Raw genomic sequence first — 288,358 nt, forward strand, 5'->3', positions numbered from 1 at the left:
GCTTGAGAACAGTTTCAGAAAATAGTTAACAGAGACAAGGTACTTGAGGCCAGAAGTTTGGCAGATAATGTGAAGACAAGCAGCACACAGTGGTATTAGAACATACACAATAGTACAATAAAGCACAGGAACATGTCCTTTGGCCCACCATGTCTGTACCAACTATGATGCCATTCTAAGCTACTCCCATCTATCTGCACGTAGTCTGTATCCTCTATTCCCTGCCTGTTCATGTATCTGTTTAAATGCCTCTTAAATGTTGTTGTTGTATCTGCTTCTACCACCTCCAGGCATATTGAAGGCACCTACCACCCTCTGTGGAACCTGAAGTGTTGGTGCGTGATGGTTTGATTAAAGTGGAGTTGGATAACAATGCAGAATCCTGGAGTGACCCGTATATTGTGAATCCAGGTGCTGCATCCAGTGTGGACTTCTGCAAAGGAAAATAGCGGAGGGTTGACTTGCCACAAAGCAGAAACTGAAGCAATAAGTGCCACTCATCTTACAGCTCCTGGAGACCTGACCAACCTGGATCCTAATGTGAGTGATTCTCCACAGAGCTTGGATCCCTTGGAAAATATCAGTACAGATAAGAGACTGAGAAAGTCTTCTGAAGTAAATGCTGGGTATTACCCCAATCCTTGCCATTTGTACATCAATGCTGGAAGAAAAGCATTCTGCTACTAATATGGACTTGAACATTCCAGCTATCACAGTGTAAGTGAATGTGCTAACCATACAGCTTCTGAGAAAATGGTCAGTAGGTGTTATGTGTAGTTGTTAGGGTGGCAAATATCAGGCACAGAGTGTCTTATGGAGCCTTCAGTGAGGGAGGTCAGCTGGATAAGCCAAGCCAATTCTCTCTATGAAAAAAAGAGCTGTCTTTGGGGAGAGGAGACTCATGGGAGGAAGGAACACATGGACAAGGGGTTTCTCAACCCAATGAAAACTCCAGGCTTCATTCTGGGTAAGTATTTCCTCATTGAACCTTTATTTCATTTCACGTTTATAATGACATGTTCCTTCATCGTCTTTTGAGTCCTCCGTGTGTTCAAACCTCATGTTACATTTACTATGTGAGAATTAATTTTCTCAAAAGATATGGTTGAATCCTGCTCTTGTAAATAACTGGTCCTCCAGCCAAGCACCATATGGCAGCATGCTTTCACAGCCTGGTTCAATGATTTTAGATATGTTTAACTAATCTATTCAAATGTGTTACAACAAACCTCTGGATCAGATGGGACTTAAACCCTTGGGACAGAGTGATAGGTAAATTACTACTACTGCTGCTGCACAGGAGGCCCAGAGCTTGACTCTTCTGTGGAAGATCTCTCCACCAGTATCAGCTGTACACCTGTCTTAATGTCCATTTCTGAGGAAAGGTCCAGACCCGAAACATCTGCTTTCCTGCCTCTCTAATGCTGCTTGGCCTGCTGTGTTCATCCAGCTCTACACCTTGTTATCTCAGATTCTCCAACATCAGCAGTTCCTACTATCTCTGAATTAATGCCTGCCTGATTCCTAACTCTTTTTCTCTATCATTTAATTCTAACTCATATTGTCCACTGCAACTGTCTTCTGGAACCTGCAAATAAAATCACTATACCTTGCTACCTTTCTTTTCACTGCCCTCTCTCAAGATACTTACTTCATTGTTCATATCAATCTTGTCTATAGTCATTCAGATTCTTTCACTTCCTGCTCTCTAAAAAGCACTTTCAGAGATTCATCCGAATTTTGATTGCTCGATGAATGTAGGCTATAGTATAGAACATATCAATATTATCAGCCTTCAGGATTGCATCCCCTTCCTTGCATAAACTGAACTCTGTCTCAGAGCAGAGATTTTCTTTGTGAAGGTTAATGATTGGATAGCCCTTTTGTACGGGCAAGTTACCAATGACATGAACATTGAAGCAGCTCACCTGCACATTCTTTTGATCACATATGGTGTGCAGCCCACAGGAGTAACGAAACATGAAATAGCAAAATAACTTGAAAAATAAAGGGATCTTTTTGCCATTGTTAATATGAGACTCTTATTTTAGTTCTTGGAGATGTACAAGTATGTACAGATACAGTCCTTCCCAATTACACAATAACTGCACTTAATGCTTTAAATCTGGAACATAAAGCCTAACTCATAAAAATAAACTTCAGACATAAAATTAGAATCCAGTGACCAAATAGGCATTCTTAAAATCATGGTAATTACATTTTGCAAAATTAAAGAGTTTCAATGTAATCGACTCCTGCTGCAAATATTTAGGTGACTTCTAAATGATAGCATAGAATAACCTGAGCAACTACTAATCAAGATCATGCTTTAAACTTCCTAGAGAATTCTGAAACTTTTCTTCTGTTCTGGAGATGTATTATCTATATTTAGACCATTACATCTTCTAGCTCAAAAATATCCTTATGATATTTGAAGTTTATTCCCTGGATTGGCACAGTAGGTTGTTGATAAGGAATCATGTTATATGTACTTGTAAAGGACCTTTCGTTTCACGTTCTTCATTTATATTCCTTCTTTGTAAAAAGTACTATATAATACCTGTCTTGGGGGTTTGCATTGTATGTATTCATTCCATGGTCTACAATTAGCATTGTTAAAATGTATAATTAGCATTTGAATTATGAGGTGGTATTTGTTACATAATTCAGGACAATATAATTATATTTGTATGCATCTTTAGAATACAACATGTAACTTTAGCTTTATCACCTGTATGAGTGAAACAGGGTCATTAATGTATATGTCATGTTGTTTTTCATAGAATAGTAAATTTTTCTTCCAGAGCAACCTCAAATATAAAAGCAAAATTGAGATTAGGATGATAGCAGCTTCTACTCTACAATTCAAATTCTACTGATTTTTTAAAAAAAATTGATTAACTAGTATAAAATTTCTAATTGGATTGTTTGATCAAAGTTGATTATCAGTCATTTTAAATGGCCATCTTTTTAATAGTCAGTAATTGATCTATGAATACAACTAAGGAGCAGGTGTAGGCTTGATCTCATTATTCCTGCTTACCCCAGATGACATTTCACCCCCTGATTTATCAAAATCTATTTGCCTCTGGCTTAAAAATACATAAAGATTCTGCTTGGACCACATTTTGGGGATGAGTTGAAAAGATTTAATCCTCTCTATGAGAAAAAAAGACTCTGCCTATCCCTGCTTTAAATGTCTGCTCCCTTATTTTTAAACAGTCACCGCTTTTCTAGTTCATGCATGAATGTAAATATTCTTTGCACAACCACCCTGTAGAAAGATCCTGTAACTGAAGTAATGTTTGAACAAAGCAGAGATCCACGCAATCAATATCTTAAGGTGTGCACTAGTCAAAATGTGACACATTCCAAAATCCACACCATTGCAATCATCAGCTAGACCGACACATTTCATGTGTTTTGTCAATTCTTCCATTGTCTTTGAAGACAACCCTATTACTACAGGAACAAAAACAGAAGTTGCTGGAAAAGCTCAGCAGTTCTGGCAGCATCTGTGAAGAGAAATCAGTGTTAACAGTTTGGGACTGGAGACCCTTCCTCAGAACTATTACTATAAGATTGGCTCTCTGATGAAGGGTCTAGGCCTGAAATGTCAGCTTTTGTGCTCCTGAGATGCTGCTTGGCCTGCTGTGTTCATCCAGCTCCACACTTTGTTATCTTGGATTCTCCAGCATCTGCAGTTCCCATTATCACTATAAGATTGGCGACAGGTATACAACAGCTTGGGAATTACCTCCAAATCAAGAATGATCTACATATTATGAGAATGAGAACGTCTTTGAGTTGGCACTTTGTCATCAGGGCCAGATCAGCAACATTTGTGCAAAAGACAATTGCTTAAATTGCTTTAGTTGGTGGAAGCCTTTGGGATTACTGCATTGCTACAGATGAAATTAGATATATTGCTAAGCATGTGAAAACGTATTAGTCACCAATTATTAGAAATAATTCCTAAACTGTATAGTACAAAACCCATTAACAAAATGTTTGCTTTATAAGTTATATACAAAAATTGGCAGGCAAAGGAACGCCAACACAGCAGAGGAGAATATTAACATTATCACAAATTTTAGTGTTAGGAAATGGCACCAGTGGAGTGATGGATGACTCTGGACTTTCCTTGCAATATTTACTAGTGACTAATTTCCAGCCAACACTGATGTAAGCCTGGGAGTAAATTGTCAACTTACAGAATCAATATACAGTACTGTGGATGTTGGAAACCTGAAATAAAAACAGAACATTCTGGAAATACTAGAGTAGGTCTGGCAGCATCTGTGGAGAGTGAAACAGAACTAAAGTTGTATGTTTGTGATCTTTCACCTAGTACGTTAGAAATTAACAAGTTTTGAGGATGGGAAGCTGCACTGAAGGGAAGATCTGCAATAGAATGGAGAGAGGAGAGATTACATAGCTAAGGTCTTTGTGGTGCTATATCAAAGGGAGTGGAAATGGCTAGTCAAGATTTACCCAGCTGGCAGAAACCAACCTAGTTCCTAAAGACCCAGCTCCTCATCACTACCTGCCAAAAGGAAATGATCTTTCAGATTGTCAGACCCACCTCTTGAGCTTCATACTGGCATCTATTACAGCGAGTAAAGTTCATGGAAAGGCTGATGCATGGTATAATAGTGTTAGTGGCAATTCTTTACTCAGGAATCAGTGCTGGGTCCACTATTGTTTGTCATTTATATAAACAATATTGATGAGGATTTGAGGCATGGTTATTAAGTTTGCAATGACGCCAAAATTGGTGGTATAGTCAACAGTAAAGTAGCTTACCTAAAATTATAAAGGGATCTTGATCAATTGGGCCAATGAGCTGAGGCATGACAGATGAAATTGAATTTGGATAAATGTGAGATATTCTTTTTGGTAAAACAAACATGGGCAGGGCTTATAAATGGTAGGACGCAGTGTAGTGTTGTCGAACAGAGAAACTTAGGGTTTCAGGTACATAGTTCTTTGCAAGTTGCATAACAGGTAGACAGAGTGGTTAAGAAGGTGTTTTGCACGTTTGCCTTCTTTGCTCAGACCATGGAGTATAGGAGTTTCTGGTTGCTCTGTTATAGGAAGGATATTATTAAATTGGAGATGGTTCAGAAGAGATTTACCAGGATGTTGCCATACTGGAGGGTTTACGTTATAAGGAGAGGCTGGGACATTTTTCACTGGAGCACAGGACACTGAGGGGTGATCTTATAGAAGTTTATAAAATCATGAGGGACGTAGATAAGGTGAACAACAAAGGCCTTTTCCCCAAGGTAGGGGAGTTCAAAGCTAGGAGGCATATTTTTAATATGAGAGGAGGAAAATTTAAAAAGGACCTGATCGGCCACTTTTCACGCAGAAGGTGGTTCGTATGTGGAATAAACTGCTGAGGAAGTGGTAGATGCAGGTATAGTTACAACATTTAAAAGATATTTGGATAGGTATATGAATAGGAAAGATTCAGAAGCCAAATGCAGACAAGTGGGACTAGTTTAGCTTTGGCAAACTTGGTCAGCATGGACGAGTTGGACTGAAGTGTCTGTTTTTGTGCTGTATGACTCTGACTCTTTGAATTATGCCAGGACTAATGGGAGATGATACAACCATAGAAAGTAGGAGCGAGGAGGCCAAAGTAAGCCTTTGAGTCTGTTCTGCCATTCAGTATATCATGGCTGATCATCTAGCTCAATACCTGCCTTCCCCTTGATCCCTTAACACTAAGAACCATACGAGGAGTGCCAACCACACAGATGAACAAAAAGACCAATGCATTTTAAAAGGATGTGAGGATCCAGTGAAACTGGGACCCAGCACAACTTAAATTTAACTTCACACACGTAGTTAGTAATGCTGCACCCATTATATTTTAGTTTATAGATTTCTATATTGATCTGTATACACCTAGCTATTGCAATGTCAAAGGACAACTATATACAAATACAGTATACATTTGGGAGTTGCTGAATATAAATTAGCCAAAAAGCAACTTAGTAAAGAAACAACTTATGTTGTCATGAGCTCCATCTGCTGGATAAATCTATCAAGAAATCCCCTACAGATTATTTTCCAACCATGCAACCTTTAAATTGACAATAGCAAAGCTTCTTAAAACATAAAGTATTTTAAGTGCCGTGCACTTAATTGTGATAGTCACTGCAGCAAATAATTAGAAGGAACGTTGTTTTTTAGTGTTATCCTGTTTCGACATATAGAAGACTTGAAAGCTCAAATTCAGGCAATGATTGCGGCCTTCATTGTCAGTAAGACCTTGAGACGTAGGAACAGAAGCCAGGCTTCTGATGCCTCAAACCTGCTCTGCTGTTAATGAGATTGTGGCTGAACTGATAGTCCTCAACTCCAATTTTCTACCTTACTTCAATTATCCTTGATCATCTTACTGACTAAAAATCAGTGTATCACAGGCTTGAATATACTTATCAGCACAGCCTTGGCGGCCCTCTGCAGTAAAGAATTGCACAGATTGACTGATCTCTCTGTCTTAAATGTGCAACTCACTACCCTGAGATGATGCCCTCTGGTCCTTGGCTTTCCCACAAGGGTAAACAACCCTTCCATATCTACTCAGTCAAGCAACCTAAGAAGCTCCAATGCCAATAGATACTTCCTTAAATAAGAGAACCAAAACTGTTCATAGTACTGTGCATGGTGTATAATTTTAGCAAGGCTTCCCTGTTTTTATATACCATTCCACTAAAAATAAAGGCCTTCACTATTTACACAATGAACTTGTACATGCGGTTTTGTAATTCATGTACGAGGACTCCCAAATCCCTCTGTCCTGCAGCTTTCTCCAGTTTGTCTCCATTTAAATAACATTCAGCTCCTCTATACCTTCTGCCAAACTGCATAACCTTATATTTTCCCATATTATATACCATCTTCCAAGTACTGGCTCATTCACAGAACCTGTTTACATCCCTCCATGAATACTTTGTGTCATCACTTCACTTGTCCTCCCACCTGTGTATCATCTGCAACCTTGGTGATAGTCAATTCATTTCCCTCACTCAAGACATTAATATATATTGTAAATAAGTGCAACCTCAGCACTGATCACTGCTCTACTCCACTAGTTTCTGGCTGCCATCTTGAAAATGGTCCCTTCATCCCAACTTTCTGTCTTCTTCCAGTTAGCTAATCCTCTTTCCACATTGCCATACCTGCTTTGGTCTCTCATCTCATTAGTAAGCTTTATGTGAGATATTTATCCAAATATCTTTTGGAAAAGTAAGTATCTACTGGTTTCACTTTATTCATCCTGCTTGATTCCTCCTTATAGAATCCCAAAGCATTTGTCATACATCATTTTCATTATGATTTTTTTCACTAAAACCATAAACAGAACATGAGGGTAAACGTGATCAGGGAACGCTTTATTGTGGGTCCTTTGCCCCACAGTAGGTTTTCGACTGCCTCCCCCAGCTCCCGCCTCCAGGTCACCTGTCCCACTCTCTTAAAGGAGCAGCACACCACCATCCCACTGCATATACAACACCCTCACAAATTTATTTCAATAGTCCCTTAACAATATAGATACATTCAACAAATATAACTATTATACAGGAATTGTAGCTAATAATATGTATATCGTCAAGAATAGTAACAAAAAAAGGAGAAAGAAAACCAACCCTTCAATAGTTTACATTGACATGTTCAGTCTCTTCGGGAGATGGCAAAACCCGGAAGACTATCTCCTTGTCTCAGCAACCTCTTCTAGTATAGTCTCCTGGGTTTTGGGAGCTCCTGTTGTTCTGCACATACATCCTCCTCTGACTGGCTGCCGTTGCCCTGCGATGCTGCTGTGGTCTCACCTCTGGGCATGGCCAACCCTGGCTCGGAGACACATGAAAACCGTAAGAACTGAGGATGCTGTAAATCAGAAACAAAAACAGAAGCTACTAGAACAGCTCAGCCGGTCTAGAAGCATCTGTGAAGAGAAATCAGAGTTAACATTTTGGGTCCAGTGAGAAAGGGTCACCAAACCCGAAACATTAACTCTGATTTCTGTTCACAGATGTTGCCAAACCTGCTCAGCTATTCCAGCAATTTCTGTTATTGTTGGAGACACATGACTTCGTCAACACCCCTAGTTCCAGGTGAACTGGCTCGGTATTCTGATATTCCCTCATTCGTGAGGCTTGACGACCAGCTAGTCCGTGTGTCCCTTCAGACCAGTTCATCCCTTGTCCACACTGTATATGACAATGGTCCTGACTGAACAACCACAACCACTGGAATCCATATTCTTCCAGAAGTATAAATCCATGCCAACCAAGATGTTTCCCCTCTTTGAAATATACTCAACCTTGAGGGCCTTGACCTTCTAGTTATCAGTCCTTGATTTTGCTCTACCACCTCTCTGGTATCTTCCAGCCGTTTTAAGTCAAACACAGTTCTCAGCTGGAATCTTCACAGATGCTGGTAGTCCGTACCAAAAATTCACAAACCAGGAGTCCCCCTCAGGCCCATAGTGTCTCTACCTGGAACACCGACCTACAGATTAGCCAAGGAACTACACCAAAGACTAAAACACCTAGTAGAAGACTCCCGCCACTCCATTCGCTCCACCCAAGAATTCCTGAACACCATCAAAGACACCAAGATAGAAGAGGATGAAATAATGGTCTCCTTTGACGTAACAGCCCTGTTCACATCCATCAACATCAACCTGGCCAAAGAAACACTGACTACACTATTAGAAGAACCGAAGACACACACACCAGACACCACCAACCTCATCAGCAAGGACAACATCATCAAGCTAGTGGACCTATGCCTCACCACCCACTTCACTTTCAATAACAAAACCTACAGACAAACCAACGGTACAGCCATGGGATTTCCGATATCAGGGTTCTTAGCAGAGGCAGTAATGCAGAGACTCGAACAAACAGCTCTGCCAACCATCCAACCCAAACTTTGGGTCCGCTATGTGGATGACACCTTTGTTATCACTAAACAAAACAAATTAGAGGAAACCTTCAAGACCATCAATAATACCCTTACTGGCATAACATTCACAAAAGAGGAGGAAAACAACAAACTGCCATTCCTAGATGTCACAGTAGAGCGAACAGCCAATGGGGAACTTCAAACCAGCGTCTACAGGAAAACAACACATACGGACCAAATACTGAACTACAGGAGCAACCATCCCAACACCCACAAACGAAGCTGCACTAGAACATTATTCCAATGAGCCACCACACACTGCAGCACAGAGGAACTACGAACAGCAGAAGAAAATCACCTATACAGCGTATTCAAAAAGAATGGGTACCCTATGAACACAGTCCGCCGATTTCTCAGCAACAAACCCAAACAAACAGACAAAACGGGCCCAGAAACCATAACCACTCTCCCCTACATCAAAGACATTTCCGAAATGACTGCCAGACTACTTGCACCTCTTGGCATCAGGGTAGCCCACAAACCCACCAACACACTAAAACAGCAGCTAATGAACTTCAAAGACCCTATACAGACAACAAGCAAAACGAACGTCATCTACAAAATACCTTGCAAGAACTGTGACAAACACTATATTGGACAAACTGGCAGAAAGCTAGCCACCAGGATGCAAGAACATCAACTAGCCACAAAACGACATGACCCACTATCACTCGTATCCTTACATACAGATGAGGAAGGATACCACTTTGATTGGGACAACACATCCATCCTAGGACAAGCCAAACAGACACACGCACGAGAATTCCTAGAAACATGGCATTCCAACCGGAACTCCATCAACAAACACATTGATTTGGAGCCAATCTACCATCCCCTGAGAAAAAGAACAGGAAAAGACATCACCAACCCAAGGAAACCTAAACAGATAAATAGAAAGCGGGACATAACACCAGCGCTTCGTCGGAGCCTCACTGATGATGTTACCTAGAATGGTGACGAAACATCTGAAAACTAACCTTCCAGCTCAGTGAGCAAACTCACATCCAGAATATATTAATGTCTTGAGTGAGGGAAATGAATTGACTATCACCAAGGTTGCGGATGATACACAGGTGGGAGGACAAGTGAAGTGATGACACAATATATTCATGAAGGAATGTAAACAGGTTCTGTACATGAGCCAGTGCTTGGCCAGCCTCATTCTTGGTAACTGGAGAGTTCACTTTGGCAGCTCCCTTCCTTTTCAAAGATCTAAAGAAGCTTTTACTGGTCATTTTCATATTTCTTGCTAGTTTGCTCTCAGTTTATTTAATCCCCCTTTAATTTTCTTCAATCATCATTAGTTCACTTTTAAAACTTTCCCAATTGTCTGACTACCTCTAATCTTTCCCACACTTTTTTTTCTTTCAATCTGACAATCTGATATCACCCTTAACTTCCTTTGTTAACCGTGGTTGATTTAGATGCCCCTCCCCCGAGAATTCTTCTTCCTCACAGATCTATCCTTCCTGTGAGTCATGAACCATTTTCTTAAACGTTTCATTATTCATCAACCCACTTAATTAGCTTAAAGCCCTCTTTACAGTCTAGTTACTTAATTTCTCCGCATAGTTCAAGTGAAGTACACGCCAGCAGAACAAGTCCCTTCTACCACACTTGTGCCAGCTCCACGTGAACTGAAGCTCATTCCTCCTCCACCAATGTTTGAGCCACAAATTTAATGTTGAGATTTTATTTACCCCTACATGATTTTGCCAGTGATTCAGGAAGTAATCCTGAGATCACTATGTTGGAGCTTCTGTTTTTTTATTTAGCTCCTAAGTATTCAAAATCGTTCAGCAGTACTCCCTTCCGAGGCCTATCAACATCATTGCAGATGACAACTAAATGCCTCCCCTTCCACTTCAAGGTGCTCTCCAGCCCTGAAGAAATGTCTTTAATCCTGCCATTAGGCATGCAACTTTGCCTTTACGATTCTCACTCACAGCTACAGACAATAGTATCTATCCCCAAACATAATGTCCCCCTCATGATTTGAACAGCTCTCTGTATTTAGTAACGTGGCCAATTTGCTCTTCCTTTCTGCAGTCACTGCTCTTATCCACACAGCTTGCAATAACCGAATAACTACTGGACATTTGCAAGACTGAGAGACCTTGAAAGCTAACTCTTGTGTTCCCAAATCTGATTCACTTACAATCACACGTTCCTGTGTCTGAATCACAAACCAATTGGAATTACCTAACAAGTCTGATTACGTCCTGAAGAGTGGCTAGGTAACTTTCTAACTCACTGGTGTGGCACAATATGTGCAGCTTAGATTCCAGCTTCTCGGTTTAAATCTGAAATTACTCATGCTGTAAACATTTGCTATAAATGTGTTTGCTCTGGATCACCTGGCATCCAGCACTCATTGGTAGGTTATTTCATACTGAGGGGGGAGGAAGAATGTCTTTACTCAACACAGTGAAATCCTAAGAATGCTCTTCGTAGAAAACTGGGGAGGCTCATGTCATTAAATATATTCAAGACAGATCATTAGATCTCCTGATATTAAAGACATCAAGGGATTTAGGGAGATTGCAGGAAAAAGTGTTGAGGTGGAAGCTCAGCCATGATCTAATTGGATGGCAGAGCAGGCTCAAATGGGCAAAATGACTGCAGTCTATGTTTTTTAGAATACTGTGTCCAATTTTGGGTTCCACACCTCGGGAAGGACATACTGGCACTGCAGCATGTCCAGCAGAGATTCACTCTGATGATCCCTGGAATGGTAGGCCTACCATATGATGAACGGCTGAGGACCCTGGGATTGTATTCATTAGAGTTTAGAAGGTTGAGGGGAGATCTAATATAAACATACAAGATAATGCGTGGCTTAGAAAGTGTGGGTGCTGGGAGACTAGGACCCATGGGCACAGCCTTAGAATTAGAGGGTTTAAATTTAGAATGGAAATGAGGAGACATTTCTTCAGCCAGAGAGTAGTGGGCCTGTGGAATTCATTGCCATGGAGCGCAGTGGAGCCCGGGACATTAAATGTCTTCAAGGCAGAGATTGCGAGATCAAGAAATTGTCAAGGAATTAAGGGCTGTGGGGAGAGTGCGGGTAAGTGGAGTTGAAATGCCCATCAGCCATGATCAAATGGCAGAGTGGACTCAATGGGCCAAATGGCCTTACTTCCACTCCTACGTCTCATGGTCTTGTAGTCTTATGGTTTCCATGAGAGCTTCAGAATAGATAACAAATTTTGTGTTTGAATGACATTTCAAGAAAATGGCTCTGTGGTTCCTTTCAGCTGTGATTGCACAAATTCCCTTAGCTTATTTTAAAAGAAGACTCATCTTGTTGAGACAAAGTTTGTAATAGATCACAAGATTTTGCAATGTAGAAATTGGAGAAGGTACGTTTTGAATACTAAGTACAACCTATGTTGTCTACATATGGGACTACATGTAAAAATCAAAAGAGAACCAGAGGTTCCACTTATTTCATAAAGTAACACAGCCAGAAGAACAGTCCCCTAGCAGATGAAAACAGAGTGCTTTTATGTGGTCACTCAGAATTGCTGGAATGCAACATTGCAAGTGTGAACTTAATATTAAACACTGCGCATTATGCAGCAAGTTAAAATTAAAACAGGTAGCTTGTCTTTTTGAGATAGCAAGGTGTAGAGCTGGATGTACTCAGCAGGCCAAGCAGCATCAGAGGAGCAGGAAAGCTGACATTGCAGGAAGGGTCTAAGCCCGAAACATCAGTTTTCCTGCTCCTCTGATGCTGCTTGGCTTGCTGTGTTCATCCAGCTCTACACATTGTTATCTCAGATTGTTCAGCATGAGGTTCCCGCTATCTCTGAAACAAGCTTGTCTTTTTGACTGTTTGTCAAAATATTCTGCACGAGATTCAAAATATTTTCATTTACTCCCAGATTACTAAAAGTTAAGGAGTAATTATAGTCTGGGTAATCTTGCTTCTCAGAGCGGGATTTCAAACTTGCACCCAATTTCACTTTTAAATGAAATAATTATTGTAGAATGTATATAATAAAAAGCAGCTTGCATAGGTCAAAATTATATAATACAGCTTTATTTTCACATTAATATGATCTCACATTTCCAAAACAAAGCAACTACAATTAAAACAATCCAATGACGACAGATATGGAGCAAGGTGAAATGGTTAGAGACTGCACTTCTTTATGTTTAATTACAGACATAATTACATCAGTTATATTTTACAATTGATATATTTTACAAGTGATAATTTTGATTAATCAACTGTTTTTTCTCTTTTACACAGATTAAGACTAAGATTTGAAGTTAAATTCAGAAATTGGTACAATGCATAACATATACAATATGAGAAACATAAGCTAAGGTTTGAATTTGGACAATAAACAAAGCCAGCACAATCAGACATGGGAAGAAACAAAAAAGGACTTCCTCAAAGATTGCTTGCAACGAATTAATTCTACAAGAGCAGGCACCTGCCATCTGCTGACACCTTCAATATGAAGCCTCTATATTACCATGAATTTTGAATGCCATACTTGTTAGAATTATCCCTTATTCTGCAATGATTCTATCTTTTCTTCAACAGCTGCAAGTCTTGCGAGCATTAGATTCAGCACAGTTTGAGACTGTTGGAAGGAAAATTCTCTCAAAGTTCAGCAAATAAGAATTAAAAAAAGCTAACAAATATACAGAAAAAAGTCAGCAACATTTCTTGCCATGAAAATTGACTATGAGAAACTGATCCTAAAAAGAACTTAAAATCAAGCTCAATGAAAATCTAGGTGCATATCTATAAGAATATTCTTTGCTTTTTGTAAAGTACCTGTGATAGGGTATGGCCTCCCCTAAAAGGTTAACCAGTTAGTTTTCTTAGGTGTTAAAAAGAAATAGTAATTAGAAAAACCCTTAACCAAGTTAAATTTTATAAACTAAAAGTATGCAACATGACAGTGATTGCAGTTAATGTCTAACACAATAAAATGTAACTTCCAACTGCATTTTGTAGAACCTGAATTTTAAAATTGCTCTTCAATCATCTAACTGAAAATAACTGAATCATTTGAAAAATGTAACTTTTTTTACAGAAAAGCAAAATTTAAGTTTAAATCAACATAAATAATCTATCAAAGGCAACTTTAATCTGAATATCCAATCACATCAGAAATTACCTTTGCCAATTCTTCAAGGACTTCAACTTGAGTTTCTAGAACGACCGGCTTTTTATTTTCATCAACAAATTCTGAATTCATGGTGGAGCCAAGGACATAACTAATAAAATGAAGCAAAGATCATAATTTACAATTTGATACACAAATGGATATCAAGTTAACTTTGATAAGGCTGTAATATTCTAGCTTGAATCTAGGCAAGGGTCTAAGCACATATGTTCATGTTCTATCAGTATAGAGGAGTAAATTTACAGCTTTCAGACATTACAATAAACTCGACTGTCAGCCAAACTAGGTGGATTTAAAATACCGCAAAAAAAACCAGAAGGTTCTAGGTGTCTGGTAAATATTTATCCCTCAACCAAATACACCAAAAAGAGATTCTCTCTCTTTCTGAGGATTGTTTTGCTGCTCAAATTGGCTGGCATATTTCCTAACATTGCAACAGAGAAGTGTTTTGAGACATCCTGGGGATGAGAATTCTATATAAATGTTTCTTTTTTCAAAAGTATCATTAGTTTATTATCTAAATTTCAATGCCTGTTCTAAAAGGCACAAACTCTTGTTGAGTCATGGTATTACTACCGCAGCAACTTTCCAGTATCTGATTCAAGACGCAGTAGAATATTTGGCTTCAAAAAATATCTAATAGCAATCAATGTTTCAAAATAGTGTTTCAAAATGTGCCTTTGTTTGGAACAAGCTTGGAGGGGAAACATGGTACTTGCAGTATTAGTCTAACACCATAACGTTAAAGGACTGGGAAATGAAAGCAAAGTACCTGTGCTTAAGCTCTCCAGTTTTAGATAGGTGTTGTCCCCAAGAGAGAGGTTATGCAGATTCCGTACCATACAACCGGAAACTCTACTCTAAGTTTATCCACCTTGATTTTGGGATTTATGTATATGGCAAAGGTATTCCTTCCCATAGCAGACCACAGGTATATACATCTAACAGAATCACCATTAAATGAACATTTTGATTAATACCAATCTCCTGCCTTTTCCCTGTGCAGCTTCACACCATTTCTATTAAATGAATCATCTTGTCTTGAGTACTTGAATTGAACTTGGCTTCAATGCACTTCCAGACAATGTAGTCCAGGCTTTAAGAACTCATGTCATCTAGACACTTTCTAATCAGTCTATTCAGAGATTTTATTGTACACCTCTGGATTAGGTGGTACTTGAACCTAGGCCTCCTGGATCAGAGGTTAGGCTCATTACTAGTATCACAAGAACTCTGCATTTTCTTTCTCTAAAAGAAAACTAGATCGATTTTACATGGGAAAGTGGTTCATTAAGATCTTGTTCTGTAGTACATAAACTTGCCTTTCAATATAGGCTACAGACAAGCAATATACATTCCGTTTGTAGTCGAGGTGGACTGGAGTGCTATGGTACATTCTACCCAGCAACAGAGAGCAGCCACTACAGGATAACAACACATAAATGCTGGAAAGAAGGAAAAATAAAGTTATTACAGATATGAATTACACAAATAGATATATGTAAATTATAAGTTATCTAATTAGATTTTACAGGTTCATAGTCAATAGATAATAGCTTCAATTCAACTTTGACAAGTACGTTAATCTAACTTCGCCTTGAAAATATCTCACAACCCCACTCCACTACTCCCTGGGGAAGGGAATTCCACAGATTAATGACTCTGAGAAAAAAAATTTCATCTGGACTTTAACTGGAAGAGCTTTATTTTGAAGTGTCCCTCATTTCTAGTGTCTTTCCCATACTTTCAGCAATGTATTAAGTCCCCAAAGGATCTTTAACGTTTCAATAAGATCTCTTATTATTCTTGTAATTTCTAATGAATACAGGCTCACTATTTCCTAATAAGATAATCCTTCACCCCGGTAATCAGCTGAACAAAGCTTCTTGGAATTGCTTCTAATGGATCCTAAAAGGAGATGAAAATTGTGCATGTTACTCTCAGTTCTCACCAACACCCTATATAACTCTGGCATAATGTCCATACGTTTATACTATTCCCCTTCCAACAAATAACATTCTGTTTTCTTTGCCTCAGAGTAGAAGGACAATCAACAGAAATGATGAAGAATTTCTTCAGCGAAAGGCTGGGAATCTGCAGAACTGACTGGCACAGAAAAGTGTGGAGGCCATATCATTGAGTTGATTTAAGAATAATCAAAAGGCCTTTCTATCTGTAAGGGGATCAAAGGTTGCAGGAAGAAGGCAGGAGAATGGGGTTGAGAAACACAACAGCCATGATTGACAGAACCAAGAGCAAAGAAAATTACAGCACAGGAACAAGCCCTTCCGCCCTCCAAGTTTGCGCTGATCCAGATCCTCTTTCTAAACCTGTCACCTATTTTCCAAGGATTTGTATCCCTCTGCTCATTCACGTATCTGTCAAGATACATCTTAAATTATGTTATCGTGCCCGCCTCTACCACCTCCACTGGCAACACGTTCCAGGCACCCCACCACCCTCTGCACAAAAATCTTTTCCCCTCTCACCTTGAAATCATGACCCCTAGTACTTGAGTCCCCCACTCTAGAAAGAAGCTTTTGCTATCTACCCTGTCTATGCTTCTCATGATTTTGTAGACCTCAATCAGGGTCCCCCCCTCAACCTCTGTCTTTCTAACGTAAATAATCCTAATCTACTCAACACCTCTTCATATCCATACCAGACAACATCTGGTGAACCTCCTCTGCACCCTCTCCAAAGCATCCACATGCTTTGGGTAATGTGGTGACCAGAACTGTACGCAGGGTTGTAAATGTGGTTGAACCAAAGTGGTATACAACTCTAGTTCTCAATACTCCATCCGATGAATGAAAGCATGCCGTATGCCTTCCTGACCACTCTATTCACCTGCGCTGCCACCTTCAGGGTACAATGGCCCTGAACACCCAGATCTCTCTGTGCATCAATTCTCCTTAGAGCTTTTCCATGTACCATATAGTTCGCTCTTGAATTGGACTGTGCAAAATGCATCACCTCACATTTGCCTGGATTGAATTCCATCTGCCATTTCTCCACCCAACTCTCCAATCTATCTATATTCTCCTGCATTCTCTGACAGTCACCTTCACTATCTGCTGTTCCACCAATCTTAGTGTCATCTGCAAACTTGCTAATCAGGCCATCTATACTTTCCTCCAGATCATTTATGTATATCACAAACAATGGTGGTCCCAACACTGATCCCTGTGGAACACTACTGGTCACAGTTCTCCATTTTGAGAAACTTCCTTCCACTACAACTGTCCGTCTCCTGTCGCCCAGCCAGTTCTCTATCCATCTAGCTAGTATACCCTGGATCCCATGCGGCTTTACTTTCTCCAGCCTATCATGGGGAACCTTACCAAACACCTTACTGAAGTCCACGTACATGACATCTACAGCCCTTCCCTCATCTATCAACGGAGCAGGCTCAAAGGGTTGAATGACCTAATTCTACTTCTCTATCTTATGGTTTTAGTGCTGGAAAGGTAACATTATTCATTGGCGCCCGGTTTTGTTTAGACTACCCATTCTTTTGGAAGATTTTGTAGATTGTTTGTCATTTTTACAGGACACGAGATTAACATGTTACTATGTTTACAGAATCCCAGACATTGTATTCATCCAATTCTGGCAACTGACATTTTATTCATCAAGTCCATCCACAATGAATAGGATATTGCATCCTTTACAGTATTTCCAATAGTTTGCTGAATTGTATTTCTATTCCATTGTCAAAGAAGTGACCATATGTCTGCTATCAATGGACATACACTAAAATTGCTAGCTATATCGCCGGCATCCTCTAAACAGAAGGAATGAACACATTTTTTAAAATCCAAAAGGAAATCAACCTCCAACCTAGCCAAATCCAAAGACTTTAATGCTGGGTCAATAATCCCTGTGCCAGTTGAAAAAAGTAAAAAAAGTCTGAGCTTCATAGAAATTTGAAGGATGAAAATACCTGGAGTTACTGCAAACATATGTTTAGTGCACAAACGCACTGGAATGAAATGGAAGAATTTTCCTTTATGGAAAAAGGTTAAATGAAGAAAATTAGAACACTGCTCAGTAAAATAGATTCTTTGTAACAGGGAACACATGCTATTTTGTTCAGTTAACCTATAAGACCTATTTTCTGAACATTCTGCTTTAATGATGCCACAAGGAAATGTCACATTGGTTGCAGTTGAAAAGTCACTTGCAACATCGATCTGACTCTATAAATGGAATATATTTGTCCAAATTTTGCAGTAAAAGGCAAACAAACAGTGCCACAATTCACTAAGCAAACAACTGTCCACAGATATTTTAGTGGATTTTCATGCAGTGACTCGAAGCAATTAAAAATCTATTTTGGTGTGGCACTCTGCATAGTGGATCTGAGACTAGCTGAAGGAGCATGTGTCCAGGAAACTGAAGAGTTTCAACCAAGGCACACAGAACTAGAAGGCCCAAATTTGAACTTTTTATTAAACAAATGTTAAATCATGTGGAGAAGAGAAAAGAAAGATGGAATTAAGAGACAAAGATAAAGCCAAAAGAAAACAATTTTTCCAAAAATAATTTCAAACAATTAAAAACTAAAGGACTATGAGCTTACAGAAGCATAGTTTAATTGCTATAAAAGATTTGATAGAATGAATGGACTTTGTTGCATCCACCACATTTAAAAAAGACTTTCCTTCACTTGTACTCAAAAATCTGCACTAAGTCAACATACTTACCAACCAGACTCATCTGCAGTGTCTACCTTCTGTTCTTTGTCTACTTTGATATTGTTAGTAACACCTAGAGAAGAGCAACAGGTTATCAGCTTACGAGTCTAAAATTCAGGTACAATGACCAGCTGCCTACAAAAGGCCATGTTCTTTGTGCATTCAACCACCTAAAATATTCAATATCAAAATAAAAGTGGATCTATCTTTAAAAGACAATACAATATCATGTATGACACTTTAGAACCTCACCTTAAAAACATATCTGAGGAAGTAACCTTCTTATCCCTGTTACTCTATGATCCTGACAAGAGTCAAGCAAAGTTATAACTTAAATATACAAAATAAATATCAAACTTCAATTAGATCTGGCACACAAGCCATTCTACTATGGCTTATCCAGCAGCCACAAAGGTTTGAAGTGATTTCAACAAAATTCACAGTGCTTACATGAATGGTGTTCCCGCACACAAAGTTGTATGCTTAATTGGCTTTTTTTTAAAATAACCATTAGTCAACTTGGAAATACAGTGCTCATTAAAGTATGTAATCACCACTTGTGAGTATGACTTTTCCCCATCCCTGCTTCACCATTAGACTTTCCAACATAAGGAAAACCCACACAGTCATATTAGCAGAGACTTAAGGCAAATTTTAGTATCTTTATCTATTCAATTACATTTATTTATATATTTTAATACAAAATTAACTATGAGGAGAGTAAAATATATTGAGACTAATGAATGAGAAAATTGCTGCAGATATTGGAATCTTTACTGGCTCCATCCCCGCCCCTTTAACTTGTCTGTCTCCTCTCCACCTATCATCTCCTCTAACCATCTTCGATCCGCCTCCCCCTCTATCCCTATTTGTTTCCGAACCCTCTCGTCCTCCCTTTTTTCTGACGAAGAGTCTGTGCTCCTGATATGCTGCTTGGCCTGCTGTGTTCATCCAGCTCCACACTTTGTTATCTTGGATTCTCCAGCATCTGCAGTTCCCATTATCTCTGTTTCAATTTCTTGTTCAGATTTGTTTTATTAAAGTCTAAATTTCAAACATCAAAAAGTGTCATTTAACCACCTTGTGCATCAATTTTAAAAACTTAAATGGTTCCCCCCCACCCCAAATTTCCAGCATTAATGCAGGAATTCTCTCAAGCACTCTCTGTGGACTGGGCATCCTAAACCAATTCTTCCGCCCCCAATCCCCACAACACACTGGGACACATACATCTCCCACCTCCCCCCCTTCAAGCCATCCCCACAAAACACCGGAACACACCCCCCTCCCATCCCCCCGGGCTAGGGGACAACTCCACCCCCCACTCACTGCTCAGATAGATCATGTCCTCTTTCGGGTTTGCTCCGACCCAGGCCAGCGAATCTCCCACCGGTAGCCGACACTGTGAGCAGAGGAAGACGGCCGGCAAATCCGAGTCACCGCTGATGAAAGTGCCCGAATCCTTGTTGTCCGTTTCATCGTCCGTTACCAAATCCACCGTCACTCCCGCCATCTTTCAAATCACTGAGCAGGCGCAGAGAGCGTCTGCAGCCGGCTACACGCCTGCGTACGAAGCCACCCTCACCGCAATGTGCGCGCGTGCGCAGCCCTGTCCGGCGTGTCTCGTCCCTGTTTGTGGAAAGTCGCAGCGCAGTTCTCGTGAGTCCACCCCCATCGCACCTGGCCAGGGATGGGCAATACTATGATAAAACACAATGTGAGCAGACCAAAATAGTTTTTAAGAAGGGTCACTGGACCTGAAATGCTAACTCTGTGTTCTCTCCACACATACTGACAGACTTCATAAAATCCCAACAGTGGGGAGAGAAGACTTTCAGCCCATCGAGTCCACAATGACTCTCCATAGAGCATCTGAGCCAGACCCAGACTAATTTACCATGGCTAATCCACCTAGCGTACACACCCTGGACACTGCAACCACTGCAATAAGATGGCCGATTCACCTAACGGGCATAGCTTTAGACTATAAGAGGAAACCAGAACCACAAACAGAAACTCACACAGATGCAGGGAGAATAGGGAATCTAATAAAAAAAACATGCAAACTCCACACAGGCAGTCATCCAAAGCTGGAATCAAACCCAAGCCCCTGGCATTGTGAGGCAGCAAAGATAATCACTGAGGCACCATGCTATCCCACCACGGTGACCTGTTGAGCTTCTCCAGCATTTTCTGTTTTCCTTTCAGATTTGCAGTATCCTCACTTTGTTGTTTTATATTGGCTGTATTAGTTGTTTTCCTGGGCATCATAAAACCAAACAGTTCTGCTATAATGCATGTTCTGGCAATGCGAATTGTTTATAATGCGACTGACAAATCAGGGAACACTATTTCTAAAACGTGAACTTGTGGTGGCTATAATGCAATTCCATTGGTGTACAGATGACCTTATTGGTGATGTTCAGGAAAATATTTTTAGAAAATATTGTAGGGGAAAAAAAATCAGATCTCAGGATTCTCCTCATTCTGGATAATGCGCCAAGCCATCCTCCCGCCATTGGTGAGGTTTCTGAAAACATCAACGTTCTATTTCTACCACCAAACACAACCTCTCTCCTTCAACCCAGGGACCAGGGTGCAATAGCAGCTTTTAAGCTTATTATTTCAGACGAACATTTCAGTGGCTGATTGCAGCCACTGCGGTGGATGAGGACAGTGTTCCTCAATGTTGGAAGAGCTTTAACATCGAGAATGCAGTTGACATTATCGCGGATGCCTGAGGTGATGTCAGCAAGGACTGTTTGCATGCAGTTTGGTGGAAGTTTCTTAGATTTTTTTCAAGATTTTAAAGGCTTTGATGCGTTAGAGGAGCTCTCTAGAATCAAAGAACGTTATGTTGAATTTGCAAAGCACGTTGGATTTGAAGAAGTGGAGAGTGAGATGTTGAAGAGCTGCTTGAGTCCCACAGTGAAGACTCTCTACAGCTGATCTACAACAACTTGTCGCTGAGGGGGAAATGGAAGCTGGGGATGAAGAAGGTGAAGTCCATGATGCAGCACCACGAAAGCTTTCCACTTCTGTTTTTTCTTCTATCCTGAGGGAAATTGAGAAGCAGTTGCACCTGTTAAAGGACAATGAATACATTGCTGAATGCAGCAGGGTAGCAGTTCAAGGAATAAGACCTTACTTGGCAGCATATGAAGAGTTTCTTCATGAAAGAAGAAAAAGGGCAAAGCAGCAAATACTGGATATCTTATTCCCCCCAAGAAACAGTCAGAAGACAATGAACCACATCCATCCACTTCTGGATTAATTATTTTTTGCCCAAACCCTGCAACCACAGCTGCACCTGAAGATCATGATGATTACCCTCAGCGTCTGCATTAACAACACAGCAACCTCAAAACCTACTCCCCCATCAAGTCATCTTGACATTTTTTAAAGGGAAGGTGTTAAGTTTACTTTTATTTTTTCATTTAAACTGTGCCATCCTTTGTGAAAGGCTTTTGAGTGATTTTCAAATGATTTTGAGTGATAATTTTGGTAGTTTGCCTCAACTCCACTTTTCTCATAGATCCTGTTATTTCTATAGCACGATTTTCTATAATGTGACCATGCAGGGGAACACAGACTACTATGTTATAGCAGAGCTGACAATTTGTAGGGTGTTTTGTGTCAGACTGAATGCTTGTCAGCTATCTATCTTGAGAATGCTCTCATCTAGGGCAAAGACGAGGGACACCCTGGCCTGCCCACACATCACAGTCCTCCATTCGGACTTCCCAGTTTAGTTAAGTCATATAACGAATGCACAGAGCTACAGTTGGCCTGGTTTCAGGATGTTCCAGAGAAGTGACTGTTAAGATCAGTCCACTCTGGGTTTTTATTGTCAGCGTTTATTAGCCGCCACCTTTCGAAAGTATCCACCAGGCAGAGGAGATAGTCACACATTGTTGTAAGTGCCACATCGTGTTCATGCCTGTGGGCCCGCATGCTGCAGGTCCAAGGCAGAAACCTCCTCTGTGTTCCTCAGAAGGTGAGCCTGGGGCCATGAAGGACCTAGTTTCTGTGTGTTACCAAGGCGATGCATGGCTGAGGTATTGCCAATGGAGAAGCTGAGTGCTGATGGATTTACATTGCTGTTATCCTAGACAAATACAGCTGCCTCAGCACTGACTATAAAAGAGGTTTCTCCCTGGTGTCCAGCAGGGTGAAGATGCAACCCTTGAAGATTTTCATTAATAACAGAAATATGTCCTCATATCATCATCAACTGTACTGCCTATCTATATCAAGGATGTGAAGGTGCCAGTGTTGGACTGGGGTGGACAAAGTCACCAGGTTATAGTCCTTCGGAAGGCAGCCCCTTAACTGCACCTGATGAAGGGGAGATGCTCCAAAAGCATGTGTGATTTCAAATAAATCTGTTGAACTATAACCTGGTGTCATGTGACTTCTGACTTTGCCCATATCAAAATCAACAATTCTGTGACAGCGCAGGCGAGATGTGGAGGTATTGTAAATGGACTATCTAATCCAGAGACACAGGTAATTTTCTGGTGAACCAAGTTTGAGTCCCACCACAACAAATGGTGAAATTTGATGTCGATGAAATCCAGAATTAAAAGATAATCATTAAACAATTGTCAAGAAAATCCCTATCTAGTTTATTCATGTCACAGAATCTCTGCAGTGCAGAAGGAGGTCATTCAGCCTATTGAATCTATAATGACCCTCCAAAGAACATCTCACCAAGACCAAGTCCCAACCCTATCCCCACATTTACCATGGCTAATCCACCTAACCTGGATGCCCCTAATTCTGAGGAAGGGTCGTTGGACTCAAAACATTAGCTTTGATTTCTGTCCCTAGGTGCTGCCAGACCTGCTGAGCTTTTCTAGCAATTTCTGTTTTTGTTCCTAAAGATGAGGTGTTACCCCAATCCAGGGGAGATGATTGTCTAATGGTATTATCATTGGGCTGTTAATCCCAAGACCCAGGCAGTTGGTGGAGTTTGAATTCAATAAAAAAAACTGGAATTAAGAGTCTAAAGGTGACCGTGAATCCATTATGGAATAATGCATTTGGTTCACTAACGTTCTTTAGGGAAGGAAACTGCCATCCTTACCCAGTCTAGACTACATGTGACTCCAGACCCATACCCACAGCATTGTGATTGACTCTTAAATACCCTCTTGGCAATTATGGATGGGCAATGTATCCAATTATGGATGGGAAATAAATAGCAACCTAGCCAGGGATGCCCTCATCCTGTGAATGAATTAAAAGAAAACCTGGTGAAAACACAACACAGGATGACTTGTACAAACAGCTAAAACTTTAAGTGATAAACAGAGCTAAGCAATTCCGTTTCCAACAAATCATACTGAAGTTCAGTAGTTCTGTAGTCCACATCTAGTCATGAGTGTTGGTAGACAATTAAACAGCTCAAACAAAGAGGAAAAGACTTTAGAAGTATCTCCATTCTGGATGATTGGAGTTCCCAACACAACATTGCAACAATTTTCATCCAGAAGTGCCAAGTGGATGCTCCATTTTGGTCTCCTGCACAGATCCCAACATCAGAGATGCCCGTCTTCAGCCAATGCAATTCACTCTAAATGATCGCAAGGCATTGCACTGGATACTTCAAAGGCAATAATAATTCAGCAATAATCCTGAAGACTTGTGCTGCATCCCTAGCCAAGGTACCCTAGTACAGCCGCTTCGGTGACATCTGCCTAAGAATGTGGAAAATTGCCTATACTGTAAAGTTGGCCTAATCCAATCTAGCCAATTACTATTCCTTCAATTTACACTTGATAATCAGTTAAAGGAAAGGATCATCAACAATACAATCAAGTAATACTTCCTTAGCAATAACCAGCTAACTGACACTCAGTTTGTACCATTAGAAACACTCAATTCCTGACCTCTTGACAGAGTCAAACGTCTAACCATTACTCCCTGAGATTAAACGGCATTACTGGATTCCCTCACTATCAACATCCTGCATATTACCTTTGACCAAAAACCAAACTGAACTAGCCATATAGATCCTGTCCTATAAGAGCTGCTCAGAGACTTGACTTCCAAAAAGCTGTTACCATATAAAAGGCAGATGTCTGGAATATGATGGAATACTCCACACCTGCCTGAATTGCAGCTCCGACCACACTGAAGAAGCTTGACACCATCCAGGACAAAGCAGCCCGCTTGATTGGTACCACGTCCACAAACATTCAGTCACTCCATCAACCACGCTCATAGCAGCAGTGTGTACCATGTACAAGGTGCACTCAGAAATTCACCAAGGTCCTTCAGACAGCACATAACAACTCCATGTGTTATGTTGGAGTCATAACATCAACTGTTATGACTCCGTCTAGAAAGACATGGGCAGCAGCTATATGGGAAACCTCCTCTCCAACCCACTTATCATCCTGACTTAGAAACTCTTTGCCATTCCTTCAGTGTTACTGGGTCAGAATCCTAGAACTCCTTCCCCAAAGGTCAACCAAAACACATGAATTACTGTGATTCAAGAAGACTGCTTACCGACACCTCCTCAAAGGCAATTAGGGATGTGAAATAAATTCTGGCCAGCCAGCAATTCCTCTTCTCATAACTGAATAACAAAAACCCAAATAACAGATGTTTTCCAGCATTTTTACAGAAATAGTAGAAGTGAAACAGATCAGAGTCCAAGACAATTTACAATCATTTACAATATTCACTCTCAGCGTGCAGGAACCAAGAGCTTTGAGCCTTTGAAGTCCAATGGTCTACTCATTAATTGCAAGAGAGATCTGAATGAGAAATGACTGAACACAATAAGTGCACAATATGCCTCACAGTTCCCTGTAATTGTTTTCTGCTCTGCAAACTGCTTTATTGGCTAATGGAGCAGGAGTCCTTTCCATAAATAGACAGCTGAGTCTCTCAGCCGCATGAGACCCCGATCCAGAATAAAATTTCATGCATTGACTCTTTTCAAAAATCTAGGATTCCCCATACCTTTTTAACCACTTTGTCAACCTGCTCTACCACCTTCAACAATTTGCGTGCATATATACCCAGATATTACTGTTCCTGCATTCTTTTTATCAGTGTCCAGTTTAGTTTGTATTTTTCCTTCCTTATCTTGATACTACAGTGTATTCCCATTTCATTTGAGCCAAAATTAAAACATGTTTTTGGCAAGTTTTAAATAGTTCTGGAAAACAGTTTAATTCAATTGATCTATAATGACGGCACTATACACTGACAGTTCATGTGGGAACATAGATCATCTGGAGAGAATATTTATAGCTGTCTTATTTACTTTAACTCAGTTCCATAATTGTATTTGTTTTATTTTTATATAATGTATCTTTTAAATGCATTGAAGCAAAAATAACTTTCACAGATGTATTTTAAATATGCGACATTGGTAAAGACCTGATTATTACAATTCAGGAGTTAGTGTGTAGAATGAACTGCCAGAGGAAGTGGTGGATGCAGGTCCAGTTGCAATGTTTAAAAGACATTTGGAAAAGTATGTGAATAGGAAAGGTTTAGAGGGATATGGGCCAGACACAGGCAGGTGGGACTAGTTTAGTTTGGGAACATGGTCAGTGTGAATAGTTGGAAAAGGGTCTATTTCTTTGCTGTATGACTGTATAAAAGTGTGCATTAAATGTTCACTTAAAGGCTTAAATTGGTGGATGCGTAATCCTGTCACTGTATAGGGATCATGGGAGGGCAGATTGGTTGTGGAAAGATATGATGTAGGATAGTGAAATGTGAGGCTGGATGAACACAGCAGGCCCAGCAGCATCTCAGGAGCACAAAAGCTGACGTTTCGGGCCTAGACACTTCATCAGAGAGGGGGATGGGGAGAGGGTTCTGGAATAAATAGGGAGAGAGGGGGAGGGGGACCGAAGATGGAGAGAAAAGAAGATAGGTGGAGAGGAGAGTATAGGTGGGGAGGTAGGGAGGGGATAGGTCAGTCCAGGGAAGACGGACAGATCAAGGAGGTGGGATGAGGTTAGTAGGTGGGAGATGGAGGTGTAGCTTGGGGTGGGAGGAAGGGATGGGTGAGAGGAAGAACAGGTTAGGGAGGCAGAGACAGGTTGGACTGGTTTTGGGATGCAATGGGTGGAGGGGAAGAGCTGGGCTGGTTGTGTGGTGCAGTGGGGGGAGGGGACGAACTGGGCTGGTTTTGGGATGCGGTGGGGGAAGGGGAGATTTTGAAGCTGGTGAAGTCCACATTGATACCATTGGGCTGCAGGGTTCCCAAGCGGAATATGAGTTGCTGTTCCTGCAACCTTCGGGTGGCATCATTGTGGCACCTCAGGAGGCCCATGATGGACATGTCATCTAAAGAATGGGAGGGGGAGTGGAAATGGTTTGCGACTGGGAGGTGCAGTTGTTTATTGCGAACCGATTGGAGGTGTTCTGCAAAGCGGTCCCCAAGCCTCCGCTTGGTTTCCCCAATGTAGAGGAAGCCACACTGGGTACAGTGGATGCAGTATACCACATTGGCAGATGTGCAGGTGAACCTCTGCTTAATGTGGAAAGTCATCTTGGGGCCTGGGATAGGGGTGAGGGGGGAGGTGTGGGGGCAAGTGTAGCATTTCCTGCGGTTGCATGGGAAGGTGCTGGGTGTGGTGGGGTTGGAGGGCAGCGTGGAGCGAACAAGGGAGTCACGGAGAGAGTGGTCTCTCCGGAAAGCAGACAGGGGTGGGGATGGAAAAATGTCTTGGGTGGTGGGGTCGGATTGTAGATGGCGGAGGTGTCGGAGGATGATGCGTTGTATCCGGAGGTTGGTGGGGTGGCGTGTGAGAACGAGGGGGATCCTCTTTGGGCGGTTGTGGCGGGGGCGGGGTGTGAGGGATGTGTTGCGGGAAATGCGGGAGGTGCGGCCAAGGGCATTCTCGACCACTGTGGGGGGAAAGTTGTGGTCCTTAAAGAACTTGGACATCTGGAATGTGCGGGAGTGGAATGCCTCATCGTAGGAGCAGATGCGGCGGAGGCAGAGGAATTGGGAATAGGGGATGGAAGTTTTGCGGGAGGGTGGGTGGGAGGAGGTGTATTCTAGGTAGCTGTGGGAGTCGGTGGGCTTGAAATGGACATCAGTTACAAGCTGGTTGCCTGAGATGGAGACTGAGAGATCCAAGAAGGTGAGGGATGTGCTGGAGATGGCCCAGGTGAACTGAAGGTTGGGGTGGAAGGTGTTGGTGAAGTGGATGAACTGTTCGAGCTCCTCTGGGGAGCAAGAGGCGGCGCCGATACAGTCATCAATGTAACGGAGAAAGAGGTGGGGTTTGGGGCCTGTGTAGGTGCGGAAGAGGGACTGTTCCACGTAACATACAAAGAGGCAGGCTGCATCTGCTCCCACGATGAGGCATTCCACTCCCGCACATCCCAGATGTCCAAATTCTTCAAGGACTGCAACTTTCCCCCGACAGTGGTCGAATACGCCCTTGACCACGTCTCCCGCATTTCCCGCAATACATCCCTCACACCCCGCCCCCGCCACAACCGCCCAAAGAGGATCCCCCTCGTTCTCACACACCACCCCACCAACCTCCGGATACAACGCATCATCCTCCGACACTTCTGCCATCTACAATCCGACCCCACCACCCAAGACATTTTTCCATCCCCACCCCTGTCTGCTTTCCGGAGAAACCATTCTCTCCGTGACTCCCTTGTTCGCTCCATACTGCCCTCCAACCCCACCACACCCGGCACCTTCCCCTGCAACCGCAGGAAATGCTACACTAGCCCCCACACCTCCTCCCTCACCCCTATCCCAGGCCCCAAGATGACTTTCCACATTAAGCAGAGGTTCACCTGCACATCTGCCAATGTGGTATACTGCATCCACTGTACCCAGTGTGGCTTCCTCTACATTGGGGAAACCAAGCGGAGGCTTGTGGACCGCTTTGCAGAACACCTCCACTCGGTTCGCAATAAACAACTGCACCTCCCAGTCGCAAACCATTTCCACTCCCCCTCCCATTCTCTAGATGACATGTCCATCATGGGCCTCCTGCAGTGCCACAATGATGCCACCCGAAGGTTGCAGGAACAGCAACTCATATTCCGCTTGGGAACCCTGCAGCCCAATGGTATCAATGTGGACTTCACCAGCTTCAAAATCTCCCCTTCCCCCACCGCATCCCAAAACCAGCCCAGTTCGTCCCCTCCCCCCAATGCATCCCAAAACCAGTCCAACCTGTCTCTGCCTCCCTAACCTGTTCTTCCTCTCACCCATCCCTTCCTCCCACCCCAAGCTGCACATCCATCTCCTACCTACTAACCTCATCCCACCTCCTTGACCTGTCCGTCTTCCCTGGACTGACCTATCCCCTCCCTACCTCCCCACCTATACTCTCCTCTCCACCCATCTTCTTTTCTTTCCATCTTCGGTCCGCCTCCCCCTCTCTCCCTATTTATTCCAGAACCCTCACCCCATCCCCCCCTCTCCGATGAAGGGTCTAGTCCCGAAATGTCATCTTTTGTGCTCCTGAGATGCTGCTGGGCCTGCTGTGTTCATCCAGCCTCACATTTCATTTTCTTGGATTCTCCAGCATCTGCAGTTCCCATTATCTATGATGTAGGATATGTGGTTTATTTATATTTTAAAATCATTTAGTTTTGTGTTTTGATTTTTCACCTTGAACTAATGGCAAATGGATTTTCTGTGCGTCTGTGGGGGTTATCTGTAAGTATTTTTGTAACCATAGTGATTTCTTTCAAAACACAGCATGAGTGAAAGACTTCCATGAATCACCCCAACGGTTTTTGTTCACACTGAGAGAATTTTACAAACGAACAAGGTAAGCCCTTGTGCATTAGGCTCCAGTTTAAAAGGTCAGAGATTGATTTTTTTTTATTACAGAATCACTAGCAGCTTGGGAAAGAAAGGGTTTTTTTTTCTGGTTTCAGTTTGAGCAGTTCTGTAGATTTCTTGGTTGAAGTTGCATGTGTAAAACAATTCCACATGAGAAAGAGAGGTAGTAGTTTACAATTGTTTAAGGAAAGGTTACTTCGGTGAAAGGAGTTTGATAAAAGCTGTACACCAGAGTGTTTGGTTAAAGGGCTGAGTCAGCAGGGCTTGGTCAAAACGAGGTCATATCTGACAAATTTGTTCACATTATTTGAGGAGTTTTCCAGCAAGTTAGAGAAAGGAGAGCCAGTGGATGTGATCTGTTTGGATTTCCAGAAGACGTTTGATGAGGTGCTGCACAGGAGACTGCTAATTAGAATTTGAGCTCATGGTCTGAGGGGCAAGATACTGACATTGATAGAGGATTGGCTGACTGGCAGAAGGCAGACAGTGGGGATAAAGGGGTCTTTTTCAGGATGACAGCCATTGATTGGAGAAGCACAAAGATACTTAGGAGATCCAGTACGAGATTCTCTTAAGGTTAAGAGAAAATGCTTAGGGATAGGATTTATTCACATTTGGGGAAAAAAATGGACTTGTTAGCAATAGGCAGCATGGTTTTGTGCTGGAGAGGTCATTTCTGACAAACTTGATTGAGTTTCTTGAGGAAGTGACAGATGATTGATGAGGGAATGGTGGTGGATGTCATTTACACGGACTTCAGCAAGGTCCCTCAGGGCAGGCTGATACAGAAGGTAAATTCACATGGTATCGGGGTGAGCTGGTAAGATGGATACAGAACTGGCTTGTTATAGAAGACAGATTAGCGGTGGAGGGGTGTTTTTCTCGCTGAAGAACTGTGATCGGTGGTGTTCAATAGGTTTCAGTGCTGAGACCCCTGTTATTTGCAATATCTATAAATAATTTGTAGGAGAATGTATAGCATCATAAAATCCTTAGAGTGTGGAAGCAGGCCATTTAGCTCACCAAAATTACATTGACCCTCTGAAGAGCATCTATGTGAACTGATTAGTGAATCTGAAGGCTACACAAAGATTGGGAAGCTGCAGATAGTTAGGGGAATTGCCAGAAGATACAGCAGAATATAGATAAGCCCGAGACTTGGGTGGAGAAATGGCAGATGGAATTTAATTTGAACAAATGCAAAGTGATGCATTTTGGAAAGTTTAATGCAGGAGGGAAATGTACAGAAAATGGCACCCTCAGTGGAATTTTGGTGTACAGGTCCACAGTTCCCTGAAAGTGGAACACAAATGGATAAGGTGGACAAGAAAGCATATGGGATGCTTTCCTTCATCAGCTGGGACATTGACTAAAGAAATTGGCAAGCATAGAACTTTCGTTAGGCCACATTTTGAATATTGTGTACAGTTCTGGTTATCACACTACCAGAAGAATTTGGAGGCCTTGGAGAGGGCTCAGAAAATGTTTACCAGGTTGTCACCTGACTCGGACAGTATTTACTATGAGGAGAGATTGGACAAACTTGGCTTGCTTTCATTTGAATGCCAGAGGCTGATAGACAATTGGATAGAAGTTTACAAAATTGTTAGAATAGTTGGAGTCTTTTCCCCAGGGGAGAAATGTTAATTTCCAGGGGCTTATAGTCATAGTTATAGAGTTGCCATCAAATACCATGAGCCTGATGTGATTTGAACACACAGCCTTCTAATCTTCTAACCTTCTAAGCCAACATGCTATAAGGTGGAACAGCTAAAGGAGATAAAAGAGGTAAGTTTTGTTTACCAGTAGGGTGGTAAGTGCCTAGAATATGCTGGCAGAGGAGATGGTAGAAATAAATACAATGGTTACACTTAAGAGACAACTTGATAGCTATGTGAATAGGCAGGAAATAGAGGGATAAAAATTGCATAGAGGGAAAAGGCTTTTAATTTGGTGGGCTGAAGGGTGTGTTCCTGTGCTGTACTGTTCTTTGTTAACATGCAGATTCATTAGTAGATAGGAAGGCAAATGCAGTGTTAGTATTTGTTAAAGGATGACTAGACTACAAGTGCAGGGATGTAGTGCTGAGGCTGTATAAAGTTCTGGTCAGACTGCGTTTGGAATATTGTCTGCAGTTTTGGGGCCCTTATCTAAGAAACGATGTGCCGGTTTTGGAGAAGTTCCAGAGGAATTTTACAAGAATGATCCCGGAGATGAAAGGTTTGATTATTTGAGGAACGGTTGAGGACTCTGGGTCTGTACTCAATAGAGTTCTGAAGGATAAGGAGGAATCTCATGGAAATGTACAGAATACTGAGAGGTCTGGGTAAAGTGGACATGGACAAGATGTTTCCACTAGTTTGAGAGACTAAGACTTGAGAATTGAGATGAGGAGAAATTTCCTCAGCCAGAGGGTGGTTAATCTTTGGGACTCATAGCCACAGACGGCTGTGGAGGCCAAGCCATTGAGAGTATTTAAGACAGAGATAGATAGGTCAGTAAGGGGATCAAAGATTGTTGGGATAAGGCAGGAGAATAGATTTTAAAAGCATATCATCCATGATTGAATGGTGGAGCACACTGTTTGGGCCAAATAGCCCAATTTTGCATGTGTATCCTACAGTCTTAGGGAATTCTTTTGGATTTATGAGTGTCTATTGCAGTTATGCTTACAGTTTTAAAGATCTGGTAGAACTTCGTGCATTAATATACCTCATGCTGACTCTTGCAAAACATTGCATGGGTGATGTTTTTGTTTGACAATTATTATGTTGATTCACCACTGATAAAATTAGTATAACTGACATCAATCACCACCCATGAGAGGAGATTGGTGAATCATCTCTTATCTGCTCTGCAAATTGTTAATGGAAAATACATAAAATCAGAATCAGGCAACTATTCTTTCACAGATAACAAGGTGTAGAGCTGGATGAATACAGCATGCCAAACAGCATCAGAGGAGCAGGAAAGCTAACGTTTTGGGTCCAGAACCTTCTCCAGAAAAGAAGGCTGTCAACACAAAATGTCAGCTTTCCTACTCCTCTGATGCTGCTTGGCCTGCTGTGGTCATCCAGCTCTACACCTTGTTATCTCATACTTCACAGAGCTATTTCTTTAACATTTTTTAAAGGCTTTATTGTTACTCAGAGAGGGAGATAGCATTGCTTCTTTGCAAATCTATCCACAACTGACCAACTTTCAAGCCTGTGAATAAACAGAAATCAAAAATCAACCAGAGGCTATTGCTAGGCATACTTCACCACTAGGTCTTTTCGAACTGTCAGGCTATTTATCTAGCCATTGAGATCATAAACAATCTCTTTATTTGAAAATCTTTACTTTTTGAAAGCTTTTAGTGTTTTTGTAAACAGCAGACAGTCCCCGCTTTTATTTTTTACTTTATCATTCCAATAAAAACATGCATAATAAATCTAATTTTCAAATTTTCATAATTCACCAGTATATATTTTGCTCATATTTCTTATATATATATAAATTCTATCACATAACTGAATGGTGTTTTCCCTTCACCTGTGTTACTTTTGACTTGTTATCTACCATCACGAAATCACCCATGTTTCCAATTAAATTGCAGAACATGTTAAGGGCAGTATAATGACACCCCAAGGTGAGGGAGGGATAGGCAAGGACTAATCCACATAGATAGATATTTTTAAATCAACCTGTCCAGATGTGTTATTACACAACTTTAAAGCAGGAGGAACTTGAACCCAGATTCTGTAGGTGTGGGGCAGGAAAAGCACAGCAGGTCAGACACCATTCAAGGAGCAGGTAAGTGAATGTTTCAGCCTGAAACACTGACTTACCTGCTCCTCAGATGCTGTCTGACCTGCTGTGCTTTTCCAGCCTCACAGCTATAGACTTTGGGTTCTAGCATCTGCAGTCCTTATTGTCTCAAAGGAACTTGAACCCAGGTCTCCTGGCTCAGAGGTAGGGATATACCACTGCATCACTAGAGACTGCTAATATTTGCTTGTTTTACAATTTCCTTGAATTTTTAAAAAATTTTCTAATCAGCCTGCTCAGAGATGTTATTACACAAATTTGAAGCAGTTGGGACTTGAATCTAGACCTCCTGATCCCAAAGTAAGGGTGTTATCACTGCATCACAAAAATATTAATCACAAATTTTTAAAATATATATTTAGACATGCTATAGCATGTAACTGAATGGCTTTTTCTACCATTGGAAATCTGAAAAATTGGCCAGGTATGTTCTGTACTCAAATAGAAGGACAAATCTAACCCAGCCGAGCAGAGGTGCACAGGTTCACCTGCACATCTGCCAATATGGTATACTGTATCCATTGTACCCGGTGTGGCTTCCTATATATTGGGGAAACCAAGCGGAGGCTTGGGACCGCTTTGCAGAACACCTCCACTCGGTTCGCAATAAACAACTGCACCTCCCAGTCGCGAACCATTTCAACTCCCCCTCCCATTCTTTAGATGACATGTCCATCATGGGCCTCCTGCAGTGCCACAATGATGCCACCCGAAGGTTGCGGGAACAGCAACTCATATTCCGCTTGGGAACCCTGCAGCCCAATGGAATCAATGTGGACTTCACCAGCTTCAAAATCTCCCCCTCCCCCACCGCATCCCAAAACCAGCCCAGTTCGTCCCCTCCACCCACTGCATCGCACAACCAGCCCAGCCTGTCTCTGCTTCCCTAACCTGCTCTTCCTCTCACCCATCCCTTCCTCCCACCCCAAGCCGCACCTCCATTTCCTACCTACTAACCTTATCCCACCTCTTTGACCTGTCCGTCTTCCCTGGACTGACCTATCCCCTCCCTACCTCCCCACCTATACTCTCCTCTCCACCTATCTTCTTTTCTCTCCATCTTCGGTCCGCCTCCCCCTCTCTCCCTATTTATTCCAGAACCCTCACCCCATCCCCCTCTCCGATGAAGGGTCTAGGCCCGAAATGTCAGCTTTTGTGCTCCTGAGATGCTGCTGGGCCTGCTGTGTTCATCCAGCTTCACACTTTATTATCCTACTCAGAAATAACCTATTCAGTGACACCCAGTTTGGATTCCACCAGGGCCACTCAGCTCCTGATCTCATTACAGCCTTGGTTCCAACATGGACAAAAGAGTGGAATTCCAGAGATGAGAATGACAGCTCTTGGCACCAAGGCTGCTTTCAGCTGAGTGTGAGAATCAATGGATATTGAGGCAAACTTTCTGCTGGTTGGAGTCGTAGCTGGCAAATAAGAGGATGGTTGTGGTTGTTGGAGGTCAGCCATCTCAACCTGCAGGAGTTTCTCTGGGTAGTGTCTAAGGCCCAAACATAATCAGCTTCTTTACCAATGACCTTCCACCATCGTAAGGTTAGAGGTGGAGATGTTTGCGGATGATTGCACAATGTTCAGCACCATTTGCATCTCGTCAGATACTGAAGCAGTCAATGCTCAAATGTAACAAGTTCTGGACAATATTTGCACCACACAATGATGATCTCAATCAGGAGACAATTTAACCACTGCCTCTTTAGTGGTGTTAGCATCACTGAATCCTGCAGCATCAACACCCTGGGGGTTATCATTGAACAGAAACTCAGTTGGACTCACCACATAAACATAGTGAATACAAGAGCAGGTCAGAGGCTAGGTATCCTGCAGTGAGTAACTCACTTCATGACTCCCAAAGCCTGTTCACTACCTCAAGGCACAAGTCAAGATTGTGTTAGAATACTCCCCACTTGCCTGGGTGAGTGCAGCTCCAACAACACTCAAGAGGTTTGACACCATCCAGGACAAAGCAACCCATTTGATTGACACCACATCCACAAGGGCTCACACCCTCCACTATCATTGCTCAGCAACAGCAATGTGTACTATCTACAAGATAAATACACTGCAGAAATTCACCAAAGATCAGGTGCAGGCTGGGTGGATTGGCCATGCTCAATTGCCTGTCGTGTTCAGGGATGTGTAGATTAGGTGGTTTATACAGGGATGAGTCTGGGTGGGATGCTCTGAGGGTTGGTTTGGACTTGTTGGGCTGAAGGGCCTGTTTTCACACTGTAGGGATTCTAAGATCATTTGGCAGCACATTACAAACCCTTCACCACCTCTGTCTAGAAGGACAAGGGTAGCAGTTACAATGGAAACACCACCATCTGCAAGTTTCCCTCCAAGTCATTCACTATCCTGACTTGTTCCTTCACTGCCACTGGGTCAAAATCCTATAACTCACTCCTTGATGGCATTGTGAGTATACCTATAGCACATGGACTGCAGCAGTTTAAGAAGGAAGATCACTAACACCTTCTCAAGAGCAGTTAGGGACAGGCAACAAATGCTAGCCGGACAACAATGTCCATGTTCCACAAGTCAGTTTTAAAAAATGGCTGGTTTATACTGCTTTCTTTTCTAACAGTCTTCCACACCTGTCAAGGCTAAATTCTGCAGGTGGAAACATGCTTAATATTGAGCATAAAAGTAGAAGGTTTGAAGATTATATTAAAAATAAAAACTGATCAGTAACAGAAAAGGTTGCTTGGGTTTAATATAAATTGAATGAAGTATAGAATGAGGAATGCAGAAACAGCAATAATTGGTCATGGACGGGCATGGCATGTAGAAGTGAAAGTCATCCAGAAACTGGGAGTTAGCATTGGGTTGAAACAGAGGTGAAGTGAAATGAGTGAACTTAGGCATCCATTGGCTTCAATTTTACAACAACATTATGGATTGCTTCAGGCAAGGTTTCTTTCTGGCAGCTTGCACAGGCTCCTTAAATGACTCTTAATGAATAATAGGGAGAGACTAAAAGGCAAACGGTTACCTGAGCAAAAGGAGCCACAGAATGACTGAGAGAATTTACTTTGGCCATTGTGTCTTTTCATTTGTACTTTTAGTTGGATAACCATTATGCCATAGAATATGAGAAACATTTAAAATAAATTTGTTAACCCTCTAAAAAAATAGAAAAGCGGGTTTAAGATAACTATATTAGATGCTTGCATACTAATCAGGCCATGAAATAATTTCATATTAAAGAAAATTACAAAAGGAAAATACTGCAGCTTCTAGAAATATGAGTTAAGAATAGAAAATGCTGGAAATACTCAATAAGTCAGACAACATTTGTGGAGAGAAACAGAAATAATGGGTGGAACTTCACGCCCAATGTCTGCTGCTGGTGAATTTGGAGTTGGGTGTGCCATGTGATCAAGTGGGAAGGTGAGGGTTAAAGATTCTGTGGGTCCTCTAATCAAGTCAGGTTAGGGAGATTTGAGGGAGGTCTACTTGCTTGGAGGCCAATTGAAGCCCTTAATTTGACATTCAAGAGACAAATAAAAATACGTGTTAGATATTAGATTCTCTACAGTGTGGAAACAGGCTGTTTGGCCCAACAAATCCACACTGCCCCTTGGGGCATCCCACCCAGACCCATCCCCCATAACCCACACACCCCTGAACACTGCAGGCAATTTAGCACGGCCAATCCACCTAGCCTGCACATCTTTGGACTGTGGGAGGAAACTGGAGGACCCGGAGGAAACCCACGCAGACACAGGGAGAATGTGCAAACTCCGCACAGACAGTTACCCGAGGTTGGAATTGAACTCAGGTCCCTGGTGCTGTGAGGCTGCAGTGCTAATCACTGAGCCACCATGCCACCCCTATATCACCTGCAGCTGCTGATATTCAATGAGCAGATTTTAGGATCTCAACATCCAGGAAGATGATCTGGCAAACACTTTCGGGTTCTTTGTGCCAGATTGAGGGATTTGGTATTGGGATGCCACACCCAGCAATTACCTCCACACTCCCTTCACCCCACCAGTGGCAGCTCCTCTTTACATTCTTAATCTGATCCTCACATAACTTCCTCCAGGGATCCATCATTAATCCCTATTGAAGTCCCCACTGTAGTACTAACAGTGACCGCCGCCCTCTTCGGTAGCAGCTTGTATTCGAAAGCTGCCAACCTGGGTGGCATGGTGGCTCAGTAGTTAGCACTGCTGCCTCACAGTTCCAGGGACCAGGGTTCGATTCCACCCTTGGGCGACTGTCTGTGTGGAGTTTGCACATTCTCCGTGTCTGCTTGGGTTTCCTCTGGTTGCTTCGGTTTCTGCCCACAGTCCAAAGACGCGTAGGCTAAGTGGATTGGCCATGCTATATCGCCTGTATTCAGGGATGTATAGATTAAATGAGTTATAGGGGGATGGGTCCAGGTGGGATGCTCTAAGGGCCAATGTGACTTGTTGGGCCAAAGAGCCTGTTTCCACACTGTAGGGGATTCCAAAAATAAAACCTCTGATTGGCCAGGGCAGCTCCACCCTGTTCCTCCTTAATCCAAGAGGCGTCCACACTGTCCATATAAATGCCTGAATGGAATGAATATCAAGTCTAGAAAGGTCACATAGGTCTTCCACCAGTTTTTCAAATCTCAGTTGTTTTCGTTAATGACCCTTATAAATAAAATTAACTTGGTTTGTTAAAATAGCTGAGAATTCAATCCCTCACCTGCTGTAGGTTGCCTCACCTGCTGGGCTGCTGAATTAGAACCAATGCTGTATGATGATAATCTCTTATATGCTTAGCTGTGCAACAATTTGGAAACCTTTTTGAATATCACACCTTATATACCATGTCAGCTGAAACCTCTCCAGTCCATGTGGCTGGCATGTTGTAATTAAAGATTGAGCCATAACGAGAGGGCCTCTCTTCAAAACAATTTTTGAATGCATGGTTTTATTAATTGCATCCAGCTGGATCTTGCTGTTCTAACTGATCCAGCTTTAACTTTCTGACAAGTGGGTCTCTTCCGTTGCTGCATATGAGAGGAACTGCATGAGCCTGGTGAAGTGTTCACAGAATAGTTTATTTCTAAACCCTTAAACTTAAGAGCAAACCAGTAAGTGTCCAACTCAAGGCTATGACAATTTAGAAGATAAGAATAGATTGGTGCATTGCCGGTAATTGACAAACAATGTTGGAGCTGCGCTGACTTACAAAAAATTTGTCTCCTGCAATAGAAGCCATCAAACCCAGTGGGAAAGTATACAATCAAAACATGAGACTGACTAACATTATAAAAAATGGTTGGCTCTGTAAGAGTGCAACAAGCCCTCCGAATACAAACCTTTGTCCGAACTGTATGGTAACTACAGACTTGGGACATTCTCTCACCATCTGCTACTGTAATTTTAATAGGTTGACCTGTTGCAAACTTAAAGAAAAGCTTATTTTAAGAGGAAATTGTACTTCTAAAAACATATTTTGCATTCACTTTTTTGTTCGTTTACTTCAATTTAGCTGGGAAAGAAGAAGAGACTTATTTATTTTGTAGTTCTTCCAAAATCTGTATTTTACAATGATAACAAGTAGTATTTGTTAGCTTAAGGCCTTTGTGACTTCAGTGAGGAGCTGGTATCAGAATTTGTACAACTAGTCAGCTGTATTTGGAGTTGTTGTAAGATAGATGAAATTGGCAAGGATTCTGAGTTCAACATTGGAACATTAATGGTATTGGGTGAAGCATATGAGTAGTTTAGATAAAGCAGGCAAAATTTTCTCATGAAGTTGTGTGATGAAGATTGTTGATTGGTTATACAATGCCCACATGTGTCAAAGTTCAACATTCTCTTCTTTGATTCAAAAGCTTTCAAGTTCCATTTTAGAGACTTGTGCACATATTTTAGGTTGAAATGTCCAGTGTATAACCCAGTGAATGTCAGAGGTGTCATCTGGTAGACTATTTTGATAAAGACTGGAGGAGCTTTGCCTAACATTTAATGTTCCCACCACCAAACAATATCTAAAACCAGATTCTTTTATTAGCATTTAGCATTTGTAGGACCTATCCATGTGCAAAATGGCTGCTGTTTTTCCTACATTCACAATGTTGACTATGCCTAGAAAATACTTCATTAATTGTAAAGGAACAGTAGTGTGGTGGTATAAAAACAAAACACAGCAGAGGCTGGAATTCTGAAATAAGAACGAAAAATAAAAGACAAACTCAGCCGGTCAGGTAAGGAGGTATTGAGAGAGAAACAGTGCTAATGTTTTGAGTCTTATCCATATATAATGGTTATATCACTGGATCAATAATCTCAATGCACGTCTTCACATAACATTCTGCAGCTTGTGAATTAAAAAAACAATTATTTAAATGAATCTGTTTAATTTAAAATGAATGTGAATGCAGAATGAAGCATATTACATAAGGAAATTTTTATATGTGAATGCAGATTCAAAGTTTGTATGTGTCACCAATGTATTGGAAAATACAGGAGGTAGGATGTTAGCCTTTACACAATTAAAAATACATTGCTCATGGAGTTTGACCAAAATGTCAGTGACTGATGGACTTAAAGACAATCCTATAACTACAGCATTTATTTGGACATATATATAGTCATTAAAACTGAACACAGATTCCTGGCATCATCTGAGTCTGAAGGAACCCAATTAGATTAAAAATTCCGCTTGTATTTCCTCTGAGTGCTAGTTAGGAAATCTGCTAATAGGTTGAACACTGCTACAAGCCTACCTTCATCAGTCGCTTTGCACCCTGGAAAAGCAAGGTATTTCCAAAATTTGGACAAAAGTTTAAGCAAGTCATTTCAGGTTTCTACATGCAGTGGCTATATGAATGGCATTTTCCACTAAGAGCCCAAAAAGCGGTTCTGCCTATGACACAATTGAGAGCAACATTGTGCATCAACTTCAGTGCTGGTGCACATCAATAATTGGCTGATCAAATAAAAAAAAGCTCCTTTGTTTGTCAGTAACAGAAAAGAACAGACTGTATTCAACTAGTCCTTGCTTTCAAATCCCACAACAAAATATTTGTTGTTAGATGTGATTCTGAAATTGGACTGCCTCTGTTGAACAATCTTGAGTTGACCAATCACTACAGTAGCAACCAATTTCAGATAGTCCAGCTCATAACATTTCTGCATTTCAGAAGAAGGGTCTCGACCTGAAATGTCAAACATTTCTGAAGAAGAGCCTCGACCTGAAATGTCAAACTTTCCTGCTCCTCTGGTGCTGCTTGCCTGCTGTGTTCATCCAGCTTCTCACATGTTATCCCAGCTCATAACATGTTTATTTTGCTTGACATGTTTATACACAGTGGCCCATTCTCTATGAATGGAAGGAGTATGTTCAAGCCTTGCACCACCTTTATATTACCTGGGAGTTTGAGGAGCATATCATTCTCCACTACTTTCCCCACAGTGATACCTCAGTCAAATAGAGTTCTCCTATAGCATAAATTTTTGTGATTCCTGATATGTCCTGATGATTACCAGATAAAATACTTCAATGAGTCTTGCTTTTCAATGATTAGTCTAAGGCTATACCTATTACTGTGACTAGTACAAAACATCTGCAACTGGAATTTTGCATCCACATCAACCTTAAGTCAGCCATGGTTACATGGGGTAACAGATTAAATTAGTTCAAAAGACATTCACAATAATAGAAGTGCTAATGTGATTGTTAGCCATCTAGGAAAGTAGATGGCTTACTTCAATTGTACAGTATCTTGGTGAGACTGGACTTGGAATAGTTAATGCAGTTTTGGCCTCATTACTTAAGGAATCTTTTGGACATTTGAAGTTTAGTGGAAATTCACCAGACTAATTCCAGGGACCATAGAACCCGTCCTATGAGAGTGATTGAGGAGACCAGGCCTGGATTTTCTGAAGATTAGAAGAATGATGGGTGATCTCATTGAAATGAAAATTCTTAAAAAGCTCTTAAAGGGCTAGACAGGATAGATGTGGTCTAGAGTGAGAAAAAAAGTATCGAAAAAGGGTAAAGCATTTAGATCTGAGAGCGAGTGGAATTTCTTCACCCAGAAAGTAAGTGAATCTATAGAATTGTCTACCCTGGAGATTTCTAGAAGCTCAGTCATTGAACACATTCAAGTCATAGATCGACACATTTCTAGATTCCAATGACATCAAGGAATATGGGGATAATATGACTAAGTGTTGTTGGATATCATTGAGGTAGATGAACAGCCAAGATCTAGAATGGCAGAGCAGACTAAGGGACTGAACTGACTGCTCCTTACCCTATTTTCCAATGCTGTGAAAAGAAAATTTTGGACTGAAGTTTCTTTTCAGAGAACTGTGTAGTACGTTCAGAATGTAAGATAACAAGGCTAGACCTGGATGGACACAGCAGGCCGAGCAGGAAAGCTGACGTTTCGGGTCTAGTCTGTTGAAGAAGGGTCCAGACCCCAAATGTCAGCTTTCCTGCTCCTCTGATGCTGCTTGGCCTTCTGTGTTCATCCAGCTCTACACCTTGTTATCTCAGATTCTCCAGCATCGGCAGTTCCTACCATCTCTCATGTTCAGAATGTTTTTTTAAAGAAAAGGTTTGAATCCTAAGAGCTATAAATTGATAGGGTACGGATCTAGGTGCTGGAAAATGGGATTAGAATGGGCTGCCTGTATATTATGGGCTGGATGGCGTTTTTCTGCGCTATAACTTTCTCAGGGACAGTTGCAATGATGTGTCTTACTGAGCATTGCGAACCGAAAGCTGTCCAGCAGAGGGAGAGCGTTATCCAGTCTGTCGGGGATTTCAGGCACTGTGCTTCATCGAATTACAGTGACCAGCAGCAGCTGAAGAGGGATAGAGTCCTCTCGCTGTATGGTGTGTCTGTCTGGTCGGCGCTCTGTGCATTCTCTCCCTTAGAGTCCGGATATCGGCATGACCGAGATTGGAGCTCAGGCGGGGTCCAAAAACTCTTCCGAGGAATCGTTGATGAACGGTCAAATTTATGAATACGAATATGAATATTATGAATTGGACATTTCTTTTGAAGGGCTCAAAGCAAACAAGTGTAAGTCTCTCCATTTAGCATTTCTCTTAGTGTGCCAGGTTTGCAGGTTTTTTTTCTCTCAAAAACTTCGGGCTAATAAGGAGATCACACCGAGACCCTGGAAGAGCTGTGTCACTGAGTGGGACTCATGCTCATTCACATTTATACCCACCAAGATGCGAGCGACCGTTGTCTCGAATACAAACTTTACCTTATAACGCAAACTGATATTTTAACCTCGGTGAAAGAGACAGCGATAGCCCCAGTTATTGCTAAATCGGAACATTTTCTGGATACCGCGAATGTTTGACCCTCTCCTTGAATCTTTGATTTAGGGGAGGACAGAAAGTATAGGATGTTGAAGGTGCAAAATGTGGGTCAGGTCTAGGGACCCGAACATGTTGTACGCTTGGGACGCCCTGATGCCACAGATTTACAATGCAACTCCCATCCTGGCCTATACACTGTCTTTAAATAATGTGTCTTAATCTGCTCTTTGGACGCTTGCTTCTGGAGTTCTCTCCCTCAAGCTCTCCCCTCTCACCCTCCCTCCCTCCTTCAGGCGTGACGCGCTCTAAAATCTATACTTTTGACCAAGTTTGGGATCAACTGGACTAGGAATTGGGGCTTCCGTGGAAAGTAACATTCAAAAGTACCCAGAATTTTTATATTCTTTTCTATTGCAAGCCTTCATCATATTAGCTGGGAGTCTTCACATCTGGGCAATCAGTCGGAATATTCTCTACTTCAGCTTTCTTTGAATGCGTTACGATCTTGTACATTTTTAATATATTTACTGAAACGTTCTTTTTCAGTGCTTATTGTATTGGCAAGATTGCAAGCCTGCATTCAGTAATGGTTAACTATTTGACTTCGTGCCTTGCCCACAATCAGCAATTCTGACGAAGACCTTTTGTTGGTAAACTTTGTAATAATGCTGAGCGACCTGCGCTTTCCCGGGATTTGCAGTTTTTTTAAAAAAATTCACTTCTTAATTCATTGTTTATGATTGTCTGGATGTGAGTTTGCTCGCTGAGCTGGAAGGTTCGTTTTCAGACGTTTCGTCACCATTCTAGGTAACATCATCAGTGAGCCTCCGACGAAGCGCTGGTGTTATGTCCCCTTTCTATTTATCTGGTTAGGTTTCCTTGGGTTGGTGATGTCATTTCCTGTTCTTTTTCTCAGGGGATGGTAGATTGGCTCCAAATCAATGTGTTTGTTGATGGAATTCCGGTTGGAATGCCTTGCTTCTAGGAATTCTTGTGCGTGTCTCTGTTTGGCTTGTCCTAGGATAGATGTGTTGCCCCAATCAAAGTGGTGTCTTTATGATTGTCTTATAACTCACTAGTTCGGAGACAAGTGTTTAACATTTAACTTTTCCTTACAATTTGCTCAGGGAGTATAGGTTGTGCAGCACGTAGCTGCCTTCTATGTACAAATTGCAATCGGGAGCTTTGGCTAGCAATGGTAGAGTGCCCGACCTTCTTTCCATCACTTAGATATTCAGAAGTTTCTCATGCTCTTAATTCTTGCCGTTGGTTTGAAAGGTAAAGATTTGCAGGCTGATACTTATTCTGTTCGATCAAGTTATAAATACACCTTCTGTAGCCAGGAAGACATGGGGTGAGATGTGATTTCAAAGTTTCTCACTTCGAGGCAGCAATGCTATGCACTGTGCCACAAGACACGATTAATTTTACTGGACGTCAGCTGACCCAAAGTATTGGTGACCCTCAAATTTTAAATTCCGAAATTAACATCAATAGTTTGATATTGCATTGTGTAATGTTGGCAATAATTTGGCAAGCTGTTAGTTCTATGGCAGTGCACACTCTGGAGCTGTTTTGCCCCTTTTTCCCAATCGGTAATCCATGGAATTAGTCAGCCTCCATTCTGCCATTGAGTTTGTGTCACCCTCCTTCCCATGTTTCTGCTCTTCAAGGTGCATTTATTCACTTGTCCACCCAGACTGTGCAGGCAGACTTTTATTTCCTTCATCCAACTGTACACATGGCAGGATTTGAACTCATTACCTCTAGGTCTTTGCCTCTCAGTCACTGATTTCACAATATCAGGCACAAAAAGCTGTTCTTCCCCTTTTTTAAGTGACCACTGATGAAAAAACATTTCTTTTAAGTGCAACTAAAATGCCTTGAGCAATTGCTTCAGAGGATGTAATCAGTACTGAAATCCCTAGTGCTTTGGAAATTGTTTTGTCCCGACTGAATAACAAATTTCAGTTAAGTGTAAACCTTACACCAATTTTGAGTGTGTTATTTAGTAATGTTCCATTAACAACTATTTTCTCACAGGGTATTAACTGCTGTGTTACTTCTAATGGTGGCACATTTTATCAGATTGTTGTTCTCCACCTCCAGATTCCATCGTAATAGCATTCTGGGTTGGTCTCGCTGTCTTCATGATATTTCTCTTCATAATTCTCATGTTGTTGTCACGCTCGGGCTCTTCGCCTGCACAGTAAGTGGATTTACTAATCTTTCACACAATGAACCATGTTTTATTGAGTTTAATTGCAGAGATGGTGTGCATTAACATTTGTTGTGAATCACTTTTCATGGGCATAGTCACAGATTTCTACAATTTTCTGAGTCAACTTCTATTTTAATGATTTTTTTTGACCTTCAGTTGTAAGTGGCAGTTGAATGGGATAAAATGAAATTGAAGATTTTAAATCCTGATGTTACCCTCATACGAGCTTGGTTAGTTAAAGCAATGAGCAATAGAGCTGCAAAGGCTGATGCAAATGTCAAAACAACTACAGGTGTGAGTAATTTTTGGTAGTTTAAACACAAAACTTATTTTAGTCACTTAGAGTTTCTGATTGCAAAGTTTACAATCACCAAATATTTGAAGGTGGCAAATTGTAAAAATATTAAAAACAAGTGCCCTAAACCATCTTGCTGTCGATTTTTTGTTAAACAGAGGCAGTAAATATCATCCTAAATAACTTAATTTAACGCAGCTAACCATTAATAAACCTGGAGAGCATCTTATTTCTCCAGACAGAACTGGATGTTAATTTAGCCTGTATTATATTATACCTATGGAGATCTTCACAGTGAATTCAACAAAATGATCTCAAATAATTAGCCTTACTCCACAAGGTTCATATTCATCTCTCTTTATTAGAGGGAGATGAGTGGATTTATCGCTTGAAGGGCACCATTCTGTATAAGGTATGGGACAAGTTTCCATCAATGGCCGTAGTTGGCACGAGAATTGAAGTTTGTGCCATTGGTATCATTCTGCACCAGACTGTAACCAATTGAGCTAACTGACCTTCATGAAATACTGCCAACCGTAATGAAGTCAGCTTTAAAGTCACAACTGAAGCAAACTTTTCATGTCCAAAAATGGAACAGCCTACTTGAAAACCAAATATGCCATGAAAAGATCTTCAGCCAATGGCTACTCTCTAGAAAATTAGGGTTGAAACTTATGCTTTTTTGGTTATGCCAAATTACATGGGGTTTTGGTGGGATTTCTGCCTTGTGGCCTTGCAGACTTTCTTGACCTATCTTACCCCATTAGCTACAATCCTGCCTTTATGCCATCCCTCATGTCTGATTCAAGCCAAATCTTACCATGCACAGTTCCCAGAAAAACTTGCCACTCAGTCAATGTCCTGGAATTCATTGACAACCCTTGCACTCACACCATTTTTTGAAAACTTGTTGTGTGCCCAGGCAAGCACTGTTAGTCCAGAGCTATCCTGCACAGTTCCTGATATTTGGCTGGTTGTGGCAGAAAAGATTACCATCAGGGATTTGGGGATTCTGCTGGACAGGGTGTTGAGAGACAGGACTTCCTCCTCCCCAGGATCACGGTGGAAGCCATAACTCCAGCCCATGCCAGCTTTGTGAATGGTTACATTATCCTCAGCCATTAGGAGGAATGCCCAACAATGTAGGAAAAACTTCAATTATCTACCTTCTCCGCTCTACCAATGTAAATGCCACAATTTTTAAAATCATTTGTGGGATGTGGGCATCACTGGCTGGCCAGCATTTATTGCCTGTCCCTAGTTACCCTTGAGAAGGTGATGGTGAGGTGAGCTGCCTTTGTGATATGCTGCAGTCCACCAGCTGTGGGTTGACCCACAATGCCATTATGGAGAGATTTCTATGATCTTAACCAAGCGACCATGAAGGAACAGCGATCTTTTTCCAAGTCAGGATGGCGAGTGGCTTGGAGGGGAACTTGCAGTTGGTGGCGTTCCCACATATTCTGCCCTTGTCCTTCTAGATGGAAGTGGTCATGAGTTTGGAAGGTGCTGTCTGGAGATCATTGGTGAATTTCTCTACAACACTTTACATTCACTCTTTCTTTGCTACCTTGCTCACCTCCTAGCAAGGCTCATACTCTACTACTTCCACTATTGCCTGCAACATTTTCATTCATTACTCTCACCCAGCCCAACCCTGATACTACCAACCCTGCTTGTCCTTTGTGCTGCCAACTCACTGACTCAGGAGACCTCCCCACCAAATCAACAGTAATAGCTGAACCACCTACTTTCACTCCCCTTAACACTCACATCTCTGTTTGTCTAGAAGGAAACCAACTTCCAATAGGGCAGGAAGAGTCAAGATGAGTGGTGAAATGTTGGCTTCTCATTCCTCAGGTGGAGAGCATCATGACTCTGACTGCCTTGAGTGACTGACTGACCATGTTCAAGCCACTGGACTAGTATTAGAGGCTACCTTTCACTTACTGTCAGGACCCTGACCGAAGACTATCCTCCTTGAATTCGCTGACACCTAATGACAATTATGACAATCTTCCTGTCCCCGTGATGGCGCAAAATGACAAGGCAAGACAATAAAGGTATAAACCTTGTCTGTTTTGATGAGGGGACAAAGTGCAAAAAGGCTAGGCAATGTAAGGCAGGGCAGGGATGTGAGTCTCCAGTTAGGCTCAGAGTGTATGAGCACAATGACAGTGAGCAAAGAGGCTGAAGATGCAGCTTGGTCCAGTCCATGAGCCAGGTATGGTTAGCTCATGTATGAATCTACTAGTTCCAATAGTGAACCATCACATGTAAACCCAATCTTCTTGACGGTAAACATCCATATATATGTGAGTCATTGTGTAGCACAGGGGATTCTCTTGCTAATTCTGAAATAATAAGGACAAATGCCCAATTCCTGCAATGTTCCTGGTTAAAATTGAGTAAGTCAACAGTTTATAAATTAAACCTGTATTTTTCCTAATCTGCATGACTGAGATGCTCACTGGAATAATCAGTTGACTGAGCAACAGACTTTTAAATTTCAAGCCAGCTTGTACTTCCATATGCCTTAATGTTCAAAAATATCCTAGAGCACTTCATAGAATTATGCAAAAATGAACACCAAATGTAAGAAGGAGGTATACATGCGTGGCTAAAAGTTGGTCAAAAACTGGGTTTTAAGGAAGGACCAAACAAGGAATAGCGGTAGAGAAGTTCACACAGCAAAGCTTGGGAGGTAGACAATTGAAGGCACTGTTGTCAATGGTGAAATGATGAAGTGACCAGAGTGAACATGGAGATTTGGGAACATTGTAGGGCAAAAGATGGCATCAATGACAGGAAGCGTGAGATTATTGAGAGATTAAACTCAACAATGAGAATTTTAAATTTAATCCATCAGGAGCTGGGTGTAGATCACAAAGTTCATGGGTAATGGATGAACACAGCTTACAGATAAGATATAGCAACAAAATTTATTTTGTTCGTTCATGGGATTCGGTTTCACTGGTCAAACTAGCATTTATTGTTCCTCCCCAATTCCTTTGAAGGCAGTTAAGTGTCAGCCACATTGCTGTTTGTCTGGAGACACTTGTAAACCACACCAGGTAAGGATGGGAGTTTCCTTCCCTAAAGGACATTAGTGAAATCAGATGGGTTTTTCCAGACAATTGACAATGAGTTCATGGCTGTCATTAGACTCCTAAATTCCAGATGCTTATTGAATTCAAATTTCACCATCTGCCGTGGCAAGATTCGAACATGAATCCCCAGAACATTGCTTGGGTCCCTGAGTAATGATCTAGTGATGATACCACCAGGTATCACGTCCTCCATTTACATGAGCTATAATTAATAAGGTTGTAAGTTAGGAGACTGACTGGAAGAAATTTAGGATATTTAAGTAGAGATAATGTAAAGATGCTTACATAGGACTCACACAGATGTTAGATATTTTGTCCAATCAATCTGAGCTACAGGCTAAGTTAAAGGCTATGCAGTGAAGGTTATCGGATAGCAGTGATGTGATAACTGATCACACACTGATATAACTTCATACTGACTTGATACTATCAATGATAATAATCATATGCTGGGCTTTATGTCAAGGGCTTTTGACCATGACTCAAACTGAGTAATGCTAACCTTGTTGAGGGTATGCTGAATATAACTTACAGCACTCTATCTTGGGGAAAAAAAAGTTACGTAAAGGGTAGAATTCAAAGAACAGTGACAAGGATAATTCGAGGATTCGTGTCTTTGATTTATAAGGAAAAATTCGTAAAACTGGAGATGAGAATGTACGAAGAGGAATGATTCGGATTTTTAAAATGCTGACAATGTGGATAATATTGATATGTGAAAAATGAAAAAACAAACTCTCCATCCAGAGAGAGGCTGTGTTTTTTTCTTGGAACTGCCTCCTGGGGCTGAACCTTACATTGTCTTGGCTAAGTGCCAGTTGCAGCTTGTTTTTTGGAGGATTTTTCACTCGAGGCCTAGCTGGTTTTTTTGCCGTATCTTACCAAAGGTCCCTCATTAACACTCGCCATTTTGTAGAAAGAGAGGAATCCCTTGTGCTTACACCATCTTTAAAAGGCCATTGTGGTTACTGTCCCTCCCTCTGCTTTCCATTCATTTATTGTTAAGCACTTTGCAACTCACCAACGCTTGAATGAAAAATGGCAGATGGAGCTCAGTCCGCATAAATGTGAGGTATTGCATTTTGGTAACAGAAAACAAGGATAGAACTTATACAGTTAATGGTAGGGCTTTGCGTAGTGTTGTAGAAGAGAGGGACTTTTGAGTGCAGGTGCATAATTCTTTGAAGTTTGCATCATGTATAGATGAGGTAATTAAAAAGACATTTAGCACACTTGTCTTCATTGCTCAGTCCTTTGAGTACAGGAGTTGGGAAGCCATGTTGAGATTGTACAGAACATTGGTGAGGCCTGTTCTGGTATATTGCATCCAGTTCCGGTTGCCCAGTCATAGGAAGGATATCATTAAGCGGGAGATGGTTCAGAAGGGATTAACCAGGATTTTGCTGGGTATAGAAGGTTTGAGTTATAAAGAAAGGCTGGATAGGCTGGGACATTTTTCACTGGAGCGTAGGAAGTTGAGAGGTGACTTGATAGAAGTTTATAGAATAATGAGAGGTGTAGATAGTGTTAATGGTAGTTGTCTTTTCCCTAGGATGGAGAATTTCAAGATTTGAGGACCCATTTTTAAATCAAGAGGAGAAAGATTTAAGTAAGACACTCGGGAGAAATTATTTACACAGAGGGTAGTTTGAGTGTGGAATGAACATCCTGAGGAAGTGGTGGATGTAGGTGCAATTACAGTGTTTGAAAGAGGTTTGGATATGTACATGGATAGAAAATGTTTGGAGGGATGTGGGCCCGCAGCAAGCAGATGGGACTAATTTCATTTGGAATTATAGTCAGCATGGACTGGTTGGATTGAAGGGTCTGTTTCTGAGCTATATGACTCTAAGAGAAAATGCATTAATGAAAAATTGAATGCAATTTTCTACCATTATCTAAATGAAACTGATGTTATGATTGATAATTTACAATAGTCATGATTTTGTGCCTTTTTTAAGCTCACCTTGGAATGTCGCCCCTTTTGGGAAACACTGGAGGACACAGATGCTTATGTAGATGGTCACTCGAACTTGCGTGAATGAATAATAACAGTATTAATAATAATAAGCTTTTGTTTCCAGAAATGTATCAGAAGGATACTTTACTTAAGGCTTTCGTTTGCTCTCAGGGTGATTTTACTTAGCAAATTCTTTCAGTGTGACTTAACCAGGAATGTATTTCTAAAATTCACTGTGGTGTTTTGTTCCGTGGAGTCAGCACTGATATATGTATGGTTCTCTATACATCTGAGAATATCTGTGATTAATGATTATTTACAGCTTGCTAAACAGGCTGCCAAAAAAGTCTATCTTTCAAATAGATAAATATTTTTAGAAAACATTGTCTGTGAAATGAATTAGGTTAATAAAATCTTATGCTGCTTGAGTAGCTCGGGAATATAATTAGCTGCTTGTTTAACAATCCGATATAACAAGATAAACATGGATGAAAAAGGCCTTCTTACTTCAGGAACAAAAACAAAGTTGCTGGAAAAGCTCAGCAGGTCTGGCAGAATCTGTGAAGGAGATAACGGAGTTAATGTTTCCGGACCGGTGATCCTTCCTCAGGCCCTTCTGTTAACTCTTTTTTTTCTTCACAGATGCTGCCAGACCCGATGAGCTTTTCCAGCAACTTAGTTTTTGTCCCTGATTTACAGCTTCTGCAGTTCTTTTGGCCTTCTTCCTCATCCATCCCGAAAGATTTTGCAGTCTTCATCATGTAACATTGAACTGTTTCATAAGTAATTGAGGGGTTTTGCTTCCATCACTTCATATGGCAGGCTATTCCATAAATATTAATTCATCTAAGACAATAATCATGGGTGATTTTAACCTGCACATAGTTGGAATGAATCTGATTGGTGAAGTAGTCTAAAAGATGAATTACTGGACCATTCATGGGACAGTTTCCTAAAGCAGCTCGTTCCAGAGAGTTCAGAGATAATGGGAACTGCAGGTGCTGGAGAATCCAAGATAATAAAGTGTGAAGCTGGATGAACACAGCAGGCCAAGCAGCATCTCAGGAGCACAAAAGCTGACGTTTCGGGCCTAGACCCTTCATCAGAGCTGATGAACGGTTTAGGCCTGAAACATCAGCTTTTGTGCTCCTGAGATGCTGCTTGGCCTGCTGTGTTCATCCAGCTTCACACTTTATTATCTTTGTTCCAGAGAGTTGGCTATTTTAGACCTGGTTATATGCAAACAGGCATCATAGTAAAGGGTTCTCCAGTTAGCAGAGGCATAATACATTTGAATTTTACATTTTGTTTGTGGGAAAGAAGAGTAGGCATAAGACTGGAGTTTTATACTTAATTGAAGGCAAATATAAGGGTACAAACACAAAGTTGGCTAATGTGAATAGGAAAATTAGTTTAAGATTATTACATTCAGATTCCCAGCAAGTTCCCTGATTTGATTGGTTTCCACATGGGATAGCCCATATCATTGAATACCTAGGTGAGGAGGAAAGAGCTGGTTCCCTTTCTTTATTCACCCACTGCATTAGTTGTTTGCAACATGGTTAATTTATAATTATTGTGGAGAAGCCAGAGCAGTGTCGATAGCAGCAGTGGCGATGCCCGGATTGAGGACTCCTGGCCCAGAGCCGGGATTTGGGAACTCGGTGGGCCATTGACTGTTGAGTTCGGTTGCATTCAGCGAGGTCCTGACATGGACAGATGGCAAGGCCCAGCGCGGACTGGAGGCAAGCTCCAGCATGGTCTGTTTGAAGGACTGTTATGCTGAAATTTTTATTTCTTTCTTTTTCTAATCTGTTCCTTGGATCCTGTACCTAAGTACCTTTATACCTAAGATGATGCTGTAAATGACGACTTTGTAAACTTTTGACTGCACTCTGAGAATATGACAGTAAATCTAATTCTAATTCATATTCTTTCATTCCTGGGATCCATCTGGTGCCAAAGCAGTTTACCAGGATAACGTCTAGGCTGGAGTGATTCAGCTGTAGAGAGAGAATAGACATGCTGAGGGTGTTTTCTTGGAGCAGAGAAGGCTGAGGCATATCTTATCAAAGTATACAAAGTTCTGAGGGGGCAGGGACAGGGTGTATAGGAATAAACCTTGCCCCTTAGTAGAGGGGTCAATAACTAAGTGGCACAGTTTTAAGGTAAAGACAATTTGAGGGAATAAAAAGAGGATTGTGGGTATCTGAACTCACTGCCTAAAAGAGGCATAGAAGCAGGAACCGTCAAGACATTTAAAAACAATTTAGATGAGAGATGCCATAGCATAAAAGGCAATGGGCCAAGAGCTGGAAAATGGGATTTGCATATATGGATGTTTGGTGACCAGTGAAGTCATAATGGGCCAAAGGGCATGTTTGTGTTGTAAAAACCCTCTGACTCTATGTCTGTCTAGTTTTGTCTTGGTGACTAGTGGTCGAGGTGTATCATGGCTATAGCCCTGTGTACTCACAGTATTGATTAGATATTACGGCATCATATTTGTTTTGATGATTGCTGTGCTGCGGTGACTGTGTTAACTATGAAACTCTTCCTGAATGTTAGCGCAGGAAAAAGAATTCAAGAAAAATTGCAAGAGCAGGAATAATAAAAACTGTTCAAACTTCAGTAAATAAGGTCATTAGCTGCTACAAAGTCAGTAATAATTCTTCCATATTAATGTCAAAAAATAAATTTAACACAGTCCAGATGGTAAGGTTTAATTGCAGTTATGTTAGGGGCCAAAATATGAAATTACCTCAGACAGCAATCAGAAACTGTTGGAAGTACGCAGCAGTTCTGGCAGAACTGGTGAAGAGAAAAACAGGGTTAAGGATTGAAATTTCACAGAGCAGCAGAAATGAGTTTGCAGTAAGTGTGATAATTATTGTACACAGTTGAATGGTACCCTAGCTTGCTGTCATGTTCCAACCTTCAGCCTGTTTCCATGGCTGTTGTTAGGCACAGGGTGACAGTTGCTCTCCCACCAGAGATTGGTCCTTAATGAGGCCAATTAAATGCCTATTGAGACCCCTCCTCAGATACCAATCCAAGCACTCCAGGATTGTCACACATTAACCTTATGAATGGAGGTAAGTAATAACAAGGGGAAATTAGCATTGCTGTGAATAGACTGTAGACCCTCTAACATTAACTGTATTGTAGGACAGAGAATAAATCAGGAGATGATGAGGGCATGTGAAAAGGCAGAACATTTATCATGAGTGATTTTAATCTTCATACAGATAGGAAAAAATCAAATTGTGAGAGATAGCCATGAGGAAGAATTCATAGAATATATTGGGACAGTTTCCTAAAACAATATGCTGTGGAACCAACCCATGGTAATGATGCAGGCTTAATTTATGAACACTGAGTAAAAGTTCCCCTGGAAAACAGCGACGATATTATTGTAGAATTTAGCATTCAGTTTGAGAGTAAGAATGTTTGCTCTAACACATCTGTGCTAAACTTTGAGAGGAATTACAAAGCAATGAGACTGAGTTGACTAGAATGGACCAGGAAAAGAGTTCAGCAGAGAAGATAATTGAGGAATATTGGTGGTTACTTAATAAAATAATTTATGACTCACAACAAAGACATATCTCAGTGAGTATGTAAGATACTACGAAGAGGATGAACCAACCATACTTAACCAGGGAAGTATTAAATTGAATGTAAAGCACATACAATGTGACAAAGATTAGCAGTAAACTGGAGGTTTGGGGAAGTTTTAAAAACCCTCAAAAGTTGACCAAAAAAAACGTAGAGGAAGAAAATCAATCTTGAGGGTAAACTAGAAAAGAATGAGTGGGGAAATAATAACGGGGAAACAAGGAAATGGCAGAGGATTTCAATAAATACTTTGCCTCAGTCTTTGTAGAAACTACTAGAATTCCAAAAATACTAAACAATCTAGTGGCAAAAGGTGGGCAGGGAATAAATACAATAAATATCATTAGAGGAAAAAAATGAGTGAGGGAAAATAATGGGGCTAAAGGCTGTCAAAGTGACAGCATATTAGCATGGATAGAGGATTGGCTAACTAATAGAAAATGGAGAGTTGCGATAAAGGGGACATTTTCAAGTTGGCAACCTGTAACTAGTAGAGTGCCACAGGGATTATTGCTTGGACCACGGTTATTTACAATATATATTAATGACTTGGATGAAGGAACTGGATATACCATGTCAAGTTTGTGAACGATACAGGAATAGGTTGGAAGACAAGTGGTGAGGATAACACAGAACTTGCAGAGGAATATAGACAAATAAATGAATGAATAAACGTAGCAGATTAAATATAATATAAGAAATTGTGATTTTATGCACTTTGGCAGGAAAAAGTAGACAAGTTGAATATTTTTTAAATGGAGATAGACTGTACAAAACTACAGCACAGAGGGATTTCTGGGTACTCTTGCATAAATCACAAAAAAATTGCATCCAAGTTCAGCAGGTTTTAGAGAAGGCAAATTGAATGTTGACATTTATTTCAAAGGGAATGATGCCTGAAAATATGGAAGTATGGTCAAAATGATACAAGGTACTAGTTAGAACACACCTAGAATGGTATGAATAGTTTTGGTCCCCTTACCCAAGGAAAAATACACTGGCATTGGAGGCAGTCAAGAGAAGGTTCTCTGTATTGATCTCCGGTGTGGAGGTATTGTCTTGTGAGGAGAGGTGGAGAAGTTTGGGCCTGGACTCATTTGAGTTCAAAAGAATGAAAGGCAATCTTATTGAAATGTAAAAGTTTCTTTGGGAGCTTGACAGGGTAGATCTGGAGAGATTGTTTCCCTGAATAAAGAACCTACTCTCAGAGGGCATAATCTCAGAGTTAGGGGTCACCCAGTTAGGACAGAGATGAGGAGGGATTTCTTCACTTAGAAGGTAGTGAATCTATGGAGATCTTTGCTACAGAAGTTTGTAGAAGATGGGTCATTATGTATGGCTGAGATAGACATACTTCTCATCAGTAAGGGAGTCAAGGGTTGTAGGATAAAGGCAAGAAGTTGAAGATGGGTATTATCGGATCAGCAATGAATTAATTGAATGGCAAAACATTCTTGATGGGCCAAATGGCCTACTTTTGTTCTTACATTTTATGGTCTTAATGCCAGAGAGCCAAAGCTGCTGCCACAAACTACCCTGTTGAGCCTCAAAAATAACAGCTTGGTAGCTCTGGCCACATATTTGTTCACATTTCTTAGTGTTGTCTGAGGTCACTTCCATGAAATGCACTAGTTCTCCTAATTGTATTGGCGGCATCCAGCTCTTCCAATGTGGAGCCTCAGACATTTTGATTGGCTGGCCAATCTGTGGAGCCAACCCATCACCACTAATGGGATGGAGCTCTCATCAGCAACCTTTTGATTGGCCACCTCCACCAACTCTGCCTGGGATTCTTTGGTTGGCATTTTCAGGTTCCCAAGCTGCTTTAGATCCCAGTGGCTAACTTAGAAGTTTAAGTTGCTGACCCTTCATACAACGCAGAAACATAGACAACAGAAGTAATAGTAGGCCATTCAGTCTTTTGAGCCAGCTCTACCATTCAGTATCATCGTGGCTCACCATCCAACTGACTGCCCACCCCAAATTCACCCCCTGCCTTTTGATTCCTTTAGCCCTAAGAACCATACCCAACTGCTTTTTGAAAACAATCAATGTTTTGGCCTCCACCACTTTCTATGTTAGGAAATTCCACAGGCTCAACACTCTCTCTGTGAAGAAATTACTCCTCATCTCAGTGTTAGTCATTGATCCCATGTCCTTCAACTCTAACTCCTAGTTCTGAACGCCAAGTCATTGGGAACATACTTGCTGCATTTTAACTGTCTTGTCCTGTTAGAATTTTATACGTTTCAATGAGCGTCCCCACCCCCAATCCCCACTGCTTTCTGCTGAACTCTAGTGGATTTAGTCCTAACTGATCCAGTCTGTCTCTCAATCAGACTTGGGAATGTTTTGTGACTTAGCATATCTGAAGTAAGACAGGGAAATGCAGAGAGGGTAGGGAAAAAATGTCAGATATTGGAAAGATGTGTATTAAGGTGGAATATGGGAGAGATTATACGACAAAGAACATGTGGTGCAAGGCAAGTGAGAGAAGGAATGAAAATGAGATGTATCAAAGACAGATGTAGCCACCAACAGATGCTGTCAAAATAAAAATTGGTTGGATGTTATGACAGAAATTGTTGAACTCAGTGTTGACCAGAAGATTGCAATAAGGCCAGGGTAACCTACTTACAAAACCTACTTGATTCACAAATATCCTGTGCTTGTTGGGGTAGGTGCTTAGGGAGAGGGTGACCATGTTGGGGTGAGCTCAGTGACTTCATCAACTGCCTCAACTATACTTCTTCACATACTGTTGCTGGCAAGGAATCTGTTCTATTTTTCCTGTTACTTTGTCTTCATTGCATCTGATCTGATGACAGGTTCTCTTATTCTGACAAGACTTCCTTTTACCTCCCCCAAAGATTCTCCTCACCCATGTTTCATCGGGTCATCAATGATGTATGTTTCATTTCTCGCACATTTGCCCCCCCCCACCCCTTTTAGAGCCATGATCGGTTTCTCCATGTTTTCATCCTCTACCTCCGTATCCTCCACATTCAGTGAATATCCTCTTAGTCACTCTTAGATAAGCTAAGAGATAGAGGTGCAGCAGAATCTGAATTGGGGTGGTCCATGTAGGTAGAGCAAACAGCGAAGACCCGAAACCTTATGGTAGGCAGAGTAACAGAGGCTTCAGCCCATGGAAGCAGCGCAGTCCCTGGAGATAGCATTATTATTGCAAATGAACCTCCAGTATGCCATGTTCACTGAGTGCTTTACCTCTCTCCTTCCCTGCATCCTTCATGACCTCCTGGTCCACTCATTAACCACACCATTTCTTTCCCAAGGTAAGCACAGATGATGCAACACCTGCATTTCCCACCCTCATGTCCCACTCTCCAGGTCACCACACAGTCCTTCCGTGTGGACAGGAATTCTTTGAACTTCATATACATCATATTTGTTCAGGATGTGCTCTCATCTATGCTGGAGAGAGCAGAAGCAGATTGTGTGATCATTTTGTGGAACAGTCTCGAAAGGTGATGGTGAATTTCTGATTGCTCGTCATTTTAACTCTGCCTTCCTCCTATTTTTACCTGTCTGCCCTCTGCCTCCTACTCTGCTTTAGTGAAGCTCCACAGAATCTTGAGGAACAGCAGCCCACCTTTCAGCCATGCACCTTACAGCTGTCCACATCAAATATTCGGTCCCACTATGTCAGATCATAATCACTGACCCATTTTTTTGGACAGAAGATATTGTTGTTGCTGGAGTAGTGGTGATGTCACTGGATTGGTAACCCAGAGGCCCACGCTAATATTCTGAGTTCAAATCTCAGCATAGTGGCTGGTGGAATTTAAATTTTGTTCAGAAATGTGGAGTTACAAGCTAGTTTCGGTGATAAAAAACGTGGAACAGTTGCTGCTTGTTGTAAAAAAACCTACTTTTGTTCACAAACATCCTTCAGCGAAGGAAGTCTGCTGTCCTTACCTGGTCTGGCCTACATGTGATACCTCGTCCATAATAGTGTGGCTAATTCTTAACTTCCTCAGTGGTTGGCATAACAAGTCACTCAGTTCAAGGATAGTTAGGAATGGGCAACAGATGCTGGTCTTCCTAGTAATGTCCACATCCCATGAAGGAATAAAATAAATGATTCCACTTTTCTTACTTAAACCTCCCCTAGATTCAGCTTGTATTTCTTTACCTGTGCCATTATTATGTATTTTTACCTTGCACAGTTGTCCTTTTTGTCATTTAATCTTCATTGTCTTCCACCCTATCACAGACTTTCCTATTTGTTTTGTCTCCCCTCTGCCCTTTCTCTGCTTTGCTTAAAACTTGTTACATCTCTAAGCTGTCTGACTCAGATCTGTAGAAGCTGGTTTGAGATGTTTGTCTCTTATCTCCACAGTGCCACCAGATCTGTCGCAAATTTCCAACATTTTATGCTTTTATTTCCGATTCCATTCGCCACAGTCCTCTTATATGAAATGTCATTCATGGTATTCTGATCATTTAATTTTTAACTTAGAATATTGTGCTCCATCAATGATGTCTGAAGGCTAAGTTAATTGGTCCTTTAGAAATGAGCAAAGTGAACAAACAGATGGGATAGATGGCTCTTGTGTTTTATATATGCCATAAAATTAGGAATTCTCTGTAGTAATACTTGGACAGATGTTCATGCATGTAACAGCATAACAATATAATGTTGTAATGGTGATAGTTAACATTCTGGGTTGTGTTGAAACTTCAAAGGAAATTAATTTTTGACCTGGAAATTGGCCATTTTTCAGGCATGAAACAGACACCTAAGGATCCAAATTAACAACAGAAAACCCTGGAAAATAGCTTAGGTTGGGCAATGCTTACAAGTAAAGAGAGAAACTGAATTAATGTGTTAAGTCTGTGTTCATTCATACAAAATGGGCAAAGTTTGTGATGTACTTGTTTTTATCAAAGGTTGTATGGGATAAGAAAAAAAGACAGGTCTGTGGTAGGGTGGAAGAAAGACAGGAGAGATTGAATGACGAAATAATTAGTCCTCCAATGCTAAATAATGGAGATGGGGCAAGAAAAGCAAAGAAGCAACGAATGTACCTAGGCCAGGTTGTGAATTGGAAGAAAACAAAAACGTTAAATGATAATGAAAATGTTTTAAACTTAAAGAAGAATAATTACAAGGGCATGAAGACAGAGGTTGCTACTGATTACTGAAAAATTAAGGGATGTCGTCAGAAATGCAGTAACAGTCATTTAAGGAAATATTTCAGAATACTTAGAATAGATACATTCAGTAGTAAAGACTGGAGGAAGATCACATCTGTGGCGAGTGAAGTTAAAGACAGTATCAAATTAAAAGAAACATAGAAACTAGGAAGTTGAGGAGACCAGTTAGCCTACTTCATCATTCAGTAGGAACATGGATGATCCTCTATCTCAATGCCATATTCCTGTTTTCTCTGTATACCCCTTGATAACTTCAAAACTTTGCGTGAAGGTATTTTTCCTCACCTCAGTCCTAAATGTTTTTACCTTTTATCCTGAGATTGTATTGCTGTTTCTAGACTCCCAATGAGGGAAAACATCCTCTCTGCATCTGGTTTGTTTAGCCCTGTTAGAACCTTACATGTTTTAATCAAATCCCCTGGCATCCTTCTAAATTCTAGTGAGTACAGGCCGAGATGAGCCAAAAGAAAAAGTATATTATTCTGCAAAGATGAGTTGCAATTCCGAAAATAGAACAGAGTATAAAGAAGAGCAAATAATTATAAAATTATTAATAAGAATGGAGAACTTAAGAGTACAAGAGAAAATAAGTTAGAAATATAAAAAATACTAAGAATTTCTTCAAGTATTTAAAAGGGAAAAGAGTAAGCAAAGTGAATATTAATCCTCTGGTGAAAGAGTCTAATTTGAGAATGAATAATGCAAAAGGAAATGGCAGTTGAATGAGGTATTTTGCATCTATTTTCACTGCAGAGGACACAAATAGCATCTCAGAAATAATTGTGAATCACGAGGTGAAAGGGATGATAGAAATTAAAACAATAAAACCCCAGGAAAGGGTACTGAGAAAACTGTTTAACCTAACAACTGACACGTCCCCAGATCTTGATAGATTCACTGTAAGGTTTTAAAAGAATGTAGCAGATGCATTGGTTTTAATTTTCTCAAATTTCCTCCATTCTGGAAAGATCTGATTGCATTAGAAAATAGTGAATGTGACACCTGTGAAAGGAGGGAGATAGAAAGCAGAGAAAATGTGCCAGTTAGCAAACTATCCATCATGGTCAATATCTGCATCTATTATTAAGTCAGCTACAGCAAGGCACTGTAAAAATATCAAATCAATGTGATTTTGTGCAAAGGAAATAATGTTTGAATAATTAGAGTTAATGGGCTTCTTTGAGCAAGTAGCAAACAGTGTGGATAAAAGGGAACCTGCATATATGCTGTATATACTATCTGGGCCTTACTGCTCAGTCAGTCAAAATCAACTTGCAAATTCAGTCCAAGGAATGGACCATAGTCAATCAGGAATGTCTAGCAAACTCTGTCTGAGGAATGGGCCATGGTGAGTTACGGGGTGTTTGTCAATCAGGGGGGTTTCTAGGTTGGACCATGACACCTTTGAGGTTGTGCACAGCTCAAGTCTAGGGATTGGCCTGGTTATAGAGCAATGGAGACATACAACATGGATACAGACCCTTCGGTCCAACTTATCCATGTTGATCAGTTTTACAAACTGAACTGCTCCCATTTGTCTGTGTTTGGCTCATATCCCTCTAAACCTTTCCCATTTGCATACCTGTTCAAATGTTTTTTTTTAAATGTTGTAACTGTACCTGCACCTATCACTACCTCTAGCAGTTCATTCCATATACACAACACCATCTGCGTGGAAAACGTTGCCCTGTAATCCTCCCTCAACTTAAACCTATGCCCTCTAGTTTTGAATTCCCCTGTCCTAGGGAAAAGGCCTCCACTATTCACCTTATCAATGCTTTTTATGATTTTACAAACCTCTATGAGATCATCCCTCAACCACCTATGCTCCAGGGAAAGAAAGTACCAGCCTCTCCTTATAATTCAAGTTCTCTAGTCCTGGTTACAACCTTGAAAATTTTTAATTCACCCTTTCTGATTTAATGGTATCCTTCCTACATTGAGCAAATGGTGGGATCTGGCAGGATTGGAGATGGGAGAGGATGGTCTCTGAGAGGAAGGGGTGGGTGTTCAGGGCAAGCCATGGTCACGGGGTTGTTGAGCTTTGGAGGGTTCACAGGCAGCAAGGGCAGTGGCACCTTGATAGTCAGAGTTCTCTGGTTCAGTGACATCAGTCAAAACATGGAAGGATTCATCTGACAGGTGCAGGGTTACCGGGAAAACGGGGATCTTGACCAGTGTAGGAGGTGAAGAATGTGGGGATATTGTGGGTGGAGCTTCAATCACACTGCAGCAAAGGCAGATTCTAAAGCTCGCTATTTGAAAATAAACTATGCAATGACCTTTCAGTATTAACAAGGCAGCATCAGTACTTCTAATTTCTGAAAAAGGATGGACATCATTGTTGGAATGAGAGGTCAACTGAGTGATTGGAGGCCTGTTTATTCAATACTAATCATTTGGTTTCAGTTCCTCACTCAAGCAGGAGGTCAACACAGCTGACCTAATCATATTAACTATTGAGCAAGAGTGCACTGTAGCCTGATTAACATCTTGTGATCTCTCATTTGGCAACTGTCAGTGTGCCATATTCTGAAAGTGAAATGTCCAATGGCACAGGAAACAACTTGAGAAGCTGCCGTGAAAGGGTAGGGATGTTAAAGTAAGTGAGGAGTTGAGTCCCCCACTCTGGGGAAAAAGCTTCTTGCTATCCACCCTATCTATAACCCTCATGATTTTGTAGACCTCAATCAGGTCCCCCCTCAATCGCCGTCTTTCTAATGAAAATAATCCTAATCTACTCAACCTCTCTTCTTAGCTAGCACCCTCCATACCAGGCAGCATCCTGGTGAACCTCCTCTGCACCCTCTCCAAAGTGTCCACATCCTTTTGTTAATGTGGCAACCGGAACTGCACACAGTACTCCAAATGTGGCCGAACCACAAACGTTTCACATGCCACAGTTTGAGTGAGACACCATTTTGAGAAGTACTTTTGGAAGGTCATGCCCATATGCCCCATCACAATCAATGCCCCTTTACCCATCTCCATGGCTCCCAAATCCCTTCATACTAATCTATATACTTCCACCCATTCCCAGTACTCCTCACAGCCTCAATTTCAACTTATGACATTTTTTATGGCATGAAAAAGCTTTCTAAAAAAAAGCCCATTGTTCATTGCTTGCTATATGCTTTTTACAGACCTGTAGAAGTGTCAATCAAACCAATCTTTACAGTATCAACAACAGAAATCACAAGCTCTTGGTACCTCTTTATCTAATATAAATGAAAATCAAGCAATTGAGAAATGATTTAAGAGAAAAACCTGTTAATCAAGCAATATGATGCCTTGGTTCAGCTATTTCAGTAGACTAACGGGTGTTTGAATACTCAACCAAGAATGTATAAGAAGCTTAGATATTAGGGACCATGGGGAGTTGGGTGGAGGGGCATAGGTTGTTATAGAGTCCGTGAAGGGTAGATGGAGGATCGTAGATTGACCTGGTGAGTATGAGATGCCATTGGGGTATACGTGGAGGTGCACTGTTTGGAATAGATGCGGCACAGAGAGAGTGCGCGGTGTGAAAGGTGAGGGATGTTTTCTATTTTACTGTTTTTACTACAACCAGGAAAAAGTCACAGAGCACTGAGGTGGGCCTTCTAAACAACTTGTCTTGGTAAGCAGCAAACCATGTAGCTGCCTCTGACATCTTTCTGGAGACGACAAGTCTAACCCCTGTTGGAACAAAAATTCTGTCATTGCAGACAATTTCCCCCAAGACCTCCTTCTCAAGGGCAACCAAGGATGGGCCATAAATGCTGGCCCAGCCGGCGATGCCCACATCCCGTGAATGTATAAAATTGTTTGCTATGAGTTGATACTTCAGGGATACTGTCTTACAACTAAGGCATTTTTATTTAATTCATTCAGCACAGTTAAGTGTCAACCACATTGCTGTGGGTCTGGAGTCACATGTAGGCCAGTTCAGGTTCAGGACTATTTCTGATGAAGGGTCTAGGCCTGAAACGTCAGCTTTCCTGCTCTTAAGATGCTCCTTGGCCTGCTGTGTTCATCCAGTTCTACACCTTATTATCTCGGATTCTCCAGCATCTGCAGTTCCTATTATCTCTGATACAATTTTAACCTCACTGCGAAGCCTCTTCTAAGGATGCCTACCCTGAAGAAGTTACCCTCCTCCCTCCGGACAAACCTCAGGGGATCTCTCTCACACTGCAACTCTCTCGTAATCTTTTCGGCCTTGAAACTGCTCAACCATGTGCTGAAGCAAACCAGGGACTACAGTCACATCACCTTTCTTAGTTCTTGCCTATGGAACCAGATCATCTCCAATGGACTACAGTCCACATTCAAGCCTTCCCAATTTGGCCCCAACCGTGACAATAGCCATTTCTGATGAAGGGTCTAGGCCCGAAACGTCAGCTTTCCTGCTCCTAAGATGCTGCTTGGCCTGCTGTGTTCATCCAACTCGACACCTTGTTATCTCAGGTAAGGACTACAGTTTCCTTCCCTAAAGGACATTAGTGAACCAGATGGATTTCTCCTGACAATTTGGCAGTGCCTTTATTGCCATCAATAAATCCTTAATTCCAGATTTTTATTGAAAGTGGGTTTCTGGGTCGCTTGGATTAATTACCTAGCAATAATGCCATTTAGGCTAACACCTCCCCCATAATGGATGCCCCGTTCAGCCATTCAGTTTGGCATGAAAGTTCCCGTTGGACTCTTTGAGGAAGAGTGAGTGAGTTCTCCTGTTATCCAAGGCAACATTTATTTCAGAACTAAAACCTCCAGAACAGATCTCTGGTTATACATGTCATTGCAGTCCTTGGGCCTCTGCCATGCAAAAATGCCACATTTCCTTGATCAAAACAATAACTATATTTAAAAATTCAGACAAATTCAGAGCAGAAAGAGAAAAGCTAATGACATAAATGTGAAAGTATTCAGTTTCAGTGATACTGAGTAATACTATCGAGGACAATGCGAGAATTACCTTCCAATTGCATTCACTTCAATAGGCAAACTTGGTTTAATCTCTACTTCAAAGATAGCACCTCTCACTTTCCCAGTACGATATTGACATCTCTCTGTAATTTCTTGAAAAAAAAGTATGCTTTTTTACATAATTATTTATTTAAAAGTATCATTACATTCTTGTAGGTCTGAGTTTTCCAAATCACACTAGAAGGGAATGGGATGGGACTTTTATTTCCCACTCTGGTGCTGTTGTTACCTGATCTAATTTTCTTCTTGGGCTAAAATGCTTAACAGAGGGTTGATTCCTTACATAATCTCTGTAAACAGGTAAACTGCTGCTTCTGAGGAAGAAAATACAGCATTGTTCATAGAATCCCTACAGTGTGAATGCAGGCCATTCAGTCCATCGAGTCAACACTGGCCCTCCATACAGCATCTCACCCAGATCACCCCCATCCCTATAACTCTGCATTTCCCTTGGCTAATGCACCTACACTGTAAATCCCTGGAAACTTTGGGCAATTTAGCATTGCCAATCCACTTAATCTTCACATCTTTGGACTGTGGGAAGAAACCAGACCCACGCAGACACGGAGAATGTGCAAACTCCACATGGACAATCGCCTGAGAGTAGAATTGAACCTAGGTCCCTGATGCTCTGAGGCAGCAGTGCTAACTACTGTGCTGCCCAGTGGAAGATGACATTCATTGCCATGCCAGAAGAGGCAGGCTCCCATTCAAAGTAGATTACAGATAAAGAATTCGGTCCCTTTGGTTTTAACCAACATGCCATTTAGGATGAATTTCTATAGAAATATAACAATAAAGTCCCTGGTCTATTGCAGCCAATTTCAGGAGCATTTAAAGATTGTTGCTTAATGGCATGGAACTGATAAAGTCTATGTTGAAATCAGTTATTGTGATCTCAGATATCTTGCTTTTGTGATTGTTAATGATTTACAGCAAGCAATAAATCTGCTCAAATGCATTTTGCGAAATTCAACGTAGATTTTAGTTTTCACTTCATGAGCTATTGCTCCTGTAACTATTCTTTGGTTAAAATGCAGTCAGAACAGAATTATTACACAAAGATGTTTAGGGATATTTTCAAGTTTTATAAATGATTTTGCTTGAACTCATCCACTGTTTGAGGGTGTCACTAGCTAGGCCATCATTTACTGCAATTAGGGGTGAACTACATTGCTGTGTGTCTGGATTCACATGTAGGCCAGACCAAGTAAGTACAGAAATAACAAGGTGTGGAGCTGGATGAACACAGCAGGCCAAGCAGCATCTCAGGAGCAGGAAGGCTTGTTATTGCGGGGATGGGGTGTGAGGGATGAGTTGCGGGAAATGCGGGAGACACAGTTGAGGGCGTTCTCGATCACTGCGGGGCGGAAATTGCAGTCCTTGAAAATGAGGACATCTGAGATGTATGGGAGTGGAATGCCACATCCTGGGAGCAGATGCAGTGGAGGCAAAGGAATTGGGAATGGGGATGGAATCTTTGCAGGAAGATGGATGGGAGGAGGTGTATTCCAGGTAGCTGTGGGAGTTGGTGGGCTTCAAATAGATATCAGTTTCTAGGTAGTTGCCCAAGATGGAGTCAGAGAGGTCAAGGAAGGTGAGGGAGGTGTTAGTTCACCTGGACCTTCTACTCCAATCTTAAGTTCACCTGGACCATCACTAAACCTCCCTCACCTTCCTGGACCTTTCTGTCTCCAATGGTATCAATGTGGATTTTACAAGCCTCAAAATCTCCTCTCCCCCTACCATATCCCAAAACCAGCCCAGCTCGCCCCCGCGTCCCTAACCTGTCCTTCCTCTCACCTATCCCCTCCTCCCACCTCAAGCCGCACTCCCATTTCCTACCTACTAACCTCATCCCGCCCCCTTGACCTGTCCATCCTCCCTGGAGTGACCTGTTCCCTCCCTTCCTCCCCACCTACACTCACCTTTACTGGCTCCATCCCTGCCTCCTCTTTAACTTGTCTGTCTCCTCTCCACCTATCTTCTCTCTCCATCTATCTTCTCCTCTATCCATCTTCGATCCGCCTCTCCCTCTTTCCCTATTTATTTCCGAACCCTCTTTCCCTCTCCCATTTCTGATGAAGGGTCTAGGCCCGAAATGTCAGCTTTTGTGCTCCTAAGATGCTGCTTGGCCTGCTGCGTCCATCCAGCCCCACACCTTGTTATCTCGGATTCTGCAGCATCTGCAGTTCCTATTATCTCTAATACAAGTAAGTACAGAAGTTTTCTTCCCTAAAGGACATTAGTGAACCAGATGGTTTTTCCTAATGATCAAAAGCAGATTCAAGATTGTGTCATTAGATTCTTGATTCCAGACTTTTGTCTGATTCAAATTCTGCCATCTGCCAAGAAGGGATTCAAACCCAAGTCCCCAGAACATGACCTGGGTCTCTGGATTAACAGTGCAGAGATGCAGGTGCAACAGCACTCCATGTCACTTCAGGGCATGAATTTTGCTACATAAAATATAATGGTGTTTTGTGTTCCGTGATCAGTTATAAGGTGTTCAAAAGGTTGATGCTGGAGTGCCCCGGGTTAAAATGGTCTGCACAATGAATGGTGAATGAATTTGGATTAAATGAAATGCAGGCATTCACTCAATGGTGGCAGATTGTTCAGGTCAAGTAATAAATTTATTTATCTGCTGTTGAATGGAGGCTTCTGTATTTGGATTACACTGTTAAATTCTTACGTTTTTGAAAAAGTTGAGATGAGCTTGTAAGTCTGTAAATGGGAACAACTTCCCATATTTGGGTTTTGCTAATCGTTCCTCAGCTGTTTCAAAAACAAGAACAACAATAACGCTGACCTCCATTTATATTGCTCCTCTGACCTAACAGGAGGCATGTCACAACACATCCTTTGTAATTTGACATTAAGCCACACGTGGAAATATTAGGTGAGCAAAGCAAAAGATTCACCAAAGTTTGAACTGCTTTGAGGAATACCTTAAAGGAGACAGCAAAGTGGAAAGATTTAGAGAAGTAATTCCAGGGCTTATTTGCTAGGCTGTGAAAGTTGCAGTGCGGAGAAGGGAGTTTGAAATTTTTTAAAATCTGAGCCCTGAGACCACCCTGATGGGGTATGGATATTTAAAGCGTTTGGATGTCCATGGTGAAGAGGAGGTGGCTGGAACCCACGAACTGGAAATTCTGCAACAGATGTAAAATACCAGAAGAATCCCAGATGGAAGTGGGTAAGAACTAAATAAGGGGAGAAGAAAATGAGCCAAGGTAGGCAGAAATATGTTTCATGGGGCAGGAGCAGGCAGAAGCAATTGGTCTTAATTGAACATTTTGTGCAGAAGCTAAAAGTGGGCTTTACAGGGTTGGGCGTCAATGAGCTTGGAGGAGATCCCAGGTGAAATGAGATTAGTGGCCATTGTGGATACAATAGCCTGGTGTTCCAGGAGGAGATAGGAGGAGTTAACCAAGCAATTGCAAAAGTTTAGTATGCAGAAAGGAAATTAATTAAGAAAGCTAATGAAATGTTATTATTTATTGCAATGTGAAATTTAATACAATACTAACGAGGTTTTGCTTCGATTTTTAATTTCTTTTTAATGGACTCGAATAGGTGCATTGCGAGCGAGACCAGCATTTATTGCCCATCCCTACTTGCCCTTGAAATGGTGTTAGTGGGCTGCCTTCTTGAACTGCTGCAGTCCATGTGCTGTGGGTAGACCCACAATGCTGTGAGGAGGGGAATTCCAGAACTCTAGCCCAGTGATACTGGAAGAATGGTGAAATGTTTCCACTCTGGTTGGTGAGTGGCTGGGAGGAGAACTTGCTGGTGATGGTGTTCCCATGTATGTCCTACCCTTGTTCTTCTAGATGGTAGTCATCATGGGTTTAGAAGAAGCTGCCCAAGAATCATTGGTGAAATTCTGCAGTGCACCTTGTAGACTGCTGCTACTGAGCGTTTGTGGAGGGAGTGGATGCAGTGTCAAACAAGCATGTTGCTTTGTCTGGGATGATATCAATCTTCTTGACCGTTGTTGGAGCTGCACTCTTCCAGGGAGGGAGGATTATTTCATGACACTCCTCCCTTGAGCATTGTAGATTGTGGACAAGCTTTGGGAAATCAGAAGGTGAGTTTACTCACTTCAGCATTTATAGACTGTGACCTGCTCTTACAGTCTCTTACAGCCATTGTATTTGTACAGGTAGTCGAGTTCAGTTTCTTGTCAATGGTAAGCCCAGGATGTTGATAGTGGTGACTTCAGTGATGGTAACACAATTGAATATCAAGGGGTGATGGTTAGATTGTCTCTTATTAGAGAGAGTCATTACCTGGTATTTATGTGGTATGAATGTTACTTGTTATTAGTCAGCCCAAGCCAGGTCTTACAGTTTTTGCACATGGATGGCTTCAGTATCTGAGGAGTTGTGAATGGTTTTGAATGCTGTACAATCATTGGTGAACATTCCAGTCTTATGATCTAATAATGGAGGGAAGGTCATTGATGAAGCAGCTGAAGATGGTTGCATCTAGGACACTATCTGGGGATCTCCTGGAGCTGAGATGACTGACCTCCAACAAACACAACCATCTTCCTATCTCCAGGTATGACTGGGGCCAGCAGAGAGTTTTCCTTTGATTCCCATTGATGCCAGTTTTGCTGGGGCTTCTTGATGCCGCATCCCATCAATTTCAGCCTTGATGTTAAGGGTAGTTACTCTCAACTCACCTCACCTCTGGAATTCAGCTCTTTTTTTACCATTTTTGAACAAAGGCTGTAATGAGGTCAGTAGCTAAGTGGCCCTACCAGAATGTAAACTGGGTGCCAGTGAGCAGGTTATTTCTGAGCAAATACTGCTTGTCGGCACTGTTGATGATACCTTCTATCACTTTTTATACAGGGCACTGATGAAACCACAGCTGGAGGACTTGTTTAAAGGAAGAGAATTGGAAGTGGACCATGGAGGGTTTACTAGACCAATATCAGGAATGAGCAGGTTGTCTTGTGAAGAAAGATTGGAGAGGCTAGACTTGTAACCAGTGGAGTTTAGAAGACTGAAAGGTGACCTGATTGAAACATATAAAAGTCTGAGTTGCCTTGACTGGATGAATGTAGAGAGGATGTTTCCCCTTGGAGGAAAACCTAGAACTAGGAGCCATAGTTTAAATCTAAGCTGCAACCCATTTATGACATTTTTTTTCTTGTAGAGGATCATGTGTGTTAGGAATATTGAGAAAGGGAGTACCAAAGGCAGGTTTGAGGAGCCTACTCCTGGTCCTGATTCACGTGGATACCCTTGCTGATGCTACACCCTCCCTTATATCGAGGCCAGAAAGACCGTGAATATTGCAAACCCCCTTCAAGGGAAGGAAACTGATGTCCTTACCTGGTCTGGCCTACATGTGACTCCAGGCCCATGCTGAAACTGATACCTGGCGTCCTGTGCAGAAGTGTTCCCTGTGATACAAAAGGTGCTGTCTGACACTGTGCACAAAGCTGCCATTTTGAAGCAGAAACTGGTGATTACCATTCTCCAGTTGTGTTCCATGATGGTCCAGGGCACATCTTGCCTTGGTCGCCATGGAAAGGCCTATTGCTGCTGTATAAATAACAGCTAAACACAAGGAACATTGAGAAAGTTTTGACTACCTCAAGTGCAACCATACATTCACCTGGACTAGAGGTGGAAGAGCAAAGTTGTTTAATGTAGTTGAGTTTCTGATGTGTCATGTGTCACAATTATTAATTTGGAAGGGGAAAATTAATTCCAGAAAGTTTAACTAATAATGAGATGTGAATGCATGCAGATAGGTGCAGATGCCCCTAAACCTGCCCTCTCACCTTTACCCGAGACGGAGGACAAACATTCCATATCTGACAGGGGTTCACCTGTACATCCTCCAACCTGGTCTACCGTAACCATTGCTCCCGATGTGGCCTCCTCTATATTGGTGAGATCAAATGTAGACTTGGTGACAGATTTGCGGAGAACTTGCACTCCGAGCACACTAATCAACAACACTCTCCGGTTGCTAATCATGTTGTCTCCTCCTCCCACTCCCACGGTGACATGTCCACCCTGGGCCTCCTCCAGTACCACAATGATGCCACACGCAAACTGAAGGAACAACGCCTCATATTCTGCCTTGGAAGCCGGCAGCCTGATGGCCTAAGCATAGAATTCACCAGTTACAAAATCTCCTCACCCCCGGCCTTGTCGCATAAGCAACCGTCCCGCTCATTCCCGCCTCCTTGACCTGACACTACCTGTCCATCTTCTTCCCCACCTACCCGCCCCACCCTTTTCACTGACCAATCCTGACCACTGCCTACCTGCATCCATCTATCACCATCACACCCACCTTCCTCCAGTCCCATCTCTCGTCCCTTTATTTACTTCCAAGCTGCCCTCCCCAGTGCCGATGAAGGGTCTAGACCCGAAATGTCAAATCTCCTGGTCTTTCTGATGCTGCCTGACTTACTGAGTTCCTCCAGCTCCAAACTGTATTGACTCTGACTCCAGTGTCTGCAGTTTTTGCTATCTCCCAGATAGGCTTCTTACCTCCTGATGGTGAGAATGTAATTTTGTCATTTTTGAAGGAAAGGCCTATTTGCCAAAGTTGATCTGTATGGTGAGAGTGTCATCTTTGGACTCTTGCCTGATAAAGACATAACACTTGCTTTTATTCTCAGCACCTCGAAGTATAAAATTGCATCCATTAGGTTACTTGTACAAAGTGAATATCAGATGATCTGACAGTGATAGTGCATATCTGAAATAAATCTGCTGGATCTTCCTCCGTTCTAATTAATGTGTGTGGTCTAATGGGCCTGAATTTTTTTTAAATGTTCATTGAGCACAGGGGATTTGGTGCAGAACTGGATCTTTTCATGAGGGACCAGAAAAAAGATTGTTACCTTTCAGTGTGGAAATTGGTACCTGAAGGAGGAGTTGAGGCAAATAACAGAGATGTATTTGAGGGGAAGCTAGATAAATGTGAGACGGAGAAAGGAATTGAAACATATGCTAATAGGGTTAGATGTAGAATTGTAGAAAGAGACCAGTGTGGAACATAAACATTCAGGGATAAGTCAGGCCAAATGGCCTCTTTCCATACAGTCAACACAATTCTATAGAATATGCCCGAGAACATGTCATGTTAGGGGCGGCACGGTGGCTCAGTGGCTAGCATTGCTGACCCACAGCGTCAGGGGTCCGGGTTCGAATCCACTTTGTCTGTGTGGAGTTTTCATATTCTCCCCATGTCTGCTTGGGATTCCTCTGGGTGCTCTGGTTTCCTCCCATAGTCCAAAGATGTACAGGCTAGGTGGATTGGCCATGCTAAATTGTCCATAGTGACCAGGGATGCCTTGACTGGGGGAGATGGGTCTGGGTGGGATTCTCTGAGGGTTAATGTGTACTTGTTGGGCTGAAGGACCTGTTTCCACACTGTAGGGATTCTATGTCAGTAAATAAAGAACTATGATAAACTAGATTTTTACATAATTCTTAAATGTCTGCCCTCCTTCTGTAGAGTTGACAACTTGAGAAAAAAGTCAGCAAAAAAGGTCAAGAAGAATGATGATCGTCAAGTACGGGGAGAAAATGTGTCCAACCGTGTCGTTTCTTCATTAATGCCTGTAGATGCTGAAGCTGTGGCAAGTGTTAATCTCAACAATGAACAGAACTGCCTCGAAGTCTGTAAAGGACCACAGTCACTGCTGGATAACACCGTCATTTCTGCCAGAGTTATTCCGTGATCAGATGATCTAAAACCTGTAATGAAATTCCAGTTCTCAGGAATGGGGAAAACCTGTTGGTCACAATATTTAGCATTACAGTTTAAAAAAATGTTATAAATCATTCCATAAATGCTAATGCTTCAAGGGGTTTCTGGAACTCTCAATAGTATGTGTTTGTAGGTGGACATTGGTTCCTCATTGTCAGACAGCACAATGTGTTTACATCACATTCTTCTGTCAGAATTTTAGCAAAGTTTCGACTTAATTGTCTTTTAACTTAAATGCCTTTAAAATGTCAGAATGAGGCATGTCATATGAATATGCTGTTGCATTTGTTACTAGAAGTAGAAATAATAATTTCATCCCATTTGTCATAGCACAGCACAATGGATCTGAGTCTAATCCATTTAAAGCTCATTAATGTACAGTTAAAGTTGGGCTCACTGTTTCTGCTGTGAAACCTTCAAGTTTAACAGAAAATGTCAGGTTTCAGACAAATCCCACACTCTCATATCTCCATGACTCAGCTCTCAACCCTAACTGAATATTTTTATTTCATATGCGATGTCAGAACAAGTTTGAATGAGAACTGCTTTCCACGTGTATCTTATTTGAACAAATATCAAATTGAAAATGTATTCAAATTCACTGTTTACTTTGTTACTAAAACGCGTTAACTATCAGCTCCAAATTTACATTAAAAGCTATAGTTTTTTTTAAACTTTGGCATCTCATCTCTAAGTCAGAAGTTTCGGGAATTTGTTGTGTGCGTATTGGCTGCTGCATTTTCCGCACTATAGCAGCAATCACAGTTCAAAAAAATACTTCATTGATTTTGATATGCCAATGAAGTTTCTGAAAGTGCCAAATAAGTGCAAGTCCTTTTTTATTTCTGAGATCTGAGACCCAGATAAGTCAGAAACGTAAGGAGAGTCCAGTGCAAGTAGAACTAGACAGTTGGTTCATCCTCGCTGCGTTATTTATTTGGGTGCTACTGATTTGGCAATTTTATGTTTTGAAAAGCATTTTGGTGATGGGTTCATTGAAAATTGTGTATGACATAGACTAGCAGAAAACATAATAGCAAACAGCTAGTCACTAACTAATAGATAAAAACGATTTCAGAAGTCATCAATGGATACGAAAATGGTGAAATGAGTTAGCAAGAGGAGGGGCGAAAGCAATAACGGTCTAAAAAGGCTCTGCATGGAGGCAGAAGTTGAGAGCCTAAATGATGGCTTTGCACCTGTCTTTATTAAGGAAGCAGATACTGAAAAGTCATGTTGAAAGAGGAGATGGTTGAAATATTACATAAGGAAACATTGATAAAGAAGACAGGCTGGTTATATGTAAAATTGATATGTTACCAGAACCAGATGGGATGCACCCAAGGGATTGGAGGGAAGGACGGGAGGAAATTTGCAAAGGCATTGTCCAAAAACCTTTCAAGTCACCTTAGATATGGAGGTGGGGCCTTAGAAACAGACCTTTACAAATTAAGGATGATGTATCATTTTTGAGGCTGGAGGTAGTCATATGTGGAATTTCCCAGGGATAGTGTTAGGACCAGCACTTTCCTTGATCTATTTTAATGACCTATTTTGAGTCTATTGGGCACAACTTCAAACTTTGCTAATGACACTAAATTTGGGAGTATTGTGAAGTGGCTAGTGAGATCACTGGCTAGTGGAATGGGCAGACACATGACAGAAAATTTGTTGCAGAGAATGTGAAGTGACAAGTTATAAATTGTGGTAGAAAGAACAAAGAGAGGCAATGGAACATGAAGCGTGTAGTTCCAATGGGGTTGCAGGAACACACATCAGGAAGGATATACGCTGAATTTTCTAAAGGTGCAAAGACAGGCTGGGACAGCAATTAAAATAACATAGTGTTCTGGATTAGGGCATGGAGCACAAAAGCAAATAATACATAATGAATCTTCTGAAAATATTGGGTTGGCCTCAACTAGACTCATCTCAACCGTTGAGTCCAATTCTGGGTACTTCATTTTAGGAAGGATGTGAAAACCAGAGATTTGTGAGATTGGTTCTAAGAGATTAGAGACTTTAGTTACATTGTTGGAATGGAAAAGCTAAGGCTGTTCTTAAAGAACAAAGGTTGAATGGAGATTTGATAGAGTTGTTCAAAATCATGATGGATCCATACAAAGATAGTTTGAGAAACTGTCCTCATTGGCTGAAGGGTGAAGAAACAGTGGACACTGATAGAAGGCAAATGGCATAAGAACCAATGGTGATACGAGTATTTTTTTTACACAACTAGTGTTCTAATTTGGAATGTGTTGTGTGAAAGTAGTGGAGGCAGATTCAGTTGTAGTTTAAGTACCTGAAAGAGAAAAATAATTGCACTGCTATTGGGAAAGGACAGGAGGTGGAATGAGCCACTATCAGGCCAAATGGCCTCCAACCTTGCTTTAGCCACTCTATGATTCTGAAAATATCATACTTAGCACTTTGGCAACTTGAGAATTTGTGAAGGATGATGTTTTAAGGCATAATCTTGTGGCATTTTATAGTAAAATCACCAGTGATATCAATGGAGACAATTTGAAAACAGCAGTTACAGATGGGCAATAATGCCTCTTCATACCAGTGAACATCCAATGATTGAGAGAAATTTTTCAGTCTAGTATTCCAATCCCATACTTCCGTTTCCACGATCTGGAGGAGGAGGAGGTGGGGGGGGGGCACGTTTAAGCCCAATGCTTCTGGCTCAGAGATAAGATCATCACCTCTGATCTAATAACCAGTCCTTTTGCAAGTAACCTACTACGTGCCAGTCTATTATTGGGATATCACATTATAATCTGTACCTGCCTGAACTGTTTGAAGTGGAGCTGGAAGCCTCCACCTTCTAACTCAGAGGCAGGAATGGTACATCTAACTCAGAAAATACAGAACGACTTCAGTGGAACAGTTTGTGTGTATGCTGCAACATATAAGTTACGAGCAGAGCGTTTAGCCTTGAGCCAGTTTCACCAATCAAAAGGTTCATGGCTGATCTGTTTGTGTATTGAATTCCACACTCCCATCTGTTCCTGATAACTTGTGATTTCCTCGCCAAACAAGATTATATCTCCCTCCACCCTAAAAATATCCAAAGGCCCCACCTCCATCTCCTTACGTGACCAGTTCAGAAGTTGCACAACCCTGAGAGAAAGAATATCTCCTCAGCTCTGCCCTAAAAGGAGGACCTCTAGTTCTTAAAGTGCCCCTAGTCACAAAAGTCGAAACATCCTTCCCATGTCCACACTGTCAATACCACTCAGGATCCTATGAACTTCAACCAAGTCACCCCTAAGTCTTATAACACAGGGGTTTAGGAGTACGTTCTATATGATTTCTTCAACTTTAAGCTTTTTCAGGGTAATACTTGCTTGTATTCCAGAAGTATTAGTTGAACATGATTACTCTTGGCTTAATTCACAGTGAACTGGTCTTGCTTACTGTTATTTCTTGATGTTATATATTTGTTTGTCTTCTCTGTTTCTGTTCTGTTGTAGATTGCCTAAAATGATGTTATGATACCACTCTTTAATAGGTTAATATTTCACAGCTGCTCCAACATATAATTGATTGAAGTGGAATTACTGAAACATACTTAGACAGAGTTACCTTAAATCACAGGTCGGAATTCATTGGAGGGAACATTTCCCATTAATCAGATATTTTCCCTCATGCTAAAGCATTACATTGCTGGAAAAATTAGCTGGTAAATTGGCAGGATGAAACATGGGCTGTCTAGGACTTGGATGCATGACAGAACTAAGAGAATGACGTTTCAGATACCACTCTCTGCTGAGACAGCTGTCCAGGATCAGGCTCGCCCAAAGCAAACCCAGAGTGAATTGTCTTGCTGAAACTGAAAGAGATCAAGTAATAAATATCAAAGAGAGGATGGGAGAAATGTGAAATAGAAGAAGTTATAAAATAGCAATTACAGTGCTGCTAGTGATCCCCTGAAAACAGAATTCCTGGTACTATGATTATGGTCTGTCAGTAGGACATTTGCTTTTATAATCATGGTTATAATTTAATCAGTACCCTGTACTCGATACACATATTAACTAACTAATTAACAGTAGGACCTCATATGCAATTTGATCGACCCAAAGGTCTGCCTTTACTTTAATAAAAGATTTAAATTATGTAGTTCCCAGATGAAAGGCAACAGAAAACAGCTTTATCAACATGGCTGCTTTGAGAAACCAAGGGATCTGCAGAAAGGGCCATAAAACTCCATTAGCAATATAAATAATTCATATGAGTTACAGAATCACAGAGTTGCCTTGATGGTAAAATAATTTCCTCAGATTTCTTTTCAGAACATCCCAAAGAGATGGGCTGTGGAGGTGGCAGGTTCTTTTCTTTACATTGGAACCGAGGCAATGGGAGCTTTGCTTTGGTATAGCCTGCACCACATTAGATTGGGATGATAGTTAGGTGTGCATTTCAGGCAGAAAAAAATACTAACTTCATCAATCACCACATCTCAGTTTGGATTTTCGGAGCATGTAACAGCAGGAAGAATTGCTGTAGCTCGCAGCTAGTGAGAGAAAACTACAGTGGTTCTTATAGAGCTTTACAGTAAAAAGCAGTCAACAAAGTTAGCTTGGAAAGTGGTAGGAAGGCATTAGGCGATTATATTGGAAGCCTAAACAAGTAACTGAGGCATCCACAGTCAGGAGATCTGTGAATAAAAGGATGAATAAAGGGGGAGAGATTTCAAAGTCAAAAAAGCCACTAGAATTCCATTGAAACTTGGAGCATAGTTGGAACACTGAGAAGTAACATGAATACCATAGGTCTGAGGTGCATGTTTGGGTTGTTGTACTGTATAAGTGAATTGTTGTGGGGAAGGGAGTAAATGGAATTCATGATATATGTAGTTGTAAAATATAGTGTTGGTAGCACTTACTTTCTTGAGTTATTTTTCATATACAATAAAATTTGTTTTATTTAAATGTTGTGGTGTAGTTCTCTTTATCAATTCTTAGGTATTTGGATTACTTCTTTAAATATTATTGCTCCTAACAAAATAACAGGAATAAAGCAATTTCAATTGTACAAAATAAATTACTTTGAAGTTGAATGTTGGGACTTGACCCTTAATATAAAATGTATTAAATGCTCTGATGCATACTTAATTACATACAAATCACAAATTGTGGTTATTTGGAGCTTCTGCTTGTCCATGAGAATACTAGGTTCATAAAGTACATTTTTCTGCAATGCTAATTGAGTGAAATTTTCACCAAAACTTTAGAGATTGGATTGATTTCCTTTTTCATCAGTTAATTTCTCTTACTCAATGCCCGTGTTTGATTCCTTTAAGGTCTTTAATGGTTCCTCACTGGTAACTGTTCTGCTTGTTTCCCCTGAATTTGATTCTATGATGCCTATCCCCGGAGTTATGGTGTATTGTTATTTTAGAATATTGTGGTTTCCCGGAGACAGGTCTAATCCACGATTTGAGAGTAAGTAAGTATGCCTGCCATTGCAAGATATGTGAAGAATGATGGATAAAAGCAGCTCTGCACCAAAGTTTCCTCTATTTTTGTATGAGGCATACTGAATCTACAAATAAAAGGTAATATATTCAATTGCTCTCTCTAAATCTTTGTTGAAAGTCTGTTTCAGCCACCATGGTCATTTGTAAGTTATACATATCACTTTCTGGTGCCAATTTGCCAAGGGGAAAAAGAAACCTTGAAACTGAATTCTGATAGTTTTCCTGTGGTTTTCTCTGTCATTTTGTCTTATCAACTATTGCTTTTTGTTGTATTCTATCCCATAAGCTTTAGGTATTTTATCATTGTTGTACCTCTCTAATTTCAAAATTTGTGTTTGTTTTTTCTTCATTCTTTGTATAAGCTTTTGTCATGTTGTATATTCCCAACTTTTCTATATGACACATCACAAAATAGCTAAAAGATGAGGAAAGTCATTTGGTCCACTTTAGCTCAACTATTCAGAAAGTCTGTACAGTTCTGGAACAGCATTAAAATGCCGCTTAAATAAATAATGGGCTGCCCACAGCTCCATGACTTCCATCGTGAGTTGGGCAAGCAGGCAGATCCAGCTGCAGTAAGGGTTGAACCTGTACTGTTAGTAGTGATCCGATTCCCACTGGCAATGAAACAACTGAGCCCCCTGCCCTGCCATCACACTACCATGGAATCCAGGTTGATGCAGAAATACACACTTCTACATGTTGTCCCCTTGAACTATGGAGAGTGATAGTGGAAGCTTCAATTTCTTTCCATCTCATACTGACCTGGCAAATCTCCTCTCTTTCACATCCAGGAAGGAATCACAAGTTTGTGCCTGACCTGCTTAGCTACATCACGTACACACATTCCTCAGCCAACACGTCCTGAAGTGGGATTTGAACCCCAAGCTTCTGGTTCAGAGGTAGTGACAATAACAACTAAGCAAAAACTTATGAAGAATTACTTTACATTAAAAAATGGGTTTTAGTAGTATGAACCAGTTGTCCCCTTCTTCTACTCGAGCTTGAAACACAGATGGGAACAGAAGCCATTTGAGGCACATTTCTGAATTTGTAAGATCAGTAGAGCATCTTTTAGTTATTGCCTTTTAAAGGTTGAAAAACACACATTGTTCAGTTTCTCTGAATAGCTCAGTCCATTGTTGCTGGAGATGAATCTCAAATGTTCTGTCTGAACTGGATTTTCCACATTTTTTAGCCATCAAATTTCTTTCAATCTCCAGATATATCTCATCAATGGGGCACGTGTTGTTCGTTTTACTGTCTTCAAGTCAACTCCAAACCACTGAATTCTAGTTCTTGATTCTTTGCTATCATCAGCAATCATGAGTTTTCTTCTTTTCGTGATAGTGGATAGACAAGTAGTTTCCAAAATGGTTTAATTGTAGGAGACAAAAAATTCACCAGCCTTACAAGAATGCAAAACTATAGTTATGTGGAGACGGAGATTCCGAGACTACTTCTGCTGATGCAAAAATGGCTATGAGAAAATGGAATAAAAGTTTAAGACATTTTTATAATTTTATAAAGTGGTGAGGAGAATACTGATATTTCTAACTAAGCTTATCATAAAGAGAACTTTCTTTTCACAGCATTTGCCAGTAATTGAGGCAGTGACTACTGTATTATTTAAGGGAATAGTAGACAGAGATACAATACTGTGAGGAGAGGATGGAGCTGTGTGAATGTTTTTCAATTCACTGCTCCCAGAAATAGAACATAGAACATAGAAAAGTACAGCACAGTACAGGCCCTTTGGCCCACGATGTTGTGCCGTGGAATAATCCGAATCCAAAAATAAAATAACCTAACCTACATTCCCCTCAATTCACTGCTGTCCATGTGCATGTCCAGCAGTCGCTTAAATGTCACTAATGACTCTGCTTCCATGACTACCACTGGTAAACTATTCCATGCGCTCACAACTCTCTGCGTGAAGAACCTCCCTCTGACGTATCCTCTATACCTTCCTCCTAACAACTTAAAACTATGACCCCTCGTGGCAGTCATTCCTGCTCTGGGGAAAATTCTCTGGCTTTTGACTCTATCCATGCCTCTCATTACCTTGTACACCTCGATCAGGTCACCTTTCTTCCTCCTCCTCTCCAGAGAGAAAAGTCCGAGCTCAGTCAACCTCTCCTCATAAGACAAGCCCTCCAGTCCAGGCAGCATCCTGGTAATAAAATGTGAGGCTGGATGAACACAGCAGGCCAAGCAGCATCTCAGGAGCTCAGCTTTTGTGCTCCTGAGATGCTGCTTGGCCTGCTGTGTTCATCCAGCCTCACATTTTATTATCACATTTTATTATCTTGGATTCTCCAGCATCTGCAGTTCCCATTATCTCTGATAGTATAGCATCCTGGTAAACCTCCTTTGCAACCTCCCCAAAGCCTCCACATCTTTCCTATAATAGGGCGACCAGAACTGGACACAATATTCCAAGTGTGGTCTCACCAGGGTTTTGTAGAGCTGCAGAATAACCTCGCGGCTCTTAAACTCGATCCTCCCTGTTAATGAAAGCCAAAACACCATATGCTTTCTTAACAACCTTATCCACCTGGGTGGCAACTTTGAGGGAGCTATGCACTTGAACACCAAGATCCCGCTGTTCCTCCACACTGTCTCGCTGAAGCCTGCAATAGCCCTCGATACTATCAATGGCACCTCCAACCTTTGTGTCATCAGCAAACATACTAACCCACCCCTCAACTTCCTTATCCAAGTCATTTATAAAAACTACAAAAAGCAGAGGCCCACGAACAGAGCCCTGCGGGACACCACTCAGCACTGACCTCCAGGCAGAATACTTCCGATCTGTAACCACTCTCTGCCTCCTGTCAGCCAACCAATGATTGATTGCATTTCTTATTTTGGGAATTGCAAACCTTCACTGATTTTTAAGTCTCTGTCCGAATGTTTCAGACTACTTGTCTTACATCAAATCTTCTGCCAGCTCAATATTCAGAAGACTGAAATCATTGTCTACAGTCTCTTCCACGAAGTCTGCTCCTTTGCCACTGACTCCATTGCCACCCCAGGCACTCTGCAGCTGAATTAATCTATCAATTAATGTCCTGATGTTCAGTGTCATGGAGAAGAGGAAAGTCAAATCCCTCTGCTAGATAAGCTAATATCACAAACCCCAATCTGTTATGGTGGAGAATAGAGGTTCCCTTCCAAATATTAAACCCAAAAGAAACTTGCGTCACCTTTATAATCTGTTAAAAGAGTGACTAAATGAAAGAAAATCCCTGATATCCACTTTATACTTAACAAGTAACAATTTATTTATTTAACCCTAACAGTGAACAGATTAACACTTACTAACAAACCAAACAATTTCCCCCTTGACTACTTACTACTCCCTAACTGGCCTAAATTCTACTGGAATGCTATTCAAAAAAACACAAGTCCCATTTATATAAACCCAATTAAAATGACATTAATAAATTAAAACCTAATCTCTCTATATTCACACAGACTGTCTCTTCTGGAATGTTCTGCCTTCTCTGTTACACCACAAACACCTTTCTTCCGCTGATTCTGCTGTCAGGGATGTTTTTCTCTGTAATTTCTTTGGTGGCGACTTTGAGCTAAAATGCTGTGATATCTTTGTCGGATACATGGTGCTTTCTTGGACAGCTTAGTGAGATTTCTTGTGACAGCTTGGGGCTTATTTCTCAGATAGTGGGCTTGCTTTTCCCTCAGACAACACTTGACTCTCACCCCAATTTTCAAAAACCCTTGTCCCATATACCCCTCAATGACACATCAATTTCTTATACTATTCTTATACTATCATTAGTTTCAGGTTGTCGAAACCATCAGTTTTAAATTCAATTGGTTTTCTGTATCTAGTTGCTTGGTTTAAATTAATTGGCTAATTTCAAACCATTGTCTTGACACCAAAGCAAAACTGCTGTTTTGTTTGCCAATTGTAAGGCCTTTTGATAAACTTGTTTTAATTTTGGGGCACGCTGTACAGTATTTGTTAACTTTAAGCAAAGACAAAGCACAATCTCTTAAAACGATTACACACTGCTTTTCCCCACTATCATTTTTACTAGCAAATTCTAACTCCCTGTCTTCCAATTCATGAATACTCTATTACAACTTTGTAAAATCAGTTTCAATTCAGAATTGACTGGTAAATCTCACACGCTATCCAAAAGTATTCTGCATATTTGGATATAAACAAAAGTGCCCATCCATATCTCTACCTCAGCCCCTCTGTTGTGAAACTTTCATGCTGTCTTTATCACTGTTAATCTTAACAATTTAAGACAACCAGCAGTATTTAAAAATCCTTGAATTTCTAAATCTATATTTCATGTTTTCTAGCTTTTTTTGGCTCATTCCCACTTACCCACCTCCTCTCCTTATTGACATACACTGGCTTGCCAGTCTTCCCTGGATTAAATGCAATATCCCAGCTCTAATTTTTTCCAATCTTTCTCATCGTTCACTTCTTGGAATAACACTGTTTGCTCCAAACTTGAGCATGTAATCTATGCTGCTATAGCATTGCCGAGGTAGAGCCATAATACTAGAAGTGCCATTTTCAGCTTAGACATTCCAGTGAGACCTATCTGCTTTGTTGGGCTACAACAGTGACTGGAAGTCAAAAGTACTTCATTAGCTGTAAAATATTTTGTAAGGTACTGGAATGTAAATGCAAGAATAAGGGCAAAATATAGCAGATCCTGGAAATCTGAAACAAACACAGGGAGGCTGGAGAAACTCAGCAGATCTGACAGCATCTGTAGAGAAACAGAGTTAATGTTTCGAGTTTGATATCATTCTTGTTCAGATGTCACCAGACCTGCGCAGTTTCTCCAGCATTCTTTTAGCAGGGGCTGTGTGCAAGATGCGGTACCAGTAAAGCGATGAACACTTGTATATTCGCATTTTTATGGTGCACGTATACAGATTTGTGACAATACAAAGAGTTGAAGCACCAACTCATTGAATCATAGAGTAATACAGCATGGGAACAGGCCCTTTGATCCAACCTAGTCCATGCTAACCATTCAGCTAGTTCCAATTTTCCACATTTAGTCCATACCCCTCTAAACCCTTACCATCTATGAATCTATCCAAATGCATTTTTAAATGTTGCTATTGTACCTGCCTCACCCACTTTCTCTGGCAGCACATTCCACATATACACGACTCTCTGCGTGAAGAACTTGCCTTTCAGGTCCTTCTTAAATCTTTCCCCTCTCACCTTAAACCTATTTAATTTTTGATAACCTTCCTCAGTCAACAATGCCTCCTAATTTTGTATCATCCACAAAGCTACTAATCCTGCCTTGTACATTCACATCAGATAGCGAGTTTTGAGAAGATTTGTAGCTCAGGTTGAGGTTCTGGATGTGAGTTTGCTCGCTGAGCTGTAAGGTTAGTTTTCAGACATTTCGTCACCATTCTAGGTAACATCATCAGTGAGCCTCCGACGAAGATTCACATCAGATCATTTATGACCCCCGTGGCACACCACTAGTCGCAGGCCTCCAATCCAAGAAACAACTTTCGACCATCACCTTCTACCTCCTACCATCAAGCCAATTCGGAATCCAATTGGCCAGCTCTCCCTGGATCCCATGCAACCTAACTTCCATGACCAGCCTGCCATGCAGGACCTTGTCAAAGGCCTTACTAACTCCAAAATGTTTGGGATATGTAACAGATTCAATACACTGAATTTCTTTAAAAACCTTTCTCTGTTTTTTTTAATCCCAATTTCATTTTCTTTTTGATGGAGTGATGGATGGTGTCATGACAGACTGTGAATAATTGTTGGCTAGAAATAAATATGCTAGAAAGGATGCCAGGATATATGGCTTGAAACACGGAAGCATCAGTGAAATAAATAGATTTGCAAACTTCTTACAGTTAGGAAACTGACTTCCTCGATATATATTCTTAAAAAGATACTGATGTTTATTGCAAGCACCTAACAAAGTTTACCATTTGATAAAGGAAAACCACTGTATCTGAAAACTAAGACTATTATTCATTTACACTCAACTGTGTATTTACAGATAAGTAATGATTTATGACAAGTTTGGCATAGATTTTCAATAACAGGCTTAATATTTTATAAGTGTACTGCTTGACAGTGCCAAAAGCATAACATACACTACAATCAACAAAAGAACTATCAATTGCCTAATCACCAGTAAAATTATAGCAAAATAAATCAGTCTTTGATAGTGTAACTAAAAAGGCAGTTTTTCAACTACTGTCTTTCAACAAGGGAACGGATGTCTTTACAGAGAGATACAATGGCATCAAGTGTCTTCTTTTGTTTTGCTTTTGGGCTCTTTCCAATCCTTGGCGTATCTTCAGAGGCCTCTGAGATCAATTTTACATGAGCCAGAAAGATCTGGGGTTCCTGTGCTCCAAGCCACAAGTCCCACACGTAATCAGAGAGCAGAGACAAAGTTGCTCCTGTGAGAAGACAGAACCATGCATCTTAAAAATGTTATAACCACTGGTACTTAAAACCGTAAGATACATTTTACAGGGGATAACCTTTGAATGCCTTATCTATTTTTGCTGAGTGTGTGCTATCATGTAAAGGGATGAGACTGTCCCTCTTCCATCAAAGATTCTACATCCTCAAACAATGAAGTACTGTAGCTGAGAGGGGAACACGTGCACTCTGCACTGTCAACTATGATGCTGGTCATGTTCATATCTCTAACGACCTTGCCCATTCTTTCTTCTATTACCATCACCAGCCCCAAAATTCTGCACCAATTCTTCATCTCTTGTGCTACATCGTTCACTCTTCTATTGGCATCCATGCCTCAAGATTCTGGGTCATAATGTTGGGAGTTCCCTGAACCTCGCCATCATTCTAATTTTAATACGTTCCTTAAAATTTAATCACTTTGACCCAGCTTTTGGTTACTTGAAGGGCTGTCTTCTCCTTTTATTCAATGTCAGTAGTGTTTCTGAATTTGCTCTTGTAAGGTTATTTGCTATTTTAATACGTTAATGGACTATTTAAACATTAGTCATGTCACTATAAATGCCTGTCAGAAGATGCATGACAGCGGCTCACATGATGTATTTCCCTCCTTGCCACAACTAGTCTTTGTTCAGTGCATTACAGCTACCCTCCTATGCTGTGCATTAGTAATAAAATGCTAAAAGCTGAACAAATCATCTGCCTTATTTTATATTAACACTCAAATAACTGTTAATTAAGTTCATATGCAATTTGTTACTTCTGTCAATCAGTGTTCAGATGGGTTGCAAAGAGCCACTCTGCTTCAGATTTCATTATAGTCTTGGTTCAAACATTGAGAAAATGCTAAGTTTTAGCAGACACTGACTGTCCTTGACTTCAAGCCAATATCTCAGAGTATGGCATCAAGGAGCCCTAGCAAAATATGATTCTTGGCAACATTAAGAGTCAATTAATTTTGGAGAAGAACTCTTGACTATAGTTCCCCTAACAGTTGTTGTTCTGTATGACAGAATAAATCATGAGATCATGAGGGCATCTAAACAATTCTGTACATTAATCATACTCTACAAGAAGGTTAAAGTAATGTAAGAAAATCAAATTGGTAATGGTAGCCCCGAGGCAGCATTTGGGACATTTTCTGGGATTAATAATGTTTTGTATCCAAGCAGGAATTGGGCTGTTGTGGTTCTGGTGACGTGTATGACACAGATTTAACAAATGATTTCAGAGTAAGAGATCTCCAAAAAACTGCGACAGTACCATTAACGTTCAGTTTGAGTGAGAAACTTGGGTGGGAAACAACTATGCCAAACCTAAACATGGGTAATTACATTGGGACGTCAGCTGAGTTGGCTGGAGTGGACCAGGGAGGGAGGGTAGCATAAAATATGTTGAGCGATGCTGACAGATGTTGAAGAAAACTGTTCATGACTATCAGCAAAAATATATCCCAGTGAGGGAGAAGAATCCCAGGAAGGGAATAAACTGACCGTGGTTATCCTGGGAAGTTAAGAAAGATATCAGATTGAAAGATAAGGTAGACAATATGTCTAAGATTAGCAGTAAACCTGAAAATCGGGAAAGTTTAAAAAGCCAATAAGTATAAAAAGATGACCAACACAAAAGGGAGAAGATAAACTCTGAGGGCAAACTAACCAAGTAAAACTAGACAGTGGAGAGCCTTTATATTTTTAAAAAAGGAAAAGAGAGGCTAAGTGCACATTGGCCCCTTAAAGAACAAGGCTGGGAAACAGTAATGGGGCATCAAGAAATAGCAGAGGAGTTGAATATATACTTTGCATCAGTCTTCAAGGTAGAGGACATGAACAGCACTTCAAAAATATAATTAAGGGATAGGAGGTGGGGTAGGAAAGAGAGAGCGGCAGAGAGAACACCTTTCATGTAACATGCTTTATCAAAAAAGGGAAGAAGGAACACAGATATGTATAGGGCATTTAGATTAATGTCTGATATTGTGAAAATCAGTCTCTTATAAAGGGTATAATAGTACGGCATTTAGAAATACATAAAGTGATCAAGCAGAGTCAACATGGGTTCATAATGGGGAAATCATGCCTGCTAAAATCTACTCGAACTAATTCTTTGCTGGCTGTGGGGGAAATAACAAGCAGGAGAGAAGATCCCATGGGATTCAGGACAGTATATTAACATGTGTACAGAATTGATTAATTAAAAGAAGACAAAGAGTTGAGATAATCGGAACATTTTCAGGATGGCCAGCAGTAACCAGTGGAGTGCCATAGGTCAGTGCAGGGGCCACGATTATTGACAATACATTACTTATCCCTTGGAACGCAGATATGAACACACAATAATCAAGTTGGCGAATGACACAAAAATAGGTTGGCAGGCAAGTGGTGAGGGTAACACAAAAAGACTGCAGAGGGATACAGACAGGTTAAGTGAGTGTGCCAAAATGTGGCAATGGCACATAGCATAGAAGAATGTGAGGTTAAGCATTTTTGAATAAAGAATAGAATATTATTTAAATGGAGAAAGATTGCAGAGAGCTGCAACAAAAAGGGAATTGGAAGTTCTCGTTCATGAGTCATAAAAACATAGCAGGTAATAGGGAAGGCAAATGGACAGCTGGTCTTTATTTCAAAGGGAATGGAGTGTAAAAGTAAAACAAATTTAAAAAATTGCTAAAACTATACAAGATATTAGCTGGAACCACATATAGAATACCGCGAACTGATATTTCTAACTAAGCTTATCATAAAGAGAACTTTCTTTTCACAGCATTTGCCAGTAATTGAGGCAGTGACTACTGTATTATTTAAGGGAATAGTAGACAGAGATACAATACTGTGAGGAGAGGATGGAGCTGTGTGAATGTTTTTCAATTCACTGCTCCCAGAAATAGAACATAGAACATAGAAAAGTACAGCACAGTACAGGCCCTTTGGCCCACGATGTTGTGCCGTGGATTAATCCGAATCCAAAAATAAAATAACCTAACCTACATTCCCCTCAATTCACTGCTGTCCATGTGCATGTCCAGCAGTCGCTTAAATGTCACTAATGACTCTGCTTCCATGACTACCACTATTCCATGCGCTCACAACTCTCTGCGTGAAGAACCTCCCTCTGACGTATCCTCTATACCTTCCTCCTAACAACTTAAAACTATGACCCCTCGTGGCAGTCATTCCTGCTCTGGGGAAAATTCTCTGGCTTTTGACTCTATCCATGCCTCTCATTACCTTGTACACCTCGATCAGGTCACCTTTCTTCCTCCTCCTCTCCAGAGAGAAAAGTCCGAGCTCAGTCAACCTCTCCTCATAAGACAAGCCCTCCAGTCCAGGCAGCATCCTGGTAATAAAATGTGAGGCTGGATGAACACAGCAGGCCAAGCCGCATCTCAGGAGCTCAGCTTTTGTGCTCCTGAGATGCTGCTTGGCCTGCTGTGTTCATCCAGCCTCACATTTTATTATCACATTTTATTATCTTGGATTCTCCAGCATCTGCAGTTCCCATTATCTCTGATAGTATAGCATCCTGGTAAACCTCCTTTGCAACCTCCCCAAAGCCTCCACATCTTTCCTATAATAGGGCGACCAGAACTGGACACAATATTCCAAGTGTGGTCTCACCAGGGTTTTGTAGAGCTGCAGAATAACCTCGCGGCTCTTAAACTCGATCCTCCCTGTTAATGAAAGCCAAAACACCATATGCTTTCTTAACAACCTTATCCACCTGGGTGGCAACTTTGAGGGAGCTATGCACTTGAACACCAAGATCCCGCTGTTCCTCCACACTGTCTCGCTGAAGCCTGCAATAGCCCTCGATACTATCAATGGCACCTCCAACCTTTGTGTCATCAGCAAACATACTAACCCACCCCTCAACTTCCTTATCCAAGTCATTTATAAAAACTACAAAAAGCAGAGGCCCACGAACAGAGCCCTGCGGGACACCACTCAGCACTGACCTCCAGGCAGAATACTTCCGATCTGTAACCACTCTCTGCCTCCTGTCAGCCAACCAATGATTGATTGCATTTCTTATTTTGGGAATTGCAAACCTTCACTGATTTTTAAGTCTCTGTCCGAATGTTTCAGACTACTTGTCTTACATCAAATCTTCTGCCAGCTCAATATTCAGAAGACTGAAATCATTGTCTACAGTCTCTTCCACGAAGTCTGCTCCTTTGCCACTGACTCCATTGCCACCCCAGGCACTCTGCAGCTGAATTAATCTATCAATTAATGTCCTGATGTTCAGTGTCATGGAGAAGAGGAAAGTCAAATCCCTCTGCTAGATAAGCTAATATCACAAACCCCAATCTGTTATGGTGGAGAATAGAGGTTCCCTTCCAAATATTAAACCCAAAAGAAACTTGCGTCACCTTTATAATCTGTTAAAAGAGTGACTAAATGAAAGAAAATCCCTGATATCCACTTTATACTTAACAAGTAACAATTTATTTATTTAACCCTAACAGTGAACAGATTAACACTTACTAACAAACCAAACAATTTCCCCCTTGACTACTTACTACTCCCTAACTGGCCTAAATTCTACTGGAATGCTATTCAAAAAAACACAAGTCCCATTTATATAAACCCAATTAAAATGACATTAATAAATTAAAACCTAATCTCTCTATATTCACACAGACTGTCTCTTCTGGAATGTTCTGCCTTCTCTGTTACACCACAAACACCTTTCTTCCGCTGATTCTGCTGTCAGGGATGTTTTTCTCTGTAATTTCTTTGGTGGCGACTTTGAGCTAAAATGCTGTGATATCTTTGTCGGATACATGGTGCTTTCTTGGACAGCTTAGTGAGATTTCTTGTGACAGCTTGGGGCTTATTTCTCAGATAGTGGGCTTGCTTTTCCCTCAGACAACACTTGACTCTCACCCCAATTTTCAAAAACCCTTGTCCCATATACCCCTCAATGACACATCAATTTCTTATACTATTCTTATACTATCATTAGTTTCAGGTTGTCGAAACCATCAGTTTTAAATTCAATTGGTTTTCTGTATCTAGTTGCTTGGTTTAAATTAATTGGCTAATTTCAAACCATTGTCTTGACACCAAAGCAAAACTGCTGTTTTGTTTGCCAATTGTAAGGCCTTTTGATAAACTTGTTTTAATTTTGGGGCACGCTGTACAGTATTTGTTAACTTTAAGCAAAGACAAAGCACAATCTCTTAAAACGATTACACACTGCTTTTCCCCACTATCATTTTTACTAGCAAATTCTAACTCCCTGTCTTCCAATTCATGAATACTCTATTACAACTTTGTAAAATCAGTTTCAATTCAGAATTGACTGGTAAATCTCACACGCTATCCAAAAGTATTCTGCATATTTGGATATAAACAAAAGTGCCCATCCATATCTCTACCTCAGCCCCTCTGTTGTGAAACTTTCATGCTGTCTTTATCACTGTTAATCTTAACAATTTAAGACAACCAGCAGTATTTAAAAATCCTTGAATTTCTAAATCTATATTTCATGTTTTCTAGCTTTTTTTGGCTCATTCCCACTTACCCACCTCCTCTCCTTATTGACATACACTGGCTTGCCAGTCTTCCCTGGATTAAATGCAATATCCCAGCTCTAATTTTTTCCAATCTTTCTCATCGTTCACTTCTTGGAATAACACTGTTTGCTCCAAACTTGAGCATGTAATCTATGCTGCTATAGCATTGCCGAGGTAGAGCCATAATACTAGAAGTGCCATTTTCAGCTTAGACATTCCAGTGAGACCTATCTGCTTTGTTGGGCTACAACAGTGACTGGAAGTCAAAAGTACTTCATTAGCTGTAAAATATTTTGTAAGGTACTGGAATGTAAATGCAAGAATAAGGGCAAAATATAGCAGATCCTGGAAATCTGAAACAAACACAGGGAGGCTGGAGAAACTCAGCAGATCTGACAGCATCTGTAGAGAAACAGAGTTAATGTTTCGAGTTTGATATCATTCTTGTTCAGATGTCACCAGACCTGCGCAGTTTCTCCAGCATTCTTTTAGCAGGGGCTGTGTGCAAGATGCGGTACCAGTAAAGCGATGAACACTTGTATATTCGCATTTTTATGGTGCACGTATACAGATTTGTGACAATACAAAGAGTTGAAGCACCAACTCATTGAATCATAGAGTAATACAGCATGGGAACAGGCCCTTTGATCCAACCTAGTCCATGCTAACCATTCAGCTAGTTCCAATTTTCCACATTTAGTCCATACCCCTCTAAACCCTTACCATCTATGAATCTATCCAAATGCATTTTTAAATGTTGCTATTGTACCTGCCTCACCCACTTTCTCTGGCAGCACATTCCACATATACACGACTCTCTGCGTGAAGAACTTGCCTTTCAGGTCCTTCTTAAATCTTTCCCCTCTCACCTTAAACCTATTTAATTTTTGATAACCTTCCTCAGTCAACAATGCCTCCTAATTTTGTATCATCCACAAAGCTACTAATCCTGCCTTGTACATTCACATCAGATAGCGAGTTTTGAGAAGATTTGTAGCTCAGGTTGAGGTTCTGGATGTGAGTTTGCTCGCTGAGCTGTAAGGTTAGTTTTCAGACATTTCGTCACCATTCTAGGTAACATCATCAGTGAGCCTCCGACGAAGATTCACATCAGATCATTTATGACCCCCGTGGCACACCACTAGTCGCAGGCCTCCAATCCAAGAAACAACTTTCGACCATCACCTTCTACCTCCTACCATCAAGCCAATTCGGAATCCAATTGGCCAGCTCTCCCTGGATCCCATGCAACCTAACTTCCATGACCAGCCTGCCATGCAGGACCTTGTCAAAGGCCTTACTAACTCCAAAATGTTTGGGATATGTAACAGATTCAATACACTGAATTTCTTTAAAAACCTTTCTCTGTTTTTTTTAATCCCAATTTCATTTTCTTTTTGATGGAGTGATGGATGGTGTCATGACAGACTGTGAATAATTGTTGGCTAGAAATAAATATGCTAGAAAGGATGCCAGGATATATGGCTTGAAACACGGAAGCATCAGTGAAATAAATAGATTTGCAAACTTCTTACAGTTAGGAAACTGACTTCCTCGATATATATTCTTAAAAAGATACTGATGTTTATTGCAAGCACCTAACAAAGTTTACCATTTGATAAAGGAAAACCACTGTATCTGAAAACTAAGACTATTATTCATTTACACTCAACTGTGTATTTACAGATAAGTAATGATTTATGACAAGTTTGGCATAGATTTTCAATAACAGGCTTAATATTTTATAAGTGTACTGCTTGACAGTGCCAAAAGCATAACATACACTACAATCAACAAAAGAACTATCAATTGCCTAATCACCAGTAAAATTATAGCAAAATAAATCAGTCTTTGATAGTGTAACTAAAAAGGCAGTTTTTCAACTACTGTCTTTCAACAAGGGAACGGATGTCTTTACAGAGAGATACAATGGCATCAAGTGTCTTCTTTTGTTTTGCTTTTGGGCTCTTTCCAATCCTTGGCGTATCTTCAGAGGCCTCTGAGATCAATTTTACATGAGCCAGAAAGATCTGGGGTTCCTGTGCTCCAAGCCACAAGTCCCACACGTAATCAGAGAGCAGAGACAAAGTTGCTCCTGTGAGAAGACAGAACCATGCATCTTAAAAATGTTATAACCACTGGTACTTAAAACCGTAAGATACATTTTACAGGGGATAACCTTTGAATGCCTTATCTATTTTTGCTGAGTGTGTGCTATCATGTAAAGGGATGAGACTGTCCCTCTTCCATCAAAGATTCTACATCCTCAAACAATGAAGTACTGTAGCTGAGAGGGGAACACGTGCACTCTGCACTGTCAACTATGATGCTGGTCATGTTCATATCTCTAACGACCTTGCCCATTCTTTCTTCTATTACCATCACCAGCCCCAAAATTCTGCACCAATTCTTCATCTCTTGTGCTACATCGTTCACTCTTCTATTGGCATCCATGCCTCAAGATTCTGGGTCATAATGTTGGGAGTTCCCTGAACCTCGCCATCATTCTAATTTTAATACGTTCCTTAAAATTTAATCACTTTGACCCAGCTTTTGGTTACTTGAAGGGCTGTCTTCTCCTTTTATTCAATGTCAGTAGTGTTTCTGAATTTGCTCTTGTAAGGTTATTTGCTATTTTAATACGTTAATGGACTATTTAAACATTAGTCATGTCACTATAAATGCCTGTCAGAAGATGCATGACAGCGGCTCACATGATGTATTTCCCTCCTTGCCACAACTAGTCTTTGTTCAGTGCATTACAGCTACCCTCCTATGCTGTGCATTAGTAATAAAATGCTAAAAGCTGAACAAATCATCTGCCTTATTTTATATTAACACTCAAATAACTGTTAATTAAGTTCATATGCAATTTGTTACTTCTGTCAATCAGTGTTCAGATGGGTTGCAAAGAGCCACTCTGCTTCAGATTTCATTATAGTCTTGGTTCAAACATTGAGAAAATGCTAAGTTTTAGCAGACACTGACTGTCCTTGACTTCAAGCCAATATCTCAGAGTATGGCATCAAGGAGCCCTAGCAAAATATGATTCTTGGCAACATTAAGAGTCAATTAATTTTGGAGAAGAACTCTTGACTATAGTTCCCCTAACAGTTGTTGTTCTGTATGACAGAATAAATCATGAGATCATGAGGGCATCTAAACAATTCTGTACATTAATCATACTCTACAAGAAGGTTAAAGTAATGTAAGAAAATCAAATTGGTAATGGTAGCCCCGAGGCAGCATTTGGGACATTTTCTGGGATTAATAATGTTTTGTATCCAAGCAGGAATTGGGCTGTTGTGGTTCTGGTGACGTGTATGACACAGATTTAACAAATGATTTCAGAGTAAGAGATCTCCAAAAAACTGCGACAGTACCATTAACGTTCAGTTTGAGTGAGAAACTTGGGTGGGAAACAACTATGCCAAACCTAAACATGGGTAATTACATTGGGACGTCAGCTGAGTTGGCTGGAGTGGACCAGGGAGGGAGGGTAGCATAAAATATGTTGAGCGATGCTGACAGATGTTGAAGAAAACTGTTCATGACTATCAGCAAAAATATATCCCAGTGAGGGAGAAGAATCCCAGGAAGGGAATAAACTGACCGTGGTTATCCTGGGAAGTTAAGAAAGATATCAGATTGAAAGATAAGGTAGACAATATGTCTAAGATTAGCAGTAAACCTGAAAATCGGGAAAGTTTAAAAAGCCAATAAGTATAAAAAGATGACCAACACAAAAGGGAGAAGATAAACTCTGAGGGCAAACTAACCAAGTAAAACTAGACAGTGGAGAGCCTTTATATTTTTAAAAAAGGAAAAGAGAGGCTAAGTGCACATTGGCCCCTTAAAGAACAAGGCTGGGAAACAGTAATGGGGCATCAAGAAATAGCAGAGGAGTTGAATATATACTTTGCATCAGTCTTCAAGGTAGAGGACATGAACAGCACTTCAAAAATATAATTAAGGGATAGGAGGTGGGGTAGGAAAGAGAGAGCGGCAGAGAGAACACCTTTCATGTAACATGCTTTATCAAAAAAGGGAAGAAGGAACACAGATATGTATAGGGCATTTAGATTAATGTCTGATATTGTGAAAATCAGTCTCTTATAAAGGGTATAATAGTACGGCATTTAGAAATACATAAAGTGATCAAGCAGAGTCAACATGGGTTCATAATGGGGAAATCATGCCTGCTAAAATCTACTCGAACTAATTCTTTGCTGGCTGTGGGGGAAATAACAAGCAGGAGAGAAGATCCCATGGGATTCAGGACAGTATATTAACATGTGTACAGAATTGATTAATTAAAAGAAGACAAAGAGTTGAGATAATCGGAACATTTTCAGGATGGCCAGCAGTAACCAGTGGAGTGCCATAGGTCAGTGCAGGGGCCACGATTATTGACAATACATTACTTATCCCTTGGAACGCAGATATGAACACACAATAATCAAGTTGGCGAATGACACAAAAATAGGTTGGCAGGCAAGTGGTGAGGGTAACACAAAAAGACTGCAGAGGGATACAGACAGGTTAAGTGAGTGTGCCAAAATGTGGCAATGGCACATAGCATAGAAGAATGTGAGGTTAAGCATTTTTGAATAAAGAATAGAATATTATTTAAATGGAGAAAGATTGCAGAGAGCTGCAACAAAAAGGGAATTGGAAGTTCTCGTTCATGAGTCATAAAAACATAGCAGGTAATAGGGAAGGCAAATGGACAGCTGGTCTTTATTTCAAAGGGAATGGAGTGTAAAAGTAAAACAAATTTAAAAAATTGCTAAAACTATACAAGATATTAGCTGGAACCACATATAGAATACCGTGAACAGTTTTACTCCCCATATCAAAGGAAATATAAACTGGCAATGGATGCAGAGCAGAGAAGGCCCAGTAGGTTGATGCTGGGTATGGCAAGATCTTCTTACTGAAGATGCTCAGCAGATTGGGTTCGTACGCATTGGGAGTATGGAGGATTGAGAGATCTTATTGAACCATATAATCTTATTTGGGGTTTGACCGGGTAGGTGCAGGGAAGTGTTCCCTCTTGTGGCAGAGTACAGGACTAGAGGGCATAATCTCAAACTAAGGGGTCACCCATTTAAGACAGAGGAAACATTTCTTCAATGATTATAATTCATGGGCAGAATTCTCTACCACCAAAGGCTAACAAGGCTGAATTGTTACACATTGTTACGGCATGGTGGCTCAGTGGTTTAGCACTGCAGCCTCACAGCGCCAGGGACCCGGGTTTGATTCCAGCCTCGGGCGAATTTGCACATTCTCCCCATGTCTGCGTGGGTTTGCTCCAGTTTCCTCCCACAGTACAAAGATGTGCAGGCTAGGTGGATCGGCCATGCTAAATTGCCGGTAGTGTTCAGAGGTGTGTGGGTTACAGGGGAATGAATCTGGGTGGGATGATTGAAGGGGCGGTGTGGACGTATTGGGCCGAAGGGCCCGTTTCCACAATGTAGGGAATCTAATCTAATCATATATTAAAGGCTGAGATTGATTTATAATTAATAAGGGAATCAAGGGTTACAGGGATAAAGGCAGTGAAGTGGAATTGAGGATTATTAGATCAACCATAATTTCATCAATGGGAGATTTTATTTATTCACATGTGGGATGTTGACGTGGTTGGCTGGACAGCATTTATTGTCTAACTGTAGGTGTCCTTGAGAAATTGGTGATGAGCGGTTGAATTACAATGCTGTTAGGGAAGGAATTCCTGAATTTTAACCCAGCGACAGAGAAGGAACAACAATATATTTCCAAGCCCAGAATGTGGCTTGGAGACGATCTTGCAGGCGGTAGTGATCCCATGTATCTGCTGCTATTGTCCTTGTCTTTCTAGATGGTAGTGGTTGTGGGTTTAGAAGGGGCTGTCTAAGGATCATTGGTGGATTTTTGTAGCGCATCTTGCAGATCGTACACACTGCTGCAACTGAGCAACCGTGGTGATGGGAGTGAATGCTTGTGGATATGGTACCAATCATGTGGGATGCTCTGTTTTGGATGGTGTCAAGCTTTTTGAGTGTTGTTGGAACTGCACCCATCCAGGTAAGAGGGGAGTATTCCATCATACTTCTGACTTGTGCTGTGTAGATGATGGACTGGCACTGGGGAGTCAGGAGGTGAGTTACTTGCTGCAGTATTCCTAGCCTCTGAACTGCTCCTGTAGCCACTGGGTTTATGTGGCAAAACCAAGGGTACTGGAGTATACTTGATGAGCCTAATGGCGTAGGTCTACTGCTACTTTTTATGATCATAATCATCCTCTCAATAGTCGTCAAAGTGGCGGTGCTAGTAAACATTTAAACTTCAGAAAACTGCATTGTTACTACTGCAAAAAGGGAGCATGTTTCCGATGATTCTCTCCTCTGCTGGCTATGTTGTTTCCTGGATAGATCTCCATTGTTTTGTAACAGAATGTCTAGTACAGCACTGACTAAAACGGGTTATTTTTAAGTCTGACTGGGGTTGGAAATAGGGTTTCCAACCCCGATCAGAATTTCTTGACTTTAGTCTCCACTGTTGTGTACGTCAGCAGCAGCATGCATTATCTATAAGATGTATTATGGCAACTTTTAGTGCCTTCCAAACATGTGATGTCTACCATCGAGATTAACACAAGGGTAGCAGATGCCTGGGAATATTTCCATTTGCAACTGCCCTTCCAAACCACACACCATCTAGTCTTGGAATTACTTTGCTGTTCCTTTACTTTGATCAGAATCTGGAACTCTTCCCCCGCCCCTTTAACGTAGACTGCAGCGGGCTCATCATTACCCTTCTCAAGGGAAATCAAGGATGAGCAATAAATGCTGGCCTTGGCAATGAATGGTCCTATACGAAGAACAAATAAAAATAAGTTCCCTTTATGTCAAGAAAGACTCCATTTCAAAAGAAATTTAAAAACCTGACAAACAAGATAGTAAAATGATAGCCAAACTTACTTCTGAAGAAACAGTAATGCCCAATTAGTGAAGGACATTAAATGCTCTCTATAATTCTGATTTCAAAAGCCACAATTCTTGTGAATTTATTATGGGAATCATGCTGAAGTTAAAGCGACTAATTGAGGATGCATGCCAGCTCAAAGGCACAGTAGCTGAGAGGGAACTAGTGAATTCCAAAATAGAAGTGATAATTAGCCACAGCTATGATGATATGGAAACACGTCTAAGGCATACGGTAATCTGTGCTCGTGCATCATGTTTATTCAACTAAATCATTTAATTTCCTCTGGTTAGGCTGACGTGCAAATTTTCTTTGCAAACTATTTTAATACAGTTATTAATTAACAAGTATATAGTGGAGGAAATTAAATCCTTAAATAGCTGAGTGACTTAAAATACACAAAAATAAAGCATATATTATGATCTTTAGATCTCATTAAACATTGCAATATTATTTGATAGCATGAAAGGTTTATTGAAGATTTGGTCTTTCATGCTAAACAGGATGAAGGCAAAACAAAAAATAGTGAAACTGTGGAAATCAGAATACAGAGAATAATAAAGAACAGTAAAGATAAAATCAATGAATCTAAAAAAGATTTTCCACAAGAATCAAACAGGCTGGATCTGTGAATCACTGTACGCATATCTCTAGAACAATGACTGAAGTTAAAAGGCTAATATCATTGAATCAAAATTATTCAATTCAAGAGTTTCAGCATCGCTACTGCTGACAGATACATAATATTGCAACAAAGCGAAGCTCATACAAGCCCAGTGAATCAAATATTACTTTCCATGACAGGTGTCAAGACAAATGCCACAATTGGATAAGTTTAATGGAACTGGTTTTTAGTGTTAAGCTAAAACAAGTTCTTTTTTCCGTAACCTTTCAAGGAATTGGGTAATTGCAGTATAACTTATATTAGATTGCAACATGAATGTAAACTTTAATTGAGGAAAATGCAAATATATCAGCGCACTCCATTAAAACTTACCATGAATTCATTAGCTTTTTACATTGATTTCATGTGGCTCCAACTGTGTTTAAATATTTTACAATAATGAACTATCGTGTGGCTAATATGGCACAAATTAAAGTGAATAAGAAATTCAATCGCTTCTGGATTTTTCCTCGATTAGGGTCTTACAAATAGGGCACAAAAGACAATTAGAAAACAAAAATAGGAGATAAGAAAACAGGAGATAAGAAAACAGGAGATAAGAAAATATAATCACCTTTCCATTCATGATCCTGGTTTTTTAGCGCAGGAAAACAGATTGGTTTGATTACATTCTCGTATATGTTATGATCGGGAAGGCCTCGAACTTCCAGCAGCTGTAGCATTATATTGGTAAAGAGGTATGAAAGGTCGCCTGTCAAACCATTTCCATCTATTTCACTGGTGACTCTACTATAAAATCGAAGAAAATGATGTCGTAAAGCACTGTCCTTTAGAGGTTCTTGAGCTATTGCACTGCAGGACAGGATATTTCTCTGAAGCCATCTCAGTACAGAGAAACAATCAGATTCACTCATTGGATTTTCAATTCCTGACTCGATAACCCATTTCACTATTAAGCATGTGGTTGCTTTAACAGTACTGTCTACTTTATCCTGGCTGTCCTGGGAACCTAAGGTTTCACTTCGGAAGACTGCAGTCCAGTGTGTGAATATAGACCTCAATGATACTTTACAGTCCTCCAGACAGGACTCTTCCGCTTCGTTCTCCATATCATCCTGTGTATCATCCCTCTTCCTTCTACTGTGCTGAGATCCTCTCCAACCATGTCCTTTAGGTTTGTTCTTCTCTTTGTTAACTTCTGAAAAAGATTAATACATAATAGAATCAATAAGAGGATATGAGGGCACTTATTTTTACAGTTAAGAAAATCTTTCCATTCGGAAGAATTAATTACTGATTTTACATTAATACAATCTATAGTCATTCAAACAGGTTAATGGCTTTTACCTTTTGTCAACAGTTGAAATTATAGAATGCTTGAAAAAGCCACAAACTTCTCTTCCTGCAAAATATTCCATTAATATCAAGTAGGTAGTTTTTAAAAATTTATTTGTGGGACATGGGCATCACTGGTTGGCCAGGATTTATTGCCCATTCCTAGCTGTCCTTGAGAAGGTGGTGGTGACATTTTTCTTAACTATGAAATCCACATGCTGTATGTTGACCACAATGCTCTTAGGGAGGGAATTCCAGGATTTTGACCCAATGACAAGTCAAGATGGTGAGTGGCTTGGAGGGAAACTTGCAGGTGGTGGTGGTGTTCCCATGTATCTGCTGCCCCTATCCTTTTAGATGGAAGTGGTCGTGGATTTGGGAGGATCTTTGGCAAATTTCTGCAGTGCACTTTGTAGAAAGTATACACGACTGCTACTGACCATTCGTGGAGGGTGTGGATGTGGCGCCAATCAAGTTGGTTGATTTGTCCTGGATGGCATCAAGCTTCTTAAAAGTCGTTGGAACTGCACCCATCCATACAACTAGGGAGTATTCCATCACACTCCTGACTTGTAGATGCTGGAGAGGCTTTGGGAGGCGAGTTACTTGCCGCAGCATTCCTAGCCTCTGATCTGCCCTTGTAGTCATTGTGTCCATGTGGCACGTCCAGTTCAGTTTCAGGTCAACAGTAACCCCGGGATGCTGAAAATGGGTGATTGTCAAAGGCAGTGATTACATTGTCTCTTATTGGAGATGATCATTGCCTCGCATTTGTGTGGCATGAATGTTACTAGTCACTTGTAAGCCCAAGACAGATCATGTAGCCTTTGGGCCGGGATGACTACAGTATCTTTGGAGTTGAGAATGATACTGAACATTGTGAAATCATTGGCAATCATCCTCACTTCTGACCTTGTGATGGAGGGAAGGTCATTGATTAAGTAGCTGAAGATGGGTGGGCCTGGGGACACTACACTGAGGAACTCCTGCAGTGATGTCCTGGAGCTGAAATGACTAGCCCCCAACAACCAGGACCATCTTCCTATATGCCAGGTATGACTCCAACCAGCAGAGAGTTTGCCCCCAATACCCATTGATTCTAGTTTTGCTTGGGCTCCTTGATGCCACAATCAGTTGAAAGTGGCTTTAATGCTAAGGGTTGTCACTCTTACCTCACCTCTAGAATTCAGCTCATTTGTCCATATTCAAATCAAGGCTGTAATGAGGTCAGGAACTGAGTGGCCTTAATGGACCCTAAACTGGTGTCAGTGAGCTGCTTGATAGCACTGTTGATGACACCTTCCATCACTTTACTGATGATCAAGAGTAAACTAAGTGGGGTGGTAATTGGCTGGGTTCGATTTGTCCTGCTATTTGTGTACAGGACATACCTGGGCAATTTTCCATATTGTCGGGTAGATGCCAGTGTTGTAGCTGTATTGAAAGAGCTTCGCTAGGGGAATAGTAAGTTTTGGAGTAGTACTATTACCAGCATGTTGTCAGGGCCCACGGTCTTTATAGTATCCAGTACCTTCAACTGCTTCATGATATCACCTGGAGTGAACTGAATTGGATGAAGGCCAGACTCTAATGCTAGGGAATACTGGAGGAGGCAGAGCTGGATCACAACTTGGCACTTTTACTGAAGGTTGCTGCGAATGCTCCAGTCTTATGTTTTGCATGGATATGTTGGGCTCTTCCATCATTGAGGACTGGGATATTTGTGGAGCCTCCTCTTCCAGTGAGTTGTTTAATTGCTCATCACCATTCATGACAAGGTGTAGCAAGACCACAGGGGCTTAGACCTGATCTGTTGGTTGTGGTATCGCTTAGCTCCATCACTTGCTGTCTATACTGTGTGGCACACAAGTAGTCCTGTTTGCTAGCTTCACCAGGTCGATGCCTTGTTTTTTTTTGGTACGCCTGGTGCTTTTCTGGCATGTCCTCCTGCACTCACCGTTAAACCTGAGTTGATCTCGTCACTCTTACTGATGCAATCACGGTCAGATGCATCTGTAGCCAGTGATTTGGTAATGATGAGATCAATTGTGTTCTTCCTTCTTGTTGGCTCCCTCACCGCCTGCCATAGATCCAGTCTAGCAGCTATGTCCTTTAGGACCTGACCAGCTCAATCAGTAGTGCTGCTGCTGAACCACATGGTTGGGTCTGCAGAAAATTAGCTGAATTTCTTGATTAATAGTTTAGTGATTATTCCACTTGGCCATCACCTCCCACTGAGGCCAATAAGTAATTGTCTATGATAATAACACAAAACAAGTAATGTTGGTACTATTTGTTTGATGTTTGTTATAGTTAGCTGGTGCTCAGTGTGTGTTCAAGTTATACCATAGTTAGAAAAATAGTCCCTGGTAGATTAGTGACAAACCATATATTCTCCTATGACAGCGAACCCCAGGGATCAAACACAAAAATTTCAGAACAAAAGAGTAAGTGGGGTTGAATTACAATTAGGAGGGAACAGTAAAACCAAACAAATATTTTACTGTGTAAGGAATGAGAGTAAGAAATAAATTCTAGTTTATCATCAAAGTTTCAAAGCAGTAATGACAACAACGGGTTAATAACCGTGATTTTAAATGTTGATATATTTTCTTCTAAATGGGTGAGAGTATTGTCTGGCACTTTGCAGAGTGCAACAGTAGAAGCTGAACTCAGTCATATACAATTCAAAACTATTGCAAATGATGGCTATTTTTACAAAATGCAAGTACAGGTTAGGTTTTTCTTAGGCAGAGAAATGACAGTGAAAAATTTTAAATGATTTAAATCATTTTGCAAGTCCTCAACTTCCCAGCCACTACAGTTCACTTTATTTATTCTGTATGGCTAAATTAAGCATGCATGTCATCCCCTCAAAACCACTACCTGTGGTAAAGTTTGACCCAATGATGTTTGATGTAAGAAGCTGCTCTCATAAAACTTGCTTTTGTCTTTAAATGTGGCATGTTATGGCTGATTATGTAAACTATTTACATAAAAATGCTCACTGCGACCACACAAGCTGTAATAAAACAAAAGTCAGAAAAGTACTGAAAGTGAATAATAATGAAATATGAGAAGAAATTCCTTTTAGCAATATATCATTTAGCAATAAATTGACGCCAGCTGTATTATTTGTAACATGGTCTCTATCGTTTCTGTGCAAGAGAAAAGTTGCCATCCCATTATAACCTTTGAAATGATAAAATCTGGCAGAACTTAAAGAAAGACAAGATAAACTTTATAGGTTGTTTGTTCATTAGGAACAAAAGATTTTTATGATCTCTCCTGGTCTATTTCTTTAAATGTAAGCAGCTGTATCAACAGATGAGCCGTCAGTAGATCAACCCACAAATCTACACTTCACAAATAATGTAAGTTACCCATTTAAATTAACTAATTCCAGCTAATTTAGGAACACAGCTTTTTTTTATTGCATTTGTTTCTTGCGCTAATTGGAACACAGCAAGGAATTATCTGCATTGAACATCACGTAGATAGGTCAGATTTGTGGACAGAACGACTAAACATTTGGGTTCAATGACTTTCCATCAGAACTAATGAAGAATCATTGAACTCACAAATGGGGAATAAATTCCTCAGACCAATGAAGGCAGCTTTAGAGGTTTGGAGCGGGCAGTGGGGTGGGATTGGCTAAAATAACACTGGGCCAGCATCTGACAAGTTCTGACCTTCTATGCATGTTTTTGCCAGAGATGGACACACAGTGGGGACAGCAATTGTTATGGCAGCAGTGGGAATCCAATCAAGGTCATTAAGCTGCTAATTGGTGCCTGCTACTGCAGCAATTTTACAGGCAATGCACTGGCCCCTAATCTGTTGTGTCTGCATTCCATCTACTAAGAAATGGCTGTTTCATGGGAGGCTAAAGCTGCTTTGCAGCTCAAAGAGTTCTGGACCAGATCACAGTATTCCCCTCTCCAATACAGACGGCAGCTCCATTGCTTCCTTGTCACTTTGCCCTCAGCAGTACTCCCGCTGATCCCACACAGACAGCTGCCAGTTTCCTGTGCTGTGGCCACACAGCCTGTAACTCTCTCTTCAGGTACAGGCCTGGTAACTGTACTGTTGCAATGAACAGATTTGACACATGGTAATTGCCCCATCTTGCAGTTATTCATGACTTTGGTAAAATTCAGCTTGTTAACACTGTTTTACGCTCCCTAAATACTGCCTGGCCATCGGAATGTTTTCAATATCACATGAACACCTTTCTTAATCAGAAAACAATAACATATCAAGCGTTTTACATCCAAGTTCTAACAAATTCTAACTCAAGCAGAGTGCTTGCCCTTTTGATAAGCAGCAGACTTTGTTTATTTGACACTGATAGTTTAGTGACTATTTTTATTAGAATAAGTTCTAAAATATAGTATTTCAATATTAAAGTGGATTGGTTGAAAATAGAGTAAAAATGTAAGACTTACGTAATAATTCCTTAACTTCATATTTATGGGCCAAAGTTTGCAACTCCTCCTGTATATGGTACTCCTTTCCCACAATACTCCACTTATATAATAATAACAAGGCCTCTGTATGAGACAGAACTCTTTCATTTATGGTAATCCAGCCCACTTCCTTGTAGTTATTGAAAGCACCAGAACGATGATGTAAAACTGAACTTAATATCTGTAAAAATTCTGCAAATGTTTTGGTGTCAACCTTTACCCTGTCAAGATAAAGCAAATTATTTTAAGCATATTGTTGTTTCAATTTAAAAGTAATATCTATTAAGTGGAGATGAAAGAATTCCCTTCGAATTTTCCAACCTGCTTGTGAGGTTCATATTGTGCCTGGTCATGACATCACTCGTTAAATTTGCTAGAATACGGCACCATGGACATGAACAAGTTTTCTAAATAAACACGGCCCACTACGTTATCCTTTAATACATAATTCACACATCAGCTTGGCTCAACTGGGTCTATTCTGCACTATTGAGAAGAAGCACAGCAGAGCTTCAGCACATAACTTACACTTACATATAGTACTGAAAGGATTCAACAGTGTTGAATATTTCGTACTTCTAACTTGAGGTTAGACAAAGTTCCCATTCTGTGGTCCTATGACATTATTCAAAGGAAAGGGAAATTCCCCAATGTGCTGAATTAAATCCAATTGTCATTCAATATCACCTCAAATGGATTAACTGTTCATTCAGTACTTACTTGTTTGTGTAAAAGAAATGCTTTGACGAGGTTAAACGCGCAAGATGCTAAGCAAATGCACATATTACATCAGTGAAAATAAACCCCCTACAGAATTTCATTAATATAAATTTCTTACCAAATGTGTTGTATTAGAACAGTCAGAACATATAGAAATTCATGTATGAGCAGAAGAGGCAAAAACTTCTGAGTCTTTTCTTTGTTTCCTAGGTTAGTGAACCACAAAGTGTGTAGGAGTGAAATCAAATCAGACATCAGTCTGTTCTCTAAAACCCTGGAAAAAATACGAATCAGTTCAAATTACATAGAACAGATAATGTAATCTTGATAAATTTAGGTAATTCTCCCTAAACGGGATAAAAAGCAACACATAATGATGAACGTGCGAGATATCACAAGACATATGCATGCTTTCTGTCAAATTTTCAAAACACTTTAAAAGGCCCAGAAGTATATTGTAGAAATATTTTGTGCCCTTGTATTTGCTCTGTAGTGCATCATAACTATGTCTGACATATGCTGGAGTAATAGGCTCACTTTCCCTTATAAGTAATAATAGTATAAAATTGGAACAAACATCACAGAGCAAGCATGTACAAATTATACAAATGTTTAAAAAATGTTATAACTTGGCAATAAATGACTTCATTTAAATAGAAGGTAAATTAATCAATTTAAATAGATGTATATATCTTCAAAACTAACTTGAAGGAAAGCCATTGTTGAAACCATACAGGTGTGAACATACCGTCTCTGTAAGATTTGCAATATCCATGTCAGTAAATTGTGGTCTCTGATCAGCTGATATGCTGCTTTTGTGATGTGGGCAGCGCGTATCAGTATCTGGATTATCTGTTTCTTTAAATGAAACAGAAGATATTAAAATACTTTGAAAACTTAAAAACATTTAAAACCAAAATAACATTCAATGGCCAATCCTGTTGCTAAAGTTTTACCCCTTCTGCAGAGTTGATTTTATTGCTACTTTAGCCTGGTTTCAGAATAGAAACTGCAGCCTACCTCTGCTGTCTCATCACACAATGGGCTGTTAAAAAAGGCAAGAAGAACATGGATGATTTTCTGACGGTCACAAAGCTCATAGCAGTGTTTGTCCTTTAAACCATTTATAAGGAGTTCAAAAATCCATTCACGTTCAGTCTTGTGCTGAAAAATAAAATGTAAGATCACGTATTTTTTTAAAAATAAGGACATAATTGGGAGGTTCTTTTCACCACAGTATACAAGTTGAAATTCAGCTTATTTCACCTGGCACTGCGCTAACTGCCTTCAGTGGCTTCCCATACTGAAACTGGAACCATCTATAATAAAGTTTTGGCCAATACTTAGTCATTTTTAAAAAAAAATAAATCCCTCCCCCCACCATCGGTCCAGTTTCTTTTACAGAGGAGTCTGTCACAGCAGATTTCTTCGGAAGTAATACATTCAAGATATTCATGTGAAACCCTACGTGATAAATTTTACCGGATGAATTGTATCAATGTTGAGCTCAATCCTTGTCACATCCCAAAGACCATACCTACTGTGTGTTTCCAGATGCATTGTCAGCAGCAATTAGAACACTGTCCAAGATATTCCTTTTCTTAAACCAGGGCTTGCTGTTTCTCACACTCACCATTAAGTCAAGCTAACTCAACACATGAGGAATTGAATTAGATTTTCTTGATCTATTTAGTTTAGTACCAAAGCACACAATGCCTTAAATCACTGAAGAAAATTATTTTTCTGACTATTGTTATATATCTATGAAAACTCTTTAATCAATGAGTGAGCAGCATACCATAAAAAAGGGAAACAATTTTACCTCCATGTCAAAGCTGTAGAAAAGCTTGAAAAACCCAGGCACTTTTTTCAAGTCTAAATATTGATGCGCCAATAGGAAATTATTGATCTTCATGTACATGTGTTCCTCTACAGGTATGTGGGGAAAAACAAATTTTACAAATTTATTTTAACAAAAAGTGCAAGTTTGATTCTTCAAGATTAGCTTTTAATTATAACTCCGACATATACAATTAGATTTAATCAGAGGTTTAATTTTTGATTTTCAATTACAATAACCCACACCATTCCCTTGGTTGGAAAAACCGTACTTTATTTTCTCGATGTTAAAAATCTAATTTTTCCAGCTGACCCACCATTGCCCACATTGTTCAAGGCCTGGGAAAGCTCTTCCTAGTTATTTACTGGATATACTTGAAGGTGATAGGGTCTTGCTATAACTATAAGTGCATGTGAAAATACATATTTGCTCAAATGACCGATGTTTATTATATGATGTTTATTATATCATATAAATCATTTTCAATTTCATCTAGTTAGAAATTTATGTTTCAAATATGGATTTTTAAAATAACAGCAATGTGCAGCAGATGCTGACAATCTGAAACCAAAATGGAAAATCAGCAGTTTTACCAGCATCTGTGGAGAGAGAAACAGAGTTAACTGATCAAATCTGACAGAGTCATGGAGATGTACATCATGGAAACAGGCCTGTTCGGTCCAACTCGTCCACGCCAGCCAGGTATCCTAAATGAATCTAGTCAAGTTTGCCAGCATTTGGCCCATATTCATCTAAGCCATTCCTACTGATATAGCAATCCAAGATGCCTTTAAAATGTTGTAGCAACTCTACCACTTCCTCTGGCAGTTCATTCTATACACCGACCACCCTCTGCATGAATAAGTTACCCCTTAGATCACTTTTAAATCTTTCCCCTCTCCCCTTAAACCTATGCCCTCTAGTTTTGGATACCCTTACCCTGGGGAAAAGACCTATCACCCTATCAATGCCCCAATCAGGGTCAAATCTCAGCCTATGATGCTGCAGGGAAAACAGCCTCAGGCCTACTCAGCCTCATACTACAGCCCAAACCCTCCAACACTGGCAGCATCTTCATAAATCTTGTCTGAATCTTTTCAAGTTTAACAACATCTCTCCTATAGCAGAGAGACCAGAATTGAACACACCATCCCAAAGTGGCCTAACCAATGTCCTGTACAGCTGCAACATGATCTCCCAAATCATGTACTCAACACACTGACCAATAAAGGCAAGCGCACCACATGCCTTCTTCATTACCCTGTCTACCTGCGATTCCACTTTCAAGAAACTATGAACCTGCATTCTAAGGTCTGTTTGTTCAGCAACACTCCCCAGGATCTTACCATTATGTGTATAAGTGCTGTCATGATTTGCCCTTGTGAAATGTAGCATCTCATGTTTATTTAGATTAAACTCTATCTGTCACTCCTTGGCCAATCTGATCAAGGTCCTGTTGTACTCTGGAGGTAACATTCTTCACTGTCCACAAGAACCACCCATATGATAAATCTGCTTGAGAACCCAGAACTTTTAAAAGTGGTTTAATCCGCTGCTATATGAAGACCAAAAGATCCTCTAAATTCAGATATTAGTTCTTTCACATAATCAGAGTGGAATAAAGGGAAGATTTTACTTGACTTTCCTTTTGATGTATAACATTTAGCAACAGAAGTATGACATATTATCATTGCCGTGGTTAGTTCCAGTTCTGACATGGTCTGTTGGCCTTTTAACTGGAGCCGTAAATCTTGGTTCACTTCACCAAACATATTTCAATCTTTAATTGTTGATGCTTCCACCCATCCTGATTGCCATAATATATTGCACTTCAACAATACCCTTACCTTGTAAGGGTCAACAATAATAATGTTATTTCTCCGTCTGGAACTTAATGGATTTTCAAATATCAGGATCAGAAAATCAATTCTCTAAGTTATCATTGGTGTGCTGGTTACCATGTACCTATGTGTCAAAAATTGAAATTTAATTGAATTGTCCACAAGCCATTTCATATAAAATGGCATTTGGTAACAGACAAATAAAACAGAATCATAGGTGATTGGAAGTCATGGATAATTTACAGATACTATTTATTAAAATGACATCGGGGATGAGGCACATCAGTTAGATGGAGAGATTAGAGATGCTCTGATTTTCCTTATAAGCAGAGAGGGTTAAAGTGACATTTAATAGAGCTGTGCAAAATTTTGCCGGGTTTTGATCCGATGCAGTTAGAAATTGGTTCAATGTTAAGAAGGCTAGTAATCAGAGAACACAGAATTAAGGTAATTAGCAAAAGAAGTGGGTGGACAGGACAGCTGTTATTTTTTCCAAGCAGTAAGTTATCAGGATCTGGAACACCTTGTTTGATAAGAATTGTGAAAGCAGATTTGATTGTAATTTTTAAACAGCAGTTTGTAAGGGGAGTCTATAGGGAATGAGCAGGGTCAGGGACTAAGTTGAGCAAGTCTTTCAAAGATACAAAGGTATATTTCACGGGTATGATGATGCGAGTGACCTCCTTCTGTGCTGTATGGTTCTATGACACCTGCGAATCCATAAACTTACACTGCCACCGCAAAATTAGTTGACACAGAATTGAAATGGAACGGTTCAAATAAACATACTGACTAGAAGCACCCCCATCTATAGTGGAAGAAACTGGGGACAATATGTTTACTGGTATATTTACTGGGTATACTGCCTGGTGATAGGATCTTGCTATAACTATAAATGCTTGTCAAAGTGGATATTTGCTCAAATGACTGATGTTTATTACATGATGTTCATTGAATGGAATAAGGTGGTTTGAATATAGATGCAGTTGAGATGAAATGTACATACAGACATAAAGGAAAATGACAGTAGCCCATGTCACTAAAAGCATAGTAAGATCACATGAGAATTCATAATGTTCAAACAATGTTGATGTTTGATTATTTCCCTACATAATTATTTCATTATCTTCAAGGCCAGGAAATTAACTGAGGTATCTGTAGGTATTTATTTCTAGTAGGAAGTTTAAAAAGAGCCTTCTGACATTGTAAATGATCTGTTGATGGATGGGGTTTGGTCTGTATTTTATTCTTCCATGATCTTCTAAAATCTTTAATCAGTAAACAATGGAACAATAAATATTGCCACAGACATTATTTGAAAATTAATTATGTTTAATGGCGTGTAGGCCAAGGGCATTAACAGCACTCACTTAAGCTCCTATAAATAAACACATACTAAAAATTGTGGCTGTTGATTTAGGAAGTACATGTTTGCAGCGTGTAACACCAAATAAATATAAAATTGTGCAAAGATTAGCTCGAGTTGTATTCTTCACTAACTAGCTTTCTGCAGTGGAGAGATGTATATCATACAACACATGGTGACCTCACCACAGACTGACCTGAGTGAACAATCTTATGTTCTACTGAATTTAATCATTGTAGACAACAAAGTAAATACACTATTGAATGTGCTGTTACACTGGATGAAAACAAATCGGTTTCCTTCAGGTTTTGTTCCAACATCTGCCAATCACATTTCGGAAAAAAAAACGATTTTCAAATCATGTTACAGGTTTTTCAGCCACTGATAATGAGCTTTGAGTCTGTTTCTATAAATCATATTGTCACTGTGACACTAATTGTTCATAAGAATGGAAACAAACTTAGTATTTTCTGATCTTTTATAATTCCTATTATGTGAAATATTATGTAGCATGTTACCTAACTGCCAGAAAAGCCTACAAAAGCCTCACCTAGTCTGAATGTAAGGGCTCTGATGGTGCCAGTGCAAAACCTGGGATCCTACACAACAATTCATTCCAACTGTCAGCAATCTGACTGTCAGTCGAACCCTTTCCTCCTCATCAAACCTCACCATACCATTTACCTAAAGGACACTAATCTAAATGGCAGATGCAACAAAGTAGAGGTCAAGGCATCAAGGAGCTCAAATTAAGTGTTTCACTTGTCGAAACAAACATTAGCATAATTCCACACAGATGGCTACGCACACCCAAGCGAATCCTGTTGTGCAGCCAAAGCATTTTCCATATGTTTCCTATTACTCTCACAATCTCTGCTCAGCTGGAATCATGTTGATCATTTCCCTGCTTTGACAGATGAGATTTATGTGCTGGGCATTTTTAAGAGGTGAAATCTGTGGTAAAAGATAAAGTCACCGGAGTCATTAGAGAGACACTGTTGGTGGTTTTACCTGAGGGACATCACCCCCCAGGCAAGGAGAAAGGTTGAGAAGGAAATTCACTCATGTAACTTCAGCTGGTGTGGGAATTAAGCCACTCCACATTGCAAACCAGTCATCCAGTCAACGGAGCTAACCATTTAACCCATTTGTCTTGCATTCATCAGGACAGACACAAGAATATAGAATTTCAAAGTGAACACCAATTACACTGCATGAGAAAAAGGAAGTTGATTTGAATGACAAGTGGACCTTGATTGGCTGGGGCACTGCCATGAAGAATTCACCAAGAAACAGTGATTCCAAAGCTTCCATATAAATTCCAAAAATGCAAGTCGAATGATTGGTGAAAGCATGCTACTGGAATGTACTGGAAGACAAAGTGCCCAAGCTTTTGTTGAACTGAAAAGCTGTAACACCGGGACAAACACTCTTTGCCTACGGAGGACCAGGGCCTGCATATGAAAGCATATAGCTCCCAGCAAGAGAATGTGAGCCCCTTGCAAGCCCTCCTGATGATCCTAAATTGGTAGCTAACGTAATTCTTGGCACAATCAGGATTGTTGAATCATGGAATCACACCTAATGTTGGAGTCCGTGCCCTGAGTTTTGCAAACACAGCCTGGCAGAGTATGATTAGCACTCCATATGTTCCCAACAGCCGAAGAGATGTATTGGTGACTACCATCCTCCAATTGTGGCTGTGTGCAAGATGAAAGGCTATAACATTATGTTTCTTTATATCAGCGATACTGAAGTTCTGTACCACCAAATATCTAGTTAGAGTTGAGTCAGAGAAAACGTTTAAACTTGACAATACCCAAATCATGGCATCAAATCAACACGAATCACATGACCTTTAAATGCTAAGTGGCAATATCTAACGGTATCATCAGGGTTCTGGGTCACATCCACCTTTTTGTTGCCAATGCATAACATCGCGTGCCACCCTATTGATCGCCAGGGCGTACTCCTCCAAAAATTGTCAAGATGGGTTGACAATTTTCTACCTTCACCTGGAGTAATGTACTCTTTTCTCTTGCAATAAGATCAAGCAGAGTTATGACTATGAGAAGTGGATTGAGTATTGAGGATATATAACAATTTTTAGGGATGTATGAATGAATGAGAGATGGCAATGGGATGAGGAAAAGTATGAATATTGGAAATTGAGGTGGAGATTTGAGGTGGTAGGGGAGAGAAGCAGATGCGTGGAACTGCAAGGTATTGGTCAGGAGAGTGCTATTCAGTAAGTCACACAGTGATGGATGACATCTAAAAGTAGGATGGCACTCATCTTTTCTAAGCTCACTAAGTCATTAAATATCTTTATGTAGGTCCTGGGCACCATATTCCCACAAACTCCAGCCATGCCTGTTTTCTCTTCTAACTGTCCCTAGAAAACAACATGTACTTTCATATCATCACCACCATTTGCAAAATCTCCAAGGGAAAATCAAGAGAAATAGGTCGCAGCACTCCCACGCCTTCCTTTGGTTTATTTGCCATTATAAGCTTTCAAGATCAAGGTTTTCTGCAGCAATTTCAATTCGCTATTGGGTTCCCTTTAAAGAGAGAGCTTTCATTGCCAGAGCCCGGGTTGCCATCATGCTTGTCTGCTGTGGTTGGTGAAGAAACTATGATGTGTACATGTTGATGCTGTGCCTGAGTTGAAGAGCCATGGTAAAGTCTGCTGATACAAAGACAAGTTCCTGTGGTTTCTCTGCCTCCATATAATTCTGGTTGCAGATTCTAAAAGCACTAATACAGATATTTTGAAGATAAATTAAAATTTTAATTGTAAATTGTTCAGTTTCTTTTAACAGTAAAAATACATAGTTAGTTTAACTTATTCTTTCTTATCTATGCTTGTGATCCAATCATAAAGTCACCATGCTCAACATCTTCCCATTGTTTACTCGAATATCAATTATGCTAAATATCATTCTGAAAGTCTTCCTCAATTTCAAAGCAGCAAGTGCTTTCACATTAAAAGAACATGGATCAGTCACTTTACAAATTTTCGCCTTTAAATAGATCCAATATCAAAAATTGAAATGTACACTAGGAAGGTGAAAGTGCTTGCCTCACAAACCTGGTTTTAGCATTTGTTGAGCAACTTTAGCAACATAAACTGCCAAGCAGAAAGTGATTCTGGCATTAGGTTGTCGGATCCCATTTTTCACCACATCCAGTAGGTACAGCAGCTACACAGCAAAAAGAAAAATGAAGTCACACGTTACAATTTTGAACAATAAAACTTTCAGTATTTGGTACTGGTCCTTAGTTGAATGCTTGAAAGTGAATCTAATTACTTAACTCAAAAGAAAATGACATGCATGGAAAATGAAAGCGATGTGGGCTGAAACATAGAGGTAATTCTGCCATTATAAATCACCAGTGCTGCCATATTTGGAACAATGTGTACAGTTCTGATCACTGTAGCACAAATGGGCCATTGTACTTATTGAAGACAGACAGACGAGAGTAACCAGAAAGACTGAAGGTCTGGAGAGATTGGGTTTTGAGCAATAGGCATCATAATTGGATATGTTCTCACTGGGAGGCAAAGGTTGAGAGATTAAATCATTGCTATTATCAGAAAATAACGTAACAAGTCCAGGAGAGCAGAATAGAAGTCAAAAGCCCCTACCTAATGACAATAAATTCAAAATCATGGAAGCAAAATTTCAGTGAGTGGGTATTAATGGAACAGTCTCGTTGGGGAAAGCACAAAAGGAGTCAACATTAATTAACACAAATGCAAAAGATATAGGCCATCGGAAATAAAACAAAGTGCTGAAAAAAAAAATCAGATCTGGCAGTGACAGAACCAGAGTTAATATTTTGAGTCCAATATGATTTCTTGTGACTTGGTCAGGATTTTCAGCCCATTCTAGATTAATTCAGATTTCCAGCATCTGCAGTATTTTGCTTTTATTTACTTGGCCTATCAGGTCTCGGAGATCTATTGTCTTTTAGTCTGTTTTGTTTCTCTAATACCTTTCTACCCTGATAATGTAATTATCTCAAGCTCAAGTTCCTCATTCTAATTTGCCCCTTGGTTACTCTTTATTTTTGATATGTAATTTATAACTTCTCCTGTGAAGACAGACATAAAAAATTACTTTGTTTAATTTATGAAAAGGCGAGTGAAAGAAAATAAAACTATAATATCAGTGTACATGCAGGTCCTGCTGTTTCATGCTAGGTCAATTTATCATTAAATATCACTGATAAGACTGACAAGATGTTTTGAGAACTTAATGAAACCGCAGACAGCAATGAAGCTTGGAAACAGCCTAAGTGTCACAATCTGTGCATGTGCCCATGTGCCCCTGATTGGTAATAAAGGTTCGTAACTCTGACAGCATGCTAATCTGTGCTACTGACAGTCAATGCCACATTAAGGTGCTTTTCCAATATCTGATTTCTTCCTGTGCGGAAGGTCCGTAGATATCATGGATAGTACATGGCACGGGAAGCACATAAGACACAGTGGATTCGAGAGATGGATTCTGAAAGATTCCACAAAGCTCTAAAAGACTTCAATAGTCCAAGACCGATGCAAATTATGTACCACGCATTTCTCTCACCTGCTGCTTTTCCTTAAAGCGAGCAGCCTCCAGATGCATGTAGTAATTACCCAGAATGTGGTAGGCCGCAGCTCTTACATTCTGATCGTAACTGCTAAGAGCTGCTACCGTTAATCCTAAAGCATTAACATCAACAAACTTGTAGCAGTCTACCACAGATTCTGCAAAGAAAAAAAGCAAAAATCACAAAGATTTCAATTTATTTGACATTTCAGAGCAGGTTTGGGATGATTGGTATTGCTTCAAGTATAAAACTGATTTTAAATAGCAGCCACTGTTCTCTAGTTAGGTGTGGCAGTTATTTTGTATTAGCAATATGCCACAAGTAGCAAAGAAATGAATTGTGAAATGACCAATTACTTGGTATTAGACAAGGTAATATTGTTGGCAGATAACTGAAAAACATCCTCCTTTTCTCCTAATACTGAAAGATCAGGAGTTGGAACAGCTTATTTGAAAGCAGATATGGTAGCATGTGCTTGTGGACCTAGAACTTATTGCCCATCAAGGAATTCCAGAGTTAAGCAAAATCTACCAAGACTGTCGCTACTATTGAATGGGTTCCTCACTGTGATCAGGAATGTGGAAGAAGCTATTTTATATGCTTTAACTCAAGATGCTCTTTGGTAACATTTATCTATCTAACAAGACTTCCATCACACCCTTAACCACTGTCTACTGACAGCAGAGACTATCCTCCAGAGAAGAGGGCAGAAGATGAGCAGATTCTCTCTAGTATTCCAGTAGCTTCAAGGTGTCAATCTTGACAAATAACAGCTTGGAGCAAAGTCAATTTTTTGTGTTAGAGTTAGGAATTTGATTATCCTATCATTACAAAGGCACAGAGAGGTAAGCCCAGTGCTTTCAGCAAATATTTTCCACACCTCAGGCTCCAGTAATATTGGAAGTTAATTCTTCATTAGGATGAATGGAATTGGTGGATGAGTAGGGGAAATGGATTTACAAGTCATTTACACTTACAAGGTTCTGGTTTAGCTGGTTAAAGTCTAGAAGTGCCTTGCGTACAATTGGGTTTCCCTGAGCCTTGAATGTTGTCAACCTATGCAAAGATTTTTTTCATCTTAGGTGACTGGGATGTGCATGTACGCAAAGACTTGGTGTGGTCTGTAATCAGATTAATAGAAACTCATAACTGTGTTAATTTCTTGGCAGGCTGATGTAGAAACTATTAACCTTGGTGATGAACTTTCTACACATCACAAACTAATGTTAAGAACCATTGAAAAAAAATCCACCTCTGCTGACAAATGAACTCAGGGAACCACAAGAATAATAAAAGAAAGAAATATAAGAAAGGTAAAGAGTATATTGGCGGTGATGAGGGGTGCATTCTGTTCTGAGTGTTAGGTTAAAGCAGGTTTTGAACAGAACACAGCAAGTTTATTCTGCAGTTAATCTCTGCTATTCTTGCTCTGGGCATATCTGATGTAGATACGTTCTGTTCTATATTCCTAGCATCTCTTATGTTAATAAGTGCAAAGCAAAGGATCATTAAACAATCTTTATATTATTAAATAATCCAAATTAAGTTTACGACTACAGCTCTTTCATAATGGAAATTATATGGTCAGTACACAGTCTCGTTTTGCGAACAGAGGTTTAAAATAAAGCTGAAAAGACTGATTTTTGAACTACAGGAGGGAAAATAGATAATTTCTTGCATGTGACTGTGTTCTGTTTTGTTCCTGATTTCTTGCAGTTCAATGAACCAGCACATCTGTGACATAATGTCGCTGAGCAAAAGGACACCAAATACTTATTTCATATTTCTAGATATCTAGAGCCAGTTAACCCTAACAATTCCTTTGTGTTGGCTTCGCAGCAATTTGGTAAAGCTTGAAATAATGAATACAAAAATTTAAAACAAAGCACTGAAATGATTTTAACCAACTGATTGCTTTAGAAACTGTACAAGTCATTTTGATGCAGTTAAGCAGACAAGCGGTGATGATACTGACACCTACCAACTGTCTCAATTGCTTCTCTGCAAACGTTCCTGCACACGTTGTGTTTTCAAATCTGATTTTCAATTTTAAAGCCATAAATGTGGTTTTCTGCAAATTTAATGCAATTGACAGGGATAAAGGACCTTGCTGTAAATAGGTCCTATGATTGAGGTGTGTGACTATTCTAATAAATTACAAAGTAGAAAATTTATTTTTCCATGCTATAAAAAGTTCTGAGGAAGGGTCACTGGACCTGAAACGTTAACTCTGATTTTTTTCTTGGAAGAGTAGATGGCTTTGAGAGTTATCCTCTGGTAAAAAGATTCAACATCAATTGATGAAGACAGTTACCTCTTTGCTGGAATCAAGCAACTCACCCAATTACACTATCAGGAAATCTGCTGTAAGAACTCTCAGCCATGTCTTTACAACTTGCATACTCAATAATTGCATCCAAAGTTCTTCATGCCAGCCTTTCATCATCTACCCTCTGGAAATTCTAGTTCATTTAAATCTCTGCATTTGTATTATATCTATCATCAAGCCTCCCACATTTATCCCTTCTTTCCACAATAGCACATTGGTACCTGCTCTTTCCATGCCTCAAATAGTGAATGTTCTATCCTTCAGAATCTCAATATTTTTTAATATTCATTTATAACAAACTATTATTTCATTTTCCTCCACCTGTGGCGTTTTTTATTTCCCTGCTCCTCAGTTGACTTTTGACTTTCACCAACCACGGAATTCCCTTCCTAAATACTCCACTTCTCTCTTCTCCTTAACAGCACCCTATAAAACCCATTTCTTTGGCCATAGTTTTAGTTAGTCCTCCAACATAAAGAACCTGCATTTACATTGTACTGCTGAATGTCACAAAATGTTCCACAACGAATGACGTACCACTGAAGTGCAGTCATTGTTGTAGACAGCTGGCAGCCAATTCACATACAGACAGGTCTCACAAACTGCAGTGAGAAAATAACCAGATATAGCAGAGATATATCTTCAGAGATAGCAAGAACTGCAAATGTTGGAGAATCTGAGATAACAAGGTGTAGAACTGGATGAACACAGCAGGCCAAGCAGCAGCAGAGGAGCAGGATGGCTGATGTTTCAGGCCTACAACCTTCTTCACTCCATTTTCTCAAGAATGGTCTAAGCCCGAAACGTCAGCCTTCCTGCTCCTCTGATGCTGCTTGGCCTGCTGTGTTCATCCAGCTCTACACCTTGTTATCTCAGATAATCTGCTGGTTTGCTTTTGGTTGACATACAAAGCACTGGGAAGTTGGGGGGAGATTCTATGCTACTCTTTGAAACAGAGCCATGGAGTATTCCACATCAAAATCAATAGAAGAAATGGGGCTAAAGACAACAGTCTGACGGTACAGCATTTCTTCAGCTTTGCAATGCAGTGTCAGTCTAAAGTATGAGCTCAGTAATCGGAGTATTTTGCAGTCATATGTCTCATAGGCAAGAGTGCTATCCATTGAATCACAGTAAATAATACCAGGTTTCTTTTTGATTTTGCCTATACAAAATATTTCATCATGTTTTCCTACATTCAAGATGCCACATTAATGCAAAATCATTGTTCTAATGAATAGAGACTTTGCTTCTACGATTGGGAGTATCCATTATTCCCAGTTCAGTTTAGTGAAAATAGAACAAAGAACAAAGAAAATTATAGCACAGGAACAAGCCTGCACTGACATGCTGCCTGTCACAACTGAAGCCCCCTACCCTTCTGAGGACCTTATCCCTCTATTCCCATCCTGTTCATGTATTTGTCAAGACGTCCTTTAAAAGTTACTATCGTAACTGCTTCCATTACCTCCCCCGGCAGCAAGTTCCAGGCACCCACCATCCTCTATGTAAAGAACTTGCTTCGTACATCACCTTTAAACCTTGCCCCTCACACCTTAAAGCCATGGCCCCGGTAACTGATTCTTCCACCCTGGGAAAAAGGTTTGGATGGTCTAGTCTGTCCATGCCCTTCATAATCTTGTAGACCTCTATCAGGTCGCCTCTCAAAGCTCCATCGTTCCACTGAGAACAACCCAAGTTTCTCCAACCTCTCCTCATAGCTAATGCTCTCCATACCAGGCAACGTCCTGGTAAATCTTTTCTGTACCCTGTCCAAAGCCACAATACCCTTCTGGTAGTATGACGACCAGAATTGAACCTAATATTCCAAATGCCGCCCAACAAAGGTTCTATAAAGCTGCAACATTACCTGCCAATTTTTAAACTCAGTGCCCCGGCCAATGAAGGCAAGAATACCAAATGCCTTGTTGACTACCTTTGTGTTGCCACTTTCAGTGACCTATGTACCTGTACACCCAGATCCCTCTGCCTATCAGTACTCTTTAGGGTTCTGCCATTTACTGTATATTTTCCATCTGGATCAGACTTTCCAAATGCATTACCTCACGTTTTTCTGGATTTAACTCCATCTGCCATCTCTGTGCCCAAGTCACCAATCGATTTGTATCCAGCTGTATCCTTTGACAGAATCATGGTCTTTGGGAACAAAGGAGCACACACTGTCTCTGTACCCTGAAATCATAGATCACCATTCAAACTATCTGTCTCTTATTCAAATTGGATTCACTCAGTCTTTAGTCTCAGGTCACTTCAACCTAATTACTGAGTGTGATTGAGAAATAGGCTTTGCAATTTGAATTGGAAGGCTCTTCTTTCACCAGGTCATAAACTGACATTACAAACATTTAAAAACACAACAGAAATACCTTTGTTCAACAGACTTAATAACTACATAAAGTACATCTCTGTACTTTTGGGATTGGGATCTGGGATTGGGTTTCACTGGGAAGGCACATCCCTAATTGTCACTAAATGGAGTGGCTTTCTAGGGTGATTTAGAGAACAGTTAAGAATCATCAATGGGCTAGATTAGGTAAATATGGCAGATGTCTTTCCCTAAAGGAACTAAATGAGTGTTTGTGACAATCAATCAGTGGTAGGTTTCATAGTCAAGATTCACTAATTGATTTTAAATTCTACCGGTTGCCACAACAGAAATTGAACCAAATGTTCCCAAAACATCAGGAATGTGAGTTCAGTGACATTAGCTCAACAATATTACCTATGGCCGCCTGACTAAACTCTATTATATAAATTTGAGACTGGTTCCAAGAGTGAATCATAGAATCCCTACAGTGCAGAAAGAGGTCATTCAGCCCAATGCAACTGCACCAACCCTCCAAAGAACATTCCACCCAGACCTACTCCTCCACACCCCATTCCTGTAACCCCACTTAGGCTTTTTACGACGGCTAGCCCAACTAACCTGCACATCTCCTGACATTACAGGCAATGGAAAATGGTAAATCCACCCAACCCATACATCTTTGGATGTGGGAGGAAACCGGAACACCTGGGAGAAACAGGGAGAACATGCAAACTCCACGTTGACAGTCACCCAAGACTAGAATCAAACCTGGGTTCATGGCACTGTAAAGCAGCAATGTTGACCACTGAGCCACCATGCCAGTTATATAATTTTGGAAGGGGATTTCCTTTTTACACAAAGGGACAAACTATACTCTTAGACATACCTTTGATGTAATAGGAAAGGTCTCATCAGTTCCCTGAGGAGACCAGATATTTAATACCTATGTACGTAAGTATAAGGGCAGATCACCTTTAAGAGACTCAGGTAACAATACTTTTGTACTCTAAAATGAACAATTATTGTCAGATTATTTGAAACTGTTTTACAGAAGGTGAAAAGGAGAATATACACAATTTTGAAAAGAAAATAAATAAACTGATTAACTTAAAGATACAGTAAGATACCAAAAACTGTAAACTGTAAATCAGAAATGGTGCAGAAACTATAGGCAACATCAGGTGCACTGAGATTCTTCTGACAACTGTCGGACAAAAACCTGCTTATATACTGGGCCTTTGTACAGTGCAAAAGGAGTGGCTGACGTGTGATGCTCGTGGTATAGTAATTATGCAAAAATTAGGGGTTTGTTGAAGCATGTGATATTTGCACAACTAACTGACTGACCAACTTGATATGATGAGCAGGATGCCAAAATGAAGCAGAAGATACTCTTCCAATGTGGAATCAAGGCACATTACTGAAGTCAATACTAAACGTATGATGCTGCTTTTGTGCCAATACTGACTGTACATTCGAAACTGGAAACATAGTGGAGGCTTTTACAGAGATAACAACACTTCACAATACACCTTCAAAGTAACTGACACAATACCCACATCTTCTTTGTACAACCTCTTAATGTACATATGGTAATCCAGAACATGAAAACAACGACGACCATTTAAATGGTGTCTCTCAAAGATGCTTCAAACAACTACATTTTGAAACGTAATTACTCGAATTATGCAGAGATCTGGGAACTGCCAATGCTGCAGAATCTGAGATAACAAGGTGTAGAGCTGGATGAACACAGCAGGCCAAGCAGCATCAGAGGAGCAGGAAAAATGATGTTTTGGGTCTGGACACTTCTTCAAAAACATCAGCTTTCCTGCTCCTCTGAAGCTGCTTGGCCTGCTGTGTTCATCCAGCTCTACACCTTGTTAACTTGAATTATGCAACTGGTTTATAAAAAGCAAAATGTTTAGAAGAGTTCAATAACAACTAATCCATCTTGGTTTATGAAGAAAAGTATGTCAGACAGTAAGAAGAGAAATTTTTTGCCTTTACCTAGTTGTGCCATGGATTTTTTTTACATCTATAGACTGAATGTCTTTTTGAAAAGACGATATCTTGACAATATGTTACTCCCTTAGCTCATGAAAATTCAAGCATCTGCGCCAAGATGACATAGAAAGGTTGATTTTAATAAATCATGCTTCCATGATGGAGTCTTGCCTGAGGGCCTCTGACACAACAGGTGCCCAGGGCCTCTTGCATTGTGCTCCTAAAGACTTGGATCTGAGCTAACAGTATGCAATCTTAGATGACTGCTTTTCGAGTCACTAAAAGTAGAAAAAAAATGTACAAAAGAGAATTAACCTTCAGGTTGACATCAAACTCTTCAGAACTAAAAAAACATGTGCCTTCTAAAATGAGAGAAATTACACCCTTGAACAGGACAAATACACTCTGAGCTAGTCGTAAAACCACCATTACATTTAACAACCTTGAAAATTGAAATGCATCTAAAATGATAAAGAAACTTTCATTGACAGATTTATGTCAGACAAATGTCGTCTCTTTCATTTTTCAAGGTCACAACTTTTTACAAAGCAGCTATATATATCACAACTAATGGAGAAAGCATGACATTTTTATTTAAAATCCAGCACAGACGGTGAAATAGTCAGATAGGGTTAGCTGAAAAATGGCTTTACTTTGTTAAATCTCATAAGACTCTTTTGACTGCAACTATGGAAGGCTAAAATTTTAAAAACTCAGTTGGCTCACTACCGGCTGTCTCATAATGAGTATGTACCCTCAATTGCTTATTATGATCTTTTTATGGTATGTCTTTGTGATAGAATGATAGCTCATATGACATTTATTCAAATTCAGAAACTTAACTGGCACAGGTTTAAGGGAACAGTAAGACAAAGCTCAGAAGAAAATAGATTAGATTCCCTACAGTGTGGAAACAGGCCCTTCAGCCCAACAAGTCCACACCGCCCTTTGAAGCATCCCACCCAGACCCATCCCCCTATAACCCACACACCCCTGAACACTACGGGGAATTTAGCATGGCCAATCCACCTAGTCTGCACATCTTTGGACTGTGAGAGGAAACCGGAGCACCCGGAGGAAACCCACGCAGACACAGGGAGAATGTGCAAGCTCCACACAGACCGAGGCTGAAATCGAACCTGGGTCCCTGGTGCTGTGAGGCTGCAGTGCTAACCACTGAGCCACCATGCCGCCCCTCAGAGACCTACAGGAATAAAGTTCAAATCACACCAGCAATGGGCAAGGCACATATGTTTAGTGCTATTCTTTTTTTAAAAATACCAGAACTGTAAAAAGTGCTACTGTTGTGAGGAAATACATTTCAAATACAATCTGTGTATGTGATGAATTGGATGGCACATGATCAGAGCTTTGTATAAAATTAGACTTGGCAGCCATGACTCACTTGTTACAGAAAATGAGGTAATGGGCTCACTTTAACTCAAAACTCATCTACTTGTACACAGTCAAAACTTCATCCCATGTTTCTCATTTAGCAAATGCAACTATACTCAATCATTTCCCCATAAGAAATAGGAAAAGGAGTAGATTGTTTGACCCCTTGAGCCTGCTCTACCATTTAATTAGATAACTGTGGATCCAACATTCTGCATATCCCTCTCCCTGTCACCCTGATCAACAATCTATCCTACACTTAAATATGCACAAAGACTGCACCCCACCCCACAGATCTCTGCAGCAAGGAGTTCCAAAGACCTACAACTCTCGCTAAGAGAAGAAATTTCTCCTCATCTCAGTCTTAAATTGGTGCCCCTTTATTCTGAGACTATGCCATATGGTCCTAGACTCTCTCATGAGAGGAAATATCCTCAGAATTTACACTGTCAAGCCCGTTAAGAATTCTATATATTCATGAGATGACTTCTCATTTTTCTAAATTACAACCAGTGGAGTCCCAAACTGTTTGGGCTTTGCTCATTAGACAATCCCTTCTTATCAGAGATAATGGGAACTACAGATGCTGGAGAATCCAAGATAACGAAGTGGGGAGCTGGATAAACACAACAGGCAAAGCAGCATCTTAGGAGCACAAAAGCTGACATTTCAGGCCTAGACTCTTCATCAGAAAAGCTTAACACTAACCCTAACCCTATCGCAGGTGCTCCTAAGATGCTGCTTGGCCTGCTGTGGTCATCCAGCTCCACACTTTGTTATCTCCCTCCTTATCAGGGGTCATTTTAGTAAAGCTTCTCTGAATTACCTCCAATGAAATGATAACTTCCCTTAAATAAGGGGACTAATGCTGCTCATTGACCACGCCAGATGTGGTCTCATCAACACCTTGCACAGTTGCAGTAAGATTCCCTTACTTGTACACTGCAAACTCTTTGAAATAACGGCCAACATTCCATTTGCCCTCCTGATTATCTGCTGCACCTGCCTGCTTGCTTTATATGTTTTGTGCACAAGTATCCCGAAATATCTTTGTGTTGCAAATGTCCTGATTTTCACATATCTTTGGCCATGTGCTGTTCACCTTTGTCTTTATTATCCCAGACTCTCTGTTGGACTCTTCAAATTCTCTTAACTATATGGCTCGATGAATCTTCATTTTCATAAAAATACAACTAACGATGCAAACTTCAATATTCTGTCCCAACATAACTCCTGAATTTCACTCAATTGTCACTGTCTCCAAAAGTGAACGACTGCTTGCCGATACTTAATGCTGGTTTCATGCTACCTGTCTTACTGAAAGATTTCTGAATCTGATCCACTCCCACTCCGAACTTCTGGACTTTCTCCTACAGTCTCTTATCTATTTTCCATTCACTGCCAGAATTTTGCGTTTCCTCAGTAACTTACTGACAAAGCTGTACAGTTTAATGCTGCACATGCCCATAGTTTTGCTTTTTCTTTGGAGACCACCATGTTTCTGTTCTATGGTAAAGGAGGTTCCTTGAACCAAAAACTGAGTAAGGACAGAAGAAAAGTGTTCATACATTCCCTTGGGAGATTGAAGCAAAAGTATATTGTTTGGTTATGGCAAAGTAAGCGGCATTCTGTACCGGTCTGCACTACATTTAACATTGGAATGCTCCATTTCCCAGCTCTGACATCTCCTGAATTTACAAGCTCAAGAATGATGGTTAGTAGAAGAGCAGGAAATGGTTAGAAAATAGATTTCACCAGAAACAAATATTAGACAATTCTGGAGCTGTGGGGACAACAAAAAATATCAAGCAATCAGGATTGATTACATGGGGTCGGGGTTGGGGTTAGGGTTTAGTAGACTTCCAGTGTTGGACTGGTATCTGACAGCATTCATTCATCTGGCCATAGAATTCCCTACAGTGTAGAAGCAGGCCATTCGGGCCATACAATCCATACCAAGCCTCTGAAGGTCGTCCTACCCAGGCCCACCTCTCCACCCTATCCCTCTAACCCTGAATTTCCCATGACTAATCCAGCTAATGTTAACATTCCTAAATATTTTGGGCAATGTAGCATGGCCAATCACCTAAGTTGCATATCTTTGGACTGTGGGAGGATACTGGAGCACCCAGAGGAAATCATCGCTGACAGGGGGAGAATGTGCAAACTCCACAAAGACAGTCACCCGAGGCAGGAATCGAATCTGGGTCCCCGGCGCTGAGAGGCAGCAGTGCTAACCACTGAGCCACTGTGCCGCCTGTTCAGAGGGTTTTTGTGGACTGGCCTGTTTCCACACTGTAGGGGTTCAATGACCTGATGTCACTCATTTTCTCATTTTATAAATATTAATGCCCTTAAAGAAAATCCAAACCTAAAACAATAATCACACATGGAGAGGCTTTAGTTTGGCAGAATGGTCTCTTAGTGCTCTGATTCGGTCATTTCTTAAGTCAAATTATCAAACAATTTTACACCTTCAAACATTTTAAATTCATTATTATGTTTAAAAATGCTGACTCTTTCTAATCTTAACCCTGTCTCTTCGATTAATCTTTTTGTTACTGGTATGACTGGTTTGATAATGCTGATTTGGAGTCACTTTGTAAAATTAGTATTTTTAAACCGCTATATAAAACGGTAAATGTCATTATTCAGGCTGTCTCTGGAACCTCGTGAATACTCGAGTCAGTGTGGGAGAAGGTTAGTACAATGACAATAACAGTGCTGCCCAAGAATGACAGACAGTTTAAGATTAGTTGTGAATTATTCAGCAAAAGCTGCATTCAATAGTGTAACTGGTTATTTTAAAGGATTTAGCTCAGTTGGCTGGATAGCTGGTTTGCAATGCAGAGTAACCCTGACAACATGGGTTCAATTCTTGCACTGGCTGAGGTTATTGTGAAGGACTTTCCTTCTCAACCTCTTCCCTCCCCTGAGATAGGGGTGACTCTCAAGTTAATCTACCACCAGTTGTCTCTGTCTCTCCTGAGAGAGTAGCTGTAAGAGTATTTGTTTAAAGTTTAAGTTCAATGATGCATAACCTCAGAAAAAATATCAGCCTCTCTTTACGAATTCGCTTGAATTTCTCAAGGATTTTCTGCACTTTTGTCTAAGTTTTTTCTGTCTTATTAAACAAAGCTCTTTCTCAGTGAAAAATCTGGCTACTCTAAGTGACAGGTGCTCTGGCTAAGCCAAAGCTTCTCAGTAAAAAAACAAGCATCCACCCCAGAGTCACGGATATTGTAGTCAGTTCATGGCCCCAGGAAGTCCTCAATAAATCGGAAATTAGTCAATACATAGAACATTACAGCACAGTACAGGCCCTTCGGCCCTCGATGTTGTGCCGACCTGTCATACCGATCTCAAGCCCATCTAACCTACACTATTCCATGTACGTCCATATGCTTATCCAATGACGACTTAAATGTACCTAAAGTTGGCGAATCTACTACCATTGCAGGCAAAGCGTTCCATTCCCTGACTACTCTCTGAGTAAAGAAACTACCTCTGACATCTGTCCTATATCTTTCACCCCTCAATTTAAAGCTATGCCCCCTCGTGCTCGCCGTCACCATCCTAGGAAAAAGGCTCTCCCCATCCACCCTATCTAACCCTCTGATTATTTTATATGTTTCAATTAAGTGAATGCTGCAGGAGTGGAGTTTACAGAGATTACTTCAGTGAAAGAGGCTCTGCTTAGATCATGCTTGTTTGCTTTGTATTTGTAGGGATTGGAGTCAGGTTGACCTTGTTGACTACGAGAATATTGATTGGGGTTGTTAACCTGGGCCAATCATGAAAGCCCTGGCTGACCAATTTAGCCAGGAGTTTAGAATCTCCTCAGTTCAGGGAACTGACTGGCCACAGCCAGTGTGCTGTGCATAAGTAAATGAAGGGTGACTTGGTGATGGGATACCAGCCTCTGTGCAGTTATTTGGGTATTTATGATTTGTTTAAACAACCGGTAATGATTGTCATTCTGTTTCAGCTAATCCCTTCTGAACAACTGCAGTCCATTTGAGTACCTGGCCTTTGAGCACAGGTTTCTCAAAGGGAGTATAATGTTCTGTACAGTGTGCCATCTAGTGGCCATGTCACTAAATTGATGCAACTACAAATCAATTTGTTAAAACCGAAAGAACTGCAGATGCTGTGAATCAGGAAGAAAAACAAATCTACTGGAACAGCTCAGCAGGTCAGGCAGCATCTGTGAAGGGAAAAAACAGAGTTAATGTTTCGGGTTCGTTGACCCTTCCTCAGAATTTTGTAAATTTGTTATTTTGGCACTTACATTATAACATTATTATATAATATATCATAACATTAATATATTGAGATATATGTACGTATGTCTGGACCCAGGTCAGGAGGTGACAGCACTGGGGTGGGGAGGACAGAGATTTATGAAGGCACTGTTCACAAAACAGATGATGATACTTTATAGATAGCCAACAGATGTAGAATACAAAAGATAAAAGCAATGGGCATCATTCATATTTTCATGATTGGCTCTTTTTAATCAATTAAAATCAGAACAACCAATGGAACTTTGTGCCATGTCTGTTACTGCATCATCCTAACCCTCTCACTTTATCATCATGGTAGCCTGCAAGCAGTCTTGCACAGACTTACTGGTCAGAGGGGAATATGGTAAGCCCACAGCCTGCTAGGTTAAAACCTGTGGTGATGGGATGAAGCCATTTACTGGGCATTGAATGGCTATTTGAGGATCTCATCTGACAGCAGAGGAAGGAGGTCACCTGTGGGTCTTTCCATCATGGAATTAATCAAGGTAGAGTGGAATAGTGGCAGCATCCCCTCAGCCAATAGGGTTTACTATTAAATGTCCCCCTTTGCATATCAAACTCATCAGATTGCGTGGGGGGCACACTTGTCTGGTCAATATCTTTTGGCACTAAAATTAAGATATTCCCAAACAATTTGCAATGTTTGAAAGGTATACTAACAATTAGTGCATATTAATTCAAATGATGCATTGTGAAAGTGTTGAGAAAATTATAAGAACCGTCATTCATTGAGGTTTAACATATGGCAATACAATCAGAACACTTCAACTGAATAAAGCTCATATATAGCTCTACATCTTGCTAAAAACACTAAGGCTGACTTCATTCAAGCTTTGGTCCTAAGTTATGTTTGAAATCCAATCTTTTCCTTGTAAAAACATTTCATCATTTCAGGTAGGCTCAACAAGTTACACTTGGAAGCACTATTTTTTAAAAAGTCATCTTTACATACCTGATGTAATTAATGCACTGAAGAGAGGCAACAAAAAACAAGGATCATAGAGATTGTGGGACTCCTTAATACTGGACTCTTTGGATACTAACTGCTTCCCATCCTGAAACAGACAAAACATTTGCAATATGAATTTGGAATTGACTACGCCATAACATACAGCTGTCATGAAATATTATCTGCTAATTATCTGGACTTTACATAAGCCTACAATAATATCCTCAGATACACGAAGAGCTAAAAAAAACACACAAATAATTGATAGTAACACAACTAAATGCACCTGTGGCAGGAGATAGCGACGCTGAGGGAAGTTAACAATTGTTTGGAACATTTTCTCTTTGTCCAGAAGTGACAGGATTTCTTCCATGCCTGGTTGTTGCCACAAAGATGGCCCTAGGCTCTTGCAAGTCTTGTGGTGCTCAACAGCAGCTGGACCCCAAAGCAGCAGCCTGAGAAACAGACATTTAACACCATTTACCTGATTTACAAATGTGCAATCGGGTTTAAAAGGCAGCACCACAATACTCTGGAAACTTGGTTGGTTTCCTGAAGTGTACAAGTAAAATATTGCATTGTGAAAAATGTATTAATGAAGCAGAACACATTATTTGGTGAATAAAAATACCTCATTATGTTCTATTTGAATTTCTTCATAACGAAATACTGACAATATTATTGTACCAAAGGAATTTGGATTTTCAGTTTTCTACAACTACCTTTCACAACTTTTCCTTTTTATTTAGTTTATTTTCAGAAGTGTTAAGTCTTATTGAAAATAAGAGATCAGAAATATCTCGCACTGATCGGAATTTAGGGGCAATGTAGGTGTAGGAGTTTTGTTACTGAACTATAAATCCAGAGGCCCAGGGCAATTTTCTAGGGACACAGATTCAATCCTGCTGTATCAGTTGAGTGTTCAGTTCAGGGGCAATTAGAGATGGACAATAAATGCTAGCATTGCCCACATCCTGTGGAAGAAGAAGATTAAAAATAGCTGATATTTTATGACTTACAATTATGATTGACTCAAGTACAGGTTTCTGGATGATTGGGTCAATTTCCAGGAGCACTGTTTATTGTTGTTTAAAAGGTGGTTGCACATTTCATAAAGTTGAAGAAGTTACTTAGTGTTGGTGAATGATGGAACTGATGCAAATGCAGTTCCTTCTTCTTTAATGGTCTCTGGTAATGAAATGCTTTGAAATAGAAGCCTACAGTTTTCACATTCTGCTGCTCACAATTTAACTAGGACATCTTCATGACTTTTTGTAATAAATGTAACTTGAACATGGAGGATTACTCACCTGTACTCAGCAAGACTTATGTTGTTTTTCTCATAAGACTGCAGGATCATCAGCAGCTTCTGATCTTTGCAAAGGAAAGGGGTAGATAAGCAAATTGGAATAATCACGTCTGCATTTCAGTTGTGTGAAATTTAAATTCAGAACTAAGAGATTTACCTGCGTTACTAAGCGTTGCTCCATAAGCCCCCAACAAAATACCAAAATGATTGCTGTTACATACAGTTGGACATCGTCTGACCAAAACCAGTAACACATCAACCAGAGCATCTATAAGGAAAACCAAATCAAAATTTGAAATGAGAAGTCTCCAGGAACAGTGCGACTTCATCTTTTGTGCAACACCGTGAACAGTCAGTGGCCACTTGTCAACCAATCAACCTTCTCCTCCCATTCAGTACAAGTGCTGTTTACTCTATACTTTGCTTATCTGAGAATTGATCTGATGAGCGCAAGACAAAAACTGCTATTTTTCAGCAATATTCAAGATTCATGCTATCAAACAAGGAATGTAATACTGTTATCTGTGCTAAGCAGGTCAGAATCAAATCCACTCTTTCTTTGTGAGGCATGTCATAACAGCATGACACCCTTGTTTAAGAAAGTATGTCGATTCCTTCTTAGTAACTACAGGTCAATTTGTTTAACATCAGGTGGTGGATAAAGTTTTAGAAACAATAATCAGTGAAAATTATTCAACAAACACTTTGAGAGGTTTGAGTTAATTAAGGGTGACCAACACAAATTTGTAAAAGTAGATTATGCATGACAAATCCAATTGAGTTTTATTTTATGAAGTAACAGGGATGTGTGATGAAGGGAATGCAAGGGATGTGGTCTATTCAGATCTTAGAATTCATTTTATAAGGTATCAGATGAACAGTTCAAAATGTATGTAGGCCTAATGAATAGGGACACTGAATACAAGAGCAAGGAGGTTATGTTGAACTTGTACGGAACACTAATTTGGCTTCAGCTAAAGCACTGGGTCTGGGTCTGGTTCTGAGTGGTTCTCACTTTAGGAAGGATGAAGGTATTGAAGATTTGTGCAAATATTTATCTTGAAATAAAAAGGCTGAGAGAAGATTTAAAAGAGGCATTCAAAAAAATGCGGGGGCTGGACAGAGCAGGTTGGAAAAAAATACCTGTATCGACTTGTAAAATTTTGAAAACAAGAGGGCACCCTTCTATAGTAATTGGCAGAAGAAGTGAAATCGAAATGAGGAATGCTTTTTCATGCAGCATGTGGTTAACATCTTGGTGCCTTCCTGAGACTGTACTGGAAGCAGGTCATGTGACACGTTCAAAAGCAAAATCAGCCTGTCATTTGAAAAAGAAAAATGTGCAAAGTTGCATGCGTACACAGCAGAATATTGCTTAGTAAAATGCGAACTAGTGCAGACAGAAAGGCTAACTGGTTTCCCTCTGGACTATAACAGTTGTGATACTGAAAGCAGTAGACTAGATTCTGGGAAGTGCAGGTGAAGTGTTGCTTCACCTGGAAGGTATGTTTGGGCCCTTGGATACTGGGAAGGGAGGAGGTAAATTGGCAGGTGTTGCACCTTCGCCGGTTACAGGGAAAGGTGCTGTGGCATGGAGTATGGCTTAAGGAAGTACAGACCGGGAACGGTCCTTGCCAGAGATTTGACTCGTCCCTTCCCTTCCTCGATATTTCTATTTCCATGTCTGGGGTAAAGACTGGCCACTAATATCCACTACAAACCCACTGATTCCCACAGCTACCTGGATGATACATCCTCACACCTCACTTCCTGTAAAGGCTCCATCCCATTCTCTCAGTTCCTCTGTCTGTGTCGCTTATGTTCAGATGAGGCCCAACTTCAACAAGGGAGCCTCCGAATTGTCCACCTTCTTCCTCAACCGAGGATTCCCCAGCTCTGCTGTTGACCTGGCTATCAACTGGGTCCGACCCATCTCCCACACTTCTGCCCTCACCCTTTCTCTTCCTTCCTGCAACAGCAATAGGGTTTCCCCTTCAGCGTACCAACCATCCCACCAGCATCCACATCCCAAAGATCATCAGATGCCATTTCCACCACCTCCAGGAGATGCCACCACATATTTCCCTCCCCTTCCTTGTCCGCCTTCCGCAGGAACCATTCCCTTTGGGACATCCTGGTTCTCACTTCCTTCATCCCCAACATCTCCCCAAAGCCCTACGGCACCTTCCCCTGTAACTGGCGAAGGTGCAATACCTGCCCATTTACCTCCTCCTTGCCAAGAATCCAAGGGTCCAAGCACATTTTCCAGGTGAAGCAACACTTCACCTGCACTTCCAAGAATCCAGTCTGCTGCATTTACTGCTCACTACGTGGTCTCCTCTACATTGGGGAAATGAAGTGTAGACTGGGTGACTGCTTCGCAGAACATCTACGTTCTGCTCGCAAAAAAGACCCTGAACTACCTGTTGCCTGCCACTTTAATACATTTGCCCGTTCCCTGGCCAACATCTCTGTCTTTGGCTTGCTGCAGTGTTCCACCAAAGCTCAACACGAGCTGGAAGAACAACACCTCATTTTCCGTTTGGGGACCCTACAGCGCTCCGGACTCAATATCACATTCAATAATTTTAGGGCCTAAACTCTGCCAAGTCCCAACCCCCTACCCCACACACCAGGCCTTGTTATCACATAGCCTGCCATTACACACACCCGACTGTTAGTCACAAATAGTTCCCATTAACAACTATTCATTCTCCCAGCCTGATCATTATCAACTCCTTTGTTCGTTCAACTGTCCTTCTCTCTCTTTGGGCTCTATCCTATTGTTTACTCCCTACCCCAGCAACCTCCCTATTTTCTGCATATAAACTGCATTTTCTCAGCCACCATCAGTTCTGAGGAAGGGTCACCGGATCCGAAATGTTAATGCTGTTTTTTCCTTCACAGATGCTGCCCAAAATCTTAAATCCTTGTACTACTAACCAATGAGAAGAGAGGTTTTCCTTGTTTACTACAGCTAAACCTGTGGCCATCTTGTACACCTTTATGAAATCAAAGGAGGACAACGCCAGCTTTTCAGCCAAACTCAGTACCTGAAATCCCCGAGCCTGGACAAAGACTGGTAAATGCCCTTTGCAGCCTCTCAAGGGCCTTGGCAATGTGTCTTGGAAAAGTAAGGCTATTAAGGTAACAGAGAATGGACGGGGCAATGTAAAAAGGAAGACCACATGCTTCCCATGATTGGCAATATGTTATTCACATCTGACAGACTGAATTCTCTACTCTCACTCTGAATTACTCACGTTGCACCATTATATAGAAAATTAGTATAGGCTATGTTGAATAGAAAACTGTATAACATTATCCATGACATCAAAGTTCAGAAGATTTGACCATTCAAGCCTTGAACACTTTACAGGAATCTTTTTCAGCTTTTAAATGGGATAAGGAGTGCACATTTCTATTTACAATTACAAGCCATTAACAAAAAAGCTAAATGAATGGATTTGAGTTTCCAATTTTTAAGGATATGATTTTGTCACCAAATGGCTGATAGCCGGGATAAAACAGGAATTTTTCCACTTTTCAATTAATGAGAAATCTAACTTTGCATGACTTCTTAAAATTATACAAAGCATTCTCCATGTTTTTTTATTAACCTTGCTCTGAATTTTCTGCTCTGGTGGAGCTGCTTTCTCAGCTATGGAGTCTTGTCATTCAGTCTGATGTTACATGATAAAATTAGGATAGTCGGTCAGGTTTAAAATGGATCAGCTGGCAGGAACTAATCACTTATTAAGCAGCAGTCAAATTACAAAATCTCATGTGTATGATCTTGTTTCCAAAATAGAACTATGCATTTTGCTGAACAGTGAATGAAATTACCATGAAGAATGCTTTTGACCTATCAGTTCTTTATTATAAAATTTAAAAGAAATCTTTAAACAACCAAGTGCTGTAAATTTGCTACTGTAAGCAGCTTGGCCTTAGACAGCAAATTGTTTATTTTCATTTTTTATAATGATCAAATGAAATCTTCACAAAATGCTATAATTCTAACATTATACACCCCCTTCCAAAAATATAAAGAATTTTTCTTTTTCTTTATTGATTTATGGGACACAGGTATTGCTAGCTGGGCCAGCATTTAATACCCAGCCCTAACTGCCTAAGAGGTACTTAAGAGTTAACCACATTGCTGTAACTTTGGGGTCACAAATAGGCTAGACCAGATAAGAACAACACAATTCAAACCCTCAGTGAACTAGATGGTTTTTTACAACTTGAGACACATGGTCACCATTAGGTTAGCTCTTTTTAATTCCAGACTTTTACTAAATTCAAAGCTGACATAGTGGGATTCAAACCCACATTGCCAGAACACTAGCTTTGCACTTCGGATGACCAGCCCATTGACATTACCACTACGCTATCACTTCTCTACAAGCATACTTTGAAATGACATCTCTAGAGAGAAAGCCAAGAAGATTCTTCCAATGCCTAGACACTCTTTATCTGGCCTTACCTCTTGCTTTTCCACATTCATCCAGATCTTCCCTAGCCCTCAGCATGATTGGGAGAAACAGAGAGTGATTTGTTATCATCGTGTGAATCATGGGAAGTGGGATCAAACTTTGAGCCAGGTCTTCGTTCTCATACAATATTTGTATCAGTTTATGAAGGGCTTCCATAAATGGCCAATCTCTATAGCGATACCTGCCATTATAAGAGAGGAATCATTCAAAGGAGAAATATAAGCAGAAATGTTTTCAGAGACACTGATATATGCAGTGAAGTTTTCGATATAATTCTGTGGTTGTTCCTCTCGTGAAGCTGTCACTTTTAAGCTCTGAACACAATATGCCTACATTGTCTACATTCATTGGTTTCCTTGCATCTGCAATGTGTTAAAATAAAAACTTACCATGTCAACATATGTTTCGACTAATACTTTTACGGGATTCCAAACCTCAAAACTCAACTTCCTCAGTCTTTCCTTCTAATATACGGGTCTTAAAAAAACTAATTTGGCACAGGTTTTGCCAGTCGTCTGAACTATGAAATAAAATAGCTTCTATTTAAATGCAGTAAGCTGGAAGGAAATTTGTCCAAACCTGTAGGTGGTACACATAACAACAGCTTCCTGGTTCCTTCAGTACCTTTCCTGCATTTGAAATTTTCACCCAACGCCTATTTGTTCAACGTTCCCTGTATTTATTGCTCATCCTCTTCATCCTTTCACTCTTACCATTTCTTTGGCAATTTAAATCTTCATTTGAAGTCACCTTCCATTGCCTTGCCAGTTTCTTTGCTTGACCTTTGCTTCCAGATCCATGGTCTACTGTGCAGCTGTGCCATCACACATAGATCTCAATACGGACTAAGACGTTAGCTTCTTTTCCAAACTGGTAGCTGGGTACAAGGAGTGACTGGCTAGCAGAAAAGAAAGGAACATCCGAGTAGCAGCAGGCCAAAGCCATAAACTCTTGGGTACAGCTACAACCCACTGGGAAGTTGAAGAGGCCAATGCTTTGGACAGCATGGGGACAAGAGGTCACCTTTCAGTACGTAGGATATTGTTAAACTTGAGAGGATGCAGAGAAGATTTATAAGTATGTTTCCAGGCATGGAAGGTTTGAGTTACTGGGACAGGCTGAATAGGCTGGGCTACTTCCCCTAGAGCATTGGAGGCTGAGAGGTGACCGTATAGAGGTTTATAAACTCATGAGGGGCATGGATAGGGTGAATAGCCAAGATCTTTTTCCTAGGGTGGAGGAGTCCAAAGCTGGAGGGCATAGGTTTAAGGTGACAGGGGAAAGATTTGAAAAGGATCTGAGGGATAACTTTTTCATGCAGGGGGTGGTGCGTGTGTGGAATGGGCTGCCAGAGGAAATGGTAGAAATGGGTACAATTACAACATTTCAAAGGCATTTAGATGGGTACCTGAATAGGAAGGGTTCAGAGGGATATGGGCCACATGTCGGCAAATGGGGCTAGGTCAGATTGGGTTATCCGGTTTACGTGAATGAGTTGGTTTTCGTGCTGGATAACACTGTGATTCTAAGACGATCTGGGGAGATAAAGGCTCCCTCAAGTGGCCAGGAAAAGGAACAGCAAGGACAAATCATTTTAAAACTATCATCGGCATTCCGTCTGTGTTCTCTTCTCATTCTCCTTGCACTGAAATGTGAGAGACAGCCAGCTCACAAAATGTGCTGAAACCACCACTTAGCATGTGAGGTTGGCATCTCCCTCTTCCATTTCACTGCTGAATCCCCAGATTCCTGGCAAACTGTTGCAGCAGTAGCCAATTTTAAATCAGGTTGTCTGATGCAGCAGTTATGTCAAGCCCACAATCTCAATTACTGAGAATACATTAGTCAATCGCTTCCATATCTGTATTCACTTCCACCTCTTCCTGACTGTGACTCCGCTATCATTTCTTTACTGTTCTTTCTTCTTCTTGACTTTTTTGACTTTTGACCTTACTATAGCTACATTGCCATCTCTTGTCAAACCTTTTCATAACTGTCTCATTTCCACATTCAACTCCTTTTGATTTAACATATCAAACAGTCCCTATCCTGCCACCTACCACACAACATCTGAACAGACGAAGGCGGATGAAACAGCAAGAAGCATTAATGATAAAGAATGCTAATAATTCGTTCCATTTTAAGTCTGGCAGCACCATTCCTTCTTCTGAACAAGTGGGCAGACCACGCATTGTCAGCTATTTACTGATACATGCTTATATTTAGATATTGTCAGATATGCCAAGCACTGAATATCCAATTACAGTTTTTACACATACACACAAATATGCAACGCATACATAAACATACACATATCCACCCAGCAAGCCTTCAAAAGACAGCTAGACTCTGGGAGCTAACAACATGTTGTATCACAAGTGTACTGTTTAATTGTGAAAAGGACTTCATTTTCAAGGCACTCCCCTGTGTAGATATTATTAAAAATAATTTATACTTTAAACTTACTTTAGCCCTTTCTTTAAAAAGTTGTTCCATTCATCTGAGTCAACCTCACCAATTAAAGCCTGCAAATGGAACAGAATACAATCAAAACATCTTTGTTTCGAGCAGTGGAATATGATTGAATGTGAATGAAGCTATAATTGAGACACTTACCACCAGCTCCTGTACCCTGCCCAGCATTGCTATTTCACTTTCCTGCATGCTCTCCTCCTGATCCTTGCTGTTGCTATAGGTGGCAACTACCCACCGGAGACAGGCCTTTAACATGGATTTTCTCCAGGATCGCTGGTCTTCAGGATTGTGCCCCAATGCAGTGCAGACTGCATCTGCCAAAATCCACCTGCAATTAAAAGACTCAATTTTACAGAATCTGTTACTTTATTAAAATTATAAGCTTGAAGAAAATTGAAACCGGAATACTAGAGGATGTAAAAAAAAACTTATGGCCTAACGTCAAAGCCTTTGTATTTCACAAAAATGCATTGTACACAAATGCAAAATATTGTATGATTAACAATCTTATAAATTCATGCAGGTTATGCAACAGAGTTGGAGAAAAACCAAAACATTTATATTTGCTGTCTTGGAATGAAGACATCTTAGCTCTCATTCAGCAACTGGCTCAATGGGCAGTGCTTTTATCCCTGAGTAGAAAGTTTATGTGGTTGACTTTCATGCCATGGATTTGCGAGCTTATATATTGCACTGCAGAGGTGTTGCCTTTCTGCTGAAATATTACATTGCGGGCCTTTGTAGGGGATACAACAGATCCCATGGCACTATACTGAAGATGAAGAAGGGAGTTCTTACAGCGCCCTGACCAATAGCTTTCCCTCAACTGACACCGAAAATAAATTAACTACCATTTTCTACTATGCAAGCGAACTTGCCATGTTCAAAACTTCAGAGGTTTGTTGCCCACGTCACAACAGAAACTAGGCTTCAAAAACATTTGATTGGCTGCAAGATGCTTTGAGACAGCAGAAAGTAATAAAAAGTGCTACCTAAAGGTAGTTATCATTCTTCCTTTTGAGGTTTCATGGGATGAAAACCACAGCTGCATAGAATCCACTGTTTGGTTGGAGTCATTTACAAGTTGATACAAAATACCAACTTCTCAAACTGACGGTCCTTATTGTCTGTGTGTATCTAGAAAAGTGAATATTGGTCATGTCTTTTTACTGACAGCTGGCGTTTGTGTATCCTGGTCCTCACTGACAGTAAACAAGACTAACGTGACATACAGAATCTCATGCAGAGTGCACAATAAACATGACATTGGACAAATGGAGAGGAAACCCATCCTGACGACCAGGATACACGAACACCAGCTGGCAGTAAAAAGACCCAATCAATATTCACTTGTCTCAATGCACACTGACAATGAGGGGCATCAGTTCGACTGGGACGAAGTGACTACACTGGGACAAGCGAACGCCAGACATGCAAGGGAATTTCTGAAAGCCTGCTTCTCCACACAGGACTCCATTAACAAGAACATAGAAATAGACTGCTGCTAAAAAACAGAACTGGAAGTGACATGACCCATCAAACCAGAGGGTCACATAAATTTGGAACGGAGCAGAACACTGATGCTTCAGTTAGAGGTCACACTGATAATGTTGCCGAGAACGGTAACAAAATTTCTGCACACCATGGAACAACCAGCTCGGTGAGCAAACGAACAAGTGCATCCACACCGCAAGCTACAAATTTTCACTAATACTAATTTTTCTCACAATTCATCAAAATAGCAGAAAATTCAGTCACATTGGGAAACATAACCCACTGACAAGAATATTTGAATCTGTGCAGCTGAGTCACTGGATTTCCATGTTCTAAATACCTTATATACACACTCCTCCCTTTGCTTAAAGTGCCTCAACATTTTTCTACTCAAGATTTTGGACACCCCTTTCCACTAACACCTCCATTGATTCAGTGTTTTTTTTTCTTACATTGGTGTGTGACACTTAACACCATTAGAGACACTATGGAAATGACATTCAAAGCAAATGAAGGAATCTACCTTGAAGAACCGGCTGTTTTCTCCAGCACTGGAGGTAGCTGTTCCATAATACATGACATATCAGTGTGAGATGACAATAACTTCACTAATCTGGAGAGTACTTGCATTTGCAAATCAACTTCATTGGATGGATCGTCTGATGTAATGGAGCTTACAAGTCTATTCCACATGGTTGCTTTGATAAACATCAGGACATCTGCAAAGACTGAATTAGGACAAAGTATGATCTTCAGATGTTGCAAAAATATTAATTGAATCACTTGGTCCTACTAGGCATGTCACAATGATGGCAAGTCAATTGCGGTAACAGAGGCATTGTCATAGAGGGCTATAGCACTGAAAAAGACCCTTCAGTCTATCAAGCTTGCCCAGGTCAAAAACAACTACCAAGCTAATCTAATCCCCTTTTCCAGGGATTGTTCTGTTTCATTGTTTCACTTTACTACTTCTGTATAAGAAAGACATCCTCTAACAACTGAGTTACAACAGAAGTTCATCTATTAAATTATGTCCTCTTTCAGGTGAACATTTTAGACAAGTTTATCATGAAAGGTTCACCTTCTTTCTGCCAAGAATAACATGAATTATAACATTAAAAACAGAGATGTCTTTGGAATTCCATTCCTCAAAAGGCAGTCAATGCAGAATCTTTAAAGACAGACTCTTGATGAAGAAAGGGTCGAATGATTTTTGGGAATATACAGGAATGTAGAGTTGAGATTAAAACCAGATCAGCCACAATCAGCAGGTGTGAAGGGCTGAGAGGCTTATTCATGTTTGTATTTTTGTAATTATAGCTTTAGATAATCAAATGGATCATCCACATCCAGAAGCCTCACCAACAAGAAACCATGGCAATTGTTGCAGTATCTTCAGGATAATGTATGTCCTATTCACCCCAATTTACAGCCTTTGACAGCAGCTATGGGGCCTTAAAAGTTAATCCATCAAATCCCTAGTCACTACAGCAATAATTTACTGTCGTTAACAAGTAAAACATTCAAATTGTGACATATTCATGATAACAATTAATCTATTCTAACATGTTTTCCCAAAATAAGAGAATGTAATTGAAAGGATTAGATGAGTACAAGTAGAATACATATCAAAATGTTAATCACCTTTCTTTGGTCGGGCATAGTCACTCTTTCCTTGGTGCTGTAGATACATGTTAAACAGTGAAAGGTAACCAGCCATATTGCTCTGCAGGTATTTCATTCTCCCTGCAACTAAACACCAAAGTTCGAATTGTAAAAGGCAAGTGCTGCTCTGCTGAATGAGTATCTCACAAATCGAGAGGGAAGTTTCAGTCATGCGACTCAAGCAATGAAGAAAAACATCTGATTTCACGAGTTGTGCAAAGAGCGGCTCTTTATTTAGGATTCCAAGAAGAACCTTCTCCAACTCTTCACTGTGTGAAGACAGTAAAAGTGTACCTAAAGCACTGAAATGGTAAAACGATAGCATCAGATCACCTCTGCCTGGAGACTCCTGGTTATTTTCTATAAGGATTTGGACCAAAGTCTTCCCATACATGGTTAATTGTTTCTTTCCATCACCTCCATTCTCAGGTTTAGTCTGGATGGCTAAACATTTTTCTGGGAGTTCCAACATGGATGTCACAAGTTCTTTGAGCTGAGCTGAATCCAGATAGCTATGCAAAATCTCCAGACCTTTTAAAGGTAAGGACTTCTTATTGCTTACGGTTGATTTTTCTTCAGTTGTTTTTCTCATTTCAAGTTCTTTCAATGCAGCTTCAGCGATTGCTTTAAAATAAGTCATCACTACATCCATGCGACCTAGTCGATGCAATGATGGAGCACTCTGTTGGAGGAGGCTCAGAATTTCAGAGGTGAGGTGGGCTGACAGCATTTTGAAACTGACAGGGTTTAAGCTATGTGGTATTGCAGTCTGTAATTCCAAAGCCAAGAACCACTGTTCCAGCATTGGGTGTTTAAAAATGGCTAATAACATGCTTTCCAGGACCTGAAAGTAACAGTAGATCGAACGTAAAACACACAACATAAACAGTGAAAATTACAGCAGGGATAAAGCTGCTGCAAATATATGCAATTAAATTAGCCCTTGGAAGGAAAAGCTAAGTTAAAATTTGAGATGGGATTATTTATAACAATCAATATTTTCAAGAACCAAACTGGGTTCTGATCGTGTCTCATCAGAAATATCAGCCTTTTCCAAAACGTCTTTCAGACAACTAAACTGGCTTGCTTAATGTTAAATATTGAATTCCTCACGATATTATCCAGCACTGTACAACTGAATGTCTCTGCAGCAACATAGAACAAACACTCAATGCATAGATCATGTTCTCTAGCTTTTCTATAGACACAATCATTTCAACCAAAAAAAAGACTCAGAATCCATTTTGCCCCTTATCTTACAGCAATAAAGGTCCTAGCTTTGATTGTCAAGTTTGTGCAATTAATCTACCTTAGTTAGGGAAACAATAATAGAAGCATGAGCCCAGGATCCCTGAATTGGATAATGGAGAAAAGAAATTAATCATGGTTTCCAGCTGATCAACCAGTATGCCCTACATATTTATGAATACCAAATGAGTACAACATCGGAACCATTGAAATCAACTAGAGCTGAATTTTCATTCTGGGTGTGCGAAACACAGAGAGGCTAGGAATGTGTTCTGATTCCATACAGCATATTCCTGTGGTACCCAGAACTAGAAGAGTGACCACTTAAAGGCCAGAATCACTGAGTTGCAAGGTCCTAAAGCTGGAGAGTCAACTGGAGGTTCTGCATTACTCATATACTGGCAGGCCCACCATCTGTCAAAGTAACGGTGATGGTGAAGGGAAAATAGGAGAAGGTGAGAAATGGGAAGGGTAAGAGGAAAACATAGAAAAAAGAAAAGGGTGCGAGCAGGACAGAGAGGAAACAGCGAGCACAAGAAAAGGAAATGCACGAGTTAAGGGAGTGAGAGAGAACAGAGACAGGAGAATGATAGAAAGAAAGAGAGAAATACAGATGAGTTTTCCTTATTTTTGCATTAACCATTGTTTTATTGCTGTGTTCTTGAAGCTGCAGCTGTTACCTGATGGATATGAGGAGGCGATTGGATCTCTTGTGGTTTCATGTCATGTTGGCCTAGATGTGCTCTAGGCCATGTGGACTGCCCAGATGCCAACTGGAAATCTGACTTGGCAAGGGAAGAAAGCCTTGATTGAAAATGCACCACTTGACAGGTGAGACCTGAGCCAGCAGCTCACAGTTGGCATCGTGGTGTGACATCATTGCGAGGGCTGGCAGCACAAAATTGTAGGCCTGGTCACCTGTCCCTGTTCTTTGAGGATTCAGCCCATGCTGTGTAAGTTCATATGTGGGTAATGGCCATTCTGGTGACATACTGAAGTGTAACCAGCCTTTATGAAACTACATTTCAGTAAAGCATCAACATATTCAGCAGGGGATTAGGCAGGAGGTGGTTAGCAAGAACATCAGTATGAACAAAGAAACCCTTTTGACTTCAGTTGTAGAAATGCAGAAACAAACATTCTCAAAAGGCTGACAGAAATAATCAGTGCATCAGCCTCATAGACAGCACAGACTGAGATGCTAATTTGTGCCACTTCAACATATATACAACTAAACTCTAACGAGCAGTGACCCACAGGCGCTGTGACTGAACACAAAACCTTTTAAGTTTAAAGAGTACACAGGGGTCTGAGGGGTTACCTGGTCCTTCTTTATCTCTCGATCTGTGATAAGATCAAGATCCAAGAAAAGCTTGGGTTCACTTTCTTTCATGAACTTCATGTTGATGGAATCATCAGTCTGTTCACATCTCCAGAACAACAGTTTCAAAAGATCCATAAATAGTCCAATCAGCTCTAAGCCAGTGCCCCTTTTCATCTGAAACAAGAAAGAAAGATGTCGGATAGCACCAGAATAAGTTATCTTCATCAAGGAATTACAAATCAGCAAGCAATTAATCTTTATCTCCAACCCCTTCATCAGTGCCATCACCAAATAAAAACCGAAAGAACTGCGGATGCTGTAAATCAGAAACAATGAACAGAACTTGCTGAAAAAGATAATCAGGGCTCTAGAGGCTACAAGGTAGCCAGGAAGGAACTGAAGAATGGACTTAGGAGAGCTAGAAGGGGGTATGAGAAAACCTTGGCAGGTAGGATCAAGGAAAACCCCAAGGCGTTCCATGCTTATATGAGGAACAAGAGGGTGGCCAGATTGAGGATAGGGCCAATCAGGGATAGTGGAGGTAACTTGTGTGTGGAGTTAGAGGAGGTCCTTATGAATACTTTGCTTCAGTATTCACCTGTGAGGACAGTATGAAACAGGCAGATATGCTCAAACAGGGTGATGGTAGGAAGGAGGAGGTGCTAGAAATTTTGAAAAACATGAGGATATACAAGTCTCCTGGGCCAGACGGGATATACCCAATTTGCTACAGAAAGTAAGGGAAGAGATTGCTGCCTCTTTGGGAATGATCTTTGTGTCCTCGCTGTCCACTGGAGTAGTACCAGAGGATTAAAGGGTGGCAAATATCATTCCCTTATTCAAGAAAGGGAGTAAGGATTATCCTGGAAATTACAGACCAATCAGTCTTACTCCTGTGGTGGGCAAATTATTGGAGAGGATTCTGCGAGATAATATTTATGATTATTTGGCAAAGCATAGTTTGATCAGATATAGTCAGCATGGCTTTTTAAGGGGTATGTCATGCCTCACAAGCCTTACTGAATTCTTTGAGGATGTGACAAAATATATCGATGAAGGTAGAGCAGTGGATGTGGTGTGTATGGATTTTAGCAAGGCATTCAATAAGGTTCCACATGGTAAGCTTATTCAGAAAGTAAGGAGGCATGGGATTCAGGGAAATTTGGCTGTCTGGATACAAAACTGGCTGTCCATTGGAAAACAGAGGGTGGTAGTAGATGGAAAGTATTCAGCCTGGAGCTCAGTGACCAGTGGTGATCCGCAGGGATCTGTTCTGGGACCTCTGCTCTTTGTGATCTTTATAAATGACTTAGGAGAGGAAGTGGAAGGGTGGTGGAATTGTGGATAGTGTGGAGGGCTGTTGTAGGTTGTAATGGACATTAATGGATGCAGAGCTGGGCAAAGACGTGGCATATGGAATTCAACCCAGAAAAGTGTGAAGGTGATTCATTTTGGAAGGTCAAATTTGAATGCAGAATACAGGGTTAATAGCAGGATTCTTGGCAATGTGGAGAAACAGAGGGATCTAGGGGTCCACATCCATAGATCCCTCAAAGTTGCTACCTAAGACGATAGGGTTGTAAAGAAGGCGTATGGTGTGTTGGCTTTCATTGGCCGGGGAAGTGAGTTTAAGAGCTGTGAAGTTGTGCTGCAGCTCTATAAAACTCTTGTTTGACCACACTTGGAATATTGTGTTCAGTTCTGGTCGTCTTATTATAGAAAGATGTGGAAACTTGAGAGAAAGTGCAGAGGAGGTTTACCAAGATGCTGCCTGGACTGGAGGGCAGGTCTAATGAGGAAAGGTTGAGGGAGCTAGGGCTTTTTTCATTCAAGTGAAGAAGGACGAGAGGTAACTTGGTAGAGATTTACAATGATGATGATAGGCATAGAAAGAGTGGATAGTCAGAAACATTTTCCCAGGCCAGAAATGACTATTACGAGTGGGCATAATTTTAAGGTGATTGGAGGAAGGTATAGGGGAGATGTCAGAGGTAGGTTCTTTACAGAGAGTGCGGTGGGCATGTGGAATGCACTGCCAGCAGTGGCAGTGGAGTCAGATACTTTAGAGACCTTTCAGTGGCTCTTGGATAGGCATTTGGAGGATAGTAAAATGTAGGGTATTCAGCGTAGATTGATCTTAGTAGGATAATAGGTTGGCAAAACATTGTGGGCCGAAGGGCCTGTGCTGTGTTATACTGTTCTAGGTTTTGCAGCATCTTACATTTCACGTCTGGTGACCCTTCCTCAGAACTGATGGTAGCAAGGAAAATGTCAATTTTTATGCAGAAGATAAAGTGGGAGTGAGAGGACGAGGAGTAAACGGTACCCATTATTAGCCACTAACAGTCTCCGTTGACAGCTATTCACTACTCCAGCCAGAGTGTCATCCATTCCTTTGCCTGCCCAATGGCTTTTCTCTCTCTTTGGGTTCTATCCCCACCTATTATTTAATCCATAATTTTTCCCATTGCCCCACCCTGTCTTCTGCATTAAAAAATGACGTTTTCCTAGCTACCAGCAGTTCCAAGAAAGGGTCACCACACTTGAAATCACCACACTAGGGTGGCACGGTGGCTCAGTAGTTAACACTGCTGCCTCACAGTACCAGGGACCTGGGATTGATTCCACCCTTGGGCCACTGTCTGTGTGGAGTTTCCACATTCTCCTTGTGTCTGCCTGGGTTTCCTCCGGGTGCTCCGGTTTCCTCCAAGAGTCCAAATATGTGCAGGCTAGGTGGATTGGCCATGCTAAATTGCCTGTAGTGTTCAGGGGTGTGTAGAGTAGGTGGGTTTTAGGGGGATGCGTCTGGGTGGGATGCTCTGAGTGTCGGTGTGGACTTGTTGGACCAAAGGGCCTGTTTCCACACTGTAGGGATTCTATGAAATGTTAACTCTGATTTCTCTTCACAGATACTGCCAAAACTGCTGAGCTTTTTCGGCACCTTCTGTTTTAGTGAGCGCAATCACCAAAATTGTTAAGCAGGAAACATTTTCAGGAGTGTTGCTGTTTTGATATAATTGATCTAAAGTAACTGATGCATTCCCAAAGTTTTAAAACAACACACTGAAATACCATGAGACCAGCTGCGTACTGACAAGACGTACTGATTTTGGTGTTTTTAACACTTGAAAACCATCTCAAATCAGCAGAAAACAACAGGAACGACTACAACTATAATTCTCCAAATCCATTAAACACCTTGTCCAAAGCTTTGGCAGTTAAGAGACATGTAAACTGAGTGATGTAATGCGTAAGATATGTTTTAATGAGTGAATCTAGCTGAGACTGTTGCTGCTATTTGTTTCACATACAAACACACAGAAAATGATGACTCTGTCTGCCCTAAAATATTCTGATGTCATGAATGGACATTTTTAATCATACAGAGTGAGAAAGAACTAAATTCCTTAGTAAAATTAAAAATGCCAAATGTCACAGCATGGGATTTGCGACAGGACTGGGTCTGAAAGGGTCTGAAAAATATACTTTTGCCTCTCTTATAATGATAGGTACTGCTATAGAGATTGGGCATTTGTGGAAGCCCTTTATAAACTGATACAAGTATTGTATGAGAACAAAGACCTGGCTCAAAGTTTGATCCCAGTGCCCACTATTCATACGAGGGGAACAAATCACTGTTTCTGCCAACCATGCTGAGGGCCAGAAACGATCTGGATGAATGTAAAAAAGCAAGAGGTAAGGCGAAATAAAAGTACCATCTGGGACAGGGATTGGAAGAATAATTTCTTGGTTTTCTATCAAGAAATGCTATCTGGATGTATGTGCTTGTGAAGACAGGATGGCATGATGGTAATTTCACAGGGCCTGTCGTCCAAAATGCAAGGTTAGTGTTCTGGCAACATGAGTTTGAATCCCACTTTGGCAGGTTTGAATTCAACAAAGCTCTGGAATTAAAAACAGCTAACCTAATGGTGACCACGTGTCTAAAGTTGTAAAAACCCATCTACTTCGCTAAGTGTTTGAATTATCTTGTCCTTATCTGGTTGAGCCTACCTGTGACCCCAGAGTTACAGCAACGTGGTTGACTTTTAAATTGTTGAGCAATTAGGCTTGAACATTAAATAACTGGCCAAGCCAGCAGTGCCCATGTCCCATGAACATATAAAGCAAAAGAAAATCACGGAACATGGGATTCAGGCTGACATTTCCCAATACGTTTCTCAATACAAGATAAAATCAATGCACTGCTGCCCCCACAAGGCTGGTGCACACACCACACAATATCTGTTTTATTTGGAGCCAACGCAAACACTGCCCAGGAATTCTGATGGCCTGTGAGTAATTGGAGCAGTACAAGTTGAACTTGTGCATAAGGATCATCAAGGAATCCCATCGTAGCAGATTCAATGTGAATTATCTGTGAAACTGAAGATTCTGGTTGGCAATTCCTCCCCAGTCCGGATCACTCGTAAAGAGTCCTGACTCAGTTTAGCTTAATCATTACCCAGAAAAGAATCCGAGTTTTAAAATCCTAGGTAACTATTAATGTGAACAGCTATTTGCAACATTTCCCTCAACTCCACCAAATCCAGATCGCCAATCCAATGACACCTACCCCACCCCCTTATCCTGTTGCCACCCCAAAATCCAACCCAACTGCACCTTGCTTCCGACCCCGACCAAATCTATTGGTCTGACACCCTGCACTCCATCCCTGTCCATCCCTAGACTTTATAACCACTCTCAACTACAGAACCTGACATGCTGAGAAGACTTCAGCCTGACCCAATGTTCCTTTCTGCTGGCGAAGCAGATGTTCCCCTGACATGAACTGACACACCCCAACATCTTGTCTGCACCCCACCCCAGATCCAATTCATTCCCTTCCACTTAGGCCCAGTAATACCGCCACCACACCCATCATGCTGAATGCACAGCCTCAACTCCTCTTGCCCAAACTGATACATCTTTGACCTACTCAAAGCACTCATCTGGCTAACTGACACCGTACCTAACGGAAGTCTCACCTGGCACACAGACACTCTTAACCAACTGGCTCCTTAACTTCACACTTACCTTCCATGCTACCTGGGCTTGATTCAGCCTTGGGTGACTGTCTATATGGAGTTGCATGTTCTCCCGAAGACTGTGTGGGTTTTTTTACTAGGTGATCTGATTTCCTCCCACAGTCAAAAGATACACAGGTTAGGTGGAATGGCTATGCTAAATTGTCCGTAGTGTCCAGGGATGTGTTAGGTAGGTATTAGGTAGCCACGGTTAATGTGGGGTTACAGGGATGGGGCAGGGGATCTGGATGGTATGCTCTTCGGAGACTCATGCAGAATCATTGGGCCCAACTGGCCTCTTTCCACATAGGAATTCTATGTTTCAACCAGATCATCTGTGTTGTTAGTTTCCTGAACAAGTGTGTGGGTGGGGGCTGTTGAAGAATCTCCAGTGCAGCAGGCATATAAACACAGGTTAAAAAAAAATTACAATTCATACTGTGCCCTTCATGCTTCAGGGAAATTTCAGTTTCTCAACTGAAGAAGTACAATAAATACTCAAACAACAAATTGACGGCTAAGGTGCAATAAATAAGATGCAGTTTGGCACTTAAGTTTCAGATATCTCTCTTAAGCAAACAAGCCTTGTTAAATAAAAGCAAAATTTACAAGAAAAACAGAATATGCTGGTGAAGCTCGGCAGCTCTGGTGACATCCATGGTGGGGGAGAGAGACAGAATTAACATTTTGAGTCCAATATGATGCTTCTTCTGAACAGAATACACTGTCACATACATTGTAACCTTTCAACATAAACTAAGATTTTGTTCAAGTCTTACTCTGACAGCAGAGTTTTAAAACTGAAATCACATAGTTCTGCTTATTTTGAAGAAAGCAATCCACTAATCATACGCAAAATAGAGATGAGCAGTAACATAAAAAGAAAAATACTGTGGATGCTGGAAATCAGAAAGAAAACCAGAAAATATTTCAATTACTCAGCAACAAAACAGGAAAAAAATTAGACCTGGAACTCATGTTTTTCTCCCCACACTTTCCAGTATACTAAGTTTTAATTTTAGGGGTTAAGCAGAGTAAGATACTACACCAACATTATTTCAACATTAAAGGAACAGTTAATTGTTTTATAAAAATATAGTTTTCCCTGTTGGACTGGGAACAAATATCATACTCACTTTACTAAAGTTCTCCACAGAAGTTCGGATGTATAAAATCACCTGCTTCACAGCCAGAACTAGCTCGTGTAGACACAATTTTGTAACAGCTTGCTTCAAATCTTCTATAAGCTCATCATTTAGAAGGACGGTATCTCCCATTCCATAGGCACTCAGTAGAAGGCTGCAGAATGAAGTATCTTTCAACAGTGCAGGATTCATTGTTTCCGAACCAAACTGTTCAAGCTGTGGATAAATTTCAGAAAACAATTCATTCAAAAATAGCTTTTTGTCAATTAATGAAATAGTTCAGTTAGTGCGATATCTAAGATCTCCCCGAATTGTGTGATTGCACCTGTAGGGAAATCTATGCAACTGTACTAATTTTGTAATCATGGTTTGCACTTGCCTAATCCAGCACCCCCGTGGTCTTGCAGCCATTGTACTTCCAGTTTTCTGAAGAATCTGCAGTATGTCTGATTCTCTGAAGAAGAATCATTTTACAGTGTAGCATAGATTTCCAGACAATTAACTGATGCCACTGTTTTGGGGCCACTGCTGTTTGTCATTTTTATAAATGACCTGAATGAGGGCATAGAAGGATGGGTTAGTAATTTTGTGGATGACACTAAAGTCGGTGGAGTTGTGGACAGTGCAGAAGGATGTTGCAGGTTACAGAGGAACATAGATAAGCTTTAGAGATGGGCTGAAAGGTGGCAAATGGAGTTTAATGCAGAAAAGTGTGAGGTGATTCACTCTGGAATGAGTAACAGGAATACAGAGTACAGGGCTAATGGTAAGATTCTTGGCAGTGCGGACGAGCAGAGAGATCTCAGTGTCCATGTACATAGATCCCTGAAAGTTGCCACCCAGGTTGATAGGGTTGTTTAGAAGGTGTACAGTGTGTTAGATTTTATTGGTAGCGGGATTGAATTTCAGAGCCATGAGGTCATGCTGCAGCTGTACAAAACTCCGGTGTAGCCGCAATTGGAGTATTGCATACAGTTCTGGTCACCGCATTATAGGAAGGATGTGGAAGCACTGGAAGGTTAGATGGGCTTCAGTTTGGGTTCACAGGTCGGTGCAACATCGAGGGCCGAAGGGTCTGTACTGCGCTGTGGTGTTCTAAGTTCTATGCTAAGGCAGTTTAAGGTTACCAACACAAGTTCGCACAAAGGAAAAGATTTTGTGAGTCAGTATCTTCAGGATAAAAGTGGGGCAGGAATAGAGAAAGGAACTGTTTAAAAACTCCCAAGCTGACCCTGACATGGTCGAGCAAATTCTCTGGTCAGACAAATACCCAGTACCATGATACAACCTGTTCAACTATGTCTGCAATGGTCATTTTGCAGCTTTGAGATATCAAAATACTCCAAGAAAATTATTTCCTGTATATTTAGGTCTTTAAGCACTAACAGAGTGTGTTGTTCTCATATATCTTGTGCATAGAATGTTTTTAATTTATAAGTATATTAAAAAAATCCAATGTTCGTGCTTCTTTGAAGCAGTTTGCACCTGTTTATACAAGGTCTTGCTTGAAATCTCAGAACAGAATGCAGTTTATTCTATTATCTCAGGATATACCAAAGTACATCACAGCTAATTAACTCTTTGGAGAGGATGTGCATCTGTGGCTAAATAAAGAAATTAAGAATAGTGTCAAATCGAAAGAAACAATGCACAAATCTGTGAAGATTTTGGTAAGTCAGACAATTGGTCAGATTTTAAGAATCAGCAAAAAATGACTTCAAAAAAAGGGACAGAGTATAGAAAAAATGTTAGTAATATAAAAATTGATTGTAAGAGTTTTTATAATATTTAAGTAGGAAAAGAGTAACCAGAGCTGGTGATGGTCCTCTAGAGAATGAGTTTGGGGAATTGGTATTGGAAAATAAGCCATTGAACACATATTTGCTTCTGTTTTCACTTTTGAACTCTTAAAAACTTTCCTTAAAGTAAATGGAGAATCAAGAGGTAAAAGGGACAGAGGAACTAAAACAATAACCAACACCAAGGAAAAAAAAAAGGTACCAGGAAAGCTATGGGACCTGAATTCCAACAAGTTTCCAGGATGAAATAGCTCGTGCGTCCTACCGTCTTAAAAGAAGTAGCTGCAGTGAAAGTAGAGGCACTGCTTATAATCTGGAAGGGTCCCAGCGGATTGTAAAATAAATTATGCAACCCTTTTATTCAAGAAATGAGGGAGACAGGAAGCACAAAACTATAGGTCAGTTAGCCTAACATCTGTCAAGTGGAATTATTAGTATCTGTTATAGAGGAAGTTAGTGCAAGATAGTCAGAAAATCACGATCGAGAGTCAACATGGTTTTGTGAAAGGAAAATAGTATGTAACAAATTTATTTCAGATCTTTGAGGAAGTTAAGAAAAGTGGACTAAAGGGAACATGTGGATGCGGTGCACCTGGATTTCCAAAAGGTGCTACATCAAAGGTTATGCATAAGAAGAGTGCATGGTGTAGGTAGTAGCATGGATAAAGGATTGGTTAGCTAATGGGAAACAGAGACTGGGGATAAATGGATCATTTTCAGATGGGCAAATTGTAGTTAATAGAGTACTACAGGGATCTATGATGAGGGATATTTTGTCATTTGCACATTTCTGTCGTAAGACCTTTCTTTGCCTTTTAATATGGCTTGTATCTATTCTTGCGTTCAAATGTAGCCAGTTGTGAGGTGCAGCAACATCCTAAGCTTTAAACCATTCAATAGCAACATGGAGTTGTGACATGAGGAAGATTCTGATCAAGGATATTAACTGAGAAAAAATCAGGGACACACAGACAGAAATATGTACAAATGGATGATAATGAAATAGTGTAGGTTAGATGGGCTTTAGATTGGTTTCGCAGTTTGGCGCAACATTGAGGGCCGAAGGGCCTGTACTGCACTGGAATGTAAAGAAAGTAAAGAAAGAAAGAAAAAGGCGAGGTCACTGGTGATCCAGATACTTTGACTGTAGCAATTGACCTGGACACTAGTCTCTCAGGAACGTGAGAATGACTTCTTCCTGCCTTACCAAGGCACAGAAATCACATCCGCTATTGGCATGCACTGGAGACATCTTTCCTGCTGGTAGCAGGTATGACCACATGTAGGTGGTCTTGCATAAGCAAGATGGGACTGGTAAGCCAAGCAGATGACCCAATTTAAGACACTGTATGTCAAGAGACCAGGATCAGCAAGGTTTATAAAGCCACAAACCTCAGGAATATTTCTGCTGTAGTCAGGAAGCATGACTTGATCAGTCACAGGAAGATGTGGGGAATTAGATGGCAGAGAAACCCATGGTAACATGGAATATGGAATCTCACTAAACAACTACTGCTTTGAGTTTATGGAGGTTATTGCTTGGTAAAGTAATAGATGGCTACCACATAAATAGGAAATTATATCCAAAGTTTGTTTTGTGCTGTTGATATCCACAGTATCAGGTAAGGACCTCAGAGGACAGTGAGAAGCCTTGTTTAAAAGTCTTACAATGCTAGGACCTCAACTACTTACCATCTATATCAATGATTTGGATGATGGGACTGAATGTATGGCAGATAAATTTGCTGACAACACCAAGATAGATAGAAAGTAAGTTAGAAAGACAAGGTAAAGAGTCCACAAAGAGGGGCAGAGATAATGGGAACTGCAGATGCTGGAGAATCCAATATAATAAAGTGTGAAGCTGGATGAACACAGCAGGCCAAGCAGCATCTCAGGAGCACAAAAGCTGACGTTTCGGGCCTAGACCCTTCATCAGCTTTTGTGCTCCTGAGATGCTGCTTGGCCTGCGATGTTCATCCATCATCACAAAGAGGGGCAGACAGGTTAAGTGGGTGGGCAAAAATGTGGCAAATGGAGAATAATGTGATAGGATGTGAACTTGTTTATTCTGGAAAAGAAGTGTACCATAAATGGAGAGAGATTGCAGCAGAACTTGGTGATATGGAGGGATGTGTTACTGTACAAACAACACAATGTTAGTATGCAAGTACTGCAAGTGATTATCAATGCAAGGGGAATGGAATATAAAATTAGGTAAGTTTTACTGCAGCTGCACAGGGTCTTGGTGAAACCTCTCCTCGAGTTATGAGTGGTATTCTACTTTCCTTATTTAAAAACAGATTCAATGCATTAGAAGCAGTTCAAAGAAAATTCGCACAACTCTTTGTGGGCTGATGGCTTATCTTTTGATGGAAAGTTTAACAGTTTAGGTCTATATCCATTAGACATTAGGGAAATGAGAAGTTATTTCACTTAAACTTTAGAGGACATGAGAGAGTGAATACTGGGAGGATTCCTCTTGTAAGGGTAAAAAACAAGGGGCACAGCTTAAAAATAAGAGGTCTCTCTTTTCATATGGAGCTGAGGAGAAATATCTGGTCTCAGTGCTTGGAATTCTTTTCCCCAGAAAGTATATAAGGCTGGGTCATCGATGTCTTCAAGGCAGAGTTAGATCTGATTGACAAGGAATATGGACAGGAAAAGTGGAGTTGAGACCACAATCTGATTAAATATAGAACAGGCTTGGAAAGGCAAATAGGTCACTCTTTCTCCTAAGTCCCATGTTCCTATAAATTACTTTTTGAGTTATAGTCACTGTTGTAATCTAGGAGAAAGTGGAAGTCAGTTTAAACAGTAAAGTCCTGCAAACAGTAATGAGATAAACACTCTTGAATAATATCATTGTAAGTAATCAACAAAATGTTAGTATGCAGTACAGCAAGTGATCAGCAAGACAAGCTGAATGGGATATAAAAGCGAAGAAGTTTCACAGCAGCTGCACAGGCCTCGGTGAGTGCAGTGCTGGAGATGTGAGTGGAATTCTGCTTTCCTTATTTGAAAACAGAATTAATTGCATTTGAAGCAGTTCAAAGAAAATTCAGACAACTCTTTTTAGATGATGGGCTTATCTTGTGATGGAATGTTGGCAGAGGTGTTGCATATAGACAGCGAAGAGAGTGAGGCCAAAGGTGGGTTGCTGGGGTGCACTTGGGTTAATGTGCAAGAGAAGCTCCTCTCAGCAATATAGTACTTGTAGAGGAGCTATCTGTGACAGAATCTGGAGGGTGATGCACTAAAAATGGAGTGCACAGATTTGGACAAAATGATGGGATGAGGTTTAAGGTATGATTAATTTTGTCAAAGGTCAAGAATAATATGAAGCAGGGAGCCAGACTCAAGATATGTTGAACATAAGTTTGACCAAGTTTGGCTCTGTACCGTAAATGGGAAGGAAACAAAATTTGGGAGTTGTTTAATTAATGAGTTGCTTAATGATAAGATTATAAACACATTGCATGAATTTTATTTTTAGGGGAGGAGGGGAACAGAGAAGGCAAGGTTTTAGACAGGAGGGATAAAATAAATATGAGTTTAGCCCGAACATTAACACTAACTATATAGATTTTTGGTTATACTATAAATTCTATAGCGCTAATTAAAATTCAAGACATTTCAGAAATGCACACATTGAGAGTCAATAAGTAAACCATGAGCAAAGAGTATTTGAAATTAGTGCTATCAGTACAAACAGTATAGACACACACTGATTTTATTGGTAAGTGCAAACCCAGCTGTTGAATGATTCCATGTAGAAATTCAATTTCTTACCAGCGTTTCCTGGGCTTGTTGTGGGATCCAAAGCCTATAATATTTGTGCAGCTGCCAAATATTTTTGTGCACAGTTTGTTTTTCAGGCAATGAATCCAGTTCTTTGTCATATGACTGTAATACCAGACACAAAGCCAATGGATCTTGTTGCACATGTAGAATGTCAGTCATAACAACAGAAAGATACTTCAGAATAGCATCTGAAATGGCACAAGAAGATGGGAATCAGTAAATGAGACAGCTGAGTATTGAGTTTTATTCAGTGGAGGCTTTGAGCAACAATTTCAAGATATCAGCTATGTTACCCCAAAACTGAATGCTCCACCTATTAAAACTCACACAAATGTACTTGTTCTTTTAAAAAGATTGTTTGGCTTCCTTTGTTCATGATAACACCAAGCAACAATTATGCAGAGTTTCTGAGCAAGTTTAGCAACAGTATGCAAAGGATGTAGCAACAGTCAAACAGAACTTTAGTAAGTAAAATGGAAGAGAAAAGGAAAAAAACGGAACGCAAATTTCATCTTCTCCATACATCATGATAGTTTATTTGATCCTTTGTGTGTTTTTATGTAAATGAATTGAAGCATCAGAACGGGAGTTGCATTGAAAATATTTTGTATTTGTACTGATCAAAACCACACACAATTTCAACTGAAGAACAAAGATTAAAATGTCAGAATTAGGGAGATCTGCTGTACACAGTGAACCGCTTATCAAAGATCATTCAGCAATTCACCTTTTCCACTACTGTTTTCTAAAATAACCTTGTTCTTGGCTTCCAAAGCAGCTGTAACCACAGCACTGAAAGGAAAGGTCTGTGCAATCATATCCTCACTCAGAGTAATCCCAACCTCTTCATTCAGACCTTCACTGGTCTCCATAATAACATCCACCATATCCAGAACATCTGAAAGAGAATAAAAGGTTAGGAGAATCATTCACTACAAAGTGAATATAATTGGCTGAGTAATGGTCCGTTTCACTTTACACAGTTCATGGAATTTACATGCATTTCACTGGATGATATTCAGTGAGCAGAAGTATATCGGAAGAAAATACTTCAGAGTTTGCACATTATTTATACATAGGGAATAGTTATAAGGTTGTTAACATAGTAATTCACTCACTTCAGTTGGTAAGGGATTTGATGATCTGTTGATCTTTTCATTTCATACATCTATGTTCAAATTCAGTTTAGATTGACAGGATGAAAGTCACTGCATCCTGACGGGCAAAATGTTAGGGAAGCTACAAGATCACTGCTCTAGAAAATAGAGAAATATTTACATGGGCTCACTCTCTTTTGAAGTCAGAGGTGAAATTAATTGATGGAGTCCAAGAAAATGGAGTTCTAACCATGTAATATGTATCTTGGGAATTCTTGATACTGAAATGGAAAATATTTTGCCAACCATAAATGACGTACGACCATGAACAACAGTAGGCCATTCATCCCTTCACTATTTAATAAGATTGCGGCTGATGTGATTTCAACTCCGATGCTACATTCCTATCTATCCATGATAACCATTCAGCAACCTGAATGCAAATGAACAGTTAAATGCAAAAGGTAGGATTATTTGTTTCAGTGCATTCAGAAAATGATTTTTCAAACACTACACAGAATGGTCAAAATACTGTGGTTGGATGTACACAATTCTGAGATTTTAAAGAGGGCATAAAATGAAGTTGAAAACCCCAGTCCACAACTGTGCAGTTCATTCTACCAGAACTAACATCACTGGCTGAAACACTTGTTTAAAATTCATTCACGGATGAGCTCATCGCTGACTGGCGATTCATTGCCCATGCAAGACAGCAGCTAAGAGTCAACCACACTGCTGTGGGTCTAGAATCACATGTAGTCCAGATCAGGTATGGGTGGCAGTTTCCTTCCCTAAAGGTCATTAGTGACCTTGACAATTAAGAATGGCTTCATGGTCATTATTAAACTTGTAATCTCACACTTTTATTGAATTCAAATTCCACCACTGCCATGTCAGGTTTCAAACCCAGGTCCCCGGAACATTTCCTGGCCCTCTGGATTAACAGTTCAGTGATAATACCACTGAGCCATCACCACCCACTAACTGATTAACGTTTATTTTCAGAAAGGTTTACTTTTGCTCTTTGTTTTTTCCTACAGTAACAGTAAGAGAATCAGTATTTTTTATTGCTTCCCTGCTCACCATCAATATGTGAGATAGGCAAGCGGACGCTTTCAGAGTCCTGTCCACCAAGGTTTGCTTGAAGCATGCTGGCTTCTTGTATTGCATCTGAGATCTTGTCTGTGTAAGGATATGGATTTGATATTAACTTTATCAGAACCTAGGAAAACACACAAAGCAATTTATGAAAATTGTGCATATGCAAATAAGGAAAAGAAATCTGTGAAATAAACAAAATTGAAAATCCTACTGTATGTAAACACATATATTAAGAGAAAGAGTGAGCCAATTGTATTACTGTCACTTAGTGAGATCATATCAACTGTTCAACTTGTTGGATCTAACTATTCCACAGTTTTTACATGTTGCAATTTATGATATTACGGAAGGAGCAACACCAGTACCCAGTACCATGAAGTGGAAAGAGTTCCTAGTCTTAGTCAGTGTGTATGGGTACTTTTGGGTACTCTAGTGGAATATGAAAAGCAGGCTGATGGCTAAACTACTTACAGCATTGAGCAACCTGCTAGGGACAAGCCATTCACCCATTTGTGTCAGCTATGGAGCTACAAGGGAGGAATATGCAATAAAAAAAGGTGAAAGATGTTTGTCCATTGTCAGGAGGAGATGTTCTCTGAACACTCGAACGCTAATTTTTAGAACAAACATTCCTAAATTGTGCAGGCAAATCAAACTTGTATTTTATACCAAGTAGAAAGGAGACCTTGAAATTTATTTCAATACCATCCATAACTGCATAAAGGGTTCAGTTTACAAGAATGGCACTTTTGTACTTACGTAAAGCTCATGGAGAGCCCTGAGATTATGATCAGTGCTGTTTTGATGCAAGTCTCTCAATCTAAATGAATTCATTACAAACTTAGCCAGAAGTGTGAATTAAAACATCATCAAAAATATACATTATAAGGACACCATTCTCAACTCTACCACATTGTATCAGGGATGAACTTGCCACTAAACACACCTACTCTTCTACTTGAGTGTGGAATTTGATAACTAATTATTTTTAACAATATTATTTACTATGTAATTATCTTCAACTTTATGCAAATATGGAATACAGGATCTGTAAACATAATCTGTACTTACCCTTTCAAGAAATAAAATGGCACTCTCTTGTTCCGAATCAGAAACAGATGAAAGACCTTTCACCCACAGTTCTAGCTCTTTCCAGGTGTACTCAAAATTTCCACTCTCTTTTAAAACCTAGCCAAGAAACAAAAGCTTGTAACACTTTACATCTGCCCATTGAGAAAGGAGTGGTCCAAGAGAACACAAGGTGAAGGAACTCCTCTAGTCCCAGGTGCTAATAATAAGTTTACCACAGGAAATTTCAACCACCTTAAACAGTCATAAAATAAAGAATGTTTGGTAATAGATTTTAAACACAAGAAAAAAAATGTAATTGAACTGTGATTCTAAATACATTCAAAAGATGAATCTTCTAATTTCAGGCAAATTCACCACTGCATGTGTGTGCAATTTAGTGCCTTAGGTATTTGAAGGAAATCAACAGTGCTGCGCTCAAAACTTCTCCTTTAGAAGACAAAATGGTCCTCCTAAAGTGAAAACAAAATTCACTCAACTGCTGTGAACCACCACATTTCCTTGTATGCACGAGAGTTTCAGTTTAAAAGAGGAGGCTCGGCACAACATGGTGGGCCAAAAGGCCTGTACTGTGCTGTACTGTTCTATGTTCTATATTCTTTTTGGTTCCAGTAAAACTGAACTCAGCTGGAGAATGTATCACAGTTGACTTTTAATAAATCACCTTAACAAAGTACTTCAAAATACAACTGCCATAGGATAATGTATTGGATTTTAATGTTCCCCCACCAGCAGACCTGAGAAGGTTGGCATGGTTAATCCAGTGGTTGGCTTTCCTGCTGCATCCTCATATACTCAAAAGTTCTGTGAAGCTTTGAGAAGGGCTGTGGAGGTGTCAGGCAGCTCTTAAGGGTCACATTCCACTGTCACCAGTATTTTACCCATGGTGGAGACAGAGTCCACCAAGCAAGAAGGTCAGCAGCTTTAGCTGGAAAATCTGTTATTAGTCAAGCAGGTTGGTGGTGCAGGGGCCTGTCACATACACCTCACCACTAGGGTCATTCCCCACCTTTATCCCTTGCTAGCCTCTCTTTTTTTAAAAATTAATTCATAGAATGTGGCCATCACTAGCTGGGCCAGCATTTATTGCCCAGAGTCGACCACATTGCTGCGGATCTGAAGTTACATGTAGGCCAGACCAGGTAAGGATGAGATTTCCTTCCCTAAAGGATACAGTAAACAAATAGGCTTTCATGACAATCAACAGTGGTCACATGGTTGCAATTCCAGCAGCAGTTACCTATCTTGGAGGTGCGCGGGGACCACAGAGCTATCAGCCATTCAATTTTCTCACTAAAGTGGGACTTCCTCCTATGAAAGGGGTACAGAATTGATTTTGAAGTGATAAGTGTTGTTATCATGTTAAATTGTTGTGGGTCAGTGATACTGTGCGAGTGCCCTTGGCAAGGGTCACAGTACCCTGCCAAATTCAGTTTTAAAAAATCCTATTTAACTCTAGAGAGATACTCAAATGGATGGAATTTACCACGCAATATTTGCAAATCATTATTTAACAATCCACATGCAACTCCTTTATCAGACATTTTAAAGAGGTATTGTATGCTTTAATCAGAGTCATTTTATTCTCTCTACTCTCTCAAAAAGGCATCCCTAGACAAGGTGCCAAATATAGGCCGTTTCACCATGCTAATCCATAGCTAGTATGGTAATTTCATTTAGCTGTAAATAAAAAATGAATTGTGATTTAGAACAGTCATTTGTAAGAAGGATATGTATGCCGACCAGCTGTTCTATGTTTAAAACCAGGTTTTTTTAATGCAAAAATGGCAATATTCACAGCATATATGTAAAGCTGTTAACTCAAAGCTAACAAAAGAACCTGATTTCTTCATAAAAACTTATTACTAACTATACATCAACTGTGTTTAATTATATGTCAGTAATAGGCATTGACTGAGGTTTAACCTGAGCACGTATAAAGATATACTTTCCCCTTTAAGGGACTGATACTATACTGTTTGGGTAGCATAACTTAATTTGGATAATTTAGTTTAAATTGCTTTGTAAAGTGTATAAAGAGACATCTATTGAAAGTAGTTGAGTTGGTGTTATACGCCAGTAATGCTTAATTTTGTAATTAAATGCAAAACTTAGTGTAAACTGCATCCAGCATTACCCTTCATCAATTGCTTGTTCAGAAAGTAACATTTACCATTCAGCCAACATATTTCCTACAACCTGCATTAGTTTGAATAATGAATCAACTGTCAAGCTGACTGATCAACAAATCGTCTTGAATTATTCAAAGATGTGGATATGAGACAAACAGTACATTTCTGATATAACAAGGTGTAGAGCTGGATGAACACGGCAAGCCAAACGGCATCAGATGAGCAGGAAAGCTGATGTTTTGGGCTTAGCCCCTTCTTCAGAAATCATTGGTCATTAAACTGACACCTAATATTCAAAGTAAGCAGGACCTAAATTATTTTGGGGAATGTATTAATAGCAAGAAGATTTTCTTGACTCATTCAGAATTAAATTTACAATATTATTTGAAAGCTAACGGCTTGTATGTATTGTCAAATAATGGGAATTAAATAATGTCAATTAAAATCTCAACTGACCTTTATAATAAGATGCTTGGTCAACATTTGCAATTGAGAGCTTTTACTAGTCACATACATTTTAATCAACAAATAAAGTACTGATTTTTCTTCACCACTTTTCTCTGTACTTGTGATATCCTACAAAAAAAATGCAGAATAAATCAGTTATTGCATCAGATGGTATCTTCACATTAAAACCATAAATCTCGGTAGTGATTAGATTCAGCATTATGATCAGACAAAATGCGGACTTTTGCATGTTCTACATGTATTACATTTTAAAGAATTATTAACAGAATGCTGTGAAAAGTTAACTTTGGTAGCCTCTATTATGATTATGATCCTCGTGATTATATGTACATTTATAGGGAGGATGCTAGGAATGGAGAGTTTTAAGTATGAAGAAAGGCTGGGCAGTTTAAGCCAGTTATCTTTGAAGATATAAGGCTGAGGAAAATTTAAGTGAAGAGTATAAAACTATGAAGGCCCTTGATTCGGAGATTACTAATTAAGAGCATTATTTAAATGAATTGGCAGAAGGATGGCTCAGGGTGTTTCAGGAGAACTTTTTCAGGCAATGTGATGGTATCTGGAATTCATATATGAGAGGTGTTAAGAGACAGAAAGCCTCATCACTTTTAAAGAACACTTTAATATGGTTTAATACCTCATTGAAAGACAGATCCTCTGACAACACAGCGCCTCCTCAGTTCTGTACTGGTGTGTTACCCTAGATTCAGTGCTTGTGTCTCTAGAGTTGGACTAAATTCCTGAGCTTTGATTTTTAAAGTGTGCGTGTTACTGAGTCAATTAACACTGAATTATTTGGATTAAGCCAAGTTTGAAGCGAGTTTTTTGAAAAGGAAATATTGCACCTTTACACTTAAAATGCAATTCCAATCTAAATAAAACACAAAAAAAAACAGAGGTTGCTGGAAAAGCTCAGCGAGTCTGGCAGCATCTGTGAAGAGAAATCAGAGTTAAACTTTCAGGTCTGGTGGCCCTTCCCGAGGCCTTTGCATGAGATAAATGAAAAATTAGATTTTTCCAACTAAAATCCCGGGTTGCCTCTTATCATCACAGAGCTCCTACAATGTGGAACCACACCATTCAGCCCATCAAGTCCACACCAACCCTCTGAAGAGCAACCCACCCAGACTCAAATCTATCTCTGTGGCTCTGCATTTCCCATGGCTAACCCATCTTAGTCTGCAGAACCCTAAACACTATGGGCAATTTAGCATGGCCAATCACCTAAACTACTCATCTTCTGACTAGAGGAGGAAACTGGAGCAGATGGAGGAAGCCCACGCAGACAAAAGGAGAATGTGCAAATTCCACACAGATAGTTGCCCAAGGCTGGAATCGACCTCGAGTTCCTGGTACTAAGAGGCAGCAGCCACCCCATACTTATAGAAGTATATACGGTACATCACCAATTTACCAGTGACTATTTTTCCAACTATGATATAACATGAGCACACACCAGGCACCAGCTAACTATAACAAACATCAAGCAAATAGTACCAACATTACTTATAAAAACCAAAAGGTTCCGAGGAAGGGTCACTGGATCCGAAATGTTGACACTGATTTTTCTTCACAGATGCTGCCAGATCTGCTGAGTTTTTCCAGCAACTTCTGTTTTTGGCTCTGATTTACAGTATCCACAGTTCTTTTGTTTTTCAAGTAAAACACTTGTTTGCCTTATATAATGGTACCTGAATTTTGAACCAAGCAAACTTATTGGCAGGCAGCTCTAGGGCAAGCTGAAGTATGTGGTGCTGTAGAACAGGTGCAACTTCCTGTCTGACCCCTTTCTCAGTCACAATGCCTGGAAAAAGCAGTTGAAGATTTCATCACAATAAAACTCAACATCATCCTAGCACCCAATATCAGCATAAAAACAGGCCATCAGCCCAAAGATATTATCCAATGCCTACGCTCCACGCAAATCTCTGCCAATTCCATCCATAAAACTCTAGCATCTTTCTTTTTGCACTCCCTCATGTGTTTACCTAGTTTTCTCTTAGATGCATCTAAGTCATTCTCATTACCAACTTCTTCAGGTGGCAAGTTTCCCATATTCTAACCACTTATAGATAGGCATTGGAAGGCACTGCTTTAAGAAATAAGCTGCTCGTAACTGTCACAAGTTTTCTTCAGGTCAAGATTAGCCTGCATACGTCCTGGTTCATCAAAGCAGCAGCATCAACATCTAGTTTTCAAAGAGTGCAGCAATTCCTTGGTGTTAAAATCATTTGCTCCCCATTTTACTGCACAATTGGAAATACAAAAATGAAATTGTATGATGTTTTTGTCGACAATGTATTTTCTAATTGTTTGTTTCTTCCTTCCCAGCTTTGTAAGTACTTAAGCACTTTGTCTCTGTTATACAGGTAGTTCTGGTACAATGCTATAGTTGCGTTCCTGTGTGACTGGAGTGTAGACAATTACACTACAGAAAATCATGCTATAGGAGATCCCTATAGAAAGTCACTATACTAGTACAGCAGAAAGCTCGCGTTATCCAAACAATGATCACTAATTTGTTAATTGCGTTACAGCCAATTCACATTGACGAAACACACGTAATAGCAGGACTACTTGCACTTTACCTATTGTGGTCAATTGACTTTTTCTTGTTGTTAATACTATAGACTGCCACAGGTTTTCTCCTGCACTTTCTTCAACTTTTGTGCACACTTTTGTGTCCACTGCTCAGCATGTAGGCACGTCTCTAAGTCTGTCATTAGCCCGCCCCAACACACCAAGTTCAGTCCCAGTACATTCCCCACCTCTGGTTTTGGTTCACTGGGCTGACCTCTTGTTTCCCATGATGTCGAGATTCTGGTGTTGGACTGGGGCAGACAAGGTCAACAGTCACATGACATCAGGTTATAGTCCAACCGGTTTATTTGAAATCACAAGCTTCGTCAGGTGAAGTGAAGAGAGCACCCAAACACAGACTTTACAATCACAGAGATCAAAACATCAGACAAATGCTGTAAGTGGAGTGTCAGCAGGCCAAATAATAGGTCTCTGCAGGTGACACACTTGATCATGTTTACCATCATTAGTCTTCACTTCAGGGTCTTACTGCTCATCTCTGCTTCTATGAGTGTGATCACCATTGCCAATATGACATAATGTGAAATTTTCACATTTGTGAGTGAACAGCAGAATGCTTTATTGAACACAAACCCACATAAAAAATGGTAAGACAGGACATCTAACCTTGATCCTTACAGATCCCTACACATCTTCCTGAGAACAGTTCAGTTTTAACAACAAATTTGGTCTTGCTGGTGAAGCCCACATGCAGGGAATGAATATATATATAAAAATAAGGTACCACATATTCATATAAAACTACCATATAGATAACTACACATGAACGGGAACAAAGCAACTTACAGTAAATTAATGCATTTAATTTCAATCCCCCCAGTTCTACTTTTCAAACCAGTTGTTGGCAAACAGCATGTTTCTATTAACTACTCAGCTTTCCATAACATTGTAATGATATTTACATACCTTTAAGCAATTTACTGAAATCAAATGCACACTGTGAAACCATATGAGGGACCACTTTCTGGTAAAGACACATAACCTGGAGGACAACTGCCTTCAGAACAGTGGTCTCAGCATCATCTTCACCTAAAGGGAAAGACGTGAAATGTGAAGCTGGGCTTACCAGAATGTATTTTATTAAATGCACAGACTAAGCATTTATTATTATCAAACGTATTTGATATGCAATCCCCCTCCTTCAGTGAATTGTTGTGAGATTTTAAAAATTAAAACCATTTTAATTTCACTCTCTCTCTCCACTTAGTCTCATCATCTCATTGAGTTTTAAAGATTGAGACAAACATGTAAACTTGGATTATGAATTGGTGACAATACTATATCAGGTAAAAAAAAAAGGAATATTGAGTCAGTAAGACTGAGCTGAGAGACAGAGAGAGAAACTAAAATAGTTTTAAATCTTAAAATTAAACACACTTAAAATTACCAACAATTCACTGAAGGAAGGAGACTCCATGTTTTTAACTTTGCTTCCTACAGAAATGAGATTGGTTGACCATCATTATCAATTATCATGTCATGAAAAAGGTTATAAATTATCATGATCAGATTTAATCACATGTGCTAAATTTACAGTTCAGTTAATGTATAAAGCAACTCTATGAAAACCATGGGGAGACTACGCAAAGAATGTCATGGCTTTAAGTTAACAGCAGAGTGGTGCAAATTATCCTGCGACTTCCGAGTGACTCAGTTATGGGGTATTTGTTTCTGGCTGCAAGTTGCTTGCATAATTGCACTTTAATTAAAAATGTTCATTATTCACAAAACACTATTTTGACAGTAAATTCTGGCCCATTGATTTTTCAAAATTTAAACCACACAATTTCGTATAACTTCCTATTCTGAGAAAAAGAAAACGTTACCGTGCTGGTCTGTAAGAACTGGAATCTCATTTGCTTGCTTTGCTGCACTGGTGCATTTTGTGTTTTTCTCATCTCCCTGCTTTTCTTTTCCATCCTCTTCCTTTTCTTTGTTCTTTAACAAAGATTGCCATGTAGCCACAATGCTATTTATATCTGGTAAATGCTATATCAGAAGAAAAATGGCACAGAACAGTATGGGAATTGCAGAAGAGTTCCATATTTCTAAAGTTAAGTCTGTATATGTTTTGCAAATCTGAATTTCATAGAAACTTAGCAAAGAGTAAATTAAAAAATTGACTTTACTGACGGTAATCACTGAATCCATCATAATATTGTGATACTATTCATCCTAAAGGATTAGAATGATTTGATCAATGCTTCTAGAGGCAATCTGTAAAACTGCAAATCGATGTGAATATATTTCAATTTTTAATCTGCGTTTCAATCTGCAATAGATTGGAAAACTCAGATTTGGAGAAGGTAGCCTACACAACAGAGTGTTTCCAAAATGGATTCTTTGGAGGCAAAAATCAGGCTAAATTGTACTGGGCCTGCTTTTATGCAGAATTAATATAACCTTGGGAGCAGCAATCATAATGACTGAATTTTACATTCACTTTCAGAAAGAGAAGAATGAGTCCAAGATTAGGAGGACTGACCTCCCGATTTAATTTGTAATCGCACTGGAGGCAGTCAGAGAGAAAGTATGTTAGACTAACAACTGGAATGAACAGTTTGTCAAATGGGAAAAGGTTAGATAGGCTGGGCTCCTATCCACTACAGTTTTTTAAAGGGAAGAGACTTCTTGATCCTGAGGGTTCTTTAAAGGGTGCATGTGGAACGGATGATTTTACTTATGAATCCTAAATTGGGGTCCTTAGTCATCAGTACGCTCATTTAGCTGGACAGATGTCAACCTTGATTTCGAGAGGCTGCAGGTGCTAGAAAGGATGGTTCATCTTGTGTAAGATTCTAGAACTAGGGGTCACAATTTAAAAATAGGGGACTGCCTATTCAAGGTAGATGAGGGGAGGACCGAGTCTTCGGAACTCTCTTCCTCTAAAGATTGTGGAAGGACAGTCTTGAGAACAGTTCTGAAGAACGGTCACTGAATCCAATTTTCTCCATAAATGCTGTAAGACCTGCTGAGTTTCTCCAATAATTTTTGTTTTGAAGTAGCTTATATTGTTGTTAAACTTCCTTTTGTTAAAGTTACAGTATTATTAATAAATCAGTATATTCTGTTTAAGCTATAAACTTGATGTCTGATATTGGTTATTCATAAAATCTAGTTAGGAACAATTAGGTAACTTTGAGGAACATTGCAAGCTTTAATTTCACTATGTTGCAATATCCAGTGTTAGCCAGTTTGATTTGGTCTGGCTTGGTATCTGTTTCTTCTATTTCATCCTTTCCTTTTACTTTTGGAAATAACATTAAGGGTTGTCTACATCAAAAGATACCTCATAAGTTCAAGTCATAACCAAACTCCAAGCCCGCCAAACGGAGTTTGTGAAACGTAAACGTCATGATGTGGCTACAGTGCTAAGTACCTTGCTGAGGTTCTCTCTGAACTGCTGTGCAAAATCCTCCATTGCACCACGAGTGTAAATTTCAGAGTTTTCCCACACTTCCACATTCAGGCAGTACTCAATGTTGTTGAGAGCCCTCTTCAGAACATATGCAAGCAAGGAGAAGGTAGTTTGTTGGACTACTTTGTTTGTAAGCTGAAAGTAACGAGAGTGTTGATTAAATTTGCTTTCATTTGCATGGTGTTATGATGTCAATAAGAAAACAGTTGGCAGCATTGATTAAAATAAAGGAAATTAGTGCAGAAGATGACAGAGGGAAAGCAAGCCCAACAGTCTGAAGCTCCAAAAGGCAAGTGGCGAAGAGTTCGTCCTTTTTCCTTTCTTTCTGTATTTTTCACAAAAACTCCCACAATAGATAGGCTTGTGCTGAGTAAAAGCAGATTACATTGAAGTCTCAGACATGAAAACAGTTACAATACAGTACAGAAAGACACCTATGGCACATTGCACCCATTCATCCCTTCGGTTTGTGCCAAGAGAATTAGCTCAAATCCCTCCAAGAAAATCATTTATTTCATGTAAACAGCAGCAAAACCTGAGCCCACCTCCAATGCTCACTGACTAGTAAAATTATTTTGAAAACTTTGCAAGTTATTAAATACTCTAACAATGAATAACAATTTCTACACTGGCCACAAACAGCTTCAGTCAGGTTTACCTAAGTGTTTGACATATTGATGCATGCAGCCAATTCCAGTCCACTCCTTACACACGTGCAGTGGCACACCCTTGTCTATGTTTCTAGTCTACATGATTATAAATCCACTTATAACAAGCTAAGTTTTACAATCTGTCCTGTACCTTTCCATGCTTTTATGAGCATGTGTGCAGGTGAGCATGTAAAGCATTTGTTTACGAGACTGGCCAAATGCATTCCAGTCCTGTCCTTTATTACACCTGATGTTGAATTTACCTGGCTCTTTCATTATGTTATCAAGGAATCCAGTTTCGTGGGTAAGCAGTAAAACTGCTTTTCTTTATTCATTGATGGGATGAGGACGTCACTGGCTAGGCAGCATTTATTACCCATCCCAAATACTTGGAGGGCAGTTAAGGATCAACCATATTGCTGCAGGTCTGAAGTCACACGCCAGCCAGACCAGGTAAGGATATTAGTGAGCCAGATGGGCTTTTCCTGGCAATTGACAATGGATTCACAATCTTGATTCTTAATTCAAGATATTCATTGAATTAAAATTCTACCATCTGCCAAGGCGAGATCTGAACCTGGGACTCCAGAATATTATCTGGGTCTCTGGATTACCAATCTAGTGATAATATCACTAGGCCATCGCCTCCCCATGCTTGATGTTGAGGGTTTGCAATAATTTGTCTTTCTACATATATTTTATTTATATTCTGATTTTATTTCGTTTAAAGAAACAAATAAATGTTAAATAGTGGTTTCCCTTACATTGAGTCCCTGAGTAAACATAGCCTTAGTAGCCACTGGAGGTAGTGTTGTAATCATCACCATAGAAAGGAGGCGTGGAATTGGGATGAACTCCTTTGTCTTGAAGGCATTGGAAATCTCTGGTTGAGCCTCGTAAATCTAAAATAGATGTTGAAAGTATACAAGGAAAATATGAAGATTATCCATGATTGAGTTTTTTGTTGGGCATATAACCTAATAATAGGATATATTACCAGGTAATTTTAAATAAATACTACAATGTTAGATCGTAATGATATTAAAAATGACCATAAATATCACAAGTTTGCTTGTCAACAAACTATTTTCCCAAATTGTTGCCAAAACCTACGATGACAAAATGACAAATTTCAAACAGCAGATCTGTGAATTTGCTTGTTTGAAGTTTGCTGTCTTAAAGAAAGTCTGCTGTTAGCAAATGTTTGCTGTGGGCAGTGTGGCTACACAGCAACACTAAAGTTCTCATGCAACCACATACCAGTTATTACAAAAGATTTGAAGGGCCTAACTAAAATTACCCTTGCAGTAAAGTACACAATGATTTTAACTCTGAAAAGCTCTAAGGTGGAGACAGTTTGCTTGGCACAGAGCATTATTCATCCTTTATGCATAGTTGTCCAGTTTTGTCCTGGGCTGAGACTATTTACGGGCACTGACACGTTATTCTTTGATTTTGATGCACCATGTTAAAAAGATTTCACTTATGCACACGTTACTAATTTGCGTATCTGAAAACAATATTGCACAGCAGTGGGCACGATTATTTGAATACTGAGACTTTCTTTTTGTTTAAGCTCTAGGATACACTAAATACCGGCCTCAATTTCACAAGGAAAATCAAAATATGGATCCTTGCTACTGATCTTGAAGAGAGCTGCCCACAAAAATCTAGCAACCTCCGTGGTGTAGTCTTTTCCTTTTCAGCTTGCAGTTTAATTCAGGTAGCAAGTCAAGGGGAAGTCTTGTTGTGCAGCAGTTGTGAAGTCAGAAAGTAAATCAAGGAGCCAATAATTGTGCAATATTCACATCAGTAAAGTGACAGAATGTGTCATCAACGGTGCTATCAAGCAGTACCTGCACACCATTAATCTGCTCACTTGCGCAGTAAGTCAGGGCCATTCAGCTCCTGACCTCATTACAGCCATGGCTCAAACATGGACAAAAATGCCGAATTCCAGAAGTGAGATACGACTAACTGCCCTTGACATCAAGGCGACATTTGAATGAGTACAGCATCAAGCTGCCCTCGCCAAATTAGAATGATGGGAAACAGAGAGAAATTCTTCATTGGTTGGAGTCACAGCTGGCACAAAGGATAATGACTGTTATCTTCAGGACATCTCTGCAAGAGATCCTCAGGATAGTGTCCAAGACCTAACCGTCTACAGATGCTTTATCAATGACACTCCCTCCATTTTAAGGCCAGAAATGGGGATGTTCAAAGATTGGAAAATGTTCAGCACATTCAGCAACTCCTTGGACACTGAAACAGTCCAAGTCTAAATTCAAAAATACCTGAACAATATCCAGGGTAAGGGTGAAAAGTGGCAGAAAGCATTGGTGCCACACAGACGTCAGACAATATCTCTCATTCAAGGTGACAAATCTAACAATCGTCCTTTGACATTCAATGGTGTTACCATCACTGAATCCCCTACTATCAACATCTTGGGGCTTAACACTGAAACTGAACTGGACTAGCCATATACATAGTGGTTACCCGAGTAGGTCAGAGGCTAGGAATCCTGCAGCAAGTAACTTATCTCCTGACTCTCCAAGGCCTGTCCACTGTTTACAAGCACAAGTCAGGAGTATGATGGAATACTCTCCACTTGCCTGGATGAATGCATTTTCCACATCACCAGTCTCCGCATCAAAAGGATCATAAACTGCTATTTCTGTCACCTCCATTGGGAATGCCACCACCAGACAGGTATCCCTCCCCTCACTGGCCAGCATTTCTTTGAAAGTTCCCTCTGGGACTCCTGGTCCACTCCTCCTCCATTCCTAACACCACCTCACACCCCCACAATACCTCCTGATGCAAGCACTGAAGGTGCTAATTTGACTCCTCTGCATCTAACACCCAAAGTACACCTTCCAGGTGATGCAACAATTTACCCGCACTTCGTTGAATCTAGTCTACTGTATTTTCTGCTCACAAAGCACGAGGAAAACTAAATGCAGACTGAATGACTGCTTTGCAGAATACCCATATTTTGTCTGTAAAAATGATCTGAGCTTCCCGTTGCCTGCCACTTCAATACACTACTGTGACCCAACATTTCTGTCTCAGGCCTGCTGCAGTGCTCTAGTAAAACTCAACAGAAGTTGGAGGAACAATATCTCATCTTCCAATTAGGTGATTAACCACTGAGCCACTGTGCTACCCAAAGAGCAGCATAAATACTACCCTCTTCTATCTTCCTTCAGTTCTGAAGAAGGGTCTGTGGACTTGAAATGTTAACTCGATTTTCCTTACACAAATGTTATCAGTTCCACTGAATTTCTCCAGTATGTTTTGTTTTGTTTGTTTCAGAATCTCCAGCATCTGCAGATCTTCGATGTATTTTAGACAATAATGAAATCTAAGAGTGTTGATTTGCTTGTGCATTCAGGTTGTTTATCAGTTTCTTGAACAGACGTTTCCTTTGTATATTTAACAATTGTATATTTAACACTTTAAGCAAAACTTAAAACCCATACTTATAGGTAATGTAATCTAAGAAACTGGATGATTACGATAACAAACATTTTAAGACAGTTTAAGCAATTAGATGTTTAATCATCCAGTATGTTACCAAAAAAACTAAGTATGAAAGCTTTGCGCAAGTTAGTTTTACCCTACCTTTCGGAGTAGTTTGATGTTATCTAGCCAGGCCGTCTTAAGTCTAGGGACAAAGGAATACTGTGTTTCTTGGAAGAATCTGCTTAATAAATCAGGGCACACTTTGAAGATGTTCACCATCAAATCAGCCACCAGCTCATCTTCTGTGGCTGTTTTTAAGCCCAGGAGAAATCTCAGCAGTACTATGTTTCCACCCCTGCATGTGTAAATAGCCGACAATTAAAATAAGAAAATAATTTCAGTGATTTTTGAAAGACCTGTAAATCATTTGTTAATGAATAACAGCAAGTTCAAGGATGATGTACAAACTATATTGAAACACATCCTATTAACTTAGTGACCACTTTCTGCACTATAACACGTACCTCCAATAATCTGAGAAATCAAGACAAGATGTGTTACAATCCAAGGCTAAGTACTTGGTGAAGACAAGGCCAAATGGTAATACCATGCTCTGTTACCTTAACTCCATGAACCCAAGTGCCGCCAGAAAGAAAAACTTGTTGCCTGAACAACTCTCTGTGGTAGCCAGTTCCACATTTGAACCATACTCAGGGTAATGATTTTTCTAAATTACATTTTTATTTCTTGGTGGCTATCTTAAATTGGCAGCCTTTGTAGAATCCAGTGTCTCCAACTGTTTCTTGATATCACATAGAGTGAATCAAATTGGCCGAAAACAAATATTTATGATGCTAGGGATCACTGTAGGAGGCTGAGATCTATCATCCATTTAGTACTTCTGGTTGAAGTTTCAACCCTATCGTTTGCACTGTGATAGTCTCTTCCATCATTGAGGATGGATATATTTGTGGAGCCACCTCATGTTTAGGCAGGCCTGGGGCTGCTTCTGGCATAATCTCCTGCACTCATCATTGAAACAGGGTTGATCCCCTGGCTTGATGGTAATGGTTGAGCAGGGGATATGGTGGGTCATGCGGTTAAAGTTTGTAATGCAGTACTATTCTGCAGCTGTTAATGGTACACAACGACTCAGGGGTGCCCAGTCTGGAGTTGCTCGGCTGAAAATAAAAAATGCTGGAAATCACAGTGGACATGGACAGCATCCATGGAGAGACAGCAAGCTAACATTTCAAGTCTAGACGACTTTTCATCAGAGCTCTAACGAAGAGTCATTTTGACTCAAAACATTAGGGTGCTCTCTCTCTCCATGGATGCTGCCTGTCCTGCTGTGATTTCCAGCATTTGTTTTCAGTACAGATTCCAGCATCTGCAGTAATGTGCTCCTACATTGAACTTCTAGATCTGTTTAAAGTCTGTCCCATTTAGCACATTGATAATGCTACACGACATGACAGAGGGTATTCTTAATATGAAGACAGGGCTTCATTCCCACAAGAATTGTGCAGCGGTCATTCTTAATGATGCGGTTGTAGATTGATGTATCTGAAGCTACCAGTTTGGTAAGGATGACGTCAACTAAGATTTCCCCTCTTGTTGGTTTCCTTATCACACGCCACAGATTCAATCTAGCAGCTACGTCCTTCATGAGCCAACCCGCTGAATCAGTAATGCTGCAGCTGAGCCACTCTTGGTGGTGGGCATTGACATTCCCCACTCATAGTACATTTTGCACCCTTGCCGTCATCAACATGGAGAAATACTGATTCATCATTTGCGAGAGAATGGTCTGTGGTGATCACTCCCAGGGTAACTCCCTCCCCACTGTAAACCACTGTGCTGCCACCTCTACTGGATCTGTCCTACTGGTGGGATATATCAAGGACCGGTGATGGTGGCGTCTGGAATATTATAAGGTGTGATTCCGTGAGCATGACTGTGTCAAACTGTTGTTTGACTAGTCTGTGAGACAGCACAGTGAGGGAGGCAATAGCCTAGTGGTATCATCGCTGGACTGTTAATCCAGAGACCCAGACACTGTTCTGGGGGCCCAAGTTCAAATCCCACCATGGCAGATGGTAGAATTTGAATTCAATTAAAAGAATCTGGAATTAACAGTCTAACAATGACTATAAATCCATTGCTGATTGTCAGGAAAAACCAATCTGGTTCACTAATGACCTTAAGGGGACTGCCATCCTTACCTGGTCTGGCCTACATGTGGCTCCAGACCCACAGCAATGTGGTTGACTTTGAACTGCCTTCTGGCAATTAGGGATGGGCAATAAATGCTGCCCAGTCAGCCCTCATTCCATGAAACAGTAAAGTAAGTCTTCCAATTTTGGCACTAGCCCCCAGATGTTAGTAAAGTGGACTTTGCTGGGTCGAAGGACTATTTTTGCCATTGTCTATTCTGGTGCCTAGGTTGATGCCAGGTGGTCAATGCAGTTTTATTTTTTTGTTGAGAGTTTGTTGCAATTGATACAACTGAGTGACTTGCTAAGCCATTTCAGAGGGCAGTTCAGAGTCAACCACATTGCTGTAGGACTGGAGTCACGTGAGCCAGGCTAGCTGAGGATGACAGATTTCTTTCCCTGATGGACAACAGTGAGCCACATGGGGTTTTCAAACAATCGACAAAGGATTTCTCAGTCATCAGTAGGTTCTTCAATACAGATTTTATTTTATTGAATTCAAATTCTCCGATCTACCATGGTGGGATTTAATCCCTGATCCCCAGAATATTAGCTGAGTTCCTGGATTAACAGTTGAGTGATAATACCATTTTTTCCCCATAACAGTCAATACTGGAGTCAGAAAATAATGGTGGTCAGTCCTAGAGAGCTGACAGTCTCTAATTAGCCAGCAGCTCTTCAAAGCAGGACTTTCTGATACAGAAGTGGAGCAGTCCTGCCTCTATCCTACTGGTTTCCCACCGCTTCCCAACCAATTCTGTTTAGTGAATGATTCTAGAGCCCCACATAATTCAGCCCCATGGACAGAATGGTCCTTATTACATTGTAAGTGTATTCTATTGAATTATTATGAGTAAGTGGTACTGTCCAAGAGAGTGACAGACAGTTAAGTGCTGAGAATGTTGCAATTGAGTCCAACAAGAGCTTAGGAGGAAAGGCTTTACTTTAGACCCAAGGATCTCCTTAGCGTAAGCAACAAATATACACTGAAATTTTAAGCATACTACAAGTTAAGATAATTTAGAAGTTTTTGTTTGGCAGAACAGTTCCAAGAAAGCATTGACAACTGAAAATATTACAACATACAGAGCGACATGGCACAAAGCTTCCATTATGTTGACATTCCTACCTCTTAGCTGTACCCAGGCTGGAATCATAGAAATTGATGCCATGTTTCAGTGAGCAGCAAAGATCCATCAAGAAACTATGTACAAGTTCTCGAACCATGTCTCTCCCAGCCACTTTGGAATCTTGGACATGCTGCCAGGATTTAAGTAGGGTTTATTTTTACAGTAGCTTTATACAATATCACATTGTACTTGTACTAGAGAAACAGGAAATTGTGTTCATCAGGTCAACTCCGGTGCCTATTCTCCATAGCAAGCTTTCAGCCACTGTACTTTATTTCATATTATTAACAGAAACTGATTTCTTTCTTTCTTGTGCTTCTAGCTACTCTCCCCTTAAATGCAGTTATGCCATTTGCCTTGACTACTCCATGTGGGAGCAAGTTCCATGTTTGAAATGTACTGCGGGTAAAAGGGTTTCTCCTGGAGGAGAGCCCTACAAGGTTTTGCACTGGGTACATTCAGTATTATAGGCACAATTCTTGCTCCTTTGTTTATCTTGTGGAAATAAGATGGAAGACACAATTTGTACGGCAATCTCTTCAAATCCTTAGAATGTCGCAAAGAGCTTCACAAGTATAACTACTGTTCTCTTTTGTGTGAAAATGCAAACTGCTACAACAAAGTCCAATGTAAGGAACCAGCTACACTATTCGGATTGTGGTGTTTGAAGGAATGTTGGCCAGTGACTAGTAAGAAGCGTGGGATCAGAAATGGCAGTCACAGGTTACATTGTTCTACAACAGAGTTCAGACGACTGGATTTAAGAAAAAAGTTTTACCCTGTCATCATTTAATTGGACATCAATAATTCCATTCCAATGATATAATGAGGCAATATGGGTCAAAATGCTTGCAGTGAAAAAGCGAACCTTCTGCGTTTTACTTATGGCTTTATTATGGACAACCTAGAAGACAAAAAAAGAAGGAAGTAATTTGATCTAATTAAACCATTACAACAAGAACTTCTCAAAGTTATCGGTGACAAGGTTTTAACGTGGATTAAATAAAAAGAAAATCCATGGCTTGTGTCCTCAGTTTGCAACATGAATAAATTCCTCCCAATAATGACCATGAGGCATAGGAGCAGAAATCGGCCATATATCCCATTCAGTCTGTTCCCCATTCAATGAGATTCTAGCTGACCTAATAATCCTCAACTTCACTTTCCTGCAATTTCATTTTCTCTGTGATCCTTGATTCCTTTGCTGATTAAAAATTTGCCTCAGATTCAAACAACTGAACCTCTACCGGGAGGAATTCCACATATTCACCACTCTAAAAGGGAAGTAATTCCTCCTCCCCTTAAATGGATAACCCCTTAATCTGAGATTACGCCCTCTGTTCCTGGACTCTTCTACAAAGGCAATCTCTCTGCATCTACCTGTCAGGCTCCCTACGAATCATTTATGTTTCAATCAGATCACTTTCATTCTTCTAAAAAATTACTATTGGTTCATAAGATAATCTCTCTATCCTGCTTGCTACCTCCTCAATAAATTGTAAGAAGTTTATCATGCATGATTTCCCTCTCATGAAACCATGTTGACTCTGCTTGATCCTATTATCTATTTCTAAATGTTCAGCTATTCCATCATTCATAATATACTCGAAAATGTGTATGATGTGTCCCAATGTGTGATAATAGTCAGTCTGAAATAAAACCTGTTCTCACTCACACTAACATTCCACTCACATAAAGAACAAGAGAAAAACAGACATAACAATTTCAGTCAAATCCTAAGGATTGGAAATACAAAAAGCGAATTATTTCATGACACCCCTCAGTGCAGTTAGACAAAAGCACTAGTACAAATCAGGAGTAAAGTTCTGGAGATTAGATGGGCAATTTTTAAAAACTGTACTTGTATAATATATTTGATTTGTATAGCTAATGTACAATATGTAGACATCTTATTCATAAAAATATAAATTACACTGCATGAGCATATTTCCTATTCCTTAAAGGCTCGGATATTCCTGTCATGGTGTTTGCACTGACTGCATTAAAAAAAAACTTGTTGTCACCTGATTTGTGAGCCACGTTAAAAACTTCCACCTGCTGTGGCAGAAACTAGAGTTGGGCAAACAGGTGAAGTATTCTTACTGCTGGCAAATCTATGCCTTCTCATGGCATGAAGAGCTGAAGACATGTTGATGAGGTCAGTCTTCAGATCAATAACAGATTAGGTGTTTTAAAAATGACATCAAGTATTTTAAAAGCTCTATGAGAATTTAATGCTGTTAGTCTGTTAAATAATTTTATTTCTTTCATAAGTAGTCATGTGGTCCTACAGAACTTGAGTACTGCTGCAAAAAAGGCATTTTAAATGAACGCTTTTGTTTTGGACTTATCAAGACAATTCACTATGATATTAATGTAAAGGGAAAACCTCCCTTATACTGCATAAGAGAGAATGCTGATTGGTTAGCAAGTGGATTGGTAGAAGCATTGCCATGGGGAATGTACCAGTTAATGGCTGTTAACTGCCAAACTTTAAAACAAATGGGCTGACTCTGATTTGTCAAGCTATTACCTTGAGAGATGAACCAATGAATGGCTATCACCTATTTTATTGAGTCCACTTGACAAAAAGCTTGAAGGCTTTGACAAAAGTGTATTTTTGCAGAAATACTTTTATAAGTATTCAAAGAGCTTCCAAGATCTGTCTCTCCACATCAAATCTCCTCACACACCCCGTTACTTCACCCCTGCTCATTCCCCAACACTGCCCTCCACATATCCGGAAAATTCTTGACACCTCAACTTCCCTAGCTTCTCAGTCCTGCTACTGTTAAAAAAACATTGATGGAAGGAGAAAACCTCAGACGGTTTTAAAAACATAAGAAATAGGAACAGGAGAAGGCCTTTCCATTGCTCAAGCCTACTCCATCATTTGTTAGGATCACTGCTGTTCCAACACTCCTCAAATCTACTTTCCTGCTCTTTCCCTGTCACCCTTGATTCTCTGACTGATAAGTACCTATCAATCTCAGTCTTAAATATACACAAAGACTCACACCCATCTGTGGCAAGGAGTTCGAAAGACTCACAACCCCTCAGTGAAGAAATTCCTCATCATCTCACTCTTAAATTGACATACCTTATTGATTTGAATTTACTATGACTAAGAAAGGAAAACCCAGGCCATTAACTTGTAATCCTGTACTTTTCTCCCTAAAGCCTTCAGCTGGTGAAAGCCATGACTTCATGTGTCAACAGCACACCACGTTTGTGACATGCACAATATATGTTGACAGTGGTACGGAAATTGCAATAATGTCAATGAGTCACATTTCTGCAAATTCATGATGTTGTTAAGGCATTAGAGCAGATGACCTCCAATGATCTTTACAATTCAATGTTAAAACTTTTATGCTCAGTTGCCTTTCTTAACTTACATAATAACAAAAAATAACTGGGTGCTGGCAAAGCAATGTTAATAATCTCCCTGTAAAATGACATTAGGACAAAAGCTTTACTAAATGGAGGATCAAGATTCCTTGATGAAACTCTTAAGTGAAAACTAAGCAAAAATTCAGAATCCAGATGAACAAACCTTTGTTTTTAAAGCTGACAGAAATAAATTTATGATAGAAATCCGATCTTCTTTCAGACCAGAACTGAAAATATCTGTAATGAAATCTTTAAAAACAATGCACAAATTAGTTCAAAGTGATTTTAAACTAGTAATTGACTAAGCATTTTTTTTTACAACTTTTCTTGTCTCCAACTAATGATTGATAGAAAACGTCACTATTCCCACATGTCTTGTTTATTGTCTTGACCTCCTGAGGCACTGTTGTACACACTTTTTCTTCCCCCGGTATTTTACTGATTTGTCACTTGGAATACTATGCTAATACATCATTTCTGAAGGATTTTTAAATCACTGAACTTCAGTTCTTTCCAATTACAATCTCCAAACTGATTATTTCATTTTGATTTACTTAGTTTTCTCTCCATCTGCTTTTATTCTCAGCAGTGTCCTGGACTGTAGACCTATGTCTTCATGAAATGTTGCTCCAAAATAACAAAAACTTATTTTTATCTCTAGGTTTGCACAGTGGCTGAATCGTTCGCACTACTGCCTTTTAGTCCCCAGGACCTGGGTTCAATTCCAGGATGACTGTGTGGAGTTGGCATGATCTCCCCATGTCTGTGAGTGTTTTCTCTGGGTGCTCCAGTTGTTTGGGGCGGCACAGTGGCTCAGTGGTTAGCACTGCTGCCTCACAGTGCCAGGGACCGGGGTTCGATTCCACCCTTGTCTCTGTGGAATTTGCACATTCTCCCCATATCTGAATGAGTTTTCTCCGGGTTCCTCCCACAGTCCAAGGATGTGCAGTTTAGGTGGATTGGCCATGCTAAATTGTCCAGAGTGTCCAGGGATGTGTAGATTAGGTGGGTTATAGAGGATGGGTCTGGGTGAGATGCTCTGAGGGTCAGTGTGGACTTGCTGGGTCGAAGGGCCTGTTGCCATACTGTAGGGATTCTATGATTCTATTTACACAAACTTTCTAAAATCTATTTTGATCATTTTTATTTCAGGTATATATAAAAACATGGAATAATCTATTATTATAGAATTACTAGACTGAAAATACCTTTTAATTCCAGGACTTGGCTGATAGTATTGCTGTCGCCAGCAATCAGAAATGAAACTGTGAACTGGATATAAGCCAAGCGTACATCAGGCTTGCCCTACAGAGAAGGATACAATATTGTTAAAAATACCAACTCCTAACAGGATTTTTTACATTAGTACCTACATAGCTTGTTTTATCACACTGAAAATTAGTAGTTTTTCAACATCAAAATTCACAGCATATTTTTATTGCACAAATGACAAAGAAATAGGTTCAATCTTAGTAACATCCATACTTAGAGCTATACTAAGTGCATACTAAGTGCCGGGAATGGACACCAACGCTACACTTAATATTGGAGTTGTGATTCGAGTTGTGATTCTGCTAAGTAGCATCGGCCAAATGAAGAAATTCCTCTGTTGCCAAGCTGCTTATTGGTATCAGCTGATTATACTAACGGATAAGTAAGATCTCAGATTGAAATATGGCTTGATAGTTCTTTTTAATATATATTTAACAAGGTGGTCTTCCACTGAAGCACTAGCACACAATGCTGCAGATTTGATGCTCAGTAAAACAGATTTATTACACAAAAGAAATGGAGTTAAAATAGATTAAACCAAGCTACGTACACATAATACAATTAAAAAGATTTCAAAACAGGCAGTGTTAAGTGGTAGTTCTGATTGTATTTTCACTATCACTACAGTACTCAAATACCAGACAGCTTGATGTATAGCACATCTTTAGGTTTGTCTTAACTGCTTCCTTTAATTCCTGTTCATTAGGGTTTAATACATTTTCTTGATTAATCATACAATGCAGCTTAGACTTTCTCAGCTTCAAATAACTTCAGGGTTCTAACTAAACACTTCTGGGCTGGAATTTCAAAATAAAACCCCTAGAACGAGGTAACCTAACTGTTCTGAACTAAAAACTTCTTTCTCCAGGAGAAACAATTCTTACATCTAAATACAAACAAAACTTCTGCAAACTGAAAGCCAAAAACTTTCCAATCTCTGTTTTGTTTCCCAAAGCAAAAGAAAGCTAATTTGGAGGGTTTGTGCTATAGGGAGAAGCTGAATAGTCTGGGGCTATTTTCCCTGTAGCATCAAAGGCTGATATTTATAAAATCACGAGGGGCATAGATGGGGTGGCTAGACAATGTCTATTCAAATAGGAAGGGAAGAGGGACAGGGATTCTGTAAGTGAAAACAGTTTTAGTATGAAGGACAAAATGTGGTGACACGTGCGAGGAGGGCCAACAGGCCTGTTCCTGTGCTGTACTGTTCTTTGTCTTTTCCCTGGGGTGGAGGAAGGCCAAAACTCGAGGGCATAGGTTTAAAGTGAGAGGAGAAAGACTTAAAAGGAACCTAAGGGGCAACCAGAGGGTGGTGTGTGTATGGATCAAACTGCCAGAGAAAGCGGTGGAAGCTGGTACAATAACAATTACAAGGCATCTGGATGGGTATATGAACAGGAAGGGTTTAGAGGGAAATGGGACAAATGCTGGCAAAGGAGACCAGATTAATTTAGGATATCTGCTCAGCATGGAATGAGATGGACCAAAGGGTTTGTTTCCATGCTGTAATACTCTATGTGTCCAAAGATGTGCAGACCAGATGGATTGGCCAAGCGAAGTTGCCTGCAGTGTTCAGGGATGTGTAGATTAGGTGGGTTATAGGGGGAATGGGTCTGGGTGGGATGCTCTGAGGATCAGTGTGGACCTGTTGGGCTAAAGGACCTGTTTCCACACTGTAGGGATTCTACGGTGATGATCTATGATGAGGACTCTGTAATGCTTTTCTTTACTTGCTTTCTCAAACCATAAAATACTCTCCCAAGAGAAAAAATAATTCCATTACCACTTCAGGAGCTCTAGCACTCTCATGCTTGTTTTAATAAAACAAAAAAGTCCAGAAATACTGACAAGGATTTCTTTAAACTCCCTCATTCACATAAACAAAAACCCATGAGCCGCTCCTTCAAAATCCAAACAATAAAATAAGTGATATATAAATCACACCCCCAATATCTTAAAAGCTAAAAGAATCTCATCTCTGCGAGTCAATTACAATTGCTGAGGATCTTAAGCCCTACATCAGCCTCACTCACAAGTATGCCCTTCTTTCCCTGACTTGTGATCACATCAGAAGAACCTGTTGAGGGGTGTTCATGCTTCTTGGAACAAGGTGTCAAAGTAATTTCCTTCTCCCTGAAGAGCCACAGTGTCTGCAGTAATGACGAGTATCCTAAAACAGTGACATTTGTAGAATGTTGTATGAACATTTCTAGCAGTGAGCAGGTCCACAGTATTTATCACATTTATCATTGTGCCCTAAACCATACATTGTTTTGATTGAACTATCACGCTAAACTTCTACTGAGTTATCTGGCATGTGTGTATACTATAGTATATTTCTATAAATAAAGAAACAGGAGCAATATGGAATGATTCTATTACTTTTAAACATAACCACAGTGTGCGTGGGTATGCTACAAATATGCTTACCATACTTCACATCAAGACACTATGTATTTTCAATTATATACTTTCTAATGAGGTGAGCTTTGGCCAGGAAATATGTAAGTATTATACTGGGTGCTCAAGTATTCTAAACTTCCTCTCTATTGATCTGTGCCAATGTCAAACACAGGCAAACTTTACCATGAAGTTCTTGTGGGCATCTTTAAAACAAATCAGCAGCTAAAAGAATAGGGCGGCATGATGGCTCTGGGGTTAGCACTGTTGCCTCACAGCAACAGGAACTCAGGTTCAATTCCACCCTTGGGTGACTGTCCATGTGGAGTTTGCACATTCTCCCCGTGTCTACGTGGGTTTCCTCTGGGTGCTCCCACAGTCCAAAGATGTGCAGGCTAAGTGGACTGGCCATGCTAAATTTCCCAGAGGGTTCAGGGATGTGTAGATTAGGTGGTTACAGCGGGATGGGTCTGGGTGCGATGCTGTGAGGTTTGCTGTGGACTTGTTGGGTTGATGGGCCTGTTCCCACACTGTAGGGATTCTATGACACTTCTGTGATTCTGAGTACTAATTTGAACATTTACCCTGTTATTTTTAAAATAATGAAATATGAAATATTATGTTTATAATGAGGGATTGCCACTTCTAGTCAATTTTGGTCAACTTATTGAGTCATAGTCATACAGAATGGGAACAGACCCTTTCATCCAACTAGTTCACATTGACCATATTCCCAGACTAAAACGGTCCCACTTGCCTGCATTTGGCTATTATCCCTCCAAATATTTTGTTTAATTCTGAAGTTCCTATGATTTTATTTTTCTGTGCTCTTGATAGGGACTGAAATGGGAAAAGGGCTGTTTTAAAACTAAGGATTAAGGATCGGGTGGATACATTTTTAAACAGCAAGTTACTGAAGCACATTGCAAGCGGAGTTTAAACTGCTCCTTTATTCAAGTAGTAGAGGCAGCGTTTTGTGGATGGACTGACAGCAGGGTGTGTATAAAGTGAGATTCATCTGGCAACATGTTACAGATTGATCAAAAAATATATGAGCAGAAATTGGGCCATTTGGACCAATAAATGGTGGAGCAAATTCAATCATGGCTGATACGTTTCCGAATCCTGATCTCCCACATTTTCCCTATAACCTTTGGTCCCCCAATAATCAAGAACCTATCTATCTCTGCCTTAAATATACTCAATGACCTCAAAATTGTTTTGTGAAGTTATGACCATTTGAAGATAACAAACACCATCAACCTGACAAAAATTACCTGTTTGGCTCCCAGTTAGCTACACAGCTTGTCAGTGTGATCAATAATGGCAGAGGCTTTTGGAACGCTACAGCAGCAGATGGCGTATCTTTGTGTCTCGTAAAATATCTAAAGCCTGAATAAAACCAATTTATTTTCCCCTCACTAGATGCTGTAAGCTGCTGCCTCTAACCAGTAACTAACAGACTTTATTGTCTCTTTATTGTATTCCAATCATCTATGTCTCGTGCAAAGTAAGAAGAAACTGGGGAAGAGTGAAGAACAGACACTCCTACCAAGTAAAAGCAAACCCAGTAAAACCGGGCTGGGGCAGGGGGGGGGTGGGGGGTTGAACTACATTCTCAATTTATTCCCCTTCATCCATAAGACTTTTTTAAAAAATCAATGTAAGTGTTGAGGAGTTTAGACCAAATTTTACCTAAGAGTTAAACATTGTTGACTTTTTTGTGAGTAGAATCTACTTATTTGTAACACGTAGTAGTTCTCGTTAAATATAAAAGACTGGTCCAGGTTTTGTATTAGTCTGGGTCTATCCAATAGGTAAATTGGGAACTTTATGTACTTTGGTAATTACAAAAAATTGTGATAACTCTGGTAATAGAGGAAGAGAGACTCCTTTCAAAATTTGGTTCTGTACATCATCAAACATCTTAATCATTAGCCAATCTTCATGCATGCGCATGTGCAGAATTTTGCAGTTTATTCAAATATAATAGAACATTTAATCAGAGTTCAATTTTGTCTCCACTCTATTTCCATTTACACACCTAATCCAGCAGTGCTACTTCTCATTGAGAAATAAGTAGGTCTTCCAATCCCATTACGCCTAAGTACTGACAGTAGTACCACTCCCATACTACTCCTGCTAATAACAATCGAAAAGGCAGGCCAGTGGAACTTGGAATCTCAATTACTCATCATTCAGTTTTAATTTTGAGAATGTGAATGTTAGTTAATTTATCACACTTTATAACTATGTTACTGTTTGGACCTTTCAAAACAAAGGCTTTGTAAACCCAATACCTCAACATGATACTGACATCACAACCACATCCAGCCAAAGCTACTCATATTTCAGGACAGATATAAGTCCACACACTGCCCCAGTTCCTTAACAGAAGATAACATATCACATATTAAAGGCCTGATTTTGATGTTCCTTTAATCTGTCTGATTCAGCAATAATCAAGGAAATACTTTACCCAATATTGAACAGAGTCATTATTACAAATATCAAGAGATAACAAGGCGTGGAGCTGGATGAACACAGCAGGTCAAGTAGCGTCTTAGGAGCAGGAAAGCTGATGTTTCGGGCCTAGACCCATCATCAGAAATCTCTATTACAAATATCAAAATGTGTTTATGAGTGTAGGCTAAACCAACAGGGAATGAAGCACTTACCTGTTTATCTCTACTTTTCAATAAGTTTGGCAACATTTTGTTGTTGAAATCAAACTGGCTCAAAAAGTCCCGAGCAGCATCTGGACCCTGGCTCACCATTGCAGACATCAAACAAAAGCACACTCGGTTATACCTAATACAAGGAAAAAAAATCTAAATAAATATTGAGAAACAAAAAGTACCTGTTTTGCAACAAATGCACGATCACTGGGTTTACTTTTCATTGAGATATATTACTCTCAAATGTTAAACTTCAAACCACAACTAGGCCAGTACAATGTTGCCTGAATATACTGCTTGCGTGATTATTCTAAATTCGTCAATTGAAACTGCTGTCAACATTACCATCATAAATATCAAAGTGTAACCCTGCTACTTCACCATGATGTTGTACAACTGTGTATGTTCTCCAGTAACAAATTAAACCAAAAATGAAAAAAATAACATATCATGATGCTGTAAGGTTTTTACACAGTTCTGGAAATTAGAGAATGGAACTTCTACATGCATGTGGATAGTGAGAACATTACAGCTGTACCTAGGGAGGATATTCCTGGGAGACCATCCTGTGAAGTTGGGTGGAACTTAAAAAAAACAAGAAAGGGATGATCACCTTGTTGGGAATGTATTGTAGGTCCCCCAATTGTCAGCAGGAAATTGAAAAGTTGATAAGTAAGGAGATGTCAGACATAGAATCATAGAATCCCTACAGCGTGGAAGCATGCCATTTGGTCCATCCAGTTCACACCAACACTCCAAAAAAAATCTCACCCAGAGTCATCCCCACATCTTATCCCTAAACCTAATCCAACTAGCCTGCACATCTTTGGGCTGTGGGAGGAAACCAGAGGACCTAGAAGAAACTCACGCAGATACAGGGAGAATATATAAACCCCGTACAGACAGTTGCCAGAGGCTTGAGTGAAAAAAAGCACAATAGTAACAATGCTGCCACTTTTTGGAACCCTAGTGCCAACACTGGAGTGATGTGCACTGACAGATCTCCAAAATGTTCAATTGTCTTATTCCAGCTCCATTTCAGTTTCTGATCCTTGAATCCGTCGCCCATTTGTGACAAATGCTAGGAATTATTTAAATACACAATCAATGTACAAGCATAAAATTCCCTCGAAATAATGTGTATTATAGATGGTTGTCTGAATATGATGTGATAATTCACCACGGGAAGGTATAATGGTAACATCGATGTAGAAGTCAGAACTCTAAGTTAATGTTCTGAGGACATAAATTTGAATCCAGCTATTGTGAGGTTTGAATTGAATCAAATCTGGACTTAAAGGCTAGCCGAATGATAATTACGTAACTACTGTTGATTGTGGTGAAAACGTATCTGGTTCACTAATGTCCTTTAGGGAGGGAAATCTGTCATCTTTACTTTGTTTGGCCAGGATGTAACTCCAGTCCCACAGAAACCAAACAAATGATACCTTATAAAAGTTCATTAGGGTAATAGAATATCATGCAGAATATAATGTTACAGCTACAGAAAAGGTGCTGGGAAATATCAACCTTGTACCCATATCCCATGAAAGAGTTTAAGCAAAAGTAACATATTTGAGGTCTGGTCAACCCTGAAAAGGTTCTTATCTAATCACAGAATCCCTACATGGCGGAAGCAGGCTTTTCAGGCATTGAATCTACACCAAGCCTCCAAATAGCATTCCACCCAGACCCACTCCACATCCCGTCCCTGCAGCCCTGCATTTCCCATGGCCAATCCATATTACCTGCACACTTTGGATTGCGGGAGGAAACTGGAGCATCCAGAGGAAACCCAGACACAGAGACTGTGCAAACTTCACACAGACAATCATCCAAGGTTGGAATCGTACCCGGGTTCCTGGTGCTGTGAGGCAGCAGTGCTAGCCAATGGGCTGCCATGCTATCCTTAACTGTTGTCCTTGCTGAGTTCTAGTAAATAGTCTATAAAATGTTAATCTGTCTTTTCAGACACATGCAAATCAAAAACTTTCACACTATACGAGGACATCATTGAGCTCTACGTGCCTCTGTCATCCCAATTAGGAACACATTTGGGATCACAAAAGCTCAATAGGTAGGTGTAAAGTTCTTGTCACCTCTCCTCAGCTGTGTAGTTTCAGCACTTTCTAATTTTGATTTCCATAGATTTCTTTGAATCTCTATTTCAGAACTCAGTTAATATTCAGTTATGGAACAATTGTATCTTTCTATGCATTTTGTTTGGATGTATCAACTTATCAGTATGGCACATTTAAGTCAAAAATTATAAGTTTTATTTCCCATCGTGGATTTGAGCACACAACTCAGTTTAACAATTCAGTACTGTACTGAGGAGTGCTATATTGCTGTAGATGCTGTGATTTGGATCAGGTCTTAATCTGAGGCCTCACCGAGCTGTTTAGAGAGGTGTAAAATATGCCATTCCATTTTTCAAACCAGAGCAGAAATTCTCCTTTATCCTGGTCAATGGGAGATTAAATTTACCCCATTTTCTGTTTGTGGGACTTCAGCATACAAATTAGCTGCTAAGTTTGAACGTGAAGCAACAATAACTGCTTTTATAATTAATCCACTACCTCTCAAATGCTTTGGCATTCTGAGAACATTGAGTCAATGAAAACGCAATCTCTTTTTCTTTAAACATTCTATCAAAAATGAATGCACTGGATCAGATAGAGAGAAACACAGAAAATTAGAGCACGCATACTGACATTCACAATTTGTAATTGGGTTTTGAGATTATCTGTGGCCAATAATTGTAAAGATTGCCATATCAACTCCTTCATTAGCATCTGTCAGCTCTCTCTATAGTACTGACCTGTGACTTGCTGAGTAGAGTGCTGTGTAGATTAACTTTATGTAATTACGCAGCAACGTCTTCACTATGTTTATCCCCACTGCACTAAAATGTGCAAGGTCGCTGGCGGTCCTCAGCAAAATGGCCTCCAAAGCTTGGAAGATCAGAATCATCTGAGGGACAATGCAATAAATTGAGTCAGTTTGCCATGATTATTTCTTCATTTCACAAGTTTCTCAATGGAAACTATGGTAATATATTTTAAATTGCTGGAGGAGTGGTTCATCTAAGGCATGTCCCCAGCAAGTTGGGCTCAACTACCATTTTGAGGCAAACACAAGGTTGTCTGACCAACCAAGGTTTAGTATATTTCAGTTAACTTGGTCTTTAAAACAACAAAATCAAATTGCACTGGCACGTGAAACACGCCACTTGATAGACAGTTGTCAGCCTCAAACTACAGGTCAGATGAAAGCAGAATGAAATGAACACAAAAATATTTTTAGCATGAGGAAGTACAAGGTGAGAAACAAGGCTGGTCGGCTGTTTATATTACCTGGTAATACAAAGATGCATTCTCCCTGACAGCAAGGAGACCAACTATAGTATGACTGATTGCCCTGAGGAGAAACTCTGGTCAATCAGAAAGCATAGCGTCGAGTTTCCACTCGCCTGTCATATTTTCAATCCAACTCCCACCGGGGGTATAATTTTACTCTCGCAGAGTCACCAAGAAAGAGAAATAATCGAGTGAGTCAGAGTCTCCTTCCCACCACCTTAGCAATTCAGATCTGGACAACAGGTTGCATGTATGCTCTTCTCAACCCACCACCAACTAAGGCCATTCAGCTTTCTACTAATGGCTTAGTCAAGTGCCTCAACACATCACTTGCCCAATTATCTGTCTTCCCAGGAAGCAAGAAAAGTGACTTCATTTATGAAGAGGAAACAAGGGAATCTGTTTGGTCAGTTGATGGGGAGGGGGGGCCTTTTAATGTCCTGAATTTAGGTATAACTGAGGGCTGGGGTGCCTTCTGAAAGCCACTGCTTTATCCTTGCCTTTGAGCTGCCTCCAGTGATGGCCCCCTTCCAAAACATAATCCTTCCTTGGCGGCAGGTGCCACTCTTCATGACTATGCAGTCTGAGTCGCCAGCAATGTAGTTCCACTCTCTGAGGCTGCCTGCGTCAGACTGGCCAGCAGCCTCAGGTGGGGCAGCACTTCAGTGGCGAGGCACTTGATTGGACAAGATGCTCACAGGAAAGCATTTAAGCATCTAATTGGTAAATGATCCCAGGAATTTTCTCGCTGGCAAAGGGTTGAGCAAGTTTACTGCCCTGAAGTTACCTGCCAGGGAAATTAATAGGGTCACAGTGGCACACAGTTCCTTCTGCCTACTCCTGTCTGCTTCATTGAAGTTTACTTCCATCCAACTGGCACGCTCCCCACACACCAAAAAGTCACCTGCCACTAAATAGCTCTTAATTATGACCATGGCCCCTGCCTCAAATGAACAGGCAAACTCTCCAGTCCAATATCCTGTTGAGAAAATGCGTCAGTAGCAAGAAAGCTGAACAGAGGAGACCTGACAGGCTCACCCTAATGCATTACACTTCTCCAGTCACTGCTCCCCTATCCCCAATATCTCCCTACAGCCATTAAAATCCATAACTGACTAGCCGCATATTTTTCATTATTCAAGGGAGCACTGCTTGAATATTTCAGACCCTCACGCTTTACTAATGACAAGACTAGGAAGTGTAAACTGATTGCAGCAAGTAAAAGAGATAATGGGAACTGCAGATGCTGGAGAATTCCAAGATAATAAAATGTGAGGCTGGATGAACACAGCAGGCCAAGCAGCATTGTGCTCCTGAGATGCTGCTTGGCCTGCTGTGTTCAGCCAGCCTCACATTTTATTATCTTGCAGCAAGTAAAACATTATTTTTCACATCGAACATCAACTGCATTCACCTCATTTTCTGGTCGTCCCTCTCCATCAAGAAGCTTGAAGATTTCTGTACATTCAGCCGAAATCTTGATGTACCCATTCACAACATCATACAGTTCAGAGCATGGCAATTTCTTGGCTATAGCAATAAAAGTTGTTAAGCCTGCAAGAAACATAAATGAAGTTTGCATGTAACAATCTATCACACAAGTACAGTGTTCATTATAAAATGCAAAGATCACAAATAAAAAAAGGAAGTGGTGAAATTACAGGCTTTTTTGTGTCAAATCTTTGTTCGTGGAGTTGATAAAGGTGTATGCTTAAGATGCAAACTCCTTTTATTTTGTTCAGGTATTGATAAGCCAATTGGTATATTTACAGTACATACGAAGGCAGAAATTGCTGGAGAAACTCAGCAGATGTGGCAGCATCTGTGGGGGATGGAAATCAAGCTACTGCTGAGTCCAGTGACCCTTCGACAGAACCAGACACTGGACTTGAAAAATTAACTGCTTTCTCTCCACAGATGCTGCCAGACCAGCTGAGTTTCCCCAGTAATTTCTCTTGTTGCATATTTTAGATCTCTAGCATCTGTAGTTCTTTGCTGTATGTCAATTTATATGATTTTGTTATTAATTTCAGACAATGGCTTCCTGTTTCAGATGGCACACTGATCATACCACAGTAGAGGAATTTATAAAATTCCTTCTGAATGTTTTATTCCAACCAAATAATATAGAGCTGAGAAACTAAAAGTAATTTCTTCACATAATAATTCCCAATAAACAATTTGGATGAGAATAGGAGGCATTGTTAGTAAGTTTGCAGATGACACCAAAATTGGTGGTATAGTTCTCAGTGAAGAAGATTATCTAAGATTACAAAGGGATTTTGATCAATTGGGCCAATGGGCTTTATCTTCTCCAGTAGCTTCCCTACCACTGACGTCAGGCTCACCAGTCGATAATTACCTGGATTATCCTTGCTACCCTTCTTAAACAAGGGGACAACATTAGCAAGTCTCCATTCCTCCAGGACGTCACCCGTGTCTAAGGATGCTGCAAAGTTATCTGTTAAGGCCCCGGCTATTTCCTCTCTCGCTTCCCTCAGTAACCTGGGATAGATCCCATTCGGACCTGGTGACTTGTCCACCTTAATGTCTGTTAGGATACCGAACACTTCCTCCTTCCTTATGTCAACTTGACCTAGAGGAAGCAAACATCTATCACTAACCTCAACATCTGTCATGTCCCTCTCCTTGGTGAATACCGATGCAAAGTACTCATTAAGAATATCACTCATTTTTTCTGACTCAGCGCATAACTTTCCTTCTTTGTCCTTAAAGTGGGCCAATCCTTTCTCTAGTTACCCTCTTGCTCTTTATACATGAATAAAAGGCTTTGGGATTTTCCTTAGCCCTGTTTGCCAGCAATATCTCATGTCCTTTCTTAGCCCTCTTAATGCCTCGTTTCAGATTCGCTCTACATTCCCGATATTCTTACAAAGCTTCGTCTGTCTTCAGTCGCCTAGACCTCATGTATGCTTCCTTTTTCCTCTTGGCTAGTCTCACAATTTCACCTGTCATCCATGGTTCCTTAATCTTGCCATTTCTATTCCTCATTTTCACAGGAAAATGTCTCTCTTGCACACTAATCAACCTCTCTTTAAAAGCCTCCCACATATCAAATGTGGATTTACCTTCAAACAGTTTCTCCCGATCGACATTCCTCAGATCCTGCCAAATCTTGGTACAGTTGGCCTACGCCCAGTTTAGTACTCCTCCTTTAGGACCACTCCCATCCTTGTCCATGAGTATTGTAAAACTTACGGAATTGTGGTCGCTATTTCCAAAGTAGTCCCCTACTACAGTTTCCACCACCTGGCCGGGTTCATTCCCCAACACCAGGTCCAGTATAGCCCGTTCCCGAGTTGGACTACATACATACTGCTCTAGAAAACCATCCTGGACACATCTTACAAATTCTGCTCCATCTTGACCCCAACACTGAGCGAATCCCAGTCAATATTGGGAAAATTAAAATCTCCCATCACCACCACCCTGTTTCTCCTACACCTTTCCATTATCTGTTTACATAATTGTACCTCTATCTCATGCTCACTGTTGGGAGGCCTGTAGTACAGCCCCAACATTGTTACTGCATCCTTCCTATTTCTGAGTTCTACCCATATTGCCTCACTGCTTGAGTCCTCCATGGGGCCCTCCTTCAGTGCGGCTGTGATAGCGTCTTTGACCATACTGCAACTCCTCCACCCCTTTTACCTCCCTCTCTATCCCGCCTGAAGCGTCGGTATCCTGGGACAACTAGTTGCCAGTCATGCCCTTCCCTCAACCAAGTCTCAGTAATAGCAATAACATCATACCTCCAGGTACAGATCCAAGCCTTAAGCTCATCTGCCTTGTCTACTACACTTCTCGCATTAAAACAAATGCACCTCAGACCACCTGTGCCCTTGTGTTCATCATCTGCTCCCCAACTACTATTCCCTTTAGTCACACTGACTCCATTATCTAGTTCCCTACAGGCTTTCGTTACTACCTCTTTTCTGTCCAATATTTGGTTCCCATCCCCCTGCCACATTAGTTTAAACCCTCCCCCACAGCATTAGCAATGTAATATCACTGTTGCTAAGCAAATGACCATGGGGAAGTAAAAAATTGTATTTTATATACATGACTGACTGTGATGTAAAATCCTATATAAAGGGAGGACAGTTCCCTTATTGGGGAGCATCGCTTGACACAGCTCTGCAAGCCCTGCGAAGATTGTTTACTGATCCTCCAGAAGCTTGTACTTGCTTAAATAAACTGTGGCTGTTCACAGAAATCGGCATATTGCATTTATATTAAGTGCGTAGGAATCTCCTAAAAAGGGAAACCCACATTCTGGACCGGGCTAACATGACAGACCTTGTCAAATATTTTAGTAAAGTCCATTCCATAACATCTACTTCCCTAGCTTTATTAATCATCTTTGTCATTTCCCCAAAAAATTCAAACAAATTTGTGAAGCAAGATCGCCCCTGCATAAACCCATGTTACCTATCTCTGATACACCTGTTCTTCTTCAGATGCAAGTAAATCCTGCCTCTAAGAATCTTCTTCAATAATTTCCCTACTTAAGACTTAAAGGCCTATGGTTTCCTTGATTATCCCAGCTGCCTTTCTTGAACGAGGGGCAAAACATTGTCTATTCTCCAGTCTTGGGGCCTCGCCTGTAGCTAAAGAAGATACAAAAATTTGTAGTCAAGGTCTCAGCAATCTCCTCCCTTGTTTTCTTCAGTATCCTGATTTACATCACATATGGTGCTTGGGGTTTATCTACTTTAATGTTTTTCAAAGAAATTCAACTCCTCCACCTCCTTCATATCTACATGCCTTAGAGCATCAACAAACTCCTCTCTAAACTTACCATTATCCACGTCTTTTTCCTTGATGAATACTGATGTGAAGTACACATTAGGTCTTCTCCCACTTCCTCTGGCTCAATACATGAATTTTTTTCATTCGACTTTGAGTGGACTTACCTTTTCCCTCGGTCCCCTGATGCTCCTAATATACCTATAAAATGCTTTGGGATTCTCCCTAATCCAACTTGCCAAGGATATTTCATGGTTCCTTCTTGTCCTAATTTCTTTTTCTTTTGCAAGTTCTTACCTGCTTCCTTTATAGTTCTCAGAGGCTTTGTTTGATTTCTGTTTCCTAAATCTTAAATATGCTTCCTCTTTTTAACTAAACTTACAACATATCTCATCATCCAACATTCCCAAATCTTGCCATCTGTACAGGAACATGCTGTTTCTGGACTTTGGTCAACTGTCTCTGAAAGCCACCCATTTCAGATGTGGATTTACCCTCAAATAGCTGCCCAATCTAATTTTTCCAGCTCCTGCCTAATACTGCCGTAATTAATTAGCCTCAGGAGATAATGGGAACTGCAGATGCTGGAGAATCCGAGATAACAAAGTGTGGAGCTGAATGAACACAGCAGGACAAGCAGCATCTTCGGAGCACAATGCTTGGCCTGCTGTGTTCAATCCGCTCCACACTTTGTAATTAATTAGCATTCCTGGATGCACCAAACAAATTTTGTCTTTTTTTAAAACCCTGGCGCTAAGGGAATCACAGTGAATGTTGTGGAAATTAATGTCACCTACTACCACAACCCATCTGATTTCATGTCTTTCCATGATCAGCTTGCTATTGGGAGGCCTTTAGTGTACTCCATCATAATGAACTGTATTTTTCTTATGACTAAGTTCCACCCATACAACTTCGCTGGATGAGCCCTCCAAGACGTCCCCTCTTAGTACAGTTGTGACATTCTCCTGAATAAGTAACACACCTCTTCCAGCCCTGTCATGTCTGAAACATCCAAACACTGAAACATTGAGCTGTCAGGTCCTGCCCTTCTTCAATATAGTTCCTGTAATGGCAATCCCATGTACTAATCCAGGCTCAAGCCTCATTTGCCTTATTTGTTATACACTTTGCATAAGTACATTTCAGAACTCTAATCACACTGTATTCATTAAACTGACTCTGCTGGCTCTTTCTAGACATATTTGACTTGCCCCTCTTCTTCTCTTTAAACACTCCACTTGCTGACCTACTGCTGTGGTTCTCATCCCTTCTGCAAACTAGTTTAACCTCTCTTGAGTGACACTAGCAAAACTCAGTGCAAAGATATTGGTGCCCCTCCAGTCTAAGTGCAACCTGTCCTCTTAATACAGGTCCTACTTTCTATGGAGGATCCCAACAATCTAGATATCTGAATTCCTCCCTTCTACACCAGCTGTTTGGCCACACAGTCAACTGCACCATCTTCCTATTTTTGGCCTCACTAGCCAGTAGAGAAGGTGGAATTGCTCTTGCTGCAGAAGAGAAGATTGAGTTCTACCTGAAATATTCCGAATTATGAGCGTTCTGGACAGGCCAAATAGAAAACAAATACTTCCACTTATGAAAGCATCAAGAATGAGTGGGTATAGCTTTCATGTACAAAAATCAGTTAAAAAACAAAATGTTCTCTTTGATACCTTTCCACCACCTGTAAGGCACAATTCAGTAGTGTGATAGAATGTTTCCCATTTGCCTAGATGGGTGCAGCTCCAACAGGGACCTAGGCTTGATTCCACCCTCGGGCAACTGTCTGTGCGGAGTTTGCACATTCTCCCCATGTCTGTGCAGGTTTCCTCCCACAGTCCAAAGATGTGCAGACTAGGTGGACTGGCCATGCTAAATTGTCCGTAGTGTTCAGGGGTTTGTAGATTGGCATGGGGGATGGGTTCTGGGTGGGATGCTCGAAAGGTTGGTGTGGACTTATTGGGCCAAAGGGCCTGTTTCCATACTGTAGAGATTCTATGAATACTCAAGAAGCTTGACTTCATCCAGGACAAATATCACTTTCTTGGTACCCCATCCGCCATGAACACTGCACAGTGAGAATAAAGCATTTACCTACAAGGTGCATTACAGTAACTCATGAAGGCTCTTTCGCCAGTACTTTACAAACTCATAGTCTTAGCCATCTTGAAAGACAGTGGCAGTAGATGCATGTGAATATCAGAGTCTTTCCACAATTCCACTGATGACAAATATCAAGGTTTATGCTTCATCTTGTGTATTGCATGAATGAAAGATGACAGAGAAAGAATTAAACATTTCAGAAATACTCAAAATAGCAAGTGATTCCCTCTTTAGTAGTGGCTTGTGAAATATCAACTCTCATCACACTGACTGAGGAAAGGTTTGATTCTTCGCTAAAGTGGTCCTCACCTTTTTGCACCGTCCCAGGAGTTTGTAACATGCTTTTAAACTGAGTCCCTGTGAACTCCACGTCCGGTATCTTGGCTGTTTCATTTTCACACGTAGGTGTCTCCGAATCACTTCTCTTCCGTTTTCTCGACATCGTTGTATTTTTCTCTAAATCCGATGATGAGAAAAGCTGCCTTTCTAACTTCACATCACACATTAAACATGGCCCCACATGGCAGCTCAATGAGCGGAAGTGTCCGTCCTCGTTTACGTTCCGGCTGGAGAACAGCTTTCCCTCCGCGTCGTTCCCACTTGGGGCTGAACGCATCGAAAACACAAGCAACCCAACACTCGGCTTTTTGTAATAAAACTCTTCCGAAGCACATTTCATTTAATTTACCTTAAAGTTAATTGTATCAAATATCACTCCACTCGCTGAAAAGTAAGCACAATTGCATACTGTAATGTAACTTTGTTACTGCTAATGTTGACAATCGCAGTTCTAATTTTTTTCCTGATGAAGGGTCTAGGCCCGAAACGTCAGCTTTTGTGCTCCTAAGATGCTGCTTGCCCTGCTGTGTTCATCCAGCTCCACACTTTGTTATGTCGGATTCTCCAGCATCTACAGTTCCCATTATCTCTTGATACAGTTCTAATTCAAATACGCTTATCAATTTGCTAAGTTTCAGTGAGGACCTCATTACTTTAGCACACATATTGGAACAACTGGTCCTCCCTGAAGTGTCAGTTGGAGAACAGCTCCTTGCACAGAGATAGTAGGAACTGCCGATGCTGGAGAATCTGAGATAACAAGGTGTAGAGCTGGATGAACACAGAAGGCCGAGCAGGAAAGCTGACGTTTCAGGCCTAGACCCTTCTTCAGAAATGGGGACGAGGAAGGGGGTTCTGAAATAAATAGGGAGAGGGGGAGGCGGATAGAAGATGGATAGAGGAGATAGGTCAGTCTAGGGAGGACGGACAGGTCAAGTCAAGGGGGCGGGCTGAGGTTAGTAGTTAGGAAATGGGGGTGCGACTTGAGTTGGGAGGAAGGACAGGTTAGGGAGGCTCTACTCAGCTCTACACCTGGTTATCTCAGATTCTCCAGCATCTGCAGTTCCTACTATCTTAGGAACAATCGTTGCATTGTTTTCAGAAATCACTGGACAAATTTTTTTTATTCATTTATGGGACGTGAGCGTCGCTGACTGGGCATTTATTGCCCTTCCTTAATTCCCTAGAGAAGGTGGTGATGAGCCGTACAAACTACCGTTTGTGTACATCCACAATGTCCTTCGGGAGGAAATCCAAGAATTTTGACCCAGCGACAGATAAGTAACCGAGATAATGGGAACTGCAGATGCTGGAGAATTCCAAGATAACAAAATGTGAGGCTGGATGAACACAGCAGGCCAAGCAGCATCTCAGGAGCACAAAAGCTGACGTTTCGGGCCTAGACCCTTCATCAGGGGTCCCTTTTGTGCTCCTGAGATGCTGCTTGGCCTGCTGTGTTCATCCAGCCTCACATTTTGTTATCTCACATAAGTAACCGAAATTCATTTCCAAATCAGGATGGCGAGTAGCTTGGACTTGCTGGCGCCGTTCCCAATGTATCTTGCTAACCTTGCCCTTCTGTGATCGTAGAATCTCTACAGTGCAGATAAAGGCCAGTAGACCCATCGATCTACACTGACCCTCTGAAGAGGATCCCACTGCTGTTACCGAATATCGGTTATGCACGGAGAGCTTGTCAATAAAATATATGCACCTGAAGAACTGCTTTCAATATACTCATAAAATATATAAATAAGATCAAACAGTGCAAGTTAAATGCAGAACTAGGCAGATATGTAGAGAAAGCGCTTTGTTTTACAACAGAACATACTTGATTTAAAAATTGTTGCTCATGAGTAACGCATGCGCGTACTCGCAACTGTTAACAACGCATGTGCAACCGCGGAACCAAACGCATGCGCACTGTTGTCTGGTGTGACCGTGGGAAACGGGCAGGTGGGGTTTCCAGGCCGTCTCCAGGGTAACCTCGGGGTTTCCAGGCCGTCCCCAGGGTAACCGCGAGGTTCGGGGGCTGCGGGCCGTCCCAAGGGTAACCGCGGGCCTTGCGCCTGGTCCCTTTCGGCTGAAGTGTGATGGTCTGGTCTCCGCGGGGTGATGTGTTTCCCAGTCTGGGTAGGGGTTTAGCGGGTAGCGCACTCGGTTTTGATCTTTTGTGCTCCTGAGATGCTGCTTGGCCTGCTGTGTTCATCCAGCCTCACATTTTATTATCTTGGATCCTCCAGCATCTGCAGTTCCCAATATCATTGATCTTAATGAGGCCCAGTTTGCTTCAGTCAGGAAAGATTCAATCCGTAATATGTGCTTCAGTCTAAAAGAAGAATAGGGAGTGTGGGAACACTAACTTCGCTGCCTAAGATTGTGTTGGCTGCCAAATAAAATCGCTACATGGTTTGGTACAGTGAGCTTAGTGCTGGCAGCAAGACATTTTCATCGAAAGCCCAGTGAGCAATCTAAACTCAACAACGGGCGAGTCTGTCGGAGGAAAGTGGGAGTGGCAGTAAGATCCTGGGCACCAAGAATGAATCTTATGTTAAGTGGGGTTTGCTAACATTTAAAAGTACAATTGTTATAGGAGACTATCATGTCAGGGGCACAGAAGGAGATTGTGTGGCTTTGAGCATAAATCTAGGGTAATGTATTGTGTCAGAGATAATGAGAACTGCAGATGCTGGAGAATCCAAGATAATAAAATGTGAGGCTGGATGAACACAGCAGGCCAAGCAGCATCTCAGGAGCACAAAAGCTGACGTTTCGGGCCTAGACCCTTCATCAGAGAGGGGGATGGGGGGAGGGAACTGGAATAAATAGGGAGAGAGGGGGAGGCGGACCGAAGATGGAGAGTAAAGAAGATAGGTGGAGAGGGTTGAGGTGGGGAGGTAGGGAGGGGATAGGTCAGTCCAGGGAAGACGGACAGGTCAAGGAGGTGGGATGAGGTTAGTGGGTAGCTGGGGGTGCGGCTTGGGGTGGGAGGAAGGGATGGGTGAGAGGAAGAACCGGTTAGGGAGGCAGAGACAGGTTGGACTGGTTTTGGGATGCAGTGGGTGGGGGGGAAGAGCTGGGCTGGTTGTGTGGTGCAGTGGGGGGAGGGGATGAACTGGGCTGGTTTAGGGATGCAGTAGGGGAAGGGGAGATTTTGAAACTGGTGAAGTCCACATTGATACCATATGGCTGCAGGGTTCCCAGGCGGAATATGAGTTGCTGTTCCTGCAACCTTCGGGTGGCATCATTGTGGCAGTGCAGGAGGCCCATGATGGACATGTCATCAAGAGAATGGGAGGGGGAGTGGAAATGGTTTGCGACTGGGAGGTGCAGTTGTTTGTTGCGAACTGAGCGGAGGTGTTCTGCAAAGCGGTCCCCAAGCCTCCGCTTGGTTTCCCCAATGTAGAGGAAGCCGCACCGGATACAGTGGATGCAGTATACCACGTTGGCAGATGTGCACGTGAACCTCTGCTTAATGTGGAATGTCATCTTGGGGCCTGGGATGGGGGTGAGGGAGGAGGTGTGGGGACAAGTGTAGCATTTCCTGCGGTTGCAGGGGAAGGTGCCGGGTGTGGTGGGGTTGGAGGGCAGTGTGGAGCGAACAAGGGAGTCACGGAGAGAGTGGTCTCTCCGGAAAGCAGACAGGGGAGGGGATGGAAAAATGTCTTGGGTGGTGGGGTCGGATTGTAAATGGCGGAAGTGTCGGAGGATAATGCGTTGTATCCGGAGGTTGGTAGGGTGGTGTGTGAGAACGAGGGGGATCCTCTTGGGGCGGTTGTGGCGGGGGCGGGGTGTGAGGGATGTGTCGCGGGAAATGCGGGAGACGCGGTCAAGGGCGTTCTCAATCACCGTGGGGGGAAAGTTGCGGTCCTTAAAGAACTTGGACATCTGGGATGTGCGGGAGTGGAATGTCTTATCGTGGGAGCAGATGCGGCGGAGGCGGAGGAATTGGGAATAGGGGATGGAATTTTTGCAGGAGGGTGGGTGGGAGGAGGTGTATTCTAGGTAGCTGTGGGAGTCGGTGGGCTTGAAATGGACATCAGTTACAAGCTGGTTGCCTGAGATGGAGACTGAGAGGTCCAGGAAGGTGTGGGAGGCTGAGATGGAGACTGAGAGGTCCAGGAAGGTGTGGGAGGCTGAGATGGAGACTGAGAGGTCCAGGAAGGTGAGGAAGGCTGAGATGGAGACTGAGAGGTCCAGGAAGGTGAGGGAGGCTGAGATGGAGACTGAGAGGTCCAGGAAGGTGAGGGAGGCTGAGATGGAGACTGAGAGGTCCAGGAAGGTGAGGGAGGCTGAGATGGAGACTGAGAGGTCCAGGAAGGTGAGGGAGGCTGAGATGGAGACTGAGAGGTCCAGGAAGGTGAGGGACCTCTCAGTCTCCATTTCAGGCAACCAGCTTGTAACTGATGTCCATTTCAAGCCCACCGACTCCCACAGCTACCTAGAATACACCTCCTCCCACCCACCCTCCTGCAAAAATTCCATCCCCTATTCCCAATTCCTCCGCCTCCGCCGCATCTGCTCCCACGATAAGACATTCCACTCCCGCACATCCCAGATGTCCAAGTTCTTTAAGGACCGCAACTTTCCCCCCACGGTGATTGAGAACGCCCTTGACCGCGTCTCCCGCATTTCCCGCGACACATCCCTCACACCCCGCCCCCGCCACAACCGCCCCAAGAGGATCCCCCTCGTTCTCACACACCACCCTACCAACCTCCGGATACAACGCATTATCCTCCGACACTTCCGCCATTTACAATCCGACCCCACCACCCAAGACATTTTTCCATCCCCTCCCCTGTCTGCTTTCCGGAGAGACCACTCTCTCCGTGACTCCCTTGTTCGCTCCACACTGCCCTCCAACCCCACCACACCCGGCACCTTCCCCTGCAACCGCAGGAAATGCTACACTTGTCCCCACACCTCCTCCCTCACCCCCATCCCAGGCCCCAAGATGACATTCCACATTAAGCAGAGGTTCACGTGCACATCTGCCAATGTGGTATACTGCATCCACTGTACCCGGTGCGGCTTCCTTTACATTGGGGAAACCAAGCGGAGGCTTGGGGACCGCTTTGCAGAACACCTCCGCTCAGTTCGCAACAAACAACTGCACCTCCCAGTCGCAAACCATTTCCACTCCCCCTCCCATTCTCTTGATGACATGTCCATCATGGGCCTCCTGCACTGCCACAATGATGCCACCCGAAGGTTGCAGGAACAGCAACTCATATTCCGCCTGGGAACCCTGCAGCCATATGGTATCAATGTGGACTTCACCAGTTTCAAAATCTCCCCTTCCCCTACTGCATCCCTAAACCAGCCCAGTTCTTCCCCTCCCCCCACTGCACCACACAACCAGCCCAGCTCTTCCCCCCCACCCACTGCATCCCAAAACCAGTCCAACCTGTCTCTGCCTCCCTAACCGGTTCTTCCTCTCACCCATCCCTTCCTCCCACCCCAAGCCGCACCCCCAGCTACCCACTAACCTCATCCCACCTCCTTGACCTGTCCGTCTTCCCTGGACTGACCTATCCCCTCCCTACCTCCCCACCTACACCCTCTCCACCTATCTTCTTTACTCTCCATCTTCGGTCCGCCTCCCCCTCTCTCCCTATTTATTCCAGTTCCCTCCCCCCATCCCCCTCTCTGATGAAGGGTCTAGGCCCGAAACGTCAGCTTTTGTGCTCCTGAGATGCTGCTTGGCCTGCTGTGTTCATCCAGCCTCACATTTTATTATAATGTATTGTGTTCTTGGTGTCAGGGTCGAGGACACCTCAAAACAGTTGAAGCATGTTGTCAAAGGCAATGGTGAGAAGCCAGAAGTTATTGCACATGTTGGCATATTGCACATAGTTCGGGAAAAGTTTGAGGCTTTGTAGACTAAAAATAGGAGGTTAGATAGAAGGTTAAAAAGCAGGACCACCTGCGGTTTACTCCCAATGCTATGCTGTAGTGAGAGTAGGAATGAAAGGATAGGGCAGATAAATCAGTGGCTGAAGACATGGTGCAATGATTCAGATGTTTGGATCTTTAGGATCTCTGCTGGGGCAGAAAAGACCTGTTCAAAATGGATTGGTTTCACTTGAACTGGAAAGGGACCTATATCTTGGCAGGGAGCTTTGATAATTCTATTTCAGCAGCCTTTAAAGTAGTCGAAATGGAGAGAGTAGGGGTTCTTAAGTAGCAGTGAAATAAAGACAGATTAGGATGGTTCAGAATCAGAAAGAACAAGTTGATTAGAAAAGACAGACAAGCAGATTCTTCAAAGAATGAGGTAACTCTGAAGAATTGAACTAAATTTGTTTCAATGCAAGGCGGTCTTACAGATAAGACTGAAGAATTCGGGGCACAAATGGAAACGTGGGACTAGGACATTTTAGACATCACCAAAGCTTGGTTGAGGGAAGGACAGGACTGGCAGCTCTATGTTCTAGATTTTAGATGCTAATGGAAGGATAAAAAGGGAAGCAGGAGAGGAAGGGAAGTGACATTTTTGACTAAGGAAAACATTACTCCTGAAATTACAGAAGAAATTGTGGGGCCCCTAGCTGAAATATTTTTATCATCTATAAATACAATTGAGGTGCTGGAGGACTAAAGAATGGCTAATATTAAGCCTTTATTGAAGAAAGTCTCTAAGGAGAACCCTGAGAACTATAGACCTGTGAGTCTAACATTTGTGATGGGTAAGTTGTTGGAGGTGATTCTGAAAGATAGGATTTACGTGCATTTGGAGAGGCAAGGTTTGACTAAAGATAGTCAGATGGTTTTGTGTGTGGGAAATGGTGTCTCACAAGTTGATTGAGTTTTCTGAAGAAGTAACCAAAAAGATTGATGTGGGCAGAGCAGTAGATGTTGTTTAAGTGGATTTTAGTAAAGCATTAAACAAGGTTCCTTGTGGTTGACTAATTAGTAAAGTTAGATCACGTGGAATTCAAGGAGATCTTGCTGATTGGAAACAAAATTGGCTTGATGCTGGGAGACAGAGTAGTGGTGGAGCATTGTTTTTCAGACAGGAGGCCCATGACCAGCGACGGTCCACAGGGTGTGGTGCTGGGTCCACTTTTGTTTGTCATTTATATAAACAATTTAGATGCTGTGGTTGGTTCGCTCGCTGAGGTTGTTTGTTAGTTCACTGACGTTTCATTATCCTGCTGGGTAACATCATAACTCCAACAGATCCCACAGTTTAAATACCAGGCGAGAAAACGCAACAGCGCTTCATTGGAGGCTGCACTGATGGTGTTACCCAGCCGGGTAATGAAATGTCTGCAAACTAATGAACCAAGCACATCATCCACAACCCGAGCTACAAATCTACTCAAGAACCTTAAACGGTTTAGGTGAAAATATAGTAGGCATGGTTAGTCAGTTTGCAGATGACACCAGGTTTTGTGGTATAATGGACAGTGAAGAACGGTTATCTAATGAGGTTGTAGATATGCTCGCAGAGCCGGAGGGTTTGGTTACAAACATTTCATTACCCTGATGGGTAACATTGTCAGTGCACCTTCTGGTGTTCTGTCCCACTTGTTATTTATGTGCTTCGGTTTTCTGGGTGGTTGGTATTACTTGCGGTTTTATTTCTTAGTGGTTTGTTCACAGTCTAATTCAATATGTTTGTTGATGGAGTTCCAGTTGGAATGCCAGCCCTCCAGGAATTCCCTGACATGTCTCTGTTTGTCTTGTGTGATTATCGACGTGTTATCCCAGTTGAATGTGTCCCTCGTTGTCCGTGTGTAGAGAGACATGAGAGATTTCGACATGTCTCTTGGTGGATAGTTGGTGTTCATATATCCATTGTGTCAGTTTTCTTCTGGTTTGGCCTGTGTAGTGTTTCCCACAGTCCTTGCATGATATTTTCTATATAACCCCAGTTTTGTTGGCTTTGGCTATGGGGTCCTTTACAAAACCCAAAAGAATTATGGATGCCGTAAATCAGGAACAAAAACAGAAATTGCTGGAAAAATCCATCAGGTCTGGCAGCATCCAGTGAAGAAAAAAAAAAATCAGAGTTAACGTTTTGGCTCCGGTGACCCTTAGAACTTCTGATGGGATCCTTTACATTTGTCAGTGTCTGTCCTAGGGTGATTGTTGGTTTGTGGTTTGCTCTGATACCTAGGGGCCTGAGTAGTCTTGTGGTCATCTCTGAAACATCCTTGATATATGGTAGTGATTAGTGAGTCTGGTCGTGTTGTGTCTTCCTGTTGCGATCAGTTTGGGAGGTAACAGCGGATTGTGCTTTTCAAGCACCCATTCCTTTTGAAGGCTCTGTATAAATGTTCCTGTTCTGCTTTACGTAGTTCCAGGTTGCTGCAATGTGTTGTGGCTCATTTAAATAGTGTCCTGATGCAGCTCTGTTTGTGGGCATTGTGGTTGCTCGTGCAATTGAGAATTTGGTCAGTATGTGTGTTCTTTCTATACATGCTAGTCTGGAGCTCCCCGTTGTTTTTGGTTTCTGCCATTATGCCCAGGAAGGGTAGTCGGCTGTTGTTCTCTTCTCCTTTTGTGAATTTTATCCCAGTACGGATGTTGTTTGTGTGTTGATGGATTTCTACTAAGTTTGTACGTTTTAATAATCACAAAGGTGTCACCTACAAATTGGACCCAAAATTTGGGTTCGACAGCACCCTCCACTTATATGCTCTAACCTTTGCATTACTGCTTCTGCAATCAGTCCTGGTATTGGGGATCCCAAAGCTGTTCCATTGATTTGTTTGTATATGCTGTTGTTGAAGGTAAAGTGTGTTGTGAGGCACAGATCTAGTAGTTTCATGGTGTTCTTACTGATTTCGTTGGTGTCCTGAATTGCTTGTCTGCCTACTTAATTCTTTCAGCAGTATGGCGATTGTTTCTTTGGCTGGGTTGATGTTTATGGGTGTAAATAGCGCTGTTAACGTGAAGCATATCATCATCTCATCCTCTTGATGATATTGAGGAATTCTTGGTATGAATGGACAAAGTAGGTAGTGTTGTCCACTAAGTGTTTCTGTGTCTGTTGTAGTGCTTTGGCAAGTATGTTGCTGTGCCTAGTAGTGAGACAGTGAACCTGAGTTGGACCCCCTGTTTGTGTACCTTGGGGAGTCCGTAGAATCGGGGTGTGTTGGATCCCTCTGGCTTCATTTTTTTATGGTTATCTGCCTTGCTGATATTTCCTGAGTTGTGTAATTTCTTCAGGTTTGTTGTAGTCTGTTTTCCTAACTATGGTGTTGGGTCTGTTGCCATCTGTTGGAAGTGTCAGTATCTGCTAGTAGTGTGTTAGCTTTTTGGATGTATTAGCCTCTATTGAGGATTACTGTCATACGTCCTTTGCCCGCTGGTAAGATTACAATGTTTCTGTCTTTCTTGAGTCTTTCCAGGGCTTTCCTCTCTTCTTCTGTGTTTTTTGAATGTGTTCCACTTTTGTTTTTTACTCAGTGTTGGGACTACAGCCTGTCTGATGGTCTGTTGTACTTCTTCCATTAGTCCGTTGTTCTTTAGTGTTGATTCCAGCATGGTCAGGAAGTCTGTCTTTTTGCTGTCTCTGCAGTGATAATTCTGTCCACGTACTAGGATGGTCTTCGCTGTCTAAGTGGTTGGTCCGCGATGTTTTTAAATCCATGAATCTGTGTTATTCGTGTCATTGTGGCTGATGTTGGAGAGTTTTTTTCTTGAAGGACTATTCTTTTCTTTATTCTGGTCTTTTGTTGTTGTATGCTGATGACTTGTTCCAGTGTGGATATCCATTTCTGGTCGGTTGCGTTAGAGTACAGAGTTTTTTTGGTACACGATTTCTCGCTTGTATTTGTGACGGCGGTTGTGGGCATTGTTGATCATAACCCTTATTATTCTGCGGTCGGTCTGTTCAGCTGTCCTCTATACCTATGGATTATTGGCTGGTGATTTTTACCTTAAGGTTTGTGGCAGTACCTGCTTTCTGAGGCATTCATACCGGCAGTATTGATGTTTGCTTGTCGTGTTAATTTGGATGGCATTTGTTTCCCATCTGTGGGCTAGTTTGAGAGTGTTGTGCCGATAAGTGTTTGAAGTTTTCGAGAAGGTTTGTAGCTTGGGTTGTGGATGAGGTTGTAAACTTGCTCGTCGAGCCAGTAGGCTCAGTTGCAAATGTTTCGTCACCCTGCCAGATGACAGCATTGTGCCCACAGTGAAGCATCGGTGTTCTGTCAGCTTGTTTTTATATGCCTCAGTTTGCTGGGGTGGTTGATATTACTTCTGGTTTTGTCTTCTAGTGTTTTGTGCAGAGGGTCTAATTTAGTATATTTGTTGACGGATGTCCAGTTGGAATACCAGGCCTCCAGGAATTCCCTGGCTTGTCTCTGGTTTGTGCGATTACGGATGTGTTGAACTTCAAGGCAGAGATCGACAAATTCTTGATCTCACAAGGAATCAAGGGCTACGGGGAGAGTGCAGGGAAGTGGTTTTGAAATGCTCATCAGCCATGATTTAAATGGCGGCGTGGACTTGATGGGCCAAATGGCCTTACTTCCACTCCTATGTCTTATGGTCTTATAGTTGAATTTGTGTCCCTTGTTGTCCATGTGTAGTAAGACAAGTGAGAATTGGTCATGTCTCTTGATGGACAATTGGTGTTCATGTATCCGTACAGTCAGTTTTCTTTCACTTTGGCCTATGTGGTGTTTCTCTCAGGCCTTTCATGGTATTTTGTATATACCCCCAGTTTTGCTGGTTTTGGGTACAGCATCCTTTACGTTCATCAGTAGCTGTCCTAGGGTGATTGTCGGTTTGTGGGCTACTCTGATACCTAGGGGCCTGAATAGTCTTGTGGTCATCTCTGAAATATCCTTGATGTAAAGTAGAGTGATGAGTGAGTCTGGTCCTGTTGTATCTTCCTGTCGTGGTTAGTCTTGGAGGTAACAGCGGATTGTGCTTTTCAGGGTTCTGCTTTGCGTAGTTCTGGGTTGCTGCAATGTATTGTGGCTCGTTTAAATTGTGTTTTGATGCGGCTCTGTTTATGGGCATTGTGGTGATTGCTAGTTGTAGTTAGTCAGTATGTGTGGTCTTTCGCATATACACTAGAATGGATTTCCCCGTTGTTTTTGTGTTCTACCATTATGTCCAGGAAGGGCAGTCACTGGGTTGTTTTCTTCTTCTTTCGTGAATTTTATCCCGGTAAAGATGTTGTTTGTGTGTTGTTGGATTTATTCTAGTTTTGTGCATTTAGTATTCACAAAGGTATCTTCTGCATATCGGACCCAAAGTTTGGTTGTATAGTTAGAATGAACAGCGCTCCCCACTATACAACCCAAACTTTGAGTCCGATGTGTAGATGACACCTTTGTGAATAGTAAATGCAAAAAACTAGAAGAAACCCACAAACAACATCCTCAGTGGGATAAAACTCACCAAAGAAGAAGAGAACAACAACTGACTACCCTTCCTGGGCATAATGGCAGAAGCCAAAAACAACTGGCAACTCCAGACTAGCATGTATAGAAAGACCACACATACCGACCATATTCTCAATTACATTGGCAACCACCACAACGCCCACAAACAGAACAGCATCAGGACGTTATTTAAATGAGCCACAACACATTGCAGCAACGTGGAACTATGCAGAGCAGAACAGGAACACTTATACAGAGTCTTCAAAAGGAATGGATACCTGAAAAGCACAATCCGCTGTTACCTCCCAGACTGATTGCAACAGGAAGACACAACACGACCAGACTCACTAATCTTTCTACCATACATCAAGGACGTTTCAGAGATGACCACAAAACTACTCAGACCCCTAGGTATCAGAGTAGCCCACAAACCGGCAACCACTCTAGGACAGCTACTGATGAATCTGAAAGATCCCAAACCCAAAACCTGCAAAACTGGGATAATATACAAAATACCATGCAAGGACTGTGAGAAACACTACGTAGGCCAAACCTAAGGGAAACTGGCAGTACAGATGAACACCAACTAACCACCAAGAGACATGACCAAATCTCGCATGTCTCAGTACACATGGATGATGAGGGACACAAATTCGACTGGGACAAGACATCCATAATTAAATGAAGCAAACAGAGACACTTAGGGAATTCTTGGAGGCCCGGTATTCCAATCAGCTCTCAGTCAACTAACACAATGAATTAGACCCTGTGTACAAATCACTGAGACGCAAAACCGGAAGTAATACTAACCACCCCAGCAAACTGAGGCATGTAAATAACAAGCAGAACAGAACACCAACTCTCCACTGGAGACGCACTTACACTGTTACCAAGCAGGGTGACAAAACGTTTGCAACCAAACCCACTGGGTCACCAAGCATGTCTACAACCTCATCCACAACGCGAGCCACAAATCTCAAACTTTAAAGGTCATATATAATATTATAAAGAAATCTTGATGAATTGGATCAATGGGCTGAGGAGTGGCAGATGGAGTTTAATTGGATAAATGAGACATTGCACTTTGGTAGAAGAGACAAGAGCAGGACTCATACGATAAACGGTGGGGCCCGAGGTAATGTTCTATAACAGAAAAATCTAGGGGTTCAGGTATATAATTCTTTAAAATTTGTGTCATATGCAGTCAGGGTAGTTAAGAAGGCACTTAGCATCCTTACTTACACTGAGCAAACCTTTTGAGTGTAGGAGTTGGGATATCATGTTGAGGTTGTAACAGGACATTGAGGTCTCTTCTGGAGTACTGTGTACATTTCTGGTCACCCTGTTATTGGATGGATATTATTAAATTGGAGAGAGTTCAGCAAAGGTTTACCAGGATGTTGCTAGGAATGGAAGTTTTGAGTTAAAGATAGGCTGGGACTTTAGGCTGACCTTTTGTAGGGGTTTATAAAATCACAATGGGCATAAGTGGGGAGTTCAAAATTAGTGGGCATATTATTAAGGTAGGAGAAGAAACATTTGTAAAGGACAGGGGTAATGCTTTTTCAGAGTGGTTCGTAAATGCTGTGAACTGCCAGAGGAAGTGGTAGATACAGGTGCAGTTACAACGTTTAAAAGACATTTGGGCAAGAATATGAATAGGAGAGGTTTGGGCCAAACACAGGCAAGTGGGATTATTTGATTTGGGAACATGGTCGGCATGGATCAGTTGGATCGATAGGTCTGATTCCATGCTGTATGACTCTGACAACATACCTCCTTTCTGTTGGCCCCTCAGATTCGGCAAGAAGTCATATTGAAAATGGGATGTGAATAGATAGATACTTAATGACCAGCATGGGCACAGTGGACTGAAGGGCCGCCTTTTGTGCTGTAAAACTCTTACTCAATTGCTCAGATCAGCCTCAGCTGCAGTCTTTTAAGCAGGTCCATTTCTCTTTTGACATTGCCACCTATATGTATGCCATATGGCAGGAGGAAATCTGGAGATTTTCTTTGATTTGACTTTTTAGAATCTCTCTCACGTCAAATATCCCCAACTTCAGTCATAGCTGAGCATCAGTGCAAAAGATAAGGCTGAAACATTCACAACAATCTTCACCCAGAAGTGTCCAGTGGATAATCCATCTTAGCTTCCTCCAGAAGACGCCAACATCTCAGACACCAGTCATCAGCAGGTACAATTCACTCTGCATGATTACAAGAAACACCTGGAGGTTCTGGATACTGCAGTGACAATGGGCCTGACAATTTTCTGGAAATTGTGCTGAAGACTTGTGCTTCAGCACTTTCGACATCCTTAGTCAAGCTGATCCAATATAGCTACAAAACTGGCATCTACTGACTATGTGGAAAATTGCATGAGTATGTCCTGTACAAAAAAAGCTGAACAAATCCAACCCAGCTAATTACTGGTCAGTCACAGAATCCTTACCGTGTGGAAGCTAGCCATTTGGCTCATTAGGTCCGCACTAACCCTCCAAACAGTGTGCCAACCAGACCCACAGTGCCACCTCCCCAAGCAGCATCTTTGGAGAGAAATGGAGTTAACATTTCCACTCATGATTTTTTTAGAATGCTACACTTCTTCAGAACCAAAGGTCTTATTTTCAAAGATGATTGTTCTCTAGTAATAAATTCCAGGGCTGTTAGATTGAAATAGGAGATCCTGATGCTTTGCTCCCTTACAGACTGTGAAACGTACATTTAAATCAAACATTGGTTAAGTATATTTCTTATTGTTCCGCACAGAGGGCTCACTGTCAGGATGTGGGTAGGCAAATTAGGACTAAGTTGAGGTGAAATTTCTTCACTCAAAGTGATGAATCCGGAATTCTCTGTCACAGAAAGCAGTTCAGGCAAAAATGTTGAATATTTTCAAGGAAGAGTTAGTCTCTTTAGACCTAATAATTGTATCTAAAAGGTAGGGGGAGAAAGCGGTAAGTTTACTGAATTGGATAATCAGCAGTAATCATATTGAATGTTGGAGCAGATTCAGAGGGATGAGAGATCTGCTCCTGTTTTCTTTATATTTCCATGTCCACATTTCACTTGGGTGATGAATGGGTATGCGCTGCTTCCAATATTATGCTAATTTGAGAGTACACCAGGGTAAGGAGTTATAACAACTACTTGTGTCATTAGCTAATTCTAAATACAGAAGAGAGAAATTTGTTTTCCTTTATTTTATAGAGAAAAATGTTTTCAACACCTTTCAGTCCCCATGTTGGCCGTGGAGAATATGCTGATGTGTATGATCCAGCAGAAGATACCTTCTTATTAATGGATGCTTTGGAAAAAGATATAAAGGAGATAAAGCAACTCTGGTTCGTATTAGCTGAAGAATAACAATGTGAATTATGTAAAAATAAAACATTTTCTTCTATTTTCTTGGTGCAGTATTGTGTTTTGTCTTAATTGCATTATTGTCTTAACTCTTTCTCAGTGCTCAGTTTCTCATGGTACATCAAATGATATGATTGTTTTAAGCAAGGTGACTGCTTTACATTTACATGGCACATTTAACATAAGTAATTCACAGGCATCAGAAATAAATAAATGTTGAGTTTGAGGAGGTAATCAGAGGGGGTAACCAACTGCTTGATCAGAAGCTTTTAAGGAAAGTCTTGAGGGAGGATATACGGAATGTGGGACCAGGGTAGAGACAGTTATTATTGAATGGCAATTAAAACAAGATGAATTAGAATTTTAAATTAAGGAGTTAGGAAACTTGGAGCCAGTATAGGTGCCAAAGGACAATAGGAGGAGATAGATGGAATTTAGTATCGCATAGGACATGGATAGCATTGTTTTGAGATGATCTGAGGGAAACAAATAAGGGAAACTGGGAAAAATACAGCCATTTACCTGCAATTAACAAATGCATGAATTGGATTTTAGATCAAAGTCAAAAGTCACATGACACCAGGTTATAGTCCAACAGGTTGATTTGAAATCATAAACTTTCAGGGTATAGCTCTTTGTCAGTGAGATAGGCTGCAGTAGGGTCAGAGGCTAGCAGTCTAACAGGGGTGAAGGTAGATTGTTGATGGAAATGTTTTGGGGCTGAAAATTCAACTTGTTCGAAGTCTACTACTGACAACCTCATTCCATTTTTTAAAATAAGTAATATAATTATTGTGACTAGCAATTTTCAAAAAAATTTTAAGAGTCTTTCTGATAAATATCAAGTACAAATGAACAGACAACAACAGCACGCCACTAATAGCAATATACTGTGGATCCTGGAAATCTGAAATAAGACTGTCTCTCTGCTGCCAGACCTGCTGAGTTTCTTCAGCATTTTCTTCATTTGTGTCAGACAGCAGAAGCACTATGGCTGTTGCATGAAGTAAAAACAATTGCAGTACTAAATTCTATCTGTTGATTACAATGAAGTGGTTGTCTCTTTTAGCCTTATCTTTCCTGTCCATTTGAAAATGTAGTCTTTTCCCACAATAAACCTTTTGAAGGGTGGTGGCTGCCAGGACCATAACCCAATCAGCCATTGTTCTTGTCTGATTTAAAACCAGTGCTGGTTACCTTAAGCACCATCTTTAAAATCTATTCAGAACTATAAAATCTTAAAAGTCATTGATCAAGTTTCAATAACAGTGAAATATCAGACAGATAAACACTTTAGACTTTTGCTGAAGTGCTTTTTACTGAATGGTACTTTCTCTCAAAAGTTTTAAAAAGACTAAAGCCATTTAATTACAAGTAAAATGGGTTTCGTTGATCGAGGCTGATACATGCCCGTGGAGCAGCAGGTTGCCAACCTCTCATAGAAACTGTACATGCATTGTGTGATAATTAGGTATACATTTTTGACATATCATTCTGCATTATTAACAGAAATATCAACAAACCAGTTGAATTTTTTTGTATGTGAACGAAAAGCTAATTTGTGAACAAGTTGTACCATGTAATTATGGTACAAATTCTGCTCACTTCTGAAGAAAAATAATGTTATTTTTTCAGTCCCAGGATCTGCCTCGAGGTTGGTGCAGGATCTGGCATTGTCTCTGTATTCCTAGCTTCTATTGTTGGACCTACCTCGTTTTATCTGTAAGTAGGTAATTTGGCAGATTTTTACTTATTGTGCAGTGATTAATATGTGATGTCAAAACTTCACGTCTATGGGCTACAACTAAAATGTGATGAAAAATGCATCAGCTTCTGTTTGTAATGAAGGAAAGGCTGTCACAGATAAATACTGCTCAAGAAATTGCATCTCAAAAGGCGCAAATAAGAGGTGTGTCCTTTCACAGAGAATAATGTGTGTTGGCTTCTAGTGACTGATTTTAAAGTAACATTAACATTCACTTTGATATCCTGCTCAACAGATTCAACAGAACTGAATTTGATTTTTGAAGAGAGAAATGATTTCTACTCAATTTTAACCACTGAGAAATTTGGTTACAGAAACAGTAGAAAAGGTGAAATTTGAACCTTGACATTTGTCTTTAATTGCTTTTGATTCTTAGATGTACAGATATTAACCCTTTGGCTGCTGTTTGCTCAGTGGAAAGTGCAAGATGTAATGGAGTGAACATCCAACCAATCATTACTGACTTGGTAAGCTGTGATTTCCAGATAGATGAAAAGTATTCTTCTCAAGCACTGCAGTTCAGTGACTGTTCAGTGTTCTTTTGTCGATAGCATTCTATTTGCAGCACCACTTGCTTGTCATTTGTCCTTCCCCTTACAAGCATAATTGGCAATATGACTGATGCAAGATAATAAAATGTGAGGCTGGATGAACACAGCAGGCCAAGCAGCATCTCAGGAGCACAAAAGCTGACATTTCGGGCCTAGACCCTTCATCAGAGAGGGGGATGGGGGGAGGGAACTGGAATAAATAGGGAGAGAGGGGGAGGCGGACCGAAGATGGAGAGTAAAGAAGATAGGTGGAGAGAGTGTAGGTGGGGAGGTAGGGAGGGGATAGGTCAGTCCAGGGAAGACGGACAGGTCAAGGAGGTGGGATGAGGTTAGTAGGTAGCGGGGGGTGCGGCTTGGGGTGGGAGGAAGGGATGGGTGAGAGGAAGAACCGGTTAGGGAGGCAGAGACAGGTTGGACTGGTTTTGGGATGCAGTGGGTGGGGGGGAAGAGCTTCACCAGTTTCAAAATCTCCCCTTCCCCTACTGCATCCCTCAACCAGCCCAGTTCGTCCCCTCCCCCCACTGCACCACACAACCAGCCCAGCTCTTCCCCCCCACCCACTGCATCCCAAAACCAGTCCAACCTGTCTCTGCCTCCCTAACCGGTTCTTCCTCTCACCCATCCCTTCCTCCCACCCCAAGCCGCACCCCCCGCTACCTACTAACCTCATCCCACCTCCTTGACCTGTCCGTCTTCCCTGGACTGACCTATCCCCTCCCTACCTCCCCACCTACACTCTCTCCACCTATCTTCTTTACTCTCCATCTTCGGTCCGCCTCCCCCTCTCTCCCTATTTATTCCAGTTCCCTCCCCCCATCCCCCTCTCTGATGAAGGGTCTAGGCCCGAAACGTCAGCTTTTGTGCTCCTGAGATGCTGCTTGGCCTGCTGTGTTCATCCAGCCTCACATTTTATTATCTTGGAATCTCCAGCATCTGCAGTTCCCATTATCTCATGACTGATGCAGTTGGCCTATTTAAAAGTCTGAAAACAATTTACTGAATGTTGCATTATGAGAGAAATAATAGCATATGTTAAATATAAGGGGTGGAATTTACCCAGCCCCTGAATGGCATCAGCAGTGGCAAGTTGGGGAAAATATGGAGAATGAAAAAGGAGATTAACATTGAAGGTGTCACATGTACAGAGGGTAATTAAAAAGGCATTTGGCATGCTTGCCTTCATTACTCAGTCCTTTTCAGATTAGGAATTGGGAAGTCACGTTGAGGTTGTACAGAACATTGGTGAGGGGAATACTTTGTCTGGTTTTGGTCGCCCAATTATGGGAAGGATATTATTAAACAGATTAAGGTTCAGAAGAGATTTACCAGGATGAGCTGCCTATGGAAAGTTTGAGTTCTAAAGAAAGGCTGGGACTTTTTTCACTGGAGCATAGGATGGTTTGAGGCAACCTGATAGAAGTTTTGTAAAACAATGAGATGTATTGATAGAATTAATGGGTAGTTTTTTCCCCTAAGATGGGGAATGTCAAGACTTGGAAGCACATTTTTAAGCTGAGAGGAGAGAGATTAAAAAAAAAGACAAGGGGGCAAATATTTTACACAAAGGGTGGTTTGCGTGTGAAATGAACCTCCTGAGGAAGTGGTGCATGTGGGTAAATTACAACATCTTGAAAGACATTTGGATAGGTACATGAGTAGGACAGTTTTGGAGAGATGTGGGCTGGAAAAGGGCAGGTGGGACTAGTTTAGTTTGCAGTTACGTTTGGCATGGACTGATTTGGACCAAACGGTCTGTTTCTGTGCTGTATGACTGATAGTATGAGAAAAGCAACAAAGTCTGATTTTTGCACATGAGGGTTTACAGCTAGATGGCAGTGTTCAGGTTGAGTGGCAGTGGTCTTATTTGCATGCATTAATATCTCACCTCTCTATCCAATTTGTTATTTCCCCAAGCAGTTGAAAGAAACTAATCAGTGACAATTTCTGACATGAAAATTTGTGCAGGTACCTGGCAGCTGCAGCACAATAGCATCTTCCGGGGGCTTGAACTCTGGCCAGTGTTCCTTAACATCTCAGGACACGTTCTATGGCCAATTACTGCTTGCATTCTTTCTTCTTGGATGTTGACACTGGACGAGATTGGCCCTCACACATTCACGGCACATCTGTGATTCATTTAAAATATCATTCAGTACTTCAGTCCTGCACATTTGGAGCTCAGCAACACCTTTCACTGCAGTGCTGCTGCCAGATCAATTTATGAGCAGGAACAAAAGACTATCTGGTTTTGCACCAAAATATGCCTCAGGGCTCTTAGCGTGCTTTCTTAGTGCTCACTTACTTTACGCCTATTTGGATGCCCACCACAACTTTTTTTCCCAGTGCACCTCAATCAGAACTTAAAGGTTCGCAGTACTTCTGTCTTTGCCTTGCCTTTTAGTACAGAGGCAAGGGTAAACATTTTAGGTTTGCCAGCAATCATTGTTCATTGACGGGGTGAAAGTGTTAGTCTACAGCAGTGTGTTACATCGATGTTGCACCTACAGCATGTACCAACAGTTTACACAACAAACCAACAAACACACTGTCTGTGCTTCAAACAAATGGCCATGTCTCAGAGTCTGAGGTGAGTAGTCCTCAAGCAAGTGTCAAGGGTAACTTCTAGGGAGGGGCAATAAATGCTGTCCATCCAGGGACCCCCACATTCCATGAGTGGGGAAAAAAAATGACAAAGCATGGGAAAGCAAGGGTTAACTGAGAGAGATGAGAGGTTATCAATGGTCATCACCATCCTGGATTCAGTTGGGGAATTGTTATGCACTATGTTTGATATAACTAAGCTGTATGCCTCGAGCTTGGGTAAAGTGGAAAGATGAAGAGCTAGATAAAACCCTTAAGTGTGATTGTGATGAATATCAAACTCAATGGATAGGAATGTTAAGGCTGAAAGGAATATGAAGGTTTTGTTTTCTCATTCATGGGATGAGGGCATCACTGGTGAGGCCAGCACTGATTGCCCATCCCTCGTTGCCCAGAGGGCAGTGAAGTGTCAACCACATTGCTGTGGGTCTGGAGTCACACGTAGGCCAGATCATGTAAAAATGGTAGTTTCCTTCCCTAAAGGACATTCGTGAACCAGATGGATTTTTCTGACAATATGCAATGGATTTGTGGTCATCATTTCAGGGGTGGTCACCTAGGTTAACAGGCTGATCCAGAGACGCTCTGAAACATGACCCATGTTAACTTCAACCCTTATCTGAATTGCAGTTGCACAACTGAAATGAAAATTGGCTGCCATCGCACCTGAAGTTGGCAGAGTAGGGTTTCTTTTTTACCTCTAAGATAGCTGGCACTTCTGGTGCGCTAAGTGAAGCCTTTCAAGAGGGGAATTCCTTTAATCAGACATATTCTCACATATGGGTTAACAACATGTATAATCACAGAATTCTCTGGATTTGTCCTTTCTTCTGAACCAGGATGCTTGGATTTTAAGTCTCCTGCTCAAGAGGTACATACTAACATCACTGAACAGCTTGATTTGAAAATATCTTCTGGATGTGAACCTCATGCGTGTCTACTAAAAATCTTGGCCAGAAACGATCTTGACCATATCATAGAGATGTACAGCACAGAAACACACCGTTTTGTCCAACCATCCATGCCGATCAGATATTCTACACTAAGCTAGTCTCATTTGCCAGCATTTGGCCTGTATCCCTTTAAACACTTCCTATTCTTGTACCCATTATCAGATGTCTTTTAAGTGTTGTAATTGTACCAGCCTCCACTTCTGCTGGTGGCTCATTCCGTACATGCACAATGAAATAGTTGCCCCTCAGGCCCCTCTTAAAGCTTTCCCCTCTCACCTTAAACCTATGCCCTCTAGTTTTACTCTCCCCTACCCTTGGGGAAACTTCACTCAACCATACACGTTAATACTAGTAATGGCTGTTAAGCAAAAGTAGTGTCCAGCCAAACTGTAAAGTGTTGATCCTTGGACTAATGAATCAACTGAAGTGACGGACAAAAAGACATTCCAACTAGAGGCAAGTAAAAGTTAATCTTTATTAGTATTTAAATCACTTCTAATCTACATGTATCTCATTAATTCTTAATTACTTTGTATTCAACTCACTACTCTGCATTACTACACAGAGCACTGTAAGCATCATGTGTTAAAGTTTAAGTCTATTGATGTGTGATGAGCTGCCCACGTTCACTCTGAGTTGAAGTCTTCTGAGTACCAAACTGATGGACTTTTCTTTGCAATGGTGGGTCTCAAGTTATTTTCAGTATCTCTGGTGTGTCTTTTTTTTAAACTTCTTGCGACTTTTTCTGCTAGCCTTCCAGAATGACCGATAACGTATCCCCTTGATCAGAATCTTCATGACTCTGAGATTCCAAGGGTTGTGTAAACAGATGACAGCTGTCTCTATGGTTCTTATCAGTTTTATTTTATCCCTTTTTGCAAGCACAAAGGTAGAATAACCTTTAGAATCAGACTAGTCAGCAGTCTGGTTTTACTTCTTCCTTTGGTGTTTATGTAAAGTTAGCATAATTTTCCATCATGCATGATAGGCTTCAACTCTGTTAGCCACAGGGTCACAGAAGTTTCACCTAAGTTCTAGAATTTGTGTTCACATTTCAAAGCGTTGTAGCCTGCACGAGATCCACAAGCCGCTTGGACTATTAAGTGTGCATGGTATTATCTTATATGCAACGTTTTCTTTCTTGATTAATATAGGAGATAGTGGGAGAAGTTATCATTTTTTACCACACTGAAAATCTCCTGCTGTATGTGTGCCAAATACCTTGCAATCAGATCTACAATATAAAGGGTCCATGTAGAAAGATCCCTATGGATGCTTACGTGTTCCAATGTTTGGGACACTGTTTAAATGTTAATTACAGGCGCTGCAACTTCTGACTGATCACATTACTGAGGAGCTTTATTTCTAATATTGCTCAAGTAGGCTCGTTGAAAACATCCTTAAGGGATCCAGGATAGAGAGGCTGTTGTCTCTGTGTACGCTGTATTGTGAGCACCCACAAATATTTTTTGTTAGATTAGATTCCTTCCAGTGTGGAAACAGGCCCTTCAGCCCAACAAGTCCACACCGCCCCTTGAAGCATCCCACCCAGCCCCATCTCCCTATAGCCCACATACCCCTGAACGCTGCGGGCAATTTAGCATGGCCGATCCATCTAGCCTGCACATCTTTGGACTGTGGGAGGAAACCAGAGCACCCGGAGGAAACCCACGCAGACACGGGGAGAACGTGCAAACTTCACACAGACAGTTGCCCAAGGTTGGAATTGAACTCTGGTCCCTGGTGTTGTGAGGCTGCAGGGCTAACCACTGAGCCACTGTGCCGCCCTGATGAGTATCGATGAAAAACAGATGCATTTGGAAGCTCAGAACCAGCATCCACTTCCAGGAGATGTGAAGCAGTTTTCTAATGCAGCATAAATGTTCCAATGATGCACTGAAAGTACAGAAAGCTCTCCGTTGTTTATCTTCCATCGAATGTTCTGCACATGAGAGAGAGAGGCATTGGCGACAATACAGAAGTAGATGTTAGAACGTGATGCCCAGTGAATATGCAATGTGATTCCTGTTCTGGAGCTTTAATTCTCTTATCGAAATGAGGTCAAGGGCTGTCTTTTCCTCCGTTGTCTTTCTGAGCACCAATGGCTACATTGATGGAGACCAGACATATCCAAAAAGCATTGCAAGGGTTGGACCTGGCTCTTCATGGCAACTGCAAACCTGTCCATGGAAGCAGCCAGATATGCGCATGCTAGGGTAGGCATGATATTGGTGGCTCTGAGAAATTGTCACTGGACCCGAAACATTAATTGAAATCTGTCACAGATGCTGCCAGACCTTGTGAGCTTTTTGAACAACTTCTGTTTTTGGATCATATTGTTGGTGTTGGAGGGGGTCTCGTCCAATCTATGATGCAATTTTCTGTATGTTTCCAATAAACCTGCCTGCTGCTTCTGTTTCAGCATGTGTATTTTGACCAAGTTATTAATGGCTAATACCATGAAGTTCTCTGCTGCCTGGGACGGAGCAGGAATCTAGTCAGCAATCTTTGTGTTGTTTGCCTTGGCCAGCTATGGCAATGTGTAATGATATGCTCACCATCATGTGCTCTGACTGTGTAATCTAGCGAAACTCCCCACTGAGGTGCCCTTATCTAAGCTGCTAGAGGTTCAGAACACAGCCTGTTATTTCCTCTGAGGTATTTGTGACTTGTTCTTCAGAGATTAGGGAGGAGATAGAGAATGCTGTCTCTATGGTACAGAATGTTTAGATGCCACTGCCTGTGGAAGGTGAGAGGGAATGAATTGTGAAGGAGATATAGAAATTTTGAAATGTTAAGAATACATTCACAGTTGTAATGAGGGTGCCACACAGCACTTGACAATGAATTTTATTTGGTTAGTGGGTCATGGAGGTCTTTGCATCCCCACCTAAGCAGTTTCTATCCTCACCTGTGCGTTCAAGGAGTCGCCTTACATAAGAAAGGAAACAAATATTGGCACCCCACCATTTTCTGTGGCTTCCTCTGCCTTTTTCTGTGCTGTCCTTCTTGCAGTTGCAGAAAGATAGTGATTGAGTGAGATGAAAATGCTGGTACAGCTGTTAATTTTGGTGCAGGTGGAAGAAAAGTGGTGAGATATCCCAAGTGGGAAAGTAGGAAGCACCGAGAGCATGAAGGGTTATTGGTTTGGGAGGATGGGGTGCATGTGCAAGGTTGAGGGAAAATGCTGAGAGTAATATTCTGAGAGGTAAACCATAAGCCTTAGTGAGAGGTGAGTGCAGTAGCAGAGTTCAACTGTGAGGAAATGGAAGAACAACACTTTATTTACCCTAATGGAGCGGAGAAAGTTACTAGTTTTTTTGCAACACTGCTTGCCTTTCCTCTGGGCCGTGGATGTTGCACTGAGTGCAGGTGGAAACTTCACACCAACCTGGCAGATTTTGATACTGTGGTCTTTTCTTGATGGTTCTGAAGAATGAAGACTAACCATACTGCCCCACCATGAATTCCTGACCCCGTCACCAATTCTGGGTGCTAACCTGACTGTGATGCAAAGCTCCCCACTTACTTGGATGAGTGCACCGCCACCAGCACTCAAGAAACATTGACAATCAAGCAAGCTGATGGTGCATCGAATCCACTAGCATTTGCCCCCTCCACCACTGATGCTCAGTAGCACGATTTTGTATTGTCTAAAGATGCATTGCAGAAATACACCGAAGATCCTTAGCGCATTCCAAACCAATTCTATCTGGAAGGACAAGGGCATCAGATTCATGGAACACCACCATCTGCACGTTCCCCTCCCTGTCATCCTGACTTAGAAATATATTGCCTTTCCTTTAGTGTTGCTGGGTCGAAATTGTGGAATTCCCTCCCTAAGCGAATTGCAAGTCAACCCAAAGCATGTGGACTGCAGCATTTCAAGAAGAAAATTCATCACCACGCCTCAGGGGCATCTAGAATAAACAATTAATTCCAGCCAGTCAGGTGAGCTGTATAAAATGGAGGGAGGAAACTCACTGGAGCAACCTGAAACTCTAGATTGATACAGTTTCTACTTCAGCTTTTTTTCACTTATTGGGAGAAGTCAGCCCAAGGATTATTTTTCTCCTCCTTTTCCAATTTTTCCTTTTTGTGTTATGCAACTAATATTAGGGTTAATTCATATGTAGTTAATCTTTCCAAATTCTAGTCATAATTTGGATTTGATGCCTGGTGCAATGCACTGAAACACGGAGCATTTCTTTGTTGAGCAGAAGTTCCATCCTGTCAGAGATGCATCTCAATTAGGACTGGATGGAAAACCTATGAAAAGAAGTTTAATTTGTAAAGTAACAAGCTAAAAAGTTGGCATCAAGTTTTGTTTCTGTTCTGTTGTTCTGATGCTGAAAATAATTTTTATATTTATTGTAACTAGGTGACAGGATTATTGCCACGGCTGCAAAATCAAGTTGATGTGTTAATGTTTAACCCACCTTACGTGGTGACTCCATCAGAAGAAGTGAGTATATGTTAGTAAATAAAAGTTTAACACTCTAACTTTTCAAGTGAAGTTTGACATTTTTGAATCATTTTGCTCCTGTGTCCCAAGCTGTGCTGATGCTAGAGTGTTAAAACTGTGATAAGCTGCTCAAAAGATCCAAGGTAGTCCTTTTCTAGAAATACTCTTACAATAAGTCCTAACCTCAGACAAATGTTCCTGGTTGTGATTAATGCAAATTGAATCATGATTGATTTCTAGTAGTAAAAGCGTCATTTGCACAGACAGTCAAGCTATATTACAGCGAATAATAATCTTCTTGCTCCTGAATGTTGATCTCGTTGCAGCAATGGCATAAGGGGATCTTACAGTAAGCCATGTCAGTGGACTTTTCTCCTTCAGCCACATTTCCATAGCACCGGCAAAATAAAGTTTAAAATATCTGCGTCAAACTGAGTGGATACTGCTGTTTGAAATCACAACCAAAACTTCATTTGGAGATTATCATGTAATATTGGTGGTTTTAAATTATCAGGGTGTAGCTGGTTCTCTATTTTGCTTGAAAGCTTTTTGTCATTTCCTTTCTGTACTTGTACATTTCTTAAACTAGTGGCACCAAAGGCATTGAAAGTGCCATGCTTTCACTACGCAGAATTCAAGTATTTTTGTATATTCGATGTATTTCAGGTTAATTCGAGAAGGAAAATTAGTGGGTTTTTTTTAAACCTTTTGCAGTTAACTTTTTTTTTTCTCCCTCCCTAAGGTAGGTAGTCATGGCATTGAGGCATCTTGGGCTGGTGGCAAAAGAGGTCGTGAAGTCATGGATAGGCTCTTTCCTCAGGTCTCAGCCCTCTTGTCAAGCCAGGGATTATTTTATCTGGTTACAATTGAGGAAAATGACCCAGGTGAGATATGATTCTATATTACTAGTAGCTAGCAACTTGATGAAAGAAAATCTCCCTAGGTCTGTGGCTGTCAATGTTCGTTTCCCTCTTTTTACCAGAATGGAGAGTGGACATAGGCTATTTCTTGAACAGCAGTTGATAAATGTCAATTTAGATGGACGGAGGAGAAAAAAAACTAGAAAGCCTTTCACTTTTGATCATTCTCTTCAAGTTACCAGTAATCAGATGAAGAATAATAGTTGGCTTTTCATCTCCAGTTACAAATGATGTCTGTTTATAAGGTGAGGTTTGAAAGAAGAGAGGAAAAGGGTACATATTTATTGTGGTTTGTGGTTTTTTTTTTGTTTTGTTTGCTTGTGTTTATGATGGTGAACACTGATAACCATACCAGGGAGTGGCTAGAAAAGTTACAGACTGAGCTGAATCAGTTATTATTGGGTTTAACTTCCTGTCATTGGGTTTGATATCTCCAAATCAGTTATTCAGAATGTAGCAATATCATTCCTTTACAAATATGTTTATGTAATCGGCAAAATGAGTGAGAAGGCAAGAGGATTCTAAAGTTGATATGGGATTTTCAGTATCTATTCTGGTGGGGTTATACCTCTCCTGTTTCTGAGAGAACTGCTGACTGAACACCTAGAAATCTGCTTAAGCCAATCAAGAGCTAGTAATCAGGATATACTCACTTTGTTGACTCATAGTTATTCTTCTCTCCTCTCAGTGGAAAATTTCACCACAGCACTATAGCGAACAACTAAATCAGTAGATAGGGTTTTATGCAAATTCAATAAAGATGCCATTTACTCTGAAGTTCATTTTTTGATTTTCTTTTGCATTAATCTTTACATCATTACTTTAGCTCAACATTTACCAAAGAGGCGGATGTGAGGAATGTTAAGGTTAGGGAAAGGTGTGTGAATACTCTCTGGCAGGTCAACATAATAAAGGAGGAAGTGTTGGGTGTCTTGAAATCTACTAAGGTAGACACATCCCCAGGGCCAGATGGGATCTACTCCAGCATGCTATAAGAGGCAAGGTAGGAAATAGCTGGGGCCTTAACAGATACCTTTGCACCCTCTTTGGCTTCAGACGAGGTTTCAGAGGACTGGAGAATAGCCAATGTTGTTCCATTCCTTTCATAAGGGAAACAGAGAGAACCCAGCTAATTACAGGCTGGTGAGCCTGATGTCAGTCATAGAGACAGGATTTAGTCGCATTTAGAAGCAAATGATTTTTTAGTGATAGGCATGAGTTTGTGTGGGGAAGGTCATGTCTCACCAATTTGTTTGAGTTTTTTGAGGTAACAAGAATGATTGATGAGGGATTTGGTAAGGTACCTCATGACAGACTGGTAGAAAAGCTAGAGTCTCATGGGATCTGGAATGTGCTGGCTAGGTGGGTACATAATTGGTTTGGACATAGACAGAGTAAAGGTGGAAGATTGCTTTTCGGAATGGAGATCAGTAACTAGTGGTGTTCTGCAGGGATCAGAGCTGGAACCTTTTGTTTGTAATATACAAACGATCTGGAGAAAAATGTTGGCTTGTAAATTTGTGGATAACAGCAAAATTTGTGCAGTTGCATATAGCGAAGAGGATCAGGATGTAGATAGATTGAAGATTTAGGTAGGGAAATGGCTGATGGAATTTAATCCTAACAAATGCAAAGTGATACATTTTGAAGGATCAAATTCAGATGCAAAGTACATAATAAATGGCAGAACCCTTAGGAGCATTGACATAGGGATCTGGTGTCCAGGTCCACTGATCCCTGAAAGTGGCAACACAGGTGGATCAGGTGGTCAAGAAGGCAACAGCACGTTTGCCTTCATCAGCTGCAGCATCAAATATAAAAGTTAGCAAGTTATGTTACAGCTGTATAATATTTTAGTTTGACTATATTTGGAATGTTGTGTGCGGTTCTGGTCACATTCTGCCAGAAGGAAGAGGGTGCAGAGAAAGTTTACCAGGATATTGCCTTGTCTGGAGGGTTTTATAAACTTCATTGTATTCATTGGAAAGACAGAGGCTGAGAGGTGACCTAATAGAGTTCTACTAGATTATGAGAGGCATTGATAGAGTGGATAGTCAGAGGTTTCTTCCCAGGATGAAAAAGTCAACTACAAGAATGTACAGGTTCAAGGTGAGAAGGGGAAAGCTTAGGAAAGAAGTGTGGGAAAAAATTTTCACAGAGGGTGGTAGGTGCCTGGAACCCCTGCCACTGGAGGTTGGGGAAGCAGTTATATTAAGAATGTTTGAGGTGCAAATTGATGGACACATGAATGGGAGGTGAACAGAGGGATGGAAACCACAGCAGGCCAAGCAGCATCTCAGGAGCACAAAAGCTATCTTGAGATGCTGCTTGGCCTGCTGTGTTCATCCAGCTTCACACTTTATTACCTTGGATTCTCCAGCGTCTGCAGTTCCCATTATCATTGATGGAAACCACATATGGACAATAAATAGGCCTAAAAAGGATGAGGGGGTGCAGGCTTGCTGGGCCAAAGAGTGTATTCTAGTGTTGTATTAATTATTTGTGGTTAGGGAATAAAGTTCTAAATCTGCTTTACCTTTCTCCCAGTTTAACATTTCTATTAGTTGGAATAGTGAGAGATAATGATGATGTGATAATAATATGATGTGGTACTATTGTGTCTTTGGTAGATTATTGAAGCTTTGTCTCTTCTTAATGCTGAATTAATTTATCTCAGCCAAAGTAGGAATGATTTCTTTTGACCCATGTATTTAAATTACTAATTTAATCAGCTGAACCTTTGATAATGCACATGTTTGATGCTTGAAAGGAACACTGATAATCATTTGCTTCAGTTTAAGCTTCAGAACTTTTTATTGGAATCAATATGTACTGAGGAGAAATGTTGGGATAATCTTTATTTTGTTACAATGATGCTATAAAATGTTAATTTCTTACTATGGAAGAATTCATGGCTCAAATTACTTAGACTAAAATAAAATTTTTCATTAGAAAAATTCTTCAATCTGCTGTTACATCTGTGTGTCCACATTTAATGGAATTTGAAAAAGTGATTAGAAAATATCTTTGTGTTTCACTTTTTTTAATCCAATGTTTTGGTTATTCACTTTGCAGTAGTAATGCTTCCCCTTTATGCTATAAACAGTTTTTGTATTATTTTACAGAGGAGATAATACAGTCACTGAAGCATTCTAGTTTGAAAGGGACGGTGCTTATCTCGAGGCAAGCTGGCAGAGAACATCTTTCAGTTCTCAAATTTTGGAAGAATTGATTGTAGCATTTGAAATGCCTTCATGTTGAAGAGCTCCTTTAAAAACTATGATTCTGGAGAGGAGAAGCAGCTTTGCTTGCTGCTTCCTTTACAACCGGAGCTTTGATTTCCAGTTTCCGATTGATGCAATCTAATCGGTACTGCCGAAGACCTGGAACAAGTTTTATGGAAAACTGGATAGATGATTTATAAATGAAAACTGGACGGCACTGTAATGGAGACTTGAAACTGAGAACAATTTTTGATCCTGGTTTTGAAAGTTGTGAATTTTGCCTAAGTAAAACCTAAGCATTGAATAAGTCAAAATAACTAGTGAAATGACTTTTTCACTGGATCCATTATTATTACGGGAGGCCATGCCAAATAGTTCCTTCTCAGAATGCTAACTGTGAAGAAAAACAAAAATATGCAATCAAAATATATACTTCACCATGTCATGTTTGACAGAATATTAGGGGGTTAATCTGAAATCTGTTGCAAAACCAAAACAAGCCCAACAGTTCACGATCTACACAAATGGTTCCTTTACAGTTGGAGAGCTTTCAAGAATAAGCTACAGAGTAACATTCTAATGACAGAGGAGAAGAGATGTGCTTTTGGAAGAGACTGGAGCATCGGGGGGGGATAAAAAACGCAGTATCAAGGGGTTGAAGAGGCAGATTGTCATAATTTTTTATGCATAGAGGTGCATGTGGCCTAGCTTTGAGATTGAGCCAGCATTCCTATCCACAGTGCCAACAACCTTGTCTCGCTAGTTCCCTCACCCAACCCAGTCAAAATATTTTAATGTTCTGAGAGTAGGTCACTCTCTTTTCAAGAAGATCAGCCACATTATGTACCAGTTGGGCACTTAATTGGGCAGAAGCGGGGCCTTGCCAGGGATGCTCCCCACACAGTTGCCAGCCAACAGAACAGCTTTTTGCTGCTAGTATCACGAGTGAAGTGGGCAACTGCTGCATGTAATGCACACACCTGAGGCTTAGGATTGCTTGGGGAGCTCAGGCCACGGGTGGGAGGTCGATAGTGAAACAGATTTACAAGGGCATCTGGAAAGGAAATGAGCTGTAGTGTAGCTGATCCTTTGTAACCAATACTTGATCAGTCACTGAGTACCTTTTGAATATGGCATCTCCCAGAATCCTTTTCAAGCTACTGATACGATGAATCTGCTGTTCACTACTGTATGCATATCAGTAGCCCCTGATTAGGAGGTCTTAATGCCTTCAGTTGGCAACGGCACAGGAAAGCCATCACTGAGCTTTTCCACGACAGGTAACTAAGGTGGATGTTCTCACTCACCACCTTCCTACCTGATTAAATGCTTTAGATCTCATTTACTGAATCTACCAAAGGATAGTGTTAAATTGTGTCCTAATACAATATGTATATGATATGTCAGCTTTTCTGTGCATTTCTAAGGTACTATGATGAATGAATTTGTAACAATTTCTAGCAAAAATGGTTTAAATTAAGTTAATTCAATAAATAGAATGTAACATTTTCAGAATTAACATAACACATTTTCCCCATCTCCACCACAGGTCATCGGTATGGTCCCATAGCAGCTTTACCCTAAACTGCCCCTCACCACCCACCAGCATTGTTCCCTGTAGTCCTCATACTAACAAATGCCAACTTGCCTGTTATCCTTGGCACTTATACTCCATCCCAATTCACACACTGCACCTTGAGCAGCAGACCTCAAACCATGTTCAGATGGAACCAATTAAACCTCTAAGTATCTGTTTACAGTCTTTACTGAATCGCACAACTGTAATCGTGCAGAAAGAGACTGTTAGGCCCTGCTTGTGCTTATATTGACTGGCTGTCTGCATAAACAATGTACCTCTTGCACTTTCTTGTAATAACGCTACTTTTTTTTGATAACAATCTGATTCCTTTTCAGGTGCTTCAGATGAATGTGCTTCCACCACCCTTTCAGGTTGTGCCTTCAGACCTTAATCACTTGTTCCTTGCAAATGTTTTGCTCCTTTTGCTTTCACTTCTTTTGATAATTAATTTATTAAATTGTGCATCTTATTTCTCAAACTTTTAAAATGTGGGAGCAGTTTCTCCTTATCTGCTCTGTTCAGATCTGTCATGATTTTGAATGTCACATCTCATCTCTACCTTCTGTCTTTTGAAGGAGAACATTCCAAACTTCTTCAGTTGAAGTAACTGAAGTGCCTCATCCTCAGAAGCATTCTTGTGACTTTTCTACAATCTCTCGAAAGCCTTCAGATCTTTGCTTGAGCTGAAAGCAAATTAATATGCTTGATAGAAATTCAACCTCTTTTCTGTTATGCTGTTTAATTAATAAAGCCTAGAAAATGGTATGTATTAATAACTGATCTCTAAACTGATCCTGTCACTTATAATTATGTACTGATACACCCTGGTTCTCCTCCTCCTACAACCTGGAGGTGCACCCTTTATCTCTATTGTTTCTCCATGTTGTTCCAACCAAAATGAATCACAGAAGGAGGCTGTTTAGCTCATAATTCCTGCACCAGTTTGTTAAATGAGCATCATTACCTAAATCATGTTACTTTCTCTCCATTGAATATCTGCCACTTGTCCACTCATTCCACCAACTTGCTTATGACATTTTGAAGTTTAAATTATCGTCCTGTCAGGTCATAATGCTTCCAAGTTTTGTATCATTCCCAAGTTGTGAAACTGTGGTGCATACCAAGGTCCAGATCATTAATCCATTAGGAGGGCTAAGGTCCCTGGGGAATTCCACAACAGACTTTACTCATTCCTGAACAATCTTATTTAATGAATAGAGATGCAGCAGGAGGAGTTGGAGGAACACAGCAGGCCAGGCAGCATCAGAGGAGCAGGAAAGTTGACGTTTTGTGTCGAGTTCCTTCTTCAGAAATGGGAAGGGGGAAGGGAGCTCAGAAATAAATAGAGGAGGGATGGGACTGGGGAAGGTAGGTGGGATGGTGACAGGTGAGTGCAGGCAGGGAGTGGTGGGAATTGGTCAGCGAGGTGGGTCTTCTCTCCCACTTATCAGCCCCTCCCGCCTCACCGATCAATCCCCACCACTCCCTACCTGCACTGACCTATCACCTTCCCACCTACCTTCCTCAGCCCCATCCCACCCCCCTCTCTCTTTATTTTTGAGCTCCCTTCCCCCTCCCCACTTTCAAAGAGGGGTCTCGACCCAAAACATCAACTTTCCTACTCGTCTGCTGCCTGGCCTACTGTGTTTCTCCAGCTCCACATCATTATCTCTGACTCCAGCATCTGCAGTTCTTACTATCTCTTATTTAATAAGTATTTTGTTTCTTTTCATTCAGCCAGTTTCGTTGTGTTTCCCCGGTCTCTTATTCTGTGAACTATAACTTTGCTCAAAAGTCTTGAGTAGCACTGTATCAAATGTCTTTACAGCTGACTCACTTTATTTTTGGATACTTGAAGTTCCCCGTTATAACTGTATAGCTCTTTGACTTATGTAATTTCCTTACTGAAAAGAATTCTTGCATTCATGAACGCCTATTGGTAAAATGTAAATTTACTCAAATATTTGATTCCTTTATCGGAACAATGTGTTTTCATAACCATACGTTCCTTGAGCAGTCACTCAGACTGTAAACTTGGAATCCCCTGCTATGTTGTGAAAAGCCAAACATCAATAATATCTTGTGAGAAATGTCAACAATCATTTATTGTATTCATTAACACATTTTTCTCTCATCTGCAACTGTAGCCTTATAATTTTTTTTTCATTTTTACAACGGCTGTGGATATAAATAACTTTGATTTTATGGGACTGCAGATCTTCTGTACGCTTGCTGCAGCAAAAAAAAGATACGTTAGAACTCAGTTCAAATGACTTTGCTGAGTACAGACAATCTTTGTGTGAGCAACGTCTTGCCGCCTCTCCTCATACCAGAATGTTGCTTTCGTAAGCAAATGAGATCTGTCAGAAATGGCAGAGAGATTTTTTTGAATCTGGAATTATTTTTAAAGATCCTTGGAATCTCAGCAACTCCGTGAAAATCTGAATTTGAAGATCAGTGACCTGGTGTGTAGCATGACTGTCTGCTGCCTATTTTGTGTCGGGTGCTGAAACTTGTTTACTCCTTACTTTGGAGAGAGTAGGAACTGCAGATTGCTGGAGAATCTGAGATAACAAGGAGCAGAGCTGGTTGAACACAGCAGACCAAGCAGCATCAGAGAAGCAGGAAAGCTGATGTTTCGGGTCTGGACCCTTCTTCAGAGAGTTCTCTGAAGAAGAGTTTAGGCCCGAAACGCCAGCTTTCCTGCACCTCTGATGCTGCTTGGTCTGCTGTGTTCAACCAGCTCTGCTCCTTCCTTTGAGTCATTTTGAGCCAGATATCCATTTCAATGACGACCTGGTCACGTTGATAGGCAGTCACACCCTCTTTCCACTTTACCTTGAACTGAAGGGGACTGAAATGCAACCATTGAATAAGGTCAAGTCGTTATAACAAAGTGCAAAATATCAAGACCTTAAATTATTTCTCCTTTGCCAAAGACATAAAGATCAGGAGTGTGTTTCTGCAAAGAAAGCATCTTGTGGTCCAGATCTGATCCTTCAGTGGAGCACTAAGTCTACTAAACCTGCTTTAATATGAAATTAATATTTTTGAGTTTCTCCTGCTTACAATGATTGAGCGGATGCTACCAGCCTGCGAGTTACAGCTGTGACTCAGCCACGGATTATGAGAAAATTGTGGCCTTGGTATGTTATTGAACTGTCTAAAGAATCTACATTAAAATATTGCTGTATTTTTTTTCTGTAGACCAGTAAAGGAGACCAATGTAATTTCAGCTTTTCTTTGATAAGGCTCCTTTTGAACCCTTCAGGTAAAACTGTACGTTTAGGAAATGCGAGTTCATAAGATCCTAATGTAGCTACCCTGCAAAAGTCTCAGAGAATTCATAATCATAGTGCAATTTGAATTATATTTTCATTATCTTGCAAATGTGTGCATTTTCTTTCTCAGGTGTTGCTCGAACAAATCGTACGAGTTTTCCCTTACTGAGTGCCTCTGTTGAGTAGAAATCTAAGGGACTCTTAGAAAGAAAGGTTTGAGTTTAGGAGCAGGGTAGTCCATTCGGTTTCCCCCCACCCCGCCGCACCAGGCTGATCGTTAAACTAAATACCCCGTTCCTGTTCTCCCTCCAAATCCTTTGATCCCTTTAGCTATCCCTAGCATGCCTCAAAGAAGCATCTTTCATAATTTTGGGATATCCCAAAACCAATGAAGTTTGTTTGAAGTTTAATCTCTGTTGTACAAACACAGCAGCTGATTTGGATTTAGTCATTTGTAGCGTTGGGAGTTACAAGTGGATTTAGATTTTGTAGAATAAACTACCAAAGAGTTAACATTTACCTTTGTTTTAAATAAAGATTCTTCTGGCTGAAGTAGTTTTCCCAGATGTGTTCAGTGGGATTCAGCATCTGTCTGCAAAGCTTCATCCTGCTTGCGGGCTGCTTTAAATAGGAAGTAAGCGATTGACTGATTTTATTTTTGGACAGTCAGTCTTTGCATATTGTCTGAATGCATTCTATTCAATTCTGATTTTTTTCTTGAGTGCAAGATGTTAGCTTGTTTATTACTTTGCAGGATGAGTATGATAATACTTTGAAGGAAATTTTGATTTTAATCTCATGTTGCACGCTCAGTTGGCAAATGATCCAACTGACATTGCTTTGCAGGATTATTTATATTGTTAATGCTTCGAAGGTATAATTATGGATTTACTTTCTATTAGGTTAGATTCCCTACAGTGTGGAAACAGGCCCTTTGGCCCAACAAGTCCACACTGCCCCTTGGAGCATCCCACCTAGACCCATCCCCTATAACCCACACACCCCTGAACACTACAGGCAATTTAGCATGGCCGATCCACCTAGCCTGCACATCTTTGGACTGTGGGAGGAAACCGGAGCACCCGGAGAAAACCCACGCAGACGCAGGGTGAATGTGCAAACTCCACATTGACAGTTGCCCAAGGCTGGAATCGAACCCAGGTCCCTGGCGCTGTGAGGTTGCAGTGCTAACCACTGATCTACTGTGCCACCTGGTTGGATATTGGATGTCTGAGTGGTGTGTCTCAAATGATGTTACTAATTTCTGTTCATCACCTATAGTTCTGCAATTACAGGGGTTTTCTTGCAGATTCTGGAGTTTTGATGCATATTTCTGCAATCCAGTCTGCAGAGCTAAGAGTGCTGATAAATTTAGATGCAAAGTGAAGATTCCTGTGCAAGCATTTAAAGTAGTTTTTCAGTAAGAGTTCTGTTCAAACCTAATCTTAAGAGTTGTCAGCTGTTCTGCAGCTTCTTACGGAGAAATGAAAAGTGGTATATTTTAGGAATATTGAAAAAACTGTATTAATGCTCCATGTAGAATCACTTTCTGATGAAAGGTTATTGACCTGAAAGATCAACTTTCTGACACCCACACGTTGGCTGGCATATGGAGTATTTCCAGCATTTTCACTTTTTATTTAAATTTCCAACATCTGCCATATTTTGATTTATGAAATGTTAAAGCAATGAATAAAAATATAAACAAGGACATTCCATTAAATTGCACGTCAATTAGGCCACTGTGGGTGTACATCATATAGTTCTGGGTAAATATAAGAAGTGTGTTAGCCCTGTCAAGTGTGCAGCAAATCGTCAGTAAAAATATGCTAAATAGGTGATTATAGCCATGAAACTGGTCCTCACTAATTCCAATTGCACAATGGCTAATTTTTTGTGGAAATCATCCTTCCCAAAGAATCCTTTTTTATGTACTATGTTTTATATATATGTCTCGCACATATATTGCGCATTGTCATTTGGCTGGGAAGAGAAACTTTTTCTCCTTATCAGCATTTGCCACAGATATTCTCGCTTTACTGCAAACCTACTCATCTTTAAAATCACATCTGGCATTACTTCATTTCCTTGCCTGAATACATGATGTCAAGGTGGGTGGCTTGCTTCATTCTCATCAATACTATCCTCAAATGTGATGAAGGCTTTATTGAAACCTATCTTTTGACCAAGGTTCCCCTCACCTTTCCTGCATCCCAACATGATAGTTTGTTTATCTATTTCATAGTTGATGTATGACTTGATTCGTCTGATCCTCTTTGTTTCTTTACTACTTTGTTTTTCAGCATAGTTTCCCTTTTTCTGTTGGTTAATCTGTTCACTTGCAGGTCAGTGCAAGTCTCATACCCATCCTATTATCTGTGATTCTCCTGCTACAATTACAGGTCAAAAAGTTGATTCAATACTAATGGGGAGAGATTTTATGCTCTTAACAAGAGTGAAAGTGCTGGATTATTGCTACTGGTTACAGAGCAGTTTCACTGTCACCGAAAAGGATAGGTAAATGCCACCTCAGTTGCTGAAACTACTTCAACTTTCAGAGCTGGTTAGGGTGAGGACAGTGTGTTGCAGATTATAAGGATGAATAGCTGGGGAGAGGGGAGTGGAAGAAAAAGCAGAGGCTAAGCTCTCACCCTTAAAATTAACACCAGCCTGATGGCTAACAATTTTAATTTATTCTGATCGGTTAAGGGTAGAATAGGCGTAATTTCTGTTGGAAACTCATTGACCTGAAACTTGCAACTAATGGTAATGGTGTGATATTGAAACAAGCACTTTGACACATCCACTTTTACCCTTAATTGCGTAGACCTGTCTAGGCAGATTCAGTATATTTGGAGGTGTATTTTAGACATCTATTTTGTTGAAAATTAGATTAAATCTAATAAATTGTCTACAAGGAAAGCATTATTTGGTGACTATTTCTATCATTTCCATTGTGGGTTGAAATCATTTTAGATATACGGTAATAGTAAAGTATGTTTTACAGGAATTAACTGCTACTGAAATCATAGTGGAAAATAAACTGCCTCTACTCAACTTTCAGTTTTGCAAAATGCTAACAACTACAGAAAGCTTCAAACAGTGTAGGTGCAGACGGTTGTCTATTGTGGGGTGATTCTGCATTTCATTGTTTTAAACAAAAGATATGGAAACTCTCTCAGTGGCAGTTATCAGGCCCCGTGAGAGATTCACTGTATGTTGCTACATCAGGAATTGTCAGTCCTTTTAATGCAAAATTGCTGCCTTATTTTGCATGCTTTCTTTTTGTGCATATCTTAAACCACAAAAACAAAAGAGCTTTGGCGAGAGATCTGGAAACCCTTGTGTTGTATTGGCGTGAGAATTATTTTTGCATTTTCCTCTTTTAATTTGAACTTTACGCCCCCAATAGGAATAAAGGTTTGTTTGTTTACTATTTGACTTGTTTTGTGTGTAGCTATGCCTTAATACTGCTTCATCAGCCCTGCTTCATCTTAGATCAAGTTGCAACACATTTTTACCATAATATATAACTATAATATGCCAAGTCTAGAGACTCTTAGCTATCCAGAAGCATACAGGGGGTGATAAAACAGAAAAATAGCTATGATTATCTCAAAAAAGCAATATTTCAGGAAGCTTCGAGGAAACTAGGAAAGCAAAAACAGGACCTGAAAAAATATTGGCCAGTAAAATTATGGAAAATCTGGCAATGTTCTATTGGTACATTAAGAGCCAGATGACTAAGAAAAGGGTTGGGTCTGTCAGTGATGTATACGGTAACATGTGCATGGATGCAAAAGATTTGGACACAACTCTGAATTTTGAATTCACAATTTTGAATCAATCTTCGTGAAATTAAAGAGATGTAGTGTGGAGTATGAGATCAAATAACATAATGAAAAGGGAAGTATGTAGGGGCAGACTCCCTTGAAGGTGGATGAATCACCAGGGCTGGATGAATTGCGCCCTAGACCTGTAAAGGGAGTTTTAAAGGGGGGAAAAAAAAGTAATGTATGCTTTGAGAATCATTTTTTCAATCTTTGCTAAATCCACACTAGGTATCAGAGATTTGGAGGTCTGCAAACCATTATTTAAAAAAAAAACAAAGCGGAAGATAGGTGAAATGATTATAGGCTCGATTGTTACTGGAATCAATATTAAGAGACTTTAGATTTAAAGTTTATTGTCACTTGTCCTCAAGTACAGGAGTGCAGTGAAAAATGTTCGATGTTGCCACAACACACTGCTCTCTTAGGTACAAATACCTTGGTACAAAACTTAGGAACAAATTAGAAAGGAAGAACAGGAACAAAGTTAAACACTACAGTCATTCTTTGTCTTTTTTTTCTACACAATACTAAGTTTAAAAAGTTAAACATTACAGCTCTTTGTATTAAGTTTTTAAAAAAGCCAAAAGTTCAATAGTTGCAGTCTTTTTTAAGTGCTCAGCCATACTGGGGCTGTCCTTCCTACAAAGGATTGCTCTCCATATATTTTTGCACACTTTTCGCACACTAGTTTGATCTCTCGTGCTCTCATCTCTACTGCAGATGTTAGGGGAACCTCCATCGCCATGTTGGATCGCAGACCACCAAAGCAGTGATTCAGGTGCTGTCTTTGCTTTGGACCTTGGTCTCTCCTTCATTCTGGGTGCTGGGCATCGGGAACTTGCTGAGAGTACTGGGTCAGGCCTCTAGCCTCTGCCTTGCTCTGGACGTTGCTGTATTCTGAGCCTGAAGCTGCCACTGCCGCTGTCTTTCTCCAAGAGGTAAGTTAACAGAAAACAACTAAAACTTAAAAAAAAGGAGAAAAAAAGAAAAGAAAGAAGTGTGAATGGAGTGGATGAACCTACTTTGCCATCTTCTAGAGATGCATAGATCGTGACCTGGATGACCTCTTTCTGTGCTGTAAGTGCGATGCTTCTATGCTGAGCATCAAAACATATTTAAGTTTCCCTGAACAAATCCCAGATCCCTGTTTCTCAACACTTTCAAATTTGTCATGGCTGTGTTAAAGACCAGAGCAGCCTTTTGGCCACAAGTAACAAAACATTGCAAAGTTTTATGTATTGCTTAAAATAACCAATTATTGATCCTTGTGCATTCAATAAGTACATTTTTTTGGGCGGTTGGCTTTACCTCTCCTAATTTCTTATACAGTGCTGCCCTAATGGTTGTAGCCTTTCAATGGGAGAAGCTGCAGATGACCTTACCCTCTGAGCATTATACACCTGTTTTTGGACTGCACCAGCTTAACGTGAACAATGACATTTTTGGCTTCCTAGCTGACTGGAATAGTGGTGGAAGGGCAAGGATGGGGTGCATGAGAGCGGCCATCCTGTGAGAGGACAGGTGGTTTGTGTACCATGGACCGAGTACCATAACCTTCTGGTGAAGCTTCAGCAGTCACAATAGTCTGCTGGAACACAAAGTGCCAGATTGCTGCACGAGCACTGACATTTACAGTCACAATCGCCTTGTCTTGCCTGGCACAGAAGTCAGTTTGTATGACAGCAAACAGATATCTCATACCTTCAGCCTGCTTTAACTGCAGCACTTGGACATTGGGTACTGGCAATCCATGTTGCAATGGAAGCCGAAACATCAGCCATTAGTGATTGTAATATGGACAAGTCCATTTGTGCTGTCAAATAGTTGACCATTACTCCCACACGGGAAAGGAAGAACTCCAATATTGCATTTGGATTCAGTCTCCAAGGCAGTGTAACAGCAGTCTTTCTTCACAAGAAAAATCTCACCTTGGAACAAACAGTAAAAGAAAATGTCACAGCTCCCACAATTGGAGACTTCAAGGCTCATCTCTTTTATATTATTTCCGTTATAAGATTGCATTCTGAAGACAAACAACGGAGCATGCTGGGATAAAATTGGTGCTCACCAAGTAAATATTGAGGATAGAATGCAACCATTTATCGTGGCAACTAAAACAGAAGCTGAAGAGTCTCCTAAATATTGCTCGAGATAATACTTTGCACAAAGATAAATGGTTGCGGTGTCAGAGGCCAGTTTTCTCAACTTCAGGCTGTTACTGCAGGAGTTCTTCAGGATAACATTGTAGGCCCAACCAACTTCAGCTGCTTCATCAATAACCTTCTCTCCATCATAAATTCAGAACTGCAGATAGTTGTTGACTGCTCAATGTTAGGTATTATGACACCTCAAATACTGAAGCAGTCAATGTAGTAAGACTTGGACAACATTCATGCTTAAACTGATGAATAGCATTTAACATTCATGCCGCACGAGTGGTAGACAATGGCCGTTTCCAACAAGAAAGCTTCCTTAAGTATCTTCCTGTTGAATTATTTTCCATTAACACCACTGAATCTCCCACTATCAATAACTTGGGTGTTACCATGACCAGAAATTCAACTGCATCAGTCACATAAATAGATGGTTGCAAAAGCAGATCAGTGGTGTGGAATACTAAGTGATTTAACTTATCTCCTGTCTCCTTAACATATACATGAAACAAGTCATCACTGGATGCGTGCAATTCCAACAGTATTCAAGAAGATTGACACCACCCAATTGCATCATCGTGCTTCTTTGGCATCTATTCTACCACATTCAACCTTCACTCCTTTCACCAACTATGCACCGGTGGCAGTGTGTATGAACTGCAACTTTCACTGCAGTAATTCACCATGCTCCTCTGACAGCACCTACCAAACAACTATCATCACAAGGGACAAAGGCAACCAATAATTGAGAACAGCACCACAGGCAATTACCCCTCCAAGCCACTCACATCCCAAACTATATCATTTTCCCTTCACTGTCATGGGGTCAAAATCCTGTAAAACTCTACCTAACAGCACATGGCTGTTTCTGCACCTCAAGGACTGCAGTGGATCATGGGAAATAAAGCTCACAACCACCTTCTCCAGAGCAGTTAGGGATGTGCTGGTCCAGCCAGTGGTTAGCATATTCCATGAACGATTATTTTAAAAATGGCTCTCGACACTAAGAACAAGCTTTTGGAATAACTTGCCAATGGATAAAACATTTATAAGCACAACCTTTTCCTGAACTCTGGTCCTGCTTATTTAACTATTTGAAATAGGGCTGATCTGTGACTTCATACTTCTGGTGAGCTAGCATTCCCCGTCATTGGTTTAGCTGCAGCCTACTTGAGACAAAGGGCTCACCTCTGCCTTATCTACTATGATATTTGCAGTAAAACTATCTGAACTGGTGGCTGAGACTGCCACATCAAATGATCCTGTTTCTTATTAATTGCTCTATTTTTCTTTTGAACCTTCATCGTTAGGCATCGCTGGCTGGATAAAAGGTACTTCTCATATTTTAAAGCAGAAATACACACAGAGAAAGTTTGGGGTGAGGGAGCAGAAGGTAGGGAGATAGCAAGATAAACCATCAGCACCATAAGGCTGATGGGATTAGGGAAGATGCATTACACTGGAAAACACCCTCAGCCTGAACGACCATGGAAATTCTGCTCGCTACCACTTCAATCATGGCTGTAATGATCACCCCCATAGACTCCTGATGGGTTTCCAAACCAGACAAATGGGCTGCATCAGCCTGCCTTTGTAAGAGGTGCCATCTGCCTTTAAGAACTGCAAGCTATTATAATTGATGTTTACCTCTGCAAATGTGGATCCCTGCTATGTGTGCAACCACTCAGCAGTACACTTAATGCTGAGTTGCACAACCACAATCGAAATCAGCAGACTGTTTTGCATATTGCTTGCATTATTTTCAATAATCCTAAAATTCAGGTCTTATCAAGTTTCAAGCCCTTAATTTAATGAGTGACTGCCCTTTATTTTGGTCAATACTGTTTCAGTACCCTTTCACTACCATTCTCCTCCAAACACACTCTGTGCCTTTGGTCCGTAAGCCATTGAGTTCTAGTGAACAAAGAACAGCAGGAAATGCCCCAAGAATGTCTCCTCAGATCAAAAAGGAAGGTAATTGCAGTAGATGAAAAGGTCGAAGGAGTAGCTATTTCCTTTGTAATAAAGTGGCACACATTCATTCAGAATGCTGGATGTTGCATGGGGAAAAACCATCGCCATTATTGGCATTCGTGAGAGAATCTGAAAAAGACAGTCTCATGGAAAATACCATAGATCAAATTGCAGCCTCAGTTATAACTATGAATCAGAGGTAAACACTGCTACAAGTGCAGGAGTGGTGAATAAAAGGTGAGAGATATGCAGGGGTTTTTAATCAGCAGGAAAAACAATTCAGTCTGCTTTCACTTATGCAGCTAAACCAATAATATATCAAGGGATGAAAGAGTGACTCAATCTCTTGCTTGTTTCCTTCTAGAGAATGTAATGAAAGCCAAAGTGTTAGTAAGTGGAATATGTATTCTGGTTCTTTTGTACAAAGTGCATTTAGAGTGTGACTGATGAAAGATCTCCACAAAGGCCTGCATCCTGTCACTAATTCACCATTTATTTACACTAGCATAGTACATGACACTGACCCAGCTAGCTCAGAGCCAGTTCCTCGAGTGAACAGAACCCCTGATACAACAGGCCAAGCAGCATCATAGGAGCAAGAAAGCTTGATGTTTCAGGCCTAGGCCCGAAATGTCAGCCTTTCCTGCTCCTATGATGCTGCTTGGCCTGTTGTGTTCATCCAACTTTACACCTCGTTATCTCAGATTCTCCAGCATCTGCAGTTCCTACTATCCCAGAACCCCTGATACTCCTGTTTATATCTGAGAGTCAAGGATCCCTGATTGAGGCTTTTAATCAGGGAATTCATATTTTATGAGGTCCACCTGGCTAACCTTTTCAAATTGCTATAACTTATTGTCTGTAACAGTAGTAGTAGGAATAGCTAAGAAGTTAACCATGGATGGAATTATACTTTCCTAGGTAACAATTTGGTGAAAATTGTAACTCTGCCAGCATCACAGAAAATGTGTGAAGTTAAAGAGGTGGAACATTTACAGGAGCAAGTTCAAGGTATTATTCCATTGTGTATCGTGACCAGGACAGTGACAAACAAAGCCCATCACCAGAGATCAATGTAATAAACAGATGTTAGGATAGCTAAAACATTATTTAAGAATGGGGATGATTAAAGAAAATTGTTGAACACATCTATGCTAATTGAGGCTGAGAAAGCAGATCTAGAGTTAAGAATGGTAATAAGACCACTTACCTGAAAATGAGACGAAAGGATTTCTGGAGTATTATTATATTAAAATCAGTTCAAATCAAGAAGTTGAGACATCTTGGGTGACCTGCAGATGAGGAATGAATGGTTGTTCAAAAGACTGGTACTACACAAATACCATAAACCCATACTGCAAGTAGCGCATCAAGCTTTCTTGCTCCTATGATGCTGCTTGGCCTGTTGTATCAGGGGTTCTTCTGGCAGGACATGTAGAAATATATAAACTTCAGGCATTGATGAAAGACAGGCTTCATAAGGACACAGTGCAGTTCAGTACAGTATGTTTTCAATGTCAGGTAATGAGAAAACCTCAACATGTAATCAAACTGTAACCTTTAAGCACATATCATTCTTTGAAGAACTATTCAGCCATGTGTCAGTTGACTGTAAAGGACTATTGCTAAAATGAAAGCAGGACACCAGTATGTCTTCACAGTTCTCACAGCACAGTGAAAAAAACTTTCCTGAAAGAAAAGACAGCCTAACGAAAAACTTCATTATTGTCTTCTAAAATAATAAGCCTCACCTGTATTCAAAGGTTATTCACCATTTTCTCTTCTACAAATTAGAATGGAAGTGAAAGGAAGCTACTGTGATACCTTCATTCCTTTTTTAGTGTGAATGCTGAAACTTGCAACTCCAATCCTGTAATTTTTGACTGATAAGTTTATAGTTCTTAATCCAAAGTATTTAAAGGAAGTAAGGCTAGGAAAGAAACAACAACAGTGAAATATAAAGGGAAACAGAGCAAATGAGGAAGAAGTAAAAATAGAGAAAGACAAAATCAGTTCAAAACTTAAATAAAATGCTACAAAAAAGCATCGATCATCAAAAGAGATATAGTAGGACTGGACAGCAAATGGACCTTTAATAAATTATGGCTGGTCAAATAAAGTGTGCAGTTTTATTTTACAGATCACATGATAAATGATCCCAAAATGAGAGCTCTGAAAATCTAATTTACCATTAGCAAGGAGGTGCTTTGCAGAATTAATGCGATTTGTCTTTCATTGTTGATCAAAAAGATCCAGAAAAGATCTACAAGATACTTGGAGACCATGTCAAAATAATAATTAACTTTAGGATTGGTAAACTTCAACTCATGTTATATGGAGAGCAACTCTACTATTGTATTGGCTTGTTTGTCAGAAGATGGTGCAGCAAAGGCATGTGTGTCTTTTTCAAAGACAATGTGGTAGAGGTGAGCACGATTGTAGCATTTAGAAGGCATCTGGATGGATATGTGAATAGGAAGGGTTCAGAGGGATGGGGGTCAAATGTTGCACAATTGGACCAGGTCATACGATTCTGGACGTGGTGGAAGAGTTGGACTGAAGGCTCTGTTTCTGTACTGTATGATTCTGACTCTATAAGAACTCTTAAAAAAGGGTTGTCAAATCAGTAACTGCCTCTACATCAATTAAAGCCTTCAAAACCTGTACTCTTGTTGTATTACATGAAGATGGATGCAAGTATGAAGCTATTCTGGCAGGTCAAATGCAATCATATGTTTTAGGTGAGCCAACATTGTTGCTGCAATCAGCAAAGCATACCAAATGAACTAAATCTGTAACAGATGCACCCAATGTCCTTTGCCATATGCTTTACAGATATCACTAAAACCTGGTCACTTTTAGGGTGATACAACAAACGGCATAAGTGTGGGTAATTTAGGTCTAAAGGCTAAGCCAGACCTCAGAACTTACCCTGGAACAGCAGAGAGGGTCCTTGATGTTTTTATAGTGTTGTAGGCTGTTTCTTCTAGACTGTGGAGATGTTAGCTTCATTGGTGGTAAACTGGCATGAGGCTACCAGGATCTGGCATTGTGGTCTGATTGACTAGCCATCCAGAAAGAAGTCTCCTTTCCTTTACCTTCACGAGGCCCTCCAGGTTTCTGTTGGAGAATTGTAGTTTTATCTTCCCTTCCTCCAGCATGTTCAGGTTCCTTCTGTCAAAGAGCAGGACCACTTCAGAATGCCAGAGTTCATCACAGTATAGTGTGCCTTTCAAAGATGGCACAGACACAAGGAATGCTTTTCTTTCAAAGGATATCTGCTGAGTGACCGGCTGTTCTGAAAATGGTACATGGTAAAATGGGGCTGGAACTGGACATGATGGATAACATAGAGGTGAGATGGATAATTAATAGAACATAGAATAGTACGGCATAGTACAGGCACTTCGGCCCACGATGTTGTGCTGACCTATTATCCTACCAAGACCAGACTACCCTGCATACCCTACATTTAACTGTCCTGTATGTGCCTATCTAAGAGTTGCTTAAGAGCCTGTAAAGTATCTGACTAAACTATCACTGCCGGCAGTGCATTCCATACGCTCACCATTCCCTGTGTAAAGAACCTACCCAACATATACCCATACCTTCCTCCAATCCCCTTAAAATTATACCCCCTTGTAATAGTCATTTCCACTCTGAGAAAAAGTCTCTGACTATCCATTCTATCTATGCCCCTTATCATTTATACATCTCTATCAAGTCACCTCTCATCCTTCTTCACTCCAGTGATAAAAGCCCTAGCTCCCTCACCCTTCCCTCATAAGATCTGACCTCTAGTCCAGGCAACATCCTGATAAATCTCTGCTGGGTCCTACTAAAGCTTCCAGATCTTTCCTGTAATGAGGTGTCCAGAACTGAACACAAGATATCACACTGCAGCTAAATTAATTATCTCTTCACATTAAAAAAAAATCAAACTTTATTCGCTTATACCTTCATTTATGGTCTTACTACTTGAACTCCCAAATCTGCCACTGAAGCAAGGAGTTTCAAAGTAAGAATCACAACTCAATGTTTTCCATTAACAAAAAGGAAAAATTGTCATTGAACAGATATTCAATACTACTGAAAATCCGGACATCTTAGACACAGCAGCTGACATTGCTGGGGTACAGTGGAATTCTTTTCTGGTCTTTGAATAGATGGGCAGGACTAATCTTTATGACAGGGAGCTGCACTTAGCATACTGAGACATCAGTAGCCAGTAACCAGTTTCTGTGTATCCACACTGATTGCTGCATCTGGCGGTGGTATTGTTCACAAACACAGCTACTCTTCTTTTCCTATTGTTCTTGACACTTCCCCTTTTTTAAACTTTGTACCTGTGTTTGTGTATATGTTAAGCTCTTTCTCTCACTCAAGAAAACTTTGTTATTGGTTCCTTAATTTTGAGTGGCACTGTGTTTGAATTGAAGTGTGCTTGCTAAAAAGAGTTAAAAATCTTTGTTGTAACCAATTGAGGAGCAAAAAAATATCCAGCTTGGTTGGTAAAGATAAAAGGAGGGTACAATAAAGGACAACAGTTCCAAAAACCTATCCAATGCACATGTGAAACTTGCTGTCTGTATCTTTTAATTGTGTTCACGTCAAAGGTACTGCCTAATAACCTTGTTGTCTGCCTGAGATATGTCCACACTATCTCAAAAATGCTACGTGCGACACAGGTTACAGATCATGATGAAGTTCCCATCTATTTTTGGTTGGAAGTTCCTGCATCTGCCTTAAAGCTGATCACAGATGAGTGTCATTCCCATTTTGGTAGAGATTGAGCAGAAACAACTTCAACTTGTGTTCCTTTCAATGTGGCCTGATTTCATTCATTCAGGGATGTAATGAAACGAACAATCACAATGCATTGACCCATTCACCAGCAACTCCACACAATCCATTATTTAAGATAAACATTCACTACTGCCTTAGTGCTTTACATTGAAAACATTTTTTTTCTGTAGTAATGCATTTTTTTTTAGTTTCAATGTCACTTTCCATTATTGGCTAATAACAAAGAGATCTTGACCAATTAGGTCAATAGGCTGAGGAGTCACAGATGGAGTTTAATTTGGATAAATGCAAAGTATTGCATTTTGTTAAAACTAACTAGACCAGGACTTATACAATTAGTGGTAGGGCTCAGGGTAATGTTGCAGAACAGACAGGCCCAGTGTTTCACGTACATATTCTTTGAAATTTGAGTCGCATATAGACAAACTGGTTAAGAGAGTGATCAGAGATAATGGGAACTGCAGATGCTGGAGAATCCAAGATAACAAAGTGTGAAGCTGGATGAACACAGCAGGCCAATGTGGACTTCACAAACTTCAAAATCTCCCCTTCCCCCACTGCATCCCAAAACCAGCCCAGCTTGTCCCTACCTCCCTAACCTGTTCTTCCACTCAACTATCCCCTCCTCCCACCTCAAGCCGCACCTACTAACCTCATCCCGTCTCCTTGACCTGTCCGTCGTCCCTGGACTGACCTATCTCCTCCCTACCTCCCCACTATACTCTCCTCTCCACCTATCTTCTTTTCTCTCCATCTTCGGTCCGCCTCCCTCTCTCTCCCTATTTATTTCAGAACCCTCTCCCCATCCCCCTCTCTGATGAAAGGTCTAGGCCCGAAACATCAGCTTTTGTGCTCCTGAGATGCTGCTTGGCCTGCTGTGTTCACCCAGCTTCACACTTTGTTATCCTGATTAAGAGAGTGTTTAGCATACTTTCCTTCATTGCTCAGACCTTTGGGTATAGGAATTCGGATGTCACATTGAGGTTATACAAGATATTGGTGATGTCTTTTCTGGAGTACCGTGTACAGTTCTGGTCACTGTGCTATACTAAGGGTATTGTTAAATTGGAGGGGTTTCAGAAAAGATTTACCAGGATGTCGCTGGCAATAGAATGAGTTATTAAAAAAATGGTTGGATAGGCTTGGACATTTTTCAAGAGAGCATAGGAGATTGCAGGGTGACCTTATAAAGGTCTATAAAATCATGATGGGCGTAGATAAGGTGAATAGCAAGGGTCTTTTCCCTAAGATTGGGGAGTTCAAAGCTAAGGGGCTTATTTTTAAGGTGAGAGGAGAAAAATTTAAAAAGGATATGAGAGGCAACTTTTTTACACAGAGAGTGGTTTGTGTGTGGAATGAAACTGCTGGAGGAAGTGGTAGATGCAGGTACAGTTGCAACATTTAAAATACATTCGGATAAAAATGCAAATAGGAAAGGTTTAGAGGGATGTGGGCTAAATGCAAATAAGCGGGAGTAGTTTGATTTGGGAACATGGGTGGCATGGACTGATTGGTCCAATGGGTCTGTTCCATGCTGTATGGCTCCTTGACTCCATGTTAATCACTAATCTAGAGTCAATCACTGTATGATTTTTGTTCTCCATGGAGTTTTGGATCACTAAAGTAGCGATCTTGCACGTCTTAGTGCAAAAAGCTGGATTACACTTTAAATGTCACATCTCAAAAACGGATCAATTTTTCACAGTCCCGTGCTTGCTGGGGTGTCTCGGCTTCAAGAGTAGTTATATCACTGCATTGATCGTATCAGGTTAAAGCCATCCTATGACTATCAACCAACAACATCGCAAACAATGATTTGAAGTGTTTGCAAACAGCAAGAATATTTTCCACACACTGCATGATGCATTTTCACACAATATAATGTAACCAGTATAATGTAAATGTCAGAGAAGTAGCAAAGCAAACCCACTCAACAGCTTTCGATTATACCCAACACACCTTAACACATTTTTTGCATTTGGAAGAAGGTTGTTTAAAACCATTAATGCTTTGTTGCTAACAGGATGATTTTCTGCAGTGGATTGCAAACTTCAATCTGATTCATTGAAATAGAAAGGCAATGCATTTTATGAGTAATACAATTTTCATTTGAGGGCTTGAAGTCAACAAAATTAAAATTTGTTTAGATAAACATGAAACATTATATCTTCTCTCAAAGCACAGAACATTCCAGGCCAGACTGCACCAAAAATTATTGTTAAGGATTTAAATTCAGTGACTGTCTGGCAAAGTCCTGCATGAAACCCATTGAATATCATACATTGTCAGGGAAACTTCAATCAGGGAGAGACTTATTGAGATGAGATAATGTGGGTGAGTTCTCTCCTATCTCAATAGGAAGCTATCCCTTCAAGACCTGTCTGTTTTACCCTCTAGAAATGCACAAGGACAAGGTTTAAAAAGCCAGTTTCAACTTCATTGATTTGGGTTCGCAGGACTGAATGCATGTAACAGCCCGCTTTCCTCTATGAAGGATACAGTCAAAGAAATATCCCCAACCAACCTGTGTTAGTTCAAAACCCTATATCCAGATACCCCATACGCAGATCACACAAGAAGGTAACAAGACTAAATGTCACATCAAGGAGCCCTAACAAAGCTACAGTTAATGGGAACTATGAAATCTCTCCATTAGTTGGAGTCATACCTAACGCAAAGGAGGATAATTGTGGTTGTTGGAAGCCAATCAATTCAGCCGCAGGACAATACTACGAGAGTTCATCAGGGTAGAGTAATCACCCAAGCATCTTCAGTTGCTTCATCAATGATCATCCCATCATTACGAAGTTGGAAGGGGAGTGGTTCACTGATGATTGCACAATGTTTAGTATAATTTCCAACTGCTGAGATACTGAAACAACCTGTGTCCATACAGAACAAGTTTTAGACAACATTCAGGTTTGGGCTGATAAACATCAAATAACAGTTATGCCACATAAGAGCCAGACAATGACATCTCCAATAAAATAAAGCCTAAACATGTCCCCTTGATATTAATAGCATTATCATTGCAGAATCTTCTGCTATCAGTTTTCTGGAATTTACACTTGACCAGAAACTGAAATACACTAGCTTTATAAATACCGTAGCTACAAAAGCAGGCCACAGGCGAGGAATTCTGCCTTGAGTAACTCAATTTCCAGCTCCCAAAACTCTGTCCACTATCTACAAACAGAAATCAGGAGTGTCTCTTCACTTAGATGAATGCAGATCTAACATTACTTGAGAAGCTTGATACCACCCAAGATAAAACAGCCTGTTTAATTGGCATCACTCCAATAAATAAAACTTCCATTCCCTCAACTATTGATGCTTAGTTGCAATATGTGTGCCATATATGCGCCAGGACTCCTTCATCAGCATCTTCCAGCATCTTGAAGGACAGGAGCAGTAAGTACATGGAAACATCAACAGCTGCAATTTTCCATTCAGACCATATGCCATCCAGATAATATTAACATTCTGGCACTGTTGCTGGTCAACATTCTGAACTTTCTTCGTAACAAACTGCATAAAATGAATTACAGCTTTTCGAGAAGGTGGTTCACCATTATCTTCACAAGAGAAATGAGAGGTGTAATGATTGTTGGCTTAGCCAATGATGCCCACATTCTGTTAAAGTATAAAAAAATGCTTTTGAAAGAATTAGCGGGATTGGATGAAGTCAGCGTAAGTTTATGAAAGAGAAATCATGCTTAACTATTCTTCTGGAGTTTTTTGAGGACGTAACTAATAGAATAGCTTATTGAGAGCCCATGGATGTGGTGTATTTGGATTTACAGAAGGCTTTTGATAAGATCACACATAAGATGCTGGTGGGCAAAATTAGAATGCATGGAATGGTGTTTAATGGCATGGAATGAGAATTGGTGGTCAGACAGGAAACAGAAAAGGAATAAAAGGTCTTTCTTGGGTGGGAGTTGGTAGCTAATAATGTATTACAGAGTGTGAGGCTGGATGAACACAGCAGGCCAAGCAGCATCTCAGGAGCACAAAAGCTGACGTTTCGGGCCTAGACCCTTCATCAGAGAGGGGGATGGGGAGAGGGAACTGGAATAAATAGGGAGAGAGGGGGAGGCGGACCGAAGATGGAGAGTAAAGAAGATAGGTGGAGAGAGTATAGGTGAGGAGGTAGGGAGGGGATAGGTCAGTCCAGGGAAGACCGACAGGTCAAGGCGGTGGGATGAGGTTAGTAGGTAGATGGGGGTGCGGCTTGGGGTGGGAGGAAGGGATGGGTGAGAGGAAGAACAGGTTAGGGAGGCAGAGACAGGTTGGACTGGTTTTGGGATGCAGTGGGTGTGGGGAAAGAGCTGGGCTGGTTGTGTGGTGCAGTGGGGGGAGGGGACGAACTGGGCTGGTTTAGGGATGCAGTAGGGGAAGGGGAGATTTTGAAACTGGTGAAGTCCACATTGATACCATTAGGCTGCAGCGTTCCCAGGCGGAATATGAGTTGCTGTTCCTGCAACCTTCGGGTGGCATCATTGTGGCAGTGCAGGAGGCCCATGATGGACATGTCATCTAAAGAATGGGAGGGGGAGTGGAAATGGTTTGCGACTGGGAGGTGCAGTTGTTTGTTGCGAACTGAGCCGAGGTGTTCTGCAAAGCGGTCTCCAAGCCTCCGCTTGGTTTCCCCAATGTAGAGGAAGCCGCACCGGGTACAATGGATGCAGTATACCACATTGGCAGATGTGCAGGTGAACCTCTGCTTAATGTGGAATGTCAAACCCAAACCCCAAACCCCACCTCTTCCTCCGGTACATTGATGACCGTATCGGCGCCACCTCTTGCTCCCCAGAGGAGCTCGAACAGTTCATCCACTTCACCAACACCTTCCACCCCAACCTTCAGTTCACCTGGGCCATCTCCAGCACATCCCTCACCTTCTTGGACCTCTCAGTCTCCATCTCAGGCAACCAGCTTGTAACTGATGTCCATTTCAAGCCCACCGACTCCCTCAGCTACCTAGAATACACCTCCTCCCACCCACCCTCCTCCAAAAATTCCATCCCCATTCCCAATTCTTCCGCCTCCGCCGCATCTGCTCCCACGATAAGACATTCCACTCCCGCACATCCCAGATGTCCAAGTTCTTTAAGGACCGCAACTTTCCCCCCACAGTGATCGAGAATGCCCTTGACCGCGTCTCCCGCATTTCCCGCAACACATCCCTCACACCCCGCCCCCGCCACAACCGCCCCAAGAGGATCCCTCTCGTTCTCACACACCACCCTACCAACCTCCGGATACAACGCATCATCCTCCGACACTTTCGCCATTTACAATCCGACCCCACCACCCAAGACATTTTTCCATCCCCACCCCTGTCTGCTTTCCGGAGAGACCACTCTCTCCGTGACTCCCTTGTTCGCTCCACACTGCCCTCCAACCCCACCACACCCGGCACCTTCCCCTGCAACCGCAGGAAATGCTACACTTGCCCCCACACCTCCTCCCTCACCCCTATCCCAGGCCCCAAGATGACATTCCACATTAAGCAGAGGTTCACCTGCACATCTGCCAATGTGGTATACTGCATCCATTGTACCCGGTGCGGCTTCCTCTACATTGGGGAAACCAAGCGGAGGCTTGGGGACCGCTTTGCAGAACACCTCCGCTCAGTTCGCAGCAAACAACTGCACCTCCCAGTCGCAAACCATTTCCACTCCCCCTCCCATTCTCTAGATGACATGTCCATCATGGGCCTCCTGCACTGCCACAATGATGCCACCCGAAGGTTGCAGGAACAGCAACTCATATTCCGCCTGGGAACCCTGCAGCCTAATGGTATCAATGTGGACTTCACCAGTTTCAAAATCTCCCCTTCCCCTACTGCATCCCTAAACCAGCCCAGTTCGTCCCCTCCCCCCACTGCACCACACAACCAGCCCAGCTCTTTCCCCACACCCACTGCATCCCAAAACCAGTCCAACCTGTCTCTGCCTCCCTAACCTGTTCTTCCTCTCACCCATCCCTTCCTCCCACCCCAAGCCGCACCCCCATCTACCTACTAACCTCATCCCACCGCCTTGACCTGTCGGTCTTCCCTGGACTGACCTATCCCCTCCCTACCTCCTCACCTATACTCTCTCCACCTATCTTCTTTACTCTCCATCTTCGGTCCGCCTCCCCCTCTCTCCCTATTTATTCCAGTTCCCTCTCCCCATCCCCCTCTCTGATGAAGGGTCTAGGCCCGAAACGTCAGCTTTTGTGCTCCTGAGATACTGCTTGGTCTGCTGTGTTCATCCAGCCTCACATTTTATTATCTTGGAATTCTCCAGCATCTGCAGTTCCCATTATCTCTGAATGTATTACAGAGATCAGTTTTAGCTATTCTGGGTTTGGATTAATGCCTTGATTGAAGCAACCGTGTGTAATATTTCCATGTTAACTGATGATACATCTTGGATGGGATTGTGAGTTGTGAAGCGGACACAAGGAGGCTTTAATGTGATTCACACAAGTTGAGTATGTGATCAAACATATGACAAATGCAGTATGACATGGATAAATGTGAGCTTATGCACTTTGATTTGAAAAGCAGTTAAGAAGAATATTATTTGAAGGTGACATATTGGAAAGTGTATAAAGAGACCCAGCTGTCCTTGTACAAATATCAATAAAAGTAGACAGGTAGGCGATACAAACAATTAGAAATTCAAATGGTATATTACCCTTCATTGCAAATGGCTTAGAGTTCAGCCATAGGGATGTCTTACTGCAGTTATACAGAGCCTTGGTGAGAGAACACCTGAAGCATTGTGTACACTTTCAGTCTCTCTATCTAAGAGACAACGTATTTGCTCAAGAGGGAGAGCAGCCAAAGTTCACTAAGCTGACACTGAGGATGGCAGGGCTGTCCTATGGGAAGAGGTTCATTTAACTGGGCCTCTATTCACTAGAATTTAGAAGGATGAGACGGCTTCTGATTGAGATGTGCAAAATTCAAAAAGGGTCGCACAGACTAGACCTAGAGAGGATATTTTGGCTGAATTTCAATGCCATGGTCATACCATGTGTGTAAGCTGTATGGCTGAAAGACTGGCAGATTGTATCAAATGTCATATCCGATTGGCTGCTTGCAGCAAGCAAGGTTCTGATCAAACCCAACCAATCCATGCACAAAAAACTCAGAACATATTGTTCCACAATAGATATGACTCCATGATTGGACAGCATTCACTGAATAATCCCATGTGTGCTATAATTATTATGATGACCAATTTAATGATTGTCAGTTGGGCTGGTGCATTTTTTGCATTTTGGTAGTGACAATTATTAATAAGCAATATCCTACACTTTGCAGTCAAAAAGTAACTTGCACAGTTACTGTGATAATGGGAACTGCAGATGCTGGAGAATCCAAGATAACAAAGTGTGGAGCTGGATGAACACAGCAGGCCAAGCAGCATCTCAGGAGCACAAAAGCTGACATTTCCGGCCTCTACCCTTCATCAGAGAGGGGGATGGGGAGAGGGAACTGGAATAAATAGGGAGAGAGAGGGAGGCGGACCGAAGATGGAGAGAAAACAAGATAGGTAGAGAGGAGCGTATAGGTGAGGAGGTAGGGAGGGGATAGGTCAGTCCGGGGAAGATGAACAGGTCAAGGAGGTGGGATGAGGTGGTAGGTAGGAAATGGAGGTGCGGCTTGAGGTGGGAGGAAGGGATGGGTGAGAGGAAGATCAGGTTATGGAAGCAGAGACAGGCTGGACTGGTTTTGTGATGCAGTGGGGGACGGGGAGATTTTGAAGCTTGTGAAGTCCACATTGATACCATTGGGCTGCAGGGTTCCCAAGCGGAATATGATTTGCTGTTCCTGCCACCCAAAGGTTGCAGGAACAGCAACTCATATTCCGCTTGGGAACCCTGCAGCCCATTGGTATCAATGTGGACTTCACCAGCTTCAAAATCTCCCCGTCCCCCACCGCATCCCAAAACCAGCCCAGCTCTTCCCCTCCACCCACTGCATCACAAAACCAGCCCAGCCTGTCTCTGCTTCCCTAACCTGTTCTTCCTCTCACCCATCCCTTCCTCCCACCTCAAGCTGCACCTCCATTTCCTACCTACCACCTCATCCCACCTCCTTGACCTGTCCATCTTCCCTGGACTGACCTATCCCCTCCCTACCTCCCCACCTACACTCTCCTCTCCAACTATCTTCTTTTCTCTCCACCTTTGGTCCACCTCCCCCTCTCTCCCTATTTATTCCAGTTCCCTCTCCCCATCCCCCTCTCTGATGAAGGGTCTAGGCCCGAAACGTCAGCTTTTGTGCTCCTGAGATGCTGCTCGGCCTGCTGTGTTCATCCAGCCTCACATTTTATTATCTTGGATTCTCCAGCATCTGCAGATCCCATTATCACTGATACAATTCTTTCCCAATTTGAATATTTAGCTAACTCCACAAGCAAGTGCCCCCTCTGCCCAGTGACCACTAGATGGTGCTGTGAAATGTTTTTTACAACTTCCACTACTTCGCAGCCAGAGAACATCCTGGATTTTCCATTGGCCTGAGAGTCATTATTGCAGAGTTAAGGCTTTGGTTGGTGGCCTGGCTCATATGGCAATTGGCTGAATACCTTGTGTGCAATGCATGGTGATGCCAACAATGTGGGTTCAATGCCTACACCAGCTGAGATTACCATGAAGGATTCTCCTTCTCAATGTCTCCCCTCACCTGAGGTGTGGTGACTCTCAGATTAAATCGTCACCAGTTGTCTGTCTCTAATGTGAGAGCAAGACTATGGCAACTTCACACTTTCCTTATACCAGTATAGCTCAGAGCATGTGGACTCTGCAGAACTCCCATTGTGACACAGTCTGAATAAGAATAGGAAACATTATGGACCAAAAGCTGACAAATGAGACTAGATTTATACGGAATATTGGGTTGGCATGGATGGGTCTGTTTCTGTGCTATACATCTCTATGATTCTATGACTATGTGTAGCTTGGATGGATTCTTACAGGTGGTGACATTTGTGTGAATATGCTGCGCTTATCATTCCAGGGCGTAGAAATCATCGTTTGGAGAGTGCTGTTCTGGTTAATTGTTGGAATGTATCTTGTACATGCTTCTTACAATTTGTTGAGTTCAGTGGCTTTAAAAAGAGAGGTGATTTCCCAACAACTATTAGAATCACAAAACAAAATTTAATGTTCGAATACTTTTACTGTGACCACTAAATCAACATAGACTAAACATTAGCTTTGTGCAGTAGTTGCCTGTAAACAAAGATACATTCCATCGTCGAACAAAAACAAGCAAAATATTCTTTATGAGATAGTAGGAACTGCAGATGCTGGAGAATCTGAGATAACAAGGTGTAGAGCTGGATGAACACAGCAGGTCAAGCAGCATCAGAGGAGCGGGAAGGCCTTTCAAGCCTAGACCCTTCTTCAGAAATCTTTCTGAAGACCCATTCCAGCAACTACTTGCTCTTTTTATCTCCACAATTCCTGTCTCTTTGAACAGAGAACCAGTTCTTTCCAGTATTCAGCTCAGTGGCCTTTGCTTTTCACAGCAACAGTTGTTTCTGTCTCTGTGAGTCCAGTAAGCCAGTAATTCTTCTTTTGTTGCAAGGTATGAAACCTGGCTCTTGTTTTCAAATATGTTTGACCTGTAGATAGTAAGGACTGCAAATGCCACCGGTCAAAGTTGATAAAACGTGGAGTAGGAGAAGCACAGCAGGTCAGACGGCATCAGAGGAGCAGGAAAGTTGATGTTTTGAGTCTGGACCCTTCATCTTGACTGGCGAAGGGGAAGGGAGCTCAGAAATAAGTAGAGGGAGGAGGGTGGGACTGGGGGAGATGTAGGTGGGATGGTGATAGTTGGATGCAGATAGTGGGTTCATGATCTCCATGATTCAGCAAGTAGGTTATTACCATCCCACCTATCTTTCCCCCAGCCTCAGCGCCCTCCCTCTGTTTATTTCTGAGCTCCCTTCCCACACCTTATGTGTTGAATTGTGCCTTTATTCCCATGACAACCAAACCATGAAAGCCTGTCTCTGGACAGAATTTACTCTGATCTAACCATTCATCCCCTCCAGGACATTCTGTTTCACCTGCAGTTAAAAGAGACATTTAAACCTTAACTGCCTTTGAACATTTTGTGTTTTCAAATTGCAATACATTGCTGGCAATTCGCTTTGGTGATGCAGTCATTCAATGAATGTTCAAGCAAGCTGCTTTGTCCTGGGTAGTGCCAAGCTTCTTTTGTGTTGTTGGAGCTCCAAGTAGAGAGTATTCTATTACACTCCTGACCTGTGCCTTGTAGATGGTGGATATGGGATTGAACAGGTCAGTTAATCACTTATAACCTGTCCTTGTAGCCATTTGACTCTTGTTCAATGACAGAGGATGAGATAGAAGAAGTTAAACAAGTTCCCTTTTGTTCTGTAAGTTAGTTCCACCATAGCCAGGAACTTGTTTGAGGCAAGTTGAAACATTGTAGCAAGGAAAGCCAAGGAGAGGTTTGATGTGATGACCTAGTCTTGCATGCCCTTGGTTGAGATGTAAATTGTCCTGGAGCAACCAGGATAGAGGAAGTTGCTCCATAATTGTGGTTGCTGTATTGAAGGTCTTAGTGAGGTCAAGGATAGCCATGTGTCAGCGAACCCAAAAATGATTTTCCTTCACAGACACTGCCAGACCTCCTAAGCTTTTCCAGGACATTCTGTTTTTGTAGCTACGTACAAGAGTTGGTGTGGTCTCCTGTAATTCTGTTGTAGTTGCTGAATTGTGATCATCATGCCTGTTGTGCCCCTTGGAGCATGGAATCCACACTGAAACCTTGGAAAGAGACCTACAGCCTTAGGGAGAAGGTGAATGAAAAGGATTTTTGTTGTAACTTTCCCTATGGCTGACAACAGGGAAACCCTTGCATAGTTACCACAGTCGAACCTATAACCTTTCTGTCCTCTTTCCAGGTAAGGAAAAAGCGGTCATGCAATTAAATGAGTAATGCTTCTTTGCCATATTTAGTGATTCTGCAGGGATTCTGTCTGCTCCTGATGCATTGTTGTTATTTTGTTCTGGATTGGAGTTTTGCTGAAATCTATGGCTCACACGTTGTGTAAGATGGAGTCGAAGGCACTCACATTGAAGACAGGGATCTCCAATTGCTTCTCTCTCCTTTATGAGTGTCTCTTCATTCTTGGAGAATAAGAACATTACAACTATTAGCTAACTGTGGGATATCCCACAGTTTCTTCACCTTCCATCTATTCTTTAGGATTTTGCTGGACTTTAGCTTTCAATCATCTGCAGAGAAACTTTCCATTTATCAAGTTGAGTTGATGTTTAATGTTCAGAAGTGCCTTGCGTTTGTGACTTTTCAGCTCCTGGTTCACCTGGTTGTTCCCATGAACTTCTTGGTATTTCCTGGTTGAGTGACTGCTTGTCCCTTCAGCAGTTGCTTATTCTAGGGACCTTGACTGCAGACAAGGTGTTGTGGACCCTCTGGGACATGGGAGTTGCCATGTTGGTAGGAAGGCAAAGCTAACTAGGAGTCTCTTATCAGAGTCTCTGACTGCTTTAGCGTTGACTTTCCTGATGTAGCATAGTTACTGTTGATATTGCTGATTTGGAGCAAGATTGCTGTAAATGACAGAACAAATTATGTGGTGGTCTGTCTAGCAGTTGTCAGTTCCTGTCAAGGCATGGGTGATACGCATGTCCTTACGGTCTCTCGCTTGGGTGATGATATAGTCCAACAATCCAGCCATATGTAGATGGTGGTTGTGTCTGCATGGACCTGGATGCTGAGCTCTAAGCCATTGTCTCGGAGATAGCAAGAACTGCAGATGCTGGAGTCAGAGTCAGTACACTGTGGAGTTGGAGGAACACAGCAGGTCAGGAAGCATCAGAGGAGCAGGAGGGCATTTGATTCGGGTTTACACCCTTTTTTCAGGACTGGGGAGGGGGAATGGAGTTCAGCAATAAATGGGGTGTAGGGCTGGGGGAAGGTAGGTGAGTTGGTTATAGGTGGATGCAGGTAGGGGATAGTAGAGATTAGTCAGTGGGAAGGATGGTGCGGATAGGTGGAAGAGAAGATCGACAAGTCGAGTCAGGCCAAGGAGATGGAGATGAGTAGGAGGATGGGACATGGGCCAAGGCTGGGGTGAGGGAGGTGGGGAGATTTTGAAACTGGTGAATTCTATGCTTAGGCCATTAGGCTGTACGCTCCCAAGGTAGACTATGAGGTGTTGTTCCTTCAGTGATGCTGGAGGAGGCCCAGGATTGACATGTCACCCAGGGAGTGGGAGGGGGTGTTAAAATGCTTGGCAACCAGAAGGTGGTGATGATTATAGAGTGCAGGGTGCAGTTGCTTCACAGATTGGTCACCACATCTGTGCTTGGTCTCACCGATGTAGAGGAGACCACATCAGGAAAAGTGGATTCGGAAACCAGGCTGGAGGATATACAGGTGAATCCATGTTGGATTTGGAAAGCTTATCTACAGCCTTAGATGGAAATGAGGGGAAGGTGTAGGGACAGGTGTAGCACTTCCTGCAGTTGTAGGGAAAGATGCCAGGTATGGTGGGGCTGGTGGGGAGCGTGGAGTGGTAAGGGAGTTTTGGAGTGAACGGCCCCTATGAAAGGCAGATAGGGGTGGGGAGGGAAATGTCTCTTTGGTTGTGGGGTAAAATTGTAGGTGGCGGAAGTGGCGGAGGATGATGCACTGGATGCAGAGTTTGGTGGGGCTGTATGTGAGGACCAGAGGATTTTGTCCTTTATTTTCCTTGGGGTGGCTGGTTTGAGTGCAATAATCAACAACACATTCTGGTCGCCAACCATTTTAACACCTCCTCCCACTCTCTGGGTGACATGTCCATCCTGGGCCTCCTTCAGAGTCACAATGACACCACCTGGAAACTGAAGGAGCAGCACCATGTATTCCGCCTTGGAAGATTACAGCCCAATGGCCTCAACGTAAAATTCACCACTTTCAAAATCTCCCCACCACCAGCCTCATCCCATGTCCAAACCTCCCTTTCATCTCCACCTCCTTGACCTGACACAACCTGTCCATTATCTTTCCCACCTATACACCCCTCCAACCTCACTGACCAATCTCCACTAGCCCCTACCTGCATCCAATCCTCACCATCCCACCTACCTTTCCCCAGCCCGACACCCCCATTTATTTCCGAGCTCTCTTCCCCCTCCACAGTCCTGATGAAAAATGTAAACCTGAAATGTCGATTTTCCTAATGCTGCCTAACCTGTTGAGTTTCTTCAGCTCCACAATGTATTGACTCCAAGCCATTGTCAATGCCTTTATGACATATGCAAGAGTATAGACATTCCACTAAACATTCCTAATGCAAAGGTCCTCCACCAATCTTCCCCACCACACCATTCTAACCCTCACACTCTCGAGTTGTCAACGCCACGATGAGGCCTTCGATGATATAGACCATTTACCATATTTTGGGAGCGTATTGCCCATAAGGGCAGACATTGATGATGAAGTTCAACACTGCCTGGAGTGTGCCAGCATGACCTTCAATCCTCTGAGGAAGTGATCAGAACCTCAAGCCAGGTACCAAGCTCCTGGTCTACAGTGCAGCAATGATAGCCCTCCCCCCCGCAATGTGATGCAGAAAGATGGATTGTGTGCAGCTGGCACAGGTGAGAGATGCCACTAGCACCACCTCCACAAGAGCCTGGTAGCGCATTGCCTGGATAGGTGCACCAATGTCAGTTATTCTTGCTTAGGCCAACATCCCCAGCATCAAAGTGCTGTGTATGCCTGATCAGGTCTATTGGGTGGCTCACTTCAAGTACGTGTCTGGCATGGAACCCTCCAAACAAGTGCCATGGCAAACAGCCCCAGGACGGAAGAGGAAATGCTTCCTTGAAAAGGGTAACATTTCCATCAACACCTAATTAACCCTGACCCAAAATCACACAAAATGGGAGAACTGCGCCCAGAAATGATCCATGCCCCTTGAGCCTCATCGCCAATCATAAACTGAAGTCAGGCAGCTACAGAGAAAGGAATGAACACAAATGCACATCCACCATTCCATTCCTCAAATCATGGTCTATCCTTCCTGTGACAAAGACTGTAGCTTGTCCATTGGCTTCTTCAATTTCCTGAGAAATCAGTTTTACTAAGAAAGAAAGTAAATCCTCAATCACGTTGGATTGCCAAAGTAGAAAGATCTACGCAGGGTAGTCCAGTTATGTTTCTGGTCAATGATAATTCCAAGTATATTGCTTCAGCTGGAAGCATGTGGAGTCTGCGAACACTTGTCTGATATCGTGTGGCCCGCTTAGAGAGTAGCGATCTTTCTGATCCTCACACAGTCAAACATTTGTTTGATTACAAGAAGGGACCCACCTACCCCCCAACTGACCACAAGCACCACCAACCTGACTTAAAGGGACCATCAACTGCTTTCAGGTTCGTTAGTGATTGATTTGTTCTGGCTCTTGCTGCAATTTTAAAAGTGTTTGGTGGTTTCCAGAGTTGTTTAAAGTTGCTGAATTTGACAGGAAGTGGTGTGGCACATGTTGAAGTTCTTTGTCCTGTCATCAAGGTTTTTGCACAAACCACTTCCAGCTAGTTTTGATACACCAGCATGTGGCTCTCCCTAAACTATAGGTTAGAGAGTCAACAATCACACAGAATAGGACAAACTGCTGGGACAGAGAGGGAGAGGAGAAGGAAAAGAGTTCTTTGCAGGAGGCTGTAACAATCCCAGCATGTTCAAGCCTACCGACTCCCACAGCTACCTGGAATACACCTCCTCTCACCTACCATCCCAAGAATGCCGTCCCTTATTTCCAATTCCTTCGCCTCTGCCTCATTTGCTCCCAAGGTGACATCCCAGATGTCCTCGTTTTTCAAGGAGCGCAATTTCCCCTCCACAGTGGTCAAAAGCGTCCTCGATTGCATCTCTCGTGTTTCCCACAATTCATCCCTCACATCCCCTCCTCGCAATAACGACAAATTCCCTCGTCCTCATGTATTAACCCATCAACATCCGGAATCAACACATCACCCTCTGCCACTTCCGCCACCTGCAATCTGACCCCACTGTGAAGGATATATTTCCCTCCCCAACCTTATCTGCCTTCCACAGGGACCGCTCTCTCCGTGACTCCCTCATCCGCTCCACACTCCCTACCAGCCCCACCACCCCCGGTACCTTTCCCTGCAGCTGCAGGAAGTGCTACACCTGCCCCTACACCTACCCCCTCACCCCCAGACCAGGCCACAAGAAAACCTTCCACTTTAAAGAGATATTCATCTGCACATCCGCTAATGCGGTATATTGTATCCACTGTTCCCAATGTGGCCTCCTCTACATCGGGGAAACCAAGCGGAAGCTTGAAGACCACTTTGTGGAACACCTACACTCAGTTCATGACGAACAACAGCACCTCCCAGTCGCGAACCACTTCAACTCTCCTTCCCACTCCTTGGATGACGTGCCCATCCTGGGTCTCCTCTATTGCCACAACCATGCCACCTGAAGGCTGGAGGAGCAGCACCTCATATTCTGCCTGGTGACCCTACTGCCCAATGGTCTCAATGTGGACTTTAAAAGTTTCAAAATCTCCTCACCTCCGCCTCCTTGACTTGTCCATCTTTGCTCCCACCTATCCGTTCCTCCCACCTCACTGACCACACCCCACCCCCACTTCCTACCTATTAGCTTCAACCCTGCCTACTTGACCTGTCCGTCTTGCCTCCCACCTACGTGCCCCTCCTTCCTCACTGACCAACCCCCATCTCAACTCGCTACCTGCACTCACCTGTACTGGCTTCATCCCTGCCTCGTTGACCTGTCGGTCTTATCTCCACCTATCAGCTCCTCTATCCACCTTCTATCATCGCCTTCCCCTCTCCCTATTGGCATAGGTTAGTTTGGAGGAGCCTTTCAAAACTGGTGGAGTGGGTACCATATTTGTGGTGGTCTGTTATACAGTCTTACCTGGGCATAGTTCTTGCTGTTTCATTGTTTTTTTAGATGTAGGCCTGCCACATACAATGATTTCTGAAACAATAATATGGATTCTCCATTTGAAGATTGGAATGTGTGCAGAAATTGTTCATTGGGTGCAGAGTCCAGTACAGCTGATCTCTATTACAGCGGCTCAGGATGGCCCAACAAGTTATAGGACAGGCACATGTTATCATGTTGAGATAGTTACTGATTCACTGTTCTTTCAGATGTACATACTCAAAGTTACATGATATCTCATCACAACAGCTACCTCTAGGCAAATGGCAGTCTGCTAAGGAGGAGAAGGAAAAAGCAGAACCAGGTGAACAGGAAATGGGGGAGACAATCAACATAACCTCGAATGGGCTGGGCTGCCCACAGCTGACTCAACTGTCTGTGATACCAATGAAAGCAACCCCAATTCCCACAAACATCAACAGTATCACATCTTACTTTGACCCAATGTGCCTACAAGGGGCATATCTTAGACTGTTGTACATCAATACCTATCATGAGAAGGCTGGGAAATACAACAATTTACTCTGCAGACTGAATAGAATAGCAATCCTACAGTTCAGATATGTTTACACAGCCTCCACATGCCATTGTATACAGAGCAGGGGTAGCAGTGGCATTGTAGTAATGTTACTTCAAGAGTAATCTAGAACCCAGGGCTAATATTCTGGGGACTTGAGTTTAAATCCCACCGTGGCAGATGGTGAAATTTGAATTCAGTAAAAATCTGGAAATTAAATATAGCTTGAAGGAGGCTCTTGTTGATTGTTGTAAAACTGATCTGGTGCATTAATGCCTTTCAGGGAAGGAATCTGCTATCCTTGATAATAAAATGTGAGGCTGGATGAACACAGCAGGCCAAGCAGCATCTCAGGAGCACAAAAGCTGATGTTTCGGGCCTAGACCCTTCATCTGATGAAGGGTCTAGGCCCGAAACGTCAGCTTTTGTGCTCCTGAGATGCTGCTTGGCTTGCTGTGTTCATCCAGCCTCACATTTTATTATCTTGGAATTCTCCAGCATCTGCAGTTCCCATTATCTCCAATCTGCTATCCTTACCTGGTTGGGATTACATGACATCAGACCCAATGCAATGTGATTGTCTCTTAACTTACTCTGAGCAATTACAGATGGGCATTAAATGCAGGACCTGCCAATGATTCCCACATCCTGTGAGCAAATTAAAAAAAAGTATGGCCTTATCTTCATAAAGAATGTGTGTCGTTATTTTACTAAACCTTGTAGTATGATTGTCATGCTTACACTTAACAGGAGAACATGTTTCTTCTGTTAATGACCATTACAGAGATCCATTGATAACACTGGAATGAAATCCACCACAAAACAAGAATTCCGAAACAAATTTATAAATCAAGCCACACTAACTTGTGCACAGAAGTCAACTCTTTACCTTCATATATTTCCTTAATGCATACCTCTCATGAGCTTTCACCTGCCCTAGTGCTCCTGTATAATATGCCAGAAGTCACGCGACAACAGGTTATAGTCCAAAAGTTTTATTTGAAATCACAAGCTTTCAAAGTGTTGATCCTTCGTTGGATGAAGTATGACTTCTGAATTTGTCCACCCCAGTCTGACACCGGCACCTCCACATCATATGTAATATGTAGCGCTCACACCTTTCTGTAAATATTCTTCATGCTGAAAACTGTTGTTTTGTGAAAATTGCAGTTCGAGGGTCACAGTTATTTGGAGAAAGAGACAGAGTTAGGTGGAGGCTACATATTAGGAGTTCTGGTTTTTAGCTGCCTACAGGGTCATAGTCAAGAGCAGTTGGATGGCTCTGTGCTGTTGAAGCAAACTCAGAAAGAAGTTCTAGGAATGAGAAAGCAGCTAAATGTTGCAGTCCGGAGAAGTGCTGGGCAACTGTGAAAGTAAGAAAGTTGCTAGCACTGCGTCGGAAAAGGTAAAAGATGGACTTGGAGGACGCTTACTAGCATTAATACACTAAACTTTATTTTAACAGACACTTTTTGAACTGGCACTCTTGATAAACTGGCAAAAATTATTTACCACAAAAACTGCACCCTTTACTATATTATTCTGTTCAATTATTTTAGTTTTCTTAATTTAGTATACTTGTTCAATTGAACGGCTATATAAAATAGCAACAATTAATTCAATTTTGAGTCAATTTGAATCCTCAAATACCATGATCTACTGTGATGTCTAAGTAGTCCATTGAGGGTGAGAGTGAGAATTCTCACTACCGATAACTTTTATTGAAGGTAAAGTTGCGTTATTATTTAAGTGATTTGCGCTGTAAATAAGATATAACTGTGATGTGTATACCCTCTGTGTTATGTTTTTACTACTTAATGCATGTTTTTACATTGATTCTGTGGACCTCTTAATTATCCAGAATATTTGATCAACTGGGACATTCCTGGTCCCAGAGGTGCCCATTAATAAAACATTTCCTGTACTTCAATGAGCTGATATGGTGGGATTGGAAAACCACAAACAATACTTGCATGATGCAATTGAGCAAGATTTGACTTCAGGGGAAATTCAGGTCCATTTTTAACGAGATAAGGTTAGCTGTCAATGAAGAGCTGGAGTTGAGCTGCTAGTGTGCAGTTTCAGAATCCAGGGGAGCATAAACCGTGAATAGTTGATGAATTACTTCAATGCGACCCTTCAGTGCATCATAGAAAGACTTTATATAGGGAGTTCAAGGCCTGCTCAGGAAAAGACAAAGAAACAGTGATTGAATTAAGTTAATTCCTTGTGAAGTTGAACAAACTTTGATAACTTGTTGAGTCGATACTTATGGGAAGAGTTGCTGAGAAATCCATGGGAGCTATCATGAGTACTATTTGGTGTGTACTATGGGTATTTGATTACAGAATATTAGACATGTTTTCCATATGTTTGTCCTGGATGGAAAGTAAGTTGTACATGCGTGTACTGCTGGCAGCTTAGATGAAGGAATAAAGTTAATATTTCAAGTCGATGTGAGTCTGATTCAGAATGGATACAACTGAGTTGCCCTGTTGTTCTAGCTGCAAAGTACTGAAGAGGAACCTTACTAGACTTGAGAAAAATTAACTAACATATGAAGACTCCACAAAGAAAGAGCGAAGCTCCAAAAGATTGTGTTTTCTAATAAACCCGTTGGACTATAACCTGGTGTCATGTGATCTTTGACCTTGTCCACCCCAGTCCAACACCAGCACCTCTCACCTCAAGCGCTGCTAAATCTTTCTCTCTTTGTTGCAATGTTGAAGTCCTCAACTAATATCTCTGTAGCAAAACTTATGCTCAACATCGTCCTCTTAAAAAGATAGAATGACTGCCATACTTGTTAGCTGTTGCGACTGTAAGCCCACTTGTACCTGGTGTCTCACCATGTGGAGGCCACTCTATAAGCTGCCATATTTGAGAACAAATTATTAACTGTTTGTATTTTTAACTGTAACAACTTATATGTGAATTTAAGTAAGCTGATTGTAGTATCGCCCGGGGTGTGGAGTTTGTCTCATTGTAGATAGACTTAGGACATTGAGGTGAAAGAAGAATCTGTGACAGAAGACATGTATAATGGGCATGGAGAGTTTCATGCTGATTAATTTGCCCAGGTCAGAATCTTGCTAGACATAACAAGTTTCATAAAACAAATTAAGGTCTTGTAGCAAGAAAAAAGATACAGCCTCTTGCTGTTTCAAATTAATAAACATGTCTGTCAACGCTGGCTTTGGCAATTGATATGAGTACTACAATTAACTATGTTCACTCAAGTGCAAAAATAGCCAAGCAGAAGATATCTGGAGAAGTACTGTGAGCCCACTATGTTGTACTGGAAGAACAGTGACATAATTACAAACCAGTTATATGAGTTTGAGTTTGATTTATTGTTGCAGCATGTACTAAGATACAATGAAAAGTATTGTTTTGTGTACTCTACATACAGATCGTATCACACAAAGTGCATAAGAGTAGCAGAATAGAGTAAAGAACACAGTGTTACAGCAGCAGAGAAGGTGCAGAGAGAGAGATCAATATTAACGTTTGAGGCATCTGTTCAAAAGGCTGATAACAATAGGGAAGAAGCTGTTCTTAAATCTGTCCCTATGTGTATTCAAGCTTTTATGCCTTCTGCCTAGTGAAGGAGGGTGGAAGAGAGCATAACTGGTTTGGAAGTGTCTTTGATTATGACTGTCGCTTCCCTGAGGCAGCGGGAGGTATAGTTAGAGCCAGTGGGTGGAATGCTGGCTTGCATGATGGACTGTGCTCTGTTTACTCTCTATAGTTCCTTGTGGTCTTGGGAAGAGCAGTTACCGTACCACACCATGATGTACCCAGTTAAGGTGCTTTCTATGATGCATCTATAAAAGTTAGGAAAAGTCTTCATGAACTATTGAATGTTCTTAGCCTCCTGAGGAAGTAGAGACATTGTTGTGCTTTCCTGACCATCATCTCGCTGTGCTTGTGCCCATACAGATTGTTGTTGATCATCGCTCCCAGGAACGCGATGCTCTGACCATCTCTACCTCAGCACGATTGATGTAGTCACGTGCGTGCCCTCCACTCCTTTTCCTGAAGTCAATGACTCCATTGTTTTGCTAACATTTAATCTTTTAGTGCTCACTCACTTTGTGCCTACTTGGATGCTCATCGCATTTCTGCATTATCGTTTTGCACTTTAAGCCCTCACCCAAAGCTTAAAGGCTAGCAGTCTTCACACCATGTTGCGAAGCACTCAATCTCTTTTCTGTACTTATCATTGTTTGAGATCTGCCCTGCAACAGTGGTGTCGTTTGCAAACTTGTAAATAGAGTCGGGATGAAATTTGGCCCCACAGTCAGGAATGTATAAGAAGTATAGTAGGGTGCTGAGTACGCAGCCCTGTGGGGAATTGAGGGTTATGGAGGAGGAGGTGTTGTCACTTATTCACACTCATTGTGCTCTATGACTCGTTAAATCAAGGATTCAGTGACAGAAAGGTAAGCCAGGCCCAAGGTCTCAGAGTTCAGAGATGAGTTTTTTCGGAATTATGGCATTGAAAGCAGACCTGTAGTCAATAAGTAGGTGCTGGGCGTAGTTATCCTTGTTATCCAGATGTTGCAGGGATGAGTGTAGGGATAGGGAGGTGGCATTTGCTGTGGACCTGTTGCACCGGTAGGTGAATTGCAAAGGAGCCAAGCAATTTGGTAGACTGGAGTTGATGTGAGCCATGACTAATCTATCGAAGCACGACATACATAGCAAAGGGCAATAACATTGAAGATATAATGAATGTGCCCACAGAGATATCAATGCTGCTGTTTGGCAAAAATGATTTGGTCAGTCGCTCAGAAATTGCATATGATGAGCTGGCTTATGGATTGGTCACCCAGGATGAAACTCCAGCCACTGGGTGAACTAAGTAATTGGTTTAGGAGTGTGTATTATTGCCTAGTTGTACAATAATATATATACGTACTGTGAAAACAGCTTGCATATATATCTCATATATTGTCGATATATATAAAATATGTGATGGAAACAATATCCAAATGGTTGTGTGAAATGGATCCCCAGAGTAGAGGTCATGACTCTAACTTTTTCTGATGAGTTTCGGGGGTGTCAATTGTATCTCAATGGTATACCTTGCCTTGCAAGTGAATGCTAAGTTTCTTGGTGAGATGTTGTTATAGTGAAGCTTTTGGACATACCAGACAAATTGGACAGCAACTACTTCATTTCCACATTTAAATGAGCATGTATGATTGATGGATATACTTTTTAGTTCAATTTTACAAATGATCTGAACAGATAGTCTCATTGCTGCATTTTGCTGCTCCCTCTTCACAATTATTATCCCCTCTGGATCCCAGGATGCTGTGTCCAGTTCCCATAATTGAATTCCCTTTTTTCACTATTATAGCAGTGGGCCTTTGATAGCCCCACTTGACCCTGAGTGGAATGACCTCCCAGGACTGACTGTGACCTTGACTTGAACACATGCACTTTATTCATAACTGACCAGACCCTTGAGTGATCCATGTGCAGCTCCCTGACTGATGTAGCACTGGACTTAGGGGAATGATAATGGCCAATCCCAGACTGTAGTGATAATGACCTCTGACCCTGACTGTCCCAAGCAGCCAGCTGACTGTGTCCAAGCCCTTGGCCTGATACCGGAGGCTGTGTTCAACTTATTATGTCAGGAATACTGATGGAAGGCTGTCTCCTTTGAAGTGTCCGAGGACTACTCCTCTTAGACTCTGAGAAGTGACCATTTGTTTGAAGCTCACGCAGTATATTTGACACTTATGCTGCTTGGATGTGATGCAAGTATAAGATTGATGTAGCATTGTGATACATAGCTTCACTTGCATCACCTTGACTGATGACTGGGGCAGCAGGGTGGCTCAGTGGTTAGCACTGCTGCTTCACAGCACCAGGGATCTGGGCTCAACCTCAGCCTTAAGCGACTGTCTGTGTTGAGTTTGTGCATTCTCACCGTGTCTGCTTGGGTTTCCTCCGGGTGCTCCGGTTTCCTCCCACAGACTAAAAATGTTTAGGTTAGGTGACTTGGCCATGCTAAATTGCCCATAGTGACTGGGGATGTGTAGATTACATGGAGTAGTCATGGGATGGATAGGGTAGGGGGTGGGGTTGAGTCTGGATGGGATGCTTTCCAGACATTTAGTGTGGACTTGTTGGGTCGAAAACACTGTTTCCATGCTGCAGGGCTTCTATGTCCTGCTGACTATAGGACAAGCTTTCTGGCTTTGTGTCTGCACTAAACAAGACAAGACAGGATAACTGTGAGCCTTTAAGCTTTGGATGAGGGCGTAAAGTGCAAAAAGGTAATGCAGAAATGCAATGAACATCCAATTAGGTGCAAGGCGAGTGAGAACTAAGAGATTAAACTAGGATTCCTGAGATGTCCTCTGGCAAAATCCATGAGAGGAGTACCTGTCCCTGCATTCTAAGTGTCCTAGCAGCAGTACTCCAATTACAGCATTAAAGTGCAGAGTTATATTGTAAGAGGATCAAAATATCGCAAGAGTGCCATGAAGCCGGTTCATATCCAATACCAATATTCAGTGTTAGGGGATCTAGGTCAATTAAATGTGCCCTGAGACATTGGTGACTGCTACCCAAGATGGAGACCCAGATAAGCAAGCAGTGAGATGGAGTCACTCCTTTGATTTCATGTCAGGAATTGTTTCTATCCAGCAGATGGCAGAATGGGAAATGACATGAAAATGTGGTGAGATTGAGTAGTAGTGATTTGCTAATCCATGCACACTGATGAAAATCATCCTCTTTTCGCTCCCTTGTGAGATTCTCATCCCACCATTCATCGATTGATTGGTGAATTGGACTTTTTCTCCAGTATTGATAGTCTCGCGACTGCAGATCTCACCATTTTTCACTAACTGCCACACCGATGCCCATGTTGTTGAGGGGTAGGGAAGATTCTGCCCAATTTGTCCATTTGCAGTTTATTACAATTCAACTAGAAACTCAGAAAAAGAATGAAGGCTACAGTTTATGTGATTCAAGGTAACTTTTCTTAATCTGGGATTCCTAATGACTTTCCTGTGTTTCTTCAACAACCTAAATTCAAAGAGGTGCCAAGGTAGTGCACATTACTGTTCACTGTAATGGACATGCAGGCAGGTTTAACAAGTCTTCAAGGAGAATGAGCTATTATTTGGAATCTTATTTGCCTAAAATGACAGTGTCTTAAACAACAACCTTTTAGTCTACATGGGCCTCAGTAAGGCATATGACAAGGTTCCTCATGGTAGATTTGTTAGCAAGGTTAGATCACATGGAACTCAGGGAGAACCAACCATTTGGATACAAAACTGACCAGAAGGTTGGAGAACTGAGGGTGATGGTGGAGAATTGCTTTTCAGAACAGAGGTCTGTGACCAGCAGTGTGTTGCAGGATTTGTGCTGAGTCTCCTGCTTTTTGACATTTATATAAATGATTTGGATGTGAATATAAGAAATATGGTTAGTAAATTTGCAGATGACACCAAAATTGGTGGTGTAGTGGACAACGAAGAAGGTTACCTCAGAGTACAACAGGACCTTAGTCAGGTGGATTGAAGGGTCGAGGAATGGTAGATGGAGTTTAATTTAGATCAATGTGAGTTGTTAAATTTTGGTAGGGCAAATCGGGGCAGGGCTTACACACGTGATGGCAAGGTCCTGGGAAGTGTTGCCAAACAAAAAGACCTTGGAGTGCAGGTTCATAGTTCCTTGAAAGTGGAGTCACAGATAGATAGAGAAGTGAAGAAGTCATTTGATACAATTGCTTTTATTAGTCAGTGTATTGATTAGAGGAGCGGGAGGTCAGGTTGCAGCTGTACGACAGATTGGTTAGGCTAGGTTTAGAAGACTGTGTTCAATTCCAGCCTCCCTGCTATAGGGAAGATATTACAAGACTTGAAAGGATTCAGAAAAGATTTTCAAGGATGTTGCCAGGACTGGAGCATTTCACTTATAGGAAGAGGCTGAATAGCTTGGGGCTATTTTCTCTAGAGTGTTGGAAGCTAAGGGTTGACCTTATAGAAGTTTATAAAATCAAGGGCGTGTATAGGGTGAATAGTCAAGATCTTTTCTCCCCAAGTCCAAGACTAGGGATCATAGGTTTAAAGTGAGAGAAGAAAGATTTTGACAGGGCCTAAGGGGCAACTTTTGCACACAGAAGGTAGTGTGTGTATAGAGTGAACTGCCAGATGAAGTGGTGGAGACTGGCACAATCAATACATCTAAAAGGGATCTTTTAAAGGGATTTTAAAGATTAGTATATGAATAAGAAACATTTGGAGGAATATGGGCCAAATTCTGGCAAATATTGGTTGAGAATATCTGGTTGGCATGGACGGGTTAGACAGAAGGATTTGTTTCCATACTGTACATCCCTATGACTCTAACACCAGTCAGTCACATGTTTTAAGGAATGATTCTAACATATCATTGTCAAGAGATAGTAGGAACTGCCAATGCTGGAGAGTCTGAGATAACAAGGTGTAGAGCTGGATGAACACAGCAGGCCAAAATTTTCTGAAGAAGGGTCTCGACCTGAAACATTAGCTTTCCTGCTTCTCTGATGCTGCTTGGCCTGCTGTGTTCATCCAGCTCTATACCTTGTTATATCATTGTCAATCTTTTTTTACTTATTGACTTTTGGAGACATTTAAAACAAACAAAAGATGTTTGGCCAAATTTGGGAGCTTTTTAAAAAAATTTCCTTCAGTTAACAATGCTTTTTCTCAAACTGAAAGAAGTCAATGGACAGCAAATTGTAAGTGAAAATGTTGCAACGGATTTGATGAGAAATAAGCCATAAGTAAAGGTTCGTTTCCAATGCCAATGACCACAGAAATGTAAGCTTCCACAAAGTGCAAGATGTAAAATATTTTGGCCATGTAGGAATCAAAACAAATTAATAATAGTTTTAATGCATTTGTTATTTGACATATTTTGGTTATGTGAAATCTGTGTGATATGCTTTTTGGAGGGTTGGTGCAGACTTGTTGACCCAAAATGGCCTCTTCCTACACTTTAGGAATTAGAACATAGAACATAGAACATAGCACATTACAGCACAGTACAGGCCCTTCGGCCCTCGATGTTGTGCCAATCTGAAACCCATCTAACCTACACTATTCCATGTACGTCCATATGCTTGTCCAATGACGACTTAAATGTACTTCAAGTTGGTGAATCTACTACCGTTGCAGGCAAAGCGTTCCATTCTCTTACTACTCTCTGAGTAAAGAACCTACCTCTGACATCTGTCCTATATCTTTCACCCCTCAATTTAAAGCTATGCCCCCTCATGCTCGCTGTCACCATCCTAGGAAAAAGGCTCTCCCTATCCACCCTACCTAACCCTCTGATTATTTTATATGTCTCAATTAAGTCACCTCTCAACCTTCTTCTCTCTAACGAAAACAGCCTCAAATCCCTCAGCCTTTCCTCATAAGACCTTCCCTCCATACCAGGCAACATCCTAGTAAATCTCCTCTGCACACTTTCCAAAGCTTCCACATCCTTCTTATAATGCAGTGACCAGAACTGTACGCAATACTCCAAGTGCGGCTGCACCAGAGTTTTGTACAGCTGCAGCATAACCTCATGGTTCCGGAACTCAATCCCTCTATTAATAAAAGCTAAAACACTGTATGCCTTCTTAACAACCCTGTCAACCTAGGTGGCAACTTTCAAGGATCTGTGGACATGGACACCGAGATGTCTCTGCTCATCTACACTACCAAGAATCTTACCATTAGCCCAGTACTTTGCATTCCGGTTACTCCTACCAAAGGGCATCACCTCACACTTGTCCGCATTAAATTCCATTGAATTCTATGAATCAATTATTTTATAGTTGCAGTGAATCAGGATGAAAGACAACACAGAATCTCAGACACACTGGTCTCTGATACTGTGCCATCAATCATATCTACAGATAGAGCACTGGCATCTACCTGACAATGTTGGCCCAATTTTGGGCCCCACACCTCAGGAAGGACATATTGGCCCTGGAGCGATTCCAGCAGAGATTCACATGGATGATCCCTGGAATGGTAGGTTAAACGTATGATGAATGGTTAAGGATCCTGGGATTGTACTCATTAGAGTTTAGAAGGTTGAGGGGAGATCTCATAGAAACTTACATGATAATGTATGGGTTAGAAGGGGGAGACGCTAGGAAGTTGTTTCTGTTAGGCGGGGAGACTAGGACCTGTGGGCACAGCCTTAAAATTAGAGGGGGTAAATTTAAAATGGAAATGAGATGACATTTCTTCCGCCTGGGAGTGGTGGGCTTGTGGAATTCATTGCCACGGAGTACAGTGGAGGCCAGGACATTAGATCTCTGCCTTCAAGGCAGAGATCAACAAATTCTTGATCTCACAAGAAATCAAGGGCTACGGGGAGAGTGCAGGGAAGTGGAGTTGAAATTCCCATCAGCCATGATTTAAATGGTGGAGTAGACTTGATGGGACGAATGGCCTTACTTCCACTCCTATGTCTTATGGTCGTAATGTGGAAAGGTGTCCAGGATAATCCTGTATGCCAAAAGCATGTACTGATCAAATCAAAACTGACCATGTTTTCGACCTCAGTAGCTTAATACTTACTGGCAACACTATATAGATGTACCACCTTGGATTCGGCAATGCTTGAAACCAGGGATGGAAAGTTGTGTGCTGCTGAGGTAAAGTGAGAGGGAGTTTTGCACCAGCTGCTAATGTTTCAGCAGAAAAGTCCCCACCACCTACTCAGGACAGTGACATAGCTGCACATGCTTTATAAAATCTGTAACACTCGTGATGATGACTGAATAAATCACTAAGGTGAAAATTAATTGATTGCCCACAAGGAGACCATTTTACCTCAAAGCGCTACTTTCGCTCTCAGTTCATATGGCAAACTTGAAGCCAGGCAGCTGTTCAGAATAAGGCCCAGAAAATGTACGTGGGAGGAACATGCTGTGTTTAACATTTGCCCATTTCAATGGCAAGATTCCTCTGCCTGCATGTTTTTACCTTGCAAAATGGCAAAAATTCAACATTATGGATTTCTGTTCCTTTTTCATGTATTTGCATGCCATCCATGCTCATTGAAAGGCTAGCTCAAAAATATTAAGTTCCCATTGCCAATTCAGTCAATTGTGAATGAGTGGTGCAAGCTAAATGTATAGCAGACAAGACAATCATTTTTTAGAACCTTGGGGTAAGTAGTCTTTACTTTTTGGGGAATGTTTGTCCCTTCCTCACATGATTGCAATTGGATGTTGATAGTCTAATATGCAGTGTGCACAAAGGTGAGTGAAGGCTGAACACTGGAATATAGCGCCCATGTATCAAGAGGGCAGATCAAGGTGGAGGTCTATCTGAGGAATGTAATACACCCAACAGGGTTCTCTCTGGGGAAGGGCAGTAGGCCAATTGGGAAAAGATGGAAGTTTCATTCGGGAACGATGGAACGATTGTATGTCAATGTGAACGGTGTTGCTAAAAGTGGAAAGTGTTGCGCATACAGGAATGGTGGTTGAAGATCGAGTCAAAAGGCTGGTATCCAGGGGTTAAAACTAAGGATCTCTAACGGGACATGTCATGGTCAGCGTGACCATGGGGATGGTGAGGAATTTGAGGCTGAGGCAACTGATTTGTACACAACAAGATCCCAGAGACAAAATTGAAATGAATGAACAGATTTTAGTGCCTTAATGATGTTGGTTGAAGAATAAATCTTGGTGAGGATGCAAGGCAGAGATAGCCTGACCTCCTTCACATATTCCCCCTGCAACTTTTTTGTCCATCCAATAGCAAACAGGGCCTTGTGTCTCATCTGAGCGACAGCGCCTTCAACACACTCGCTCGCTGATGAACATACTGTGTAGCCTAGATTTTGTGCTCATATTTCTGGAGTGGGCCATAAACCTACAAGTGTGTGGCCCAGCAGTTCAAGTGCTTATCATGCAGCCACAGTTAACATCTTAGTGAAGGTGCATTGTGAAGTTTGTGAAAAAGTGTGTGGACAATACATGTGAACAGGCCTGAGGTGATCATGATGGCACATTGTATGCCGACCATTTGGTAAAGCATAGAGTTACCCTTAAAGAATGCTGTCTTATTCTGCTTGAAGCATGACTTCAGAGGATTATGCCCACAGTCTCAAATAAAATAGACTTCTTCCTACACCCCTCGCATTGTACAAAATAACATCCATTTTCTGTTACACAGTGCACACACCTACTACATTTTGCTCCTCCATTCCTCCCCTCCAAGTCACCCTGGACTGAAGCTGCAAATAAAATGAGAATCACTTTGAGATTATGAAACCTGTAAGAAATACTATTCCAATTCCTGACACCCATTCCCCCCAACCTTCGTACTCCCCTTACCACATACCAAACCCAATACAGCTAATAACAAAATCATACTATTTTGAATTTTGATTAAATTTAAAACTTGCCATCACTCCCATTGAGATAGTTCCCTACAAAATCCTAAAGCTGCGGATTATTGATTGCTGCAGTAGTGGGGAATGAACGGGAAGAACTTTTGCCTAGCATATATTTGCTTACATTTAGTTGTAACTCAAAGTAGCTGGCAGTGATGTCAAAACAGATAGGGCTGCTAGGATTTTCCACCCTCCCTTTGCTCCGTTTTTAAGACTGAAACAGAATGAGTGGGGTTGAGAAATCATTTTGGCATCCCCCTTGCGGGACATATTGCATTATGTACAGTGCCAGACGTGTGTATTGTATGCATTTTCAAATGGAAGAAATAGCCATCCTGATACATTTTACATAATTTGCATCGTTGACTTCAGAGGACTCTTAGCGTAAAAGGATGAGAGATGAAATTAGAGGTTAAAATTAAAGTCCGGCTCAAACTGCACACAGCAATCATGTTCTCTGCAGCCAGTCTGAAATGTTTGTCTGGAAGGTTGGTTTAGCATGCTTTAGTTTGTATGTAACCTCACAAAATTGCTGGAATTAACATGAATTACTGAACACAAATGAAAAATTGTGATGTTACAAATCTTCTCCTTTTTATTAGTGCCAATTCAGATACGTTGCATTGTAAGGCAGTTTTTGGCAGCTATATAAAAGAAGAATGTGCTCGTGAGTCAATTCCGATACTTTACCACAAATACATTCCTTGATGCAATCTTTCCTCCAGGTACAGTGCAGCAAAATGATGGGATGGCTTTCATTTGTGTCGATTGTTTGTTCATCATGTCATTAATGGTTCATCTCACTTCGTTAATATTCAGCTTCCTATTGGACCAAATGCACTGAACACGCTGGCTGTTGAGAATTTTGACAAAGACATAAGATATGAGCTTGGCATTGACTAGGAGCAGCCTCCATGTTGCTCAGCACCAAACAACATCTCAGTGCATAACCCATGGGCACCAGCTGCTTACACCCCTCATCCATAGACATCATAGAACATAGAACTGTGCAACACAGAAGCAGGCCCTTCGGCTCACCATCTCTGTGCTAACCATAATGCCATTCTAAACTAATCTCATCTGTCTCTACATGGTCTGTATCCCTCAACTTCCTGCCTCTTCATGTGTCTGTCCAACAGTTGCCAACCCTTTTTCTGATCCTTATGTAGAATCCTTATGGAAGCACTGATTTGCATTGTTGCAACTAGCAGTTAAAGAATGGAGAGCAGGACATATTATGTACACGGGCAGACACACAGCTCATGAATTAGATCAGGCTGCATCTTAGGGCTGCTCATTTTTCGCTTAGCGTTCGCTGACCTAACGCCTGCATTCTTGCAGCATCCCTGCATCGCCTTGCCTTGCTGGCATCAGTCCTTACTCATGCTCATGTACATCTTTCTGTACAGCAGTCTTAGACGTCAATCTCACTCCAGTACCATGCTCTGATAGCTTACACAGCAAATGCACTTCATGTGAAAAAAGCCAGCATCCATGCCTCGAAGTCTGCGGGGTATAGTCCTCACTGAAGTCCGTGGACACACAGGTGATTAGCAAGCAAAGGAAAATGCGATATCAGATGAAGGGATTGGCCATCTCAGGCATTCTTAAAGTACAGCACAGTACAGGCCCTTCGGCCCACGATGTTGTACCGTGGAATAACCCTAATCCAAAAATAAAATAACCTAACCTACATTCCCCTCAATTCACTGCTGTTCATGTGCATGTCCAGCAGTCGCTTAAATGTCACTAATGACTCCGCTTCCACGACTACCACTGGCAAACTATTCCATGCGCTCACAACTCTCTGGGTGAAGAACCTCCCTCTGATGTCTCCTCTATACCTTCCTCCTAACACCTTAAAACTATGACCCCTCGCGGCAGTCAATCCTGCCCTGGGGAAAAGTCTCTGGCTATCGATTCTATCCATGCCTCTCATTAACTTGTACACCTCGATCAGGTCACCTCTCTACCTCCTTCTCTCCAGAGAGAAAAGTCGGAGCTCAGTCAACCTCTCCTTGTAAGACAAGCCCTCCAGTCCAGGCAGCATCCTGGTAAACCTCCTTTGCACCCTCTCCAAAGCCTCCACATCTTTCCTATAATAGGGCGACCAGAACTGGACTCAATATTCCAAGTGTGGTCTCACCAGGATTTTGTAGAGCTACAGCATAACCTCGCGGCTCTTAAACTCGATCCCCCTGTTAATGAAAGCCAAAACACCATATGCTTTCTTAACAACCTTATCCACCTGGGTGGCAACTTTGAGAGAGCTATGCACTTGAACACCAAGATCCCGCTGTTCCTCCACACTGCTGAGAATCCTGCCTTTAATCCTATATTCAGCATTTAAGTTTGACCTTCCAAAATGCATCACTTCGCATTTATTCAGGTTGAACTCCATCTGCCATTTCTCAGCCCAGCTCTGCATTCTGTCAATGTCTCGCTGAAGCCTGCAATAGCCCTCAATACTATCAATGGCACCTCCAACCTTTGTGTCATCAGCAAACATACTAACCCACCCCTCAACCTCCTCATCCAAGTCATTTATAAAAACTACAAAGAGCAGAGGCCCAAGCACAGGGCCCTGTGGGACTCCACTCAGCACTGACCTCCAGGCAGAATACTTACCATCTTTAACCACTCTCTGCCTCCTGTCAGCCAACCAATTCTGAATCCAGACAGCCAAATCACCCTGTATCCCATACCTCTTGACTTTATGAATGAGCCGGCCGTGGGGAACCTTATCAAATGCCTTGCTGAAGTCCATGTACACTACATCCACTGCTCAGCCCTTGTCAACCTGTCTCGTGACTTCCTCAAAGAACTTTGTAAGATTTGTAAGACATGACCTGCCCCTCACAAAGCCATGCTGACTCCATTTAATCACGTTATGCTTTTCCAAATAGTCATAAATCCTATCCCTCAGAATTCTTTCCAAAACCTTCCTGACCACAGACGTAAGACTGACTGGTCTGTAATTTCCAGGGATTTCCCTATTCCCTTTCTTGAAAAGAGGAACAACATTTTCCTCCCTCCAATCTTCCAGTACGACTCCCATGGAGAGTGAGGAAGCAAAGATCTTCGCCAGCGGCTTAGCAACCTCCTTTCTCGCTTCCCGGAGCAACCTAGGATAAACCTGGTCTGGCCCTGGGGACTTATCAATCTTAATGTTTGCCAAAAGTGTGCCAGGGAGTAGATTTGTAAGGAAAGGATACAGCAAATTATGGATGGGAACAGTGTAATTCTGTATTGGAGTTTGTTCACATTTAAAGGCACCTGAGTTTCATGGTGGGACAGCTGGCATAGTCATGTCATGTACGAGGGGCTGAGATGTTTGAGGGTTGGTGTGGCAAAGGTGGATAGGTGAAGGTTAATGTAGACAGGTTGGGTGGCAACCTGAGGAGTTGCAAAGCTTATGGTTCATGGGAAGGACTACTAGGAAGGAAATCTGGAAGTTACGGTCCTCACCAACAAGTTGAGGCAGATGCTGGAAGCCACCCAGTGAAAAATGTTCCCTGTTTCCTTCCACTGCACTGGAAGTCAGAAGTACATGATGAAGGACAAAATAACTGTGATCACACTCAGGGTGAGCGTCTCGATTTGTGAGTGAAGGATGCTGAATTGATGTGAGGCAGTTTAAAGTGCAAGAACATTGCACACAGACCCGTGCACAGTACAAAACACAAACCAGTGTTCCTGGTAACCCAATGCCTTGGGTCACTGTGTGCTGTTAACCTCCCTGCCCAGGGCATTGCTGACCTTTACATTCACATCAACACTTTTGGACCCTGAATGCAGGGTAAGTATAGAGATTGCTTTTAGCATGAGAGGCAGTGATGTCAGCAAAGCCCATTGTCTAATGTATACCTGCTGCAGGCCCACATCACAAACATCAATCCACAATGTATCTGTATGGACATGGAATGGGGCATCATGCTGCCACAGGTTACATCGAGGGCATCACAGGGATTCATACAGATGCAGTACAAACCAATTACATTTATGCAAATGTGATACTTTGCTATCTTTTTATTCATTCATGAGATGTGGGTGTTGCTAGCTCAGCCAACATTTATGTCTTAGCCCTAATTTCCTGGAGAGAGGTTAACAGTCAGTGACACTGCTCTGGGGCTGGAGTTACATTTAATTTGATTTGAATTTTTATTTTATTTATTGTCACATGTATCTTGTCACAAAATACTGTGAAAAGCGTTATATTGTGTTGCCACTCTCCAACGACATTTTGAAACACAGAAAATATAAACTGAAACAGAATATAGGGCAGTAAAATGAAGCAACAAAGAAAAAGTATCCAACTTTACAGTCCTTCTTGTTAAGTGCTCTGTCATGGACCATGGGTTATGGGCTTGATGGCCAGGCACGAGCCCCCTTCGCCCACTGGTGCTGGAATGTAAGTCACCACTCTTTGGTGCCATCTCACCTCCACCGACACCCTCGCCACTGTGAGTCCTGCTGGGCCTTGCCAATGCAGATGCCGCCAATGCTGCCAGGTATTGCACTGGCCCAAACTTGACTCCGTCGGCACCGTGAGTCTGCTTTGAGCCCACCTCACCAATGCCGGTCCCACTGGGTCTCGAACTGGGCCCAAACTCACTTCTGCCACTGTCTCCATGAATCTGCACGAGACACAGATGCCGCCGGGAACCCAAGCTCACCTTCGACACCGCTGCCATGTTTCAGCGCTGCCTGGCCTACTCGCTGCTGCCAATGCTGTCACCGTGACTGAGCTCTTCACCAAGAGGTAAGGAAAATGAAATAAATGAGAAAGAAAAAAGAGAAGTGAGAGAAAAAGAAGAAAAGAGGCAAAAAGAAAAGTGGACAGAGTGGGATGAGCCCCTGGCCCAGAAGCCCTACGGTACTGCCATTAGGCCAGACTAGATAAGAAAGCATTATGGTGTTACCGATGCCATCAAAATGCCCTCAATATCTGTTATCTTCCACCATGGCCTAGTGCTGTCCAGGTTCCACAGCTGGGATAGAATGAGCCAACCTGGTAGTGGAGCCTATTGACCTCCGAGGTTTATTGGTGAACCCCAGTGGTGTTTCTATCTAGATGGCTCATAAATACTGAAGGTCTACTTACTAGAGGCAAACAGATCCTCTTCAGCTTCAACTGCCAACCGTTGAAGGTGGAGGCCCTGGCCACCTCTGGAGTTACCTGAGAACAGGCAACTGAGGGGTCTTTGTGCCTTTCCTACTCTGGCTGGATGCCTCCAAGCACCACCCGGTCTCCTTGTGAGGAATTGTGAATTGTGTATCAGTTTTCCTATCCATGGCTAGGTTATAGGGGGATGGGTCTGGGCGGGATGCTCTGAGGGTTGGCTTGTTGGGCCTTTTGTTGAGCCAAAGGGCTTGTTTCCACACTGTACGGATTCTATGATCCCCCGTCACAAGGTTTTTGCTCTTGACACCAAATGGCTGGGGTGTTAGTGTGCATGTTTGTGTGGCACCCTAGCAGCACTGCTCACCAGCTTGCACAAGCATACATTCTGCAGCTGTTGTTCCCATCGAGGTCTCAGATTCTGAGCTGGCCAGGTCATGCAGGAAGTGGACCTGTCAAAGCTTCCTGTCAGGCCTTGATACTCATTTTCAGAGGTCGAGGAGGAGGCTGGTACTGGAACAGGCCATCTCTTTGCTGGGGTTAAAATTGTATCAGAAATAATTGGAACTGCAGATGCTGGAGAATCCAAGATAACAAAGTGTGAAGCTGGATGAACACAGCAGGCCAAGCAGCATCTCAGGAGCACAAAAGCTGATGTTTCGGGCCTAGACCCTTCATCAGAGAGACTCTCTGATGAAGGGTCTAGTCACGAAATATCAGCTTTTGTGCTCCTGAGATGCTGCTTGGCCCGCTGTGTTCATCCAGCTTCACACTTTGTTATCTCTTTGCTGGGGTTGTGTCCTGAGTAAGTATGGAGGCAGTGCAGAGGCCATGTAGTGTTAGTGGTGGGCAGGTTTGTGGACAAAGCAAGATCAAGTCAGGGAAGTTGCTTGAAACAATCGTGAGAGCGGTAGGATATAAGCTTTGGTGGGAGTTGAGTGCAGTAGCAGAGATAGAGTAAGTGTAAGGAGGCAGAGTGAAGAGTGTGCTATTTACCCAGACAAAGCCAAGAAAGTCATTGACCTCATGCTGCCTGCACAGCTGGCCATTCCTCTGCACCACGGAGACCAGACTGATGTTGAACCAGGTTGTCAGGGCCTAGTCCACTATTGTGGCTTTCTTTGCCAGTCCTTCAGGAAAACGATGCCAGTCCCTGCACCACATCCTCCGAGAGAACCTCCAGGTCCCTGTTGGAGCACCATAGCATCATCTTCCCCTCGACTGTCGCTCACTGAGCAAGGCAGTGTGGCAATGCCAGTGCCCATTCAGGAGCACAACAGCCTTTTCAATACACCAGCAACATTGGTCCTTGGACAGATATTGGTGAGTCGTGAGTTGTTCCAGGAACTGTGCATGGTACGTTTACACTAGATTTGGGTGAGAGGGATGTCATTAGGTGGGGTAGGTAGTTAATGAGGTAAGATAAATTTAGAAATCTAACTAGGCCTCTTGGTGAAAAACCCTACAAATAAACTTGATGTAACTGGCACTTAGCCAGAAATAGTAAGGTTCAGCCCCATATTTTAAATAGTCTTGTAGCTGTTAAATTAAGACTGTCTATTAATGCAACCAGAGTGCACTTTTAAAAACTTCAGCAGAGTTTTGCAGATTTAAAGTAACCAAGATCTTGAAGGAGTACTGAGAATTGATAGCCCCTCAACATGCAAGTCCATAGATTCCCGAAGCACAGGTAGACAGGGTTGTGAAAAAGGCATACCTGATGCTTACCTTCATTTGTTGGGGCCTAGAATATTGGAGCAAGACAGTCTTGTCACAACCTCTTGTTCTGAGCAAGAGTCACTGGACCCGAAACGTTTTTTTCTGTTTTTTCCTTCACAGATACTGCCTGGCCTGCTAAGCATTTCCAGCAACCTTGTTTTTGCTCCTGATTTACAGCATCCACAGTTCTTTCGGTTTTTATTTATCAGAGATTGGTTAGTCCACAGATGGAATAATGCGTGCAGTACTGGTTGCCACACTATTGGAATGATGTGCCTGCACTGATTAGGTTACAAAGGAGACTTACCAGGAGGTTGTCTAGAATGAAAAGTGTCAGTTATGAGGAGAGACCGGATTGAATGAACACAGCAGGCCAAGCAGCATCTTAGGAGCAGGAAAGCTGACGTTTTGGGCCTACACCCTTCATCAGAAATGAATTTCTGATGAATTTTTGCATAAGATTAAGATTGAGGAGTGAGTGCTTGAGAGGAAATCTGAGAAAATATTTTTCACCCAGAGGCTGGTAGAAATATGAAATGTTCTGTCTGAGAGGGTGGTGTGGCAAGTACTTTGGCAGTATTTAAGAAGCATTTGGATGAGAACTTACAATGCCAACTGATTGTCTCATTACAGATACTATACGTTATAACTGCCTAACTGCCCTAAATTCTCTTCATTATTGAACATTATCTTCTATGTAAATAACTTAAATGGCATTTTTATGAAAAACAAACCCAAAATATCACAGACACTGGAAATTTGAAAATGAGACATACTCAGTCGGCCATGTAGCAGCTATGGAGTGTCAAAAGAGAAAAACTTTTCAGGTTGATGAACATGCACTAAAGTTACAAACTGAGCAAATGCACACGACGGAGTCCCCAAGCCTGTATTTCCAGGGTTTGTTGTTCCACAGCACAAAGAGCGATAGCGCTGCTAAATGGGCTTTAACTCCAACCATTAAACTGACAGAGAGAGAATGGATAGGGCTGTGGATAGGGCTTTAAACTAAATAGCTGGGGGTTGGGGGGTGCTGCTGGTGGAAGGAGGTTCGGTTATATGGAAAATTATTGAAAAAGTTAAAGTTGAAGTAAAAAGGCAGAGAATATGTAAACGGTCAGGAATCTAACTTCAGGCGCAGCAGATGAGGGCAGTCGAAACAGAACTGAAATATTGTACTTAAATACATGTAACGTATAAAACTTTTTGTGTATTCATTGAGTATATATGACAATAAAGGCTACTTTATTCTCAACAAAATAAACGAGCTTTTAGCGCAAGTTCAAATTAGCAGCTGTGACGTTATGCGTATCATAGGGTAGTGGTTGCAAGCGGATCAGGCCTGAGAATTAAAAATCCAAGGATGCACGTCCTTTCAAAAGGACAGGTAGATGGGCAGGGAGAAGGTGAGGGTGGGTTGCCTTGGGTGATAAGAAACAAAGCTAAATTGCTACCAAGATGTAACATTGAGCTGGAAGGGGGTAGAATCTGTGGGAGTAGAGTTTAGGAACTGCAAACGAGAAAAATCCCGTGGTGTGAGTTGTGTACAGGCAGTCAGGGTGTGGGGAAGAAAATAAATCAGAAGATCGAGAAAGCATGTAAGAAAAAGCACTATTATATTATTCTTGGGGAACTTCAATATGCAGGTGGACTGACAAAATCGGGTTGGTAGTGGGTCTCAAGAAAAGGAATTCATGGAATGTCTATGCGATGGTTTTTTTTGGAGCAGCTTGTGGCAGAGCCTTGGGAACAAATAACTCTGGATGTGAAATGAGGCAGATTTGATGAGGGAGCTTAAGGTGAAGGAACCCTGAGGGGGCAGTGACCATAATATGATAGAATTCACCCTGCACTTTGAAAGGGAAAAACTGGAATCAGATGCAATAGTATTACCTTTGAGTACATAAAATATAAAGACACGTGGAAGGAAATGGCCAGAGCTGATTGGAAGGGGAGCCCAGCAGGGAGGATGGTAAAGCAGTAATGGCAGGAGCTTCTGAGGGCAGTTTGGGACATACAGCAGAATTTCATCCCAAGGAAAAAGAAACATATTAAGGGGAAGATGAGGAAAACGGCTAATGTAATGTAGATAACAAAGTGTGGGGCTGGATGAACACAGCAGGCCAAGCAGCATCTTAGGAGCACAAAAGCTAATGTAATATGCCTGTTTCAGAAGGGAGGGAGGCAGAAGATAGGAAATTGTATGCTGGTCATCCCGACCTCTGTCATTTGTAAGATTTTAGAGTCATTTTTAAGCATCAAATTGCGGCGTACCTGGAAGTGCATGGTAAGAAACGGCTGAGTCAACACGGTTTCATTAAAGGCAGGTCATGCCTGACAAATCTGTTAGAATTCTTTGAGCAGGTAACGAACAAGTTAGACAGTGGAGAGCCAGTGGACATGTTCTATTTGGATTTCCAGAAGGCGTTTAACAAGATGCCATGAAGGAGGCTGCTAAATAAGATGAGCCCACGGTGTAGGGGAAAGGCAGGCACAAAGAATTAGCTGACTGGCGGAAGGCAGACGGTGGGGATGAAATGATCTTTTTCAGGGTGGTGGTCAGTGACTAGTTTGTTCCGCAGGGGTCAGTGTTAGAACCACAAGTATTCACACCATATATTAATGATCTGAATGATTGAGCAGAGAGCATTGTTGCTGAGTTTGCACATGATCCTCAAATAAATGGAGGAAATGTGAAGATGGGGGAATCTGCAGACAGAATTGTACAGGCCAGGAGACTGAGCAAAGAAGCGGTGGACAGGATGCGGGAATGTGGGAAAATGTGAAGTTATGCACTTTGGTAGGAAAAGCAGAGAAATAGATGAGTTTCTAATTGGGGAAAAGCTTTGGGAATCTGAAACGCAAATGGACTTTGGAGTCCTAGTTCAGAATTCTTCTGAGCATGCAGGTTCAGTTGGCTGTTAGGAAGGCAAATGCAATGCGAGCATTCATTCTGTGAGGGCTAGAAAATAAAAATGGTGATGTACTGCTGAGGCTGTATCAGACATTATTTGGAATGTTGTGACTAGTTTTGGGCCCTGTATCTGTGGAAAGATATGTTGTTGTTGGAGGCAGTCCAAAGGAGATTTACAAGAATGATCCTGAGAAGTAAGAGTGTGTTATGTGAAGAGTGGTTGATGACTCTGGGCCTGCATTTGATGGAGTTTGGAAGGATAAAGGGGATCTGATTGAAGTTTACAGAATACTGAGATTGAGTAGATTTGGAGAATCCTGCTTCCTGTAAAGACTCCATTCCATTTTCTCAATGACTCTGTCTTTGTTGCACATGTTCAGCTGAGGCCAGCTTCAGCAAGGGACCCTCCTAAATGTCCACCTTCTTCTTCAACCAAAGGCCCTTTAACTGGATCTGATCCATCTCCTACACTTCCGCCATCACCTCCTCTCCTCCTTCCTGCAACAACGAAACATTTCCCCTTATTCTCTCCTACCACCCCACCAGCATCCACACCCAGAAGGTCATCAGGCACCATTTCCACCACCTCCAACAAGATGTCACCACCAGACACATATTCCCCTCTCCAACCTTGCCCGCCATCCGCAAGAACTGTTCCCTCCGAGACACCCTGGTCCACTGTTACTTCACTCCCAAAAACACCTCCACAGCCCCACAGCACCTTCCCATGCAACTTCTGGAGGTGTAACACCTGCCCAAACATGTCCTCCCTTCCCATTATCCAAGACCCAAAACATACCTTCCAGGTGAAGCAGCATTTCACCTGTACTTCCCACAATCTAGTCTACTGCATTCGCTGCTCACAATGTGGTCTCCTCTACATTGGGGAAAAGAAGCATTTACATTTTGCTCGTAAAAAAGACCTGAACTTCCAGTTGCCTGCCCCGTTAACACACCACTCTGTTCTCTGGCCAACATCCCTGTCTCAGGATTGCTGCAGTGTTCCAGTGAAGCTCAGTGCAAGCTGGAAGAACAACACCTCATTTTCCACCTGGGGACCCTGCAGCACCCCCCGACTCAATATCAAGTTCAATAATTTTAGGGCTTGAGCTTTCCTGTGTTCTAGCCCCCTGGGCCAGACACGAGGCCTTGTTATCACATAATATGCCATTACACACTATCTATTGTTAGTCACTAACAGTCTCCACAAGCAGCTATTCATCATCCTAGCCAAATCGTTGTCAACCACTTTGTCTGTTCCACTGTTCTTCTCTCTCTTTGGGCTCTATCCTCAACTATTGTTTATTCCTTAACTCCTCCCCCCATCTTATATTCTGCATATAAACCGATATCTTCTTAGCTACCATCAGTTTGTGGAAGGATCATTGGATCGGAAACGTTAACTCTGATTTTTTTTTCTCCACAGGTGTGCCAGACATGCTGAGCTTTTCCAGCAACTTCTCTTTTTGTTCTGAATTTGGAGAAGATGTGGAAGCTTTGGAAAGGGTACAGAGGAGATTTACTAGGATGTTGCCTGGTATGGAGGGAAGGTCTTACGAGGAAAGGCTGAGGGACTTGAGGCTGTTTTCGTTAGAGAGAAGAAGGTTGAGAGGTGACTTAATTGAAACATATAAAATAATCAGAGGGTTAGATAGGGTGGATAGGGAGAGCCTTGTTCCTAGTATGGTGATGGTGAGCACGAGGGGGCATAGCTTTAAATTGAGGGGTGAAAGATATAGGACAGATATCAGAGGTAGTTTCTTTACTCAGAGAGTAGTAAGGGAATGGAACGCTTTGCCTACAACGGTAGTAGATTCGGCAACTTTAAGTACATTTAAGTCATCATTGGACAAGCATATGGGCGTAAATGGAATAGTGTAGGTTAGATGGGCTTGAGATCGGTATGACAGGTCGGCACAACATCGAGGGCCAAAGGGCCTGTACTGTGCTGTAACGTTCTATGTTCTAAGATGTTTCCACTAGTTGGAGAAACAAGGACAGGAGGACAGAGTCTCAGAATGAAGAGAAACAACTTTAGAATTGAGATGAGGATGAATATCTTCAAACAGAGGGTGATTAATCTCTGGATCTTATTGTTAAAGTAGACTATAAAGGCCAAGTAATTGAGTGTATTTAAGATAGAAATAGGTTGGTTCTTGATTAGTAGAATCAAGGGTTATACAGTATAGAATCATAGAGATATACAGCACGGAAACAGACTGTTCAGTCCAGTGTGTCCAAGCTGACCAGATATCCTATATAAATCTAATTCCATTTGCCAGCATTTGGCCCATATCCCTCTAAACTCTTCCTATTCATATAACCATCCAGATGCCTTTTAAATGTTATAAATGTACCAGCTTCCATCACTTCCTTTGGCAGCTCATTCCATACATGCATCAACCTCTGCGTGAAAAAGTTGCCCTTGAGGGCCATTTTATATCATTCCCCTCTCACTTTAAATCTACGCCCACTAGTTTTGGACTCTGCCAGCCCAGGGAAAAGATCTTGCCTATTTACCCTATCAATGACTCTCATGATTTTATAAACCTCTGTAAGGTTACTCTTCAGCCTCTGATGCTTTTGGGAAAATAGCCCCAGCCTACTCAGACTCTCCCTATAGCTCAAACTCTCCAATCCTGGCAATATCCTTGTAAATCTTTTTTGGACCCTTTCAAGTTCCACAACATCCTTCCTATAGCAGGGAGACCAGAATTGCATGCAATACTGAAAAAGTGGCTAAAACAATGTTTTGTACAGCTGCAACATGACCTCCCAAATCCTGTACTCAATGCACTGACCAATAAGGGCAAACATACCGAATGCCTTTGTCACTATTCTATCTACCTACAAATCCACTTTCAAGGAACTATGAACCTGCACTCCAAAGTCTCTATGTTCAGCAAAACTCCACAAGACCCAAGGCTCCCCAAGTATATATAAGTCCTGCCCTGATTTGTCTTTCCAAAATGCAGCACCTCACATTTATCTAAATTTAACTCCACCTGCCACTCCTCAGCCCTTTGGCCCATCTGATCAAGATCCCATTGTACTCTGAGGTAACCTTCTTCGCTGTCCACTATACTTCCAGTTTTAGTCTCTTCCACAATTACTAACAAAACAGTGGGAATGTAGGAGAAATGGGTTGAGAAACATATCAACCATAACTGAATGTTGGAGACGACTTGGTGGGCTGAAATTCTTATGGATGTAAGGGAATTATCCGGAGGTTCCACTTTAAATGGCTATTGAACATTGAACAACAGTACTGGTCTCACCTGTAATGCACCTCAAGCACACGAACATTGCAGACTTGTACATGAGAAGTGGTGAAAAAAGGTGGAGAAAAAATAATTTAGAGTCTCTGAAGTCATTTGGACTCTCAATTTTATTCAGCAAAGAAACTATTCTGTGCATCATCAGGGCAACCAAAACACACCTCTACAGATAGCAGAAGCCTCACCCGCCTTGATTGTTTATTTAATCGACCTGCAGATAGATTGTGATAAGATGTGAAAATAGTCAGTAGGAATTAATTAGTGGTGTTTCGACAACATTCTTGAAAAACGTTCCATTTTCTAACCCATTGTTTTCTTGAGGTTTTCCAACATTCATTCTTCATACAACTTTCTCACTCATGTGGTATAAACTCTTTTCTGATGGAAGCAGCATTTTGTAGCATTTGGTAATGATCTCATAGGTTTTGACATGAATGACCTTTGATCCATCCAGCAAAGGACTTTTTTTTAAACCAATTCCTGCCCCCCACAGTGAATGCTGTTTATTCTGCATTTTTTGTCTGTCCCTTTGATAGAATATCACCTTTGTAGTCGGGCAAATGTCATATCTATTTGCCCTCATTTCATGAGTGAATCGTGTATACATAACCTGCCTAATTGAACATGTTTGCAAAAGCTGCTCGTTTGCATAAAATGCTGACATTCTAATTAATTCCCACTGACTATTTTCACGTCTTATCACAATCCATCTGCAGGTCGATTACATAACCAATCAAGAGGCTTCTGCTATCTGTAGATGTGGCAAATTTCAGGACATGTATTTATACTCCACACTGTTCTCAGTAAGCTTGTCAAATGTCACTTACTATGGTTTCAAATAGCAGCCAGTCTTGAAGAATAGAGCTATTTCCATCAGTCCCCTGATGTTCTATGATCTTGCAGTTTCCGTGTTACATATTGTTTGCTTCATGTGTTGCAGCTATTAATGTGGAGCGGCAGATTGCTGTCTGCTTTGTGACTAATCTTTGGGTAGGATTTATTGGATGGCAAGGTATCCAGAAGAGTGAGTGGTGAGTTTTGATACTGGGGCTGCCCCATATTCATTGAGTACTGAATAGAATGGCAGTTCTTGCAGGGGCCAGCCCTGGTAGGGCATGTCCTACATGGAAAGGAGGCTTTTGGTGGGTACAGACCCCCACTACACCCACCTGGGGACTGTTCGTTTTTCCAGGCATCTCCTATAGATTAGATTAAATTCCCTACAGTGTGGAAACAGACCCTTTGGCCCAACAAGTCCACACCACCCCTTGAAGCATCCGACCCAGACCCATCCCCTACAACCCACGCACCCCTGAACACTATGGGCAATTTAGCATGACCAATCCACCTAGCCTGTACATCTTTGGACTGTGGGAGGAAACCAGAGTGCCCAAAGGAAACCCATGCAGACACGGAGAGAATGTGCAAATTCCACACAGACAATCGCCCGAGGCTGGAATTGAACCCAGGCCCCCGGCGCAGTGAGGCTGCAGACTACTGAGCCACCGTATATCTGGACTGCCCTCAGCCTGAATATTAAGAGTATGTAGGAAAAGGCCCTTCGCTTAATTTTTCATTAAAATGCTTGAACAATTTGTCAAGGGAGACACTAGAGTTGATAGCCCACTGTAAAAATTGTGGACTTGTTGGGTCAGGCCTGAAGGCTGATGGGAAGGCCATCTAATCAACCAGGAAGGGATCCTCCCTTCCTCAAACGGATCGACAGTGCAGTATAAAATTCAGGTTCAAATGTCTGTCATTAGCCAGGAATTCACAATGACATTCAACTTCCTGTTGTACTCCCACAGTGTACTGTTAAATGCCTCTAAGTTAAGTTACTGTTCATGCTATGTTAATACTGTTAAGATGTTCATTTCAAATGGTTTAAAGGTCATGTTAAAATAAATAGGCAAGCAGATTTGGGAAGATTTCCTGGTCTTCCTCCTGGGAGTATTGGATTGTTTTAGAATGCCCATCAAGTCTGTTCCAACGTTCAATGAGATCATGGCTGATCTCATCTGATAAACTCCACTTTCCTGCCTTTTTTCCCATAATGATTCCCCTACTGATTAAACGTCCCTCAATCTTAGTCTTGAAAGTATTTAAAAACCCAGGTTTGATAGTCCTCTCTCGTAAAGAATTCTACAGGTTCACAACCCTTTGAGAGAACAAACTCCTTCTCATCTCTGTCTAAAGGGGAAACTCTTTATTCTGAGATTATGCCCTCTGGCCTTCAATTCTTCCACAAGAAGAAACAGCCTTTCCTTATCTACCCTATCAAGTCTGCTAGGAATCTTTCAATAAGGTCATTTCTCATTCTTCTCAATTGCAATGACTACAGGCCCAAATTACTTAACCTCTCCTCATGAGACAGCCCCTCCATACCTGTATCAATCTAGTGAAACATTTTTGGATTGCCATTAACATTATACCTTTCTTTAAATAAGGGGACCAAATCTGTTCAGAGTATTACAGCTATGGTCTGATTAAAGCCTTGTTTAGTTTTAGCAATATCTCCCTATTATTATACTTCATTTCTTCTTATTATTTCTTTTTGAATAAAGAAAAGATAATTGGCACTGTTAATGAAAATAGTAGTCCCTTAACTCCATACTACCCACTCTCTAAATCACTTAGAATATCCTCCACACCTATAATCCAATTATTGGCGGCATGCCTCCAGCTGCCAACACCCTGAATTCTGGAATTTTCTTTTGAAACGTTTCCACCTTTCCCTCCACTTTTAAATGACAAATTAAAATCTTTTTCCAGATGTAGTGATTAGAATGAGGACAGGCAAATGGGTCAAATAGAATATGAGTTCCCCAACTGGGGCTGTTAACCCAGTCTAATCAGAGAGCACTGGCTGATTGATATAAACAGGAACGCTGGTGTTCTGCTCATTCTAGGAGCTGACTGTGTGCTAGCTGGTGTCAGTGGAATGTACTATGCATGTGCAAATAAAGGGTGACTTGGTGATGGAATGCTAGCCTTTGTAAAGTTATTTCAGTGGTGACAAGAGTGGGATTCATGATGTAACCATGCTAAAGTGCCTACCAGCTGAAGCCCATCTAGATTTAAACAGGCACTACAGCTGGCTTTGTCATTAGAAAATGCAGCAAGTTGGAGCACATGCAGAGTATTCTGATAGAAGTAGACTCACCAGGCCAGCTGAGCTTGGGGGATTCAACTTGCCTGAAGGCAATTGCATAGCCTCACTCAGGACATATCCTGAGCAGAGGAACTCTAGGTCAGTGCACAGCAAAACCCCAAAACAAAAATAAGCCTTGACGAAGCTGTTTAAAATTTTCTCGAAGATCTGGGCCGGTAAGCCATTGTCGTTGCTGCCGGTAAGCAGACTTGAGACAGTAAAAGCGTCCCACTAGGCCTGAACTGAGTAAGAGAACTCATAGGCTGGTATCCAGGGAGAGTGCACACCTTGGAAAGTTTACCTACAGTTGTTTGGAACAATTAAATTGCTTAGCAACTTCCAAATCAGAACCAATCAAAATTAACATCTGATTATATGGTCACCCAGTCCTATTGGAGGTCAATATGACTACAGCTGTATTAGTGATTAAGGAACCAGTCTTTCTTAAAATTTACTTTGGACTCTAACCCTTAAGTTTGTGTAAGGCCTCGGCCAGGCTGAGAATCTATATTGGTGAACCTTTCCAGATTAAGGGCACCGCTTCAGTTCCAGTCTCTTATGAGAAGTAGCTGGTTCAGTTACCACTGATTGTAGTAAAAGGCTTGGGCTCAAGCTTGATGAGGCAAAATTGGTTGAGAACAATTCAACTTGATTGGTTCAACATTTTTTGGTTAGAAAATAGCTGTCTGAGTGAAATCCTAACTAAATATCTGGAGATTTATCAGGGTGGAATAGGAGATGTCAAAGGTGCCAAGGTCTCTGTACATCTTGACTAAGAGGCAATTCCACAATTCCACAAGGCCTGTCCAGTGCTATTTGCCTTACGTGCAAAGGTTGAGGCAGAAATCAGGAAGCTGAAAAGTGAAGGAATCATCAAACCAGTACAGGACTGTCCTTCAAATGATTAAATGAGGATTCCCAGAAATATGCTGCAATTAATGTCCAATAGGCTTTGTACCAATATAACAAGGCCAATAAAGACCATTTAGAGAACTTGGACACAGTGCTTAAATGTGTCTCCAAGACAGGTTTACACCTTAGGGCCGAAAAATATATGTTCCAGGCACCCATGTGTCCTACTTAGGCTACAGAGTTGACAAGACTGTGTTACACCCATTTGAAGATAAAGTGATGACAATCAAAGGTGTCCCAGCTCCCAAATCCATCGCAGAGCTTAGGCCGTTCCTTGGTTGGTGAATTGTTGCGGAAAATTCATTGGTAACCTGGCCTGCATCATGGCAATCTCACATCTGCTTTGAAAAAGGGTCAGACTTTGAAATTGTCTCGTAGCCAAGATGCAGTTTTTGGGGAAGATAAGAAACAGCTATCGTCCTTTAAGGTGTTGGCACACCACAATACCTATTGACATGGGGTGCTAACAGGTGATTCCTGCCCTTATGGTATCAGGGTAGTGTTGGCTCACTGTTGGCCCAGTGCAGAGGAAAGTCCAATAGCATATGCTTCTCAGACTTTGGCTGATGCAGAGCGTAAATACATCTAGAGAGAGAAGGAAGGTTTGGCAGTCATCTTCAGTGTGACAAAGCTCCACCAATACCTTCACAGACTTAAAATTTGTAATAGCAATAGACCATAAACCTCTGCTAGGCTACTTAAAGAGGGCAGGGCCATGCTGCCCATTGCTTCCAGTGGAATTCAGTGGTGGGCTCTTGTTCTGACAATTACAGCTTGGAACACCGTCCGAGAAGCCAAATGGCAAATGTGGGTGCCTTGAGCCACTTCCCACTGTTGGCTACACCATTGGCAGTGCCTCTCCTGTAAGGTCTATTCTGCTTTTAGACTTTCTGGACATCCTCTGGTCACCACTAGCAATATCAAACTGTGGACACAAGAAGATCCCATTCTGGAAAAACTAAAACAGCTAGTGTTGATGGGGGATATAAAAGATCCATCACAATCAGAATTGAAACCTTTTGGATCCAGTGAGACCAGATCACCATAGAGGATGACATATTATTATGGGAAGCAAGAGTGATTATTCTGAGCAAATGATATTGACTGAACTCCACCAGGGTCATTAGGGGTTTCGAAAATGAAAGTGTTGGTGAGAGGTTATGTGTTGTGGCCTGGATTTGGTGCTGACATAGCCAAGTTGGTGGGGCTATGCCCTGAGTGCCAACAAGGACAAAAGTCACTGCCAGCAGCTCTCCCACATTCGTGGGAATGGCCGGATAAACTCTGAACTTGGTTACTTGTCGGCACATTCGTGGGAATGGCCGGATAAACTCTGAACTTGGTTACTTTTCGGCTATGCCAGCCCCTTCATGGGCTCTATGTTTTTAGTCATTGTGGATACCCATTCAAAAGGGGTGAATTTGTATAGAGCTCATTCGTCAAGTACAGTGACGACAGCCTTGTCATATCTGGACTCGCAGAGGTCTTGGTCACAGACAACGGACTGTCATCATTCACCAGCAGGGAATATGAGTATTTCGTAAAGTCTAATGGCATTCAGCATGTAAGCACAGCTCTCATTGTCGAACGGGCTGGTGGAAAGAGCAATCCATACTTTAAAGGATGGCTTAAAGTAGCAATTTCAGTTGATACCAAATTGTTCCGCATCCTGTTTGATTATAAAACCTCTCATCATGCAACTCCAGGGCTAGCTCCAGCAGAGTTTCTGCTAGGGAGAAGACTCTACACCAAGTTAAAGCTGATGTTCCCAGACCTCAGAGGAGTGCCAGGGGTTCTGTTCACTCTAGAAGCTGGCACTGAGCTAGCTGGTCAGTGTCTTGCATGCGTAAATAAAGGCTGACTTGGTTACGGGATGCCGGCCTTCATGGAGTTATTTCACTGATTAAAATTTTTGTTAATCCTTCAATTACCTCCTGCTTTGGTTCTGTCAATTTTGGTTTGATCATACTTCTATCAGACAGTGTAGGGATTTTGTGAAACTGCATTAAAATTGCTCTGTAAGTGCTAGCTATTCATGTCATTTGAAATGTTTCTTTAATACCTGACAATATAACACTTGGACAATTGGCTATTTTCATAAGAAGGTCAGAAAATTTGCTAGATACGTATTGGTGAAACCTTTGTGAGTTTGTGCTTGCTGTAAGAACTCTGCTTTGCAAGGAATGGGTAGGAGTATATTTCAATTGCTGAGTGATATGGGAGATAACAGATTGATCTCAGATTAAAACCTCTGTCTAATTTCCCTTGCCAATGAGTCACTAACTCGGAATTTTGTGCCCCAACTTGGAATTGAATTTTACCCGTGTCTAATTTCTGATATGGGCTCTCATAGGAGTGGTTGTGCATTGACAATCTAAAATTGTGGATTACCTCAATCCTAAATATTGTTTTGAACCTTGCCAAAATTATTGCTTTGTCAATCATTTTTGGATAACAACTTCTGAGAATAATTTATGCAGCCTCCAAAGAAAAGAATCTAATGATTAGGGTGCAATGAGGAAAAGTTGAGTCCACCATAGATCCCTCTTTGAGCAAAATCTTTCTCTGAGAAGAAAAGTTCTTGAATACTATTCTATTATGCAATCAATGAAACATAAAGATCTTATCACAGTCATCCATCTGAATCATCACATTAATTGTCCATGTGAAGCTATCCAGATTTTGGGAATTGAGATTTCTGCATCATTCATTTGGTTATGTTATACCTGTTACTCATTAGCATCTTGGTACTTTTTCAGGCTGTATTTTGTTTTGATTTACTTCTAGAAATCAGCACCTTCAATCTAGTTTGAAATTTGTTCTTTTTAAAGTTGTCTCCAGTTATGTTCTGTTGTTGGGCTACATGATGTACACAAACATAAAATAGACTCAAACTCTTTTACCCTATCCTTAGAAATGGAAAATATCTTTCAATTTTTGCAGATCCTTGACACAATGGGAGAATATGTAATTGAAAAACAATAGCACTGCAACTGAATATGCTCATGTGTGAATTAATTGATAGCATCATGCTGCTTTTGAAATGATTTATATATTTTTAAACACAAGTACTTAAAAAAACTTCTGAATTAAAATGATATAGATTTGTTTTTCTCAAACAAGATTTTTTAATTGAATGTATTTCATTTGCCAGAAGCTAATAAGGCAAATTCAATTTTTGTGTATTAATAAATAATATTTTATGTGCTATTGTTACAATATGAGCATTTTTATTTGATTTATAAAAATTAATTTGTTTGGATTTGTTAATCTGTCAGCTGTTCAATAACACAGCCTATGTGATTATAGGATATCTTTTTCAGAGGCAAATCAATTTATCTGAGATGCAGTTTCAAAAGGAAATGAGGAGATATGATAATATGAGGCAATTTACAAGATGATTCTATCTCCTGCAGTGAAACAGTTTGTACAGACATCATTTTGGAGATATTTGCGGTTTCCTGCTTGGTATTTTTATGCCACAACTTCCTACTGGTTGACAGACTAGATGTTGCACGTTAAACTACAGATCTTGTTTCTTGCAAATAAAAATGTAGGCCTGCATAAGACAGCAATCGCATGCATGAAATCTTTGAGGA

General features: G+C 41.2%; 4 protein-coding genes across 10 annotated transcripts; 2 read left to right on the forward strand and 2 right to left on the reverse strand.

Annotated features, from left to right (window-relative positions):
- Positions 1–13,033: 13,033 nt before the first annotated feature.
- Positions 13,034–20,393, reverse strand: mis18a (MIS18 kinetochore protein A). The gene is made up of 5 exons (XM_048540934.2): positions 20,168–20,393; positions 18,848–18,911; positions 15,461–15,583; positions 14,130–14,229; positions 13,034–13,586 (listed from the first exon to the last, which is right to left on the reverse strand). Exons 1-5 carry the CDS (start codon positions 20,349–20,351, stop codon positions 13,506–13,508), a joined length of 552 nt encoding a protein of 183 aa, XP_048396891.1. The 5' UTR covers positions 20,352–20,393; the 3' UTR covers positions 13,034–13,505.
- A 21,857-nt stretch (positions 20,394–42,250) lies between these two features.
- On the forward strand, positions 42,251–76,743 carry LOC125456773 (melanocortin-2 receptor accessory protein 2-like). Its single transcript, XM_048540173.2, has 3 exons — positions 42,251–42,489; positions 44,847–44,946; positions 71,591–76,743. The coding sequence occupies exons 1-3, from the start codon at positions 42,357–42,359 to the stop codon at positions 71,814–71,816; spliced, it is 459 nt and encodes a 152-aa protein (XP_048396130.1). The 5' UTR covers positions 42,251–42,356; the 3' UTR covers positions 71,817–76,743.
- A 6,667-nt stretch (positions 76,744–83,410) lies between these two features.
- On the reverse strand, positions 83,411–192,281 carry urb1 (URB1 ribosome biogenesis homolog). Of its 2 annotated transcripts, XM_059650210.1 has the most exons (40): positions 191,868–192,281; positions 186,094–186,233; positions 184,142–184,293; positions 181,321–181,453; positions 176,179–176,275; positions 175,134–175,219; positions 172,356–172,481; positions 171,577–171,707; positions 168,391–168,586; positions 165,525–165,662; positions 164,072–164,245; positions 162,519–162,681; positions 161,599–161,721; positions 159,783–159,895; positions 158,080–158,199; positions 155,474–155,590; positions 154,385–154,523; positions 152,932–153,102; positions 152,193–152,392; positions 146,593–146,817; positions 140,427–140,603; positions 137,837–138,701; positions 136,716–136,920; positions 134,840–135,026; positions 134,690–134,748; positions 132,214–132,404; positions 127,885–127,995; positions 127,729–127,792; positions 126,705–126,873; positions 126,422–126,524; positions 113,099–113,259; positions 111,598–111,709; positions 105,279–105,385; positions 104,477–104,620; positions 104,205–104,314; positions 103,575–103,730; positions 102,716–102,957; positions 97,546–98,130; positions 91,254–91,430; positions 83,411–83,786 (listed from the first exon to the last, which is right to left on the reverse strand). In XM_059650210.1, coding segments are annotated over exons 1-40 (7,041 nt in total). In that variant the 5' UTR covers positions 192,238–192,281; the 3' UTR covers positions 83,411–83,784. The 2 variants fall into 2 exon arrangements, with proteins under 2 accessions (XP_059506193.1, XP_048396578.1); XM_048540621.2 differs by lacking the exon at positions 83,411–83,786 and having other exon boundaries at positions 91,055–91,430.
- A 1,518-nt stretch (positions 192,282–193,799) lies between these two features.
- n6amt1 (N-6 adenine-specific DNA methyltransferase 1) lies at positions 193,800–223,451 on the forward strand. Of its 6 annotated transcripts, none has more exons than XM_048541356.2 (7): positions 193,800–193,853; positions 206,465–206,598; positions 208,253–208,339; positions 208,759–208,849; positions 216,869–216,952; positions 217,695–217,836; positions 220,998–223,451. In XM_048541356.2, the coding sequence occupies exons 2-7, from the start codon at positions 206,471–206,473 to the stop codon at positions 221,102–221,104; spliced, it is 639 nt and encodes a 212-aa protein (XP_048397313.1). In that variant the 5' UTR covers positions 193,800–193,853; positions 206,465–206,470; the 3' UTR covers positions 221,105–223,451. The 6 variants fall into 6 exon arrangements, with proteins under 6 accessions (XP_048397313.1, XP_048397312.1, XP_048397318.1 ...); XM_048541355.2 differs by having other exon boundaries at positions 193,824–194,030; XM_048541361.2 differs by having other exon boundaries at positions 193,824–194,030; positions 217,699–217,836; positions 220,998–221,117.
- Positions 223,452–288,358: the final 64,907 nt, after the last annotated feature.

Source organism: Stegostoma tigrinum, chromosome 12 (assembly GCF_030684315.1).
Source record: "Stegostoma tigrinum isolate sSteTig4 chromosome 12, sSteTig4.hap1, whole genome shotgun sequence".
NCBI lineage: Eukaryota > Metazoa > Chordata > Chondrichthyes > Orectolobiformes > Stegostomatidae > Stegostoma > Stegostoma tigrinum.

What these genes read in the sequence shown, in the direction of transcription:
- urb1 (XM_048540621.2), bottom strand. Translation starts at nt 192,237, where the DNA reads ATGAAATGTGCTTCGGAAGAGTTTTATTACAAAAAGCCGAGTGTTGGG. An exon ending in CCAAGTCCTGGAATTAAAAG is followed by an intron (nt 175,220 to 176,178) that starts GTATTTTCAGTC and finishes TTGTTTTTAAAG; the next exon opens with ATTTCATTACAGATATTTTC. An exon ending in CCAGGATCATGAATGGAAAG is followed by an intron (nt 91,431 to 97,545) that starts GTGATTATATTT and finishes GTCTTCTCACAG; the next exon opens with GAGCAACTTTGTCTCTGCTC.
- n6amt1 (XM_048541355.2), top strand. An exon ending in TGGTGACTCCATCAGAAGAA is followed by an intron (nt 216,953 to 217,694) that starts GTGAGTATATGT and finishes TCCCTCCCTAAG; the next exon opens with GTAGGTAGTCATGGCATTGA. An exon ending in AATTGAGGAAAATGACCCAG is followed by an intron (nt 217,837 to 220,997) that starts GTGAGATATGAT and finishes ATTATTTTACAG; the next exon opens with AGGAGATAATACAGTCACTG.
- mis18a (XM_048540934.2), bottom strand. Translation starts at nt 20,351, where the DNA reads ATGGCGGGAGTGACGGTGGATTTGGTAACGGACGATGAAACGGACAAC. An exon ending in GGACATGATCTATCTGAGCA is followed by an intron (nt 18,912 to 20,167) that starts GTGAGTGGGGGG and finishes GCTCTTCTCTAG; the next exon opens with GTGTTACTAACAATATCAAA. An exon ending in TCTGTAGCCTATATTGAAAG is followed by an intron (nt 14,230 to 15,460) that starts GCAAGTTTATGT and finishes TCATTTTATTAG; the next exon opens with TTATGTCCTTGGCTCCACCA.
- LOC125456773 (XM_048540173.2), top strand. Translation starts at nt 42,357, where the DNA reads ATGACCGAGATTGGAGCTCAGGCGGGGTCCAAAAACTCTTCCGAGGAA. An exon ending in AGGGCTCAAAGCAAACAAGT is followed by an intron (nt 42,490 to 44,846) that starts GTAAGTCTCTCC and finishes CTCCACCTCCAG; the next exon opens with ATTCCATCGTAATAGCATTC. An exon ending in TCGGGCTCTTCGCCTGCACA is followed by an intron (nt 44,947 to 71,590) that starts GTAAGTGGATTT and finishes CTCCTTCTGTAG; the next exon opens with AGTTGACAACTTGAGAAAAA.